Raw genomic sequence first — 288,358 nt, 5'->3', positions numbered from 1 at the left:
ATTTTTCTATAGTCCACATATATGTGTTAATACACAATATTTGTTTTTCTCTTTCTGACTCACTTCACTCTGTATGACAGTCTCTAGGTCCATCCATGTTTCTACAAATGTCCCAGTTTCATTGCTTTTTACAGCTGAGTAATATTCCATTGTATGTATATACCACATCTTCTTTATCCATTCATCTGTTGATGGACATTTAGGTTGCTTCCATGTCCTGGCTATTGTAAATAGTGCTGCAGTGAACATTGGAGTGCATGTGTCTTTTTGAATGATGGTATTCTCTGGGTATATGCCCAGTAGTGGGATTGCTGGGTCATATGGTAGTTCTATTTTTAGTTTTGCAAGGAACCTCCATACTGCTTTCCATAGTGGCTGTATCAATTTACATCCCCACCAGCAATGTAAGAGTGTTCCTTTTTCTCCACACCCTCTCCAGCATTTACTGTTCATCGATTTTCTGATGATGCCCATTCTAACTGGTGTGAGGTGATACCTCATTGTAGTTTTGATTTGTATTTCTCTAATAATTAGTGATGTTGAGCAGCTTTTCATGTGCCTCTTGGCCATCCGTATGTCTTCTTTGGAGAAATGCCTATGTAGGTCTTCTGCCCATTTTTATTTTTTTAATTTTTTATTTTTCTATTTTTTACAATAAACTGCATATATTTAGAGTGTACAATTTGGTATTCCAGTCTCCCAATTCGTCCCCCCCCCCAACCCTCCCCGCTTTCCCCATTCTGCCCATTTTTTGATTAGGTTGTTTTGTTTTTTTTGATATTGAGCTGGATAAACTGTTTATATATTTTGGAGATTAGTCCTTTGTCTGTTGATTCATTTGCAAATATTTTTTCCCATTCTGAGGGTTGTCTTTTTGTCTTGCTTATAGTTTCCTTTGCTGTGCAGAAGCTTTGAAGTTTCATTAGGTCCCACTTATTTATTTTTGTTTTTATTTCCATTATTCTAGGGGGTGGATCAGAAAAGATCTTGCTGTTATTTATGTCGAAGAGTGTTCTTCCTATGTTTGCCTCTAGGAGTTTTATACTGTCTGGCCTTACACGTAGGTCTTTAATCCATTTTGAGTTTATTTTTGTGTATGGTGTTAGGAAGTGTTCTAATTTCATTCTTTGATGTGTAGCTGTCCAATTTTCCCAGCACCACTTATTGAAGAGGCTGTCTTTTCTCCATTGTATATCCTTGCCTCCTTTGTCATAGATTAGTTGACCATAGTTTATATCTGGTCTTTCTATCCTGTTCCATTGATCTATATGTCTGTTTTTGTGCCAGTACCATACTGTCTTGATCACTGTAGCCTTGTAGTATAGCCTGAAGTTGGGAAGCCTGATTCCACCAACTCTGCCTTTCTTCTCAAGATTGCTTTGGCTATTCAGGGTCTTTTGCGTTTCCATACAAATTGTAAAATTTCTTGTTCTAGTTCTGTGAAAAATGCCATTGGTAATTTGATCGGGATTGCCTTGAATCTGTAAATTGCTTTGGGTAGTATAGTCATTTTCACAATGTTGATTCTTCCAATCCAAGAACATGGTATGTCCCTCCATCTGTTTGTGTCTTCTTTGATTTCTTTCATTAGTGTCTTATAGTTTTCTGAGTACAGGTCTTTTACTTCCTTGGTTATGTTTACTCCTAGGTATTTTATTCTTTTTGTTGCAATGGTGAATGGGATTGTTTCCTTAATTTCTCTTTCTGATCTTTCATTGTTGGTGTATAGAAATGCAAGAGATTTCTGTGTGTTAATTTTGTATCCTGCAACTTTACCAAATTCATTGATTAGCTCGAGTAGTTTTCTGGTGGCATTTTTAGGATTTTCTATGTATAGTATCATGTCATCTGCAAACAGTGACAGTTTTACTTCTTCTTTTCCAATTTGGAGTCCTTTTATTTCTTTTTCTTCTCTGATTGCTGTGGCAAGGGCTTCCAAAACTGTGTTGAATAGTAGTGGCGAGAGTGGACATCCTTGTCTTGTTCCTGATCTTAGAGGGAATGCTTCCAGTTTTTCACCATTGAGAATGATGTTTGCCGTGGGTTTGTCATATATGGCCTTTATTATGTTGAGGTAGGTTCCCTCTGTGCCCACCTTCTGGAGAGTTTTTATCATAAATGGGTGTTGAATTTTATCAAAAGCTTTTTCTGCATCTATTGAGATGATCACGAGGTTTTTATCCTTCAGTTTGTTAATATGGTGTATCACATTGATTGATATGCGTATATTGAAGAATCCTTGCATTCCAGGGATAAACCCCACTTGATCATGGTGTCTGATCCTTTGAATGTGTTGTTGGATTCTGTTGGCTAGTATTTTGTTGAGGATTTTTGCATCTAAATTCATCAGTGATATTGGTCTGTAGTTTTCTTTTTTTGTAGTATCTCTGTCTGGTTTTAGTATCATGGTGATGGTGGCTTCATAAAATGAGTTTGAGAGTGTTCCTTCCTCTGTAATTGTTTGGAAGAGTTTGAGAAGGATGGATGTTAGCTCTTCACTAAATGTTTGATAAAATTCACCTGTGAATTCATCTGGTCCTGGACTTTTGTTTTTTGGGAGATTTTTAATCACAGTTTCAATTTCATTCCTTGTGATTGGTCTGTTCATATTTTCTTTGTCTTCCTGATTCAGTCTTGGAAGGTTATACCTTTCTAAGAATCTGTCCATTTCATCCAGGTTGTCCATTTTATTGGCATATAGTTGCTTGTAGTAATCTCTTATGGTGCTTTTTATTTCTGCGGTGTCTGTTGTAACTTCTCCTGTTTCATTTCTAATTTTATTGATTTGAGTCCTCTCCCTCTTTTTCTTGATGGATCTTGCTAGAGGTTTACCAATTTTATTTATCTTCTCAAAGAACCAGCTTTTAGTTTTATTGATTTTTGCTATTGTTTTCTTTGTCTCTATTTCATTTATTTCTGCTCTGATCTTTATGATTTCTCTCCATCTACTCACTTTGGGTTTTGTTTGCTCTTCTTTCTCTAGTTTCTTTAGGTGTAAGGTTAGATTGTTTATTTGGAATTTTTCTTGTTTCTTGAGGTAGCATTGTATCGCTATAAACTTCCCTCTTAGAACTGCCTTTACTGCATCCCATAAGTTTTGGGTCATTGTGTTTTCATTGTCACTTGTCTCTAGGTATTTTTTGATTTCCTCTTTGATTTCTAAAGTGATCTGTTGGCTATTTAGTAGCGTATTGTTTAGCCTCCATGTGTTTGTGTTTTTTACAGTTTTTTTCCTGTAATTGATTTCTAATCTCATAGCGTTGTGGTCGGAAAAGATGCTTGATATGATTTCAATTTTCTTGAATTTACCAAGGCTTGATTTATGACCCAAAATGTGATCTATCCTGGAGAATGTTCCATGCGCACTTGAGAAGAACGTGCAATCTGCTGCTTTTGGATGTAATGTCCTATAGATATCTATTAAATCCAGGTGATTTATTGTGTGATTTAAAGCTTGTGTTTCCTTATTACTTTTCTGTCTGGATGATCTGTCCATTGGTGTAAGTGGGGTGTTAAAGTCCCCCACTATTTTTGTGTTACTGTCGATTTCCTCTTTCATAGTTGTTAGCATTTGCCTTATGTATTGAGGTGCTCCTATATTGGGTGCATATATATTTATAATTGCTATCTCTTCTTCTTGGAGTGATCCCTTGATCTTTACATAGTGTCCTTTCTTGTCTCTTGCAACATTTTGTATTTTAAAGTCTATTTTATCTGATATGAGTATCTCTACTCCAGCTTTCTTTTGATTTCCATTTGTGTGGAATATCTTTTTCCATCCCCTCACTTTCAGTCTGTATGTGTCCCTAGGTCTGAACTGGGTCTCTTGAAGACAGCATATATATGGGTCTTGTTTTTGTATCCATTCAGCCAGTCTGTGTCTTTTGGTTGGTGCATTTAGTCCATTTACAGTCAAGGTATGTTCCTATTACCATTTTCTTAATTGTTTTGTTTTTGGTTCTGTAGGTCCTTTTCTTCTCTTATGTTTCCCACTTAAAGAAATTCCTTTAGCATTTGTTGTAAGGCTGGTTTGGTGGTGCCGAATGCTCTTAGCTGTTGCTTGTCTGTAAAGCTTTTGATTTCTCCGTCGAATCTGAATGAGATCCTTGCTGGGTAGAGTATTCTAGGTTGTAGGTTCTTCCCTTTCATCACTTTAAATATATCATGCCACTCCCTTCTGGCTTGTAGAGTTTCTGCTGAGAAATCAGCTGTTAACCTGATGGGAGTTCCCTTGTATGTTATTTGTCATTTTTCCCTTGTTGCTTTGAATAACTTTTCTCTGTCTTTAATTTTTGTCAGTTTGACTACTGTCTGTCTTGGCGTGTTTCTCCTTGGGTTTATCCTGCCTGGGACTCTCTGTGCTTCCTGGACTTGGGTGGCTATTTCCTTTCCCATGTTAGGGAAGTTTTCAACTATAATCTCTTCCAATATTTTCTCAGGTCCTTTCTCTTTCTCTTCTCCTTCTGGGACCCCTATAATGAGAATGTTGGTGCATTTAACTTTGTCCCAGAGGTCCCTTAGACTGTCTTCAGTTCTTTTCATTCTTTTTTCTTTATTCTTTTCTGCATCAGTGATTATCACCATTGTGTCTTCCAGGTCACTTATTCGCCCTTCTGCCTCAGTTAATCTGCTATTGGTTCCTTCTAGTGTATTTTTCATTTCAGTTATTGTGTTGCATATGTTTGTTTGTTCTTTAATTCTTCTAGGTCTTTGGTAAACTTTTCTTGCAACTTTTCGATCTTTCTATTCAATCTTTTTTCAAAGTCCTGGATCATCTTCACCATCATTATTCTGAATTCTTTTTCCAGAAAAGTGCCTATCTCCTCTTCATTTAGTTGTTTTTCTGGTGTTTTATCTTGTCTCTTCATCTGGTACAAAGTCTTTTGCCTTTTCATTTTCTGTGTCTTTCTGTGGCTGTGATTTTCAGTTCCACAAGTTGAAATACTGCTGATACTGCTTGATTCTGCTGTCTGCCCTCTTGTGGAGGAAGCTGTCTAGGTAGCTCGTGGGTGCTTCCTGATGGGAAGGACTGATGGTGGGTTGGGCTGGGTGGATGGAGCTCAGTGACACTTTAATCTGCTTGTCTGCCAATGGGTGGGGCTGTGTTCCCACCCTGGTGGTCCTTTGGCCTGAGGCGAACCAGCACTGGAGCTTACAAGCTCTTTGGTGGAGCTAATGGTGGACTCTGGAGGGGCTCATGACAATGAGCGCTTCTCAGAACCCCTGCTGCCAGTGCCCCTGTCTCCTTGGTGAGCCATAGCTGCCCCCCACCTCTGCAGGCAACCCTCCAACACCAGCAGGTAGGTCTGGTTCAGTCTCCTATGGGGTCACTGCTCCTTCCCCCTGGGTCCTGGTGAGCACATTTCTTTGTGTACCCTCCAAGATTCGAGTCTCTGTTTCCCCCAGTCCTGTGGAGGTCCTGCAGTCAAATCCCACTGGCTTTCAAAGTCTGATTCTCTGGGGATTCCTCCTTCTGTTGCTGGACCCCCAGGTTAGGAAGCCTGACGTGGGGCTCAGAACCCTCAGGACTTCTTTGGTATAACTGTTCTCCAGCCTGTGAGTCACCCACCCAGCATTTATGGGATTTGATTTTAACGTGATTGCACCCCTCCTACCATGTCATTGTGGCTTCTCCTTTTTCTCTGGATGTGAGGTGGTTTTTTTGGTGAGTTCCAGTGTCTTTCTGCCGATGGTTGTTCAGTAGTTAGTTGTAATTCTGGTGCTCTTGCAAGAGAGAGTGAGCACCCATCCTGCTACTCCGCCATCTTGATTATTCTCCGAAACTATCTCTTTGACAGCGAATTCTTTCAGCGTATTTTCTCATCACTCTCTGGGCTCCTGACTAACTCTGGTGCTTCCCCAGGTGGCCCCATGTGGCATGGTGTGCCTTCTGTTTCCAGGGATCTGTACGCGGCTTGGCTGAGGCTCCAGCTGCTCCTTGTGTGTCCGGACCCAGGCTCTGCCCTGTGGGTCCCCGTGCCGCTGCCACCACCACCACTGCCACCACCGCGCCTGTCTGGAGCTGCAGTGCCACGGCTTGCCCGCTGTAGGTATATTTTTAATACTCTCCTAGCTGGTGTAGGGAATTGATTTTGAGCCCATTCTTTTCAGCCCCACAAGTCCCACTAGGCTTCTCAGGTTACACCTTCATTTTCTAGAGTCTGTGAGTATACTGAGATTTGGCAGCTAAGATTTCAGAAAAAGGAAGGCTTGTCTGGATGACTTCTATGAGTGTTTTCTTCCATGTTGTTTATCTTCAGTCCATGGTCTTCTACTGAAATAATCTGTTGTGTCCTTTTGACTCTAGGAAGTTCACTTTGTAGAACTTACAGAGGAAGGGAAATAATGAATAAAAAGAAACACTAGAGATCCAATTTTGATAATAGTAACCTTTAATCTGCAAGTTGGTAGTAAATGACCTGAAAGATCTGACAGTGAACTAAAGACAAGAAAAATATTTTAAAAGCAAAAAGTGTGTCTCCTCTGCTTTTTTTTCCCCCTCCCTGTTTCTGACAAAAGTAGCATTCTTGCAGAGAGACTTTCTGGAGAAGTTCACTTTCAGGGGAGACCTGGGTTTCTTTCATAATTTTCTGTTACCTTCCTTGGGTACATTCATATCCCAGAGCCTCAGTTTTACAATAAAATAAATGTTGATAATAATCCCCAAGAAGGTCACATGAAGTAAGGCATATAAAGGTAATATTATAATCATAGAGTGTTATGTGAAGGCGTATGTCCATTTTTGCTGATTAGACTGAAATCAGGTTCCTACAGCACCTCCATTTCAATTTAGTTCAAAAGACTTGAACTAGGCACTAAGGATAATTACCTGTGTGTGTGCTTGGGGATGGGGGTTGATGTGAAGGTAGAGGCTCTGTATGACTCTGTCACCATAGAAAGATATACTCGTGATAGTGTAATGATAGATGGAAACAGAAAGTGCAACAGAAAAACCAGAGGAGGGACACCTAATCCAACTTGAGAAGGATGGGGGAAGATTCTGGGCATAAGTAAGGACTCTTTGGAAAAGATGCTATTGAGTAGGTCTTGAGAAAAGTAGGATATGGACCTTTTGAAATGGAGGAAGGGGATTGAGAAAAGTGGCATTAGACGATCAAAGGCATAGAAAATGAAAAAGAATTAAGAATAATTGAATTTTACAGAAGAGTATGATGAGTGGACAGGAGTAGTTAGGCAAGTGGAAAGGTAAGTTTGGGCCACATTCTGAAGGGCCAATAATTGTAGATGTAAAAATTTTGACATTGAACCTGTTTGCAGGAAAGCCATTGAAGGCTTTGAGCAGGACACCAAGGACACTGCATGAGGAATTGTGCTGAGGATGGTGATCACGACAGCAGAAGGGATTGGAGAAAAAGAGACTAAATGAACATATACTGGCCAAGGAGTGAAGAAGAGTAAGAGTAAGCAAGATCAGAAGTCAGGGTGTGATGAGCAGGGTAGAATTTTCAGGAGGAGATTGGAGGAGGTGAGGCAGGAAAGTAAGGCAGGAACACTCCAGGATGTGTCTAATAGGTGAATTTAGGTTGCAGGCATGAACACCACAGATAGATCTAGCTCAGCTTAAATGCTCATTCTTCCACTTGCTGTGTGACCTTAGTATCCTCCCTGTGCCTTAGTGTCCTCATCTATAGAATGTGATCAATGACATAGAATCCAAAACACATTCTGATTTTTATGATTAAATAAGTATAAACATAGTCACTAATACATAGTAAGTTAATAATTGTTAGTTATGTTATTATTATTTTTTTTAAATTTTGCTTACTGTTATCCAGGAAATTAAATTCTATCTTGTGTTCCAGGACGGACATGAAAGGTATTCAAATTTAAAAAGATTACCTTCCCCACAACAGGGAGAGTGGATCTGAGGGAGGTATGACCTACAACAAAGAGACCAATAAGGAGGCTGTTTCAATAACCCAGGAAAGAGATTTTAAAAACCTGGACTGGAGGAGAGGTATTTTATAGTAAACCTCATAGACTGCTCATGGTAGTAACCCCATTGCTTGGAAAGGCACCCAAGCACACAGTGTGTAACAATGAAAGAGTGAATGAACATAGTGGCAAATCTGAAAAATGTATAGAGAATGAATTTTAGAAATTGAGGTTTAATATGCACCTAGAAATGATCACATATCATAAACAAATAGCTCCATAAACTTTCACAAACTGAACAAATCCATAAAACCGTCTCCCATATCAAGAAATGGAAAATTATCTCCACTCCCCCAATCTCTCTTTTTGTGGTCTTTCTGTTACTACCACCACACGAAGAAACCACATATATTACATTACCTTTAAAATATACATACATACATATATGTATATACACACACACACACGGAGGCATATATGTATATAATTATTTGTGTTTAGTCTATTTCTTTTGCTCAATATTATATTCATGAGATTGATTCAGATGTTTGTGTGGAACACTGGGTCTTTCATTCTCATTGCTGTATAATATTCCTTTCTGTTAATATACTAGAATTATTTATTCTGATGATTGCTATTAGGGAGGAAGAAATTTTCCTTTACCCTTCTAGGTTTTAAGATATAGGCTGATCTAGGAGTTAAATTGACATGAGACAGATTAACAGGAGAAAATCAAACAAAATTTTATAACAAGTATACCTGGGAGAGACAGAAAAACTGAGCAAGTCACCAAAATGAAAAATTATTCTTAATTCTAAGGTTGAAAAAATGTTCTCCTATGATTTCCTCAAAAATATTGTTTGCTTTTCACTTTTAGATCAGCAGTCTATTTGGAATTTAATTTTGTGTAAGGTATGAGGTAGGAACTCAAGCATTTTTTTCTTTCCTGTGGTGATATCCAATTGGCCCTCTACCCTTTATTGACAAGATTGTATTTCCCCAATGCTGTGATATCACCAATATAGTGAATTAGATAATCATATTCTTGAAAGCATATTCTCTTCTGTTGGTCAACTCATCTAAAAAACATTTTTTAAAAAATTTTTATTAGGGTATATTTGATTTACAATGTTGTGTTAGTTTATGCTGTACAGCAAAGTGAATCAGTTATACATATACATATATCCACTCTTTTTTAGATTATTTTCCCATATAGGCCATTAGAGAATATAGAGTAGAGTTCCCTGTGCTATACGTAGGTCCTCATCAGTTATCTTTTTTTTTCTTTTTTTTTTTAAGCTCTTTATTGGAATATAATTGCTTTACACTCTTGTATCAGTTTTTGAGGTACATCAAAGTCAATCAGCTGTATTTATACACATGTCCCCATATTCCCTCCCTCCCTCGACTCCCCCCACCCTCCCCGTCCCAGCCCTCTAAGGCATCATCCATCATCGAGTTGATCTCCCTTTGTTATACAGCAACTTCCCACTGGCTATCTATTTTACATTTGGTAGTATATATATGTCTATGCTACTCTCTCACTTTGTCCCAGCTTCCCCTTCGCCCCCCACCCCCCCAACCTCGTGTCCTCCAGTCCATTCTCTGCATCTGCATCCTTATTCTTGTCCTGTCACTGGGTTCATCACTACCTTTTTCTTTCTTTTTTTTTTTTAGATTCCGTATATATGAGTTAGCATACAATATTTGTTTTTCTCTTTCTGGCTTACTTCACTCTGTATGACAGTCTCTAGGTCTATCCACCTCATTACATATAGCTCCATTTCATTCCTTTTTATAGCTGAGTAATATCCCATTGTATATATTTGCCACAACTTCTTTATCCATTCATTTGTTGTTGGGCATTTAGGTTGCTTCCACGTCCTGGCTATTGTAAATAGTGTTGCAATAAACATTACAGTACATGTTTCTTTTTGGATTATGGTTTTCTCTGGGTATATAGTTATCTATTTTATATATAGTAGGATGTATATGTCAATCCCAATCTTCCAACTTATCCCCCCCCCCACCCCGCCATTCCCTGGTAACTGTAAATTTATTTTCTACATCTGTAACACTATTTCTGTTTTGTAGATAAGTTCATTCATAGCCTTTTCTTAAAATTCCACATATAAGTGATATCACGTGATATTTGTCCTTCTCTGACTTACTTCACTCAGTATGACAATCTCTAGGTCCAATGATGTTGCTGCAAATGGCATTATTTCATCCTTTTTTAGGGCTGAGTAATATTCCATAGCTTATATGTGCCACATCTTCTTTATCCATTCTTCTGTTGATGGACATTTAGGTTGCTTCCACGTCCTGGCTGTTGTAAATAGTGCTGCAGTGAAGATTGGGGTGCATGTGTCTTTTTGAATTATGGTGTTCTCTGGATATATGCCCAGGATTGGGATTGCTGGATCATATGGTACCTCTGTTTTAGTTATTTTAAGGAACCTCCATACTGTTCTCCATATGACCATACCAGTTTACATTCCCACCAACAATGTAGGAGGGTTCTCTTTTCACCCTCTCCAGCATTTATTGTAAAAAAAAAAGCACCCTTATTTTTTTATGTTTGAGGAAATCAAGTCTTTGGGAAGGGGCCTTGGTGGTATTTGATGGTTTCTCCAGGAACCCTCAGTTGCAACAAAGCCTAAAGATTGGCTTTGAACACAACTACAGACAGTTGTGGCTTCTGTTATTTTAACATTCTTGGAACGGATCTATTTGAAAGCTCCATGCAAATGGCTGCAATTTTGTTCGCCAAATGTGCAAAAATATGCATCTTTGCATTTTTCTGAGAACACGTAGTTTAGTTCATTTTTTCCCATGCATTATTAGGCATAATAACTTTGTTCTGATGTTTCTTGGAAACCAAAGCTCAGCCTGGTCACAGAGAATGATGGTTAAGGCTGTGGTGGTTCTAGACAGCAGGGTTCTAATCTTGGTGCCCCCCTGGTTCAGTGGGAGACAAGTGGTGAAGTCTTCTAGGTGCTTAGTGCCTCATTTCCCTCAGAGTAAAATGGAGCTAATAAAAATTTAATTATGTATAGCCCCAAGCTAATTAAAGAACCAATCAGTAATTCCCTCAAATAATTATTATAATTGTAAACCTGGAAAAATATGTGTGACAGCACATTAGAATGTTAAAAACTCCTTTGCATAAAGCTATCTGGTGTGCTGTTTCCCTCCTAGGTTATATTTTGTCGTAGGTCCATAAAGTCTTTAACTAAAGGTGACGTGCTATTAAAGAGTAATAAAGATTGTGATGTGGTGAAATTGACAATTGCCTTCACTTCATCCATAAATTTCAGAGGAATTCATTCTAAATTTTCCAAACACAGCCTCCTCGGCATCTACAGATTCCTCCTAGCTTCAAGCTGCTCCCCTGTGGGGTGTACCAAACCTGAAGGCATGATTAAAATATTTTCACATTCGGATCTTCTTTTCTGCCTTGATATGTTTACTTCTCTCTTCCCAGAGTCAAATTTTTGAATTAGGAAATTGAAATTTTGCTAATGTAGTTGATAGAGGAAAAAAGGCATGAGATTGCATGTGGACACTTAGCCTCTGGTCTTTCCCTATCACAAATCCTAATGCAGGATGTCTCAACTTCCTGAAGCATTAGCATTTAAATGAGGAGGATGCGGGTACTTTCTTTCTCTCTCTCTCAGCTTTTTATTTTGAAAGAATTAGAGATTCAAGGGGAATTACAAAAAATAGTATAGAGAATCCCAAGAATCTTCACCCAGCTGCCCCCAGTGGTGATATCTTACACAACACTAACACCATATCAAACCAGGAAATCACCATTGATATAACCTTTTTAATAGACTACAGACCTTACTCAGTTTTCACCAGTTTTCAAGCACTTGTGTGGGGGGGAGGGGTATGTTGTGTAGTTTTATATGATTTAATCCAGTGTCTAGATGAATGTAACTATCACTACACCCAAGATAAAATAGTGTTCCCTCATCACAAAGGAACTCCCTTTTACTACCCCTTTTTCCATGGTTGCTATGTGGGTATGATAGATCTCTTTTTCCTGTAGGATGAAGTAGAAACTTCTTAGCCTATTAATCAAAGCCCTTCAAAAGGAAGAGGTTACTTTGAATTGGCAATGCCTAAGTTATTCACTGGGACCTGGTTTACCTGTAAGCAGAGACATTGTGAGTGCAAAGATTAGTGCACAGATGTTAATCTTCCCTTAAACTTGCTCTAGTGACATAGGTAAACTTTGGCATAGTACTTCTGGACAGGCTCACCCTCTTGAGCCCTTTTCATCTCCATGCAGGTGGTGTGGCAAAAATTATTCTGTAAGGATGTAAACAGTTGGGACAGATCTGCCATTTTCAGATTTTCTTATTTCAATTCTTTTAGCTGAAACTGGATAAGTAAGCTGGGCCGGAATTTTCCCTACAGAGGGCATTTTAAATTCAGAATTAGGAAGTGGAATTCATGTTCTCCCACACAACCTGTTTCAAAGCTTTGCACTGAACATTGTTTGATGCTTTCCTGAGTATTAATCAAAAAGTGGTCTGTAAAAATTCAACTATTTTCTTCACGTGTATTTCTTGTTCAGATAGGATCATGGAGAGATTTTATCTTGCCTCCACTAAGGGAAAGACAAGGGGTGGGATCACCACATCCTATCTAAATTCTTAATATCCACTGTATTTTAGATGTGTTGCTAAGGTTCTGGAGACTTAATCGTGGGCCAAATAGACACAACATCTATCTTCAGAGAGCTTATAGTCTAGTGGAGCAATTGCTAAGGGCAGCATTCACATATGATTATCTCAATATAGTAATGATTCCAATGCATTATACACAGTAAATATTCATTGCATATTGGACACATAGATTCACCAGCAAATGAGTGATTGAAGGAACAAATGTCAAACTGAGGTATATTCACAAAAAGTTTTATTTTCTTTCTTCCTGCCCTCAATTCTATTTTATAAGATTTGGTAACAAGTTGAGGTTTCATAAGAAAATGCCCTCGTTGTGCTTCAAGATGAAACTTGAGGCCAAAGGCTGAAATTTTGCAGCAGTTTTTTGAAGCAGCTTTACAACCTGCCTTCTTTTTGAGGGCTGCATCCAGCTACCAGTATTCAGCTTTGCTCTCTTCCTTATTCTAATTTACAGAGCAACCAATTCAAGTAGCATGCAAAAAGAAGCATTACTAAAAAATAAGTATTATCAATTAGCATACAGAAGTGGAACTTCAGAAGCTGTTTCTAGATAAGAGGTCCTGGGAGATCTCAACAGCCCACAGGCAAGAATAGTGCTAAACATCCAAGTTTACAACCCCTTTGGGGTGCTTGAGCAAAGAAAATCAACTCCCTATTAGTGGTCCTAAAGCAAACCAGTTTTATTTCCCTGCAAACTCATTTGGAAAACAGCATGATTTGGGGGGGGTGAATCTTCTATGAGTATTGTTAAGAGAAAACTGTCACCCATACAAAACTCTCTAGGTTGACCTATAAGAGTTGACCCTGACACAATATTAATTATGGGCAGGTCATTTGTTTTAAGTTTAGACTGAATGCTCTGTTTAAAGCAAATGGGGTTTAGTTATCTTAAGAGAAATGTGTATGCACCCCAGCCAAAGGGCACTTGAGCACTGAGAATGGATATTCTATTATAACTGTTCCTTTTTTGTTTATTTTTTTATGTAATACCAAATTCAGAATGCTATCTCCTCTGTAAAATATTCACAGATCCTCCTGGTCATCATGCATTCTGTTCTTCTGGGCTTTCTCACTTGATTTTGTACCTTGGATGGGCCCTTGCATGGTTTACAATATAAGGCCCTGAGATCATAACTTCTGTACAGCTTCAGCTTCATCCTTCACTTTTCACCATGCTTCTTTTACACTTTGTGTTTCAACCAACTCGAATCATGGTTTTCTAAACACATGATGCCAAGTCATGACACCTGTCTTTGCTTGTGTTGTTTCTCTCTACCTGGAATTTCTTTTTTTTTTCTTTATTTTTTCTTTTTTTAAAATAGCTTTATTTTTATTTATTTATTGGCTGGGTTAGGTATTAGTTGCTGCGCATGGGTTTTCTTCATTTGCAGCAAGCGGGGGCTACTCTTTTTTGCAGTGTGCGAATTTCTAATCACAGTGGCTTCTCTTGCTGCGGAGCACAGGCTCTAAACATGCAGGCTTCAGTAGTTGTGGCTTGCGGGCTCTAGAGGACAGGCTCAGTTATTGTGGTACACGGGCTTAGTTGCTCTGCAACATGTGGGATCTTCCAGGGCCAGGGATAAAACCCATGTCCCCTGCATTGGCAGGCAGACGGATTCTTAACCAATGCGCCACCAGGGAAGTCCCTCCCTCTACCCAGAATTTCTTACATCACCATTTGCAACCAGTAAACTTTCCCTTTTCAAGACTCACTTCAAAATTCACCCTCTTTTTGGACTGCTCCCATAGAATTGGCCACTGCTTCTTTTCTGGCCTCTACAGTCCCACGGATATACTTTGGTTATTCCACCTAGGTCATCTCTGTCCATTCTTAAACATCTTCTGTATTCTCAGTTCCTACAGCAATGCATACTTAACAACAGGTAGCATCAAATATAAATGGAATAAAGGGATGAATGTTGATAAGACAGCAACAGTTTAAAACCTTTGCCAGCTTAAAAACCTTGAGTGAGGAATATAAAGGTGCCAAGCCTCAGTTTTCTCATGTGGGAAACACCAAGGGATAAATGAAGAGTGAGATATAAAGGATCTGGCATACACACATATTCAATACTTGCTAATTCCCTTCCTTTTCCCCTCACCTTGAGTTGTGATGACTAAAGCAGAAACTGCCTTAAGTAAGGCTAAGTGACATTATTGACTAGAGGAAATAGAGAGCAATATCTAAGGGATAATAAGCCAAACCCTATGTGTGTGTGTGTGTGTGGGGGGGGGGGGGGGGATGTGTGTGTTGTTGAGAGGTCATCATCCACCTATAGAATGGGAGAGAAAAGCCAATATCTGCTTTTAGAAGAAGTACATGGTATACTTAGGTCTTGACATCATTGCTGGAGAATGAAAATATCCAGACACCTAAACAAAACGTTGTCTTCTGAGGCTATACAAATCATCAGGCTATGCCATTTTAAAATAATGATGCAGGTGTATTTGGGGGTGTCTACAAAAGCCCAAGTGAGCATCTGTTGTTGACACATCCCCCAACTCAAAGGCTCTGTCAGAGCAGTCACATTCCAATGATATGACCCCACCACTGTGGATGTACTGGGCTGGATCCAACCCAAGCCAAGCTGTCACAATCCCTGCCTCATTATTCGGGCTGAGATATTCAAATTACCCTGTACTGGGAACTTGAAAGAAGGATACATACATATACTGTGGAGCACTGGAGTGGTCCCCTTTTCCAGTGTGCTTGGGGGAGCAGGGAAGTCCAATCTGGATTTCACAGACCATTATATCCACAGGATGCAGCTGGGAAAGGAGAAAACAAAAAGGCTCTGTAGTGATACACGTGGTAAATTCTAGTTTAAACAAAATCAAGTTTAATCAGTTACCTTACTATAGGATTGCTCAAAACCTATAAGCTGGTAATGTGTTTTGTGATTCCTCAAGGTATTTGTAGCATATGTAGTTATTTCCATCTTTCTATAGTGGCAAACTCATGGGGCTAAGTGGGCCATGGGATATACTTGGAATTATGTGGGATATAGATTCCGAAGAAGATGGGTTTTAATCCTGGTTCCAATAATGACTCTCTCTGTCACCTTGAGCAAAGCATTTGACCTCCCTAAGCCTCTACACTGCATATGTAAATTCAAATCTACTTATCTATGCCTTAGGTATCCGTGCTGTCAAAATTCGACAATGAATAATCTCTACCCTTGAGTATTGCCCAGGGTACTGATAGGAAATGTGTCACATTCAAAGGGTATTTAAAGACAGTGCAATAAAGAGACTGTTAACAATCAGCTGGGTAGGGTTAAGGGACATGAAAGAGAATTGAGAAAGTACCCCTGTGCAAGCAAGAACAGGACACTTTCAACACCCTTGGGTCTGAAGAGACAAAGGGATTAAGCAGTTATAAGAACCTGCAGAGATTTAGTTATTAGTAATAGGGAAGGGCTACAAAAGGAGCAGTGGCTTCTGTAAAGGGATGCAGCCAAGCCACAGTGACCAGAAAGGAAGAGACCTGAGGAATAAGTACCCGCACCCCATTTCTCCCCTGACCTCCAGATCAGCTGCCAATGCCTCCCATTGGCTGAACCCACCAGAAGCCATAGGACAAAGGATCCCAGTAGTATTCAATAACAGGCAGCTTCCTGGGGCACAGAGCAGGAGAGAAAAGCGTAGGGACTACCCTACCCTTTTGTTTGTACCTATAAACAGTTGGCAAGCTGGCAACCAAACTGGTTCATGGATAAATCAAAAGAAAGAGAGTCAGGATGATGACACAGTTCTTTGGAGAAATCGACTTTGATGTCATCCTCATTGGCGTGATTCAAAACCTCCCTGTGTCTCTCAAAGTATGGCCCACACTACTAAATGTTTCAGAGAGTTTTCCCTAAATTGGGGAAATCAAGTACTATTTAAAGCAGACCCACTTTGAAGTCTCCCAGCAAGCAGCAAATCTGGGACTTGATAGATCTGCTTATTAAGAGTCAGTCCATCTGAGCAATCTGTCTGCCTGCCTTTCTTGCTGTGTTGGTAATTTTGCAAAAACTGCTGAATTTGCTTTTCTCTTCACAGCAGATTGTAGGCAGAATCAAAGATGTCTGTTGATTGTCTATCACCCTTTAGGAAGACTCCCCGCCCCCTTCTTTCAACTACTCCCATCGTTCTCACTCTGGACATTTAGAGAAAGAAATATTGGAAGAATTATCATTAAGTAAGTGATTGTGTGTGTTTCATGTGGATGCAGCCAGAAAATATAGCTCATGCTCTAGCTACAATCTTTGGTTTGCTGTTCCAGATTGAAGAGGGAGACAAGTGGCCTGTAACATGAAAAAAGAGACTCGGGAGATGAGGGGAAATCTCAAAGATTGATTGAAAAGGAGAAAAAAAGGAGAAAGAGAGAGAGTTAAAAAACAAGAGGGGGTGTGATAGAGCACAGACAAAGAGAGGAGGAAAAAAATACAGCACAATTTCCCAAAGTGAGACTTAATTTCTGGCTATTTTTTTTTTTTGCCAAGAACACAGCCCCAGGAACTCAGAATCCTTTTGCATTTCTCTTTCCATCTGAATTATTATTGAACTGTTGGGCACAATTAATTGTGAATTACACCCAACAAGTGCCTACCATCACCAGCATTGAAGAGAATGTTCACCATATGCCAGGTCATAAATGTCTCTTTCCCACAGGAGCAACTTACCTCCTCAGCAAGAATCTATCCATCCTATTCTTAATGACGCTTGCCCCTATCTTTTTTTTTTTTTTTAGTAAGGACTATTTGAAGCAGCAAATGTGGAAAACTACTGCCATAGTCTTGGGAAGACATATTAGAATTGCAAGCAACCTTGACCAATTTGAAAGACAAATTTGTTCTCATATAAAAACATTTAACAATAGGGAAAATCGCAGAGCATCTTGTACCGGTTGACCTACAAAACTCCCCAAATTCCATGCTGGATGAGCCCGACCATATGCAAAACTCCAAAAGAGAAAAATCTAAGAATCTAAGTGAATATCACAGTGTGTGGCAAAGGTGCTGCGACTGATTGAACCTGTCAAAAGTGGTTTGCGAAGTTTCATGCTGGAGATTTCTCACCGGACGATGCTCCACGGTCAGGTAGACCAGTTGAAGTTGATAGAGATCAAATTGGGACATAAACTGAGAACAATCAATGTTATACCACACAGAAGATAGCCGACATATTCAAAATACCCAAATCAAGCGATAAAAATCATTTGCACCAGCTTGGTTGTATTAATCACTTTGATGTTTGGGCTCCACATAAGTTAAGTGAAAAAACCTTCTAGACGTATTTCTGGATGCAATTCTCTACTGAAACATAATGAAAACGTTCTGTTTTTAAAACAAATTATGATGGACGATGAAAAGTGGATACTGTACAATAATGTGGAATGGACGAGATCATGGGGCAAGCGAAATGAACCACCACCAACCACACCAAAGATCTGTTTTCATTCAAAGAAGGTGATGTTGTGTATATGGTGGGATTGGGAGGGAGCTCTATTATGAACTCCTTCCAGAAAACCAGACAGTGAATTCCAACAAGTACTGCTCCCAAGTAGACAAACTGAAAGCAGCACTTGATGAAAAGCATCCAGAATTAGTCAACAGAAAATGCATAATCTTCCATCAGAGTGACACGAGCCTGCATGTTTCTCTGAGGACCAGGTAAAAACTATTATAGCTTGGCTGGGAAATTCTGATTCATCCACTGTATTTATCAGACATTGCACCTTCAGATTTCCATTTATTTAGGTCTTTACAAAATTCTCTTAATGGAAAAAAATTCAATTTCCTGGAAGACCGTAAAAGGCACCTGGAACAGTTCTTTGCTCCAAAAGATACAAAGTTTTGAGAGAAGCCTCAGAAGGAACCAACCCTGCCAAGACCTTGATCTTGGACTTCTAGCCTCCAAAATTGTGAGAAAATGTATTTCTGTTGTTTAAGCCCCCCTATTTGTTATGGCAGTCCTAGCAAAGTAAAACACCCCAAGACTCCTGGGATGTCTTAGCAGAAAGAGTCCGGAAACCTAAATTCAAAATGTGGCATTGCCACATTGGTCACCGTGTAGCTTGGAGAAAGGTTTCTCAGGACTAGGAAACTAAAATTCCAGACAGACTTAGAACTGGATTCTAGCTTCCCCCTTACCAACAACAAAGTGACTAATCTATGGGAACTTCAGGTTGTCATCTGTAGAAGGGCAAACAAGCAGCCTACTGCCTAGATTCTATGTCAGCATTCATTGTAAAAATACATTTTAAGTAAATTGTTCAATACTGAACATATAGTAAATACTATAGCATTACTAGTAGCATTATCATTATCTCTTAATAGACTCAGTTTTAATATTAATAAAATAGAATACCTTTGCCTAACTAGCAGGGTTAAGAGTAAAGAATTAAATGCATTAGTGCTGATGGAAGAATATTTCTGTTTGTGCCAAAGATGGTGGGGAATGTGGTCTGTCCCAATTACAGGGGATAGACTGATGTGTTCTTTGTAGAGACTTTAAAGGCAATAATACAACAGATTAAAATGTGGTCTCCTTTAATGATGTCAGTTATGAAATACACTTGGGGTGCATCTCTCTCACCCACCAGTGTGATATTGTAAGTTAAAATGAGCCAAATCAAAATAAGATTTTAAAAATGATTCTTGGGACTTCCCTGGTGGCACAGTGGTTAAGAATCCGCCTGTCAGTGCAAGGCACATGGGTTCGAGCCCTGGTCCAGGAAGATCCCACATGCTACGGAGCAGCTTAGTTCGTGCACCCCAACTACAGAGCCTGTGAGCCACAACTACTGAGCCCTCATGCCACAGCTACTGAAGCCCACGTGCCTAGCACCTGTGCTCCACAACAAGAGAAGCCACTGCGGTGAAAAGCCTGAGCACCGCAACTAAGAGCAGCCCCCGCTCGCCTCAACTAGAGAAAGCCGGCACAACAGTGAAGACCCAATGCAGCCAATAAATAAATAAATAAATAAATAACAAGATCCTTATATGTTCTTTACGTCTTCTGAACACTCCACTAAGTGCTAAGCATTTTACAAGTTATCTCGTTCAGTTTGTAGACTCACCCTATAAAGTAGGTTTAAAAAGGGGAAGTAAAGTGTCCAAGATCACAAAGCCTGTGTTTGAAGCCAGGGAGCCTACCTCCAGAGCCAAACTGGTTTTATAACAGTCCTTATCATGATTTAGGGAAGAAGTGTTTTTCTCCCTCTTGCTTTCTGGACCATGTGCTCGCAAGGAGAAAGCATCTCACATGCTTAGCTGGACCCATATGTAGCCTGCAAATCTCCAACCTGATCTTGGTGGCTGTCATTCTTGATGTGTCCTATTCACGCTGGCCCACTGTCTGAATTTCACTCATTTGGTGATTTATGGACCATATCAGTGTAATTTAGGGTCTTAATGCTCCTAGTCAAGGACCATCAAATGTCTTCTAAAGCCTCCAGTGTCCTTCAGGGAGAAAGAATTAGAACTCAAATGTTAGCAGCTTTTGTGCTCTTTAGCTGAAAGGAAAGTATATTGGCCAAATTGCCAACAGACCTGGGCCCCCGGCTCTGAAACTTATTAACTGTGTAACTCTGCATATGTTAGTTCTTTCCTCTAAACTTTATATTACAATTGCTGCCACTCTGAATTTTGACTCGCTTACAGATTTGTCTTTTTTTCTGGATTCGTGAGCCCCTACAAAAATAAAATACGGTCTTATATATAAAAAGTACATCTGTTTATTTGAGATCCTAGAATCTAGAGAGGTGTGTGGGCATTCAACTGATAGTCTACAAATATTTGTTGAATGAATATTATTGCATGGACTTAGAGAAAGTTTTTTTTTTTTTTAAGATAAGTGCATGAACAACCTTACTGGAGTCTGAACTTGCATGTAAACCTGAGTGTACCTGTGAACAGTCCTGATGAACAGGCTCAGAATTTTGTCTTATTTTAAGAACTGCTAACTAAAAATATAAGCATGATTCTGTATTTTGAAATAAGGGGAGTATATCATGAAGTAAAGGCAGAACCCTGTGGGATTAAAATAAGCTTAACACAAAAGGGTGTTTCAGAAGTAAAGGATAAGATCAAAATTTCTCCTAGGAAGGGATACTCTAGAAGGGAAGTAGGTGTACTTTTATTTTGCATTCCTGTGGCTTTCAAGGTATATATCAGAATCTTGAATCTAAAAGGAACCCTCAAGTTTATCTGCTTTGCTTCCTCGGTGTTCAGTTGAGGAAATAGTGGCTCAGACAGAAAAGACTAGTTAATCGTCAAACAGTTAATTAAGCACAAGTCTTCTGACTTTTTTTTTTTTTCACCACACTGATTCCTTCTAGGATTTTCCTCCAAACAGTCGAACTGTTTCTTTAACGAAATGTGTTTCCTACAGAACCCCATATGAAAACTGATATAATGGAATTTTTCTTGTCAAAGCAGGTCTTAGGGCTCTGGAACTGAGACATATTCCCAAAAGCCTGGAACATGAAGATCCTAGTTTGAAATCTACTGGGCTAATCCGTACTAGCTTTCATAATATTTTCAATGCAAATTAGAAATGCAAGTTAGTTAAGAAAATTCCTACATGATCATTAAATGAAATGATTCTTGCAGAAGAGGAAATGAAGGATATTCCCAGTGTCAAGCTCACCTTTAAGGACAGAGAGACACAAGATGTCCAGCAATATGTCCTTGGTCCCTGCGTAAGCTGTCAGAGCAGACAATTGCCTGTATGGATGATGGATGACATTTCTTAGATCCTTACTTACCCTCAGCGGTCTTTGGCATGATATAAAAAATGTCTATTTTTTGGTTCCTGTTTCAGTCTTTTCTTGATCGCTTATGTAAAGGATGGTGTATCTCATGAGGATTATTATTGTTCAGAGATGCCACTTACTTGGTCTTCCCAGTCTTGCCACCAGAATGGTGATGGGAAACCCACGCTGGGTCTAGCTAGATTCACTGTCCTTTAGCAGTTAAGTACCCAAGGAGGAGACCGAATGGGCCAGCCTTTAACATAGACCCTTCCAACATGATAGTGGTTTGAATCTGTTTCAATATCACTAGTTGCAGGATAGGTAAAAAGGAAACCCTTTATTCTTGTATACTGCAGGAATGATTTTACAAAGATTTTTCTCGCCATCTCACCTGAGCCTGCAAAAAACCCTTTAGCAGGGTTTCCTTGCCCTCAGAATAAAATCTAAATCCCTTAGCATGGATTCCAAGGCCCTTCCAGATCTGTTCCCTGCCCACACCTTTACTATTCTTCTCACCTGATTCTATAATTGAGTATTTTTTCAAGCCACACCACACAATTTCCTTTTCTACCTTTGAGACAGGGGCTCTCTTTTACATCCAGGCCTGAATATGTACTGTATTTGAACAACTATTTCTTTTTTCCCTACCTCCATCTGTCCTCTAGTCATAGTGTAAAATTCTCCTGCCTTAAAAGTCTTTCTCTGACCCCAGTAGAGCATGTCAGGGTCTCCTCCTTTGTACCCTTCCCACCATATTGCTTCACACACTAATGGGAATGGGTTGCTTCATTTCCTACCTTTGCTATTAGACTGTAATAGGGTAACATGGGGACAGACAATATGGTAATCTTGCTCACAGAGAACCCACCTAAGAACACTGAAGTATCAATAAATATGTATATTTTAGAGAGTTGATCAGTTATGGAGGGTAAAGCCCAAGAAACATGGAGGTATGGACATTCAGGATCAAGACCAGAAAGAAATATGTAGACGGTAGATGCAGAGCATAATCTGAAAAGCCAGCTGTTGGGAGCACCCTGCTAATGTCATCAGATCAAAAGGAAAAATGCTGAACAGTTTAGACCAGGAAGGAACAAAGGTTTTCTGTGAAAATGCCACCTTAGCCCAAGAAGCCAGGGAAGACAATGAAGTTATAGGAACAAGAACTACAACCAACAGCCTCGTTAATATCTGGCTAATTCTGCCACACTGCCTTTTTGTTACCTGGAATTGCTTGTAGTTTATGCAAGATAACTGTTTTCCAGGATGGCTTAAAGGCCCCTCCTGATGTCTGATAGGAAGTTTTAGGCCCTCGCTCAGGGACTGTGTAATGAAAATAAATCAAAGCTGTACTGGTACAGTCCAAATGAGCTCAACAATTGACTCCACTCTACCTGTGGGTGTTCTGCCTTTCCAAATTTAGCAGTGACTGAGAGCAATGTGCTTGCTTTGAGCTATAATAAAATGGAAGTTGCTCTTCTCCTGCCAGAAGTCTGAAGGGCGCCAAACTCATATCAAAGATCGCTTTGAGTTTGAAATCAATCTTTGAGAGTGTTATCAATTTAACTTCAATTATCAGGCACAGTCTTAAACTTGTGTTTGCATTATGGAGACACAAAAAGGGAAAATATCATATATATATTATGTATATATAATACATATATAATTTATATATGTGTGTATATGTAATTTGTATATATTATGCATGTATAATGTATATTTTATATATGTATTACATATATTCTATAGGTAACTGTATTATTATTTTTGTATATCCAGCTGAGATATATTTCCATAAAACGGAAATTTAAGGAAATAATTTTGCTGATTTTTGCCTTCATGGATCTAGGATGTACTGAGGACCTTGTTTTGTTAATCATGACCTTTCATATAACAAGTTTCTGCCAGAATTTACACTCAGTGTTCCCATGATTTTGAACAATATGCTTTCCCTACTAATAGAAAATATATCAAATGACTGATTTCCTTAGTGTTGTGTCTACAAAACCCTTAGTAGCTATTAATTCAAGCCTTTTTCCTTTTCATTTTAAAAACTCATGTTTCTCCAAGGAAAATTCAATCCACTTAATCGTCATTGATTGGCATTTAGTGCAGCAAGATGATGTTTTGTGAGAACTCTGGGTGTCTAACCAGCAGTTTGATCAATTTGTTATGCTTCTTGTCATGCTAATCATATTTTGCACCTGGAAACCATGTTTCCCCTGACGTGTTCTAACTTCATTTATAGCCAATGTCATTTCTAATTTAACAGTGGAGAAACTGAGGCATGAACTGTTGACTCTCTCAGTTTAGTCAGTGTTATCCACAGCTCTGTGCTACTGGAATTCCTCAACAACTAGATCTCATCCTTTCCTTTGAAAAGAAAAAGTGTCTTTTTTTATCTGTAATACCCATATTTTTTTGTGTGACCTTGAAATACTTATTTAGGATCTTGAGCTTTGGTTTCCTCTCTTGTAAAATGGGGGAAGTAATATTTACCACAAGGAGTTTTTATTAAAAATTTATTAAATTGATTTATGAGAAAGAACCTAGTGTAGTGCCAGGAAAATAGTAAATGTTCAGGAAATATGGCCTGAAGGTGAGAGAAGAGAAGCAGAAGGAGTAAAGGTAGTGAAGACATACTCTGAGAACGTCTTAAGACAGGATTCTCTATGTCTAGTATGTGTTCCAATTGAATTAATGTTATCTGGAGTGTTTTTAACAGTATAGATTCTTAAGGCCCATTAACACAAACTGAATCAAATCCCTGGAGGTGCAACTTGGGAATCTGCTTTTCACCTTTCTCTCTGACACATGATACCTACCTGTACACTTAGATGACTAATGTTGGGTTTCTAGGGGCGATGCTGTAAACTTTTCATTAAGTATCCTAAAATTCCAGGGAGGTCCTAAGCAGAGGACGTTAACTGAGGAGATTTTAAAGAAGCTGGAAGTGACTAGGTGGTGAGGGATGCAGCTAAAGGAACAGAGGGTATAAGTTGAAATTCTACCTAAAGTGTCCTTGGGAGGCAGTCCCAGGGGATAGGAAACATCTAAGGTGGCAGGCGTTGTGAATGAGCAGTTTTAGGACCTGCTAGGATCCCTGCTCCCAAATCCACATTTTCTTCTCAGTGATGGAGAAGGCTGTTGGTTCTGGCACAATATTGGAGCCATCCTTTCCGTAGAAAAGGGGGTGATATAAAGAGGTTGCATCCCTCTTTTGGCTCTTTGGTTTGATTCAGGATAATCCTCCTTTTCGTTGTTCTGGCCTAATGTTGTGTCTCATCCGTCGTGTTTGGTTTTCTGCCATGTTTCCTTGACCACACACGAAATTCATTGCCTCTTCTTAACAAGGGCCTAAGGAAAAAAGTTCATGTTTGCTTTTTACACCAAGAACATTTTTATTTCTAGATTATTTGCTTTTTTCACATGTAAACTCAGTTTGTTGACTAAACTGGTTACCCTTTTCTATTTGATTACCACAAAACTTAGAAAAATAATTCATAGAATTCCATAAACAGATGACTGGTTCACTAGGGTCTAATCTTTATCTTAATTTCTTGTTTGTTCACTCAGTTATACATGCTACATTATAAAGTTTTATATGTCTTTGAATGCAACTTTAAGGGTTTTTTTTTTTCAATAATAGTGTGTAACTAAAGACTCCAATGAATAAAGGTGTTAAATCCCCACCTGTACACTAATTCGTACAACTGAACCCTTGTCTGCTTCCCTGAGTAGTGTAAGCAAAGTATATAATTACCAAATCCCATCTTAGACAGTCTTGTTTTGCTTTTAAGTTAAAAAAAAAAAGTGAATTCAAAGAGTATTTAAGCAAAAAGTAGATAATCAATTGTAAGAATATTGGAATGGCTTATGTAACCCATGGTCAGTTCTATAGATGAACCCTCAGGAAGGACCAGAAACATGGTTCCAAACATACCTGTATATTGGAAACTCTTGGAGAGATTTAACAATACCAAAGCCTGTGTCTCATCTCCACAGACTGTTATTTAATTGGTCTGTAGTATGGTCCAGGCTTTGGAGAGTTTAGAAAGATCCCCAGCTGATTCTAATGGGCAGACAGATTTAGAAACCATTGAATTAGAGAGCCTAGAAAATCTCTAGGACTCTTTTTCTTATTTCATCACTGATTTCCACTTGATTTTTTTCTCCATCTGGACAGAAGCCTTTTCAATTCCTTGACCCATATTGTAAAAAAATATGACCACGCCTTAGCTCCAAAATTCTCATGTTATAGGACCAACCCCTAAGAGATCCTTAGTCTCAATTCCAATTCCATAAAATATTGGATTGGTGCATCATAGATCTAATTATTATCCCAGAGACAAGCAAAAATACTAGAATTGTGAGCAGAGTAACTGTTCAAACATGGATACTAGTTGCCTAGCCCTATGGGTTGGAGAAAGAACCAGTTTCCAAGGAAGGTGAGGTTACCATGAACTGGAAAAACACACTTGAAACATATACATTTTTATACAGGGACCCTGCTAAGTCCTAAGAAATCATCTTGAGGTTGACTGCATTCTTACTTCTCTAAATGTGGAGTCTCCTGGGCTCCATCCATCTGTCGGGATGTCTCTATATTAGAGTTGAAGTCAATGAGAATTGAAATGATCATAATAAGCATTTACTCAGTGCTTATTAAGGACCAGGCAATGCACTAAACATTTTAAGTAGCTATTACTTTAAACCTCATAAGATTCCTATGGAGAAGCACACTTATCTCCATTTTATGGATGAGAAAACTGAGTCAGAGAGAGATTAATACCTGGCCACAGATCTTCGAATTAAAAATGGTGTCACCAAGTTTTGCAGGAGGATAACAGATGCCAGAGTTGCAGTTGTTAACTGCTTATAGTGCTGTAGAAACTCCCTTCGCAGAGATAGCTCCAGGAAAATCAAATCACATACCAATGGTAACCGAGGTCCCTTAGTCATCACAGTCTGAAAGGCCCATGGGAGCCTAGACCAGAGTTTCCACTTCAGTGTGTTAGACAAGATCTTTGGTCTAGTCTCTAATAGGCAATTAATTTACACAGTTGGAAACATCTAAGGTTAAGAAGATTATAAGCCCCAAATATCAGGAGCTTAATATATTTGAAAGTACCTTTGTCAATTCTCACCCTAACTACACCACCTCCTGATGCCCCTTTTACAAAATGAAGGTCCAGAGACCCAGTAAAGTGATATCCACAGTGATAGGATATGTGATTGGAAGATTTTTTTATATATACTTATTTATTTAGTTGCACTGGGTCTTAGTTGCAGCACGTGGGCTCCTTAGTTGCAGCTCCAGAGCTCCTTAGTTGTGGCATGCAAACTCTCAGTTGTGGCATACGTGTGAGATCCAATTCTCTGACTAGGGATCAAACCCTGGGCCCCCTGCATTGGGAGCACAGAGTCTTATGCACTTTACCACCAGGGAAGTCCCTGGAAGATTCTTAAAGTTTGGCAAAAAAAGCTTGATAAATGACCAGAAGTACAGCTTAGGCACTAAGCTATAAAGATGGGTTTTATTTGACAGCCAATGATCACAAACAGGATTTTCCCCCTTGTTATTTGGGGGAACAAACCCCAAGACAGCCCTCTGTGGCTAATGCGCATTCCCGAAAGTGTTCACATTTAACTCTGCTCCCGTCAGCTTGTTCAACTGCAGCACTGTGTTCAGCTGCTTCTTGCAATGTTTGGTAATTAAATGCTAATTTGTTGCTGTGCTTTTTCATCTATTTTATAGTTGTTTTCTTATAAATATTTTTATGACTTTCATTAATAATTAAAATTTTCTAAGCGGTTTCCAAAAAGCACATCTTCATTGGAAGTAAACAAGAAACAACAAGAATTGTTACCACCATAGGGTATAGACATGCTCTCATTTCTTGATCTCATTGTGTTTCTAGAAGTTATTGGAGGAACCCCTCACGTTTCCATCGTGTCAGCCTGGTATCTCTGCTTATTGTTTTAAAGTCTTGTTATATGTGAAGTTACCATGAGGTCATCCCATCAATCCTCCTGCCTCTAATCAGAGGAGAAAATTGTGTACGTTCCAAAAAGAAAATATTAGTATCTCTCACTACGTTTAATTAGGGAGCCCTTCTTGGTGTCTAACTGAAGTGCTTTTAAAAATGTTTCCCTATTAATGAATATCATGCGAGTAATAGCTGTACTGGTCACTTAAATATGGAATCAAGCAACACTGGCAGTTTCTCATCTTCTGCAGATTACTAAAGGTATTGAGATATTGAAATGTAGTATCATCTGCATTGATTGTATACTCTAAGCTGCAGCTGTACTTCTTTATGGAGCATTTAAGATCTACTTGTGGATACCCACAATTAGCATATTCAAATAGCCTAATCATCACTCCAAACCATTTAACCTCATTATGCATATTGAACTGTACTGAAAGGTTTGCTACATTCTTCTGCCTACATAAATAAAACCTGTTGGTCAGGTCTACACTGAGTCTTCTTCAAGCCTTAATGGTTATTGATGCTTAAAATACCATCGTTTTTTTTCTTTACTTCCTAAGACAAAAATTGCTTATTTTCCACCCAAATCTATTCTCTCCATCTTTACAATAATTTAGCTCAAGTTGGACCCATGGCCACCCAGCTAGAGGCTCCATTTTATAGTGACTTAGAGCTGGGAATGGCCATGGAGACCGAAGTATTGGTGATGGAATATAGGCAAAAGTGATATGTGGGACTTCTGCCTCACTTGGCTTAAATGAAAATAATTGATCTTGACTTTACACGTTTCCTTTCCTGTCAGCTAGTACATGGGTGAACTTATGACCCAGCTCCAAATGTACAGACAAGAACAATAGTAATGCAGGTACAAGAAAATGCAAGGAACCTGAGTTCCTGTAATAACTTCATGAAATAGAGTCATCTCCTAGCCTGAAATGCTTGTCTGACAATGTTGCATGATAGCTTCCATGTTCTTAATGCCTTTTTTACATTGTTCTCCCTTTCTTGCAGCAAGCATTTTTCTTAAATAATGTACTCCTTCAAACCTGAAAAAAGCCCACAATATTTTTACCTCTTCAACTAACCTGATTCTTATACTAATGATGAGAGAAAGTCATTCGTTGTTTATTATCTGTGTTATAGAGATTAGGAAAACAAGGCTCATAGATGGTAGATCTGGAACTTGTATTACCTCTGACAGAAAGGGCAAAAGGTCTTATTGATATGCTACATAATTTCTGCAGTAAGAGATTGTAAGTTGCAGCTATCTGTGGTTCCAAATAGAAAGTGAGACAATTGTAAGAAATGTAGATGTTAAGTCGCATGTGGATTCAAAGGCAGAAGAAGCATTAGAGACATTTGGGTAAAGCTCTGCAGAGAAGATGGACTTTGAACCAAGTCTCGAAGGATGGGGTATAGATGAATAACTACAGTGTGATATATTTCAGGCAAAGGGGAAACTGTAAGCAAAGACAGTTCATTAAATGTAGCTGTTTTAGTGTTAGGAGGTAGCCACAGGTCATTGGGTGTACTTGGGCTTTGCAGACAGTCGTGGTTTTAAGTCCCACCTCTGTGGGATGCTAGCCATGTGACTTTGAGCAGGTTATTTAACCTCTCTCAGAATCTCCATTCCTTCTTCCATAAAATGGAGGCAATGAAATCTACCTAGAAAAAAAATCTATATTAATATGTCTTTTGTCCATTGGACAAAAACCCTATATTAATGTCTTTTTCTAATTATTACTCCATTAACATGGCTAAGTTCTTTCTTTTTCCTGCGTACCTCATTCACTGACTCAGGATTGCCTACAAAGACAATATGTGCAGAATCTACTTAATACAAAGTAAGGATTCTATAGTATTTTTTTTTCTTAAAGAAATGAATTAATATGAATAAAGAAATACACCAGGTGATATCATGAACTCAACTTCCTATATCATCATTTTCATTTTTGCATGTTCATATGTAAATCCCATTCCTTTAAATCGTTGCAGTGTCTCTGCTTGAATACATTTATTTTTTATTATAAAATATATATTATAATTATAATAATTACTAACAATAACAGTTATAATAATCTGTTCTCTGAGTAATCCAAGAAAACAATTTCCCCATCCCCATATTTTGCATAACACTCCCAAGTGAAAAGAGATTATACTCTTCTCTCTGCAAGTTGGAATTGAAGAGGATGCAGCAATCCTCTTTGCTTGTACAATGTTATAACCATCAGTTTTTCCAGCTGCTTTTTCTTTTGTGTTACCCTTGGAATGCTTTATAGAAGAGTGGTAACCCAGGTAAGGCTTTTGTTTCCTTTAACACACACAGCCAGGAGTGATGTCACACAGTGGCAGGGTTGGATTTGTAGTGGGTCTGATGCCAGATGGCCCAGGTGCTTAAACATTCAGAGCAGAGAATGTGGAAGACTGGAATCATTTGCAATTAACTGCAGCATCAGCCTCAAGCCTTTTTTATTTTTTTTAATTTGTCTGTTGATTTTAGTATTAGCTCAGTATTTATAGAAAATATATCTTTCCCAGTCAGTGGACTGAAGGAACTAGAGGAAGGTTATTTGTTTTATTTTAGTTTGTTTCCTTCCCAGATTTCTTCTCCCATTTTGGGTTTTCAACGAGTCAATGAAAACAATGATGTTTAAATGCAATTTACCTGCACCTCTTGAGCTCTTCTTGGAAAAACACATAACAGTGGTTCTTAAAATATTTGGTTCATGGATTTCATTGAGAAAAATAAAGCAAGTTTCTAAAAAAACAGTGCAAACAATTTCAAGGTGTTCATTGGTCCCCTTTCCTAAAAGAACTTAACCCTATCTTTTGCCCTGGTCTGCCACCAGTGAACTGTGTGACTTTGGTTAACTTCCTCATTTTCCATCTTTAAACTATATTGTATTTACTGGTAAAATGAGGAATTTGAGTTACATGATGTCTAAGGCTTGTTTTAGAGCTGTTATGCTATGAAGCAAGACAAGATAAATTAAATATATGGGGACTGGGCAGGTGGCAAATCAATGCACTGTGGATCTCAGAAGCTTAGAAAGCTAAATTACATGATTAGACCAGAACCTGAATGTTTAAGCCTTCTTTTCCTCCTCATTGATGATAATCTGGGTAACATCTTGTGTTTGAGAGAGCAATGCTTCAAACTTTTTGTAGCCTTTAGCATGGAGTTCGAAAATCCAACAGTGTGTGCCTCTCACATTCCCTTTTCTGCATCATCTTTCAACGCTTTTGCCCAGTTGCTTACATCCATGCCCCATCAGAACAGCATGGCCATGCCTCAGTTCCATTTTGACTCAAATACCTGTCCTCAAGCCCCTGTCCATGCCATCCTTTTTCCATAATTTTTCACCTGTCAAGCAAAGGGTGAATATTTTATTCATGTCCTATATCTTTGGACGTTGCAGATTTCTCACTAACTGTTTTTTGTTTGTTTTTAGTCTTTTGTTTTGTTTTGTTTTGCATGGTTTGATCAGCAAAGAAGGCATGTCTTGAGTTGGAGAGGAGGGTCAAACTAGTGACAATAGAAAAGTTCTACCCAGATCTAGAGTAGCTATAAAGAGGGGTAATTGTATAGAGAACAACAGAAAGAGAGTTAATGTGGCCAAAGGCTAATAGGAAGGTATATGTCAAAGGCAGTGTTTGGTATGGAAAATCAGTACTGAAAAGGGCACAATTGGAATTTACTATTTTTAGGGATATTACCGTTTCTTGAGTTTCTCTTGTAGACAAAATAGCTAGCTTAATATTTTACATAAATTATTAATTCTCTGGAGCCAAACTGCCTGTTTGTATTCTGGTCCTGCTATTTGCTTAGCTCTGTGACCTTGGACAGGTTAACCTTTCTGTGCCTCAGTTTTAATTAATTAATTAAGTAATTAATTAAAATGGGAATAATAAAGCATACCTTATAGGGTTGTTGTAAAAAAAGAGGAAACTGGGCTGGAGTAACCCTTTGTCCCAGACGCCACGGAAGTGAGCACATAGAAAGTACTCAATCCATCATTAACATCATCAGCATCATCACCATCATCAACATTACCACCATCACCATCATCATCACCATCATCACCACCTTCACCACCATCACCATCATCACCACCAGCATCACCATCACCACCAGCATCATCACCATCACCACCATCACCATCACCACCACCAAGATCATCACTATCACCATCATCACCATCATCATCACCATCACCATCATCACAACCATCTCCATCATCATCATCATCACCATCACCATCATCACCACCATCACCACCATCACCATCATCACCACCATCTCCATCACCATCATCACCATCACTATAATCACCATCACCACCATCACCATCATCACCACCATCACCATCATCACCACCATCACCATCACCACCATCACCATCACCACCATCACCATCACCACCATCTCCATCATCACCATCACCAACATCACCATCACCATCATCACCATCACCATCACCACCATCTCCATCATCACCATCACCATCATCATCACCACCATCACCATCACCATCGTTATCACCATCATCACCATCAACAACACCATCATCACTATCAATATCACCATCGTCACCATCATTATCACCATCATCACCATCAACATCACCATCATCACCATCAACATTATCTATTGTTATATGGCTGTCATTCTGTATGTCAACTTTATGAGATAAGGATAAGTATTACTGTTAGAAGATAAAGTGAAAAAAAAAAAGAAGATAAAGTGAGAAATATTAAAAATTGTAAGAGTTTATCTGAGCAAAAAAATCTACTGGAATTGGGCAGCATCAAACCAGAAGTGGCCAGGAGTGCTCCTCTGTCAGGAGCTCAAGGAGAGACTTTTATAGACAAAATGTGGCAACAAAGTAAAGAGATTGATTGGCTATAGCTTAAAGCCTACTTGCCTATTGGCTATAGCTTAAAGCCTAGTTGCCTATTTGTGATTGGTTGTCCTTTGGTTTCAATTTCATGACCTTGCAGCATTAGAGGCTTAGATTTTGCTTTGATTATTAGGCCACCAGGGCACTAGGGCTAACTCAGTCTAATTGCCTCTTAATAAATTTATTAATTAAAATTTATTTTAATTAATAAAATAAATAACAACCACTAATTATATTAATTTCTTCAGTGAATCAATGATGTGTTTGAGCTTGGTGAAAATGAGCAAGTTTAGACATATACTTTTCTAGGAAAGTGAGTGGATGCATGTTGAGCTTTTGTTTCCTGCTTTTTCCTCAGCAGATCATGGAAGCAGAGCAGTCTAGAAAGTAAAACCTCAAGACATCCCCTCCCAGTCCAGCCCTGGCCATCCTTCCTGAAGGGAGCCTATGGGATTCACTTCCCCCAGGCTTCAAGCTGAAACTAACTTCCCAGGTTAGAAGCTGGCAACTCGACCCAGCCATTTAGCCCTGAGTTTCTTTTCCTGCTGATCAATTCTGACCTTCTGTTTTGAAGTTTAAAAGCCTCCAAAGCCTCCTTGGACATCAAATAGCTCTTACCAAATGCCATTTGGGCAATTTAAATGCAAATGAATCAGCAGTATTTGGGCTGCTTCCAGTTAACTTGCTTGCACTTTCCCAAACAAAAGAGGAAGCTGGGCTGGAGCAACCCTTTGTCCTGGACTGCCCGGTGTGGCAGTGAAATTGCACCGGACATTTGTTAAAAATAGCAATAGGGATTTTACTTAGGCTACTGTAGTAGGTGAAAGAGACTTCGGTTCAAGACTGAGCTCAACTAGGCTGAAATAAAAGGCAGGGCTATTTTTTTTTAGCACTGGGGTGAGTTAATAGAAAATTACTACAGGACCTTGGGTAGAGGTTGTTCAAGGTGATTAGGCCATCTGTGTGTATGTGTGTGCAATTTGTCCCTTTCCGAAGTTAGGTCGCTACCCTCCCATGGAGAGTGGGAGATGGGGTGCTATCCTCCTTAATGATGACATCTTAAAGCAATGGCCCCCAGGTCTTCAAGGAAAAACATTCCTGGGTCATAAAATGGCAAGTGGCTGGGGAAAAGAGTTACATCGCAAAGGAGCAGAGAAAGAATTTATAATTACGAGTTTTATAAGGTAAGTGCTCTAAGAAAAGGGGAGTCAGGGACCTAGACTCTGAAATAAACCTGTCTAAATTTAGTCAAGCTGAGGGGAATGTTAAGGGTGACTTGATCCGTGGTCTTCAAAGTTCTTAAAAAAATAACTTAATTCAAGACATGGGACACTCATGCTCTGAAACTACCCTTTTTTGGTTTCAAAACCAGTAGAGGTGAGTATTTTCATCCTAGAAAAATGTACAATAAAGGCTCACAGCCAGAAAGAGACTTAAGCCTGGAGGAAGGAGGAGAGATCAGGTTTCTAGTTTTGTCTTTGTTGTTAATTCTGTGGGTGGCCTTGACATATGACATTCATCTTCCTGGGCCTCAGTTTCCTCATCTGTAAAATGAAGCCACTGACCTCTGTGGATCTCTAAGGGACATTTCAGATTATAAAAGATATTTTATTTTCTCTGATTATATGCACTATGAAACTCTGGTGAGGAGAAACACAGTTACTAAGGATAACTGCATTTCTGTTAGGGTAAAACTGTTTCTTTCCAAAACTCTTACATGGCCCTTATGAAAGGTTATGAAAGGGAAGGACTGGCATCACCTGACTGGGAGAGATTAAAATTGAGACAGCAAAATTTCTCGGAGTACAAACCATTCTTTAACAGAAGATCTGGTTCGTCTAGGTTTCCTAGGAAAAATATATGAGGGCCCAGAAATTTGGTGAGGTGATAATGTTTTGTTTTTTAATTGATGTTTAGTTGATATACAATATAATTTACAGGTGCACAATATAGTGATTCACAGTTTTTAAAGGTGATAATTTATAGTTATTATAAAATATGGCCTATATTCCTCATGTTGTACAATACATCCTTGTAGCTTATTTTATACATAATAGTTTGTACCTTTTAATCCCCTACACCTAAATTTCCTCTCCCCACTTCCCTCTCCCCACTGGTAACCACTAGTTTGTTTTCTATATCTGTGAGTCTGCTTCTTTTTCGTTATGTTCACTAGTTTGTTGTATTTTTAAGATTTCACATATAAGTGGCAATATATAGTATTTGTCTTTCTCTGTCTGACTTATTTCAGTTAGCCTAATACCCTCCAGGTCCACCTGTGTTGCTGTGAATGGCAAAATTTCATTCCTTTTTTAATAGCTGAGCAGTATTCCATTATATATATATATTCATATATAGATTCATATTCTTATTTATTCATTCATCTGTTGATGGACACTTAGGTTGCTTCCATATCTTGGCAATTGTAAATAATGCTGCTGTGAACCTTGGGGTGCATGCATCTTTTCGAATTAGTGTTTTTGTTTTCTTTAGCTATATACCCAGGAGTGGAATTGCTGGGTCATAAGGTAGTTCTATTTTTAGATTTTTGAAAAACCTCCATACTGTCTTCCACAGTGGCTGCACTGAAGGTGATAATGTTTCATAGCTCATAATGGCATTTTTGGAAACGTTCCAGGTTCTAAGTGTTTTACCTATATGAACTTATTAATTCCTAGCATAACCCCTTGTAGTAGGTACTATGATCCCCATTTTACAGATGAAAAAACTTGCTTAACTTCTCACAACTAGAAAATGATGGCCCTGAGATCCAATCCCAGGTAGCTTCAGTTCAGGTAAAGACCATATGTGACTCAGACCTTATGGATATGTCCCAGGCCAGGGATCACCGAGCCAGAAACCAATAAGAGATTCCTGTGCAGAGGATGGAGAATGAGCCGTTCATTAATTTTAGCTGCAGTGATTTCTGATGCCTTGGTGCTTTCTTCCCCCTCCATTATCCCTAACCTTTCGGGAAAATAGTGTAGGGTTCCTGAAAGGCATTGGGTTATTGGTGCTGGAGAACTGAAGTATTGGAGGCCAAGCTTATGCATGGTCTGAAGCTGAAGCATGACAGAAGAAGAGTGAAGTTGGGTGAAAAGAGAGGGAGAGAGAGAGGCCATAAAGATGATGCCATGAGGTAGGCAGTCAGTGAGAAGAAGTGAGGAACAGAGGCCATCCAGAGCAGATAAAGAAAAAATAGAGAAAAGTAGTTTGAATTGGAAAGTGACAGGCAGCCCACATATTATTTTAAGCACTGGCATGACTACTTGGGAAACACTTAAAATTATGAAAAGACTCTTAAGTTCCCGGAAATTATGTGATGTGGAGTCCAGGAAGTCTTCCCCAGGAAGAATGGGTGACTTCAGGCTGTTCTGGATTTCTGAGTATTTGGGTTACAGGCAACCTCTTCAACCCTGGACTGGACTGCAAAATCACCTTTCTGAATCATTCCTGGTCTTCAGAGATCAGTTCAAATCTATTGCTCATCACAAAGATTTTCTTATCCTTTCAGTGGACATTGATCTCTGCCTTCTTTGAACTCCAAGAAGCACTTAGAGGCTGAACTGCCCAATCCATCACTTTCTCTAATTTTGCATTGTAAATTAACTGCTTTATGTAAGGTACTCATTTCTCCCAGTCTCAAAGAGAGACCATGTCTTGATCTCATTTGCTTTTTACAAATTGTCTGGCACCAGACTGGGCACATGGTAGGTGCATCAAATTTACTGGCTCATGCAGTTACCTATCTAGCATCTTAGCAGAATTCAAACAGCACTTTACAGAGGTTTTCATAGACTGCTTGAATTAGATGGTTTCTACAATTTTATCCTTAATCCAATAAAGAATTTGAGGTGCATTTTTGCCTACATGTGCCAAACTCCATTCTCTCTCTCTCTCTCTCTTTCTCTCCTCTCTCTCCCAGCAAGACAGGTATATGACATCTCTGATGACTTCTCACGTCAAGAGCATGGATATAGGACACACATCCCGATGGCAGATCTGCAAGCATTTTGAACTTGAGCACAAGGGAAACATTGAAACACAATCTTTTCTCTATGTAAAGTGTGCTTCGGTTTTGCATAATGCATTGTGCTTCAGGTGCCAAGTTCCAGACACAGGGAGAATTAATGGAATAACATTGGTAAAGGGCTTTAGACTCCTCAGAGGAAGTTCCCTAGCCTCATTAAAGGTAATATTATTCCAGTTATAGAGTTTAGTTAAAAACAACAAAATAATATTTTCCTGTCTTTATTGCTTATTTCTCCAGGCTTGGCAAAGCAAGCTGTGCTGTGCATTCACAAGCTCTGTTACCCTTGTGGATCACAGAATTGCACTTTAGAATAGCCTCCACCAGGGTATGAGTGTGAATCACGGGGATGTATAGGAGCATGCATTTTCTAAGTATTTTTGTGCATATAAACCTTGTCCCTCTGCACTTTATTACCTGTGCATATGTTTGTATTTCCTATTGAATTGTCAATTTCTTGGGGACAAAGGATGTTATTGTTTCGTTCACTGGTTTGTTCCCGGGGACTGGCACAATGCCTGGCACATAGTAGGAGGGTCGTAACTAAGGAATGCATGCATGCACTCACACTTAGCCAATACGAAAGACTGAGAGACAGAGAGACTGCATGAATCCAGGCAGAGCAACCAATCTCTACATTCTGGTGGGAAGATTCTGTGAGCTTACAGGAAAGGTTTTCAGAACGTTAATGGAGCTCTTTCACCTTCCCCTCTAATCAGTCTAGATTCATTGAATTGTGCAGATTTCAGTGGAGGGCACCAGAGACCATATATTGACATTAAAAAAAAAAATCCATGATGATCTGGCTTCTGACTATTTCTTTGGTCTTATCTTCTAGTACTCTCCCCTCCAAGACTTACTGTCTTCCAGCTACTGTGCTCTCCTTGCGTGTCTCAAACACACCAAGCACCCTCCTACCTGAAGACCTTTCACCTGCCATGTCCTCTGTGCTCTTTCTCTTCATGGAGTCACGTGAACAGCCTACGCAGAGAGGCCTGCAGGGACCCCCCTACCTAAAACGCCATCCCTCTTTACTCCTTCACGAAGGGGATTTATTATTCTACCTGCACAGCATGTATCACCACCCAACATTTATTATATTTTTAGTTATTAATTTTTAATGTTTTCATTCTTCCGATCACTATCACAATGCTTGTTCCATGAGAACAAGGGTCGTTTTGGGTTTATTGCTGCCTCTCTGTAACAGAACCTGCAAATAGTAGGTATCTACTGCATACTTGTTGTTAGTAGTGGATGGATAAATAAACAAATGAATACACTTTAACACATCCCATGGATGCAACACTGGGCCAAGAGTCAAAAAAAATTTCTGGTTTTATGTGCTCTTCTGTTATTTCTAATCTAGGTTTCAGTCCTTTATTTCAGTTCTGAGTTCAGCACTTAAGATGTGCCCACCATTCTGTTTAAGCATTTGCCTGCATTTTCTCATTCAGTCATTTCAAAAGTTCTGTTATCTCCATTAAGCTTTTCTTTTTTTGTAAAATAAGGATAACAAGTATCTTCATTTTAGAAAAGAATAAAGGTAAATAGAAGATACCTATAAAAGTACCTTGCAAAGGGTAAAGCCCTTTACAACTGGTAGGTATTCTCATCAACAAAGCTCTCTCTCCCCCTGTTCAGCTTCTATAGTGAAGTTCTTCTGAATTAGGCTTTTATACGGGTGCCTTCATTCATACTGTGAGTCAATACAAAATATAGACTTGACACAAATGTCGTGTGCCAATCAATGTTTAACAACCGGACCTCTGCGGGGAAAAGCCTCTGCCAGTTTCCATGGCGTGAATGCTCCCACCATGCCGATCACATGCTACCCACCTGAAGGCACTGCACTGGATACAGGTGTTGACAATCATCTCTCTTCAGCCAGAAGGATGACCCCAGTGCACCACTGCCACACAGGCTTGTAATGGGTATATTTCCCTCCAGCCTTGGCTTCTCTCCTTTCTCCACAATGCAGCCTGAGTGGTCTTTCTAAGTATAAAATACACCATTTGGCTTGAAAGCGTCAAGGCTTGACATTCCTTTCAGCCCCCAGTTAACGTTCGAATGCCTTCGTAGGTCTGGCCTTACAAGACTCTACATGAGTTCACCTTTGCCTCCTCCCTAGCGTTCGCTCACTTCCAAACATAGTAGTCTTGTTTCCACCACTCTTCTTGAAGGACCAGAATTGCAGGGACTATGTCTGTTGTGCCCACCATCATTTCCTCCGTTCTCAGCACAGTGCCTGACGCTCCTTAGATGAGTCTATGAATTTAAGGTGTTACATTCTGAGTACAAAGTCTTTGGACTGTTACACTACGTGACTGTGCCTTTGCCTAGTATAGGCACACATTTCCAACTTAAGGTGATTTAACTTGGCATAGAGCATTATTGAAGTTGCTTCCTGTATGGTGCATTATTACTCAATTGCATTTCCCTTGGTGGGAAACTGGCAGGCTGCTCCTCTGTGACAGATGTGCTTGCTTTGGTTGAGTCACCACCACAAGGCGTATTATCAGTTTTACTAATGTTTGCTCTTTTATACTCCAACAGGTAGTGTGATTCATTCAGTTGGTGCAAGTTGGGAGATAGACGCACACATAAATCTGTACTGCGGGGTGGTGTGCACACAAAATTTCATCCGTGGGGAGGGGAGACCATGGAACATGTGACCACTGCACGCATAAGTAATACATGCACAGATAAACAAAGATACAGTTGGCTTATGTATTCATGGGCGCACACACTTTTATGCATGATCATCTGATTTCATAAGCTCCAGAGGACTGAGATGGATCTTTTATTCCTTGTTACTGTACACCAGTTTGCCAATCTGTGCTAGACGCAACACATCTGACTCAGCTGGAGATCATTTTCATATACAGATTCCTGGATTCAGAACTTAGATACTCTTTTTCAGGACAGTATGGGGTAGAGCCTGGGAACCTGTAGGTTTTAAAAGCTCCAAAAGTTCCACAGCTAATTCTGATGGGCAGCCGGGCTTTAGAACCCCTGTGTTTAGATGATGTATACTTAGGATGTAAACATGTTTCCACTTCACATGCCAACTCTGATCGAATTGGAAGCGGTTGTTGGGAGCTTTGTCTTTGTGTTTGGAAAACATCTGAGGAAGCATCGTGAAACATGCCTTGATTAATTAGTGATGCCATGAATGAGCTTGCGTGGGAGGGTAGCAGTATGCGTGCCAAGTCATTGATGACCCTGATGTAGTCCAACTGCCTAAATGTAATGCCCTTTACAATGATTTAAATTGTAACCTCTCAGTCTCTCCTGGGACATTTCCAGTGGAAAGAAAGTGACAGTGTTTTAAGGGCAGCATCTTCCATCCTCCCAGGGCTCATTCTCATTTGAATGAAAGCTCTTCTTCTGAGGATTCCATTCAGATCAAAGTTTTATTCTTTAGGAACAGGCAAAACAAGTCCGCACCTTCTGCCCTTGATGGCCCTTCAGTTATGCTATGGCAATGATCATAATACCTCAGTTCATGTCAGCTGTACTTCAGGATAAACAGCCCCATTCTTTTTATGACAAGTCATTGACCCCTCCCCAGTGGTGGTCATTTTCCTCTAGACATGCTTCAGTTTGATAACCTCCCATTCCACACCTGCTGCCCAGAACCAGACTTTATTCTCCAGCTCTGGTCTAAGCATCTTTAAAAAGAATAGAATTACCATCACCATCCGTTTATTAATTAGTTAATTAATAATCTAATTACCACAGCCTTTTTAGCAGGTATATTTTATTGCTGACTCAAATTCTGCTTGCTTTTGGCAAAATTTGTTTTATTTTTTCATATGCGTTTCTGTCAGTCCTCTTTCTTCTGTATTAGAGTATCGTAGTATCAAAACATAAAGCCTATACTTTTTTTCTCTTTAAATTTCATCTGTTATAATAGGCCATCCATATAGCTCAAGAATATTCAGTATATTAATAAAGATTTCAGAATTTGAAGTTAAGCAGATCTGAGTTTGAATCTTGAGTTTGTTTCTAGGTAGTTATATGACCAGGAAAGTTACCTTGAAATCTCTCAATTTTAGTCTTTTATTAAATAAGTAAAAAGCAAAAAAAAAAAAAAAAAGAAAGAAAAATTAAAGTATATTCCCAAGGTGCTATAGTCTGGAATATTGTAAAGATTCAAGAAGTGGTAGTTATTATTTTCCTTTCATCAAATTCATTTGCTGATTCTCAGACCTTCCAATTACATGTAAAGTCAAGAAAATACTTTCATTTACACTTTCATTAATTCAACGGTACAACCAAAATATATTAATTGTCTACCTTATGCCAGACACTCTGCTGTATATAGGAGGTATATTGTTGCATGGAATACACGAAATTCCTACAATCACGTAACAAAGTCCAGTGGGGAAGAATATAATTATAATTGGTGCTAAATGCTAAGGTAAAAGACACAGGGTTTTGTGAGATGCTTGTATATCTCCAGCTAAACTTTGTTAAAGTAAAACATTTATTGGAGTAGTAGACAGTTTCGCTCCTCTCTGCCTCCACATTTCCTTAAGTCTCAAATCTGGGAGGTTGATGTCTCCATCCATGTTTGAAAGACTAGAACAAAAATCTGCTGTATAGGGAGCACTTATGAACTTCACGGATTGCAAGCCACATGAAGATAGGATGTCTCCTTTTTTCTTCTTCGTATCTCTAGTGTTAAACATAGCTACTGGTAGGTAACAGGTTCTCAGTTAATACTTGTCAAGTGAATAAATACATCCAGCTATGTGTTTCCATTTCATGAAAGCATGCAAATGGACATTCACCGACCGAATGGTTATTCTCAAAGGACCTCATGGAGTAAGAAAAAAAAAGGAATTAACTGTCAGCCTTGTTCTCTTTGCCTGACCCATTCAGTTTTACTTCACTATCCTTTAGTCTCCCATGAATAATAATGAAAGAGTGAACAGATGAGATGTAATAGTTTAAATTTTATGGTTTGGGGCAGTTTTCACTCTGGATTTTTTAAGTGTATGGGGAAAACGTGTGTGTGTGTGCACGTGTGTGTGTTTAATCATACTTTATCAACCCCTTTATTTGGGCAGTGGTGACAGATACCTTCTGCAGGTCTCCTAGGCCAAAACACCCTTCTGGTAAATGAGGTCATCCAGACAGAAAGCACAGCATAAAGGCTATGCTGCTAACTGAGCTGCAGTGAGGTGCAATGAAAAGTAGTTTTGTTCATTACAATCTGATTCTCCATCTGTCTGGGGTGGTCCTTTATATCTCTCCATCACTGCACTTACTTTGCTGGCTCTGATGAAGGGGTGAGTAGATTGAATTCCTGGGCACAGACAAATACACAGCCCCCCTTGTTTTTCCCTTGAGCTCACCACGTAGGCTACTCCAGAGACTGAAAGAAACTAAGAGACTCAGGAGCAGCAGTAAAGCCCTATAAATGTACTAAGGAAGCTTAGAATATTTAATTATTCAAAAGCTGACGGCTGATTATTAAATGAGCATCGGCTTGTAAGGGGCAATTTGAGGACAGGTGTTCAGGATATGGCCACTGCCCCTATGATTTCTGAACATCTCAAATGTGGCTTGATTCTGTTATATCTAGGGGTGGGAGGGTATGGACTTTAGCAGGCAAGGAACCTGAACCTGGAATTAGATTCAGCTAATGTGGAAGGCAGTCAGTGAGGGAACAAATCTAGCTTCAGGGAGAAGTAGGAAGCCAATATATTTGGTTAACACAATATCTAAGGAGGCAAGTGTACCAAACATCTTAAGTGATTGCTCCAATGTGTATTTTTTTCCTAACACCATCAAGCAGTTCTCCACACCAGCTGGGTGTCCTACAGTTCAACTCAATTCTGACACTTCCTGGAGATAGTATCAGGGTGCTAATTCAATAAGATTATTAGAAAAATGAATGAAATTTAGAAATATAATTTTCTGTGCCAAGAGCCAAAGTAATTCAGTTTTGTTATGAACTAATTTTTAACTCAAAAAATTAAGTAGTACTTCTTATCTATTTATTTATTTATTTATTTTTGGCTGTGTTGGGTCTTCGTTGCTGTTCATGGCTTTCTTTAGTTGTGGTGAGTGTGGGCTACTCTTCGTTGCGGTGCACAGGCTTCTCATTGCAGTGGCTTCTCTTGTTGCGGAGCACAGGTTCTAGGCGCATGGGCTTCAGTAGTTGCAGCACGTGGACTCAGTAGCTGTGGCACACACATCTATCATCTATCTATCATCTATCTATCATCTATCTATCATCTATCTATCTATCTATCTATCTATCTATCTATCTATCTATCTATCTATCTATCTATCATCTACGTAGTATTCCACATATGTTACCCTGCCTTGAGTCTCTACTTCAAGAGCAGGAAATTTGTCCTGAACCAGCATCAGTACATTCACTTTTCTTTCTATTGTACGCACCATTTACTTATCCATCCATTTGGCAACTATTTTTTTTAATATTTATTTATTTGGCTGCACTGGCTCTTAGTTGCAGTGCATGTTATCTTAGTTGCAGCATGCATGCGGGATCTAGTTCCCTGACGAGGGATCAAACCCAGGCCCCCTGAATTGGGAGTGTGAAGTCTTAACCACTGGACCATTTTTGTGAAGACTTACTATTTTCTACAACATCACTTAGATATCTTTCTTCATTCTTTGATATTTATTTAAATAAATTAGATTTAAAAAAACATTAAATGAAAACCATTGACTCTTACAGTTTCAATTTCCTAAGAGATACAAAGCAGTGAGTGGTCTGAATAACTATGAAGCCACGTCTTCCGTGGATTTACTTACCTACAAACAAATGGGAACCAGCTCTTGTGCAACCCCAATATATGTTGTAACCCAGGTCTACACTCCTAGAGTCTTCTGCTCACAGCTCCCACAGCCTTATCTACTGATGTGAGTAGCCTTGGAAATCAATGAAAAAACATATAATCTTTTCAGTTTCTCAAGAGAAACAAAAAGTATTCTTTTTTAAATTTATAACAATAAAACTGTATTTGGAGCATGGACACCTCAAAATATGATTATTCAAACAACCCTCTTTCTCAAAGCTAAATTCACAAAAGGGTAGTTTATGTCCTCAGAGAAATCAATTAATCCACCTTCTTCAATATGGGTGTCCTTCTGGCTTTCGTATTGGGTGCAATCTCATTTTATTATTATATTAAACCAATAAAAGCATTCCAAGCGTTCTCCTGGCAGGGAGCAATAAAAAAAAGGCAGTATCCTGTGTTAGATAAAATCTTTCATTTTATATGACCAAAATGCGACGTATTTTGCAATGGTGAAACGTATTTGTGCATTTTACACATGTGATGTGAATCATTTTAAAAGCCATAATCACAACACAGCAGATGCTAATAAATTTTCAATCTGTTAGGCCTTGTTTTCAGGAGAATGAATTTGATTTGTGATACAAATGTTACATGGGTGATTCTGTTTAGCCATGGAGATTGTGGGAGGTCTGGTATGCTGACCTCTGGGGTATTTTTTTTTTTTTTTTTTTTTTTTTACTATCTAATAATGTTTGCAGAGAATTCCACTTTCTAGGGTACCATGCTTCACTGCAATGAGCTCATTCACCTGTCATAAGCCCTTTTAGAATGCTCTTTCCAGCTTTGTGATATGTGTTAGAACCTATTTATCAGGAATCTGAATCCTCTGAAGAATATTGAACCATCAGAGTCAGTCCTCAGCTCTCTGCTTTCCCCTCCATTATTTCATTCCTAACAGTGGACCCTTGGCTAATCCTTACATTGCTCCTTCTTTTAGTAACTTCAGGTCTGGTAGCTGATCAGGTAATTCCTGCTATTCTTCATTCTGATCTCCTTATCTTGACCTTGGCTTACCTGCTGGTAATGGCCCCATATTTCGTCAAATCCCGATACCGTTCTCTTTATGCACGATGGATACAGCCTGGGTTTGAAAGAGGTTTTTCATGGTGAGAATCCTTCCGGACTGAGGGCTACAGCTGGAGATTAGGTGACTAGAGGTACATTAGGAGAGCAAGCCCAAGACAGAAAGTGAAAGCAGTGGATAAATGCAGAATCCAGGATCTAGATGCTTAGCACAGTATAGAGAGAGATTCAGAAGCTGCAAGTGAAAGAAATGTGGGCCAAACTGGAACAGAATGCACTGTAGCAAATATCAGAAAATTGGAAAAGTATAAAGATTTAACATCAAGATATCACCCCAAATTGTCTCAGAAACTTTGCTTAAAGACTTAATGTAGCACCAGTCAACTTGTATCTCCTCTCCTCCATATGTCATAGTTTTCAAGCTAAGAATATCTTAAATGTACTAATTGATTTCAGACAGTAAGTTCCGTCTTGTGGTGAGTAAACATCTTTGAAAATGGAAGGTAGAAGAGATTCTTTTTTATGTGGGATACATTTATTGAAGAGTATTAACAAATTTCTTATCTGTATAGATTCTTAAAGGTTTGAAAAAGCATACTTGAATTTTATGTACCTACCTCCAAAACTTATGTAGAAGAATACATATTCTTTGTTTATATTATTTATTTATTTATTTATTTTTATTGAAGTATAGTTGATTTACAATGTTGTATTAGTTTCAGGTGTACAGCACAGTGATTCAGTTTTGTGCATGTGTGTGTATTCTTTTTTGGATTCTTCCCTTATAGGTTATTACAAAATATTGAATATAGTTCTCTGTGCTATACAGTAGGTCCTTGATGCTTACCTATTTTACATGTAGTAGTGTGTATATGTGAATCCCAAACCCCTAATTTATCCCTCCCCCACACTTCCCCTTTGATAACTGTGAATTTGTTTTCTATGTCTGTGGGTCCATTTCTGTTTTGCAGATAACTTCATTTGTATCTTTTGTTTTTTTGGACCTAGAGATAATCATACCAAGTAAAGTAAGCCAGACAAAGAAAGACATATCATACAATATTGCTTGTATGTGGAATCTAAAAATATATATATATGTTAACAACTTTCAATTAATATACTTATGATATTATGCCCTAAACATATTCCAGATTGCGAGGCAGATATTATAACACAGTTCATGGAGTCCGTATCACATTTCATTAATGTTTTATAAGTTAATTAATAGTTCTCCATTTAGCAGACATTTATATCATATTCACATTTTCTTTATTGTAAACAATGACACAGTGAACATCTTTCAATAAAGGTAGACTTTAAGTAATTGACACTTTTCTTTGGATACAGTACTGAAAAGTATATTCCTAGCAATCCATAGCGATATGTTTTAATAGTTTGTGATTTATTGTACAAAATGATTTCCCAAAGAGATATCAGAATTTATGCCAGTGCCAGAATTGTGTATGTACCAATTCCATTGTAACCTCTCTAACATTAGCTAGCTTTATATGTATATAATTTAATTTAATTGGTGAAACACAGAGCATCCCACACCTAAATTTTAAAGCATAAGAACTGTATAGCATAATGTGGTGTCAGAAAGATTTCTAGAGATAATTTGGCTCAATTCTCTTTTTTAAGTTCAAGAAACAGTCCTGGAGAAAGCCAGTGATTTATTCAAGGTTATAGAGTGCATTCTTATTGGAGCAGATAATTGAATCCAGGTTACTTGACTTCTTGTTCAGTGGTCCTTTACATCAGCACCAAGTCTCTTGGGCTTCTCATGGGTTAAGTCACTTTGCATACCAATCCAAGAGCAATACTTAGTGTATTTTTTATTATTGTTGTGAAATGCATATTTGCATGTTTATGTTTCTGCACCTCAATCAAAAACATATTGTCCTTTCAAAAATAAAGTTTAGACACTGTAGTGGATATTAATGTCTTTAATTACTTGTTTGTTTTGGCTATTCAAGAAATTGGCCTTTCTAATAGAATCTTAATGTCCTTCGGCAGTATTTTCTCTTTATCTATTGTATCTATTTTGGATAGAAGAGTGTGGTAGGCACAATTTTAGATGGCCCTCTTGTGCTACTATCATGATTTTGTTACCTTACTGGCATAGGGCTTTTGCTGATGTAATTAAGGTATGAATCTACTGATTTTAAAATAGATTACCTAGGGGTTGTAATCTAATTACAGGATTCCTTTAAAAGTTACCTTATGGTACCTTCTTCAGTTGGTCAAAGAGACAGATTGAGAGACTGAGAAGGGTTAGATGCATCATTTCTGGCCTGGAAATGGCGAGGAGCACATGTAATGACTAGCAAGTTTTCTCTCAGTGCTGAAAGGGATCCTTAATTGAAAGCCAGCAAGAAAATGGTGACCTTAGTCATCTAACTTCAAGGAACAGTAATCTATGTCCCATTGTAACCTCTCTAGCATTATGTAGCTATATATGTGCTTAGAAGCAGATTCTTTCCCAGAGACTCCAGATAAGAGCCTAGTCTGGGGACTTACTTGTGGTCCAGTGGTTAAGACTTCACCTTCTAATGCTGGTGGTGTGGGTTCAATCTCTCGTCAGGGAACTAAGATCCCACATGCCTCCCAGCCAAAACGCCAAAAGATAAAGCAGAAGCAATATTGTAACAAATTCAATAAAGACTTAAAAAAAAAAAAAAGAGTCTTGTCTGGCAACCACTTGATTTTGGCCTTGAGAGACCCTAGGTTTACCACCCAGTGAGTCTGCTAACCTAACAGGGAAGAGCTAAATTGGACTCCAGGTTGGATCAGTTTCTTTGACTTTAACCTTTGCTTTTAGTTGCTTTAATCATACACAATGGCCTGCCTCAGGGAACCCTGAGATTAATACATCCCTTCCCCGAGGCTAGTCATTCCAGGAGATGTTTTGCAAGACTGATAACCCTTTTTACTTTACTTCCCAGCCTCTCCCTCTCTGATTCTATAAAAGAAACTGGCATCCAGAACCCAATAAGATGATATTTTGGAGACACTAGTCTGACATCTCTGTCTGCTTGCTTTCCAAATAAAGTTGTATTCCTTGCCTCAACACTTAGTCTCCAATTCACTAGCGTGGGTGCAGCGAGCAGAACAAGCTTGGACTGGTAACACCGAGACTTCTGACTCACAGAACTGGGTGTTGTTTTAAGCTCCTGAGTTGTAGTAATTTTTACACAGCAATAGAGCATTAATACAGAGGATAATTCAGAATGACTATACCTCTTTCTCTGCAGAAGCTCAAGAGGCTAGACACACTTTCCTCTCTCCCAGTATACCTAGGAATAGACATAGAATTCAAACTCAACCAACCAGACATTCCCTCTTAGGATTCTGTATTTGACTCCAGGGTGGCAGTGTTAAACAACAAAATTCAACTGAGTACATTTGAAGATCTAATTGACTCTATTAGGTGATTCATGAATCCGGCAGCATCCCATTGAACAGCGGGAAGGGTGCTCTGAAGGGTCGTATAAAACGGAAGGTTGTATAAAATGGAAGGTTGTATAGGAAGAAGTGTGGGGCATGGGAACTATTAGCAAAAGGAAAGAATTATTTATAAACCAGGACATCTTTTGGGGGGAAGGGAACCACTGGGTATCATCATGTATAGGTTGCTTCTGCAGGATGGCGAGGACCCATATGACAAATTACCTCATTGGTGCTGACCAGAGAATTCCAGACTGGTTGATTAAGATTACATTTCTGGGGAAGGTTGAAACTGTAATTAAGTCAGGTTTTCAGTCTAGGTTTTGTATCATGGGCTTTAGCACAAGTATGCCATTTTGGGCCCGTGGTTTTTTTGGGTTTTTTTCTTGTTTTTTTGTTTTTTTTCATTTTAACAGTAGGAAGAGTCAGAAGCCAGGAATTATAGATGTAAAATCCTCACAAGACTATTCCTGATACTAGACAACTGTCGTATTCCTGCTGGCTAGCCATCTGTAAGAGGCTTCACTCCTGAATTCTAAACCTGGACCTCCAGATATCCATGAGAATGGTAAATTCCTTAATATAATTCCCAGTAATTCTCTTTTGCTTAGATTATGAAGGGTTCTTTCCTGTTGCCTGTAAGAAATAAGCCGACTGATAGAAATGCTAAATAAAACATAAACCAATTATTTTCTAAATCTTTCAGTCACATTCAGCAACCAAACCAATTTCTTTCCAACCTAATTTGCTTAATGGAATATTTTGTGGTCTCATAGTGCCAGTACACATCTCTGTCAGCCCCATCTGCTTAATTTCTACCCACTAATTTCTGGGGCCAATATATGATGGTCCAAAGCCTAGAGAAATGAGAGCCAGGTATAATGGTAATCTTGGGAATTGAGGGATGGTGATTTAGTCAAGACTTATTTTGTTCATTAGGTAGATTCTGAGAAGCGTATCCTTCTTATTTTGAGGAATTGGTTCCTATCTCGATAATAAAGTTCTACTTAAAGCTGTCAGTCTGAGCACCTCTATCTTAGTCACACTGTGGGCATGCAACCGAGGCTGAACCAATCATATAACTCAATTCTCTAGTCAGAGGATTTGATTCAGAGATTAACATATGGCCCAAAATGGACCAATCAGAATCCAACAGAGCATATTTAAACCTAAGTATTTCATTTACTTTACAATGTAAATGGCATTGTTTTAAATTTTTGTTGTATATCTTCACTGTTAATATTTAACAATGTGATTTCTTGTGACTCATTTTTATGTGTTCTGAGGCTGTGATGAAATTACTTATTAGTTCTAGATGTTTTTTGTAGATTCTTTAGACTTTTCAACATAGACAATCATCTGCAAATAAAGACAGTTTTATTTCTTCCTTTTAACTGTGTAGGCCTTTTATTTCTTTTTCTTGACTGATTGCAGTGGCTGTAATTCCCAGTATCATAAATAAAAGTGGTGAGAATGGGCATCCTCACCTTGATGGCAATTTTAGAGGGAAAGCACTCAATCGTTCATCATTATGTATGATTACATGTAATATTAGCTATAGGATATTTGTAGGTAATCTTTATCAAACTGAGGTAGTTCCTTTTACTTCTAACTTGCTGAGAGATTTTTTTTCTTTTAATCATGAATGAGTATTGGCATAAACATTTTTTTTGTTTTAAACCTGGTTCTAGGTTTCTTGCTGAAACTAGCATGCTTCCATGAGTTTAGGGATACTAATTTCTCCTCTGAACCCCTGCTGGCCCATTTACCTGGACTAGAGGCTGGACCAGAGGCTGGACCATACTTCTAGTAACTATTGTGCCTTCAAAAAGCAATTATTTGGTTGTCTTCAAGGCCCTCTGAACAAAGATGGATAAGGCATGGAGCCTGTTTTCAAGGGGCTGATTGTTTAATGGGGGAAATGAGAATGATATTAGAAGGTATAGTGTAGATAGATGTCATGAGAAAGAATACAGTGGTCTGCACAGCATATTCATATGGCTCTAAAGAATTAGGACAGCTTTTTGGAGGCATTGACACTTATAAAGAATTTTGAACATAGTGGATCTAGCCAGAAAAAAAAAGGAGGGGAGGAAGATGGCAGGAAATAGGGGAAGGCATTTTACACATACACAGCTGGCTTCGAGGCTTGCGTAACTAAGATTCAGATTTGAAAAGGGACATGCAAATGTCTAGATTGCAGAAAAAAAAAGGTTAAAATAAAAATGAGAAAGTGCTTGATGGCAAAGGATATTCAATAATGAAATCTTGCTATTATTGGAGTTAGAATTAAATAGATCCTGGAGACCTTTAAAAAGAAAAGAGATATCTTTTGAATGCTTTAACTCTAGGCCTATACTAAAAGCAGAGGCAGAAATATAATGATACAGCTAGTATTTTAAACAGCTAAAAGCATTTTCATGGACATTGTTAGACTGGAGACATCCAAAATTACTGAGCCCTACCCAGTCTCTACACTTCCCCTCTTCAAATGCCCATCCTACCGTAATCGTGAACTCATTCTCAAGAGAAACAAAAATGTCTTTAGGCAGCAGGTAAGCAACCTGAAAGATTACATTCAGCTAAGGTGAATGAGAGAAGATGATATTTTTCACAAAGTGGTGTAACTCAACCAACTGGGAGCTATTTGGCCATTAGTCCTTAGCTTATTGGAATTTACTTCCTCAACTTAAATACAGGCATATAAAAAAAGGATTTTTTTTTTACCCAGTAATTACTGGCAATAAAGAAAGAAAAGAATGGAGCCCACACTGCCAAACCTAATTTCAGTAATTCTACGGAAGAGAATCTTCAAAATTGCAATAAATAGAGAGAGTAGCACAGACATATATATACTACCAACTGTAAAATAGTCAGTGGGAAGTTGTTGTATAACAAAGGGAGCCCAACTCGAGGATGGAAGATGCCTTAGAGGACTGGGGTGGGGAGGGTGGGGGGGACTCGAGGCGGGGGAGTCAAGGAAGGGAGGGAATACGGGGATATGTGTATAAAAACAGATGATTGAACCTGGTGTACCCCCCAAAAAAATAAAAAAATAATAAAATAAAAATTAAAAAAAAAAAAACCAATGGGAAAAAATAAATAAATAAAAAAAAATAAGTTGAACCCCCCCCCAAAAAAAATTGCAATAAATATGAGGCCATACAAAGGCATTATTATTTGGCTAATATACTAATTGTCCACTTTGTAGCGGTCACTATGCTGAGAAATGTAGGGAGTACAGATGAAGCTGACCTTCTGCAGTTCCCACAAGAAATTGAGGAGAGAAGTTGGTATTATGTTTGAAACACCCAAGTACTATACTAGTGGAGGAAGAAAGACAGAGAGAGATGAAAAATGTTTAATTAGGAAGTGAGTTGATGGAGGCCTATTTTATTACAGAGCAAAGAAGCTTGGTTAAAGGTATGGGTGGAGCAAACAAAGGATGCTTAGAGAATTCAGTTTGGCTAGAATGTAATGTTTAAGTAGCATGAGTAGAGTGAAAAATATTTTTTTATTTTTTTTTAATTTTTTTTTCTTTATTATTTTTGGGGAGGTACACCAAGTTCAATCATCTGTTTTTTTTTTTTTTTTTTTTAATTTTTTTTATTTTTTATTTTTTTGGGGGGGGTACACCAGGTTCAATCAACTGTTTTTATACACATATTCCCATATTCCCTCCCTTCCTTGACGCCCCCCCCTCGAGTCCCCCCCACCCTCCCTGCCCCAGTCCTCTAAGGCATCTTCCATCCTCGAGTTGGACTCCCTTTGTTATACAACAACTTCCCACTGACTATTTTACAGTTGGTAGTATATATATGTCTATGCTACTCTCGCGCTTCTTCTCAGTTTCCCCTTCACCCCCCGCCCCCTCCCATACCTCGAGTTCTCCAGTCCATTCTCTGTATCTGCTTCCTTGTTCTTGTCACTGAGTTCATCAGTACCATTTTTAGATTCCGTATATGTGAGTTAGCATACAATATTTGTCCTTCTCTTTCTGACTTACTTCACTATGTATGACAGATTGTAGTTCTATCCACCTCATTACATATAGCTCCATCTCATCCCTTTTTATAGCTGAGTAATATTCCATTGTATATATATGCCACATCTTCTGTATCCATTCATTTGTTGATGGGCATTTAGGTTGCTTCCATGTCCTGGCTATTGTAAAGAGTGCTGCAATAAACATGATGGTACAAGTTTCTTTTGGGATTATGGTTTTCTTTGGGTATATGCCCAGTAGTGGGATTACTGGATCATATGGTAGTTCTATTTGTAGTTTTTGAAGGAACCTCCAAATTGTTTTCCATAGTGGCTGTACCAACTTACAGTTCCACCAACAGTGCAGGAGAGTTCCCTTTTCTCCACACCCTCTCCAACATTTGTTGTTTCCAGACTTTGTGATGATGGCCATTCTGATTGGTGTGAGGTGATACCTCATTGTGGCTTTGACTTGCATTTCTCTGATGATGAGTGATGTTGAGCATCTTTTCATGTGTTTGTTGGCCATCTGTATGTCTTCTTTGGAGAAATGTCTATTTAGGTCTTCTGCCCATTTGTGGATTGGGTTATTTGCTTTTTTGGTATGAAGCTGCATGAGCTGCTTGTATATTTTGGAGGTTAATCTTTTGTCCGTTGTTTCATAGGCAATTATTTTTTCCCATTCTGAGGGTTGCCTTTTAGTCTTGTTTATGGTCTCTTTTGCTGTGCAAAAGCTTTTAAGTTTCATGAGGTCCCATTCGTTTATTCTTGATTTTATTTCCATGATTCTAGGAGGTGGGTCAAAAAGGATCTTGCTTTGATGGATGTCATAGAGTGTTCTGCCTATGTTTTCCTCTAGGAGTTTGATAGTGTCTGGCCTTACATGTAGGTCTTTAATCCATTTGGAGTTTATTTTTGTGTATGGTGTTAGGAAGTGTTCTAAGTTCATTCTCTTACATGTTGCTCTCCAATTTTCCCAGCACCAGTTATTGAAGAGGCTGTCTTTTTTCCACTGTATACTCGTGCCTCCTTTGTCAAAGATAAGGTGCCCATATGTGTTTGGGCTTACTTCTGAGTTCTCTGTTCTATTCCATTGATCTTCCTTTCTATTTTTGTGCCAGTACCATACTGTCTTGATCACTATGGCCTTGTAGTATAGTTTGAAGTCAGGAAGCCTGATTCCACCAACTCCATTTTTCCTTCTCAAGATTGCTTTGGCTATTCGGGGTCTTTTGCGTTTCCATACAAATCCTAAGATTTCTTGCTCTAGTTCTGTGAAAAATGCCATTGGTAATTTGATCGGGATTGCATTGAATCTGTAAATTGCTTTGGGTAGTACAGTCATTTTCACGATGTTGCTTCTTCCAATCCAGGAACATGGTATGTCCCTCCATCTGTTTGTGTCATCTTTGATTTCTTTCATCAATGTCTTAAAGTTTTCTGCATACAGATCTTTTGCCTCCTTAGGCAGGTTTATTCCTAGGTATTTGATTCTTTTTGTTGCAATGGTGAATGGGAGAGTTTCCTTAATTTCTCTTTCTGCTCTTTCGTTGTTGGTGTATAGGAATGCAAGAGATTTCTGTTCATTAATTTTGTATCCTGCTACTTTACTAAACTCATCAATTAGTGCTAGCAGTTTTCTGGTAGAGTCTTTAGGGTTTTCTATATATAATATCATGTCATCTGCAAAGAGTGACAATTTTACTTCTTCTTTTCCAATTTGGATTCCTTTAATTTCTTTTTCTTCTCTGATTGCTGTGGCTAACACTTCCAAAACTATGTTGAATAACAGTGGTGAGAGTGGACACCCTTGTCTTGTTCCTGTTCTTAGAGGGAATTCTTCCAGTTTTTCTCCATTGAGAACAATGTTGGCTTTTGGTTTGTCATATATGGCTTTTATGATGTTGAGGTAATTTCCTTCTATGCCCATTTTCTGGAGAGCTTTTATCATAAATGGATGTTGAACTTTGTCAAAAGCTTTTTCTGCATCTATTGAGATGATCATATGGTTTTTATCCTTCAATTTGTTGATATGATGTATCACGTTGATTGATTTGCGTATATTGAAGAATCCTTGCATCCCAGGGATAAACCCCACTTGATCGTGGTGTATGATTTTTTTAATGTGCTGTTGCAGTCTGTTAGCTAGTATTTTGTTGAGGATTTTTGCATCTATATTCATCAGTGATATTGGTCTGTAGTTTTCTTTTTTTGTGACATCTTTGCCTGGTTTTGGTATCAGGGTGATGGTAGCCTCATAGAATGAGTTTGGGAGTGCTCCGCCTTCTGCAATATTTTGGAAGAGTTTGAGAAGGATAGGTGTTAACTCTTCTTGAAATGTTTGATAGAATTCGCCTGTGAATCCATCTGGTCCTGGGCTTTTGTGTGTTGGGAGATTTTTAATCACTGCCTCAATTTCTGTACTTGTGATTGGTCTGTTCATGGTTTCTATTTCTTCCTGGTTCAGTCTTGGAAGATTGTATTTTTCTAAGAATGTATCCATTTCTTCCAGGTTATCCAATTGATTGGCATATGGTTGCTTGTAGTAGTCTCTCATGATGCTTTGTATTTCTGAGGTGTCCGTTGTGACTTCTCCTTTTTCATTTCTAATTCTGTTGATTTGCATCTTCTCCCTTTTTTTCTTGATGAGTCTGGCTAATGGTTTATCAATTTTGTTAATCTTCTCAAAGAACCAGCTTTTAGTTTCATTTATTTTTCTTATGGTTTCTTTCCTTTCTTTTTCATTTATTTCTGCTCTGATCTTTATGATTTCTTTCCTTCTGCTCACTTTGGGGTTTCTTTGTTCTTCTTTCTCTAGTTGTTTGAGGTGTAAGGTTAGGTTGTTTATTCGATCATTTTCTTGTTTCTTAAGGTAGGACTGTATTGCTATAAACTTCCCTCTTAGAACTGCTTTTGCTGCGTCCCATAGGTTTTGGGTTGTTGTGTTTTCGTTGTCATTTGTTTCTAGATATTTTTTGATTTCCTCTTTGATTTCTGTAGTGATTCCTTGGTTGTTTAAGAGTGAATTGTTTAGCCTCCATGTGTTTGTATTTTTTGCAGTTTTTTTCCTGTAATTGATATCTAGTCTCATGGCATTGTGGTCTGAGAAGATGCTTGATATGATTTCAATTTTCTTGAATTTGCTGAGGTTTGATTTGTGACCCAAGATGTGATCTATCCTGGAAAATGTTCCGTGTGCACTTGAGAAGAAAGTGTAGTCTGTCGTTTTTGGATGGAATGTCCTATAAATATCAATTAAGTCGAGATGGTCTAATGTGTCATTTAAAGCTTGTGTGTCTTTATTGATTTTCTGTTTGGATGATCTGTCCACTGATGTAAGTGGGGTGTTCAAGTCTCCCACTATTATTATGTTCCTGTCGATGTCCCCTTTTATAGCTGTTAGCATTTGCCTTATGTATTGAGGTGCTCCTATGTTGGGGGCATAGATATTTACCATTGTGATATGTTCTTCTTGGATGGATCCCTTGATCATTATGTAGTGCCCTTCCTTGTCTCTTTTAATAGTCTTTACTTTCAAGTCTAATTTGTCTGATATGAGTATTGCTACTCCAGCTTTCTTTTGACTTCCATTTGCATGAAATATCTTTTTCCATCCCTTCACTTTCAGTCTATATGTATCCCTTGGTCTGAAGTGGGTTTCTTGTAGGCAGCATATAGAAGGGTCTTGTTTTTGTATCCATTCAGCCAGTCTGTGTCTTTTGGTTGGAGCATTTAATCCATTTACATTTAAAGTGATTATTGACATGTGTGTTCCAATTACCATTTTCTTAATTGTTTTGGGTTTGTATTTGTAACTGTTTTCCTTTTCTTGTGTTTCCTACTTAGAGAAGTTCCTTTAGCACTTGTTGTAAAGCTGGTTTGGTGGTGCTGAATTCTCTTAACTTTTGCTTGTCTGGAAAGCTTTTGATTTCTCCCTCAAATCTGAATGAGATTCTTGCTGGGTAGAGTATTCTTGGCTGTAGGTTTCTCTCTTTCAGGACTTTCAGTATATCCTGCCATTCCCTTCTGGCCTGCAGAGTTTCTGTAGAAAGGTCAGCTGTTATCCTGATGGGTTTTCCCTTATATGTTATTTGTTGCTTTTCTCTTGCTGCTTTTAATATTTTTTCTTTGTGTTGAATTGTCGTTAGTTTGATTAATATGTGTCTTGGTGTATTTCTCCTTGGGTTTATTCTGTATGGGACTCTCTGTGCTTCTTGGACTTGGTTCATTATTTCCTTTCCCATGTTGGGGAAGTTTTCCACTATAACCTCTTCAAATATTTTCTCAGACCCTTTCTTGTTTTCTTCTTCTTCTGGGATGCCTATAATTCGAATGTTGGTACGTTTAAGGTTATCACTGAAGTCTCTGAGGCTGTCTTCTAGTCTTTTTATTTTTTTTTCTTTTTCCTGCTCTGTGGTGTTTATTTCTCCCATTCTATCTTCCAACTCACTTATTCGTTCTTCTGCCTCAGTCATTCTGCTGGTTATAGCATCTAGAGTATTTTTAATTTCAGTTATTTTGTTATCCATTGCTGTTTGTTTTTCTGAGTTCTTATGAACTGTTTCTTGTACTTTCTCTGTTTTGTTATCGAGATTTTCTATCATTTTTACTATCATTACTCTAAATTCTTTTTCAGGCATCTTTCCTATTTCCTCCTCATTTATTTGGTCTTGTGGGTTTTTTTCCTGCTCCTTTACCTGCATGGGGTTTCTTTGTTTCCTCATGGTTGTGCAAGCTTTTGGGGCTGCTTGTCCTGGTGATAGAGGTGTTTATAGAAGACTGTCCAAGCCTCAGACTAATGTCCAAGTATTGGATTAAACGAATATTCAGTCTAGGAAACACATACATGTATAAGACACACAATTATTGAATCCGTTAGGACATAAGGCTCTAGAAAGACCTGACAGAACCCCAGTGTGCTATCAGATATTCAAAGAGAAACCCAGCAGAAATTGACAACTGAAACAGAACAAATCAGAGACAAAAGCAAAAGCAAACAAACAACAAATAACACCCTACACATACAAACATCAATCCAGGGAGATTTTGTAAGCTAGGATCAAATATAGAAATGAGCTGGAGTACCACCAGAGAGAATGGAGATTCTCAGAATGTAATTAGACAACTGTACTAAGAACTAAGATAAAGACAAAAGCCTAATATTAATACCAAGGCAGTGCATCATCTGGAGAATAGAGCAAGGAGTCTGAGCAGATCGATAGTGTTGCTTATAAGTATGTTAAGATAAAATACACTTAAAATGGCTGGAAGAAAGGGGAACAGAAGAGCGTAATGTGGTTGGAAATATGCAAAGAAAAAGAAAGGAATAGAAGTGTATAAAAGAAAGGGATGAAAGGAAAGTATGAAAGATATTTTGTTCGTACTACCAAAAACTTAGCTAGATATAAAAGTATATAAAAAGGCAAAAAAAAAAAAAGAATAAAAAATATCCTTAAAAAATTATGTTGTAAAACTTGTAGATCCCTTAGGGCTAAGATCATATTTAATAAATCAAAAAAAATAAAAATAAAAAAGAGAGAGAGAGAAAGAAAAAAAGAAAAAAAATCCAGAACTGATCCAAGAATGGACCAGTTCAATAGGTATTGATACTACTATTTCTGTTTCCTTAGCGTCTCAGCTGTAAGTGTCCTTCTCCTTGCCTTGGGTTTTTTTTTTTTTTGCATTATTCTGTGACCAGCAGAGGTTCCTTTATTGTTCGTCTGTAAGCCTCGGTGTGTGGGGAGGGAGAGGGTACAATAGTGGCTCCTTCTCCTGGGAGTGAGTGAGCAGTGGCGCACTGTTGTTTCAGTCAGGCTTGGAGGTGCCTGTTGCAGAGGGCGCTGGTGGCTCAGGCGTACACAGAAAGTCTTAGAGTTGGGCCTCTCTCCGGGTTTTTTCTTTTTGATGCTGGGTTTTTTTTTTTTTTTTCTCTCGGCAGCCTCCCTGCTGCTGGCGTTGCAAGGAGTTTTAATCTAGCCCCGCCCGAGTGCCTGAGAGTGCTTGTTATCCCTGAGCGCCTTAGGTGGCCCGCAGGGCGTCTCTCCACTGCCTGTTGCAGAGGCACTGAAAGAGAGAGAGAGGCTATGCGCGCGGCTCCTCCCCCCCACCCGGGAGCCTGCAGCCTCCAGCCGCCATCATGGCCGGGCAGCTCTCAGGGACCGGCACTCCTCTCCACGGACCTCCTCCCTCCTGTCCTCTCGGTCCGTCACCCTACCGGCAACAATGTTTCTCCCCCTGAACCAGCTCTCTGGTTCCCACGCTCCCGCTCCTGTACCCTTCGTTCAGCCGCAGATCGATGTCTCAGTCCGGGAACGCTGAGCTGCGCTGCGGACCCTCCGTGTGTTTCTCACTCCCTCCCGTCTGCCACAGCTCCGCCGCTTCACCCTCTTTGAGCCCTCGTAGATGCCTCCCTACCGGCTATGTCGGGCTCCCCACAGCCCTTTCTGGTGTCCGAGGCCGTCTGCTGGTGTTCAGCTGGTTCTCTGTGGGAATGACTGCGTCCTTCCGTGCATTCCCAATGCATCTGTGGAGAGGGATGCACTCCACGTCTCTCTACTTCACTGCCATCTTTTTCTCCTCCAATCATCTGTTTTTATACACATATCCCCGTATTCCATCCCTCCCTTGACTCCCCCCCCACCCTCCCTCGAGTCCCCCCCACACTCCCCATCCCAGTCCTCTAAGGCATCTTACATCCTCAAGTTGAACTCCCTTTGTTATACAACAACTTCCCACTGACTATCTATTTTACAGTTGGTAGTATATATATGTCTGTGCTACTCTCTCACTTCGTCTCAGCTTCCCCTTCACCCCCCGCCACCTCCCAAACCTCGAGTTCTCCAGTCCATTCTCTGCACCTGCGTCCTTGTTCTTGTCACTGAGTTCATCAGTACCATTTTTAGATTCCATATATGTGAGTTAGCATACAATATTTGTCTTTCTCTTTCTGACTTGCTTCACTCTGTATGACAGACTGTAGGTCTATCCACCTCATTACATATAGCTCCATCTCATCCCTTTTTATAGCTGAGTAATATTCCATTGTGTATATATGCCACATCTTCTGTATCCATTCATTTGTGGATGGGCTTTTAGGTTGCTTCCATGTCCTGGCTATTGTAAATAGTGATGCAATAAACATTATGGTACATGTTTCTTTCGGGATTATGGTTTTCTTTGGGTATATGCCCAGTAGTGGGATTACTGGATCATATGGTAGTTCTATTTGTAGTTTTTTAAGGAACCTCCAAATTGTTTTCCATAGTGGCTGTACCAACTTACATTCCCACCAACAGTGCAGGAGAGTTCCCTTTTCTCCACACCGTCTCCAACATTTGTTGTTTCCAGATTTTGTGATGATGGCCATTCTGATTGGTGTGAGGTGATACCTCATTGTGGCTTTGACTTGCATTTCTCTGATGATGAGTGATGTTGAGCATCTTTTCATGTGTTTGTTGGCCATCTGTATGTCTTCTTTGGAGAAGTGTCTATTTAGGTCTTCTGCCCATTTGTGGATTGGGTTATTTGCTTTTTTGAGTGAAAAATATTTTTAGTGCTATAATTGAAATTTAAATAGACATATACTACTCTGACACTATAGAGGATTTACCAGTATTCTGTTGATCAAGCTTCCAAAGGCAAGTTATTCTCCTGTCTCACTCCCAAAAGATTCAAGTCTTCAGTCTCTTGCCTTGGTTATTCCTCATGCAGATGGCTACTTACCCAGTTGATGATTAGTACAGTTCTGTTTGTTTTATCTTACAGTACAAGCACTTTGAAAAATATGTGGTTTATAAGACCAACTTTACTTTGTAATGCTAACAGCCTGTGTTATCACCAGGGTCTTTGATTCAGGTGAGTCAAAGTTCCAATATTTAGAAGTGTCTTGATCAACCTTCAAGGCCATTTTCTGTTGTGCCAAAGCAAAGATGGTTAGCTAAGCATCTTGGTAGGATGCCATTTATCAGTCTACTAGCCTCTTTCAGTGTTTTTCATGCACATGCCAACCAACGTGTAGTCATTTTCTTAGCGATTAGCTCACTTTGTATTTTCTCTTTTGTTTACAATTAGTCCATCAGTCTACGTTTAAGTAATAACTCTATCTCGTTTTTGTACTTAATTCATAAGTGTGTCTTTCTTAGACTTCTTCAGAGACAGTAGGAGGACTGAGATAAGTGAACCAATTAGATTTCCTCCCAGATATTTTAAAATTTGTGACCCAGGGAAAGTTAAGCATTCTGGGAGAAAGCTGAATAGAGACACCATGAGGCAGTACAAGCCTTAAAAAAACAAAAGCCATGAGTGAATCAAAGCCATATGGGAGCCAATAGATCTAATATAGTGTCTGCATATCCTCCAGTGCCTAAATTACATATGTTTTCTTGTTCCTAAGAAGCTTCACTTAACGGTTGCTTCCTTATTTCCATAAATATTCTTCCCATAAAACATTGTGCCTTGAGGTAAAATTTTACCAAAAACTTAGCTAGCATACTTAGACCTCATGTCACAGGGTAGGGAATGTGAACTTAGATCCTGGAGATAAGGAAAAAATTTATCCTACAGGTAAGGCATTGGAACAGGTTGGGATGGAGAACACTGTGTCCAAGAAAGAGGAATTAGCTTATGTAAAACATTTAATTGGAAAGTAATTCAGGGGTGTTAGGTCAGTAAAAGGGAATCCATTTGTGACTGGTTCTCAAGCTGGAAGGTCATAGAGTTCCAGGGTCAGAGTGGACCTCATTCTTAGTAGCCAAAAGGGTCTAGAGAGAATGATGTGTAAGCAGAAGAAGCCAGAGGAGAAGGAGAGAAAGGGGTCAAAAGAAAAAGAAGGAGGAGGGGGAGGAGGAAGAGGAAGAAGAAGAGGAAGAGGAGGAAGAGGAGAAGGAAGAGGAAGAAGAAGAAGGAGAAGAAGGATAAGAAGAAGAAGGAGGGGGAGGAGGAGGAGGAGGAGAAGGAAAAGGAGAAGGAGGAGAAAGAGGAGAAGGAGAAGAAGGAGAAGAAGAAGAAAATCTGAGAATGACAAGAATGGCTCAGATTGTGAAAGAAAAGAGACAGGATCCTCAGTTCCAAAAGTTTGTCCTCACTGTACATTATATCCAACCTTTGGATAACTAGGACTGTACTTAAGTGTTCTCCCACCCCACCTCCATTCCTCCATCCCCATTATCATGCACACACACCAATTACCTGTACTTCAAATAAACAGTTGTTTCTTCTGACAGCAGCCACACCACTCCTTAAGTAAACCTGGACTGAATCCATATGAGCTCATTTAGGGTTACATATCATGCTAAGTGTTTTGGACTTTACCCTGTAAGCAGGCTTCTAGTCTAGTGCTCACTTTTTCCCAATATTTTATTATTAAAAAACTTAAGCATGAAGTACATGTGAAAGAATTTTAGGTAAATACCTATATATCTACCACCTAGATTGTATCATTAACACTTTACCATACTTGCTTTATCACATACCTATCCATGCCTCTACCCCATCCATTAATCAATCTTATTTTTTTTCATTTTAAAATAAATTGCAGAGATCCACGTGCTTCCCTCTAAATGTCTCAACTTTATGTAGGGTTCAAAATCTATTTAAAGTTTTTAATGTAAAAGTTACATACAGCGGAATGCACAAATTCATACACCTCTGTAATCTAAACCCTTATCAAGATTAAAGCACCGTGTGATTATCACCCCAGAAAGTTCTTTCATGCCCCTTACCAGGCAATCCCTGTCCCCACCCTGTAGAAGAAAATAATGCCTTCATTATTTTTCATGCTATACTTGTTTGCCTTTTCCAGAATTTTGTATAAATGAAATCACACAGTAGATGGTCTTTGTGTAGGGCTTTTTTCATTCAGAAAGTTGTTTTTGAAATTTATCCATGTTGTTGCATGATTCATTCCATTTTACTGCTGAGTGAATTCACTGCAATTTGCTTATCCATTTTCCTACAGATAGGGATTTGAACTGTTTCCAGTTTGGGGGTATTTGGACTAGAACTCCTAGGAAAATTCTTGTACAAGTCTTTTTGTGCACATATGTTCTCATTTCTCTTGAGCAAGTACCTAGAAATGGAATTCCTGAGTCAGAGGGTGGTTATAGAGATATACTTACTTTTATAAGAAAATGCTAGACATTGTTTTTCAACGTGATTGTGCTATTTACAAATCCTCAACAAAACTGTTTGAGAGTTTCACTTGCTCTACAACATCACCAACCTTTAGCGTTGTCACACTTTCTAACTAGTCATTCTAGTAGATGTATAATAGTTTCCCACTGTGTTTTTAATTTGCAGTCCCTGGTTACTAATGATGTTGAGAACATTTTCCTGTGCTTATCAGCTAATTGTATATTCTCATTTATGAAATATCTGTTCATTCCTTTTGTTTATTTTTATTAAAGTGCCTATTCATTCTCATAATGGTTTATTCACATGTCCAGAAGTTTTAGATTTTGATGAAGTCTAATATATCATTTGCTTCCTTTACAGTTATTTTTTCCATTATGTGTCTAAGAAACCTTTGCTCACCTGCAAGTTGTGAAGATATTCTCCTGTGTTTCCCTGTAAAGGCTTTGTAGTACTTTTGCTGTTATGTTTAGGTCTGTGATTGTTCATGAGTTAAGTTCTGTGTATGATGCAAAGTAGGAGTTGAAATTCATTTTTTTAAATGAACACCTCGTTATACCAGCACTATTTCTTGAAATAGTTTGTCTACATTGGATTTGTCTATACTGGATTCCTCCACTGCTTTTGTTGAAATAGTTTGGGTTCTTTATTCTGTTGCTCTGACCCATTTACTGATCCTTATTCTACTACTGCATTATCTTGATTACTAGAGCATTATAGTAAGTTTTGAAATCTGATAGTGTACATCTTCCAACTTTACTCTTTTTCAAGATTGTTTTGTATATTCCTGGTCCTTTGTACTTCCATATAAAGTTTAGAATCAGCTTGTCAACCTCTAAAAAACAGTCTGCTTGAATTATTTGCAGAGAATTGACATCTTAAAAATATTGAGTTTTCCAATCCCTAACATATGTGTCTTTCCGCTTATTTAGATGTTTTTAAAATTCCCCTCAGCAACGTTGTATGGATTTCAATGTATAGGTCTTACATAACTCTTAGTGAAAGCATTCCTAATTTTTCCATAAATAAGCCTATTGTAAATATAATTGTTTTAACTTAATGTCCAATTTTTTGCTGCTAGCATGTAAAACTACAGTGATTTGGGGATTATTATTTTATCCTGAAATCTTGATAATTCACTTATTAATTCCTATAGATATTTTTGATTCCTTAGGATTTTCTATGTTAATCATGTCATCTGTCAGTGCAAATTTGATACAACGAAGCATCATTTTTTTCTATTGTCAATAGAAATACATCACTGGAAAGAGAAGAAAGGAGAGAGGAATTTAAGGAATGGAGTTCAGAATCATTGGATAGATATTCAAGTTCAGTCTTTTTCTCTTTAATTCTAGATTGAATAACAGTACAGAAAATCCAGAATGATGAACAAAAATTCAATGATCTGTTCCCTCTTCATGTAAGAAGCAGACTTCTCATTCACATGTTATAAGTTAATTAAGGGAAAGACAGAGCACCTTTCAATGCTACTTTTCGCTTTCATTCCTGAACTTCTGAAAGCCAGTCATGTTCCTAGACTTCCTTTTCCAGAGCAGAAATTCAGGCTACATCAATCTTGGGTAAATAACTTTATTTCCCATTGAATGAAATTTCTCCCTGATATGACAGCAAGACAAGTGAACTATAAACATGGGAAATATAACAACCACCCATTAGGTGCTGTGGAGTTTAAAAATAATGACATCAGAGGAGCTCAGTTAGCAAAGGCCAGTTGCCTGGTCACACAGTCCTGGTGGGGTGCACTACCTTTGTAGATCCAAATCCATTCAGGGACTGTCCCTTCCTTGTCTTGCCCGTCTCACATTTCAGAGTTTATCAGATTCAGGAATGCTGGTTCACACCAGCCAAGCTCACAAGAGGCTGATGATTAAAGCCAGAATAACAACGTACTAATTTACACTGAGAAATATAAATCTAACATAGATGGAGTTTTATGTCAGCCTGGGCAGTGCATTCTCTCTCTATAGACCAGATAAGTGGGAAGATAAATTAGAAGAAAGTATGCCTGATCAGCACAGGATTGACACAAGGCAGATGAGTTTATATGACGCAAATACTTAATTGCTTCGGTTTAATAGACCCTGATGTATCCATCCCCACAATAGGCATACTCCAGCAACTAGAACCAGACAGGAGATATTTTTAGGCTTAGAAAATGTTCTTTCCTGGGCAGAGCAAGTCTAATGACTGCTCTGTACTTCCATTGAAGAACACTTCCAACCTATTTTTACACATCCTTTCTGTAGTTAGGTTTTTACCTTCCATTAGATTCAGAGCTGATTTGGAACAATTCTGTATTTTTAAAGTTACTTGGCATTTTCTTACTCATACCTCTCATGGGTGTATTTCACAGCCTATGCTTTAGCAAACAATTTTATCTACCTTATTTAAAAATTCTTGTTTTCTTTGGAGTGTTCTGATTTGTGTCCTGTTGGAAGCAAGGCACAGTTCTTAATGTATTAAATCTTCAGAATGATCTTGGCAAACGTTATTACCATATTTTCTTTTTACAAATGTGAAAACTGAGGATCAGAGAATTTAGGTGATTTTCACCAGTTTCAGTTGACAAATAAATATTGAGCATCAACCATGTGCCAGGCATGGTGGAAAATGATAGAATAGTAAACAATCTATTCATTCTGTGTATCTTGCAATAACATAATGAGACTTTAAAGAATAACATAATGAAATTTAAACAGGTGAGACATTTTGGCATCTCCGTTAGGCCTATGTCAATTCCTGGGGGCTTTGTTCCATTTCAGGCTCATTTTATTCCATGACTTAATGAATGAGTGAATGAGTAGGCACTATTTTTTGGCATTTCTTCTTTCTATAAATAAAGGAAAAGCAAAGTTGAGTAAGTATGTTCACATTTTTAGAGATTTCAAATGACTAGGGTCCCAGTTGTTGCAACTTTTAATGAATTCCAGCAGTGTTTCTGGCATTGTGCAGAATACAGAGGAGATGTGACCCAGACTAACAGACACGCCATCAAAGTGGGACAAAGGCCATCAGGATAACAGAAGGAGAAGGTGAATAACTTGTTCCAAGAGGAAACAGCTGGAGCTGGTTTCTGAATGCTAAATAGTTTTGAGTTTCTCTTTGATTCAAGAAAGCCAAATCCTCACAACTTAAACTTTGAGATATGTTCTGAACATCGATAAGACCCCCAAACGGAGTTGTGAATGTCCTGTGGAGAGGTTTCCTTGGGTTACTTTCTTAACTCCTCTCTTCTGCATTGGTTCAGCGATGTAAGAGAAATGGCCTTCGTCTGATATTTTCTTCTCAGATCCTAGCACAATGCTATAGTGGCAAAGGTCTTGCAACATATAAAAGGAAAATATAAGTAAGATGTTTCAGCTTAAAACAACATAAAAGGGTTCCATTTTATTCTTAATACATACTAGATACTGTCATAAGCATTTAATATAGTGTCTTATTTTAACATTAAGTCAACCATGGGTGAGTGGGGCTGTCATAATCTACATATTATAGGTGAGGACACAGAGGTTGAGAGAGCAATAGTGACTTACCCAAATCTAGTAAGATCTGAGCAAGAATTTAAACCCAGTTATGGAAAGTTCTAAAAGTCCAAAGGCTTAACCATTCCTCACACTGGCCCTTTCAGTTAAGGGCCTGCAGGCTGCATCCGCCACAAAATCTTCCATTCTGGCTCTGGCCTAATTTAATTGCCTCCTTTTCCTGTATCTTCTAGAATATCTCTTTTGACTCTATCAGAGCATTAAACATTTAGCATTGTTTTAGGTGTCAAAAAAAAAAAAATGTGCTTCTGCACTAGATTCTCCTCTCCTTGAAGGCAAGAATACTGTTTAAATTTCTTTCCACCAATATTTTGTAAGACATTATTTAAAACAATCTTTAGCAAGCATTCATTGCACTGAAGGTGATTTGAGTGCCTGAAGAGGACTGAGTAGTAGATAAGCTAATGTGAATACATCACAGGTTATCTGTTTAATGAATTTTGCTAAGACTGTGAATCAGTCAGAGATGTCCAAATTCACAAGCAGGAAAACCTTGCCAATCTCTATCATGGGCAAAATAACAAGAGCAATTTCTTGAGCATCTACTATACTCCCATTATTTTTGTGTATGCTATGGGAAGATATAGTTCTTCTAAAATAATCCATAGTCTCATGGCAAAGAGCAGAAACCACATCTCTTGAGGAGTAGAAATATTTATCTTTGTATCTTCAGGGCCAATCAAATTGCCGGTCCCAAACAAATCCTTATTATGTGTTTGTTGAATGAAATTAAAAAACAGAGCAAAGTGACCTCAGCAAGAGGGCCAAATAAGACGTCCTTAGCTCATATCCCCCCATCAAAAACAATAATTTGGCTTCCATCAACAGACAGAAGTGCTCTATGGGAACTCTGGGATTCAAGTAAGAGGTTGTAAAACCTCACTGCAGTCCAAGACCAAGGAGAGCCATTTTGAGAAGGCAGACTGTCACCTGGGATACTAACTCGCTGACCATGGTCCTGGACACAGACATAGAAGGCACTCCACACCCCTGAAGACTCAGCTACAGCCCTGCTTGGCTTTGGTCATGTCTCCAGCACCATACGCCAAGGGACCCAGTAGAAGTTATGCCCATTCATGTGTTAGATAATAGGTATACAGACCTTGATCTTGGCTGTGGACCCTGAAGTGGCCTGTGAACTACCCCAGCCTCTCTTGGCCACAGTCCAAGGGCCCCTGGAGGTAAACTGACCAAACTCTGTCACACTGTAGAATCTGGAAGGACCCTGTAACTGGGCTCCAGCCCGTCAAAGCCACAGTGCACCAACACACCTGCCAGTCCAGGGACCAAGCAGGAGACCCTCCAGCCTGCACTCCAGGAGAGCTTGAACAGGCCCTATACTTAGCTCCAGCCCCTCCCAGCCACAGTCCACGAAGCAGTACTGTGGCCCAGGGAATTAGTGGGAGGCAATCCATCTACACACCCAGAGAACTTGAAAGGGCCTTATACTAAGTTCCATCCCATCCCAGACACAGTCTGTGAGCAGTCCTACCCATACAGGGATCAGGCAGGAGACACCCACATCTCCATCTCAGGAGATCCTGAAACTGCTCTATCATCAGCCGCATCCCTACAGCCATGGACAGAGACCAGGTCATCTGCCCAGGGACTTGATGGGAACACACATATGCTTCCAGAGCCAGGTTTGTAGACTTCAGTCTTAGCTGCAGAAACTGAAATAGCCCTGAGACTTTGTTCCAGTCCCTCAGCCACAGTCCAGGGCTAGGCCTGCCCACCTAGAGACACATCCAATGATCAGGCAACAGCCTTCCCAGAGACCTGGCTGGAGCCATACCTGACTGTACACCTGGTAATAGGTTGGCTGTCTGAGATCTCAACTGTGGACCCTGAAGTGAATGCTTGTCCCACTGCTACCCTGCTGAGCAAGGCACCAGGAGGCAGTCCTGTTACCCAGAGACAGACAGGGCCCATGCCCACAGGAGCCCCTGGTAACAAGCTTGACGTATGAGGACCCCACTGCAGACCCAGTGACAGCCTTGTAACTGATTCTAACCCAGGATAACTGCACTTCTGGGTGCAATCCCATCAGCTGGGGAACAGAAAGGAGAAGGTCTCTACCTGCTGAAACCAGTCTTTAAAGGCTGAAAGATGTGTTTGAATATAGATGAAAAAAAAAAAAATGGAGCTGAAAAATACAAGGACAGAACTGAAAGAACTATATATCATCATGTACAACTTAAAAAAATTTAATTTACACAATGTTATATGTCAATCATAGCTCAATAAAGTTGGAGAAAGTAAAAGAGTATGAGTCATGAACTGTACACCATCAAAGCTTGATTCCAGGTCTTTTTTTTTTTTCTTTTTGAGCAAAAAGACAAAGAGAAGAAAAATGGGAAATATTAGAGAATCAGTTCATTTTGTTCAACATCTGAATAACAGGAGTTTAGAAAGTTTAGAAAAAAACAGAAGATTTTTAAGAATTAAAGGATATGAGTTTTTAGATTGAAAGAGCCCATAAAGGCCCAATAGAATCAATGAAAAGACCTGCTGTCCGAGTGACATCATTACAAAATTTCAGAATATGAAGGATAAAGATAAAGTCCTATAAAATTCCAAAGTGAAAAACCAGTCACCTCTTAGGGATCAGGAGTCAGGATGCTTTGGACTTTTCAACAGCAATACTTGAATGAACAATCCAACAATTGGTTTAACAACTCACAAGAGAGGTGACAAGAATCTCACAGATATGGGGAAGGTAAATTCCAGAATCATAACTGTGTATCAGCCTAGAGAGCTGTAGGCTAGACTTTCTTGGGTTGCAACAGACAGAAAACCCAGCTCAATCTTCTGCTTGAAGCTGTCCTTATCTTCTCCCCAATCCCATCTGAATTAATCTACTTTACATCTCTTAAAGCAAAATAAGCACATGTAAGTGCATTTTTCTTTCTTAGAGATTTATTTTTGTTTGATGAATCGGACACCCAACAGGGAGAGAGGAGAATGTTGGGGCCCCGCAGGGAGAGGGGCACCCAGAGGTGGGGCTGCTGCGTCCTGCGTGGACAGGTTTGGTGTTGGGGTCAGCTGGTTTGTTTAATCGGTTGCTGGAAGTTTTCCCTTTGTTCACTTTTATAAATCTCTCCCTGGGCTTGTGAGCTTCCCTTCCCACACACCCCCTTCCTCTCCCCCTCCCCCTCCCCCCCACCCCTCAAAAAAAAATCTGCTTTACATCTCTTAAATCAAGAGAGTCTCCCTTTGACTTGGAAGGTTCTAGTTTCATAGAACCAGTTTTTGTTCAGAAGACCAGTTCCTCCTAAGGAATTAACATGCAAGAACCAGGACTATATGAGAAAGTCAACTGACATAAAACTGTCACTCCACAAAATGGGCTGATTAAATAGTAAAAGGTCATTAATTCAGATTTTGTTAGCATTCAATCTGAGCTAGAGTGAAATGTACATTCCTGTGCCTATGAAGACATGATTTGGTGAGAGAAATAATGTGGTTATATTAGAGAAAGACATACTTAAAAATTAACAACAAGATGTTTCCAGTTTTACTTTACCTGTGGGCATCATGGTGCCACTAGCAATTCATTCATATATTTTTTGTTGAATCAGATTCCTTAAAAACCTTCAATAGCCAGAACCTTATTTATCTAGTTATTTATTTATGCAGTTTCTAGTTCTAAAAGGAATTTGAAATGGCTAATTTTTTTTAGCCCAATTCAGTGGAACACCATGCATTTGTAGAGTTAATTACAAAGAACATCTGTTTGTGTATCTCAGTTAATTCACATAGCACAGTTACCTGAAGTTGGGAAGGGAGTTTATGGAGTCCTTTTCATTAGTGAAAAAAATTGAGGCTCATATACTCTTGATGACTTGTCTAAACCAATCTTATAAATGGTTGATGGGGGATGCAGGACAAGGGCCTGGGTAGAATCGCAGTCTGCAATCATCTCCATTGCACCGGCTACTGCCTATAATTACTATACATGCTTGAAAATAAAGAGTTCTGCTTCCAAAACAAAACCAAAACTGCATCTCTAAATCAGATGCTTCACCAGAGTAGCTTCTCTGAAAGTCAAGACCCCAGCCTTGTGTGTGAGTGACACTGAATCACAGAGATGGGGCAGGAAATTCTGGCTCAGAATGTTCAGGTATGAGTATCAATGAAAGGTCAGGCCCAGAGGTGGAAATGTCATGATCATCTCCTCCCCACTAGCCCTGACACTGCTGTTGTCCAAGCTCTTTTTAATCTCTGAAAGAGGCTATTGCAACAGCCCCATCCAGATCCCGTGCTTAGCCCTTAAAATTAACCCTTTCTATTCCTATTTCCAATGGAGGTTTTTTTTTTTTTTTTAATTTGCCCCGCGATTTAATCAAATCACCTACTCCTGCTTAAATACCTCTACTCTCTCTTTGTATTGTGTTTCTGGAATATAACACAAAATTCTTCAGTTAGAATGTAAAATCCTTAAGGTCTGGTCCCAAATTAACTCTGTCCCATGTAGTGCTGCTCTCCAGATTCCATGTGTTTCTTCAGTTATTCTTAGGGCATTTTACAGTCCTTGCTCGTCTGCTATCTGCTCATCTTATGTTCCTTCTGTACCTTGAATGTACTTTCCCTCTATACTACTCTTTTCAAAATGCAAAATTTCTTTGCAGCCTTTAGGATGCAGTTTAAATGGCATCTCCTTCTAGACAACTTCACTGACTCTCCAGGCAACATCATAGGCTACTCACTGTGTTCACAGAACAAAAATGTACTCCCGCTGCTGAAGCATCATTCACCATGTTTACTTCACTCTATTTATATGTGTCTCTTAACAAGCACGTATGCATGAAGAAGACTGACTTAAGAAAACAATCAGGCATGTCTTCAAAATATACGTAGAACAGTTTTCCATTCTTTACATAAATGGAAAAATGAAACAATGATATGTCCAAAAATTGGACGATTTAATAAAATCTCTCTTTTAAACTCCATCCTTGAGATTCTCATGTAGTTCCCTACCTTTTAAATCCATTTAAATATTAATGACTCCTAAATATATACCTCCCGCTTGGATCTTTCCTTTCAATTCAGCTCTTTATTTGAGATCTCTACTTGGATGTGCTACATATATCTCAAATCTAACACGGTTAAAAGTGAATTCCAAATATTTCCTGCCCCCCCCAAACCAGTTCCTCCAGCGTCTTCCCCCCCATCTCATCTGAGGGACTCTGTTCCTCCAGTGGCTCAGGCACTGGACATCTCTTGTTCTCTTACTCACTGTGTGCAGTCCATTGGCAAGTCCTGTGACCAATACCTTCAAAATGCATGTATACTTGTTGCTTTCTTACCACTTGCAAGGCTATCAGATTCATCCAAGACATTTCTCACCTAGATCATCATGATAGCCTCTTAAAATGCTTTCCCAGATTCTCCTCCTGTACCCTCTATCTAGTCTCAACACATTGAGATATCATTTTAAAATAAAACCCAGATCTTTCCCTTCTTTGCTCCAAACCTTCTGAAAACTCCCCATGTCATTTATAGTAAAATCCAAAGTCCTTCTGATGGCCGACCAAACCCAAGGAGTCTGACCGTTGATTTCATCTCTGACATATTCCTATATTCTCTGTTTAATTGGCCCAGTCATGCTGGCTTCCATTTTGTTACTGAAACATTCCTTACACAGTCATTGTGTCTGATATTCCCTCTGCCTGGACTGTTCTTCCTGCAGATATCTACATGGCTCACTTCCTTGCTTACTCTTTATCTCCAGACTTTACTCAAATATACCTTCTAAGCTGTGGCCATCCTGCCTTCCTGACCCACTGCATCTAAATGTGCAGTCTCAGCTTGATGTTTCCTATCCCTTTACGTGATTCAGTTTTCATCTTACTATCTAATATATTATAAACTGTATCTTTCATCTTGTTCATTGCCTTTCTCTCCACTAGAAACTATGTTTCCTGAAGTCAGAGATTTTTGTCTGATTTCTTTCTCTATTCCTGGTACTTAGAACAGTGCTGGAAACAATAGACAGTTGTCAAAAGAAGAAAGGAAGGAAGGAAGAAAGGAAGGAAGGGAGGGAGGGAAAATCATCCATTACATGTATTGCTATGAGGTCATTCATAAGAACGAGGCTGATCTATATTCATGATATGGAAATATTTCCAAAATACGTTATAGAAAGAAATCAGATTTCAGAATGGCATGCATAATATCATTCCAGTTTTTTAAAATAAATAATTTCATATCAGGTTGTATATATACAAAATGAGGGCAGAGAAAGGTATATGCCAGTTAATAGTGGTTGTCTCTGAAAATGGTATGAAATGGCACTTAACATCTTTGTTTTGCATTTCTGCATAATTTGCATTTAAAAATATGTATGTATTAAAATTTTAACAGTGAAAATTTGATATTCAGTGATGATGTAGATACTTTTTTTTGCACATTGAAAGCTGTTTATAATATACTCATCATGTTGGAGAGCAGTTTAGAGAATAGTAATAATGTAAGCGTTAATGTTCAATTTGGAAATCCAAACACTCTGCAAATTAAATGTATTTTTTTCATTTTTGTTGCCAAAACACATTTGGCCACAAAACCTAACCTGAACTGACATGAGTTTATTTGTAGACCTTAGCACCACATAATGTGAATATTCATAATTTTCACTAATTCTGCCTCAGAACCTACGATGGTTTGTCATATAATGAATATGCTCTAAATTAACTTTCTAAAATCTAAACAAATTCTGAAACACGTCCAACCACAAGGTTTTTTACACAAGGCATTTTGGATGTATTTTACTGTCCTTACAACAAAACTATTATCTTTGGTTTGTATGATTTCAACTAATTTTTTTTCCTCTTTTGCTCAGTTGAATCTTATACTTTATTGCTTTCTGCAGTAAGTCCACAATAGAAGCCTTGGTAATAAATAAAATAATATGTAAATTAAATTAAAACTTTAGTTAGGATTTCAAGCATTAAAAAAATATTTATAATTGAGAAAGCTATTGCCCTAGCCCAGGTGTGACTTTGTATGTTGCCTCTTGAAACTAGCCAGAGCTATGATTTCGTTGACTCAGAGTCTCCAGGTAAGAGAAAGGTAACTTATTAGATTAAAATACAAAAATGGGTAAATCTGAATGAGATGGGGATATAAGGGAGGACAGAGTCCAAGAATACTCCGGGACAGATTCTGCCCCAGGGACAATTTCAATACTGCAAGGGTGACAGATGCACAATCATGGTTGAATTTGTTGAACTTCAGTATAGGGCAGTCGTATTTCCCCCATCCCAACATTTCGGGCTGGTTTCCATTAAAGACAGGAGGGAGTGCTGGCGATATTAATAGAAGAAGCATGTTCTTTTCCTGTGCAGCTATTTAAAGAAATGTTCAGCGGCAAGGTGTGCTGATTTATGCAGCTTATCTTCCTCAACCCAGATAGAGCTCGCTGCTCTTCCCTCCCATTACAACCCCCCACTTAATGAGCCTGTAACTGACTTACATTTTGTGATATGAAATTTACAAGAAAAAGGATGTGTGTTGGGGGGGGGGGGGCGGGCACTGTTATTGTTTCCAGGTGCTGCTGATTACACTTGTGTGGGGTATGAACACCCTTAATTGGGTTCTTGGCTATAAATGCGTCATAAACAAATTTAGGAGACAAACAGGCAGTGTTACAGGAGAACTGGGAAATTATTGTCACCAACTAGGTAACCTTAAAGTGCAATACAAATTATTCTTCATGGGGATTAGAAACACAATCAGCTATTCCTGAGTGGTTTAGAGATGTGGCCAGCCAAAATGAAACAGAATTAGACCCCAGAATAAAATGCAGCATGTGGTTTGGACCTTGGATTTTTAGAGAATGATCTCACATGTGTTTTTGACATCCTTTCCAGCATTCAAGTCCTAGTTCAAAAAACTGTTTCCTCTTTAAAGCCTTCCCAAATTCCCACCAGTTGGAATTAATTTTCCCTTTCTCTCAGTAACTGCTGTTGATGTTTCCTGCATCTACTAGGCTATTATTATAATTTTCCCACTGTTTGACTTTAAAGTGATTATGTTTTTACAGAGCATCTCAAACGCCAGGTATCTGTGCCTTTGTTTGAGATATTTTGCCAAATATACATGCTGTCCCTATTTTATTTACTTAATATTCTCTTTATATTTACTAACGTTTAAAAACATTTCTTCTTTAACCTCATCCTAGGCAGTAACATCTATGAAATTAAAATTTTAATGTAATTATAGGCATGCATATATGTTAATATATTTGAAAGTGTACCAAAATAAATATATAACTATTAAATTTTTAACTATTTTAATGTATAGCCTCAAATCACTTGGAATATCATCAGTTATTCATATACTATATATTAAATTCATACCAATATTTGCAAAACACTGCCCCATTTTACACTGTTGGGTCCTTGGGTAGAGGAACAATTTTTTACACAATGCAATGCATTCAAGAACTTTTGCCCTATGCAAGACAGTATGCTAGGGCACTGTAATCTCAGTAATCAAGATAAAAATAGTTTAATACTATAATATTTTGATCTAGTTGTAAAATATAAAAATATTAAAAATCAAAACAAATGCCAAGGCTCCACTCAGAACAAAACATCAACATTTTCTTTTTTCTTCTTTTTCTTCTTTTTTTTGTTATCGAGGTATAGTTTATTTGCAATATTATGTATCTCAGGTATACAGCATACTGATTCACAATTTTTATAGATTATATTCCATTTATATAGTTATTACAAAATATGAACTATATTCTCTGTGCTGTACAACATATCCTTGTAGCTTATTTATTTGTACATAGGGGTTTGTTCCTCTTAATCCCCTCCCCCCATCTGGCTCCTCCCCCCTTCCCACTCCCCACTGGTAACCACTAGTTTGTTCTCTATACCTGTGAGTCTGTTTCTTTTCTGTTATATTCACTAGTTTGTTGTATTTTTCATATACCACAAAAATACCAACATTTTAAATAAAGACAGCATCAGTTATAAACAGAAATGATGATTCCTGGCCTAGGGACTTATTTAGGTAATTATAGAAGGTAACATATTAAGTGTTTGGTCTGTTTTCCTCTAAAGCTCATGCTTTTAAACTTTTTCTGTGTGGTTGCAGAAACTTTATTCTTACCCATTCATGTTTTCCTGAGGGAAATTTTCGAGGAGAATGCTTCAGGGCTCTTCCCACAGTCAGTTCCTCCCCAGAGGAGGAGGAGTCACACTGGAATGATGGGATGGGGGAAGGGATTCCAGGTAGGAGCTGCTGAGACCATCATGTTTCCAGGTGCCCCTGTGCGTTAACTGTCCTGTCCCTTGCCCCCTGCCTGTACCCAGGTGGTAAGGGTAAATCTGGGAGGAAGGTGATTTATAGGGAAGCTTGATAATGGTCTCAAGCACAAAACATGTCCTGCAATACTGCTTTAACACTAACAAACATATATTTTGATTCCCACCTAAGTTCTGGAACTATTTCTGTTATTTCTGAACTTAAGGGAAAGAAAGGTATGTTATTGATTAGCATCCTTAAACCACAACACAACAGCGCCTTCCTATTTCTAAGTGCTTTGCAAACCCCAAAACATTAGAATAAGCATATTTATTGTCGTTTCATCAGTTTTTTATACTATAAATTCACTGGTATCCTTACTAATTATTTTATTTAAAATATGTGCAAATCCATAGCTTGTGCCTGGGAGACAAAAGCCACTCAAGGCATGTTATTTGTTTTCCCTTTTCATGCCCTCTCCCCATCCCTGTCTCTTAATTACCAGTCACATAATATCAAGGAGTTTTCTATCCTTGGCCCATAGCTGCTGCCTCCATCCCTCTCCCTTTGTGTCCTGGCCCTCAGGGAAAACATCAAGTTTAGCATGATAATGTAATTAAGGTCATATTCTGCCTTCAGTCATCAATGTGCAAATGCTGTATGACCAATGAGACGGTCTTAACAGAGTCTCCTAAACTGTATCCTCCAATGAGGCTAAATGGGCATGGTTTCCTCAGCCCTGTTTTGACAGGAATGAAAATTTGTCCTCCCCTTTGGGCTTCTGGCAGAGTCAGAAGAGTAAATAGAATCAGTGTTATAATCACAGGCATTTTCAGAACATGGATTCTAAGAAAAATGAACTTCATCCCTCCTGTCTCTTCAGCTGCACTGTCTCTCCCTTTCTGGAAGCTGGACTTGGGTATCAGGATGGGAATTCAGGTACCGAGAAGACACTGTGGACTCAGAGGATATACAAGCATTAATAAAGAGCTGAGAGTCAGAGCAGAATACTGATTCCAGAGTATCTGGGTAGAAGGGAACCAGCCAGTCAGGAGACTGGAGCAGAGTTGCAGTTCAGCTGTGGTTCTGGGGTTTAATTCTCTCCATCTCCTGAAACATAGGCCTATACTACTTTAAGGGTATTTTTTTCACCTTTTGGTTTTTTTTTTTTTTTCTTTCATAAACTGGAAGTTAGAGTAGTGACCACTTGATAGGACTCATATAAGAACTGAGACCAAGAATGTTGACGGTTCACAGCATACCATAATCCAATACCCCAAGTAAGCAGTAAATAAATATTTGTTCCTCTCAATATTTTAAAATTATAGACCTGGTCCTTTTGTGACTAATCCTGGGCATCAATTTTTCTACTAATTTGTATTCTTAAGCCACATGATTGGTCTAATCACAACAATGATACAACTTCATTATGCCCCCCTTGTATATTGAAGAAAAACAAACTTAGAACAGTTTCCTCTTTTTCCTTCCTCAGTGTTGCGTCCATAATACTGTGAGGATGGTATTTTTTAAATGTGTATCTGATCATAGGTATCTCCTGCTTACAATCCTTCAGTGGATTTCCACTGTTCTTAGAATAAAAAGCAAAATCCTCAACATGACATAAGATGTCCTACATGATCCAGCTCCTCACCTTATGCTGCCTTTCTTCCCTTCTTCTTGAGTCTCTAACCATGCTTGTCTTTCTTTCTTAAAGAAGTTGCTCTCTTTCCCGTCTTAGGGCCCTTGCATATGCTGTTCACAAAACGTCTTCCTCTAATGAATTCTCTGTGTGTTTACATCTATTTAAACAACAGTTACTCCAGGAAAACTTATTGATACTCCCCCTGCCCCACCTTAGATAATAGAAAGCCCCTTTTTTATATGATTTATGTGTTGCATGTGTTTTTCCTTTGCAGCACTTACCTAAGTTAAAAATTATGTGTTGGTGTGATTATTTTGACTATCTTCAGTCCCTCTTCTTGAGGGTGTGGACCTTGTCTATTGAGCATATTCTTATTTCCCTGGACCTGAAGTTATTTGGAAGGCACTGAATAACTGGTTGTTAAGGCACTGTGCTATAGCTCCATTTTAAATATTCTGAAAGTTGAATTTTTGAAATCATCTGCTCAAGGTCATCCAGCCACCAAATGCTAGGATGTTAAACTAGTAGCAGTATTAAAAAAAAAAAAAGTTTAAAAGGAGAACTGAAATGGGAATGCAATCAGGTTAGAGATGTCACACTAGCAGAAGGGCTTCATACCCTTCTTTCTTCCCACCACATACACTTTTAGTCACTCCTAACAACTCTTTCCCACTAAGCACAGATTGGTCCTTCTCAACACAGTTAACTCTCCAACAACTAGTTGAAATGCATTTTCCAACTCTAGCAAATATTTGAACTAGAAGACTTTTTGAATGGTAACCAATGATGGATAAACACGATACTGTCTCTGTGGCAGTGATACTAGAAAGTAATGGTTTAGCTTTTTTCAGATGTGTTTTGGATTCCTCGGGTTTTTCTTAAAGCCCCTCAAACCCATATTATTTCATACATCCATATGAATATATAACCAAACTTTGATACGTAATTGAATAAATTAACAGAGAATGAATGAATGAATGAATGAATGAATATAATTGAGTCATATGGGAATAATAGCAGTTTTACCCTTAATTTTGACATGAAATCTAAAATACCAGATAGTATCGGCATCTCTGTCCTCTGATTTATTCTATAGTCAGTGGAGGGTCTGACCACACTTGGAAGGCCATATAAAATAGGACAGGGAAAACAGAACATTACAGCTTCCTCTTGCTTAATTGGAGTTCTTTTCCAAGATCCTGTTCCAAGTCAGATTCTCCAAGTGTTTTACTGTCCCGATGTAATACTGAACATGAAAGAAATTAAATATGATGCATGTTACCTGGTCTTCCTGGGCTCCCCAGGCCCCACTCTGACCCTAGCCATTGGACTCTATTCCTATCCTGCTAGGATTTGCCTCCTCTCATCAAACAGAAACACCTCTGAGCCACAGCTGAGCTTCTGCAATCTTCTTGACAGGTTATCCACTACTTGAGTTTAATCTGCCCCAGGTAGATCAAAAAGAATTGATATGAATTTTTTGATTGGGTGCCTGTCTTTTTTTCTCTCCATCTCTTTACCTTTCAGCAGCTGAAGGGGATCCATCATGATAATTTCCCGTTATTAGGTTTGAAGTGTTTTGAATGTGAAATGCCTTTTCACTTAGAAAGAATTGATGCCTATAACTTGTAATGTGTTAGCAGTTTGGTAGAGTGCTTGACAGCCCAAACTGCATTACAGGTAGCTAATCCCCATGGCTGAGCTCCATTAAAGAATAGATCGTATCTGTTAATACAGCCATAGAGTGTGGGTCATTGTGCTGAAAGGCAGTCTAGCTGCTGGGAGAAAGATTATTATGTGACTTTATTCTATTTTAAACTTGGAGAATGTATGGTAGATATACTAGTCATGATTGATTAAAGATACCAGAGGAGATTTTATGACTCTCCTGGTATGTGCCATGTTTATAATTCCCACCAGGAAGAAAAATAGCTCCAGTGACTTAAACGAGACCAATAGCAAATACCAAGCTATGGACAGCTACCTAGCTCTTGTACATCCTTCTCTTTGACTTCCCCCATATTTCATACACTTCTTTGGAAAAGATAAGAGCCTGATGCCCTCAGATTCTTCATGCTTATTAACAGTGCCCCCTAAGGAAAAAAGAGTTTCTGTTCCAATATTGTGGCCCTGATCTGATGTGGTTTATTAACATTTTTTCCTAAACGCCTGGAAAAGGTAAGTACATTTCAGTCTATGTACTATCTCTAATCAATTGATAGGTCCAAACACAGTGATAATGTCTCTGTACTATGATTGATTAAAAATGACCACCTTCAGCAACAGGTGGGAGAGAAGATGCCACCTATTTGTCGCCCCTGGTATAGACAAACTCAAGCATAGCTTGGTAACCTTTGGAGTAATTAAAAATATAGTCAGGTTTATGGCTCTTGCTGAGTCATATAATCTATAGGAAAGTGCTATAGACTGAATGTCAGTGTGCCCTTCAAAGTCCTGCACTGAAGCCTAATCCCCCATGTGCTGGTATCTGGAGGTGAAGTCTTTGGGAGATGATTAAGTCATGAGGGTGGAGCCTTCATGAATGGGATTAGTGCCTTTATCAAAGGCAGCCCAAAGAGCTCTCTTGCCCCCTTCCACCATGTGAGGACACAGACGGATGACCTTGAGCGAGGAAGCAAGCCCTCACTACCCACCAAATCTGCCAGTGCCTTGATCTTGAACTTCCCAGGTCCAGAACTGAGAAAAAATAAATGTTTGTAATTTAAGCCACCAGGTCTGTGGTATCTTTGTTATAGTAGCCCAAACGGATAAATACAGAAGGCCAATTAGAATATCTGAAATCTGGATTATGAGATAGCTCCCATTTTATTGTGTTAAATGTAGATTTTAGTAAGCAAAACATTATTAATGAAACTCCAAAAAATAGCCCATTCAGCAGTCAAGATTTCATTGAACAGACATTTGTGTATTAATTCCAAAATTCTATAACAGGGAAGAGAAATGCTGACAACATGCCTAGCCTTAAAGAATACCCACATCATGGCAAGTCACTCAGTGCAGATGTATGGAATAGTTCAATAACCAGTCAAATGGGATTCAAGTACCAGAATGTGAGTAATCTATGGTTTCAAAAATTGCTCACACAAAATGGCTTCAAAGTCAACTCAGAGTTCCTTCCTATGGAAAAGATGCTCCTCAAGGTCTATAAAGTACTTCCTTCTTGTAAACCAGAGGTTGTACCTTAGATTGTATCTAGCCTATGTCCTGATTTATAGGAAATCTGTGTGGTCAGTGGAGATTATTATGTGTACCCGAGCTCCTCAGTTTTGACAGCAGATCAGATATCTGAATTCCCAGTCTAGTGCTGGTACTGGAAAATTCTAATAATTTTATCAAACAATTTTTAAAAACGAAATATAGGGACTTCCCTGGCAGTCCCATGCTTAAGCCTTCTCCTTCCAACGCAGAGGGTTCAGGTTTGATCCCTGGTCAGGGAGCTAAGATCCCACATGCCTTGGGACCAAAAAAACAAAAACATAAAACAGAAGCAGTATTGTAACAAATTCAATAAAGACTTTAAAAATGATCCACATCAAAAAATCTTAAAAAAAAATATGTCCAGTTTTAGGGTTGTTCAGTTACTTAATAATCTCAATTATTTAGTACTTTATCATTTCAGATAGCCTTGTGTAGTAGATAAGAGCAAAGGATTGGGATTAACATACATTTGGCACTTCCATTTAGTAGACAAATGACTTTGGATTAGTGCTCTCTTTTCCCATCTGTAAAATAGAGACAATAATACCTACTAGATAAAATAATAGTGAAGGTTAAATGGAATAATGTATATGAAAACCAAAGTACTGGACACATACTGAACATCTTAACATCTCCATGTCAGAACATCTTGTCAATCACAGAAAAGGTGTGAAATCTCATTGGTCCATTTTTCTTTTCCTGTGTGGAGTTTCAGCTGCTGAAATGATTGAAACTGCAATTAAGATACAAATTGGATGTGATTGTAATGTATCTTTATGTCCATTAAGTCTAAAGAGCAGGCTAATACAAAAAAAAAATCATTCATTTTGCATTCATTATTAATTAGCAAGTACTGAGTGAGCATATTTTAAGTAAAATTTAGTTCTGTTCACTATAAATTTTCCCAGAAAAACTTGCCTGTTAGCAATAACTCAAGATAATTGTGTTCTTGATTTTAAATGCAAATAACTCAAATGTTTGTTTCTAAACCAACTTTAAGCCTTACGATGATAACCAGCTTCTTTAAGTTTATCCGTTATATGAAAACCCAGTAGCTCCTCATCTTCTGGCTAAAATCTCACTAGTAGGAATATCTGGACTTGTGTCAGAGTTCATCACACTTCTCAGTGGTCTTTCTCTGTCATTGTCTCTCCCTAGCCTCCCTACACAAATACTGACAAGCCTACGGTGCCGCATTTCTTGCTATAGGGGTAACAACACAAGTGACCAGAACACAAACGAAACCAAAACACCTCATATTCAAACTGTACAATGAAGAGCCAAACACGGGCTTCTAAGACCAATCTTTCACATGCTCAAAATTATGGTCATTGCTTTGCAATTTCCACAAAGACCCCTCCAATTTGAAAGGAAACAAACACAAGTACTTGGGTGTGGGAGATAAATATTAAGACAGTGCAATTATTACACTCATAATTGTTCTATTTTGGTTTTCTACTTTGATTTTTTTTCTGTATTTCACAAATGCATAGAAATAGAAGTATGACATTTATTTCATCCTTTAAGCTTCTGATCAAATGTGTTTTCAACAGCTCTGGAATAATTCCAATACTTAGACATTCATTGCCTTTTAGAATTTGATGTGATGTGTCTTTCCCCTATATAGTACTTACCTTTTTTGCACTAGACTCATATCTGTCACTCTTAAAGAAGGGGCATGTCTTCCTTTTGTAACTTCTGTACCCAGGTTCTAGAAACTTGCTCTGAACCCTGCTCTAAACTTGCTCTGAAACTTGCCCACAGACAGATAGCCTCAAGGTCAAATATTTGCCCCCATAACTGGATTTCTAAGGAAGCCTTCTGGAGTCTCCAAGGTTAAGCTCCATCTGTTTTCCTGCCTGAATATTCCCCCAGGACTTGATGTCAACATGTAGATTGCCCTCCTGTCTCCTGTCACTGTCCAAGCTGGAGATTATTTTCGTTTGTCATCCTGGACTTCCTTTCATCATCTGTTCCCGAATCACCACTTCTGGGGCATCCCAACGTTCGGGGTCAGTCCCCCATACTGTTTCAGTTGATCACTGTCATTACGTATGAGAAGTAAAAAAAAAAAAAAAGTCCCTTTTCATCTGTGTTTCTCTTTTTACTCTTTCCCTATTAACCACAATGAGGCTTAATTTTCACTTAAAAAAAAAAAGAGAAAGAAACAGCCATATCCCTTAAAGATTATGCTAGAAGGTAGCTGACCCTAACTTTAATAACTAAAATGTATTCAGTGCTTATCTTATGACAAAAATGGTGCTAACTGCTTTCTGACCCTTATATCCTTTGATAGTCACAATAACCTCATGAAGTAAGTACTTTTTTACCATCCTTTTTTTCAGATTAAAACAAAATGAACAAATAAAACCTGCATCTTAGAAATATCAGATCAACTGCTCCAATGCTTACTATGAGTAAGCAGACGAACAGGAACTGGAGTCCAGGTCTATTGATGTTAGAGCCCAGACGCCTACCCATCAAGTGTTCCACCTGTTGACCGGCATGAATTTAAACACATGCTCACATTGAGTCAATGAGCCATAGTCGTTTGTAGAGCAGGAGAACAAAAAAGAAAAGAGGGAAGAAAAAGATCTCTTGTTCCCTACAGGCAGCAACTAGGCAACACCACAGATATAATGAGGTTAATTCATTAGGACTTTTTCATTGCTAGAAGTTGCCAGACTTCAGAAATTCTTTTAAAAATAAACTTAGGAAAAAATAATAAATAAATAAATAAAATTAAAAAATAAATAAATAAACTTAGGACTTTACACAGCATCCTGCCTTTCATGCACGTGACTTCACTAACAGATGTGCACATCTGGCAACTAATATTCTGTCTCACGTGGCAACTTAGATCTGGGAACTTAGCAGCAGTCGTGGAGGGCAAGGTCATGAGGATGCTCCTAGGGGGAAGCTCAATGATTTATCGGTCCATTCTGCCCCTGTTCTGTTTCCTCGGCTCCTCTCACGTCTTTGGCTCTGCCGGGCCCTTGCTTTTAGAAGCTCCCTCACGGAAGAGTTTGCAAACTTGCAATTTCACACCACATTTGTCACCATAGCAACAAAAAAAACCCCACAAACTGGAAAATTTGTTGAATCAGCCACCAGATTTGTGTCTTGCTGGTGTTGCATCAAACACATGGCTGCATCCTGGGTAATCTGTGCAACGGACTGGTATGTTTCCTGAGGGTATTAGAGCCTGACCTTCAATTTCCAGCTGTCGCAATCTCTCCTTCACTGACCCTGTTTGCTTCTGACCCTGGCTTGGCAGTTGGCCAAGAAGACATTTTCCCCATCCTCACTTCAAGTTCTGTTTTCAGTAAGTCTTCCTCTGCTGTACAAAATCAACCCAGACTGAATTAATCAATGTTTAAGAAGTAGTGTTTGCCATCATCTTTGGTGTTGGTCGAACAGCATGAAAATAATTGCATCTACATCTGAATACTATAACTTAAGAGAGATCTACATGTTAATTATAGTCAGGGAGATCCTGAAAATGGGTGTCAAGAGCCAACTAGTTAGTCTGTGCTTAAAGGTCAAAGTCTAGTGTAAAGCTAAAGTGAAGCATTGGTGGTGGCCACAGCCTGAGAGAGAAGCCCAGTCAGACAGACAGTTGTTCCAAATGTCAGGCTCAGGTAGGGAGACCAGGTGCTCACGTCAGCACAGGCTGGCAAACTCAAAGAACAGAGAGAGCAGGCACCTGTAGATGAGTAAGGATCTCCTCCTATACTGCCCAGTGAGCTCTCATTACTTCAGGCCAACTTTGGGCCAAAGACTAGGAGGGTGATCGAAAGGAAAGGCTTTTCTCTGCAGACATCCTTTCCATCCACAGAACTAGATAAGTCGCAGCTCCCAGATTCTGCAACAGTTTTCTGTCTTGTTCTACCTCTAAATTGTCTTTTCTCCGTTTAGCTACATATGTAAATCCTGTCATCCTTCAAAAAATCAGCTAATGGGACATCTACTTCTTGAACTCTTTCTTTTACACCACTCCCAAAACTAAACAGATGTCTGCCCCTTCTGAATAACTGTAATAGTCCATCCCAATTTCTCTTAATATGTTGCTTGCTTTGTTCTTTGCATTCAGATTAGTATTCCGGTTGGTGTGTGTGGGTACCCAAACTTATAAACTGTGTGAGGGTAGGGATGAAGTTCAGTTCATTCTTCCTCCCACAACTAGAGCAGTTCTACTTGATATTATTTCTATATGCCCAGATGAGAACGCACAGGTTTATACTAATGTTTAGAGCGTACTCTATCTGGTGCAAATTATCGGTGAGCAGGATTTGTGTCTAATTTACCTGTCTCTGGTGCCTAGTACGATGCTTTGAGCATAGTAGGTTCTTTGCAGATCTTTGTTAAATAAATGCTCTCAAAATTATGAACTACAGAGATTTTCCTTTTCAGTGGCCAGACAAGTTTCCTACTAATGTAGATCAATGCAAATAATTATGCAAATATTACTAAAAGGGTTCAGGGAAGATGGACCCCTACTAACAGAAATGACTCACAAATGTCCCCATTACTACTGTTTCCCAGAATCCCTCAGCCTGCACATGCCCAGTTGAAGCCCCGTTGCTCTTTCCAGGAACAAAGATGATGGAGTGATGTGCTACCTCCTGGGATCTCTAAGAACCTCTTCCTAACTCCCTGCAGTGACCATGACAGAAAAGACCTGTGCAGCCCCTAAATGAGAACTTTACAGCCAAGCACTGCTGACACTACTTCATTATGAAGATGCATGGGTTGGCTGCTAGCTAATGAATGCCAGTGCTCGGAAGGATAAACTCGGCTTCTCCCTGATACAATTTAACATCGTATTTCCCTAATTTGAGCCTGATTTAGTCGCTGGGGTATTTGGATGCCTCTTCTATGGTGCCGATAGTTAATTAAACAGATGTTGCAGAGGGAATCATTAATTTTAGTGCTGCAGATGGGAGCGAAATGACTTTGTGAAGTTAATGTTTCAGCAAAACAATGAGCTTCTGTCATCAGTTGGTATAAACTGAGTAAATTAAGAGAACAAGTAGTATAGGGTAGGTCGCTCTGAAGAACTATCAATTATTCATTTTAGGAATTATGCTTCTTTTTTGTCTTGGCCTTCCCATAAGGGGAGAAAAGTGGATGTCTTCAGGGAGGGGTAGTTGTAGCAGGAGGAAAGCAGATTGAAAAAGTCTAAAGCATTAGCTAAGCAAAGATTTTTAACTTTGTCAGGGTTTATTTTGTATATGGAAGTGGATGGTTTAAGAACATGGACAGAGTCCCATGAACCAGGAAAATTCATGACAAGATATATGATTAGGAGAACACACCCCTGGAAGAGAGAGAAATATTCTTATTTATTACACTAAGCATTATTCATTATTTCAGCAAATATTTATTGTTGAGAGACACTTTGGGATGGGAAACATGACAATGAACATGAAAGACAGAGTCCCTGCATTTGCAGAGCTCACAGTCATTCAGAAAAAAATGTATCCGTGCAAACTCCTTGTCCTAGGATAGTTCCTTACACAGATATATGTCAGTTTATCACACACAAATATGGGGAAGAGAAATCACATTCACTGAGCAGCCCCCATGAGCCAGGAATGTGCTTGTGCTTAATATTCGTTGTGAGGAAATTTGATAAATATATAGGGGAAATGAGAACCCAGGAAGTGGAATGTCTTCCCAAAGTCACATGAGTATTATGAAGAAATTGCATATTAATATTGGTTCAGAAGTAAATTTTGCCCTCTAGACGCTTGCTTTAAATGAGAGAAGATACATCATGCAAGTAGACCTATCCATTATACAAGATTTAAAGTGACTTGCTATATAAATAAAATTTAGTAGAAATTCAAGGAGGAAGACACTGATGCCCACAAGAACAATCATGGAAGGAATCATGGAGGAGGTGACATTTAAGGTAACCTTGAAGGATGGGTCCTACTTCAACATGCCGAGACGAAAAGAGGATTTATGGAGGATAAGGATTTCATCAAGTCGTTTCATAATCAGGGTCATTTCTTCTCATATGATACTCTGAAATTCATGTTTATTGGTCTAGTCTGCTGTGGTAGTCAGAATAATGGCCCTACAGAGATGTCCCTGTCCTAACCTCCAGAAGGTGTGACTATGTTATGTTGCATGGCAAAGGGGAATTAGGACTACAGTTGCAATTACTGTTGCTAATCAGTTGACCCTAAGGTAAAAAGATTATCCTGGATTATTCAAATGGGCCCAGTGTAATCACAAGGTTCTTTAAATGGGGGATGACAGAGTCAGAAGAATCACAACCAGAGACATGGCAGCATGGAAAGACTTGACTGGCCACTGCTGCCTTCGAAGGTGGAAGAGTGCCACGAGCCAAAGAATGTGGGCATCCTCTAGAAGCCAGAAAGCAAGAAGACGGAGTCTCCCTCAGAGCCTCCAGAAAGGAATGCAGCCCTGCCAACGCTTTGAACGTAGCCCAGTGACACTCATTTCAGATTTCTGACCTCCAGAACTATGATAATAAAACATGTTGTCTTTGACCTCTAAGTTTGTGGTAATTTATTACAACAGCAATAGGAAACTAATACATTGACAGAAAAGGCTTATTTCTTCTTTGGTTTGAGTAATTGCTATCAGATAAAACCTAGATGCTTGTCTTTTCTGATTCCACTTTTTTCTTAATGAAAGTACATACTACACGCAGCAGACCCATACAGTCCATTAATATTTTTTTCGTATCCTGATTGTTCATTCATTCTGCAAATATTTCCTTAGATTTCCTGAGATAAAATGGTAAATAAAATAGATGGAGTCCCTTTCCTCCTGAAGCTTACATAGTGAAGAAAAGGGTGGAATTTAGCTTTCAAACAAGGTGGATGGGCCTGTCATTTGCTGTGCCAGGGAATGCAGGAGTGAAAACCAGGTATGGGACAGAAGAGTATTAGTTTAATTTTATCTGTGTTGCATATGAGGTTCTAGGGTGCTGCTGTAGATGCAGGTTTGCAAATCAAAAGTGAGGAATGGGCTAGAAATACAAATCACTGTACTTATTCAGCTCCCATCCCAGTTGCACTTTTAGTGCAGGTTGGGCCAACAGAATGGTGCCACGGGCACCTGATGACCCCCTCTGCGGGACTTAGCTCAGTCTCCACTTCTCGGTGTCTCACACGTGATTCCCAGTTCCCTGAGCCTCACTGGCCAGGATGGGCATGATGGGGAAACAGTGATGGAAAGAGCCCAGTGGTGTACAGGATGATTAGTTTGCTCCGTCTCAGCGTGGTGCTGAGCACACCAGCTGCACAGGGCCCATTCATGCGCCATGTCTCCAAGTGTGCTGATGAAACCGTGTGCTCGTTGATCTCAGGGGCTCTGTTCTGTTACGGCACTGACTCAGCTGGGTAAACAGGTTTTATTGCTGCTTAGTGTCTCGTGATGGGCCCTCCTTATTACTCTTAATCCACTCTCTGTAATGATTGGTTTCAGGAGTAACGCCAACCCCAGCCTAGATTATGTTTTCTTTCTGTCTCTGATAGGTACACAATCACCACTTAATGGCAAATTTAACCAAAACCACCCAATACTCCACAATGGCTTAACAGTTGAACCCTGCGTCCATCTGAAATTCTCAAGCTTTTCTCTTAAACTATTTAGTCCAACTGAACTAATTTACAAAATCAGTCATAGACATGTACATAGATATGGGATATATTTTAGAGTCCAAACAATACTAGGAATCAAAAAGTTTAAGGATTCAAGTCTTGAAAAATGAAAATTGAGGCCAGTACCCTATTACACTCACTGCTAGCTATTTTCTGTTTGTGAGTGTATTTTCCTTTTCATATGGTAATTGTAGGATTAATTCACAGACAAGCTGCTACACATAAACTCAAATTGAGAAGAGAGCTTACAGTAGACAAATCACATACAACAAAACATGGTAAAGTCCTTTAATTAATTAGAGCAACAGTGCAAAATAATTATTGAGAATGATCTCCAGGGTATCTTCTATTCCCTGAGGCAACTTCTAAATTATCAAAATTTATTTTCTTACCATAACTACTAAACTATGTTTTCATCATTACTTCTTCCATTGTTGCTATTAGTCAAATAATCTTGGAAATATGCGATGCTAGTTAAATCATCTAATTTTCCTCTTGGGGTTACTGAGACCCTAAAAGGGGAGGTAATTTGCCCGGCTCTTGTTGTGCAACAATATGGTAGACTAGATGCCCTGAGGGGTCCTTCTTCTTAAGAAAAACAAAAAACAAAAAAACAAACGAAACAAAACAAAAAACTAGGTTATACAAAGGACAAAATTTGGATGTGGTGTTAATCTTCTTTAAAGATAGGGAATATTTTGACAAACATCCTGCTCCCAGAACATATATAGCTCCAAGCTGGTGGAAGCTGGGGAAAATGAGCCAATGAGAAAAGTAGCAAGTGCTTGAAGGTAGGTATCTAGAGAAATCCTGTATTAGAATTACTGAATCTTGGACCAGCAGAGTGGTGGAAAGTTGGCTCTGTGGCTTCACATCCGCCATGACTCTCAGTGGAAGAACAAATGTCCCCAATTTAGGATATACATAGGGTTGAGGAGAGGCAGATTCGTGCCTGCATCTGAAAGTCTTTTCAACACAAACACAACCAGTGGCCTAATACTATGGCAGGAGAGACAGGCTGTTCATGACACCCATTGCTGAGGAACTTTTTGAGCCATTTTGTGACAAGATACAACCACAAGTGAGGACGTTTCTAGATTGGGGTGAACTTTTGTCCAGGGGAATGTAAGCCTATGTGAGAGAAGGTACACCAAAGAATCACTCTCTTGTGAAGAAGAGGATACACTAATGATTATTATTTCCAGTAATTGTAACAATCTGTCTTGTTCTAGTGCTTAGCTTCTGGAAATTTCTGACATCTGCTAATGAGGACAAGTTTGCAGGTTTGATGGACATAGGGGTGAGTTCATGTCAGTCCCACCACCAATACTGTCAGTTAGTACTACTGATTAGGAGAGCCACAGTTATTAGAAGTGTTGCTGACTCTAGGTAACCCATCACTCTTATAGTAACGCTCCACAGTATATGTTAGCAAGAAAATCTGACATCAAAACAGATGGTCCATTTGCTTTAGTCTTGACTAGTCATTGTCCTAGTTGCTGGTCTCTAAATTCTAGGAGGACACAGATTAAGTTGGTCTCATTCATTACTGTATTTTGCATGTTTAACTGATAACTTGGCACATAGAAGGTAATCCTTTACTTTTAGATAAATGACATTGTAATCAGTTTACAAAATATTTGATGTAATATCCTGGAGGGAGTCCTAGCATTAGCACGGTGAGGACCAGGCTATGTGAGCAGACTTTCCCAACAATGTTGTGGTCTATGGAAGCTATTTAACCTTTTAGGACCTCATCACCTTTCCCATTTATAAAATAGGGCTTGGATACATAGTTCACCAGATTGCTTTACAAATTTAAGAACTGTAAGTTTCTCTACAGATATTAGGTACTATTATAAGTCTAGCACTTACACAGCACTGAGTGAAGAAATATAAATGAGGAAATAAATAAATTAAAAACTGATTATTATTGAGTAGCCCCCACTACTAGACATTTTTACATACGCTTCACTATTTAAGCAATAGCATTTCAGAATAAGTGTTGGTATCTTTTATCAGAGGAAAACAAAAGATAAAGATTGCATTTACCTGGTTTTAAATGACTGCAGTGATTTCCTTCTCTCCACTATATCTCACTGCCTCCTGGCACACGTCAAAGGGCAGAGAACAACAGCATGTCAGACTGTACTTAATTGCTTAATTACGTATTACCAAATAGAATGTTGGAGTTTGGAAAAGGGGAAGAAGAGTGATGCCAGGAAATGCCTTGTAGACAGAGTCGGATTTTAATGAAGCTTTGAAAGATGGGTGGAACTTTTTTTCTTCTGATTTAGAAGAGAAAGCTGGGTTAGCCTTTAACATACATGAAGCCAGTAGCACCCATGAAGGAATAGAGGTCAACATAAGTACTTGGGGGAGATCCTGTTTGCAGACTTGGGTGAAGCCAGTATGTGAGAGAAAAAAAAAATAGAATTGCTTTGCTTCTTCTAGATTATACACAAAAAGATTGAGCCCTTTGTGCACCAAGTGTGATTACTTATCTGGGTTCCCTGATCTTGACCTTGATCAGGCAGGTGTTAGGAATGAAGGTCAAAACTTGTTCTTGAAGAAGCTGGTAGTAGCACAGCCCACCACAAACTTCCTCACCACCACAACCCAAAACAAATCATAGAAATATTGCTGGCAGTAATGAAAGAGATGCTGGAATTCCAACAGTTTGAGCCATTTTTATATGGATATTAAATACAAATATTTCCACAGAATACCAGTGAATTTGGGATATTCAGGGAAATATAGATGAGAGTTACACTTTACTCAGTTTCTAGTTGCAGCTGTTAATGTCCTTGAACTCATGGGCATTGCTATTATTATAATAGTTGATTGAACCTTCTTTTTATCCCTTAAATGAAACTCGCATTTTAGTAACTGTCAGTTCTGGTTGTACGTCAGAATTACTTAAGAATACTTTTAAAAAACTATACAGACCAGGGTCCCACCCACTGAGACTGTGATTTAAAAGATTTAGGGAGTCATGGAAACTAGAGTTTGAAAATTCTCCCTGAGATTCTAATGCAAGACCAAAGTTCACATCCACAGGCATAGATCATACAAACACCCTGATCCAGGTGGCCGGTGAATTAATAGCATTCTTCAGTTACAAGGGCTCCTTTATTTCTCATCTGCAAGTCCTAGCTCTGGCTGTACTCATAGTTACACAAATATTTTTTTTCAAGAATATGTTCTTAGGCCTCATGCTGATTTTGGTATAGCAACATGGATTCTGTATTTTTAATAAAATTCTTACTTTTTTCATAATTTTAGATCTACGAAAAAGTTGTATAGCTAGTTTAAGGCGTACCCCTATAGACGTCACCTCAGCTTCTCCCAATCTTAACATCTTATATAACCATGATATATTTCACAAAACTAAGAAATTAAGACTGGTATATTGCTATTAACTAAACTATAGACTTTATTCAGATTTCACCAGTTTTTCCGTTAATGTTCTCTTTCTGTTCCAGGATTCAGTCCAGGATATGATACTTCATTTAGTGGATTCTATGTTTTAACGACAATTTTAAAGGTGATTTTGATATAGTCAGTCCTCATACTAATGTTTGTAACTTCCAACTTTATCCAAGCTACTCCATTTTGAGATAACTGAGCACACTCAGTAAGGACTCAGTGTTGCCTCAGTTAACCCAGCTATAAGACAAGAACTGCAAGGCTTATGAACTCCCAGTTGTCCCATTATCCCACAGGATCATGACTAGGCTCCAAGGGATTTCAAGGAAGCCAATGAAACCTTGTGGAAATAAAAGCAGTCACAGCATTCAGTAGGAGTGAAGCGACTCAAAGACCTATTAGAACTTGAGGATCCCTTATCTCCTTAGTAATCAATTTGAGCAAAACTGCTTACCCTTTTTTTTAAATTAAATTAGTGTATGAATGAATAATCTAAGATTATATCTGTGATCAAAAACAACCACACAAGCAAAGACAACCACACAAACAAAGACATGCTCTTTATTCAACATTGGCAAAATCTATTTTCCACTGATTTATAGAAATAATCAATGGTATAGCCTTCTGCAGGAGCAACAAGTGTCAATACCTGAAAAGTAATTCTAAAGATAGAAATCCTACTTTAGAATAAATTTCTCAGAAGCGAATTTTCCTTTCTCTATAAACAGCATTTTATTTCAAAGAGCTATGCAAATAATGTATGGAGTTGGAAAATTTAAACATACACGCAAACATGCACACGTGTGCACATGCATTTATGAGCATGCAGCCTCTCAACCCAGAATAAAAGACAATTTGGGGTGAAGTCTTCATGCTCTCTGCTTATGATGCTTTGATTCACCTCCTGACATTGCTTGGATGGATTTCATACTTGAACTTATGTCTTTAGAGCTCAACTGGTCTGAACCATTGCACCTTGATGAAAATTTGTTTAATTTTCTTTTTTCAGGGTATTGAACTTCTAATATTCCGTTGCTCAGCACTGCAATCAATGTTTCAAGCTATTAATACTTTTAGGTACTAAATACTGACCATTGTCAAGCAAGGGTAATATAGCAAGGTAAAGAAGAAAGTGAGAACATTCTTAGAGGAAAATACATGTAACCACATCACCTAAATTTTATTTCTCTGGTGTTTTACAATTTGCAAAACATCATCTCCTTATTTGAGTTTTACAAAAAACCTGAGAGAGTCTATGGTACTTCCATTCTACCCATGCCTCTCCTTATGGTTCCAGGAATTACAGAGTTCTTTGAAGTAGTAAAATTAACAACCAAGAATGATTCATCCATTGCATTTGTAGAAGTCCACTGACTGCTTACTAGGTGCCAGTCATTGTACTGAGTTCTTTTAATAAAGAGATTTCTTAACTTTTTGGATAGCCTTGACAAATATATAAACATCCCCCCACATCTAGAGAATTTCTTGAAGGGTCTTATCATGAAATAAGAGGAGTCCATTGGGGTGCTGGATCACACATTGAAAGGCACCTCTCTTGACTTCTCAATCAACTTTTTACTCATGCAAACAAGAGGGTATCTCATTATAGGATTCAGAGCAGAAATAATGCATGAGCCCAAATATTCTCTTTGAACAGAAAGGTTAGTGGATATTAAGCCAGGGCCAGATTTAAGATTAGCTAGAAGACAGGCTTGTCAATTTGCTGTGATTTGTTGTGCTTGAAATTTCTCCACTAATCCATGCTCTGTGAAACTATTTTTCAACTTGACATTGAAAAAGTGTCTGATATCCTTGTATTAATCACGAGTTAAAGTGTTCAGGGATAGATGGTAGATTAAAGGCCATCTAACCCAGCTCATTGATTTTTACATATGGGGAAACTGAGACCCAGAGAAAGGAAATGGCTTATTCAAGATTATGAACTACTTGGTGGTGAGCTCAAACTATAACATAGCTCTCCTAACTCGTATGTCCATGATCAGTTTCTCTGTATACTCCCTAGCTTTATGCTCATTGTTACTATATAGCTGTTACACACTAATAATGAAAAACGACCTTATAAAATTTTTTATGTTTGTTGTCTTGTAGTTCACCACAGAATCTATATTTTAATGAATTATCCCAGGTGATTCTAATGCACCTGCCCTAATACGGGTCCACAAACAATGGTGAGAAATTCCAACTCCACTGTCCCTTATTAGAGACCAGGTGTTATGATCCTCTTAGGAATTTATTTCCGCACTTATAAATGTTTCACTAGATATTTACCATAACTTAATTATGATTTCTCTAGCATATCATTATTAGGACTCAAGGCAGCTTGGAGTGTTTGTGTCAGACGCCCAACTCTCCCTAAAAAGACCAGACCTTAAAAAAGGCAAATGGCAACCCAAGAAACACAAGATCATGGAAATTAAATCAAGAAATTATCCTATAAATATTTTAGTTCAATCCTTTCTTTGACATGTATCTCAAAGGAAATAGGAGACTTGTTTGATCACATAGTAATATTGTCAGATGTTGTATTTGTCTGCTAGAGCTTCCTTAACAAAATACCACAGGTTGGGTGGCTGAAACAACAAACATTTATTTTCTCACAGTTCTGGAGACTTGAAGTCAATGATCAAGGTGCTGGTAAATTCCATTCCTGGCAGAGCTCTCTTCCTGGCTTGTGGACAGCTGCATTTTTGCTGTGTCCTCACATGCTTTTCTTGGGGCATGTGCATGAAAATAGAGAGAGAGAGAGACAGGGCCCTCTGTTGTCTCTTCTCATGAGGACTCCAATATTGGGGCTCTCTGTTGTCTCTTCTCATGAGGACTCCAATCCTATTGGATCAGGACTCCATCTTTATGACCTCACTTAACCTTAATTACCTCCTTAGAGGCCCCGTCTCCAAACACAGCTCCTTTGAGGGTTACGGCTTCAACATATGAACTTTAGGGGGACACAAACATTCAATCCATTTTAAATACAAAGACCAGTTTTCATAGTGGTATTTAAAAAGATACAGCATCCAAGGAAGTGGGAAACCTGTACTGCAAGTACTCCTTTATAATCATACATTATGGTGTATTTCACATTGCTGTCTTCATTTGAGTGTGGGCTTGGAGTATTTCCTAGGTGAAACCTGCAAGGAAAATTCTTACATTCTAATAATATAGGTGTATGGTAGAAAGGAGAGTAGATGTGGAGGAGGATGCATGCTGCTTATACTAACCTACAGAAGCCTATTGTTAGCACCTCTCATGACTGTGTTCAGATGTCACATCAAAGGCTTAAAAGCAGCTATAGTGGGAGTATTTAGAAAATACAAGTTGGTAAATACAAGAAATAAGAGCCCGCTCCACCCTACCCCCATGCCAAAGAGCCAGTTATGAAATATTTACCAGCACACTTTTGAACAGATTTGGTCAATGATTTGGATGTGTGTGTATGGAGGTAACAGCTTATGGTGGGGTCTTTGACCAAAGGATAGACATTCTGATCTATATTGTGGGTATCTGAGGGTATAGCGTAAAACAGATATCATGGTGCTGGTGGATAGTGGGTGATTCTAAATTCTTACATCTATAAAATGGGATGTTATCTACTCTTTAGATTAGAACATAACATTAGACGTGACTTTTTATATGTATAAATTTCTGAGAAGATATTGCATAATGATTAGAAAAGAAAATTCAAAATCTGACAGCATTTAATATGGGGTCAGGCCCTGTGATTTAATAGCAATACGACCTTTTGCGAGTAATTTAAGCGGTCTCAGCCCCATGTTTCTACCTGTAAAATAGGGTTAGTATATCACTTCCTCATAGAATTATTGGGAAGAGTAATTAGATCATGATATAACATGCTTAGCACACATCCTGGCATCTAAGTAATCAATTTGTATTACTACTACTACTTCTACATTAACACTAGTACTGTTACCACTAGCACTACCACTACTAATGCTACTACTGCTGTTACTACTAATGAACTTCCTCACTTTACCAAGTGCAAGGCAGGAGTTGGGAGTCCTGAGAGTAGGGCGGTTACAGCTATCCCTGGCTCTGAGCAGTCAGTATTCTTTTTACTACAGAGCAACTGAATTGATGTTCCCTGCCACTAGGTTGGCACCTTTCCTATGCCAACAAGCTTGGAGTTACAAAATCCAAACTTACAAGAGCTTATATCTGAGCAGAGAATTAACAGCAATTAAACAGGTTTCATTGTGAGCACCTCAGTGGAAATCAGTCTCTCCAATTGATTTTTTCTGACAGCTGGCTATGGTCGGGAGACTAAATGAGAATTTCCAGGGAAGGAGACAAGGATGGTTTTGTAATTCAGAGCAATATTTGAAGATGGCAAAATATGAAACTGGGCATATTTAAACCGTGTTGGGAAGTTGAGGTGGAAGACTTCTGCAGGCAAAAACCTGTGCCTGTCACATTTTAAACAAGAAGTGGGTAGATCTTTAGGGGTACATTTAGATATGGAAGGAGAAGGTACATAGGACAAGAACTAAATCTTTGGAGGCCATTTCTACATAATTTAGTCTAAGATAAGATATGGATTCCTCATTTGTAATATTGGGATATTAGTGTGTTCTCCTGGAAGGGCTCTTGAAAGAATTAAATGATGCAGTCTATGGAAACCAGAGATCGTAGTGCCTGAAATATAGTACAAGCTCAATAAGTTGAATTTATTGAGTTTATTTTTACCCATATTATCATTTTCTCTCTCCTCTTCGGTTTTCTTCCTTTCCCCTCCTCTTCCTCCTCAACGTCCTTTTTTTTTTTAACCACGTAGTTCTTGTCATCGTAACCGTAACCATCATCATTTCGTTCTCTTCAGCATCTTCTAACACACGCGGAGTTCTTACTATGGGCTGGACACTCTTCCTATTTAATATTCATTATAATTATTTAATGTAGATATTTCACTAACATTATTTTACAGATTAATAGAGACAGAGAAATAAAGTAATTGACACACATAACCAGTTAGTAATAAAACAGAATTGTAAATAGTCATCTTGTCTTCAGAGCTGGTGTGCTCTCAAACATGTATACATTTGTGTATTTGCTAATCATTGCAAAAATGTAAATTCCCTAAAGTTCTTTCTTAGAATCATTGCCTTTAAGGGTCTAGTTTCAATTTTATCATCTGGCTATTTAGGTGGTAAATTGAGTACAGTCATCACTAAGGTTCTAATAACCTATTTTAAAAAAACTGTGACTATCTGACAGTGTAAAAATGATACTGACAAGTCAAGATCAGAATTTATTCATTCACAGATATTTAAAGACTGCTTACAATATGCTAGCTACTAATCTTGATGAGGATAAAGTAGTGGAAATACAGACAACACTCAAGTTACTATGGAACTTACATCCTAGTGGGAGAAAACAATGAACGAACAAGAAGGTTGGAAAACTTTTTTTCTGTAAATGACCAGACAGTAAATATTTTATGTTTTGTGAACCATATGATCTCTTATGCAACTATTATAGTACCGAAACAGTCATAGAGAAAAAAATAATTTGCTGGGTACCAATAAAATTTATTTATAAAATATGGTGGCCAGCCAGATTTGGCCAGCCTATAGTTTGCTAACTATTGACACAGAAATGAACACATAAAGTAAAACAATGCTAGTTAGTGGTAAGTGCTAAGTACAAATTACTATAGGTAATGTCACAGACACTGACCTATGGTGTCTTCTTTAGGTTGTAAGGATTGAGAGGATCTCTTAGAAATGTAACCTGAAATTTTAATAAAATGAGAGAGCCAAACATGAAAATCAGAAGGAAGAACATACAAGGAGAATGCAAAGTGTCTAGACGAGAAAGTCCTAGAACCTACTAAAGAAGGAGAGTGAAACAGGTAAGTTTGGATAGGTAAATAGTGGACATATAATAAAATAACTTATAGGCTAAGTTAACAAATTGTAATTTTATTGTAAATGAATTGAGAAGTCATAGGAGGGTGTTGGACAAAAAGTTACATAATTTGTTTAGCATTAAAACATTACTTTGGAGGAGTCTAAGAAGATGGTAGTAGTAGCATAGTCTTTTATTCTATCTTAATCACCACCTAACATAAACAAACTAGATAGGAAAAACCAAGCCCCACTGGATTATATTTACAACAAAACTAGGTAACAAGATATTGCCAGGAACACCAACATACAAGCAAATTGCCAGAATCCATAGGACCTGCATAACATCAACATTTGTGTGGCATAAAACAGAGGGAAGCAACAAAGAATCAAATCCAAAATAGTTAACAGATGTTCATTCAAAGAAACACAGAGGGTCTATTTGAGAATAATAGCTGAAGGGATTTTGGTCGGATGAAGACATGGGGTCTATGACAAGACTAGCAGAGCTTGAGCAGGTAATCAGCCTTGAATTACTCACTAGCAATTACATGCTTGAGTATATTGACCCAGGAAGACCATGCCAAGACATGTAGTAAACTTACTAAAGTTTAAATAACAAAAATCCTTCGAACACCTAGGCAAAGATATCAAGTGACTTATAAGGGATAAAGAAAAGTCATCTTCAGATTTCCAACAATGCTTTATGTGAGAAGAAAATAGAGTAACGTATTTAATATTCAATGATGGAAAAAGTGAGCTAAGAATTGTTATCCAGAAAAACTAACTTTCGTATGTAGAGAGTGCAAAGTGTTATCAACATGCGAGAACCAAGGAAATGCTGTTGTGATGAGCTCTTCTTAAGGAATCTGCTGGAGAATGAATTTCTGAGGACCAAAATAATTGGAAACACATTGATGTAAGTACTAGTGTAGCACATAAAACATACACAGTTGACTTTTGAACAACATGGTTTTCAACTGTGCAGGTTCACTTATGTGTGGATTTTTTTCAATAGTAAATACTATAGAATTACACAATCCGTGGTTGGTTGAATCCACAGATGCAGTATCCCAGTAAAAGAGGGCTGCTTATAGGATTTTCAACTGTGCAGATGGTCAGCACCCCTTACCTACTTTATTTAAGAGTCAACTGTAGTTACTCATAGACTTAAAACTGTATGAGGTTTAGAACAATGGAATATAGTATGCAATAGCTATATGCTCAGACACTGAGAGCATAACAATGAAAATTGAGGAGTTGGAGGTAAAGAGAAAAAAAAATGTGACTTTTTTACCCTTGGTGGTGGTATTGGTATTGTTATTCTAAGAATATTGTGTAGATAATGTGGGCTAAAGTAAATGAAACTATATGAACTATTTTAATTATTTTATGTATCCTCAAGTATGATGATTCTTTCTGTGCAAGAGGAATGATGCAGATGTTACCTAAAGGAAGTTAGGCTTTAAAAAGAAGCAAACAAGCAAACAAACAAAAAGGCCTATAGTTCTAAGTTAGAATTGAAAATAGCAGCAGCATTTTTTTCTATATCTATGTCTATATAGATCAACATCTTTACATCTATACCTGTAGTTTTTGTTTTTTCCTTCAAGTTCTGTCTAAACAAAAGGCATTACCAATTACCAGACTGGTAGTGACGAGTGCAGAGAATGTACTGATTGTGGTTTTTGAAATATCACACATTTAAAGAAAAAAAAAAAAAGAAAGCATATAGAAAGGCTTCTTGGAGAAATAGCTATGACCAGATCTGGGGCAGGAAATGTTCAAGATGATCCTAGAACATCGTGCCATCCCGGGTACCTAGGAAGCAGTCAGAGATCACTAAAGTCATGTCACACTGGCTCCAGAGTCCTCATAAGGAGGATCCCACTGCCAAACATGAGACAACAGAGATTCAAAATGAATAGTAATTGCAATTAATTGAAAACTATCAAATACATTTAAATCCATAATTTCCAGATGATATTTAAAACAAAACAAAACAAAAACAAAATGTAATTGGTCGCATTTGGCCATAATAGGGCACCATGTCTTTATCTAGAAAACTGGCAATTAAAGGGAAAAATTCAAATGTTTATCCTACCTGTCTCTACAGGTCCCCTATGAACTCTGCCACTGGCTAACCACACAGTAGACAAGGAAACACCTCTTTACAGAAGTACACCAAGTATTAAATAAAGATAGGAAATCATTTGAATATCAACATTTGGCAACTCCTAATGAATGAATGGATGCAGACACTGAGCTGTAACAACCGAGAACGTCTCAGAAAGAGAGACAGCAGGAATGACGTGCCTCCTGATGAAAGCACACACCACCACTTCTAGTTTTGCCAAAGGGATTGAATGTTGATGTGATCAGGGCTCTGGATCCAGCTGCCAAAGTGAAGGGTGAAAGATGGGTTGACCTGTACCTTGGATGTGTAATCAACAAAAGCCAGGCTGTGGGGAACTTTACAAGTTAAATTATTTGGGCTATTCAACAGATAGATTGTAAGGAAAAGAAAGGAAAGTAGTGGTCATTGTGGTTATAGATTATAGGTAAGACTGATCAAGGAAATTTGATGATAAAACATTAAATACACACACAAGAACACACACACACAAGATTACTATAAAAGTCAGGAGAGTGGTTGCTTTTGGTTGAATGAGATATTTGAGTTTGAAACAGCCAGTCACAGGGAGGGACTTCTGAGCTGGATGGTCAAGTTCTATTTTTGTCCTTGGTACTGGTTTTAAGTGTGTTTGCCTTACAATAATCCATTCCCCTCTGTATTTGTTTTGTGGTGTTTTTGCATCTGTTTTGTTTTACAATGAAAAATGCTTAAATACAATATTTGTTCTTCTGTAAGAGATTAGTTTAAAGGGGAGCAAGGATAAAAAACAGGGACTCAAGTTCAGGAGCTATTGAAGTAGCCCAGGCATGACAGTGGAGAAGGAGTTTAACAGGATTCCCTGCTGTACTTCAGAGAAACAGAAAAATCATTTGGGCTGCATTCTTCCTCCTTGTAGAAAAACAGTCAAGACATTAAAAGGAATGTGGAGACAGATGTACCAATAAGAGTGTTTGGACTTAAAGCTAAACACCTGCCTACTTGATTGACACATCAAACTGTGCCATTGGGAATTCTGCACACGTTAGTGAGATAGCTACTTTTTTTTTTTTTTAATGAATAAGCACAATCTGCTAAAGATCTTCACCGATGGGCATTGCTTTAGTAGGACATTTGAGAGTCACAATGGCCAAATTACAGTTTAAGACTTTTGTATATTATCTGATTCGTTTTAAACTAGTACATATGAGTTCATATTGGAGGAGACCATTTCAATTTTGGGGAAAAGGCTCAGGCAAGGCACTACCTATGGGTGTTCCACAAATCTGTGACTATAACACATATTGTAGGTTGTTAGCTACTACAGAAGCGACTTGTCTATTTATCAGTGCTGCTCTGTATACGTGATGAATTGAATCCAAAAATTAAATGCAAAAATCAAGTGAATTATAGTAAGTCCCCTACATATGAACCTTCAAGTTGTGAACTTTCAAAGATGTGAACGTGCCCGTGTACCAGCTGTTATTGTACTACTGTACTTTTCAAGGTACTGTACTGTAAGATTAAAAATGTTTCCTTTATTTTTTATGTTTGTTTTCTTATGTATTATTTGCGTGAAAAGTATTATAAACCTATTACAGTACAGTACTATATAGCTGATTGTGTTAGCTGGGTACCTAGGCTAACTTTGTTGGGCTTACGAACAAATTGGACTTACAAATGTGCTCTTGGAATGGTACACCTTTGTATGTCAGAAACTTACTGTATTACAAAAGTAATTAATATCTACAAATAAATGACATTGATAACTTACACACCAAACTCACACTTACTCATTTTTTCTCTGTAAGTGTCAACAGATCTTTATGATTTCTACAGAGGCCAGAAAGGATGGGATGTGTTAGAGGTTGGGGTGGGGAAGTGAGAGGACAAGGAATGGAAAACACAGACCTGGGGGTGGAACAGAATTGAGTTGGATGCCTGGCTTTAGTCATTACTAGCTGTGTAACTTGGGGAAAGTCACTTATCACCACTTGACCTTAACTTCCGCAGTTGTAAAAGGGTGTAAAGCAGAAATGATAATTATCAGTGTTGAAAGCACTTATAGTCTATGGCTCCATGCTCCTATGCCACATAAAAGTTGTTCAGTAAAAGTTATGTTTGGTCTTCCTTAGGGATGGTTTTATTTGTGACCTTCTTCTACCAGTTCTGAAACAAGCTTTTCCATGTTGGCTAAGCCCTGATGCGTCACATCCTGCTGAGTGCTTTTTATCTTGAATGGGTCACTGTTGACATCAGGGTCGCATTTTCCAGTACATCCTCTGTAACCGCCGTGTTGATGCCAACGTGACCTGAGTGGCTTCCGTAATAATCCCTTTCCTCTACACAGTCACCTGCTGTCAGGAGCTGCCTGTGCAGAAGGAAATGATTCCCAGTCCCATCAGAGCCCTAATTAAAAGTGCACCAAATTAAACTTGAATGCATGGAAAACAATTAGCTCTCTCTTTTGTCTCTCCATTCAAATCCATAATGCAGAGCAGCCAGGTGTCATGTTCAACAAATCTCCATCACTTGATGGCAAGAGAAAGGAATGGTGCTGGAAAAGCTCCAGAATCTTCCCCTGGAGGCCTATTCTGGCCTTCCCATCTTTGCAAGGACTCAATTGTCATGATGCTTCTGTTTGAATCCCTCTTTCTAAATATTTCCTTCTTCTCCCATCTTTTGCTTTCTTCTTCCAAGAAAACAAACCTCAACATAAGTCTCTTTATCACCATGTTTTTTATCTGGAGGTTTGCAAAATGTTTTCAACAAAATACCAAACGTGCTTGTCTGGCATTTTATCCGCCTCAGGATTTAAGCATCAAACACAGACACCAGTTCACAGACGCTCTACTGTTGTCATAACATCACGTATGCATACATGCCTTAGTAGAAAGCATCCCTGCTCCCTGCCATGGTAAACATAGTCAATCCTGTGTAAGCTGTGATATTATTTCTCCATATATATGCATCAATTATCCTACCTAGAATTCCTTCTTGCAACTGAGTGATCCTTAATGTCATACTAATTCCAGTAACTAGGCCTCTGCCTTATGCCCTCATATGGGGAACTGAGTAAACTGCTCAATTCCCCAGTCCCTTTTAGACTGGGGCCCTTACTCAATCACCCAACCCCTGCCATCTCCAAGACTTGGAAAATGATTATTTTTCTGCAAACTCCTGAGGAAAATGGTTAGGAATCCAAAATTAAATCAAAATATGCAAACAAACCTATTATCTTTTTGAAAACAAGCTCTTTGAGAGGAGAGACTCACGAGATAATGAAAGGGAAAAAGTGCAGGCTTTGGATTATACAGTTTTGAATTCAAGTTTTGTGACTTATTATGCATGTGAACTTTGGTATGTTATATGACTTCTCTGTGTCTCAGTTTTTCTGCTTATAAAATTGTGATGATAAAATAATATGTATACATGTGACTATTTTGAGGATTAGTGGTGATTTACCGAACATCTTAGCATAGTGTCTTAAGTATATGGAAGATGGTATTGCCGATGTGAAGGAGGTCAGCCTGGCTAGAGCCAAAAATTCACACTGAGCTGTTGTCTGGAAACAAGACTGAGGGGAGGACAGACTACAGAATGAGGTAGAATGAAATTTGCAATTTCTTATGGTGATACTATGAATATTGTAGTCTAAGTTAATGACCACCTGGTTATATACGTTTGTGGGAAGGTCATAGAAGTATTGGAATAAATGGAAATTCTCTTAGAAATATTTAGTCCATGATAGGCACACAGCATGATTGTCACCACTCATCATCTTATAACCAAAGTAGATTCTACCACTTGGACCCAGGGCTATCTCCCAGTGATTGGGGCATATTCTCAGAATTCTTCTCGACTATGAAAGTGGTTTATCACTGCCTCTAGCCCACAAAGCCTCTAGTGGTAATAACAGATTCAGCTTTCTCATTTTCAAGTTTCCCCAATCAGAAAATGTCATTTGCAGACACTCAGCCATGCATGCACCTTCCTGCTTAAATGAATGACAGTCATGACGAAGGGAAAACTCTGGTCAAACCCACACAGCAGTGCTGAGAAACGTTTGTGGTTGGTGACACATATTCAGATACTAACATTTCTGTCGTCTCACTTGAAGGCACAGAAGGACTCAAAACGACAGTAAACAAGTCAGTAACAATTACACCATAATCACTACCATGGTATAACAATGCCACACAGCTTCTTTCTATAAAAGCATCCACAGTTATTACACCATTCACTTGGTCACCCTTTGGCACTGTTTTGCTATTTGAGGAGAACTTTACAGCTCTGTAGAACTTTCTTACAATTGTGAGACTTACTACTCAAGTGTTCTAGTAAATGCCCGATCATTCTTTTTGCTGGTCTGGGGTTTTACTGTACCTCTTACCTCCTGCTGGTATCAAAAGGTGAGCATTGCAGAGAACCTCTCAGCCTTGAGCTCCATCAGACAAGCAACACCTTCATGATCCGTCTCTGCAGTTGTTGCCAAAGGGAATTAGAAATCGGCATCTGACGCTTCACCTGGGATGGGCTTGCTGTACATCAGTGTGTGGTGGGGTATCATTTTCATAGAAAAACAAAATTTCCCACTGTAAATTATGAAGGGAGTTTGGACTGCTTAAGAGGGACCAGTGCTTCAGGGAGAGTCTTTGGGACCTAACAGATAAGAATAAAGCCTCAAGGAAAAAATCAGAAAAACAGTAGCCATATGGAACTGAGGGGAAATTCTCACTCTTTTCAGTATTTATGAGAAAGAGGTAAAGAAACTTTCCAGAACGGTTACATAATTATACCCATGAAGAAAGATATTCCCTACAAATGATTTTCATTGGGAAAAGGAATAATACAAAAATGAAATTACTCCCTGGAAGGTATAAAATGGGGTGGAAAGCCTCTCACCCTTTGTTTTCTAAGTACCATTAACCCTTTTCTCTCATCAGCTTCATAAGCTCCAACCACGGTATCTCTTTTCTAGGAAAAGTCCCCCTTTCTTATTCTGTTAACATAGCACACAACTCCTGTGTTAGGTTTTTATGTCACAAGAGTTCCAGCCAATGAGTATATAATACTCTTATTTATTCCACCTATGGTCACCCAGATTCCATTATTGTTGAGATGTTCTTTATTGTTGTAAACTCAGTGTGCACTTTAGAGACCCTGCATAAGCAATGTCTTGTCATTGGTGACCTATTGCCTTATCCTTTACTTGAAGTTTAGAGAGTCTCTTTAGCTATATACTTTTCTCAATTAGTTGCAATCTGGTAATTTTTGTGTGTGTGTGACATTTCTATCACTTTTACTCACTTATTGCTCTCATGTCTCTAGTTACTAATTTCTATTTTTGTTTTTAATTTTCTTCTTTATTATCACATAACCTTGTAATATGTTTAAAATTGTCATTGCAATCACAACTTCGCTATAGTGTATCGTATACTAGGTTATCCAATGGACTTGCCTTATAAAATAAGACTCTCATTTTTTATTCTGCAGGATCTCTTCCCTGGTGTGAATCAGCTATCTGGATCTCTGTACATCACTTCTTAACGGAGCCCTGAATTCAATGATCTTCCTGTGTCTTCTTAACATACTCTTCGTAGAATACCTGCCTGCCTGGTAAGTTTTCATTGGATCCTCGTTTTTTTTTCCCCCCATTACCATGTAAATTACTGATGTCAGAACCTAGCCCCACCCCTCATACTTGCAGTCCCTTGATCCTTCAGGAAAGACAAAACTTTTGGTTGTCAGAATATTAGGTTATTTTATTCATGCCATTATGACCATGACATCACAAAGCAACACTCTGGACAACTTGCAGCTTGGTCCAAAAATATATTGTGACTAAGCTTTTTATACATAATAAAGCCCTTCTGTGCAGCAACCTTTCCCTGACCTCTTACTTCACCTTTACCAAAGCAACCTACATCTGTTGTTATTCCCCAGGGGAAGATTACAAGAAGATAACATTTTCTAAAAAGGCTTGTCAATGCAATCTTGGATTTTCTTTTACTCTGGAGACTTTAAGTTATGACATGCAACATCCACCTTTAAATTCTAATAGTTTCTAGACTTGGGCATTACTCAATCTATCAGGACCTACAGTGTCTTTTAGGTCTTCTCGTATATTTAGCGTCAATCATCAGCCAACTATTAGAGTTGCCTAAACCCCATGCATCCATTGAGGGAAAGACTAAAGGAGATTTAGAATCTTACTGAGTTCACGTTGCAAAATAAGGGAAAATGGGTTAAAAGAGGTTGTAGGAGAACTTCATGCTGAAAATGAGAGTACAAGAAATGCTAGGCAGAATTTTATTCCAATTCTTTGTATCAGTACTTAAAAGCAGCAAATTCAGAGTAACACTTTCAATTAATTAGGGGAAGTTGACCTTAATAAAGTCAGTTTCTAGCACCTGAGTCTTCCACTGAGTTCTGAGCTCAAGACTCTATTGTGAGCCTCTGACCTCTGCCTAGTTCCTAACCACAGGCTGCCTAACTCTGGATTTTACTTCTTATTTAGTCTCTTGGTGCCACAATCATTCTTCTCCCCTGGTACTTTTATTCTTTTTATCTAAATACATATTACTATTCTTTTGTACACATTTCGCAGCAGTCTGTAACACTTATCTTGTCTTTTTCTAGTTTGTTTCTCCCAAGGCAAGATCTCTACTGGCTAACTCCTGCTCATAGATGTGGTTTGGAGGGTCCACTGAGAAGCAGAAGCCTAGAAGGAATGATTAACAGGTTTACTGGGGGAGGGAGCAGGAGACAATGGAGGCTTCAGACTGTGATACAGGTCTGATCCTCAGGAAGGAGAAAGAAAAGAAAGGAAGACTGGAGTCACAGGAGTTTCGGATTTTAACATGGTACCAGGAAAGATTTATCCAGGTCAACAGGATGAGCTTGAGCACAGTCATCCATTTGATTAGTCCCGGTCTCACTAGTGTGGACCTCGTTTAATACCCTTACTGTGCTCAGTCCCTGGCTAGGATCAGCCCATGGGAAGCATGGAGGATCCATGGGGCAGTAGCTGGGGACATCAATCTACTCTGCCCCCTGTGGTAGGAGATCTGAAAAGTGCATTTTCCTATCTGCCACACCAAGTCAATGAACAAGAGTGGGATTTAAGTCATCGTTATGAGATATTTTTGGCTCAAGGTCTTTTCGCATGACTTTTCCTATAAGACAGTCAATTTTATTCTGCCTCCTTTTCTTATTTAAATCCTAACTCAAATATCAATTTTTGGGGGGAGCTTCTCTGACCACATCATTCAATGTTTTCTCACGCCTGAGCAACTCAATACCACATGATGCTGTTTTATTTCCCTCGTAGCCTGAATTGCTATTGGACATGATCTTATATATTTGAGTGCCCTGTTTCTTGTGCGTCTCCCCCACCCCATGAGAGCAGGAGTCTAGTCTCACTTGTTCACCATTCTGCTGCCAAGGCCTGGAAAGTGTTCGATAGCAATGCCTAAAAAGAATGAAGTGCCCTGAAATATTATTGTTGTGAGAGTTCTTTTTTCTTCTAATTCTTTCACTCATTGTGGATTCCCCTTCTTTAGACTCTCTAAAATACCACACTCATCTCCCATATTATACAACATTGTAGCCAGTGGTTTCACATCTCCTTCTCTCACTTGTGTGAACTAAGAATGTCATCTGCCATGTCAGTAGGCAAAGGATGTTGCAGCCATCAAGCCATCAGCTGCTGCAGCCACCTGACTGTGTACCCTGAGGGGATCAGGGTGGGAAAGGGGAACAAAACTTGGCCCTAGACAGTTAAGGTGCATATCAAAGGAACGATTTCGATGAGCCCAGACTCTTGCATCTTTTTTCCATGTGTAGAAAAACACTAAATTCATTAACTTAAGATGTCTGGTTTCCTTTAGTTAACAGTAATCTTTTGATGTTCCAACTACGTGGTTTTTGTTGCAGAACTCATATATATCCTGGTTCCTCCCTTACCTCTTCGGAGCAGTGCCTCAGAGCTATCTGAGAGGCTGTCGACTGGATTTAAATTGTCAGTTTTTCCACCGAATAAAACATAATTCTCAACTTTTAAGTTGTGCATTTTTTTTTCAGTTCACACTAGTCTGTGAATGTCTTGAAGGTAAAGGTCATGTTTAACACTGCATATAACAGTGCAACGGGTATCCAGAAGTATTGATGAAAGAGTACTGATAAATGGCAGAAGGAAGGAAGGGGAGAGTCCCAATGTATGCAACTTTCTCAATATACACTCATGTGCATAATGGCCTGTGAGCTAGTGCAGTACAGCATGTGTATTTGAGTATACACACACACAGCAGGAAAAGATGGAAAATGGACCTGGGAACGAGCAGAACAACTGTGAGCAGAGTCTACAAGATGCCTTTTCTCTTTGCAGGAGGTGCGTCCATCCGGTGATCAAATAGGAAGTACACAGTCAGGTTTGGAGAGGAAACCTGGTGTTTGCCTTTGTACTGGAGACAGGCCCTGAGGCCGCTGCCTGATCCTGGGGCCAGGGATGGCAGCTGATTGCTCCAGTATCCTTTCTTGTGAGCGCAACTGCTCTGTGCAGTGATCAAAAGCCCCTTCTATTCCACGTCCCACACTTCAGTGCCGCTTTGTCACATACCCCTGGAGAGAGAGTTTCCCCCCCTTCTTTCCGCTGATTCTATTTCTTAGCAGAGAAGGAGCAGTTGAGTTTGGCTGTTGAGCATTTCATCCTGTCACAATTTGTTTTTGACATCGTCCTCAGTTTTAAATTTAACAACTGTTGTTTTCATTTTTTAGAGGAGGAATGTACTGGGGCTCCATGTTGACAAGGAGGGAGAATTTTAGCTCCAACATTTTCTGACTGTGCTGTCATAAGCCAGTTCCTTAACTTCTTGGTGCATCAGTTTTTATAGCCCCAGAGTTTGAATAGCAATACCCATCTCATAAGATTTTCCTGATGGATATACAAGATATTGTACGCTTTTATAAACACAGTTTCTGGCCCATACTCTGCTCAGCACACAGTGATACCCTGCACTCTCTCTGGAATAGCTCTCCCATAACCTTTCTAGTTACCCAATAGAATGAGTGCACCTCTAGTAGAGGAGGAAGACTCTTGTTCCCCCAACCCAGTGCTTTTTTTTTTTTTTAAATCTGAAGAGAATACTTAGGATTCTCTGTCCTAGTTGTGGTATTGCTTATGGAGGCAGTTATGAAGCAAAGAAAGCCTTTCAATCTATTTATCAAAAGCCTTGCAAGCTTCTGCTTCAAGGTAAGTGAATCAATTAGGTAATATTGAGTGGGAAAAGTTAATCTGCATCCAAAGCGTTTTACTGCACAAACAAGTTAAATAAAAAATCAAGTGCAGGCCAATTGACTTTAGTCCACTGTGGCTGGAATTGAAGGAAGAGGAACCATCCCCTTTCAACCTCTTCTAATTCTTTCTTACCTCTGCCTTAGAGAAGCAGCAGAAGTCTTGTGGGAATAAGGGCCTGGAGGGTCCTGACCTGTGACAAACAAGCAGTGTGACGGATGCTTATTAGCTTAAAGAATTAAAGACCCTTGTGGGTATTATTGTTCTTTTAGTGACTTGAAAGGACTTTTATCCAGAAGAAAGTTTGGGCCAATGGGTTTCTATTACAGGGAAACCATTTCTTCCAAAGAGATTTTCTTCTCTCTGCATTTATAGTCATCCCTTGGTATGTGTGGGGGGCTGATTCCAGGACCTCCATGGATATCATAACCCACAGATGCTCAGGTCCCTTATATAAAAGGATGTAGTATTTGCATATAACTTATGTAGTCCTCCCATTTATTTTAAAACATCTCTAGATTACTTATAATACCTAATACAATGTAAATGCTGTGTAAATAGTTGTAAATACAATGTAAATGCTATGTAAATAATTGCTGGCTGTGGCAAATTCTAATTTTGCTTTCTGGAACATTCTGGAATTTTTTTTCTTCTGAATATTTTTGATCTTTGGTTGGTTGAATTCATGAGTACAGAACCCACAGATACAGAGGGCTGACTGTACTCTCATTAACTAGGGTTGGACCGTAGTGTTATCTCTGACAGCTCTCTCTTCTCACCCAGCACCCAAGCAGGCAATAATCCTTAAAGAGTCTATTTTAGCATTTTAGTCACTTTTCCCCATTCTAAAGGCCACCCCCAAATCCATATTCTCATTAACTCATACTCAGAATGTTATAGGACTTTAGTTTAACTCTGTACTCCTTTTTCAGTCTCTCAGCTCTAGTTCATTCTATACACTAAACCTAAATTAGTCCTCAGCATGACATGGTGGAAAGAATACATATCTTTGGTGTCACAGAAACTCCACTTTGCATCTCTGCTTAGCTACTTACTGACTTTGGGCAAGTGACTCAACCTTTCTGAGCATCTACTCATCTCTAAAGTGGGAATAATTACAGCCCTACCTCATAAAACATTTGTGACAAATAAAAATGGCAGTTCATAGAAATCCTTTAGTACAATGCTTGGCACCTAGTAAACAATAAATGGAAGCTATTAAGACACCATAAGAGTTCATTGAAAAATGACTTTTTCTGATTATGTCATTGTTCTTCTAAGACTCTAGTTTCCTTGTGAGCAGAAAACATTTCTGAGTCTTCCGTGGTTTGACACAAGCGTCTGCAGTGCAGTGCGTAGGCAAGCACTGTTACAATTCTACCTGTTATAATTAAGGCAAAATCCCAATTTTACTACTTATCCTGTAGCTAAATATAAAGGGTGGAGGGATTGTTTCTAGATAGGGCAATAGTGTAAACAAAGATGTGGAAATAGAGATCAGTGACTAAAACGTAATGAATGTCTATGCAAAATGTCCTGTGCAAAAACAGCCTGATGACCCCAAAATGATAATTTATGTAGCAAAGCAATGAGATAGATGTACTATGGAAAGGGGTTTCAGGGGGGCTCCTGGAGGTCCCAGAATGCTAGGTTATGAGTGTGTGAGCACTAGGTGCTTATGAAAGGTTTTGAGTAGGGGGAGTGACGGAATGCACTGGGCAAGAGAAACAATGTCCACCCATTTAGGTCGGAGAAGGACAAGGCACAGTGCCTTCAGAGCTCAGAACAAATCACCCAATTCTATTTCCCAAATTGTTCATCTTCTATGAGGCATGATGAATGCTGACTTTAGACTCCTTCCTTTGGTTCTGCCAGCAATTCAGTAGCTTAATCTTTTTTCCAATCTCAGCTGTTGCCTAATAATCTGTTCCAGGCACAGAAATTTCATTAACTTCTCAATGATGTCCACAGGCTTTGACCATGGATTTCATCTGTTAAGCTGCTTTTATTTCAGCTACTATACAAATTACCCTCTGCCTGGGAAAAAAACAAAAAGAAGAAGTGTGCCGGGGGGGGGGGGGGCGGGGGGGGGGAACTACAAGAAAAAAGAATGGCTGAAGCTCTTCTGTATTTCTTAAACAACTTTCCTCTCAGTGAAAATAGATGTCCAGAGAAGAAATTGAATTTCAAAAGCAATGACTCGATAATGGAGCGACCCCAAATTTTCTCACCAGTAGCTTAAGAGTGGGCCACTGTCACAACCAGCATGATAAGTGATTGTCTTATGATCCCTAGAAAACTGTATTGTATTTGGTAGAAATGGAACTATGACCATTGCTAGAAATGTGGTGAGTGCATACTGGTTTCTGCTAAGTCTGAGAAGCAGTGAGATGAAGAGGTGGAGATGGGAAAGTGGGAAGGGAGTGGTGGGGGGTGAGAAGAGATTTCTACTAAAGATCACCTGCTTAAAACTCTTGCTGGAGACTTCCCTGCAGTCCAGTAGTTAAGACTCTGCACTTCCAATACAGGGGGTACAGGTCTGATCCCTGGTTGGGGTAGTAAGATCCCACATGCCGAAAACAAACTTTGCCATGTTGCTGTGTACAGCTTAGTGAATGATGTTGGAATTTTAGGCAACAGTGGAGAAGGTATTTTTGGACAGGAGTCATTCTTTATAACCTTTCCTCTGTGAAGTTTCTTCTAACTTGCAGAGCAAGTTGCAGTTTCTCCTGATTTCCTATGACACATTGAATCTTCTTTTGTGTCCCTTATCAAAACACATCAAACAATTTAATTTACATATCTGTTTTTTTCTTCACCTTGGAATTCTTTGAGGGCAAAGGTTGAGTTATATGAGGCTAACATCAGTGCTGGGAGACCAGAAATTCTCTAGGTAGCGGCAGCAGCAGAGCTAAGGACAGAAGTTACTAATTGGTAGCCAAGGAAACCAGAAATATAATAAGAGGCAGAACCAATTTTGGATTAAATAGGATAATGTGTGTAAACTGAATATTATAGGACCTAGATACTCAGTACCTGGTGGTGATGTCAGTAGAGGTAGGATATTTGCTCTGTCACTTCAGTGGGCACATTTGTACATACCAATTTCTGTTATTCAGCCACGCAGAAATTTGGCTAGACACTCAGAAGCTTCTGGGGGAAGAGGTAGTAATTTGGGGTGGAGTGGGTACCCTTAATGGTTGTTTGCTTATTCGTCTGTGTTGAGAATCTGGATTGCAACTCTACTTTATCTTCCTCTGGGACCTGTCTATATTATTATATGTAAGAGGAGGTACAGGGTTAATGTGCTAAGGAAAGACCAGAGTGGGTCCTCTCTCATTCTGGGTGATGTTTCCACATAGACATTTAAAAGGGGTTAACCAGGCATGAGCTAATTTTAGCATTGCTGACATGCTTTCAAAATATTACTTATAACCAATTTTGGGATCGGTGTTTAATCTTGAAATAAAACGGCAGCCTGTAAACATTTTCAAATAAGTGATTTCTAAATTTTGTATACAGTCTTATACAAAAAGATGCCCGCCCTTTATGTTACATTTAAAGCACTTTTCATGTTTTGAAATATACCTTTTATTTATAAGCTATAAGAATGTTTTCTAATGTATATGAAATTATCAGTTTAGAGATGCTCTAATTCAGTAGGGTTATGAATTGATGGGTTTCTATCTTGGGTGGCTTTAATTTTGTTTTCTTTGAAAAACATGGAGTCAGTTTCACATCTCCTATTTCTCCATATTTTTCTATAAAGTACATAGGCTGGCACTCTTAGTTCATAAATGGGAAAGTCTGAGGACCAGCTATATCAATCAACATGTTCACCATCATGAGATACCTGTGATAAAACCAGAGTTTGAAAGCCCATTCTTTGTTCGAAAATGACTTGACCTGAAACTAACATAATTCTGTACTTCAACTATATGTTTTAAAAAAATTGCTGCAAGAGCGAGGCTAGAATCTAGTACAGTTTCTCAAAGAGAGATAAGAGAATGCTATGAGAATTTGTTGAAAATACAGCTTCCTACCCCAGATTATTACACCAAAATCTCTGGAGAAGCACGTGGAAATCTGCATCCTTAATACGCACTGAATAGATTCTCCACTTGTTAGAGGCTGAGAACCACCTAAAAAGAAAGAGAGGAGGAAGGAAGGAAGGAAGGAAGGAAAGAAAGAAGGAAAGAAAGAAAGAAAGAAAGAAAGAAAGAAAGAAAGAAAGAAAGAAAGAAGAAGGGAGAAGGAAAGAAAGAAAGAAAGAAAGAAAGAAAGAAAAAAAGGACGGAAGGAAGGAAGGAAGAAAAAGGAAGGAAGGAAGGGAGGAAGGAAAAAGAAAGAAAGAAAGAAAGGAAGGAAGGAAGGAAGGAAGGAAGGAAGGAAGAAAGAAAAAGGAAGGAAGGAAGGGAGGAAGAGAAAAGAAAGAAAGAAGAAAGAAAGAAAAGAAAGAAAGAAAGAAAGAAAGAAAGAAAGAAAGAAAGAAAGAAAGAAAAAGAAAGAAAAAAGAAAGAAAGAAAGAAAGAAAGAAGAAAGAAAGGAAGAAAGGAAGGAAGGAAGGAAGGAAGGAAGAAAGAAAAAGGAAGGAAGGAAGGGAGGAAGGAAAAAGAGAGAAGAAAGAAAGGAAGGAAGGAAGGAAGAAAGAAAGAAAGAAGAAAAAGAAAGAAAAAGAAAGAAAGAAAGAAAGAAAGAGAAAAAGAAAGAAAAAAGACTATAGAGAAAAAAAATGCTTTGGAATATATTACAGTTCTCTTTTTAAAAACTTTATTGAGGAGTAATTGACAAATATAATTATATGCATTTACAGTGTACATGATGATTTGATATGCATATACATTGTAGAATGATTACCAAGATCAAGATAATTAGCACATCTATCACCTCACACCGTTAACATTTGTTAACTCTTGTGGGTATGTGTGTGTGTTGAGAATCTTAACATCTACTCTTAGCAGCTTTCAAGTATACAATACTGTCTTATTAACTATAGTCACCATGCTGTACTTAGACTCAGAATTTATTCTTCTTATAACTGAAAATTTGTCTCTTTTGACCTAAATCGCCCTATTTCCCCCCAACTCCCAATCTCTGGCAACCACCTCCCATTCCCCATTTCTATTAAATCACCTTTTTTTTTTGATTCCACATATATGTGCTACCATACAGTATGTTTTTTTCTCTGCATGATTTATTTCACTCCATGTAGTTCCCTCCAGATTTGTTTGTGTTCTTCATCCATCTTGAAGTAAATGGCAGAATTTTCTTCTTTTTTATGGCTGAATAATATTCAGTAATATTCCCGTGTGTGTGTGTGTGTGTGTGTGTGTGTGTGTGTGTGTGTCTGTAACATTTTCTTTATTCATTAGTCCATTTAAAGACAATCAGGTTGTTTTCATATCTTGGCTATTGTGAATAATGCTGTATGAACATAGGTGTGCAGATATCTCTTAAAGAAAATGATTTCATTTCTTTCAGAAATATACCGAAGAGTGGGAATGCTGGATCATATGGTAGTTCAATTTCTAATTGTTTGAGGAAACTCTATACTGTTTTCCATAATGGCTATGTAATTTTACATTCCCACCAATAGTGTATAAAATTCCCTTTTTTTCTGTATCCTTGCTAACATTTGTTATCTCTTGTCTTTTTGATAATAGCCATCTTACTAGGTATGAGGTGATATCTCATTGTGGTTTTGATTTGCATTTCCCTGAGAATTATTGATGTTGAGCATTTTTTCATATATCTGTTATCATCTTCTGAAAAAAGTCTGTTCAGCTCCTTTGCCCATTCTTTGATTGGATTATTTGCTTTTTTGCTAGTGAGTTCTTTACATATTTTGGACATTTATCCCTTATCAGATATATGGTTTGTAAATATTTTCTCCCATTCTGTACATTGCCTTGTTAATTTTTTGATTGTTTTCTTTGCCACGCAGAGGCTCTTTAGTTTGCTGTAGTCCCACTTGTTTACTTCAGCTTTTGGTACCTGTGTTTTTGGCGTCTTATCCAGGACTCTCTCCACTTTTGTAGTTGCTTGACTTTTTTCTGGTGAGGTAAGTCCTTACCACCATCCCTACTTCCACTCATCTGTGAAACTAAGACTGATCCCAGTCAGGATCTATGCAAAGCTCTACAATCCCAAATTTTTAGACTTGAGTTACTTCTGATTTTTCTATTACCTGTATACCTTCTTCTCTTAAGGAAGTAGCATATAGCATAGTGATGAAACTCAGTTTCTTAGTCAGGCAGAACCCCCACCTCTTCCACTTACTGAGATAAGGCTAAACACATTAACGCTGAAGTTTTCTTCCAGAGGTGAGATTTAAATGACGTAACTCTTGGAAAGTGTACAGTAATGGGTGCATTTTTTTATGCTAGATATGACTAACATTAGGGTCGATAATATTAGTCAAGCCCAGTGGTCACGTTCATATCTGAACCTGAATTTTGTTGGATTCTTATTTCTTTTCAGTATTTGAAAACAACTAGGTAAATGTCACCATTTGTCTCCAGTGCAACAGTCTCTCAAAGCGTGGTGGTCAGACCACCTACATCTGAATCTTCTTAGAAGATTGTTTAAAATAAGATCTCTGGGGCTCACCTCATCCTGTTGAATTTCTGTGGTGACACTGCAACAAGCTGCCAGTTTACTCTGATGCACGCCATAATTTGATAATCCTTTTCTGTTCCAGAATTATACTCTGTTGGGATCTTATAAGATATTTCATTCCTCCATGATTTTAGTGGGACTGTTTTTAGTTGTCTGAGTCTCTGAAAATATCCTGCCTTTGTTTTCATTTTGTGTTTAATGTAATTACCAAGCATCTTCTTTACTCAAAGTTAGAACCTCCAACGCTGACTCTTCTCCTGAAATCCATCCTTTGTTTACTGTCATTCATTTAAAATAGCATGTGCTGCCTCCTGGACCAGATTCCATTGCATCCCTGCCCCTCAATGTGCACAGCTCTTAGCTGGATGTGTCAATTTCCTCCCCCTTTCATCAATAAATATATTTCTCCATTTTTTCTTCTTTTCCCTAAATGATACCCAAAATTTGGGGGGATCATGTTTACTTCATTAGTACCCACACCTGTGGGTGGGATTTGACCCCCACTTTGGCTTCTGAGATGAGCCTTAATAGATTGAGTGGAATACGATGTGCCATCTCCCTGGCCAATAGCTCAGGAATGACCACGGACCTAGCCCGATCAAGTGAGAATTAAAGACACATTGGGAATGGGGAGGAGACTGATTTCAAGAAAGAAATATTCTTTGTGAAAATTATTGGAAGATATACTATTTTTTTCCTAGGTCCGTGGCTCACAATCTTGCTTATATGTTAAAACCACCTGATCATCTTAAGCTACAGTGTTCAAAAAATAGTTGGGTTAGTTATTTTTTCCCCTTCAGTGTGGTTATGCTATTCATTTCAAATTCAGTACGGGACTTCTGTTTCTGTTTGTATTCTGTTTCATCTTTCTTCCCCATCCTTGTTAATATTTTTTGATTGTGTGATACATGTATCTGGTACCAAAGGTGAAACTTTACACAAAGCTATCCCTAGAGAAGAGTTACTACACCCACATTCTGTCCACCCAACTCCCACTCAAGCCCATTGGTAACCAATCTCGTCAGTCTTTAAGTTCTCCATCATGATTCTTTATGTACGGTTGAGCAGAAACTTGTATATTCTTATTTCTTCTTTGTTATACGAAGGGGGCTTCTATAGATATCTCTTTTTTTTTTTTTTGCCCTTTGCTTTCTTTAAATGGCAATATATCCTGGAAATATTTTCATATCAGTTCATGCAGGGTGTCCTCATTTTTTTTCAGCTGCACATTATAGCACTCTACTTGTAGATGTACCAAAGTTGATTCAGCCCCTCTACTATATGACTTTTTCTGTTATTACCAACATTTTACAAATACAAACAATGCTTCAATGAATAAGTGGATATCTATATATTTTTGTATATCTGGAGGATAAAAATCAGAATACATTTCTACATGCAGGATTATTGGCTCAAACAACAAATGCATCCTTATTAGATATTGCCAAATTCCCATCCAAAAATGACTATACTAATCTACATTCTGATCAGCAATGCGTGAGAGTATCGGCTTGCCCACAGCCTGGCCAACAGAATGTGTTATCATACTTATGTCTATCTGATAGGTAAGAAATAGTTTCAACTTGTATACTTCTAATTATAAGTGAAGATGAATAGCTCTACACAGGTTTTCCATATATTTTTCTCTGTCAGTAGTTCTAACCTGTGAATGTACATTAGAATTGCTATGTGTGTGAGTTTAGCATGCACATTTACCTTCTAACCTAGGAACTTTTAATTTCATTTTTTAAAGAACCACAGGAGATTCTAATACGCAGCCAATAGTGTAAGCTACTGCTCTGGGTGATTCAGAATGAGGACGTGGGTCTGGAATTGCAACAGTCACTATCATTATCAGAGGAGAAACCACCTGAAAAAGAAGCCCAGAGGGAAAGAAGAAAATATTGACCCACTAGAGTAACCTGCACATATAGCCAAGTCCCATCTCTACCCTTCTTTTACATAATTCAGTGGACTTTTCCCCGTAAGTCAATCTATTGTTTTTTATGTACGGTCAATAGTTTCATTTCCTTGTTTCCGAAATTTTTCCTGCCTGTAATATTCTATGCCCTCTCCACTCCACCCCCGCCCCATTTTTTTGATATAGCTTATGCCAAATAATCCATTAAGACTCAGTGTAAACACCCCTCCTCTAGAAACCCTTTTCTGCTATCATCACTCTCTCCATCACCTGCTTGGGTTGTGTGTATTTCTTCTTTGCACTCCAGCAATATGTGGAGGTAGCAATTATTGCATAGAGCCACATTGCTTGGCACTGTCTCTTCCTCTGCACTGTGAGTCCCTTGCATGCTTGGACTATTTTTTATCCATCTATGTAATGGGGGAAGAAAGGACTCAAGCTGCCTTACGTTTGAACTTTAGAATAAGTTGCCTTAAGAATAAGTCAAAATCCCTCTTTACAAAAATTACTGTTTTGGAGGGGTAAAAGAGTTAACACTGCAATGAGTATGTCTAAAAGTATGATGCTTAAGAAAGTCACATGAATGATAATAAGAGGTAGTTACAAGAATTATTTTTCAGAGAAAGTATACAAGGTACCATGGAAAAATACCAGCAGGTGTGGTCTGCGTGAGAATTATCCACTGATATATTCCCTATGGTAATCTTGAAAATAAACCTCAAGAAAGAAAGGTTAAATATTTAGATTTTGGTCATTTGCTATGCTGTGATGTATCTACCACCGTTGAAGTCCTACCACACAAACTTTTCAGAAAAACATGTGTTCTACACAGCAACCCTATGATTCTGCTGCTTTGGATGAAAAAGAGTAAATTGGGTCATATACAGCAAAAACAAATCAGAACAGGATGGTGTTAGGAGCATAAAAGAAACAGTGAAGATTCAGGAAAACTTGGTGAAGCCAAGTGGTATGTGGATTGATTCAGAAGAAAGGTAAGGCCCACTTCCCCAAACCCATCAATGACATTGAAAAGAACTCTGGACACCCAAGAGAGATCTAGAACATTATATGTAGTTTATTTTTTAATTTTTAGTTGTGTATTTATTTACTTTTGACATGTTGATTTACAATATTATTAGTTTCAGGTGCACAACTTAGTGATATTATGTTTTAAATCAATTTTATTAAGGTATAATTTGCATGCAATAAAATACACCCATTTAAAATGTTCAGCTGATGATTCTTAATAAATGGATACATCCATGTAACCATCACCATAAAATAAGCAAGATGTGAAATATTTTCAATTCATAAGTTTCCCCTGTGCCCTTTGTTTGTCAATCACCCCACCTTCAGCCCCTCTGGCTGAAGCAACCACTGGTCTGCTCCATGTCACTGCAGATTAGATATAACTTTTTTTAATTTAAATTCCTAAGAACCTGCCAAAATAGTATCTGAGGAGGCTATACCACTTTCCATTTCCACTAGCATGTATCAGCCTTCTAGTTGTTCTACACGTTGTCTACAATTGCTGTTGTCAGTCTTTATAAATTTTAGTCATTTTAGCTGGTGTATTTCTTTGTGCCTTTAATTCTAGTACTTTATGCAAGTTAATCACTAATTCAGGTGATTAAAAAAATTTGATCATGTGTCTTTGGATGACCCCAACCATCCTTCTTCTCCCTATGTGTGCATGCTACTCTTTCTATCAAGAGATACAGCTTATTTCCTCACCTCTTTAATCTGGGCTGGCATTTTGACTGGCTTTGCCCAACAAATGGAGCAGAAGCGATGTTCTGGTACTTCTGAAGCCAAGACTTAAGAGGATTGACAGTTTCTACTTCCTGGATCTAGGAATTCACATGCTTTGCTGTTAGAAGCCCAACCCATATGGAACTAAGATATGGGTTGACCAGCTAGCTTAACTCTCAGCTAGTCAATAGCCAGCTCATGTGAGTGAGACTTCTTAGCTATTCTAGCCCTGCTAAGTCTCCACTTGACCAGACCCTGTGAACAGAAGAACCATCCAGCTGAATCCCCTCAACCCACAGTTGTGAGAGAGAGTAAAATGGCTGTTTTAAGCCACCGAGTTTGGGGGTGGTTTGCTAAACAGCAATAGATAACCAAAATATTATGCAAATGCCGAGCTTAGGGCTCATTTAACATTCACCACATTAACATGTCCATCCATTTAACATACACTCTTTGTGTACTAAGTACTGTGCCAAGTATTGCAACACTGCTAGGTGTCTTGAGAAAAATAAAGGGAGATTGCTTTCTCAATTCACAAATGATAACATTTAGTTCTGGTGTTTAGGAACCTTTGACCCTCATTTGGCCTTGATCAAGAGTCTCTTTATCCCAGTCAGGCCGTGCTGGGAGCTTGGAATCATTTCCCTAGGTACCAAGTGCCATGCATCATCCGTACCCTATCCTCTAGTTGCAGCCCTTGTAGGGCCTAGGAATCCAACAACACCCGCTGCTTGAGAAACAGTGGAAACATGACCTACTTCAGTCACGTCAGCAGAGACTTTGTCTTGCAACAGTTCATTCTTCGAGTAAATGAGGTGCAATCTTGAATAGCTGTAGGATAGTAAATTGATCGCTGATGGAGCTCATCTGAGCAGTCCCCATCACCCACCGCTCGGCCGCAGTTTACAGGCAGCTGTGACAGATTAAGTCCAAAAAGAGCACAGCAATTGCAGCCGCCTTGATGCCCAGAGCACAGGATGCCCTTTTTTACCTCTTTGGAGAATGAAAGAGACAGAATGAACCATCATACTGCACTCTGGCCCTGACGATGTTCCTCTCCATCCTATTCCCACAGCAAGGGACGCTGGAGGCTCATGAATGGTTTGAGCTGGATGAGACGTAATGTAGCCCAAACTCACCATTTACCGAATGAGGAAAAGGAGGCCCCGGGAGGTTAAATGATGCTCTGCTAATCATAGAGGGAATTGGAAACACAGCTAAGACCACATGTCAGATCACTAGAATCTTAATCATGTGTCCTTTCTAGTTGAATATCCGACCTCTCTGCTTCACTGGTGCTTGGGACATTTTTTCCAATAACTGCTCATGCTTTGGAAGAAATCTACAGTTTCCTTCAGAGGATAGATCATAGAGACCAGGATAAGTGCCAGGACCATCTCTAAAACCTCATCACCGTCCTGTCACTTGCAACCTCTTACCCATATAACTTCATAATTTATTAATTCAGCAAAATTTCCTGGGTGGCTAACATATAGAAAATCTTTTACAAGGTATTTTTGGGGGTATAGAATTGTAGAACACTATTTTCTGGGTTCAATAAATATAATCATCAGGTGATAGTATTCAAATACCTCCAATAAAAATCAGCGTGTGATAACTACGTGCATGATAATAGTTTAACATTCCATTGAAATGAATCCTGATTATTTCCATGAAACAGTGGAAGTCATACAAAGATTACAGAAATCAGACAAAGTGAACTTTGTCTAGAGCCTAGCTGTGGTGCAACAGCATCAGCAAACACCTGTGTGTTGGAGGGGGGTTAGAAATGCAGATTCTCAGGCTGTGCCCCAGACCTACTGAATCAGAATCTATCCTTTAATAATATCCTCGGGAGGTCTGTACCCGTATTGACATTTGAGAACTCTGAAACAGCGTAAAGAGGAACAGAGGAAGGAGGAATTATTTCCACTAATGTGATTACGGAGGATCCTACAGCAGAGGGCAGCAGATTGAGGTGCTTATCAAGGCGCTTGGATCAGACAGAACTGGATTAAGCTGGTGGAACTCGGCAAGTTATTTAACTGACTTGTTCATAAAACGGGCGTGGTGTTCGTGCCTATCTCCCAGGGTACAAGAAAATACTTGTAATGTGGAAATTAGGTGGGTGTTGGGAATGAAAAGGTGGGCATGGGAGGGAAGGGCATTAGGATTAAGTAATCTATAGCATTATTGCAACTGAAGAGACAGAGAGAAAAGGGTTGAGTTTATTTTTGGCCATGTGGTTGCCTGAAGTGATAACGCCATTAGCAAAAATAGGGAAGGAGGAAAAGAGGTTTTATAGAGTGGACAATGAGGAGGAGGAGGAGGATAGCATTTCTAGTCTTATTCTGTGCATTTTGACCCTTGAGCCTCACTTCAATGTGTCAATCTCTTAACTCCAGAGAATGTGCAAAATTGAATTCAGGGGAAGTAGAGGTGGAGTCTTCCTCTCAGTGGCATCCCTCCACTGTGCTCCTCTGGGGCCCTTGAATATTTCCCTGAAATAGATACAGAGCAGCCCTTTAACTCCACTGTAAAAAGGCTCGCTAAATGCAGCTCTATTTTTCACTCCACATAGCATTTTGCTTTACGCACATAGTCATGTAATGTAAAGGGTAATTCGGGGTTGATAAATTAGCAGTCAGGAAAGAGGCCTACCCGGAGCTTCAGTGAGCCATTTAGCATTTGGTGAGTTCTGTAGAGCTTTGGTCTCTTCCCACACCCAGAGGTAGTAAATATCCCTCTCTGGATGGTACTTGCAGAGAATGCCTCTGCATTTTGATACTCTGTGAAGTGTATCCTGCGAGCAACAGTTATTTCATGTTCTAGATTAGAACTCCAGAGCCATACTTCTGAGGGTCCTTTGGTTCAATGGGGACACTATAGCCCAGGGAGAGGTCATGACTTCCCAGGGTCCTTACTCAGCTGCTTACCTAAGTGAGCTGTTTAGGCAAATGATGTGTTTCTTTTCTTTTCTTTCTTTGTTTCTTTCCTTGCCCCATCTCTCTTTCCCCACTCCCTTCACTGTCTCTGTCTCTCTCTCCTCCCATGACTTCACTGCTGGTGAAAAGTTACTGATGTTACATAAATATAATGAAAACTAAATTGTCAGGCTTAAACGGGGAGGATGCATTGAGATAATTTTGCTTTCTCCATTATTGAGATACAGTAGTTTTTTTTTTAATAGTTAATTTATAATGTTAGGCTAGTTTCAGGTATATAACAGAGTGATTCAGATATATATATACACAAATTCTTTTCAGATTATTTTCCCTTACAGGTTATTACAAAATACTGAGTATAGTTTCCTGTGCTATACAATAGGTCCTTGTTGGTTATCTATTTTATATATAGTAGTGTGTATATGTTAATCTCAAACTCCTAATGTATCCCTCCCCCTCCTTTCCCTTTTGCTAACCATAAGTTTGTTTTCTATGTCTGTGGGTCTATTTCTGTTTTGTATATAAGTTCAGTTGTGAGATGCAGCAGTCTAATTGTGACTCTGCATAATACCGCATCTGGTTTAGGAACCAAGACCCCTACCCAACGTTAAATTCAATATGAATCTATAGTATGATGTATCTGGCCAAAAACAGAAAAAAAATTTCAAAGGATCTGGTACAAACATCATCTCAGATGAAGGCTCAGCTGATGAAGGTGAAGGTTATGTGCATTCCAGAGGGGCTTGGTATTATGATATTAAAATTTCACCTGACTCCAAAAGTTCATTCCTCTGGAAAATTGTTTCACTAAATTTAGGAGCTCTAAGCTGGTAAGTTGAGGAGAAACAGGAGATAAGCTTTTTTAAAATTTGAAAATTGCATGTGTGAGCTCTGACGTCAGCATCTTCTTTCCTTTGGAAAGAATTGGCTTTTCCATCAGGGCTCACGGTGGGCCTGAGCTATGCAGAAGGAAGTGGTTGCTTTTGAGGTTGGGGTGGATTATTTGCAAAGGATCCACTTGCCTTGCAGGCTGTATCCTAGTGGACTGTTTATTAGAATTATTGTTGTTGCTGTTGCTGATAATATGCACAGTCATTTTGCTACCAGCTTCCTCTTGTTTCAGGTAACATACTCTGATCTTTAGGGAGAAATCAGAGTGATGCAGTGAGGATACTAGACTAGACAGCAACCAGCCTGGCTGCATTTCTGTCTCCAACAAATTGCTGACGATGAGCCACTTGCACCCTCTGCTTCTACTTTACCACTCATCGAATAGAGATTCCAATCCCTGGCATTTGTGTAGAAACTGACAGTTTTAAATCACTTTTATATTCTTTTTTTTTTCTTTAGAATCTCAGCATTACCCAATGAAGAGAGCAGGGTGATACAAATTTTTTAAAATCATTTTACTGAAGAGGAAACCCACAGGATGATAAATTAAGTGAGTACTTAAGGCTAGACTGCAATACATGACAAAGTATGTCCTTGAACTCAGTTTTTGACCCATATCAAAAGATACATGTTTTTTAAAAAGATACAATTATGCCTCTCACACAAATATAAAAACACATTGTTTATTTTGTTTAACTCATTAATTAATTAGGGTACCAGTAAGATGTTACAACTGGTTTAAAGGAAAACTCAAAAGTTTCACACATTATAATCAGATAAGAAATGCTGATATCAATTTACAGATGAATTTTTAAATTTTAAATTTGCAAAAAAATGTTAAATGTCCATAGAGTGATAATCCATTGCATTCCATGGATATAATTTCCATTTCTATAAGCAAATAAGATTTGTATTACTCTCGGTTTTCTATAGCTTGTAGAGTTGTAAAATAACACAGAGACGACCTTAATGGGTGAGCATCTTACTAAATCTTTAACAATAGTTTCCTAAACTCAAAATGTGATGTTCTTGTTGTATAACTCCACACCCTAAAGAATAATCTCTTTTCTCTCTCCGACCCTATCACTGATCATGTGTGATATTTGTTAGATATATATCAATATTTTAGAGTTTCTAGAATCCAGGAATAGATGCTAAAACCTTCAGCATCTATTCAGCATCTATCTAATTATAATATTGGCAGAAATTTTAAAAACATAATAATAATTAACATTTGTGGGGCACCTACTATGTACTGAATGCCAATAGCATCTACTAATAAGTGTCTTTGTTTTTCCTATGTCATTTAAGCTTCAAAGCAATCTTATGACATAGGGGCCCAATTTTTAGACAAGAAAATAGTCATGGATAGAGTAATTAATTTATACCAAACATCTATTTAATATTCAGTAGAATAAGACCCTAGATTTTAGCTTTTTTGTAGTACTTAAATGAATTACTTTATGGATAAGATACTTACCTGCCCTGAACTTGAATTTGGCCAGCTAAAACTGGGGTGATATGAAAATATAGTAGTATTAATGCTAGGAGAGCTTCAAGAACTTTAGGAAGGAAAATGTTATATCAGCCTAAGGCTGTATCGCTAAGAGTTGTCTGTGAAGTCTCCATGTGAAGTGAATGGTTTTCATCAAGGCCTCTCATCGGACTCCTACTGAGAGATTCTTCTGAAAGACAGGGGTGGGAATATAGGTCTCTATTTATAACAGAAAAAGCACTCTCGATTAAATCGTGGCCTTCAGAACTGGATAGAGCAAACACTTCCTCTGAGCAATTTACAAAATTTATTTCATCTATCTGAGACTCAGTTTCTTCATCTTAAAATGGATAAAGTATTTTATTTATTTAGCCTCTGATTTATTTAGCCTCTGTTTCTTCATCTTAAAATGAATAAAGTACCATTACGGACTTCAGAAGTCATCATGGGTTAAATGAGATAATGTCAGTAAAGTGCTTAGTACTGTGCCTGGTACCGGGTGGCATTCAACAAACGGACATTTGTATGATTTATTATTTTTTTTATAAATTTATTTATTTATTTATTTTATTGGCTGTATTGGGTCTTTTTTTGTTGTGCACGGGCTTTCTTTAGTTGCGGCGAGTGGAGGCTACTCTTCGTTGTAGTGCACGGGCTCCTTATTGCTGTGGCTTCTCTTGTTGCGAAGCACAGGCTCTAGGCACATGGGCTTCAGTAGTTGCAGCACATGGGCTCAGTAGTTGTGGCTCACGGGCTCCAAAGCGCAGGCTCAATAGTTGCGGCACATGGGCTTTGTTGCTCCATGGCATTTGGGATTTTCCTGGACCAGGGATCGAACCTGTGTCTCCTGCATTGGCAGGTGGATTCTTAACCACTGCGCCACCTAGGAAGCCCCTGTATGATTTATTATTATTATTAGACACCCCTACATTCAAATTCAACATCCACCTTTAATATCACGTCACATTTTAACTAATGGTTGTGTCCAAAGACAACCCTACCACCTCTTTGGGGATTCTCTTACATGCCCTCAGGGAACTGTGTTTTTTCAGTTGAAAACGTGGGACTAGCTCTCCAATGTCCCTTTGAATTTGACCTTGTGCTATAAGGCAGGCTATGCCTCTGCCCTCTGACATCAGAATGGAGAAAGGGACAGGGCACAGTTTAATTGAAACTGCAGTAGGGGTAATTCTTAGCCTTCTGTTGGGATGAGCTACTTGAGACAACCATTTTCTCGATTTGGGAAAGATGACTTTTAAATTACTTAAATCAAATCTCTCACTTCCAAAAGTCTACCATTTATAAGGCAATATGAATTTAACCCAATTCAGCCCTTCATTCTACTTCATTTCAGGTTCGTTATTGAACTATGGGGGGCATAGAAATGGAAGGATCAAGTCCCTCTCCTCCAGGGACTCATTCTCTAGTCAGTAAGCCCAGCATTCACAAGGACACGATTCATGCTAGATTTAGAAAATTAACATTAGAAATTAAATCCAGAGGTTAAAAATCATTGGCAGTAGGCCTGCGTGGCTTGCAGATATGTGTATTTGATTTGGATTCTGTTGCAGTCCTCCCAGGTTTAAAGATAAAAATCAGTAATTTCCTCAATTAAAATAAAAGTAGATCTCATAAGAAATTCAGGATTTTGGGTATCTTCCTTACACTGGCTTTAAAATCCTATCCAGCAACCATGAGCAGCCTGTGAGCAGTAGTCACCCCTTCTAAAAGGCTCTAGGGCTGTCTAGTTCACCATATCCAGTTTAAATTACTGATTTATCATAACTACTTGGTCCCTGAGTACATTTGATCATGTGACCCTGGAAATAGTGACCCCTGAGGAATATAATTTGTCCAGGGGAAGAGAGAGATTCATTTCAACAGGGTAATGAAGCTGGGGAAGTAACAAAATAAAATCTGAGCATCTACTATGTTGCTCATACTTCACATACATTTTCTCAATTAATTTTGCAAAGACTGCCTTAAGTAGGTGGCACTATAATGCTTTCACATTTGAGAAAAATGAGGCTCAGAGATTATTTAGAAGTAACCTAATTGGCAGAGCTAAGATATAATTTCAATATAGCAGAAAGGAAAGAACCCAACAAGATTTTGTTTTTAAATGGATATACTTGCTTTGTAGTTTATATTAATCAGGATGGAGTAAGCTATGCTACAGTAACAAACAAGCCCTATATATTAATGACCCAACAAATAGCAGTGGCCCCAGCAAGCTCCAGGACAGCTCCCTTACAAGAAGCGACTGGTGATCCCAGCTGATACTATCCTGTGGCTTCATCATTGCAATAAGAGGTTTCCACAGTTGCTGTTGCAAGAGGAAAAGTGAGCTCAAAGGTTCTCCATGGATTTTCACTGTCTCAACCTAGACATGTTACTTCTGTTCACAGTTCATTGTTCAAAATTAATGGAATGGCCCTGCTAAAAAGCAAAGAGCCTGACAGGTCTTCCCTGTGCCCAGGAAGGAGAGGGGCTGCATGTAAATGAGCATGAGTAATGTCTGCCATGATCACCTTTAACGAGTTATAGAAACTCTGTCCCACTTTACTTTTTGGGAAAAGAGAATAAGATCTTCCTCACAAGATTTTAGTGGTGGTTTGAGATGCTGTTTGTAAAGCACTGAGTACAGTGGATGAATTCAAATGACCGATAAATTCATCCATTTGATTTGCTATATCTGATATAGCAAATATATACTTGCTGCATCTTTAGAGGGTGAGATCACAGTGCTTTTTCTGTACAAAATCAGGCAACTGAGTTGTAGCTTTAGTTCCAATACTGATGATTAGTACCTGTGGAAAAAAATCTCTGAGGTTACATCTAAACAGGAAAAAGGTTGAAATACATGATCTCTGGGTTCCCCTCTGCTCCCAATAGTCTGTCTACTGCTAGTTTCCTTCCGAACAACTGCAAATGTTGTCCGCCAGCATCCAGCACAATTCTTTGACCCAGAGTTATTCCAATGGGAGAAATATAGAAAAAAAAAAAAATTCCCATTTGAGTATTCTGCCATGTGGGGTGTCCAGCACTATGTTAGATAAAAAACAAATGTTTGAGCAAATGAGTGACCACCTGTCTCAGCCCAGGCTGCCATAAAAAACTCCCACTGACTGGGGGGCTTAAACAAGAGACTATTTTGCTATAATTCTAGAAGCCAGAAGTTCAAGATCAAGGTGTTGTCAAGGTTGGTCTCTGATGAGAGTGATCTTCCTGCTGGCAGATGGCCACCTTTTTGCTGTGTCCTCACATGGCTTTTTCACGCTATGAACACATGCCTGGTGTCTCTCCCCCTTCTTAGAAAGACATCAGTCTTATTAGATTCGGGCTTCACCCTTGTGATGTTAATTAACCTTTATTACCTCCTTATAGACCCTATCTTCAAATACACTTACATTAGGAGTTAGGGCTTCAACATGTGAATTTTCAGGGGACATTATTCAGTCCATAATACCACCATAAGCCATGATGATTGAAAATATGGCCTTAGAATCTGGGCCATAAAAAAAGCTCTAAAAGGATTCCCTTTTCTAAAGGATACAGTGATTTCAACAGAAAGAGCTATACTTTGGGAGCACTTTCTTATCAAATTCTTATCGCTTCTCTTGGTCTCTGCTTCTTATCTGTAAAATTAAGGTAGTAAGTAAGCGATGTATAGGTTTTATCTCGGATCCAATTCAAAAGATTAATGGCGAAAACAAAAGAACTGAGACCATGTCTGGATTGGCAAGAAAGTATAGCATGATTAATTAGAGATGCTTTTTATGGGCACAGAAGGTGACAAAGATGATATTCACAAAACATGTATTTTAAAATTTTGTATTAGAATAAACTTTAAGGAAACTACCGATACTTAGCATTTTATCATTTTGTGTATGAGTGCAATCCCTTCCAGGAAGGGTGTCCCTTAGACTCAGAAAATCAGAAAGCAAATCGTATTTGGCCAGTTTTCAAGTGGAGACCTAAAAGCAAACTTGAAATAATGTGGTCCTGATACCCAAGGGGAGAATTTGTCAGGCTGCGTAGGAGATATAGTGATAACCTGTGAAGGGTTTAAGGCCTGAGCAGAGAACGTGCTGTGTGTTCGCCAAAAGGGGGCAGTAGAGGCCAGGCTCAGCAAAGTGGGTCAGCAGAACGGAGCTGGGCCCACAGCTGCAGCTCTCCGTTGTAGATGGCAGTTACCGGGAGAGCACACGAGGGGGAAAGCCTGATGCTTAAATGACAGGGCAGGAGTGATTTTTGCCAAGGTGCACTTGTACCATGTGGAGAGAAAACGATGGCTTTCCGTTTGCTTTTAAATCGTTCCCTTCACCATCTTGAACTTGCTGACCTGGACCAGCACATACATCCTAAGCAGGAATAGCAAATTGCACGTCTGTTGCTGACCTGGGAAGGCTGGAACAGAGCACCTGGCAATTTTTATGTAACCCCCTGCCAGTGTTTATTTCTGCCTTTTAGAGGAAGGCTTGTTAGGGAGGACAATTAACTCATCAGCTACTATTAGCAAGACCTAATGACTGCCAGGTTTTTCTGGGAAATGGCAAACCTCTCACTGCCCTTCCCAGAAAGGACTTCCTGCTGCCAGGAGGCTGTTCAATCAGAACCACAAACAACTGTGAATAAGGGGGAGGTAGCTGCATTAAGCAGTGTCTCTCCTGTGGTGAACCCAGTGATTGAGGCAGAAAAACAGAGCAAAGACTGCCTGCATCTCCCTGGGGTATAGAGACTGACTTCCTCCCACAGTGTGTGAACAAGCTACTCTGTCCATCTTCCTGATGACCTCTCAGTGATGCCAATCTTGATCCTGTCGCCCATCCTGTTGGTGGTTATATATTCAGCCCACATTACATAATTATATACTTTTTATTTGAGAATTTAGCCCATCTTTATTCTAGACATATGTACTAAACATTTTCCCCTCCCCTCACACTACTCTCTCCAAGGCTACTCCTAATTGATTTCACTTTTTCATTTCTTATCTCTTTCAATCCATTCACCACAAAAATAGCCAGTGATATTTATTTAAAGAACATCACTTTGTCAGACCATGATAATCAACTCTCTTGGAAATTTCCAGCGGTTTCTCACTGCATTTATAGTAAATTCTCAACTTCTCACCATGACCTACCATGCCGGGCTTGACCTGGAACCTGCCCACTCTTCAAACCACACCTCATGACACCATTCCACATACGCGTTTTGCTCTGTGTATCTTTTAAATCCTAGAAAATGTAGTGTCTTCCTTTCTCAGTACCTTTGCACATATTCTTTGCTTTATTTAGCATCTTCTTCCCCACCTCCTTACTTAGCTAAATTCTACCCATTCTTCAGATCTCAGCTTCAATATCTCTTCTTCATAACTGTCTTTCCCTTTCTTCATAACTGATATCCGTAGAGGTTGTAACGGTCAACTAGGGCTGTCATAAGAAAATACACAGCCTGAGTGCCTTCAACAAGAGAAATTTACTTTCTTGCAGTTTTGGAGTGCAGAGGTTCAAGATCAATGACATTGATATGGTTGACTTCTGGGATTTCTCTCCTTAGCGTGCAGATGGAGAGACTTAACCCAACTTCCCTCCTCTCAGTGTCCTCTGCCGGGATCAACTCGGCGACTCGAGGTGAGTGACGGGTGCCGCAAGCTTGAAGAAGACACAGACACAGACTGAAGAGAAAGATGGGACCGGGGGACTCAAGACCTCTAGGATCAAGAGCCCTGCTGACTCATCCCAGGTTGCTTTTATTGAGTTCGTGGGCTAACATTCTCAGGTTACACTCATAAACAATCAAAGGCCTCACATGACTGAGGCAATTATCTTTGTTTACTTCCTGGGTCTGAGTTGAGCAGGTGTGGATTTGAGCTAGGGGTGGAGAGCAAAACAGCCCTGGGGGCAGGAGACCTCTCTCAGATATTGGGGGTCTGTGCCCCACCCGTGTTGGCCCCTCTGCGACTGTGCCTGTCTTAGGTTGTTCCTCCCTTGAGGAATCTTACCCATCTCTGGCTAACCAGTCATCCTCCAGGGCCAAACACAGTGATATAAGGAAGGTTCTATGCACCACCCCTGTTGGCCCCTCTGCGGCTGTGCCTGTCTTAGGTTGTTCCTCCTCTGAGGAATCTTACCCGTCTTTGGCTAACCAGCCATCCCTCAGGACCAAACAGGGTGATATTAGTCTCCACGCCCCGCACCCTCAGCTCCTCCACTGCTCAAGCAGGACATTCTGAATCCCATCGCTCGGCCCACATACTTCAACACTTTCAATGCTTCAAAAAGGTTCCAGAATGTCTTCCCACAGTCCTCATAGAGCCTTTATTCTGTTTGTGCATCCCTGTTATTTCTTCTGCTTCTTATAAAGACACAAGTTATATTGGATTAGGGCCCTATCCTTATCATCTCATTTAAGTTTATCTCTTTAAAGATCCTATTTCCAAATATTGTCACATTTGGGGCTACGCCTTCAATACATGAATTTGGGGGTGGGGGAGAGGCACAATTCAATCCATAACAGAGACCTTTCCTCATGTACACTCCCCATGATATTAGCTGTTATAGTACCCAGATCTGGTCTTTCATAATTTTCTTTTTTTACACTTTAAGTAATTTCATTATTTTAAAGCATATATTTAGTTTTCTGTTTATTATAAATTCCACTAGATTGGTAAACTTGACATCCTTTTTTACTATTCTATCTCCAGCACCTAGAACAGTGCCTAGTACACAACAGGCACTCTACTATTGATTAAATGGAAGAGTAATTTGTTCAGTCACTGGGCAGGGACTAGATCTGCTTGTTCACCATCTAATACCAATATTATAGCTAAGGCTGTTATCTGTAGTACCTTGAATGAAAGAGCAACCCGTTACAGGAAGTAGGTACTCATCTATCACTTCTAACATCATGTGTTGATCAGGGTCCAATCAGGAGACAAAATACATCCTTAAGTTGAAAGGGAAACTTTCAATATAAACGTATATTAATTAGTAAACAGGGATTAACTGGTAAGAGGGGTAAAGAGAACTCTGAAGAATATAGAACTCTGCAGAAAGAAGACTGTTTACAGAGCCCAGCTAAACACCACAAAGCCAGGTGAAGAAGGGTGGATTTGGAGCTGAAAGGAAATAATGTGATAAATGTAATACTTAGTGCATAAGAACTGAGACCTGCATACAGGAATATCTGGGTAAAAATTCAGTATAGGACCATAGACTTTAATTTCTAAATTTGGAGGGGCAGAGAACTCTTTAAAGGAGAGGTAGAATTAGAACTAGACTTTGATCATTTTATCAATCTATAAGATAAATGCATATGATAATAATATCATATACAGAAGGATATGGTATAGATTTTAAGTAACTAAAAACCTAATTCAAAGTAACTTAATTGGGACTTTTTCCCCAGTTACAAAGTGTTTAAGATAAGGCTTGGGTTATTTAATTCAATGGCTCAACAAATTATGAAAGACTCAGGGTTTTTTAACATCTTTCTCCTTGACCACGTACAGCATGTAAACTTGTCCCCTTATAAAATTTCTCTCATGGATGCACGTTGTGTACAGTTGTTCCAGTGGTTATATTGATTGAACACTCCCTAAGACAGAAAAGGGATTGTCCTTTTCATGTGTTTCTTTTTATATATATAAATTTATTATTCACTTAGTAGCTGTGTTGGGTCTTCGTTGCTGCTTATGGGCTTTCTCTAGCTGCAGCAAGTGGGGGCTACTCTTTGTTGTGGTGCTCAGGCTTCTTATTGCGATGGCTTCTCTTATTGCAGAGCACAGGCTCTAGGAGCATGGGCTTCAGTAGTTGTGGCACTCAGACTCAGTAGTTGTGGCACATGGGCTTAGTTGCTCCATGGCATGTGGGATCTTCCTGGCCCAGGGCTCGAACTCATGTCCCCTGCAGTGGCAGGTGGATTCTTAACCACTGTGCCACAAGGAAAGTCCCTATGTGTTTCTTTTTATTTTTTAATTAATTAATTAATTTATTTTATTGGCTGTGTTGGTCTTTTTTGCTGTGCACTGGCTTTCTTTTTTTTAGTTGCGGTGAGCAGGGGCTACTCTTCGTTGTGGTGCGCGGGCTCCTCATTGCCGTGGCTTCTCTTGCTGTGGAGCACGGGCTCTAGGTGTGTGGGCTTCAGTAGTTGCAGCACATGGGCTCAATAGTTGTGGCTCACGGGCTCTAAAGCACAGGCTCAATAGTTATGGTGCATGGGCTTAGTTGCTCCACGGTATGAGGGACCTTCCTGGAGCAGGGCTCGAACCCATGTCCCCTGCATTGGCAGGCGGATTCTCAACCACTGTGCCACCTGAGAAGCCCCCCCCATGTGTTCTTTTTAAGGGCAATGAAACTTTTTTTCCTAGAAGCTTCTCCAACAGACCTCTCCTTATGGTCTTCTTGGCCAGAACCAGGCATAAGGCCATATTTAAACTAATAACTATTAAGGGTGATAGGACAGCTGTATTGGCTTATACCCGTCATGATTCAATCTCCATGGTGATGTTGAGTATAGTGTTTACTGAACTCCAAACTGGGGTTATTTTAGGAAGTAAGGAAATGACTGTTGAATAGGAAGCCAATAATATCTCTGCAATAGAGAAATATTTACCTAGGGACTAGAACTTGGTGAGGGCAGTTGTACCCAAAAGGAACAGTTTGTGAAAAGGTACAGGTATTGGAAGCTGTTAGACTTAATTAGAGTACAACTGACCCTTGAACAACACAGATTTGAGCTGTATGGGTCCACTCAGATTTTTGTCAATAAACACATACTACAATACTACACAATCCACAGTTGATTGAATCTGCTGAAGTGGAACCATGAAAACAGAGGGCTAACTGTAAAATTATAGGTGGATTTTTTACTGTGATGGTCAGTGCCCATAACCCCCCCATTGTTCAAGGGTCAACTATATTTCAAATCACTCCATTCAACTGGATTATAAGTTGTGATAGGGAAGACTGAAGCAGAAGACTGATAATATCATTTGGTACATGCTTACAGTGTCTTTGATGCCAAGCAATTGTTTTGGATGCGTGAGAAAACTTTGGAAATGTTCCAATGTTCAGTTATAAGTATTGTACATGTTAGGAGTCTGATTCCTCAATTCATGAGCACTTTAAAAACAAATATAATCTCTTCCACTAAAATTGTAGTTTTGCAGAACCTTACAAAACTCTGTGTAGAAGTAAATAATAAAATAAATATCAAGAAAATAAAAGAAAAAATTAATATTAAGAAGAAAACATATTTATAATTTCCAGCATTGTAAAACTTGGGCCAAAAAGAGTGGAAGAATTTATTTCCAAACCATTACAAGAGGGTTTAACCAATAAATCATTATTTGATGAATATCCACTATAATTTTTCCAAAATTATACCCCCTAGAATTTTAGCTTCTCTGTACATTTCCTGATAAATGATATAGCTGAATTGTAGCCCTTCCTCCAATAAAAGATATATACATCCCAAACCAATGAATGTAGCCTTATTTGGAAAAAGGGTCTTTGAAGATGTAATTAATTTAAGGATCTCGGGATGAGATTATGCTGGCCTGAAATCCAATGACAAGTGTCCTTATAAGAGAAAGATAGAGGGTGATTTGAGACATGGAGACACAGGCAGGGGAGAAGGTCATGTGGCAGAGATGAGAGTGATGGGTCTGTAAGCCAAGGAATGCCAAGGCTTGCTAGTAGCCACTCAAAGCTAGGAAAAAGGCATGTAATGGATTCTTCCTCAGAGCTTCCAAAGAAACCAACCCTGCTGAAACCTTGATTTCAGACTTCTGGCCTTCAAAACTGTGAGAAAATAAATTCTCATTTCAAGCCACCAAATTTTTGGTAATTTGTTATGGCAGCCTTAGGAAATTATATCAATTTCTTTATCCATTCATCCATGCGTAGATACTTAGGTTGTTTCCATATCTTGGCTATTGTAAATAATGCTGCAATAAACATAGGTGTGCATGTGTCTTTTCAAATTAGTGTTTTTGTGTTCTTCAAGTAAATATCCAGAAGTGGAGGAGCTGGATCATATGGTAGTTCTAGTCTTAATTTTTTGAGGAATCTCTGTACTGTTTTCTGTAGTGATTACACCAATTTACAGTCCTACCAACAGTATATGTGTTCCCTGTGCTCTATATCCTCTCCAACATTTGTTATTTCTTGTCCTTTGGGTAATAGTTATTCTAATAGGTGTGAAGGGATATCTCATTTTAGTTTTTGTTTGCATTTGCCTAATAATTAGAGACATTGAACATCTTTTCATGTGCCTATTTGCTCCTTGTATGACTTTGGAAAAATGCCTGCTCAGATCCTCTGCCCATTTTTAACTATTTTTTTGTTTGTTTGTCTTTAAAAGTAAACTCAATATTTTTTTTTTAATTTTTATTGGAGTATAGGTGCTTAACAATGTTGTATTATTTTCTGCTTTACAGCAAAGTGAATCAGCTATATGTATACATATGTCCTCTCTTTTTTAGATTTCTTTCCCATTTAGGTCACCATAGAGGATTGAGTAGACTTCCCTGTGCGATACAGTAGGTTCTCATTAGTTATCTTTTTTTTTAAGAATTTTTATTGAGATACAGTGAACATGCAATAAACTGCATATATTTAGAGTGTACAATTTGGTATCCCAATCTCCTAATTCATTACGCCCCAGCCCTCCCCACTTTCCCCACTCGGTGTCCATATGTTTGTTCTCTACATCTGTGTCTCTATTTCTGCCTTGCAAACCAGTTGATCTGTACCATTTTCCTATAGTCCACATATATGTGTTAATATACAATATTTGTTTTTCTCTTTCTGACTCACTTCACTCTGTATGACAGTATCTAGGTCCATCTATGTCTCTATAAATGTCCTAGTTTCATTGCTTTTTACAGCTGAGTAATATTCCATTGTATATATGTACCACATCTTTTTTATCCATTGATCTGTTGATGGACATTTAGGTTGTTTCCATGTCCTGGCTGTTGTAAATAGTGCTGCAATGAACATTGGAGTGCATGTGTCTTTTTGAATGATGGTGTTCTCTGAGTATATGCCTAGGAGTGGGATTGCTGGGTCTTATGGTAACTCTATTTTTAGTTTTGTAAGGAACCTCCATACTGTTTTCCATAGAGGCTGTATCAATTTACATTCCCACCACCAGTGCAAGAGTGTTCCCTTTTCTCCACACCCTCTCCAGCATTTCATGTTTGTAGGTTTTCTGATGATGCCCATTCTAACCGGTGTGAGGTGATACCTCATTGTAGTTTTGACTTGCATTTCTCCAATAATTAATGATGTTGAGCAGCTTTTCATGTACCACTTGTCCATCCATATGTCTTCTTTGGAGAAATGCCTATGTAGGTCTTCTGCCCATTTTTTGATTGGGTTGTTTGTTTTTTTGAAACTGAGCTGGATGAACTGTTTATATATTTTGGAGATTAAGCCTTTGTCTATTGATTCATTTGCAAATATGTTCTCCCATTCTGAGGGTTGTCTTTTCATCTTGCTTATAGTTTCCTTTGCTGTGCAGAAGCTTTGAAGTTTCATTAGGCCCCACTTATTTATTTTTGTTTTTATTTTCATTACTCTAGGGGGTGGATCAAAAAAGATCTTGCTGTTATTTACGACGAAGAGTGTTTTTCCTGTTTTCCTCTAGGAGTTTTATAGTGTCTGGCCTTACATGTAGATCTTTAATCCATTTGGAGTTTATTTTTGTGTATGGTGTTAGGAAGTGTTCTAATTTCATTCTTTTACATGTAGCTGTCCAATTTTCCCAGCACCACTTATTGAAGAGGCTGTCTTTTCTCCATTGTATATCCTTGCCTCCTTTGTCATAAATTAGTTGACCATAGTTTATCTCTGGGCTTTCTATCCTGTTCCATTGATCTATATGTCTGTTTTTGTGCCAGTACCATAGTGTCTTGATCACTGTAGCCTTGTAGTATAGCCTGAAGTCAGGAAGGCTGATTCCACCAACTCCGTCTTTCCTTCTCAAGATTGCTTTGGTTTTTTTGGTCTTTTGCGTTTCCACACAAATCGTAAAATCTCTTGTTCTAGTTCTGTGAAAAATGCCATTGGTAATTTGATGGGGATTGCATTGAATCTGTAAATTGCTTTGGGTAGTATAGTCATTTTCACAATGTTGATTCTTCCAATCCAAGAACATGGTGTGTCCCTCCATATATTTATGTCATCTTTGATTTCTTTCATTAGTGTCTTATAGTTTTCTGAGTACAGGTCTTTTACCTCCTTGGTTAGGTTTATTCCTAGGTATTTTATTCTTTTTGTTGCAATGGTGAATGGGATTGTTTCCTTAATTTCTCTTTCTGACCTTTCATTTTTAGTGTATAGAAATGCAAGAGATTTCTGTGTGTTAATTTTGTATCCTGAAACTTTGCCAAATTCATTGATTAGCTCAAGTAGTTTTCTGGTGGCATCTTTAGGATTTTCTAGGTATAGTATCATGTCATCTGCGAACAGTGGCAGTTTTACTTCTTGTTTTCCAATTTGGGTTCCTTTTATTTCTTTTTCTTCTCTGATTGCTGTGGCAAGGACTTCCAAAACTATGTTGAATAGTAGTGGTGAGAGTGGACATCCTTGTCTTGTTCCTGATCTTAGAGGGAATGCTTTCAGTTTTTCACCATTGAGAATGATGTTTGCTGTGGGTTTGTTGTATATGGCTTTATTGAATTTTTATCATAAATGGGTGCTGAATTTTGTCAAAAGCTTTTTCTGCATTTATTGAGATGATCATGTGGTTTTTAATCCTTCAGTTTGTTAATGTGGTGTATCACATTGATTGATTTTCATATATTGAAGAATACTTGCATTCCAGGGATACACCCCACTAGATCATGGTGTCTGATCCTTGTAATGTGTTGTTAGATTCTGTTGGCTAGTATTTTGTTGAGGATTTTTGCATCTAAATTCATCAGTGATATTGGTCTATAGTTTTCTTTTTTTGTAGTATCTTTGCCTGGTTTTGGTGTCAGGGTGATGGTGGCCTCATAGAGTGAGTTTGGGAGTGTTCCTTCCTCTGCAATTTTTTGGAAGAGCTTGAGAAGGATGGGTGTTAGCTCTTCTCTAAATGTTTGATAAAATTCACCTGTGAATCCATCTGGTCCTGGACTTTTATTTGTTGGGAGATTTTTAATCACAGTTTCAATTTCATTCCTTGTGATTGGTCTGTCATATTTTCTATTTCTTCCTGATTCAGTCTTGGAAGTTTATACCTTTCTAAGAATCTGTCCATTTCATCAGGTAGTCCATTTTATTGGCATATATTTGCTTGTAGTAATCTCTTATGGTGCTTTTTATTTCTGTGGTGTCTGTTGTAACTTCTCCTGTTTCATTTCTAATTTTATTGATTTGAGTCCTCTCCCTCTCTTTCTTGATGGATCTTGCTAGAGGTTTATCAATTTTATTTATCTCTTCAAAGAACCAGCTTTTTGTTTTATTGATTTTTGCTTCTATTTCATTTATTTCTGCTCTGATCTTTATGATTTCTCTCCATCTACTAAATTTGGGTTTTGTTTCCTCTTCTTTCTCTAGTTTCTTTAGGTGTAAGGTTAGATTGTTTATTTGGGGTTTTACTTGTTTCTTGAGGTAGGATTTTATTGCTATCAGTTTCCCTCTTAGAACTGCTTTTACTGCATCCTGTAGGTTTTGGATTGTTGTGTTTTCACTGACACTTGTCTCTAGGTATTTTTTGATTTCCTCTTTGATTTCTTCAGTGATCTCTTGGTTATTTAGCATATTGTTTAGCCTCCATGTGTTTGTGTTTTTTTACAGTTTTTTTTTTTCCTGTAATTGATTTCTAATCTCATAGCATTGTGGTCGGAAAAGATGCTTGATATGATTTCAATTTTCTTGAATTTACCAAGGCTTGATTTATGACCCAAAATGTGATCTATCCTGGAGAATGTTCCATGTGCACTTGAGAAGAACATGTAATCTGCTGCTTTTGGATGTAATGTCCTGTAATAGATAGCTATTAAATCCAGCTGATTTATTGTGTGATTTAAAGCTTGTGTTTCCTTATTACTTTTCTGTCTGGATGATCTGTCCATTGGTGTAAGTGGGGTGTTAAAGTCCCCCACTATTATTGTGTTACTGTCGATTTCCTCTTTCATAGTTGTTAGCATTTGCCTTATGTATTGAGGTGCTCCTATATTGGGTGCATATATATTTATAATTGTTATCTCCTCTTCTTGGATTTATCCCTCAATCTTTATGTAGTGTCCTTTCTTGTCTCTTGTAACATTTTTTATTCTAAAGCCTATTTTATCTGATATGAGTATCGCTACTCCAGCTTTCTTTTGATTTCCGTTTGTATGGAATATCTTTTTCCATCCCCTCACTTTCCGTCTGTATGTGTCCTTAGGTCTGAAGTGGGTCTCTTGTAGACAGTATGTATATGGGTCTTGTTTTTGTAGCCATTCAGCCAGTCTGTGTCTTTTTGTTGGTGCATTGAGTCTATTTACATTCAGGGTAATTACTGATATGTATGTTTCTATTACCATTTTCTTAATTTTTTTTTTGTAGGTCCTTTTCTTCTCTTATGTTTCCCGCTTAGAGGAGTTCCTTTAGCATTTGTTGTAGGGCTGGTTTGTTGGTGCTGAATTCTCTTAGCTGTTGCTTGTCTGTAAAGCTTTTGATTTCTCTGTCAATTCTCAGTGAGATCCTTGCTACATAGAGTATTCTTGGTTGTAGGGTCTTCCCTTTCATCACTTTAAATATATTGTGGTACTCCCTTCTGGCTTGCAGAGTTTCTGCTGAGAAATCAGCTGTTAACCTGATGGGAGTTCCCTTGTATGTTATTTGTCATTTTTCCCTTGTTGCTTTTAATAACTTTTCTCTGTCTTTAATTTTTGTCAGTTTGACAACTATATGTCTTGGCATGTTTCTCCTTAGGTTTATCCTTTCTGAGACTCTCTGCGCTTCATGGACTTGGGTGCCTATTTCCATTTCCATGTTAGGAAAGTTTTCAAATATAATCTCTTCCAATATTTTTGGGTCCTTTCTCTCTTCTCCTTCTGGGACCCCTATAATGTGAATGTTGGTGTGTTTAATGTTGTCCCAGAGGCCTCTTAGGCTGTCTTCAGTTCTTTTCATTCTTTTTTCTTTATTCTTTTCTGCATCAGTGATTATCACCATTGTGTCTTCCAGGTCACTTATTCACCCTTCTGCCTCAGTTAATCTGCTTTTGGTTCCTTCTAGTGTATTTTTCTTTTCAGTTATTGTGTTGCATATCTCTGTTTGTTTGCTCTTTAATTCTTCTAGGTCTTTGGTAAACTTTTCTTGCAACTTTTCGATCTTTCTATCCAGTCTTTTTTCAAAGTCCTCTATCATCTTCACCATCATTTTTCTGAATTCTTTTTCTGAAAGAGTGCCTGTCTCCTCTTCATTTCATTGTTTTTCTGGTGTTTTATCTTGTCCCTTCATCTGGTACAAAGTCTTCTGCCTTTTCATTTTCTCTATCTTTCTGTGGCTGTGGTTTTCAGTTCCACAAGACAAAATACTGCTGATACTGCTTGATACTGCTGTCTGCCCTCTTGTGGAGGAAGCTATCTAGGAGGCTCATGCATGCTTCCTGATGGAAGGGACTGATGGTGGTTGGGCTGGGTGGGTGGAGCTCAGTAAGACTTTAATCCAATTTTGTGGGCGGAGATCAGTAAAACTTTAATCTGCTCTTCTGCCAATGAGTGGGGCTGTGTTCCAACCTTGTTGGATGTTTGGCCTGAGGCTACCTAGCACTGGAGCCCACAGGCTCTTTGGTGGGGCTAATGGCAGACTCTGGGAGGGCTCATGCCAATAAGCACTTCTGAGAACCCCTGCGGCCAGTGTCCCTGTCTCCTCAGTGAGCCAGAGCTGCCCCTCACCTCTGTAGGCAACCCTCCAACACCAGCAGGTAGGTCTGGTTCAGTCTCCTATGGAGTCACTGTTCCTTTCCCCTGGGTCCTGGTGTGCACACTATTTTTTGTATGCCCTCCAAGAGTGGAGTCTCTGTTTTCCTCAGTCCTCTGGAGGTCCTGCAATCAAATCCCACTGGCTTTCAAAGTCTGAACTTCTGGGGATTCCTTCTCCCATTGCTGGACCCCCAGGTTGGGAAGCCTGATGTGGGGCTCAGAACCCTCACTTTAGTGGGTGGACTTCTGCAGTATAACTGTTCTCCAGTTTGTGACTCACCCACCCAACATTTATGGGATTTTATTTTAACGCAATTACACCCCTACTACTGTCTCATTGCAGCTTCTCCTTTGTCTCTGGATGTGGGGTGTTTTTTTGGGTGAGTTCCAGTGTCTTTCTGTCAATGATTCTTCAGCAGTTAGTTGTAATTCCGGTGCTCTTGCAAGAGGAAGTGAGCGCACATCCTCCTGTTCCACCATCTTGAACCATCTCCCCTAGCTGGGTTTTTTCTTGTTGTTGCTGAGTTGGGTGAGTTCTTTATACATATTGGATATTAACCCCTCACTGGATATATGGTTTGCAAATATTTCTCCATTTCATTAGATTATCTTTTAGTTTTGATGATGGTTTTCTTCACTGTGCAGGGCAGAATCTTCTTAGTTTGATGTAGTCCCATTTGTTTATTTTTGCTTTTGTTTCCCTTGCCATTGGAGTCAGTTCCAAAACAACATTCATAAGACATTTGTCAATGAGTTTACCGCCTGTTTTCTTCTAGGAATGATATTGTTTCAGGTCTTGTATTCAGGTCTTTAATCCATTTTGAGTTAATTTTTGCATATGATAGCAGATAGTGTTCTAGTTTCATTCTTTTGCAAATGGCTGTCCAGTTTTGCAACATCATTTATCGAAGAGACTGTTTTTTCTCAATTGTAAGTTCTTTGCTTCTTTGTCATAAATTATTTGTCCACATATGTGTGGGTTTATTTCTGGGTTCTCAATTATCTTCCATTGATCTGTGTGTATGTTTTTGTGCCAGTACCATACTGTTTTGATTACTATAGTTTTACTGTATACTTTGAAATTAGGGCACATGATGCCTCGTTTTGTTCTTTCTTAAGATTATTTTGGCTATTTGGGATTTGTGTGTGTGTGTGTGTGTGGTTTCATACAAATTTTATAATTATTTGCTCTAGTTCTGTGAAATACACCATTGGAATTTTGATAGGGATTCTATTGAATTTGTAGATTGCTTTGGGTAGTATTGACATTTTAACTGTATTAATTCTTCCAATCCATGAACACAGAATACTTTTCAGTTATTTGTGTCTTCTTCAGTTTCTTTCATCGGTATCTTATAGTTTTCAGTGTACAGGTCTTTCGCCTCCTTGGTTAAATTTATTCCTAGTTATTTTATTCTTTTTGATGCAATTTTATGTGAAATTATTTCTTAGTTTCTATTTCTGATAGTTTAGTGTATAGAAACACCACAGATTTCTATATATAGATTTTGTATCCTGTGACTTTGCTAAATTAATTTATTAGTTCTAAGAGTTTTTTGTTGGAGTCTCCATGGTTTTCTATATACAGTATCATGTCATCTGCAAATAGTGACAGTTGTGCTTCTTCCTTTCCAATTTGGATGCCTTTCATTTCTTTTTCTTTCCTAATTGCTGTGGCTAGGACTACCATGTTGGATAAAAGTGGAGATAGTGAGCATCCTTGTCCTGTTCTCAGAAGAAAAGTCTTCAGCTTTTCATTATTGAGTATGTTAGCTGTGGACTTGCCACATATGGCCTCTATTATGTTGAGGTATATTTCCTCTATACCCACTTTGTCTTCTAGTTACTAGGGACCCATCAAAACTTTTATCTAAAGGAACCACAATAAGTACCTAGTGTGCATCTGAATGAACAATAACAATTACATTTTAGGAACAGGATATTTTAATTTTCATGAACAAGATATATTATTTTTCACAACAAAATTGTAATGCATGAACAATTTGATCTAATCTGGGACATATATTGCACTAACATTCCAACATCAAAGACTTCCATGGGAACATACTTGAGAACATATGGGGCATTGTGAATTGCAGCCTTTCTGTGCAGCTCCAAATATGCTGTTATATATTTTCCAAGTGTTTCTTCCAGAGCAGAGTTAGTTTCTCCCATATGTGCCACTGCATATAACAACAACCTAATGAACAGGCCTCTGTGGTAAACATTATTAGATGTTAAAGAAAAAAAAATGAAATAAAGTTGTTGGAAGAAAGGGACCAGTCTCTCTCTCTCTCTCTCTGGCTAGTTGTCAATTCTCCAGGGTTTCTTTCTCCTCTTTACAAGATTAAAATATGACATTGCTAAGGAACCCTGTAGAGAGAGGGGGAAAAAAAGAGATGGTATAGTTGGCCTAGGAAAGCAGGTACCACAGAAAATTTGAGCAGACTCTGTAGTGTGAAAGCAATCATAACACAGAAAAGGAATGGATTTTAGAGAGACAGAATCCAGGCTCTCCAAGTTGTAATCTTGGCCAAGTGCTTTAATATATCTGGGCCTCACTTTTTCTATCTTTAAAATGGAGGTAATACCCTCCTCACAGGAGTGTGTTGAGAATTAAATAATATGATACATATGATTCTCTTGGCATAAATTTCATCTGTGTAGAGGAAAAAAATTAGGTCTTAACCTTAACTGTAGGTCTTTGCATGTTTGGCCTTTCTTTATATAGAGTCACATATCCTTGTATTCTGGGGATTCTACATCTCTTTAAGATCCACACAGTCTTCATTGATCACACTTATACCAAACAGGAAACAAGCAGAACAGAACTGAAATCCCTAATATTACCAGTTTGCAATAAAAGATTAAGCAAGTCATTTTCTGTATCTGAGCTGTGGTTTCCTTATCTAAAGAGGGGAAAGAGAATCCTTTAGGGCTAAAATGTTTTAATCTTATTTAAACTCATCATGAGACATCCCTCCTCTTAGCACTTAGAATTAAAAGTGTGTGTTCGTTCATATCAACTTTTTGAATATTTTCAGTTCTCTTTGCACAGATGTGGGTTATCTTCCCAGCTACTAGAGTAGCGGTCACTTCCATTTTGAACACTTACTATATGCTCAGCTGGGCAAGTGATTTAATTCTTACAGTAGCCTGATGGAGGAGGTCACATTATTCTTACATTTCAAAGGAGGAAGCTGAAGCTTGAAGACAGAAAGTAGCTTTCTGAAGGTTTTGTAGGTAATAAATTGGAGCTGGGATTTGAGCCAAGAACAGTTGTCTGACTTAAAAGCTTGCACTTTTTAGGTCTATATTCACTATTGTTAATCCCTAAGGACACAAAGTATGCCTCATCTGTATACCCTAGATTGTGTCACCCTGTGAGGAGAGGTGGTGGGAACAGAAGTCAACAAGTAGCCTGATTCTACTCTTTTTTTACTGTGCTGCAGTAGAAATAGTTTTAAGAATAGGGACCACTAGACTTGGGTTTGAGTTCTGGCTCTGACCTTGAATAAGTGACTCACCTACCCTGAACCTTTGTAAAATGAAGATGGTATCACCACACAGAACTGGTATCCTCATCTGAAATAGGCATTATGACAATGCTTGCCTTACAGACTTGTCCCCAGGATCACAAGGAATTATTGATACAAAAGTCTTAGGGGTGTGCCTAGAGCGTGGGGAGTGCTCAATAAAAAGGTCCCAGCTATTGTTATTAGTGATTGTGAATCACACATTGAACTTTCTAGACCCGTAGAGTTTGGGGTTTCATGTCTTTTGATGTGTTTCAAGACACTGGCAGTACTTGTGTTGCCTTGAGATTACAGCAGGGAAAGAAGGACCATCAATCTAAGCCTGAAGAAATTGAGCTTGTAGCAAGAAGCACAAATGCTGTCATCATCAGAGCTGGAGCGAACTCAGTAACATATTGTCAGAGTACAGGAAGCCCAGCCATGTGAGGAAGTGTATATTGTTCAGTGGTGTCGATTGCAGAGGATTTGATGGTGGGTGAAACAATCAACTGGAATCAGAAAATGTTGGCCCAGATTTTGTTCTTGGTGTTAGCCAATTACTCAGCCTTAGGCAAATCTCCACCTCTTTGAGCTTTGGTCTTCTCATAGTGAAACACAGGCATTAATACTAACTTCATAAGGCGTTTGTAAGGCTAAATGAGAAGGTAGTTAATGCAAAGCCTGGCACACATTAGTAATTTAAGTACTTATGGGAAGTCAGTTTTCAATCTTTTATTTGTGTTTAAGCAACTTGTGACACACTTCTGAGAAGACAGACAGTATGTTCATAGAAAAATAGGATTTTCAATTTGAGCAGCACTTTCAAGATAATGTTATCCAAGCTTCCTCCATAGCTTTCATTTATCTGTGTTTGTTCATTCAATTATTTATTCAACAAACACAGAACTTCTGTTCTGTATAAAACATTGGGGCAGGGGAAATCAGGGAAGGAAGCATTCACCCTCTCTTTTTCTACCTATTTTTCATTCTTTCTCAAGGGAAGGAAGTAGAAATCTGTCAGATTGCAAGAAACACATAGGACCATGCTTACAGCTAGACAGAATTGCTGTGTGTTAAACTGTTATGCTCCTTTTTATGCTTGTGTCTTCTACTGCCCTCCCAAATTTGTGCGATTGGTGTTATTTAAAAGGACAGAGAACCTCATGCGCGGGCCCAGGCAGAGAAGTTGTGCCCACTTTTAGCAAGACCACATAAATGGACTGACCATAGCTTAGGTTCCCATACCATGAAGCTAGTCATACCGTAGTAAAGTTTCAAGATCTATTGATGGACTTGCAGTGAGGTGGAACCCTGAGAGCTTCAGCCTGGCTCTATAGAAACCCCATGTTGGAGTGAATATGGCATAAACATTTGCTTTAACAATGTATTATTTTTATTTGATGTTTATCTTTGCATGTATAACTTTCTTAGAATGAAAATTAATTGGCAACAAAAAGAATCAGATATTTCTGTATCCTCTAATCCAGTGGTCCTCATTTGGGGGAAGGGTGATGTATGCCAATGTGTGATGATATTTTGGTTATCACAACTGGAAAGGAAATGATACTGGAAGTTAGTAGGCAGAGACTACGGATCTTGTTAAACAGTCTACAGTACGTAAGACAAGCCCCCTTGCCCCCAAATAGAGAATTATATAGCTCAAAATGCCAATGGTGCTATCAACTAACATTGAAATCTTACTAACAGATATTATGGACCCTCGTTACCAGGCATTTACAGTCTAGATCAGTCTAGATCCTCAGAGTGTGGCCTCTAAAACAGTAGCCTTGGCATCCACAGGAAAGTCATTAGAAGTGGAAATTCCTGGTCACCACCCCAGACCTGCCGAATCAGAAATTCTGGGTTGTACCCCAGAAATCTGTGATTTATAAGCCCTCCATGTGCCTTTAATGTTTCCACAAATGTGAGAGCCACTGGGTTAGGCCCTTACACACAGACATAATTACTCCAAAATTAGGTGAGCTAAGCACCATGTAAAAAATGTAGCGAACCAGGGGTCATTGATGTTTCAAAGAAAGGGTGGCATTTGAGCAGAGTTTTGGAGACGGATAATGAGCTGCCTGGTTGGAATGGGATGATAAAGGAAATAGCGTAAACAGAGGCAGGAGATGGTCGATGATGGGTGATTTCCATGGAATAAATGCGACAAATGGGTATATCAAGCAGAATGGTCTTAGGAAAAACTGGGATCAGATAGGATATGGATTTAAATAGTTCTGAGTAGCTGACTTAACTGATCCAAGTTAGTTTTAGGATGGCTGCTCCAGCAGTAAAGATGATCCTCTCATGAGTCAAGAAAGTGATGACCTCAGAAATGGTGCTCAATGAGAAGGAGCTAAGTATGAAGGTAAAACCTTTGTAGAATAAATATAATAATATCTTGTGTTTATTTTCATATTTTTATATCAACAACTACACTAAGATTACATAATTTAGAGGAGAGACATATACATTTTTACTCAAGAATTCAGGACACACAGGTCATGTAGTTACATGCCTACAACTATGGGAAAAAACAGAACCAACTATCATAGACCAAAGAGACCAAGAGATCAGAAGTCCATCTGAAAGCAATAGTACATAGCCAGAAATCTAAGAATCAGGAAGAAAAGAGCAAGGATAAATGGGCTAATGTAAATGAGGTTGTAGCAACAGGCAGGATTAGATGCTGCATCAATGTGCTGGATAGGAGCAGCATCTGGTATGCTCGCCCTATTCCTACTGCTTCCCACTTTAAATCCATAGTCACTCCAGAAAGATGATTATTTGGTTCACATTTCTCCTATGGCATACAGATAGCTACCTCCAGGAAAGGGAATTTTATTTTATAAGAATCACAATTATAAGAAAGGTTGTTCTTATACCAAACTAAAATATCCCAGCTAAATTGTCTGAGTATATTCTATGTCTGCTATCTGGATCTATATGGAATAAGCTTCTTTTCCTATGTACCAGCCTTTGATTGTTTAAGGTTGTCTTTTAAGTTTCCTCAATTTGTTTCTACATCAAGAGAATATCCAACTTCTTCAAATATTCCTCCTATTTCAGAGTAGTTTATTACCGTTATCTCTTGGGTTGCTTTCCATTGGATATGCATCAATTCAATTAGGTGATTCTAAAACCAGGACCCCAGAACTGAACCCAATAACCCAAGTAGGATAGTTCCAGTATGGAAAATGCTGCAATTATGTGCCCTATTATCCTGACACTATATTTCTATTAATGAGCCCAGGCCAGATACTTGGATGGTGACCAGAGTGTGATCTTTATTACCCAAATCAGGGTAGTATTTCCTCAAAGGCAATTGAAAATCTTCAGAGATGTTGTAGACCTTTCCTGAGGCTGCATAATTATATTTTTAAAATGCCTTCAATTTCCTATGACAAGTTTGGAGTGTCTAAAGATGGCAAAGTGAAGGAGATAAATAGATTATTGATCGGACAGGCTTGTAATTCCTTAGCGAATTGGATTTAGTTTCTTCATTGAGATCAGGTCAATGCCATAAATCTCCTAGAAAATCAATGCAACAGAGAGTGCTGTGTGAGCTAGGCTTGAAGACATTTCCGTGGCTGCTTCAGGCCTGGGAGTGATGGTAAATGGTTATATGAGGGAATCAAATATTGGGTATGTGGGTGAAGCATCTGAATGAAGTCAAGAGACTTGGAAATTTTTGGCTTGGCCAGTGTCATATATGTGACCTTGGGAAAGTCATTTCACTTTGATTATCCTGTATGTTAGAAGAACAAAGTTTGACCATACAGACAATTCTCTATACCGTTTCTTTCCCCATCTGTGTGGGGAAGAGCAGGACAACTACTAAAACATACAACTCCAAAATTTGGTGACTTGACACAATGAAAGCTTAGTTCTCACTCTAACAAATATTCAAATGTGGATTCTGCCTCAGGTAATTCATCTTTAAGCAGTTCCTTGGGGACTTAGGTGCCCTGGCTTTCCATATCTTTCAACTCTGCTGTTACACAGAGCCTTGGTATATATTGCTTCCAATCTACCTTGACTAGCACAGATACTTACAGAAGGTAAGATAAAAATAGAGTGTGAAGGGGTGGAGAGGAACAATTGTAAAACCCTTTGAAAATGCATTCTGGCTTCTACAATGAGCTCATCTATCTCCATAGTCATAAAGAACCAAAAAGCTTAGAGAGGTGATATCGGCATATCAATAATTTCGCTTGGCTTGCCTAAACTCCACCCCAGCCTCCAGTGAAACCTATTCAGAAGCCTGATAAAAGTGAGCCACCAGAAGGAAAAGTTGCAACTTAGAAAAATAGTAGTGAGGGTGTCTGAACAGATTCGTGGCAGATAATTACACTTTAAAGTTGCCTTTTTGGTAATTCCTTGCTGAGGTTCTCCATTTGTTTTACCATATTTAGCCACTTTATTTCTTTTGCATAGAAAAAGTGCATGATTGTTTAAAGACTTTGGCAAAACTTATTCTAACCTGGCATAGTTACAAAAGGCATTGGAAGAGGACACTAGAGTCAGTTGAACTTGAAACTATGAGAAAGTGGGAAGAAAACAGAGGATCAAAGCAGAGAAAAATGGAGCCAGGTTGAGTAATATCCAATTTGGTGAACATTTAACTTCTCGGGATATCATGAAGTATAATATCCACAGTCTATAATATTTATAATGAGTTGACCCACTCTTAAAAGCATATACCAACATTCCAGTGAATTATACAATATAAGTTTATTTCTTACTCACATGGTGATCCAATATGAGTATTCTTAGTCATTGGGGCTGTACTGGTTTTCTGTTGCTGCTCTAATAAATGACCAAAACTTAGTGTCTTAAAGCAGCATACATGTGTTCTCTTATAAATCTTCTGGAGGCCAAAAGTCTAAAATAAGTCCACAGGGCTGCATTCTTTCTGAGGGCACTGGGGAATAGTCTATCCCCTTGCCTTTGCTAGTTTCTAGAGGCTGTCTGCTTTCCTTGGCTCAGGGACCTGTGTCACTCTTACTCCAACCTCTCTTTCTGTTGTCATATCTCCTTCTTACACTCTGACTCTCCCCCTTCCTGTAAGGACCCTTATCATTACATTGAGCTCTCTCAGATAATCCAGGAATATCTCTCCACCTCAAGATCCTTAATGTAATCACATATGTGAAGTCCACGTGCCATGGAAGTTAACATATTCACAGACTCCAGGGATTAGGACATGAAGTCTTTTCAGGGAGAGGAAAGAAGTGCCATGATTCTTCCTACCATGGGAACTATAGCTACGGAAGGATTTTCCAACTCTGTAGAAGGTTTCCAAGTTAGCCCTGGGTATCAACATCCAGCTGGGAAATGCAAAAAAAAAAAAAAAAAAAAAGAAAGAAAAATGATTGCACCTGGGAAGATTTTATGCCACTGGACTGACAAAAAAATACAATACGTGCACTAACTCTTGTTTTATTATTTTCTTTCTGGGTATATGGGACACTCCAAGTTGCATGCTTTGCCCACAGACTTAGGAGATAGGGAAAATGATGGTGTTGCCTAAAAAGGGAGCACAGAGAGGAGAGAGTGGAAATGGGGATGGAGGAGAAGAAATATAGGCAATGTGAATCTTAACAAGGGGAAAATGTGCTTGGACTTAACGTTTTATTTTCCCATATTTTCAAGGGTGGCTGAGATTGCCTTACAGTGGCACCAGCAGGCTTTCACTGCTTGTGGCCTCCCCAAAATAGATCCCGAGTACCCTGGAGCCCATCTGCAGTGAGAATCAGTTAGTGACACATGACAGCTATTTCTTGAAATGTGCTCAGTGATTCACACAGCTCACAGCGGCTGGTCAATGGGGATTATTGGCCTGAAAATGACTTTCTCTCTTCCCTTCAACCCCCATCATCAACTTGGAAAACTATCTTGGGATGCATTTGTATACTCTCTTCCCTGGAAGCGTTATTGCAGTTGTACCCCTGGCACTCAAAGCCTCGTACCTCCCTAGAGAGGAGGTGTGCCTCCTGGAACTGGTTGATTACATCACAGAGATCCAGGAAACCCTGAATGTCTGCTGAGCCTTTAGCCTCCCAAGACTGTCTAGTATATATGGGCTCGCTCTGTCATTTCTGTGACTCACTTTGTGTTTTGCCTGAGTGGTTTATTATACTGTCTATCATTATTTAAACATATTTGATTTTCACAATGTGCTTATTTGCACACAGAGGCAGATATATCCAGCACGTCTAAGTCCCTTTCAATGAATGGGCAGTGTTCATTCTTTCCTTCCACACCCCTTCACCCAGTGTTTCCAAACCTCTTTGATAATAAGAACCACATGGAAGTGCCTGTTCACTAAGTAGATAACCAGGTCTCTCTACAAAAATTCTGAATCACCAGACCCAAATCAAGAATTTATGTTTCTAGCTAACAACACCCAGCCTTATTCTAAACTTCTGGCAACTTTTGACAAACAGAAACTACGTTTTTTAAAAGGCAGGATGGTTTTTTGTGCCAGATATCTGGATTTAAAGCCAAGCTCTGGAATTTACCAGTTGGAGGACATGGGCCAATTCCTTAAGATTTATGTATCATACTGATAAATGTGACTTTACCCACATCCAATTCTCAGGATGTATTTATTCTTCATTGCAGGAGACATTTGCACAAAAGACAATGGCAACAGCTGGTACTTCTTACTAAACTTTATTCTACTGGGTATGTCTTGAAATTTTATGAAGCAAAGAAGATTCACATTGTCTGAAGTAGGCAGGATTTTGCATGACAGAAAGTAGTAACTTAAAAAATGATCTAGGAAGAGGGACTTCCCTGGTGGTCCAGTGGCTAAGAATCTGTGCTCCTAATGCAGGGGGCCCAGGTTCGATCACTGGTGAGGAATTAGATCCCACATGCATGTCCCAATTAAGAGTTTGCATGCCACAACTAAGAAGTCTTCTTGCCGCAACTAAAGATCCTGCGTGGTACAACTAAGACCCAGCACATCCAGAATAAATAAATATTTTAAAAAATGATCTAGGAGGAGACATAGACTCTGAGTAGGCAAAACATTTTAAGTTAGAGCAGAAAGGCGTTCCTCAAACTAAACTTTGAGGGACTCTTAAATCATCCAGCCATTGTTGATCTTTAGGTTTTGGCCATGCTCCCTGGTAGTGGCCCAATGGACTGATAGAAGACAATGGAAGACTGGTGTTGCTAATTTCATTCACCATCATTTGAATTCCTTTTATTTACTTTATCCAACCTCTACCCTCCCTAAGAATCACCTTTCAGAATCCTAGTTTGACCATCAGTGGATTTATCTCCCAGCCTACAACCCATTACCGACTGCCACTCTCTACTGTGCCCCTCGAACTGACTATATGTTGGCATTTTATGCTTTTGGAAGATAGCTATACTAACAAACAGTTACAAGTGCCAGGCACTGGTCTGAACGTTTTTCATAGATTAACTCACTCAGTCTTCACAATGTTTATTAGTATCATTTTACAAACTAGAAAACTGAGGCATAGAAAATTGTGGAGCCAGGGATCCTTACACTTTAAAGCACTAATCAGAAGAAAACATAATTAAAGAGAGAATTGCTAATGCTCCTTGACAATGATTCCCAAGGTATGTACATTTTTTTTTAAAGAACTTAATTTTTCTGTTTTGTTTTGTTTTCATGGAATTTATTTATTTATATATTTATTTATTTTTTGGGGGGGGTACACCAGGTTCAATCATCTGTTTTTATACACATATCCCCATATCCCCTCCCTTCCTTGACTCCCCCCCTTCGAGTCCCCCCCACCCTCCCCGCCCCAGTCCTCTAAGGCATCTTCCATCCTCGAGTTGGGCTCCCTTTGTTATACAACAACTTCCCACTGACTAATTTACAGTTGGTAGTATATATATGTCTGTGCTACTCTCTCGCTTCGTCTCAGTTTCCCCTTCACCCCCCGCCCCCTCCCATACCTCGAGTTCTCCAGTCCATTCTCTGTATCTGCATCCTTGTTCTTGTCACTGAGTTCATCAGTACCATTTTTAGATTCCGTATATGTGAGTTAGCATACAATATTTGTCCTTCTCTTTCTGACTTACTTCACTATAAGGCCAGACACTTAATTTTATTTATTATTTTTTTGGCTGTGTTGGGTCTTTGTTGCCGTGCACGGGCTTTCTCTAGTTGCAGTGAGTGGGGGCTACTCTTCATTGCGGTACGAGGGCTTCTCATTGCAGTGGTTTCTCTTTTTGCAGAGCACAGGCTCTAGGTGCGCGGGCTTCAATAGTTGTGGCACGTGGGCTTAGTAGTTGTGGCTCGTGGGCTCTAGAGCACAGGTTCAGTAGTTGTGGCGCACGAGCTTAGTTGCTCTGTGGCATGTGGGATCTTCCCGGACCAGGGCTCGAACCCATGTTCCCTGCATCAGCAGGTGAATTCTTAACCACTGCACCACCAGGGAAGTCCAGGGTATGTACATTTTAAAGGGAGAATTTATTAATATAAACTGGGGATAAGTAATCATTTTAACCTAGATAACCAGGTAATGATTTCTTAACAGGGTCTTTTGGAGAGGAGGACCTTCCTGTTTACACAATGGCTTGGGGATTTTTGATTCTGTTTGGCAAAGGGGTCTAACCACATGCACAGAACTCTCAAATTATTCTTATATATGAACCCAGAGTTGCCTTACAGATCATCCAACCTCTTCCTTCAACTCACCTGAGGAAACTGCCCCCTACAGATGAGAAGTGGCTTGCTAGGATCACATAGCTGAAAGTATATAGGGCTCCTGAAACCCAGTCCCACCAGGTGATAATGAGTCGACCATTTCTGTTATTTTCCATCCATAAAGCACTGGGCAAAAAAGGATTAGAATTTGCTGAAAGAGCAGAAGCTTTCATCCCACATATCTAGTCCTCATTTCCCTAAAGCTTTACTTCTGGGAGCAAAGAAGTAGCAAGAAAGAAGTAGCAAAGGCAGGAATTTGAGACATATGTCTGGTAAACAAACAAGAAAATAAAGTCAAAAAGTAATCACTGATGAAAAATTAAAACTCTATTTTCTCTTCTTTCTTTATCCCCTTATCCATTGCTTGCCTATAAACAGAAACAAAAAAGTTCTGAAAATATAGCAAGGCACTGCTCTCTGAGCTAAGGCATCAGTTTTTTGAAAAAATTATTATAAAACTAGGCAATGAAATACAACATAAAGGCAAAAATGCCATGAAAATCTTATATAAAATCATATAGACATATAGATATATACTCCTCACATTCACAAATGCCTTTCTATGTGTTCTGTTTGAAGCTAAAAATTGGAAGCAAGAAAAATTGTAGCAGAAAAATTGAATTGAACAGAAGTTCTGGAACTAATCACAGGGCACATTTGAGATTGTATTTCCCATCAGGTCTTGGAACCATTAAACCAAACATGCAATATTTCATTAATTTTATCTTAGACCTCAATTGGGAGAACAATGGAGTTAAAGAGGTATGGTTTTAGAGTGCTTAAAAGGACCTCAATAGTATTTAATTTTTTTTAAAAGCTTCTTTTTTTGACTTTCTCATTTCTCAGTCTCAGCTATTCCCGTTGATTCTATTGGGTTTTGTACTAGAGTCTTAGCAACATGGTGGTGGATATAGCGTGGGGCTTGTTCAGAACTGTAATACTGGGATCCACCATGATTCCTGACACGTATGATATGATTGATACATGTTATGTTGAATTGATTATTATTACATTGAATTAATTTGTGTTAGATTCATTGAGAGATGACTGTTAACATCTGTATTCTCTGTCTTAACCATTGCCAATCTTGGTAGAAATTATGATTGTCTCATCTCCCTCATGTCTCACTTCCAAAAATCAAATCCTTCCAATACATTGTTTAAATCAATTAAATTCCCCCAAATCTTCCATTGGCTACCAATACTTATAGAATAATGTCTAAATGACTTAGTATGACCTTTAAGGACCTTTGAAGTTTTTGTTTTATCTCCATTTATTGGCTCATTTATCATTACTCCTTCCCCTCAATTTTCACTTAATATTATACCCATATTCAACTACCATTTCCCCGTCAACATACTGTATTTTTTCACACTTATGCATGCTACCTATGCTATATACTTTTCTATATATGCTATATATTTGCATATGTGCCTCATGTTTGCTATTTTCTCCCTGGAATGTCTTTCAAATCTACAACTTTTAAATCCCCATTCCTTCTTTAGTAGTTCAAATGCTATTTCTATTGTTGAATATTTTCCTTCTTCTGCAAAAGGAGAGCTAATTTCTCTCTCATCTGTGGTCCCATAGCACTTGATGCTAACTCTTATTGTAGCATTTTCATATTTCATTGTTTTTTAAAAAAATTATTCAATCTAGCCTGCTGGACTCTGATTCCATGAGCGAACCATACATTTTAAATCAACTTTACCTCCCCCACTTAATACCTATTACAGACTGTGATGCACAGGTATTCAAATATCCTCCTAAATTCCTGAGAGGTATATTTTGAAGGCAATGGTTACAAACTCAGAATCTCCTAGAAGTCACACAAGTATCATAAATTATTATTCAAGTTAAGTACAGATATTGGCAAACAAGAGTGTACATGCTTCACCAAAGAGGGCAAATATACTCTTATCCAGGTGATTGTTACTATAGGAAATGTGGGCCAGTATTGCTGTGTCCTCAAGAGAACCCGGCAAGTGAAGTTTTACTTGAAACATCTAAACTTTTAGAGCAATATGTAGGCCACAGTGGTCTGGATTGAACTAGCAGACAGCCAATTTGCAATCCATGCTCTAATTTATACAAAATTGATTTTTGCCTGCCATGTTATCCATGTAGTCAAGGAATGGAGCTTTTGAAATATGCTTCAGATACCTTAATCATTGGAAGTCTCTCTTATAGCTATCTATATTTTATTTTGCAGCAATACACGTCCTGGTGCCTATTTGCACGAAAATTTTGTTTTCAATACCCTCCTTTTTAAAATTTATTTTTCCCTTCACCTCCTCTCGTGTTTTTTCTGTTTCCCATTCTCCATCAGCTTATCCTTACCACCTCCCCCAATCCCCTGAAACTTGCCTTTATTTGTTCTTCTCTTCTGTAAAACAAGAATAATAAAATAATTTTATAAGCTGTCATAAAATATAAACAGAAGAGATATGCAAGACACCCCCAAAGTGTAATCGTTTATATTATTATCTCAGTAAGTATTAATTTCTTTCCTCTTTGCCACCATCATTTTTCTTTTCTCTCTCCCATTCCAAATAAACATTATCTGCCCTGGGCCTTAATCTACCAACAGTCTGATAGGAGTAGAACAAAGTGTAATCATTCAAGTATCAATAAACAGATTTAGAATATAAATTGCTCAATTACTCACCCTTTTTCAATTGTGCATTTGAACCTTACCTCCAGAGTCCAGCAGGATAAATTGAATAATTAAAAAAAAAAGAAATATGAAAATGCTACAATAATAGTGGAAAGTACTATGGAACCACAGAGAAGAGAAAACATATTTTGTCTTTTGCAGAAGAAGGAAAATATTCAACAGTAGAAGTAGTATCTGAACTAACAAAGAAGGAACAGTGATTTAAAAGTTGTAGATTCGAAAGGCATTCCAGGGAGATAAAGGCTACCCATACCTTGATTCACTAATGGTGTAAGGTCAGGCATGTGGCAACCTGATATAAAACCCATCCCCAGCATCAGGGAAAAGGTTAAATGAATATTGGTATTCACCTCACAGTTCATTGCTGCACCAATATTCATGCCTTTCCTCATCCCACTGGACATACAAATGTGGATGGATTATTTTATCCATTTGCATGTTAATGAATTATTCTCTCTCATCCTTTTTCTATTTCTCTATATTTGGAGGCCACATTATTACCTGAATTAGGCTTTTCTTATTGGTAGAGCTTTTTTTAAAATGTCTTGGGTGATTTTAAACTAAGTCAATCATAGTCTCTGAATTAAGTGAGGTTGATAGCAAAAATGATGTGGTCAGTCGTTATCTAGAACAGCAAAAAATAATATTTGTATGCTTATAAGGGTCAGTCCATATATGTATGTATGTATATTCTTGGCAGTTCTCTGTAGGGTAAACATTAAAATTTGAGTAATAGCAGGCAGTTTTATAAGTTGTATAAAGCCTTCATTTGGGACTGTTCTGTGTATCAGTCCTGTTTTAGGCTTCATTATCTGGGCTCCCCAGCCGCATTTTAGAAAATCTTAATCACTCGACCTCACAACACATAGCGCTAACCATAATCCTGCCCATGTGTAGAGATTTGAATGTGTATCAAACACTCCCACCACATTGTCTAATCTAACAGTTCTCAATTCTTTTTCAAAAATGTGTACCTGACAGATGATACTCACATGCAGGACCCACTTCCATAGGTGTATCCAGGCTTATGCATAATCCCTACGGACTAACTAAATAACACATTTTATTGATACAAGAAATCTCATCTGAAGGCAGGTGAAGGAGAGTGGAACAATCAGAGAGCTCATTTCACATTTGGTCTGATGTATATTTGCAGATAGAGAGGTAAGCAACCTGTTCACGACCATTAGTAATTTAACAATTATTCATGCATTTCGTAGATATAGTTAACGCTCTCGATAGGCCAAACATATGATACATTTTTTACTTATTTCTGTGAGCAAACAAATACTGCCACCACCATCTCTTTGACACCCACATTTACAGGAAGTTTGCCCCCTTATAGGAAATAAGGACACGTGAAAAGCACATAATAGCACAGAGTTTTGTTCACAGACTATGATGATAAAGGTTCAAAATATTATATAAGCACCAAGCGGGTTTTTTTTGTTTGTTTGTTTGTTTGTTTTTACTGTAATGAGGATTTAGACAAAGTGAAGACTATTTGGAAAAGATAACATCTATTTTGAAACCTTAGGAAAGAATGGGAATTAGACAGGCAAATCTGGAGGTGGGGTAAAAAGTGGAAGTGGGGTATTACAAAAGGAGGGAAAATCATGTGCAAAAGATAAAAATTAAAAAATAAGATGGATTGAAGATAACTTTGCATGACCGGCTCAAAATAATTTGAGCTAGACCATAGCTCAAACATTTCACACACTATCAGAACTAGTTGCCTAATTTGATCTTCTGACCTCAGGAATGCCATTTAAATTAATCCACATATATTGGAAACTAATCATTGGAAGGTGTTGGGCTTGGTTTTCAGACACAAAATGTTGTTTTTCAAAGTGTATGTATCTATCAGAAGGAGACAAACAAGTGGAAAAAAAGCATAATTCTTATGTCTTATACAAAAGACAATGAAAGAAAAGTGTATTGAGAAGAGACCAGGAGAAACAGAAAAGGTCAGGGAAGGAATAGGAGATAAAGAGAGTAAAAAAATACAGAAAAGATGAATCAAAGTGATACAGACAATGAAAGGAAGGAAAGGAAGGAGAGACAATATTGTTTTTAAAAAGAAAGCTGGAGTAATGTCATCATAGGTGGCAGCATAGCTTGTTCCTGACTTTGGTCCCTCTCACAAGAAGGACAGCTAGCAATTATCCATAGACAGGGCGCCACTGTGAAAATCCCAGAATCAGGGGGTGAGTCTGGAGCCCCTCCTGTACCATGGAGATTGATAAGGACCACATTAGAAGGTTAGGAGGAACAGCTACACTCTGACAGCATTGTCCCTTCCACAGCTGGTACAGCGCCACACTGAGACGCCCTTCTGGGCTTATGGTGTCTCCAGTGGGAAGAAAGGGAGCCCAAGGTGGACATGCAGCACCCCCAGCATTGTGGGACACTTCCCAGGAGGCCCACCGTCTCACCTCACAGGGATCAACAGGAGAATCTATAGGACTTGACCCCTGGGGATCAGATAGAGACAGAGCAGAGGGGCAGGTCTCACAGCAACCAGCGCTCAGATCTTGGCAGACGCCATTTCTGCTTGCAGCAGCAACCAAGAAGAGATCCTCGTCAGCAGCTCTGCCCACCTGAAGAGCTGAGCTGGAGCTTCTGTCTGACCAGGAGCTCAGTTGGCAGTTCTTCCAGTCTTGGGTCCTTAGTCAACAAGATATACTGGCCATGGAGCCTGTTCTATGGCCCTGCCTGGGCAAAGAAGCTAATTCACAGCCCTGTCCAACTGCTTAGTAGAGCATCCAGTCCTGCCTGACCAGGCAGCCTGGCCAGAGAACCTGGACACCCACAGAGCCCATCCCACAGCAGTCAGCAGACGTTCTCAACAGTTAAGTATAGCCACTGGCCTTGCATAAGCAAGGAATACAGCCTCAGAAACCAGCCCAACTGTGGAGCCCAGCCTACCCCTGACTGCAGAGTGTGAGCAGTGGCCTTGACCAAATAGGGACAGTTCCTGTCCATGGATGCCAACAGTTTACCTATGCAGTACCTTAAGTTGAGCTAACTTTTAAAGGTCTTTCCCTGCTGAAGCAAACCTGTAAAGTCTGGAAGAAGAGACCACTTACTTGAATGCACAGATCACCAATACAAGGAATCAAAGATCATGAAGAATCAGGTAAATATGACACCACCAAAGGAAACTAATAAAGCTCCAATAAGTGATGCTAAAGAAATGGAGATCTGTGAACTGTCTGACAAAGAATTCAGAATAATTCTATTAAAGAAGTGCAGGGAACTACAGTTAACTAAACAAAATTGAGAAAACAATATATCTATCTATATCCATTGTGTATATGTTAGATACATACAAGGGGATATTATTCAGCCATAAAAAGAAGGGAATCCTATTTATAACAATGTGAGTGCACCTTGAGGGCATTATGCCAAGTAAAATGTCAGACAGAGAAAGACAAATATTGTACGATCTCACTTAATTGTGGAATCTAAAAAAAACCAAACTCACAAAAAGGGAGAGCAGGTTGGTGGTTTCCCAGTGCATGTGAAGAGGAAAATTAGAAACTTGCACTCAGCTAAAAATAACTCCATGCTCATTCTGCTTTTGTAAAATATGCTTGCTGCACCGAAAAGGGAAAACAAAAACAGGATGACCCAGCAATCAAATGTAACCATAGGATGTTTTGCTAAATATGGAATGTTCTGCACCTGCTCTTGTAAGTTTCTGTTTGGAAACTTCTGTGCTCTGTACACCAAGTAACCAATCTACCAATGCTAACTGTAAACATGTGCACAGACCCCTATAAAAGTAAAGTTCACCCTGAGCTCAGGGCCCAGAACTTTGGAGCATTAGCTCATCTGGGGCTGCTGGCTTAATAAACCTGAGTTCTCCAACCCTCTGAGTGTGGTGCTTGGTTTCCCTATGGACCAATTTCTGCAACAGATGTGTGTAAGGGGGCAGTGGTAAATGGGTGAAAGTTGCCAAAGGTCAAAGGGTATAAACTTCCAGTTATAAGATGAATGCATTCTGGGGATGTTGTGTACAATCTAGTAGCCAGAGTTAACCATACTGTATGATATATTTGAAAGTTACTAGGAGACTAGGTCTTAAAAGTTCTTACCACACACAAACCAGAAACCTGTGACTATTTGAGATGATGGGTATGTTAACTAACCTTATTGTGGTCATCATTTCCCAATATATACATATATCAAATCATCATGCTGTACACCTTAATCCTACACAATGTCATATGTCACATGTATCTCAATAAAGCTGGAAAAATATAAGTAAATTAAAAAGAGAGCCAACCACCTCTAGTCGAAAAATTATTCTCATGTTAAAACTGCAGTGGTTGAGGCTGCAGTTTGATAAAACTTTCGTGACTACATTTTGACAATACTACAAGACAGGTAATTACATTTCCACCAACAAGTGATAACACGAGGATGAAAAGCTACATACAGCAAACAATCAAAGAATAAAAAGGGAGACGATCTGATTATCCTGGTGCAAATCTATTTCTATGAAAACTGTGAAGAGAAATATAGAAAATCAGACCCATAGACATAAACTCACTAACACTTATATCAGTTTCAAGACTTAACGTTTGTGTGTTGAATGGATGTTCATATACAATGAGATGTACCCATATGTTTGCTATGTTAACACAGGGGAATGTTCCAGGAAAAAAAAGCACGCAAGAGATGTGCTTCCTTTTTGAAACAGCTTTGTCAAGTTAAAAAAAAAAAAAAAAACCAAACTATTGTGCCTGATAATTAGTTTATATGTTGTTTTTGTTAGTCACTTGAGACATGCTCCTCAAATATGGCAAATAATTTCACAACATTAACTGCTTTGCTAATCCATCCATCCATCCATCCATCCATTCATTCATTCATTCCTTTTGGGTGGAGCAATTGGTCAGGCAAATAAGAGAGGACAGCTCACAAGGTTTAGAGAAAGGATCTTTCATGGTAGGTTTTAAACAAGGTACAAAGACCATGTTGCCACAATCTTGATGTCACTCTAAAAATCAAATTACTTGTCCTCCTCATCCTCTCTTTTTCTCTTATTTGGTTGGAAAGGAGAAAGTTTTTCACAAATTCTCAAAATGATTCTCCAGATATATGTGTATTCCAGCTCCCAACGCACATAAAAAGTCTTCAGAATCACAAACACTTTGTGGTAGGGGATGCTGTCATGGTAGAAGTTGGTGGTTAGAGCTCTGTCCTGTTCCCTGAAAGTACTATTATACAATATATCAGCATATGAATATCTATCTAGATATCCTTCTATCTACACATATTATATATATATTTATAATTATATATATAATTCATATAATATACAATTATTATATAATAACATAACTATATGTAATTATATATAATGTAATTCATATATATATATGAATGAGGGTACATAAATATCACTTATAGCATAGAATGCTTTGTGGCCTTAAATAAGCCTCCTGCTGTGGCTAGGTTTTAGTTTCCAAAGTTTTCAAAATTCATTTTATAACGCGTGATGTGGGAGTATAACTTTGGTGCTGTATGTCATGAACCCATGTTATTTAAAGGAATACTTCTTTCCTTATTCTGAAGAAGAAGCTAACCTAAAAACAACACTGCTTTTTTTTTTTAAACATTCTTCACTGCCATGATGTCTTCCTCTCCTCTTCTCTTCCAGAACATGCTTCCAATCTTGTGTAGTTCTTTTTCTCCCTAAGGGCTGCTCTCAGAATAAGTAAATACACCAATGACTCAAAGAGACAGACTAGCTATCAGACTCTTGGGGAATTATGATAGAAAGGCACACCCAGGACAGGAAGCATTTGAATTTTAAAACCTCCTCTTTTTCCATTTCCTTCTGTGCTCTTCACTCTCTGGGCGAGGGCCACAAAGGGATTCAGTTCCAGGCTTGAGTTTGTCTCTGTCCTGACAACCTGACAGTTTAATAATTTAAACTGTTTCCATTCTCCCAAAACACATGAACCCATATTATTATGATTTTTCTTATTCCCTTTCCTCTTCCTTTAAACAATTACCTACTATAAGTCCTTGATGTCATGTCAATGTCCAATGATAATGGGAGTCTTTTTTTCAATCCTTGGGCGTTGTCACTCTTCAGAATAACGAGGAATGAACAGGGCCAGGTGCTTTTCTTATGTAATGTACCAATATTAACTACAGGGAATTCTAGTCACTTTGGAGGGAGGCAAGGTTGCATTCTAATCCTTGGAGTCCGGAAACATCCTCTGAAACCTTGGAGAAATGACTTAACTTGTGCACACTTGCCTAGTCTCAAGTGATTAAAGACTGGTAGTCTCAGGAAGTAGTCTGAGAAAACCCTAACAGAGGAGATTATCTCATGTAATACACAGAAAACTGAAGAACAGGGGAAAATGCATTCTCAAGTGGGCTGCAAAGGCTTAAATCATGTGAGTAAAAATCTTATTTTACTCAAATTACTTAAGTAAAATTTAAGGATCTACTTTTTTTTTAGGCTGATGGTCTACAAAGACATTTCTGGGATAATTGCCAATCTCTATTTCACTCTGACAGGTACAGACCCAACTCAATTGTCAGTGGATAACCTCCTTTGCTTGCATTATTAAACAAGCAAAGGTAAGTGAGGCTTTAGAATAACTCTCTGGGTTCAATGAGGTTATGAGGGAGGCCACACCAGGAACGTGGTCCGGAGCAGGGCTGGAGTTGATGTATTCAGAAAAGTGAAAAGCAGTGACATATGTATCATCATGAGCTGAAATTGGCACATAAGCATGAATAGCTTATAAGGCAGAATAGGTAGTAAAGGAAAGGATCTCTCCCTACAGCACTGAATTCCTCCTGTTTATAAGTACTATCTGTCCCAGTTTCTAAGTCAAAAAATCCTTGTCGACTTTCCCTCTCCCTTATTTGCCCTTTATCCAATCAACCACTAAGTTCCGTTCTATCATCTTTAACCTGTATGCCCTATATCTCACCTCTCTTCCAGTCGCACTACCATATCTGCAGTGAAGATCATTAACGTATGCCCTCCCATTATTATTAAGTCTCCTTTGTGGTTTTTCCACAATCACTTTCCTATAACCTTCACAGGAAAGTTAGCGTAGGAAAATTTATTTAAGAAATCAATCTGTACAGTATAAGAAAAAGTTGCCTAAATGTTTCTTATGATCTCAGCTATTATAAGATGCAGATTTATATATCTTTCACTGCAGACTTCCTGATTGCATGTCTGAAGTAGCCAGTGGTCGAGATGATCCAGAGCATTTGCTGTGGGTACACACCAATTAGAGGGGGACAAAGTACTTTGGAAGTAGTCCTTGCCTGGTTCTGGAAAGAGTTATGGATTTATTTCATGGCATATGCATTGACATTTCAGCTCTATCACAAGTTTAATTCCTTAGTATTTCACATATCCGTGTATAAAGTGAGGCTATTAATACTTAAGTTTCAAGATTACATGAGGGGGGTGGAGTCAAGATGGCGGCATGGGAGTACGCAGAGATCAGGTATCCCCACAAATAGAACAGTTGCTGGAGGCCGGCAGGGGACCTGAGGCCCAAGCAGACAGCAGGAATCCCAGAGCAACCGGGTAGAACCTGGGGGAAGTCAGGGGGCGGGGAAGGGGAAGCCAGAGGGGCCTGGCACCCCTGGGGGGTGGCTGGGTGAGGGGGGAGGTTCCTGCCTGGAGGGACTGTTGGGGGCTGGGGAGATGAGGGGAGGGGGGAACCGCAACTGGATTTCTCCCGCCCAGGAGCCCAGGAGGCCTGCTGAGCTCTCTGGCTTAGGGGCCTGCTGGACTCCCCAGCGGGGTCCTCCACCCTCCAGGGCCCGCTCTGGGCTGCCTGGGTCCTGGGGGTGTGGGAAGGAGGGAGGAGGGGTGAGGAGGTGGAGAGGCGGACAGGAGGGGGTGGGGGCTTTGAGATTGGAGGAGGAGGAAGCGAGAAGGCGTTTTGCCAGCCCTCTTGGCCAGGGAGGCCAACTGGGCTCCCAGGACCTGGTCCTTCACTCTCTGGGCCCCCCGCCGAGAGGGTATTTCTTCTGAGAAGGTCCTCCACCTTCCAAGGCTCCTCCTGGCCATTGATCCTAGAAGTACAGGAGGGAAGCAGTGGGGGGAAAAGAAGAGAGGTGGAAGAGGGGAGGGACCCTCTGGGATCAGAGGATTGGGGGAGGAGCGGAAGGCATTTCCTCTGCCCACTGGCCGGGGAAGCCTTCTAGGCTCCTGGGCCTGGTCTCCAACTCTCCAGGGTCCCCTCCCAGATGCGTCGGTCCCTGGGACGTTGGAGTGTGGCAGGGGAAGAGGAAGAGAGGCAGACTGGTGGTGGGACGTTCCAGGAGCAGAGGACCAGGGGAAGTGTGGAGGACCTTTCGCCTACCCACTTGGGCCTGGTGGGCCGGCTGGGCTCCTGAGTCTGGTCCCTTGGTCTCTCTGGCTTAGTGGGTCGTACAGGCATGGGAGGGAGGGAGGAGAGGAGAAGAGGAAGAGAGGTAGACAGCGGTGGGGGGGACCTTGCAGGACCAGAGGATCAGGGGTATGCTGCAGGAAATCTCCCTACCCACTTGGCACCTGGAGGCCTGTTGCGCCCCCAGGCCTGGTCTTCCATCCTCCAGGAAGAGGAGAGGCGGGCCAGGGAGGGGACCTTCTGGGACTGGAGGATCAAGGGAGGCGGAGAAGGTATTTCCCCTGCCCGCTAGCTTTGGGAAGCCTGCTGGGCTCACGGACCTGGTCTTTCACACTCCAGGGCCCCCTCCAGCTGCTTGGGAACTAGGAGAGTGGGGGGCAGGGGAGAGGAAGAGAGGCAAACAGGGACCCTATGGGACTGGCAGATCTGGGGAAGTGCCAGAGGTGTTACCCTACCCCAGTTGGCCCTGGGAAACATGTTGGGCGTCAGAGTCTGATCTCCTGTCTTCCAGTGCCCCTGCAGCTGTGAGGGTCCTAGGGGAATAGGAGAGAGGGGTTGAGGAAGAAGAGAACCCAATGGGGAGGGACCCTCTGAGACTGGAGGACTGGGGGAGGTGCCTAGCGTTTCTCCCATCAACTCGGGCCCAGGGAGCCCACTGGGTACCTTGACCTGGTCCTTTGCTCCCAGGACCAGAGGCATTCTTTGGCCCCTCTGCCTCATTGGGCCTAAGCCCCATTCCCCACCACCCCCAGGGCCTTTTCTAAGCATAGGCCCAGCCCATTGCTTAACTATCACCCCCACCCCCACCCTTGTCTAAACCCATCCCCACAGCCAAGGCCTTTTCTGACTTTTTTTTTTCTTTCTTTTTCTTTCTCTTCCCACTTCCTCACTTAGGCTATTGCAGTTGTTTTACCTTCCAGTTGTTGCTCCATCTTTTTTTTTTCTTAATTTTTTCTAACACATCTCTTAGTTTCCTATTATTGTATTTTTATCTTGCTATTGTTCTTCTGTTCTCCTACTTTTTTTTTTTTTTTTTTTTTCATTTTCCCTGCTCCACACAGCTTGTGGGATCTTGATTCACACGCCCAGGGTCAGTCCTGAGCTCCTGAGGTGGGAGCTCTAAGTCCAAAACATTGGACTAACAGGGAAACCCAGTTCCCAGGGAGTATTCTTCAGAGTGAGGTCTCCCAGAGGTTCTCACCTCAACACCAAGACCCAGCTATACTCAACAGCCTACGAACTCCAGTGCTTGAAACCTCAGGCCAAACACCCAGTGGAACAGGAACACAACCCCGCCCATCCAAAGTGGGGGGCAAATGAGATGACAAAAAAATATGTCACAGATGAAGGAACAAGGTAAAAATACACAAGACCAAATAAATGAAGAGAAAATAGGAAAACTGTCTGAAAAAGAATTCAGAGTATGATAGTAAAAATGATCCAAATCTCAGTAACAAAATAGAGAAAATACAAGAAACAGTTAATAAGGACGCAGAAGAGCTAAAGAGCAAACAAACAGTAATAGATAACAAAATAACCAAAATTAAAAATACTCTAGATGCTATAAACAGCACAATAACTGAGGCAGAAGAACAAATAAGTGAGTTGGAAGATAGAATGGGGGAAATAACTGCCACAGAGCAGGAAAGAGAAAAAAGAATAAAAAGAATGGAAGACAGTCTCAGAGACCTTGGTGACAACATTAAGTGCACCAACATTTGAATCATAAGCATCCCAGAAGAAGAAGAAAAAAAGAAAGGGTCTGAGAAAATATTTCAAGAGGTTATATTGGAAAACTTCCCCAACATGGAAAAGGAAATAATTAATCAAGTCAAAGAAGCACAGAGAGTCCCATACGGAATAAACCCGAGGAGAAATACACTGAGGCACATATTATGAAACTAATGACAATTAAACACAAAGAAAAAAATATTGAAAGCAGCAAGAGAAGAGCAACAAATAACATATAAGGGAAAACCCATAAGGATAACAGCTGATCTTTCTGCAGAAACTCTGCAGGCCAGAAGGGAATGGCAGGACATACTGAAAGTCCTGAGAGAGAAAAACCTACAGCCAAGAATACTCTACCCAGCAAGAATCTCATTCAGATTTGAGGGAGAAATCAAAAGCTTTCCAGACAAGCAAAAGTTAAGAGAATTCAGCACCACCAAACCAGCCTTACAGCAATTGCTAAAGTAACTTTTCTAAGCAGGAAACACAAGAGAAAGAAAAGACCTACAAAAACAAACCCAAAACAATTAAGAAAATGGTAATCAGAACATGCATGTCAATAATCACCTTAAATATAAATGGATTAAATGCTCCAACCACAAGACACAGACTGGCTGAATGGATACAAAAACAAGACCCTTACATATGCTGCCTACAAGAAACACACTTCAGACCAAGGGGCACATACAGACTGAAAGTAAGGGGATGGAAAAAGATATTTCATGCAAATGGAAGTCAAAAGAAAGCTGGAGTAGTGATACTCATATCAGACACATTAGACTTTAAAGTAAAGACTATTACAAGAGACAAGGAAGGACACTACATGATGATTAAGGGATCAATCGAAGAAGAAGATATAACAATTGTAAATATCTATGCACCCAACATAGGAGCACCTCAATACATAAGGCAAATGCTAACAGCCATAAAAGGGGACATCGACACTAACACAATAATAGTAGGAGACTTTAATACCCCACTTACATCAATGGACAGATCATCCAAACAGAAATATAAATAAGGACACACAAGCTTTAAATGACACATTAGACTATCTCGACTTAATTGATATTTATAGGACAGTCCATCCAAAAACTACAGAATACACTTTCAAGTGCACATGGAACATTTTCCAGGATAGATCACATCTTGGGTCACAAATCAAGCCTTCGTAAATTCAAAAAAATTGAAATCGTATCAAGCATTTTCTCTGACCACAATGCCATGAGACTAGATATCAATTACAGGAAAAAAAAACTGTAAAAAATACAACCACATGGAGAATAAACAATACGCTATTAAACAACCAAGAAATCACTAAAGAAATCAAGAGGAAATAAAAAAATACCTAGAAACAAATGACAATGAAAACACAACAACCTAAACCCTATGGGACATAGCAAAAACGGTTCTAAGAGGGAAGTTTATAGCAATACAGTCCTACCTACAGAAACAAGAAAAATATCGAATAAACAACCTGACCTTACACCTAAAACAATTAGAGAAAGAAGAACAAAAAAACCCCAAAGTGAGAAGAGGGAAAGAAATCATAAAGATCAGATCAGAAATAAATGAAAAAGAAACGAAAGAAACAATAAATAGCAAGGATCAATAAAACTAAAAGCTAGTTCTTTGAGAAGATAAACAAAATTGATGAACCATCAGCCAAACTTATCAGGAAAAAAAGGGAGAAGATGCAAATCAACAGAATTAGAAATGAAAAAGGAGAAGTAACAATGGACACTGCAGAAATACAAAAGATCATGAGAGACTACTGCAAGCAACTATGTGCCAATAAGTTGGATAACCTGGAAGAAATGGATAAATTCTTAGAAAAGTGCAATCCTCCAAGACTGAACCAGGAAGAAATAGAAACTATGAACAGACCAATCACAAGTACGGAAATTGAGACCGTGATTAAAAATCTCCTAATAAACAAAAGCCCAGGGCCAGATGGATTCACAGGCGAATTTTATCAAACATTTAGAGAAGAGCTAATACCTATCCTTCTCAAACTCTTCCAAAATATAGCAGAAGGAGGAACACTCCCAAACTCATTCTACAAGGCCACCATCACCCTGATAACAAAACCAGGCAAAGATGTCACAAAAAAAGAAAATTACAGGCCAATATCACTGATGAATATAGATGCAAAAATCCTCAACAAAATACTAGCTAACAGACTCCAACAGCCCATTAAAAAGATCATACGCCATGATCAAGTGGGGTTTATCCCTGGAATGCAAGGATTCTTCAATATATGCAAATCAATCAATGTGATACACCATAATAACAAATCGAAGGATAAAAACCATATGATCCTCTCAATAGACCCAGAAAAAGCTTTTGACAAAATTCGACATCCATTTATGATAAAAACTCTCCAGGAAATGGGCATAGAAGGAAATTACCTCAACATAATAAAAGCCATATATGAGAAACCAACAGCCAACATCGTTCTAAATGGTGAAAAACTGAAAGAATTCCCTCTAAGAACAAGAACACGACAAGGGTATCCACTCTCCCCATTATTATTCAACATGGTTTTGGAATTTTTAGCCACAGCAATCAGAGAAGAAAAAGAAATCAAAGGAATCCAAATTGGAAAAGAAGAAGTAAAATTGTCACTCTTTGCAGATGACATGATATTATACATAGAAAACCCTAAAGACTCTACCAGATGGATTTAATAAAGTAGCAGGATACAAAATTAATGCACAGAAATCTCTTGCATTCCTATGCACTAACAATGAAAGAGCAGAAAGAGAAATGAAGGAAACTCTCCCATTTACCATTGCAACAAAAAGAATAAAATACCTAGGAATAAACCTGTGAAAGGAGGCAAAAGACCTGTATGCAGAAAACTATAAGACACTGATGAAAGAAATCAAAGATGATACAAACAGATAGAGGGACATACCATGTTCTTGGATTGGCAGAATCAACACTGTGAAAATGACTATCTTACCCAAAGCAATTTACAGATTCAACGCAATACCCATCAAATTACCAATGGCATTTTTCACAGAACTAGAACAAGAAATCTTACTATTTGTATGGAAACGCAAAAGACCCCAAATAGCCAAAGCAATCTTGGAAAGGAAAGACGGAGTTGGTGGAATTAGGCTTCCTGACTTCAAACTATACTACAAGGCCATAGTGATCAAGACAGTATGGTACTGGCACAAAAATAGAAAGGAAGATCAATGGAACAGAATAGAGAACTCAGAGGTAAACCCAAGCACATATGGGTAGCTTGACTTTGACAAAGGAGGCACGAATATACAATGGAAAAAAGACAGCCTCTTCAATAAGTGGTGCTGGGAAAATTGGACAGCTACATGTAAAAGAATGAACTTAGAACACTTCCTAACACCATGCACAAAAATAAACTCAAAATGGATTACAGACCTAAATGTAAGGCCAGACACTATAGAACTCCTTGAGGAAAACATAGGCAGAACACTCTATGACATCCATCAAAACAAGATCCTTTTTGACACGCCTCCTAGAATAATGGAAATAAAATCAAGAATAAACAAATGGGACCTAATGAAACTTAAAAGCTTTTGCACAGTGAAAGAAACCATAAACAAGACAAAAAGACAACCCTCAGAATGGGAGAAAATATTTGCAAGTGAATCAACAGACTAAGGATTAATCTCCAAAATATATAAGCAGCTCATGCAAAAAAGCAAATAATCCTGTCCAGAAATGGGCAGAAGCTCTAAACAGACATTTCTCCAAAGAAGACATGCAGATGGCTAACAAACACATGAAAAGATGCTCAACATCACTAATCATTAGAGAAATGTAAGTTAAAGCCGCAACGAGGTATCACGTCACACCGGTCAGAATGGCCATCATCAAAACATCTAGAAACAATAAATGTTGGAGAGGGTGTGGAGAAAAGGGAACTCTCTTGCACTGTTGATAGGAATGTAAGCTGGTACAGCCACTATGGAAAACAGTTAGGAGATTCCTTAAAAAACTAAAAATGGAACTACCATATGACCCAGTAATCCCACTACTGGGCATATACCCAGAGAAAACCATAATCCCAAAAGAAACATGTAGCATAATGTTCATTGCAGCACTATTTACAATAACCAGGATGTGGAAACAACCTGAATGCCCATCAACAGATTAATGGATAAAGAAGATGTGGCACATATATACAATGGAATATTACTCAGCCATAAAAAGGAATTAAATGGGGCTATATGTAATGAGGTGGATAGACCTAGAGACTGTCACACAGAGCGAAGTAAGCCAGAAAGAGAAAAACAAATACCATATGCTAACTCATATATATGGAATCTGAAGAAATGGTACTGATGAACCCAGTGACAGTGCAAGAGTAGAGAAACAGATGTAGAAAATGGACTTGAGGACATGGGGCTGGGGTTGGGGGCAAAAGGGAAGCTGAGATGAAGTGAGAGAGTAGCATAGACATATTTACACTACCAACTGTAAAATAGATAGCTAGTGGGAAGTTACTGTATAACAAAGGGAGATCAACTTGATGATGGGTGATGCCTTAGAGGGCCAGGACAGGGAGCAGGGGAGGGAGTCATGGGAGGGAGGGGATATGGGGATATATGTATAAATACAGCTGATTCACTTTGGTGTACCTCAAAATGGTACAAGAGTGTAAAGCAAATATATTCCAATAAAGAGCTTAAAAAAAAAGATTACATGAGATAAAGACTTGGCACATTGTCTTGTATTGAATGTTCCATAAATATGGAGTTGGGGGAAGAATATACGGTTTAAAAATCTGATTGAAAACTCATGAGAGGAAAGCAGAAAGAGACTTATTCTGCTGTTGCATTTTCTTTTGACTCCTAGCCATACTGCATCAATGTGTAAATGTGTAAATCAACCTTAATTCTTATATAACTGGAAACTGCATCCATGCTCATATTACCCTTCTGATTCCCTCATTTCACTTCCTTCTCCTCTTATTACTGGAAAATATACTGATGTTTTCTTTTTCATTCCTTCTTCCAGTTTCTCTCTAGCCAATTACAGTCATAGCTCCAAACTGTCCCATCATTTTCTCAAGGATATTTATAAAATAATAGATCTGGGAGAGGGCTTCAGACATATTTTTTTTATTGACTCCATTTTACAGTTGCAGAAACTGAAGGCTGAAAAGACAAAGTAGTTTTCCCCAAAATATGTTGCTTTTTAGAATCAGGAGTAGACCTAAAGCTTAGGTGTTCTAAATTCACTCAGAAAATGCTCTTTTCTTTACATGAGGCTGTTCTGAGTACTTCAGATTATATGTTACATTATTGTTTCATCTTTTATCTATTCATAATCCCTCTGCAAATTCCATTTGCTTTTGTTTGCTCGCAGCATATAATATGTATTAATCTTTTTGTACCTTGGACCCCATATGGTCACTACCTACCTTTGCTATAGGATCACAAAAGTCCTTAAAAATATAAGCTGATGTCTGAAGCTACTGGGCTTGTTATTACAGTGTACTCAGTCAAAGACATTAGTCTGATACCAACATAAATACAAAAAAAAAATTGGTGTATCTTTTCTCAACTTCAAAAATAACTTCAATGAAACCTATGTTATTGTGACATTCCCTGCAGGTTTGGAGACCACAAGATTGATGACATGAAATAAAGAAGAGGGGCTCTGTGGACCCTTCCTTTTCTCAGTTGCTAGCATTATTTTGACAAACATTTTGTCATTAATGCTTAACAGAGGAATTGGAGCTTGCTTTTTTATATCAAAATTATTACCTTCCCTGAATAATAAAAATCAATAAAGTCTCCTCTTGTGTGAAGCCTCCAGACAACCTTCTCTCAACGAATAATTAAACATTTGAATCAATTCCAGTACTAGCCTATCGTTCACAGCTTTATGAAACTTTGCTGCCTGACCATCTTTGCCTGGAATTCAGTTATTATTTAAAAGAGAAATAGCTTCTAATATGAGTTCTTGTGAAATTGAAACTATCAACTCTATTTCATCTAAAGAGCAGATCAAGGCAAGACTAATATTGCCCAGGGAAAAGAAACTGGTTCAGGCAAATCAAGACCTGACTTGAACTATCGCAGAAACTTCAAACTGAACTAAGATTGAACTCATTTTTTTAAGCTCAAACACTAGGAGAGCTTTCTGGAAAACAATGACAGGGAATCTGTTCAAACTGAGATTCTATAAAAGGAGGAAAAAAAGTCATAAGATGTGTGCAAATGTGATGGCAATGCTAAAAAATACCAACATATACACAGACTTGGAATGGTATCTGGGGAGATTTTGAATTAGATAAAATTAATGTTCACAAGCAGTTTCTCATTTTAGCCACGAGCAACTCATCTTGTTTACAAGCTTTTCTATCTGAAAACGTAAATCACTTAAATATTCATGCACATGATTTAATTTGGGGGACCAAATCTTTCCCATCTCAAAACCTCCCCATTACTCTTTTATTTTTAATTAATTAATTTATTTTATTTTTATTTATTGGCAGTGTTGGGTCTTCATTACTGCATGGTGGCTTCCTCTAGTTGCAGAGAAGAGGGGCTACTCTTCTTTGTGGTGCACGGGCTTCTCATTGTGGTGGCTTCTCTTGTTGCGGAGCGTGGCCTCTAGGTGTGTGGGCTTCAGTAGTTTCAGCACGTGGGCTCATTAGTTGTGACTCATGGGCTTAGTTACTCCATGGCATGTGGGATCTTCCCAGACCAGGGATCAAACCCGTGTCCCCTGCAGTGGCAGGTGGATTCTTAACCACTGTGCCACCAGGGAAGCCCCTCCCCATTACTCTTAAAGACTGAAAATCTAGACTCTATTACATATGCAACCTTGTCTTCTCTTTGTTCTGTTCTTTCCAATAAAATCAGTCTTCTTTTGGTTACTCAATGAGCCAAGCTGTCACCTCCCCATCACTTACCCTCAGAATATTTGCATAGGTGTCCACCTCCACCTGGAAGAATCTCCCATTCCATTAATGTTCTTTTTCTTTCATGTCTTAGCTCCATTGTGGCATTTTCATGACCCACTTCACTCCTAGAGTAGTTATATATCTCATGGCAACCTGCAATTATCATTAAGTCACTTACCACAGTTTAAAATTAGCTATATGCTTTTGTAATTATTTTATTAATATCTGCCCTTCACTGGGCTGTAAACTTCATGAAGACAATGCTATGTCTGTTACATTCAATGTCATCACACCAAGACTATTAGATATTTTAAAATGTGTTGAATTAAAGAGTGATGAACTTCTTTTTCTTTGCATTAAAAAAAAAGCTTAAGAAGAAAAGAATGTGATAATTTGTGAAAGATGGCATTTCAGGAATTAAAATATTCCCAGTAAATATTAGCTAACTGAAATCCCCTCAAATTTCCCCAAATAATGCCAACCATGGCCAATAATCTGGTCGAGGTAACTAGGAATGCATAATCTTCATACTTTATTTAGAAGTTATTGATTTTACAGTCCAAAGAGAGAGATTTTTATATTCATTTTTGGGGGGAGGAGGTGGGAAGTTTTACACAACTGTTGGAAAGGGTGTAAGGAAAAGTATGGGGGAGAAAAGAAAGTATGATTATATAACAACTAGCAAGTTATTTAGAATGTCTCTCCAATAGAAATTTATAGTTGAAATAAACTTGGAAGTAATCTATTCTGCCCACTCACTTCCCATAGCTCCACCAAATTACAAGTTAAGACTGTCAGTATGGTGTAGTGGAAAAAACCCTGGACCCATTCATCCAAAAGAGACTCGTGGAGCACTTTCTTCACACCAAGCATTGTACTTGACTCCGTGGGCACGGCAAGAAAAAAGATAGTCTGAACTATATATTAGGGGAACTAGTTCCTATTTCAGAAGAGTCATTTTATTTCTCAAAGATTCAGATTCTTCATCTGTAAAAATAAAAAAAAGTAAGTGAATTTCCTTAGATGATTCCTAAGATTACATCTGCCTCTAGTATACTCTATATCTATAACTTTAGGATCTATTATTCATTTTCATTCATTCATTCAACAAACGTTTATCAAGCTCCTACTATGGATGTTACAATAATAGTTTTAAGCACTGGATATGAAACAGTACAAAAAACAAATTCTTTGTCCTCATAAATTTGCATTTTATTGGGGAGGCTCATAATGAAAAGAGTAGACTAGAGTATGCAATATATTAGAAGGCAAAAAATACCATAGAAAAAAATAAAGTAGGGAATAAGAATGGAAATTCAGGGAGTAATGAATACAAATTAAAATATGGTGGCCAAGGTAGGCACCAAAGAGAAGGTAAGATTTAAACAAATTCATCAATAGTATGTGTGACATATCTAGAGGAAGAATATTTCAGGCAAAGGAAACAAGGTCAAAGGATCAGGACACACATGTTCTTTGATGTTTAATGAACATCAAGGAAGTCATTGTGGCTGGTGAGGAAAATGAGTTGAGATCAAAGAGGTTTGAATCTTAGGTTACCTGGGGTCTTATAGGCCATTGTGCTCTTTGTGACATCAAGACAATTGTTGGAAGGATTTGAGCAAAGGAATGACATTATCTGAATTGCATTTTAATAAAATTAATCTGGATTCTGTGTTTAGAGTTGATGGGGAGAAGGGTAGTAAAGGTAGAAAGAGAAAAAGTAGTTAGGAGGTTATTGCAATAGTCAAGGTGACAGATAAGGGTGGCTTGGATTGTAACAGTAGCGGTGGAGGTAGCAAGGAGTGATTACATTCTGGCTATAACCTCAAATGTAAGACCAACTAAATTGGAAATGAGATTTGAAAGGAAGAGAAGACTCAAAATGACTCCATAATTTCTGGTCTGAGAAGGTAGAGATAGAGTTACCATTAACCGAGATAATGGAAAGAAAGACTCTAAACGGAATAGTTTTGGAGGTAGAAGAGGAGTAGAACAAGAGTTCGATTTTAAATTTTCATGTTTGTGGTGACTGTTATCAAGTTAAGGAAATGTTCAGCAGGCATTATTAGACATAAATCTAATGTTCAGAATTAAGTGGATAACTTTGAGAGTCATGAAGTATACATGATATTCAGAGTAATGGAGTGAGATTCTCATGGGAGTGAGTAGATGCAAAGAAGAGGTTTAATACTAAGCCTGGAAATACATAAGGGGTAAGTAGTTAGTGAGATGAAGAGGAGCCAGCAAAGGAGACTAAGGTGGAGTAAGTAGTCAGTGAATATGGAAGAAACCAGAAGAGTATTCTGGAAAAGTGAAGAGCATGTATCAAAAAGAGAGGAGCGATCACCTGTGTCAAATTACACTGATAGTTCAAACATGGCAGGGTAAACAGTTTTGCTCCAGTCTTAATCATTTGATTTATCAAAGTGGAGGTCATGGTGACACTGAAGGACCGATATAAGAGGAGTGGTAAGGATGAAAGCTGTATTATTCTTGAAGGACTTGTGTCCTTAGGGTAGATTCTCACAGACTTCAGACTTCCATTCAAGCATTGCTCAATGTTGGATCAAATGCATGAAGTATGTTAATAATATTCAATGGCTCAAAGATTACAGCCTCAGCTCAGTGATTAAGAATTCACATTAGGAGCCCTAACTGACCAGTTCTTCCAAGAGTGAAAGGTCAACCTGCATAGTATGATGAAATCTAATCCTTCCATAACATTCCAGGCATTATCCACAAGGCACAGGGCACACTGAGAAATAGTTTGTAAAATGACATGTCTATCTCTATTGATGTATATTTCAAAAGGTCATCCTCCAAAATAGGCATGGTTTCTCTCTCTCTCTCTTTTTTTAGGAATACAATTTTTAACTCCAAATCAAAAATATGTAGAAATTCTGATAACACATCTATACACATTTTTATACTTATTTTCATAATCATATGACCACATATTGAATATCGCTATGTGCCAGGCCTCGTGAGGCTCATCAGAAATACGAGGGTGCATAAAAAAATACTTCCCCTTGGGAGGCTCAGTTAGATGTGAGGGACTGACACGAAAAGGAAATATTACAAAAATTAGCTACAGGATAAACACCATGATAAAGATTGCTTGTTTCTTTTTCCCTGTCTCACTCTATGTCTTTCTCCACCTGCTCTTTCTCCCTCATTCAAGATTTCCAGTTATTTTAGGGGACATGATGGGAAAATCATTGTACGGGGAAAACACTTTGGAGTCCAACAGACCTGAACTGACTCTCACCCTTGAGTAGTTTTAATTTCTTAACTCTGAGTGAATTATTTTATTTCTTAGTTCAGCTTCCACATCTGCCATGGGGCTGTTGTGAGGATTAAATGAGATCATTTGGGTAAAGTACCCAGGGCCTCAGCGGACTCTGTGAACACCTTGCCTTTTACATTCCAGAGACATGATTTTTCTTAATAACCTTTGTTCCCCCACCCTAGTGTTTATTGAGGCAATTTATATTTTCAACCCACACCACGTCTTGGAATGCTCCCACAGCATTGATCTAGAAGTTGGTTTCATATAGTTAGAATAAAGCTCTGGGAACAATGGAGCCTTTTGTAAATGAGTGAAAATTGAACTTTTCGTTTGTTTGTTTTATCATTTTCACCAAAGTTTCCTTCATCCTTGAAATTGTTCCTTGTTCTTGGAGTACCCTCTTGCCATCTTATGAAGACAACCACTGATCCTTTATTGTCTTCCTTCAGTGACATTTGCCCTCCCCCATATATTACCATGTGTCGCCAGATATGTTTCCTCCTCTTTAGTATCAGTGAACATTCCTCTGGCCTCTGTGATCCCTCTACATTCACTCCTACTTCAACTGACTTTATGTCTTCCTCATTAGACTGCAGGCTTTCTGAAAATGGGCACAAATACTGATTCCTTTTCATATTTCTAGCACTCAGTACCATACCAGTGTGTATCAGTTTGCTTTTGGAGATTGATGCTTTCATAATATGATAGGGTCCTCAATCACATATACAAAATTCATCTCCTCATCATAAGCTTTTGGGTCAAAATCTTTAGCCATTCTCCTTTCTTGTATCTTCTCATTAATTAATAATTATTATTTCACATTCTACCATTCCTCAAATCCCATTAGTATGAATTGAAAAGTTTTACTAATAAAATTCCTTTTTTGTGTGTGTTGACCACACCATTCAGATTGCATTTGAAAGCACTCCTTTCATCAAAACGGCAATGCTTTAATTTGCAATCCTGAGTTTTACTTCCACAATGCTGTAGACTATGTCCCCCCCAAATTCTTATGTTGAAACCAAATATCCAATGTGATGGTATTTTGGAGATAAGACTTTTGGGACATGATTTAGGTCATAAAGGCAGAGCCCTGTGAAAGAGCTTCGTGCTCTTATAAAAAGACTCCAAAGAGATTCTTTCTCTCATTTGCCATGTAAGGTTACAGGGAAAAGATAGTCACCTGTGAACCAGGAAGCTGGTCCTCACCAAACACTGCATGAGCCAGCACCTTGATCTTGGACTTCCCAATCACATATATTTTGCCTGTTTATTGTTTATTTCAAAGACTTGTGGAAGTACCTTGTAAGGCATCTGCTCCCTGATCTTATTATGGGAGAATCTTTCAAATAATTTAATTGCTGAAAAACTTTGATAGAAGATAGAAATTGCCTGCTTTAAATATGTGACTGAAAATGGCTCACAGATAACATAAACATTATATTTATCAATTCTATTTTCTTAAAAGCTTGGTATATGTTTTATGAGGCAACCAATTTCTATATTCTCAGACAATGGCATATGGTTCGTATGGTACCTATCCAACATCAAGACTAAGAATAGGAGCCAAGTGCTTGATAGACCAGATTGGAATGTTTCAAGGTTGGAAATTTAGACATCCTCAGTGGAGTCAGCAGACACAGACTCATGCCACTGAAAGGAAGTTGAAGGCAAATATCAATGAGTATGGAGAATAAATAACCCATTTCCAGAGAATCTGTGGCCCTTTGGTAGAGGAGATCTAGGTAGAGGTGGTAGACAGGCATACCAAAGAACAGGTGGAGTATGATGATGAGAAACAAGAGGAAAAAAAGGCAAACAAATATCCAATTTCAAAGACTTAAGATAGCACAGAAATGAGTAATTAACATCTTTAAATATATACGGAGAACAACAGGTGTTTTATATGCAACTTCTATTTTTAGTTTCTCTAAGGTAGAAATAATCAGCCCTGTTGTTCGAAAAAGAAAACTTGAGTCTAGGTTAGGTTATATAACTTGCCCAAGGTCACAAAGCTAGCAAATATTGTCTGATTCCAATGCCAGAACTGTACCGCTACCTGGCATGTTACACAAACAAGAACTCAGGAATATAAGAGCAAAAATGTAATTGAATTACTGAAACTTAAACATAAGATGGGTATCCAATCAGAAAAATAAAGTAGAAGCCTACTTTCTAAAAGCAAGACATGTTAGAGCTAGATTCCGGTAAAACCAACTTACTGTTTAGTCTTTCAAATGACGGAACTAACAATCCTCAACCCTTCTACAATGAGGCTACTTAGTCCCACTCCTTTTTATGTGGTCAGGTATGTACTTTTGAGAGCCAAATCATGCAACAGAGTAAAGAAAAGCTGAAGGTAGCAGGATCCGGGCAAAGCATCACATGAAGTAACTGAGCCTGTAAAGATGAGTTTCATTGTTATCTTAGTCTTATATCTCAAAAGGTTCCCTGCTAAACAGCCAAATTCTGCAAATAGCTATACTTTGGCTGCAAATGAAACATCTAATTGCCTTTTTATTGGCTGATCTTGAAGCATATTTATTTAAAGATTTATGATCAAAACTGACAACAAAATTATGAAGCCAGGATATTGAATTATTTATATATAGGGGTGGGCTGATTGGGAGAAGAGGATGGTCTGGGTAGTGAGTTCAGACACATTCTAGTACTTTTCACTTGTCCATCAGTGAGTCCATCCAATAAAAGGTCACTGGTGATTGATAATTGCTACCAACTTGTCTCAGAGAAATTAGAAATATTTTAATGAACAGAGTAGCTGAAGGACTTTATAGTCAGGAAGAGTATCATATCAGGTTCATTCTCCAGGCATTCTTCACTTTATAGAATAGCTCTGCCCCAGTTAAGTGAATTAAATGTATTTTTTCCATTGGCTCCCTTTTAAAAATCCAGTCTCAACATGCCAATCTTGAGGGCTTAATGGGTTAGGAGTTCAGGTGACAGCCAGCTTCATAGTTTATCTGATAATATCTCAGCAATGGCAGCCCTTGGGGATCAGCAGGGTGTGAAAGAATAGTACTAAACTGAGGATTCAGAGAATTGGGTACCAGTTTGCCACCCCCTAGCTATACGACCTTGGATTCTTTCATTCTCTGAGTCTTAGTTCTCCTCACTTGTGAAATGGGACCACATAGAATCACTGATCTTTATGGTCCATCTGTGTTTAAGGTTCCTATGCCTCCTACCCCTTTGCTCTAAAATCCCACATGTCCTGTGAACCACATACAGCTCCATCATATATTCTGATGTTAATAAAAGGCTCTGGTAAAGTAAGTTTTATAGAGGCTGAGTTAACCAATGCTGAACAGATTTCGGTGTAGATATTTTGGTGTCTTTAATAGATGAACAGGTATAATGACCCACCAAAAACTCAGAGCAAACACTTGTTTTCAGAGATCTGACTCATTCCCAAGAACTTTCCCTATGCCCTCAACTCTCAGTTTTTTTAGGGGATGCAAGTTTCCTTCCTCCTGCTGGGAAGATCATATTCTCTGTCTTGAAGGTAGGAAACTGGGACTCGGTCAAACTGGAACTCTTTCTTGAATGGTGCTGATAAACACTAGGGAACTATGGCCATCTTGAAGACAGAGCAGTAGAGTTCAGTCCACTTGCATCTGGAGGCAGAGAAGGTTGGTACATACAAAGAAAAGCAGACACAGTGAGAAGCTGTGCCCACTCAGAAAGAAACCTGCTCTGTCTGGAGGTCCTCTTAGTGCCTGGTTCTGGACCACTGAGAGACCTAGTAACCCTTTTTTTTAAAGAACTTTTATTGAGATACAGTTAACAGACAATAAACTGCATATGTTTAGAGTGTAAAATTTGGTATTATTTTTCTTATTAGTAATGTATATATGGCAATCCCAATCTCCCAATTCATTCTCTCCCTAGTAGCCCTTTTGAACTTGAGTTCCCTGCCCAACCCTCTGTCATACTTACAATCCCCTTGGCCAAGGCTATTCAGAATGTTTTTCTGTTTTTTGAAAACACTACTCAGATTTAGATAAAGATGATATAATCAATGAGCCTCTTCATGAGCTAACAACAGGATTAAGGTTCTACAGAATATCATATACACAGGCACAGGGCAAAAGATTATCTTTATTTGAAATAATTAATGATGACATTACTTTGCTAAAAATAATTATAAGCTAATATAGATGCCTAGAATTCATTATGCTAAGGAAATTGATTTTCTCCACTTTTTGCCTCACTACTTATGTTACTAGTTTATTTTTAAAGTAACTATGATTAAATGCTGACAATATATCAGGCTTGGTATTAGACCCTTCATGAATATTCTTTAATTTAAACAAGAAAATGACTCAATGAGATAGATAGGTATTCCTATCCCCATTTCAAAAAAGTGAGAAACAAAGATTCAGAGAATTTATGTATTTGTTTAAGGTCTACAATCACTAAATAGCAGAGGTGGCTTCCTAACCCAGCTAAGTGTGACCCCCAGGGTCTCTGCATTTTTATTAAGCTGTGTCTTATTAATTTGCGGTGATACACACTCACGGCTTCCTCTCTCTCCTCTCTACATTATGTTCTTTCTGAATTCTCTCCTCTCTATCTCTCTTTCTCTTTTTGTCTTTCTTCCTTCTTTCTCCTTCCCTTGATTACTCCTTCCTATCTTCCTCCTGCCGCCCTGCCCTTGCTTTGCTAGAATGGAGTATTTTACAGGCTGCCCCAGATATCCTTAAATGTGATCTCCTCTGCTTTTGCAAAGTGTGTCTTTTCTGGTCTCCCTCCTCCTCTCACCCTGTCCCTGTTCTGACTTTGTATTTTTTGCCACCTCTGCCCAGCTTCTGAAAGTGCCTCTAAAAACCTGCATTTGTCCTAACACTTTCCGAGGAAATGTACATTTCTCATAAGGCCCCCATTTAATTTTTATCACCAGCACCACTAAAATAACTGCTCTCAATACATTCATCCAAGACTTTTCACAGCCAGCAACCCCCTTCCTTTGCTTCCTTTGCTTTTTTAAACCTGTCAGGGAAAGGTGTTCAGAAATATTTCATTTTGTTGCTACTCAGAGCAGTGATTTTCCATCCTCACCATTTTAGGGACTGTGAGTCAGTGCTGAGAACTGACTTGTGATTTCTTCAGTTTTGTTCAGACTAGAAAATGCACAGAGCTTTGTGCATGCCTCTGTTCTCCAATAAAACATTCCTAGTGTTTGATGCAGCTATCAAGACTGTGCCTTACCTGCACACCCAATCCTTCAGCTCGGTTTTTTTAACATTCTCTGGAATCTTCCAACCATTAGGAAAAGTACCCTATCAAAGCTCATATTAGACTCTCAAGAATATGACTAATGATTCAGAGTAGGCCTGTCACAGGACCAAACCCCTGAACTTCTCAGGTATCTTCTGCCTAGATCTATGCAATCTCAGTTTGAAGAGACCTTTTGGAGAGGTCTCTGCCTACAGACAGCATCTAAAATACTCAGAAGTGGCATCATTTTGGCCCTATGATTCTCAGTTTATGTTTGTATAGTAATTTTTTGAAGGGATGTTGATTCCTAGTATGCAAAGAGGAGGAGGAGGAGGGCCAGAAGGAGAAGAAGAGGAAGAAGGGGAAGAAGAAGAAAAAGAAGGAGGGAGGGAGAAGAGGAAGAGGAGGAAGAAGAGAAGGAGGTATCTGTGGTCCAATAGACTTGGAAAACCCTTCGTTCAATAATTTTCTTTTCTGTCTTTTGGCTGCATGGCATGCAGAACCAGGGATGGGACCAGTGCCCCTTCATTGGAAGCATGGAGTCTTAACTACTGGGCAACAAGGGAAGTCCCAACATTTTTTTTTTTAATGTCTCTGCTTTGTGACTTCTTGGAGTCTGATTTGAGAATATTCTGGAGGAGATTCTTCAAATGTTACAATCTTCTTGGACTCAAGAGCTTTTTGTTTTCCATAGATGGTCTCATTAAACTAGAATTTATAAAACACACTTCAGCAAGTAATACACATCCACGCTCCTGCCCTTTAAAGGACTCTAGAACCACCAACACTATTCATTTTAATTAATTAATTCATGCATGCATTCATTCATGCAAGTATTTCCATAGCCATTCAAAATTTTAAATAGCATTCACTCCGTTCTAGGCACCAGAGATGTAAAGACGAATGAGATGAGACCCAGTCCCTGAGGAGTTTATGTTCTTGTGTAGAAGATGGACATTTGGGGAGTTCCCTTGTGGCCTAGTGGTTAGGATTCTGGGCTTTCACTGCTGTGGCCCGGGTTCAATCCCTGATCAAGGAACTGAGATCCCACAAGCTGCAAAGCCAAAAAATAAATAAATAGCACTAAACTTTCTTGCAAAATTTGTTAAAAAAAAGATGTATATTTGGATGGATAGATCATAAAACAATGTAGTGAGAGCAATAATATGGAAAAAATACAGTGGAAGCACACCACGGGGGAAATACATTTTCCCCTTTCATTTAAAAATTCATGAGTGAATGAGTCCCTTATTCATAAGATGGGAATGATAATACCTCCTCCAAAGGATTGTTGGAAGATACAGTCAACTATATGTACTGAAAAGTGGCATAAGTCACATAATGGAATGACTTGTGTTTTGTAAATTTGGGGGCAAGAAGACCATTTAAAGAACCAGTGAAATATTTCAGGAGAGAAGCATTGAAGGTATGAAAAAAGGAATTAACTGTAGGATCAGTGAGGGGTTACTAATGAGAGGGGCGTGATGTCAAACCTATGTGAGAAATAGTCTTGACTAAATGTTTGGGATCAGTGGAAGAGCTAGGCGAGTGTTTATGATGAGTTAATTGCATTGTTTAGGTCACAGCTGGATCTGAAGAGCTGATGGATTCTGGCCTATGGATGTAGAGCAGCAGCAGAATCCTCAGTAGAGACGTGTCAGTTCACTTTGTTACTCAAGTTATTTTTCATTTCTCATCTCCACAACTTTTCCTCTTGTCTTTGGCTGATGTGATCTCAGAACTCCACTTTGCACTACTCCTGTGAATTGACTTTCCCCTTCCAGGCCCTCTCTGTAGTCTGAACCTTAGCAAGACATGTGCTTGCCACCTTGTAAAATAGTCAGCTGATCAGAGCTCAGCACAACCCAGCACTGGATTCACACAGTCTCTTGGATCTGACGGCACTTCCCACTAGGCAAGGATCTAACATGTTGCTTTCTGATGCTCTTTTAGAAACCCAGAGGATAAAATATACTATATAAAATCAAATTCTCTTCTTTTGTAAACTGCATTTTAAAAATCTTTATATCTCAGAGGTTGGATTTGAATCAAGCCCCAAAATAGCTCTGGCAACCTTCATGAAAAAGGCAATACACATTTATTATATTTAATATATTTTAACATAATCTGGGTACACTTACTGCTTGCTCAGATGGCTGTTTTGTGTGTGTTGATTTTTTTTCCTTAGCATTGTTTTAATATGATCTGACAGTAGAATGATCAAAAAAGGGGGGAGGGGGGAGGAATTGGAGAAGAGAACTTTGACTTCAGCAGTATCCATACCTTTCAGGTGTTTGTTCTGAATTTTTTTTTAAAATTTATCTTGTTAGTCTGTAACTCTTTATTTTATCTTATTTTATTTTATAAATTTATTTTTTTATTATTTTATTGGCTGTGTTGGGTCTTTTTTGCTGTGTGCGGGCTTTCCTTTTAGTTGAGGTGAGTGGGGGCCACTCCTTGTTGCGGTGCGTGGGCTCCTCATTGCCGTGGCCTCTCCCATTGTGGAGCACGGGCTCTAGGTGCATGGGCCTCAGCAGTTGCAACATATGGGCTCAATAGTTGTCGCTCCCAGGCTCCAAAGCGCAGGCTCAATAGTTGTGGCACACGGGCTCAGCTGCTCCACGGCACGTGGGATCTTCCAGAATCAGGGATGGAACCCATGTCCCCTGCATTGGCAGGTGGATTCTCAACCACTGCGCCACCTAGGAAGCCCTGTTCTGAATTTTATTATCTGAGCATCACTCCACAGTAGGTAGCTAACCAGGAGTGTAGGAAATTAGTAGGCTTGTCCTTGAAGTCTGCAGGTTAGTGAAGGGTACAGTCAGAGAATAGTAAAGCCCAAGAGCTACTTCACAGATCACAGTTAAATGGGTAGGACTGCATCCATTATTTTCTTGTTGGTAAAATGCTTCTCACATATCTCAGTGAGGCAAAAATATGAGGAAAATGAGGGCTGAATTTATAAATATCTTTCCCAAAGATATGCATATAATAATTTTGTAAACCAGGATGAGCAATTAATGTCTTTTAATTTCTTTAATTACTTGAGTTCTTTTCACCCTGCCACATGACTTTTACACCCCTCATTCATTCATTCATTTATTTGTCCGTCCCCTTAAGAGTTATAGCGTTTCTGTTATGTGCTAGGTATTAGAAGTGTGGTTTCAGAAAATGTAGATCTATTTCCAAGGATATTGGAGCTTCAAGTTTGGTTCTACAGGTGAGGAAACTAATGCTTAGAACAACTGAGTTGTTTTCTTTCACAAAGCTAATTTGTGGTAGAGCGGGGACTAGGCCTGGGGTCTTTGGAAAATAAAAAAGAAAATAAAAAAGTTGCCTATAAATCAAAATTGCATAAATGGAATCCTATTTCCCACTAACTTCTATTATAATGGTAGAAATGCTTTATATTCTGTCCTGATTGATTTCCAGTGGGCAGTGGCCCTGAACACTTTTAACTGTTTTTTGTTCCTGAACACACCATCCTCCCAGCCAGATTCCCTTCTCTAGTAGATGATTTTTAAACAAACTTACTTGTTAGAAGGAAATCAATGTTAGGGAAAAAACACAAAATTGAATGAACATTTTCTGGTATAAGTCACATCCTACTTTATTTTTTTATCAGTTTGTCTGTGTAGATGGGGAAAGTGCGGGATGCTTTCTTATATTTGGAATAATCTGTAGTGTAATTTGCCTGCACTTTAAAAAATATTTTTGTAGTAATTCATGTTTATAAGTATAAATGAAATAGCAGTATATATTTCTATTTACAAGCAGATGCTCTGTCTTAGCAAAACTGCAGAAGAAACAATAGAAACTTAGAAGAAGAAAACTGAGAGATTTTAATCATTATGTCTAGTGATTCTTAATTTTTGGAGATCCAAGCTTGTTTTAAGAATTGGATTCATTATATTGCAATAAAAAGTGGGGTTTTGTGTGTGTGTGTGTGTGTTTTGGTTCGTTTGTTTACAAAAAGTATATTAATGAAAACAGCACAGGCTCTAAGAAAATCTGACATACATACAGGTTTACAAAATATTATATATAATATCAAATTGTCCAATGGCTCTCTGAAAAAATACTTAATTCTCTAGGGTTCCATGGCCCTCCGAAGTAAGAACACATCCTACCCTGTGGGCCCTGTTAGGGCAGAGGCTCTGCCTATTGGACCCAATATAGTGTTTGAAGCACCCAAAATTGTGCCTGGCTCATCATGGTGTTTTATAAGCTTTTATTAAGTGACACAGTGGTCATTACTTAGAAGAGACTGTAGGCATTACTTAATTCAGCACTTTCTCATTCGTAATTTACCCACAAAAACTTTTTTTTTCTAATGAAACCTTACATAGGTAATAAATATATAGACGGATAAAAGTAGAACTCTTCCAGATGAAATTGGAGTGGCTTAAAGCCCAGGCTCTTGTTCATGTCCACTTGCCCCCAACTTGTAAAATCTGTGTTTAGGGAATTCTTCATCTTACAGATGAAAAAAGTAGAGGCACTAGTTATTAGTTAAGGTCAGACAGCAGATAAATTGCAGAGCTGAGATTCTGTTCCAGGCAGCTTTAATCCCAAATGGTGATTCTTATTCCTGGCATTTCTAAGTGGTATAAATATAGTGATTAACATTTATTTTTAAGGGATTTGTGATGTAGAAAAGAAAACAGAGAAAATCATTGCAATGGATCATGATATGTTATAAAATGGTACATCTCTTTATCTTACATCCCTACTCATTGGCAGATCCTGTTGGTTATAACCCTCAAAATCTGATAATTTTTCCCCACCTCCATTGCTGCCACCCTCCAAGTTATCATTACCGCTCACCTGGATAGGAGCAGTGGTCCATCTGGTCTTTTTGCTTTCATCCTTAGTTACCTACAGTCTGTATTATACACTGTACCCAGAAGAATTCTTTTAAAGTATAAGAGAGATCGTGTTCCTTCTCTGCTCTAAATCTCCCAGTGGCTTCTGACTTCATAAAAAGAGCTTATAATCACAATAATACTTTTTAGAATCTGTCCCCTGACTACAGCCCCTCTCTCAACACCTTTACTCCATCATTCTGACTCAGCTACAGTGACCTCTTGACTGTGGTCTCTCAGATAGGCAGACCAACCCATCCCACCCTGGTAATTGTCCTTGCTCCATCCTCTGCCTGATATGTACTTTCCCGGGTTTTTATGGAGCTCACTCCCTTGCTTCAATCAGGTCTCTGCTCAAATATTACTTCCCTAATATGGGCTTCACAGACCTCCAGATCTAAACTTTCCAAACACAACCCCCATCCTAGTTCATCTCCTCATTCCATGTGTGTGTGTGTGTGTAAGATTATATTTTAGAGCAGTTTTAGATTATCAGAAAAATTAAGAGGAAGGTACAGATTTTCCACATGACCCCTGCCCCCATACAGGCATTGCCTCCCCCTTTAGTAACATCCCCCACCAAAGTGGTACATTTGTTACAATTCATGAACCTACCTTGACACATCATAATTACCCAAAGTCCATAGTTGACATTACAGCTGATTCTCGGTGTTGTATGTTCTACGCTGGGTTTGCACAAATGTATAATAACATGTATCCATCATTATAGTATCACACTTCCCTAAAGATCTTCTGTGCTTTGCCTATTCATTCCTCCTTCTCTGCCCCACCCAAACCCTGAGCTTTTTGTTGCCTCCATAATTTTGCCATTTCTAGAATGTCTTATAATTGAAATTATACACCATGTAGCCACTTCAGATTGGCTTCTTTCATTTAGTAATATTCATTTAAGTTTCCTCCATGTCTTTTCATGGCTTGATAACTCATTTCTTTGTAGCACCTAATAACATTTCATTGTCTGGATGTACCACAGTTTACTTATCCATTCACCTACTGAGGGGTTTCTTGGTTGCTTCCAAGTTTTGGCAATTATGAGTAAAGCTGCTATAAACACCTGTGTGCAGGTGTTTATATAAACATAAGTTTTCAACTCCTTTGAGTAAATACCAAGGAGCATGATTGCTGTATTGTATGGTAAGAGTACGTTTAGTTTTGTAAGAAATCGCCAAACTGTCTTGCAAAGCAATTGTCCTATTTTGCATCCCCACCAGCCATGAATGAGAGTTCCCCTTGCTCCACATCCTTGCCAGCATTTGGTGTTGTCAGTGTTCCAGATTTTGGCCATTCTGATATGTGCATAGTGGTGTCTCACTGTCATTTCCTTGATCATATGTGATGCAGAACATCTATTCTTATCTTATTTGCCATCTGTATGTCTTCTTTGGTGAGATGCCTGCTAAGGTCTATAGCTTATTTTCTAATCAGGTTGTTTTCTTGTAGTTGAGTTTTAAGACTTCTTTGTATATTTTGGGTAGTAGTTCTTTATCAGATGTATCTTTTGCAAATGTTTTCTCCCAGTGTGCAGCTTATCTTCTTAATCTCCTCGATCTGTTTTCTCTTTCTTAATTGTGCCTATTTTTACTACTGATCAGTTCCTTAAATTTCTCCATTACCTTTTTCCCCAAACCAAAGTGTAGGCTCCTTGAGGGACTTTGATTTGTCCACAGCTGCTGTATTCTCAGTGCACCATCTAATGCAAATATATATGTATTTATATTTAATAAATATATTTAATGAACGAGTTATGAATAAATGTTGAGTCAAGTAGATATAAAATTAATATGAGAACTTGCAGTTTCACAATCCGAGTGTATGAGCCAATACACATTACTCACAATAGTTATTGAAGCTTTACAACTCATTTTAAAACATATTTGTTGTCCCAAAATCCAGCTGCTGCCTAAGATTGTCTTTGGTCAGATGCGTGTTCTCTCGGGCAAGTCAGACACTGACCCACCCCAGCTCTTCTCTGACAAAAAAATGTATTGACAATGTGTTCAAACTGGCCAAAGCAAGACTTGTTCATACCTATCCATTCATGAAAATGATATATGATTTGAAGTTTTAAAAACTGGAATGACTCGTGGCTTTGTACCTTAACATCTGCAAGATCTGTATACCTTCTTGGAAACTGAGCATCCCTGATTTGTAGAAGAGGTGGGATATCTCCCATGAAGAATTGCTTTAAGTATTCAATATAAAAGCATTTGAAGCCCTGCAAGTGGCTTTACTGTTATTGTCCCAAAATACTTAAGGAGGTAAGGAAAATTCCTCCATAAAATCAAAATTTTCTGCTTCTAGACCCAAAAGTATTTAGGATGCTGTTATTCTGTGTCAGGACTGATTGTCAATGGCTTGGACAACTGGATTTCTACTTGTCCTCTGGGAAGCTCCTTCAAAGTCTAATTGACCTCATTGTCAGGACATGTTTCCTAATATTTGGACAACATTTTCATTTCTATGTTCCATCCTCTAATTTCTATTTATATCTCCGTGGGGCAACATTAACAATCTTTCTCCTTCTGTGTGTGTGCCCTTCAAATATTTATGTTGTTAGTATGTCCCTCCTTAGTTATGCTCCATCTATGCAGGCAGTGTTTAGTTCTTTTAATCTTTTCTCATAAATCAATCCCTCCAGTCCTTTAATCATGCTCCCTGATGCTCTTTGAATCTCTTCCAATTTCTTGACAGCTCTCTCATGTTGAGATGCCCAGAACTGTTTACAGTATTCTAGGTGCTGTCTGATCAGCCTCACACTGAGCAGCTTTCTCCCCTTGATGGTTCTTGACAGCCAGCCTCCCTGCCTGCAGTTCAGGGATGCTGTTTGGAGCCTCCAGTCACCAGTTAAACTTGCAATCTCTTTCCCCACTGTTCATTACAGGCATCTTTTAGTGTTTGTTACCATTCCAAGCAGACATTATATGATGGCAACTTTTCAGAAATGACAGGTAATGATTGTGAGTGTCAATATTTAAGGCTGTAGACTTTGGGGAGAGCTTGATTACAACATAGACATTAAGAGTCCTTGCTCTGGTTTAAGACTGCCTGGAATTGACTCTCAGCTATACCATGTCTTTGCCGTCTGACCTTGACTAATTTACCAGCGCCTCAGCTTCTGCTGTAAAATGAGAAAGAATACCTATAAGATTCCTCTGAGACACAAGTGACATGATTTATGTAAGTGCTTAGAATAATGACAGACACGTTGGAAACACTCAATAAACAAAAGTTAACTGAGGTAAATTTAGATAGAATGCACATATTTTGAGTATACAATTTGATGAGTTTTTGAAAATGTATACTCCTGTGTAACCAACACTCAAATCAAGATATTTTCATATCCTTAGAAAGTTATCTCATGCTCCTTTTCAGCAGATCTACCCCTCTCCCCAGAGAACCGCTTATTTGATTTCCTTTAGCATAGCTTAGTTTTGCCAGTTTTACAAATTCATTTGAATGGAATCATAAGCTATGCATTTTTGTGTATCTGTCTTCTTTTACTCAATGTAATGTTTTTGAGATTCATCCATATCATTGCCTGCATCAAAAGTTTATTTTTGAATGATATCCCATTGCATGAATAGTACACGATTGCTTCATCCAATCACCCATTGAAGAATTTATAGTTTTCAGTTTTCTGCTATTACAAGCGATGCTACAGTGGACACTTAAAAATAATTTTTATTGACTTGTAATTAATATACATTATATCAGTTTCAGGTATACAACATAGTGATTCGATATTTTTAGACATTATGAAATGATCACTGCATTAAGGCCAGAGAGCATCCATCACAATGTATACATTACACCCCATGACACTTACTTTATAGCTGGAAGTTGGTACGTAATCCCCTTTACCTATTTCATCTGTCTCCCCTGCCCCCTCCCCACTCTCCCTTCCCTCTGGCAATCACCAGTATGTTCTCTGTATCTTTGAGTCTGCCTCTGTTTTGTTTTGTTTGTTTGTGTTGTTTTTTAGATTCCACGCTTAATATTGTGCTTGTTTTTCTCTGTCTGACTTATTTCACTTAGAATAATACCCTCCAAGTCCATCCATGTTGCCACACATAGCAAGATTTCATTCTTTTTATGGCTGAGTAATATACTGTGTGTGTGTGTGTGTATCATGTCTTCTTTATCCATTCATCTACTAATGGCTACTTAGATTGTTTCTCTATCTTGGCTATTATAAATAGTGCTGCTATGCACATAGGAATACATATATCTTTTCAAATTAGTGTGTTTGTTTTCTTTGGGTAAATACCCAGAAATGGAATTGCTGGATCATATGTCAGTTATATTTTTAGTGTTTTGAGGAACCTCCATACTGTTACGCACAGTACCTGCACCAGTTTACATTCTCACCAACAGAGTGTAAGGGTTCCCTTTTCTCTGCACCTTCAACAATACTTGTTGTTTCTTGTCGTTTTGATAATAGCCATTCTGACAGGTGTGAAGTGGTATCTCATTGTGGTTTTGATTTGCATTTCCCTGATGATTAGTGGTGTTGAGCACCTTTTCATGTGCCTATTGGCCATCTTTTTATCTTCCTTGGAAAAAGGTCTATTCAGATCTTCTCCCCATTTTTTAATTGGGTTCTTTGGTGTTTTTCTTTAATGTTGAGTTGCATGAATTCTTTATATATTTTGAATATCAACCCCTTAGCAGATATATCATTTGTAAATATCTTCTTCCATTCAGTAGGCTGTTTTTTTGTTTGTTTGTTTGTTTTTGGCAGTGGTTTCCTTCACTGTGCAAAAGCTTTTTAGATGTAGTATAAGACTTTTTTGATATATGTTTTTTATTTCATCACTGCAGGGTGGGTCTGCATACCCAGTGAAGCAATGGTGAGGTATACTTGAACCATGATTCTATTTATTACCTATCCATAATATGCCCTGATTTCAAAAGTGGGCATTTTAGATCCCTTGGTATCAATGTCAACTCATAACCTGTATCCAACATCTCTAGAAAAATCTGGATATTCTTTATCCCCAAAGACTATCCTCCAATAGAATGGTTACTTAGTATATTTTTATAGGTAGTAGTAGCCTGTTAAATGTTTAATAATCTGACTTTTAAGGGAAAAAACCAAAAATTTAAAAAATAAAACCGTGATTATAGCATGTGCCAATTCCCATGATGTAAAATCCCCACTCATGGCTAATCAAAGAAATCATCATGAACACAGTTCATGAACACAGTCACTGAACACAGTTAGGGGACATGAACAATTTGCTTTTGATGGTAGTACAAGCCAGCTCCAGCACAGCACTTGTTATGAGTTCCTTTGAAGGGAAAATGGGAAAACGTTTATTGCATATATTTGCAGAGTATTATAGGCTTCCTTATCAAGATGATTCTATCTTCCCTTCTCTTTTTGGCCCCAGACCAGAAACTGAATAAGTGATTATGATTTCCCATTGCAGCACCTGATGGAGCTTTCCAATGACCAGCTCTTAAAAGCTTTCGGTTATGTAATCAAGAGATATGTTTGTGAGTTTCCCCTTTATATAGGGCTGCCTAGAGACATCATAATTTAGTAGCCATTTCCACAAATCCAAGGTGGTTAAAATCCTTCTGAATGTCAATTTGACCTTGCTTCTAATTGTGGTAAGACTACCTTGTGTCTGGTAATCCTGAAACTTCATGTCTTCTGTACGAAAATTCTATCAATTATTGAGACTACGGATCCTATTTCCATGATAGTATCTCCTAATCAATGCTGACCAACAGAGTACAGCCAACCATAAATAAATTAATAAGTAAGTAAATAGAGTGTATCAATGATACTAACACACCACTCCCCTTAGCACATTTCTTGTTTTTTTTCTTACATGGAGTATTCCCTGGGCTCTCCTTGGTAACATTTGGTACTTTATTTGGTAGGTTTTCTGTTCTCACTGAATATATCCTTGTTAATATGTTCATTTACATGGACTTTCTAACTTTTTTCTCCGTATTTTGCTAAGGCAGATCTGACATATTTACCTTATTTACCATAACCTATGATTCAATCTAAGCTTTAATGATCCATCCTTATAATGTAATAAGATTGGCTCTAAGTGTCTTTTTTATGATGTTAAATCCCAAGTCCTAGGAAAGTGCCCACATCAGCAAACACCAACTTTCCCTGACCCAGCCTTATATACCATGTTCAAGATTCACTCCCAGATTTTCCCTTTAAGTTCTGTGGGTACATCATCCAGGTTCTACTGTTCTTTTTGTTCAACAGGCTATCTCCTCCCATTTGCCACATGGGCTATGCTAAAATACGACTCTAGCCACTCTTGAAGAGACAACGAGAGGAGATGGGGGAAACATCTTGAGGCCGATCATTACTCTTGGACGTAATTATTTTAGGTGATATCTTTGAATGATCTCTAGGCAATGAGAATCTACTTTTCTTTAGCAAGGACAATAAAGCTATTTTTTCTAATCTGGAGCGTGCAGGGTAATCGAGGGACTTCACTTTCTCAGGATCATTTGCCCAGATATCCTCTTTCCAAGTCTTTGAATTCCACTCTTTATCAAATCACTTAATTAGCATACAAGACCTAATGGGGCTAAATGTCTCCTTCGTAGTTTCTTAGAGTAGCTATATATGTACTATTGTGCTTGATTTTCATGGTGGTCTGCCCTCTTGCTGCTGAAGATGAGCAAGTCATGTTGGCTTCCTTCCTTATTACTCTTTTTAAAGAGAGTTTTGATTTTTGAGAAAAGCACCAGCCCAACTTCTGTGTTGATAATGAATCAGCCTCTTTTAGATTAGAAATACTGCCATGGTGTTTTTCTGGCTTTCACAGGACACCCTGAGTTGATAGTAATTAAACTAAACGTACATTTTTTTTTATTCCTCAAGACCTCTAGGGCATTTACCAAAATATATCCAATTCCATCACCCTTATAGTTACCATTGTCCTCACATCTTTTAAGTGCTAGAACTGTTGTATACCAGTCTTCTATCTGTATCATCTTTCAATTCACCACAGGTGAGTCTTGGTAATTGTGATGCTACACCATGGCATGGGTTTTCACCACCCTAAAAAGCAACAATCAGCCCCTTGTTTTATCTGACCAGTGATAGGTCCAATTCTAAAATACCATCCTGAGGGGTATTTTCTAGAACCACTTCTATCCCTCAACACAGATGCTGAGAGAGTGACTTGGGAGCAGATCATTCACTTGGGAGATGATACCAGAAGAACTGGCAGGAGGACTGGGGAAGTGAGATAGGGAGGAGAGAAACAAAACATTCATTAATGATTAAGTTACCACGTGGACTACTGGAACCTTTTGAGTACCTTTGTAGAATGTGCCCGAGTTGTCCTACTAAGGGGTGGGGAAGCTGGGCTATTCTTCTACTCACCCTCATCCCTCTTTGCTCAAGGGTTGCCCCTGAGGCCACTAACTCTCTGATGTTTCTTGGATGCTCTGGCTGCTGCCTGTGAAAAGTCCTGGCTTTATCTAAAGGAAGGTGAAAAGCAGAGAGATGCAGGCACTTGAGGGAGGATGCTCTAAGCATCACCAAAATCATCCTTGTCAATTGCAGATAAACTTAGATGGGACACACAGGGGGGCAGGTGGGCATCAACAGCTGTCTGCAATAAGGATTAAATGAGATAATGCATGTTAAATCTCATAAGAGTGTCTGACACATAATAAACAGTATTAGCACCATCGTCAACATGATTTTTACTATTATCTGGGTTTTTACACGATATCTGCTTAACTTAGGCTACACAGGCTCTAGAGGACAAACCACATTGTCTTCATCTCAGTGTCCAAGAAAATGCTTAGCCCAGTTTTTGGTACAGAGTAAGTGCTTAGTAAACATCATTTAAAGGAGTGTTTTGAAGGAGACAAAAGGAGGCAATGGCATCTGGTTTCTAGGACAATAATAATTATTCATGTAGTTGACAAGTGTGTCAAATGCAGTTGAGTACAAAAAGCTATGGGGGCAGAGTTGAACTTCTATCTTGCTTCCGATCCTGACCATGACACTTCCTAGGTGTTACCTCCTAGTCAGGCAACTGTGAGCACCTCCAAGCCAAAGCTTCCTCATCTGTCCCACAAGAAGCATAGTGTTCTCTTCACAGGTGGCCTGTGAGAACTTTAGTACAAGGATGCTAGGAGTGTGCACAGCAGCTTCATCCAAGCATCCCTCCTTTTTTCTCCTGTTTAAGAGTTTTGACCAAAGCATTACCCACGTTTTGGTTTCTGTGCTGCTAAGGAACCAGCCTCCTCAAAATCATCATCTTCCGAGGAAGGGGTTTGGAATCAGAAAATCTTGAATTGCAATTGCAGTCCTTATTCGCCTTGTGACTTTTTGAACCTCGTTTTCCTCACCTGTAAAACACGAGTCGTGATAGTACCACCTCATGTGAGGATCCAATGAGATGCCGTATATAGTGTTCCTCTTAGTGCTCGGGACATTGTACGCTCAAGAAATACTTGCGGTTGTTTCATGTCATGTACCTCTTTGGGTTCACAACTCTTCCATAGACCTTCAGCATGGGCAAATCCTCCCAGTGATTTTGTTCTTCAATTTCCCTGGTTACTTAGGAAACAGCGTGGTCTTGTCATTAGTTTCTGCTCAGTTTGATTCTATTTTGTGGGAATACTTCTACTAGTCCTTACGATGGCATTTGGCAAAAGCAACTTTGAAATTCCTAATAGTTATCAACAGGTAAAGATTGAGAGGTTGGAAAAAAGGAAAGAGAACAATTACAAATATATAAATAAAGGAAAATTAAGGAACCTTTGTGTACAGAAAGGCCAAGTGAGTACAATTCATTTATATCTGAGTTATTATCTGTGTCTCAGACTGCATCCAGTGAGGATTTAATGTTGCTTACAATAAAAAGTCCATGTGGAATGAAATTGCTAAAATAGAAATATGAAAAAATGACTGAAAAATAAATGAGTACATAAATATACCAAAAATCCTAGACTAACATCATTAACGTAATAGGTTTTTTTGCATTGGTTATTAAGTGACCAAGAAAACTAGAAATTGGCTAGAAGGGATAGTAAGCTGTTATTAAAAGAACCTCCCCAAATCAGAGAATCTTGGTTTGAGACCTAGTTTTCCACTGGTGAGCAGTGAGTCCTTGAGCAAGTTACTGTGTGCCACCCAGGCTTGGTTTTCCATACGCAACGAGGTTGTTGGAGTTAGTCTTTTTCAATATTTTCTTGATAACCTATTAGTTTTACTTCTTCAATAAAATATTACCCAGAACCCAGTTTATCTAGAGATAAAAATGAAGCTGGCAGTTTGAAGAGGACGTAAGGTTCTTACCTGTCTTTTATAAACTGTGGTAACCTCAAAGTCGTATTCAGATACCCTCAGTTAGAAAAGCATTGGTCAATACTATAAATCATTCCTTCACTATTTGTGGTAAACAATATATATTTACATACCATTGAGAAGTAGACTCACAATAGGTAATGTATTCATTTATTTGGTCAGGAAATCTATAGAACAGACTCATAGTGCCCAAAACAAACATCTCAGGTCTCCTGCCGAGCAGTAAGGGAATAGTCCTGAAAAAAACAGACACACTCCCCACATTCCTACAGCTCATAATAAAGATAAAACTTTGGCCAGGTAATTTCAAAGGTGGTAAGAGCTGTGAAAAAAGATCATGGATGCAGTGTGACAGGCACACATACTACAAGGGTGAGTTAAAAATTATCTGCACTCTGGCTGTAGAATTTATAGAAGTTTTAATATAACGAGAGTGTGGATAACTTTTGACTTACCCTCACATATCTAATAAAGGCTACCAAAGAAGGAAGATATGTGTAGTTTTAACCAGAAGAATTTTAAATTCAATGCTAGACTTTTTCTCCATGAGACAAAGCATAACACTTTGTCACTAAGAAACACTTGACCAGCACTATTCCTGGAAGTACAGAATGAACATCAGTCCAGGGTAAGGCCTGCCCTAAGTCAAGGTGTTCACTCCCCAGAGACAGGGGACGAGTGTGAAGACAGTTTTCTGCCACAACGCTCTTTGATCTCTCCAAACCCGGGCAGCGCTGTCTTCATCGGTGTAGCTCTAATAAACAGCACCACGCCTGGTACATGGTACGTAGTAGCTTGCATCTGTTTGTTTCTATTTTTGTTTTTCTCTAAGTGAATAAAAGAAGTTATTTTCAGAATCTGCAACTTGTGAAAACCAGCACTGATATAAACAACATGTGAGACTAGAAAAAGGAGATAAGCATGTTTATACAAATGAGCACGAAAAGAGATCCAAATCCTTTGTGTAAGAAAGGCAAGGAGTTAATGAGTGGAGATGTGATTTTGAGTAACCAGATTGTCAAAGATTTGAGTAACCAGAAATGGAGGTATATACAGGAACTCAAGGATGGCTACACACAGTATGACAGGAACACCTAAAATTATTTTGTAATGTAGTATAGATAAAAATAAAAAGAAGAAGGGAAACAAAGATGTACACTCATATTTAGCTAGCTATCCAAATGCAATGCACACAGCAATGCTAGGTGTGTGTACATTCATGATGGGAACATTTAAGGAGTTTGACCTCACTAATTTGCCCATTATTCCACAAACATGCATTTAGCACCAACTCTGTGTCACACACTGGAGAGCTGTGGAGGTTAAAACAGCAAGCGGCTGCATTACCCCATTCTTGGCTGCTGCTCTGCTGCTGGATGGAACCTTTATCAAGTGTCAGCAAGGGATCCTGGCATTTGTCAGGGTGGGTACTGCGCTCTGCTCTGCTGACAGGGTAGATTCAATACATGTCATTCCCACTGTGCTAAGATGTTTTAATGGCTTGCTCTTTCTTTTCTCTCATCACCCAGGTGACTTTGTCTTTCTTTCCTCTTCCCTTCTTCCCATCCCCACAAACTCTCCTTTCACGTTTTGATTTCTAATTTGCACTAAGTTGCCAAGGTGTGTGACTTTGAAGAAGTTACTGACTCAGTTTCTGCACATCCATCCATAAAAGTGTCAGAATCGACTAGATTATCCCTGAAGTCTTACCTGGTTCTTTTGTGCTAAAATTGTGAAATTCTTGCTACTGCCGTTGATCGGATGTAGCTTTCATTTCCCAGAAAAGCAGAGCCTGAGACAAGGGCTTTTGTGGAGGTAGTTTATTTTAGATTATCTGATACTACAGCAGTATACAAGTGCAGGGCCTGGAAAAATTAAACAGAGGATGCTGGGGGCAGTGGGAACCATAAGATTGGAGAGTTAGGGGATGGAGAAATGGAGAAAGAGGGAACGCAGCCAATCCAAAGCTGGCTTGGATGGGGTTTTATTGGGCTGGTTTCTATTAGGAGAAACTGGAGTTCAACCCTGCTGGTAATGTTCTGAGGAACAGTGTGGAATATGCCTCTGAAATATCTGAGACTGGAAAAAGGGAATATGTACCCACGAGCTCCCGCCCCATTGGTCCAGGGTTACCCCAGCAAGTGTTAACACTGCCAGTTTGTGCAGGCACCAGAATGGCTGATCAGGCTTCTCCATGGGATTCGTGTAACTGAGGCAGAAAAGGTTTGGGAGATAAAATAAGAGCTACACAGTACAGCTGAGATCAAGTACTGTTAGCCTGCCCCTGAGTACAGCTGGTTGCTATAGCAAAGACCAGAGAAAAATGATGGAGTAAGAGAATATGAGAAGGAAAAATGCATACCTGTCTGATACATAAGCCACTGTATTCCTCAATATTGTCAAAGTGTCAATATCAAGACATTTTAATTTGTCAAATCAGCTTTACCAGCTAAGTCACAAAATTTGGATATCCACTGTTTCCACCAATGCACAGGCTTGTTATTGAAGAGACTTCATTGACCATTCCCTCCCCAGTTTCCACTTCAACTGATGGTTATTGTGAAAGAACATCTACAGTGTGCCGGGCAGTGTGCTAGGTGCTTTGCGTTTAATATCTCTTCTAATCTTCAGATCAGTCTGGTCCTATCAGGTTAAAACAGATATCTCCCTTTTACAAATGAGAAAACTGAAGCTCAGAAAAGGGAAATGACTTGCCTCAATTCGTATAACTGATAAGGGATTAAACTGGGATTTCATTTCAGGTATATCTCTAAAGCCCATCTCCGTATCTCTGTATTTCTAATACTACTGGGCTGCTCCCAGGAGGTGGAACTATCTCTGTGGCCACTCAGGTTTAGGATTGGGAATATGTCTCAGTTTTATGTTTACATTCCTTCTTGGTCTTAAATTTCAGTTTGCCTGGCTTGAGCCTTGACACCCTGCTTAATTACTTGCCAGAGAATCCAGCTGCTTGACCTCATCCACTAGTTAAGATAGATTTGATGGCAATACCAGCTTGGCTTGGTACCTGAAGCCTCCCAATTTTTTATTTCTACTTTGGTTCATTGTACAGTAGCCAACAGTGGAATCGGAACCCCAAACTAGCCCTTCCATGTTCCCTGGTCTTTCTGTTGCCTTTTTCCTTCTATTTCATTTTTCTCTTTACACTTTCCCTTTCCATCATCTATAATTCATTGGGAGAATAAGATAAGGCACCCTAGAGAATAGCAAGAATAGTTAAACTGAGAGATATAGTCAACATGATTTAGAATTCATCAGAAAATCAGCCAATCTGATACTTGAAGGGAAAATAGAAGTCTCGTGGCCTTTCTCTGTCCTGTTCCCTCCCTCAGCATATCTGTCCCTTTTAAACCTCTTGACAGTGGATTTTTCAGTGCCCTGGAAGGTTATAATTTACCTGCCCCGGTCACTCCCCTAGAGGGTACCTTCGTACAATGCAACTCTCTCCTCCCTGCACCAAGAGTCTGAGCCTGATCCTAGCTGGGCCTTCCTTGAGAAAGAAACAATGAGAAAAAGGGAAATAAGGTGGGGGTGGAGAAAGATCTTTTTTCATTTGACAGATATAAGCACATAGGTAGTAGGAGCGGGGATCTTTCTACTCACTTTGCAGTATGAGAAACAAAAAATGCTCATCTGATGACGGTGAGGGAGGAAACACTTTAATCAGAAAAAATCATGATAGTTGGAGAAAAGATTTCAATCAGCTCCCATATTCTATTCCCAATTATATCCCTGCACTCTTGATCGCCTACATCTGTCCTTTACTTATTAAAAGTTGTGCAAGTCATTTTCTGTATGCATTCCCCTTTGATGGTGCTTTTCAACTGGAATTATCCTGACAGATATATCTGGGCTATGTTTTTGATGACATGAAATTCTCTGCCTCCTGAAATTCTTTCATTTCCCTGTAGATCCAAATGTTATAAAGTGTTTCCCTATGTTGAGCTGAAAGCAGTTTCCCCAAAACTTCTGCTCGTGAGTTTTATCTCTACCCTCTGGGACCAAATAAAACCAGGATAATACCTTTTTTAAATGCTTTTCATTCAGTAGGGGAGGACACCATCCCTACTCTTCTCTCTACCCCATACAGTTTTGTTTCCTAGGCTAAATGTCCCCAGTTCCACTTATTATTCACATACCATAGTTTAGTATCTCAGGGCTGTGCTGGTCACATTCTGCTGGTTGGACCACAAATCATTCATCTCTCTCTCTCTCATCTCCAGATTCATGTGGCCCAATAGAGAATGATGTGGATGTGTTACCTCCTGTCTCTAGGCTCTTATTTCCATTATTATTGGGTTTGCATGAACGCAAACGTGTATGTGTGTTTGTGTGTGAGTGTGTGTTTGTGTGTGAGTGTGTGTTTGTGTGTGAGTGTGTGTGTGTGTGTGTGTGTGTGTGTGTACAGAAAATAAGGGCCCTTGACATCTGGACAGAGGATGTCAATGAGAGAATCACTCCCATGTACCTCCAAAGTCAAGCAGGTACAATACTGCATGACGCTATTGTATTTGACATCAGACAGGGCCCATCAGGGGAGAGAAATATGCTTCCACAGTTAGATGATTATGTTAATGCAAACTGGGATTTATTATTATGTTTGTCTTATTCGGGACTGAATCTGATGTGATTGCTGCTGCTGCTTCAGTGTTAGGTAATGGAGGCTGAAATGAACTCCCTCAGAGATCCTCCGGGAACAGGCACCTGGGATTGACAGAGAGAGTCACTGGGTGTCACTGTTGAGTCATATGAATGCAGCCATCTGCCTGCATATAGAAGTCTGATTCCTTAAAGATGCTGGGAGCTGGAGGTTTGGGGTGGCTGCCTGTCCCCTTCTTGTCGGCATCTCTTCATTAGGGTCAAGATAGATCATCCCCCTCCCTGCTTCCCCCTGAGAAGTATCAGGTCAGATGTGCCCATGTCACCGTGGGCCTTAGCTGCCTCAGCTGCTGCTTAATGAGCTGCTCTGTCCTTGATCTGCCTGGTGCTGATAGGGGTCTGCTTTTATGCATCAACGCAGCCCATAATCACCCCCACCAGCAGCCAGCGGAGGTCTCCCCCTCACATTCAGAACTTACAGGGTCTTACATCTCCTTCACAGCAGACAAACCCTTCCATTCCACAGTTAGAGTTTGTTCCAGACTCAGAGACAGTGATTCCCATCTCAGTAAAGAGTCAGTGGCACGTTTCCCTTTTGTATGGGGAAGCTGATTCTAATAGAAATAAAGACAGGTGGAGTTGTAGGCTCTGTACCTTGAAGGGCAAGGAGAGAAATTGACCAAAAGAGAGAAAAGCCCTGAATGAGGATGTTGGGAGACCCAGCAGCCTTCTGTCCAAGAACTGACCCTATTACTGCCCTGGCCAAGCCACACACAGGTCATGAATTTTTATTGCCTCAGTGACTGAATATCCTTAGTGAGATGGTTACTCAAGTCCTTTGGCAGGTGTCTCCAGTCTTTTAGGAGAACTTAATAAAAGTGCAAATGCCAGAGTCCCGTATCCCCAAACCTTTTTTTGGATGTCTGAGGATAGCCCTGGGCATCAGTATATTTATAACCTCTACATGTTACTAAAGCATATCCAGAGAACACTTTTCTAGGACTAATCTATAGACTATATGCATTCTTAAGATTGTGCATCACTTTTTCTAAAATTTTTGCTTCCCTGGAATTAAATTCTGAGCTGTGTTTGAAGAGATCCTTCCAAAATTCACGTATGGCCCCTCTGTTCTCCCCTCTTAAGTTCCCCATTAGCTGCTCACCATGTATAAATCAAGTCCAAACTCCCTGTCCTATTATTTAGGTCCATCCTCATCGGCCCCTGCTTTTTCCAGATCATTACATTTTCCATCCACACACTAATGTTGCTGCCAAACTTTATGTCAGTGGTTCCCTACTTCCCTGCACAATGAAATCACCTGGGGAGTTTAGAAAAACTGATGCCCACATCCTCCCCCCAGGAATTTTGTTCTAATAGGCATGGGAAGGAACCCATGCATTGGTGGCTTTCAAAGCTCCCCAGGTGATTCTAAAGGGACACAAAATTGAGAATCACTGTTTCGTGATACTCACCTTCCTAGAACACATGCTTTTCTTAGCCTCGTTTGACTTCCCCATAGCTGTTAATCCTTCTTGTCTCAACCTATACATCATGTCTATGATGAAATCATCTCTCAACATACTCCCCAGCCAAATTAGAGATTCTCCTCTGAGATTCCATGGCACCTTGTGCATACTGTAGGATACTGCTTGGAAATACCTATATGATTTTTGGTCTGTTTGTTTGTCTCTAGACTATAAGTTCATCTGGGGAAGCAAATGAAACATTTGTCATTGTGTGTCCAGCACACAGCACAGAGCCTAGCACCTGGTAGATGCTCAGGAAGTATTTGTAGGACAGAACTATTGGTGATGGAGAGTGTAAACAAGCTCGTGAATGAATAATCAATGATAATGTTAATGTCTAACGTTGATCAAGAATTTACCATGAATGTGGCTGTATACAAAGTGTTTATATAGGCATTACTTCTTTGTACACTCACAACAGCCCCACTGGCAAGAGTGATCTACACTCTACAGACGAGGGCACTCAGGTGTAGAGGTGTTAAGTAGATATGCCGCAGCCATGATGTGAAGCCTGGTCTGTCTGGCTGCACTTTTAGTTACTCTCCTTATTGCCTCCAAAATTAGAAATGGGAAGCTGTTTAACCAGATTTTCTCATGGCAGCTTTTATTGGACTCTTGTTGCCAAGCGCTATATTAGCTCTTTAAATACTCCTTTCCATTTAACCTACACAACAATTCTATAAGTAAGTATTATTAATACCATTTAATTGATAAGAAAATCAAGTTTCAGAAAGAGGCAAAGTTCAAGCAAAGCCTTATGGAAGTACAGCAAGTACTGAGCAAAATTCTGTGTTTTCAGCACCTAGAATTATTGTTCACAATGTTACAATAGCCTCACAATCAATGAGGAAGGAAGAGAGGGAGAAGAGAGAGACAGACAGAGAGAGAGAGAGAGACACAGAGAGATCAGATACATGAATGAATTTTTGGACTTAACTTTGATGAGGACAAAATACCTCAAACACAGCTTTCTTTGTCAATGTTCCCCAAACCCTGAGCATCTTTCCTCAAAGGGTCATTGGGACAAAAATGTTGAACGACTTTTGAGGAGAATGATCAGTTATTCTGACCCTACCAAGGATATCTAAAGTATAACCAAATTTTTGTATTGATGCCCTTATAATTCTTTCTCTAGGAAGTTAACCTGCATGCTAACACCCAGGGGGTTTGGTCCACCCTTTTTTTTTTTTTTCTTCCCCACTTTTTTAAGAGATGGGCACCAGAGGCCAGGAGAGAAGGGGCTTGGTGACGATGATGAAGGTGACATTGCACAGTTATGGCCAGAACCCAAGTCTCCTTACGTCCAGTCCAGTCCCGGGTGTTCTTACCCGCAGGCTGACTCAGGGATGAAAGGAGGCATTGTTAAACATGAGGAATCTTTTAACAACTGCTTGGAGTTTTTAAGTTGTAACGTACTCTAAGTGCCAAACACAAGGTATCGTTACTGCCTATTGCTCCCCCGTAACAAGGCCATTTGCTCTGTGGGATCTTGGTAATAGGGATAAGTAGGAGCAGGCAGAGGTAGCTACAGATTCCTTTCCTTCCCTAATGTGAACAGATGGTTTAAAATGGGAAGTGGATACTGGCTGCAAAGAAATGTGAGCTGCTGTCTCCCTGCGGAGGGAAGACAACATCCTTTGAGAAAGAGTGGAGGAGACATCTGGAAATTCGGTAGATGAGCCCTGAATGAGGACAGGTCAGGCTTTTTAGGATCTAATCAATGTTGTGGAAAGAACGTCAGATTGAGAATCGAATTACTTCTCGTGTTTCCAGGGGCTGCAACTTTAGGAAAGCTGATAAAACCCTTCTGTGCCTCTGTTGTCCCATGTACAAAATGGGAGTTATATTTGCTAACCTGCAAACATTAGGCAATTGCATAAATGTGCTCAATGGCAATTCTTTCAGTCTGTTCTTTTTCTTCTTTCTTTGACCGCCAACACTTTTATTCTCGAGCCAGAACAGTGTTGTTGCTTTGTAAATCTTTCATCACTCTCCCAATGGGAAACTATTTTTCTTCCTCTCTTCATTGTACTCTTTTCTATATGCATTTGCTGTAGCTCTTATTTGAGTATGCTTTTGATTGTGATTAGCTGGAGATATATCTACCTCCTCCACTAGATCATCAAGTCCTTCTGGGCAAGATCTAAGTTTTGACCATCCCTATTTTTTTTTCCACCAGAGTCTCACAATTCATTCTGCATAGAGAAAATTCCTATTCAACATTGGTTGAGTTAATTGTGAGCGTAGATGCATAGGTCATGATCCACCTGTGTTCTCCCAGATGTCAAGTCCAAAAAATATGGGCATCTGTTTGTGGATTATTTCAGAGAATGGCTGGAGAATTGTTTGGAAATGTATCATACTATTACAGAGGACATGGAACCAGAAGTCCTCAATATACGACTCACCACAAGGATATATACCATTGGGCAATCGATTCACATTTCTGGGCCTCAACTTTCTCATCTGTCAACTGGGGATCATAGTACCTCTCCTGCCTATTTTATTTTTTTAAATATTTATTTATTTATTTAGGCTGCGTTGGGTCTTCGTTTGCATGGGGCAGGTTTTCTCTAATTACAGTGAATGGGGACTACTCTTTGTTGCGGTGCGCAGGCTTCTCAGTGCGGTGGCTTCTCTTACTGCAGACCACAGGCTCTAGGCATGCGGGCTTCACTAGTTGCAGCACGTGGGCTCGGTAGTTGTGGTGCACGGGCTTAGTTACTCTGTGGCATGTGGAATCTTTCCGGACCAGGGATCGAAACTGTGTCCCCTGCATTGGCAGGCAGATTCTTAACCGCTGCATCACCAGGGAAGTCCCTCTCCTGCCTCTTTTATAATATCATTGTGAAGATTGAATGAGAATTCATTTAAAAGCATTTTATAAACAGTATAGTACCATAGAGAGATCAAGGTTGAGTAGTACTTTTATTAATATTATAATTATTGTTAGTACATCATAACTATCTAAATTCTCCTGGGCTCTAAGTAACTGTAATTCTGAACTCCATGGACTTTTCTAGTAACAATGGTAAATGAGAGATACTTGTATTAAAAGAAAATGATCCTTACCACTTATATGTGGAATCTAAAAAACACAACAAACTAGTGAATCTAACAAAAAAGAAACAGACTCACAGATATAGAGAACACACTAGCAGTTACCAGCGAGGAGAGAGAAGGCAGGAGGGGCAATAAAGGGGCAGGGAATTAGGAGGTATAAACCACTACGTGTAAAATAACTACAAGGATATATTGTACAACACAAGGAATATAGCCATTATTTCATAATAATGATAAATGGAGTATAACTTTTAAAAATTGTGAATCACTCTATTGTATACCTGTAAATTATATTGTGCATAAACTATACTTCAATTTTTTAAAAAAAGATAGAGAAACAACAACAAAAAAAGGAAGTGATCATAGTCTCCTGGTCTCGCTGCAAAGGCCCAATGCAACAAAATCTCAAGTCTGAAATCCCTAGGATGTTACCAGAGACAGAAACAACACACATTGGAAATTTCAGGTGACCTGTTGGCTGCTGAGCAATGATGGCCAAGTTAAGGATGGAACTGGAGTAGCAGAACATTTCTCTTAGCTGCTATTAATCCTTGCCTGCTCACAGTAATCTGAACTCTTCTGATGTCCCTGCTCATGGTCCTATCTTCAAAGAAGCCTTTGTCATTTCAGGGACTTTGAATCCTACTCTGAGAACTTGGGTTTGGTCACAAAGAAAAGCCAAAGAGTTGGTTCTGTAATGAAATTTGAAATCTGCCTTCTCTTTGAATGTGACCTTGAGTAATTTACTTCTGCTATGTGAACCTGTTTTCTCATCTGTAATATGGGGGTACAGATAAACACAGTAACCACCAGAATAACTGTTCATGTGTCCTAGCTCTGAGGTAGCTACTCTGTGTCTCGTTCATAGCTGAGGACACCAAAGCCTAGGGAGCATAAGTAACTTCTTTTGCCTTTTTGAGCCTTTCCTTTCATATAAAAAAATTAAGTATATTTTAAGTGCCAGGGCATAAGGAGAGATATAATCTAATCTGTGAATCAGCTGGGAGAGGGTGGGACCAGGATTTGAGCAAAGTTTTATTGGAATCCAAAGCCTGTAATTTTCAACTACAACGTATTACAAAATGTCAGTTGTCATTGCTATTGATGATACATTTAGACCTCCTGGGTATTGGAAAGAGAAAAGTTCACCTACTGTGGCTCCAGAAACCTCAGCAGAAATGAGATGTTACTGATCATTTTCGAAGTAAGTTCATGAAAGCCCCATGTGTACCTATGCAGGAATCAGGAAATAGAAATTCCTCCATTGCATTCATCAGGATAGTGAGACAATGAAAGTTTTAGCAAAGTAAACGCCCAGCATGAGTTAGCTGCTGCAGCACCCTCTGCTCTGCACAAGACTCTCTTCACTCTCCGTTAACTTATCCCAGTATATTTCTTGCTGCTCCAGTCTTTGTCTCTGATATCCACCCACACCCATCAGACACCTACTTCCTCTTTTACCTCGCACGGCGGGCGCGAGGGAAGCAGGCAAAACAGTACTGGTGTGGAGACAGGGCTGTTTTATGCCTTGTGTGCAGTCTAGGCACTTTTGCCATTGTGGGAAAAAATGCTCCATAAAAAATATTTTTTAATATATTTTATGATTACATTGGTATAAATGTGGATAAAACCCAGCCGGAATTCATTATTACAGATTCATCATTATTATTATATTTATTGTTTCTTCTGATTTTAAAATAAACCAGAATCAAAACTTTTTTATGGTTCCCTAGAAGTATCACAGGCCTTAGACCCTGCAGCTGTGGTGCCTAATGGAAACTTGACCATGAATGAAGAGTTTGGAAAACAACATGTCAAGGGCTATGAATCCATTTTCAGAAACTTTAAATGTTTGACCTTGAATAGGTGTAAAGAGCTCCCTGTCCTCCAGTTTCTTTCTCTAAACTAGAGGAGAATAACTCCTGACTTTGCTGGATCAAGGAGCTGCTAAGTAATATAGAGCAGACTTTAGAACACAGGCTAGGTTCTCCCCAGCTCCAGGGTCCTGGGAGTCCAGGTTCTTTAAATTGGCCAGCCTAGACCATATACCTACCAAAAAAATAGGTCTTTCGGTGTCAGATTAAAATAAACAAATAAACAAAACCCCAAAATTAGCTATCAAAATCATTATCACAATTTCAAGGTTGAGATTGAAAAGAGATGAATTCACTCCGTCTTCCCTGCTAAGGCACAAAACTAGAAATTTCACTCGACTCATATGAATTCAGCTGGGTAAAATCATTCAACCAGTCACTAGTTCCTCTAATTATACTAGCCTTTTCCACATGGATATAGGGAGAGAGATTTGACAAATGTCTTGCTCAGGTCCAGACACATCTTATCCACTGAATTTCTCTGGTCTAGTAAACTTAATATAGGAGAAAATGAGGTTAGTTTAGCACAGCGGCAGCTCCAAAATTTCTATATAGAAGGTAGCAGTTACTTTGGAGGGACCGTGTGCTGGAGACTTCTTCTAAAGCTGTTAACAGAGCAAGTATACTTTATTTCTTCATTGAAATAATTACTAGAGGAAATTAATGAAGATTCTGAGAAAGCTAAGAAACTAAGGCCCTTTTAGGACACTCCCAGAACACTGCCCACCACCAGTGAAACTATACTCAGCTCTAGGGACCACTGCTTTCCCTTTAATAATCATGAAGCCCAGCCCCAAATAACTAAAGATAACAAGATGAAGGAGGTAAGAATGGAGAAAAGACAGCCTTTTCAATAAGTGGTGCTGGAAAAATTGGACAGCTACATGTAAAAGAATGGAATTAGAACAATTCTAACACCATACCCAAAAATAAACTCAAAATGGATTACAGACCTAAATGTAAGGCCAGACACTATAAAACTCCTGGAAAACATAGGCAGAACACTCTAAAACATAAATCAAAGTAAGATCCTTTTTGACCCATCTCCTAGAATAATGGAAAGAAAAGCAAAAATAAACAAATGAGACCCAATAAAACTTAAAAGGTTTTGCACAGCAAAAGAAACCATAAACAAAACAAGAAGACAACCCTCAGATTGGGAGAAAATATTTGCCAGTGCAGCAACTGACAATGGATTAATCTCCAAAATATACAAGCAGCTCATGCAGCTCAATATCAAAAAAGCAAATGACCCAATCCAAAAATGGGCAGAAGACCTAAATAGACATTTCTCCAAAGAAGACATGCAGATGGCTAACAAACACATGAAAAGATGCTCAATATTACTAATCATTAGAGAAATGAAAATCAAAGCCATAATGAGGTACCACCTCACATGGGTCAGAATGGCCCTCATCAAAAAATCTAGAAACAATAAATGCTGGAGAGGCTGTGGAGAAAAGGGAACCCTCCTGCACTGTTGGTGGGAATGTAAATTGGTACAGCCACTATGGAAAATAGTATGGCGGTTCCTTAAAAAACTAAAAATAGAACTACCATATGACCCAACAATCCCACTATGGGGCATATACCCTGAGAAAACCATAATCCAAAAAGAAACATGCACCCCAATGTTCACTGCAGCACTATTTACAATAGCCAGGACATGGAAACAACCTAAATGCCCATTGACAAATGAATGGATAAAGAAGCTGTGGCACATATATACAATGGAATATTACTCAGCCATAAAAAGGAATGAAATTGAGTTATTTGTAGTGAGGTGGATGGACCTAGAGACTGTCATACAGAGTGAAGTAAGCCAGAGAGAGAAAAACAAATACCGTATGCTAACTCATATATATGGAATCTAAAAAAAAAAAAAAATGGTACTGATGAACCCAGTGGCAGGGCAAGAGTAAAGATGCAGACATAGAGAATGGACTTGAGGACACAGGGGAGGGGGAGGGGAAGCTGGGACAAAGTGAGAGAATAGCATTAACATACATATACTACCAACTGTAAAATGCATAGCTAGTGGGAAGCTGCTGTATAACACTGGGAGATCAACTTGATGATTGGTGATGACCTAGAGGGGTGGGATAGGGAGGGTGGGAGGGAGGCCTGAGAGGGAGGCAATGTGGGGATGTATTTATAAATACAGCTGATTCACAGCATTGTACAGCAGAAACTGGCACAACAGTGTAAAGCAATTACACTCCAGTAAAGAGATGAAAAAAAAATACTACTATGTATAAAATAGATAAGCAACAAAGATACACTGTATAGCACAGGGAATTATACCCATTACCTTGTAATAACCTGTAATGGAATATAATCTGCAAAAATACTGAATCACTATGCTGTATACCTAAAACTAACACAATACTGTAAACCAACTATACTTCAATAAAAAAAACTTATTTTTATTAAAAAAAGTGAAAACAAGGTGGACAAGGCATTCCAACTTTCTCAGGAACCTCTCAACCTTTTCATTAACTTATTGTTCTAGAATTGTGCTTTGGGTTTGTGTCCAAACAGTGAGTCTGTATTTTGTCAAACACATTTTATTTCTATGTTTTGAAAATAAGAGGGACATATTTTCATCTCTAATCCTCCATCTCCTCTCTGTATCTTCTGGTGCATTTTCCCTGATTCAGCAAAGATTATAGTGAATAATTAATGGATAATGGAGGTCTACATCAATAGTATCCTCCTTCAAAAATGTGTGTGTGTGTGTGTGTGTGTGTGTTATGATACTATGGGGAAGGGAAATAAGTGTGAGTTTGGATTTACAAAACCTAGACTAAACTCAGATCCAATACTAACTAACTGGGTCATTTTGAGAAAGCAAACTTCTCTCAGAGTTTGGTCATCTGCAAGATGGCTTAGTAATAATTGACTTGCCTACCACAGAGGGTTTTTGTGAGACTTAAATGAGATTTTGTTTGTGGATGCACTTTAAAGGCAACAAAGTGTTGTATATTTTAAACAAAGTAGGGAGCTGTAATTATTGCTATTATCACTATATACCTTCTATCTCCATAGCGCCAATTACCTGGCTACTAACCAGATTTTCATTCTCCTGTGTTGAACAGCCTCACAGCCTGAACAACCCACTGACATTATTTGTACTTCCTGGAGAAGCATTTCAATGATTTCATTGAGTGATCTTTGTTTACATTTGACTGCTACTACTCTGGACAGAAGTTGACTGCTATTTATCCTTAAGATACAATTGTCTTTCTTTCTTTCTTCTTCTTTTAAATCTGTGTTCTTTGAACAGGTCTTTTAAATCAAAGAATTGTTTTATTTTACATATGTGTCCCCATAGAATAGTTGCCAGTATTAACTGTAATAATGGAATTCTATCATCAGAAAGAATGGCATTTCTGGGATGGATATCTACTTATGAGGAGGTGGTGGGAGGAGAAGAGATGGAAGCATTTCAGATCAGTACAGTTCCATCGTCTGTATTTCCCTTTCATTGGTGTATCAGAAAAGAAGGCAACCAAGGTCCCGTAAAATTAGGGACACAAACATGAAGGAGAAGTACCAAATTGAGCTTTTGTTGGAAATTGTCAGGGAGGAGGGGAAATTGCCTTTCAAAGCTTCAAATGCTTTCATAAATTTCCCTTAAAACATTTTTACTGACTTTCTTTACTTCCCTCCTTTTTAAAATGTAAATCACATTTTCAAGTTTTTTTTTTTAAAATACTATTCTGAAAAAGCATTCACAAGTTTATTCAATGAGAACTTGAGGGAAAAACAGACAAATGAAAACACATTCTTAGATTGACAAGATTTGTTAGTCATAAATGAAATCATGCAAATGAAAGTATTATCTCAACTATAGCCTTTTATATATGCAAAAGTTTATCCGTCAAGTATTGATTTGTTGAGGCTCTTATATATGTGATAAATGAAAAAGCAAATGTAAAGTAGTGTTTGACATACAGTAAACCCCAAGTAAATAAATACTAAATTTCCTCCCCTTTTGTTGACAAACTAGTTTTGTTTGGGTCTCATCTATAGGGCAAGTTTATATTAGAGGGGGGAAAATGTCTATTTGTTGTCACCAGCCTTTTTTATTGAATATATTTTGCATCAAGGTCACAGTGATTGATTGTGTCCTAGAAGTTGGCAACCTTTCAGAATGGACTTGTAAACTTGTTCATCTCATTTTGTTTGGCAATAGGTATCAAAGGTCTTAAAAATTCTTATTTTCACTTTGACCCAATAATTTTACTTCTGGGAATATACCCTGAGATAATCTTAAATTCAGATAAAGGTTTATGTACTAAGATGTTTACCACAAATTTATTCACAAGGAAAACTTATGAACGAATTTCATCCATAACAATAGAGGAATGATTAACTCAAGGAGCAGAACCGAAGTGACTGCTGACTCAAGCACTTGTGCATTGCCAGCCCTTGCCATGATGCTAGTGGACATCCAAAACATACTGGTGAAATTGAATAATTTTACAATGTAATCAGTTGTGAAATTATGCTGAGTGAAATAAGCCTGTCACAGAAGGACAAGTACTGAATGACTCCACTTATGTGAAGTATTTTAAATAGCCAAAGCATGGAGTAGAAAAAAAATGGTGGTTTCCAGAGGCTGGGGGGAGAGGGGAATGAGAAGATGTTGTCTAACAGGTATAAACTTTCAGTCATGCAAGATGAAAAAGTTCTAGAGATTTTCTGTACAACATAATTAACAAAAAAAAAATCCCACAATTTATAAAAAAAAGAGTATTCTGCCTATGATCTCTTCTAGGAGTTCTATGGTTTCAGGTTTTACATTTAGGTCTTTAATCCATTTTTTTATTTTTATGTATCATGAGGCAATGTTCTAATCTAATTATTTTACATGTAACTGACCAGTTTTCCTAGCCTATAATTAACAGTACTGTGTTGTGCACTTAAAATTTTGTAAAAAGGGTAGATGTCAAGGTATTGTTGACAATAAAAACAGGGATCAGTTGGAAGCTTTGGAGGTGATGTATATATTGATTATCTCCATCATGGTGATGGTTTCATGGATGTATGCATATGCTCAAACCCATCAAATTGTATACATTACATTATGCTGTTTTTGCATGTCAATTACATCTCAATAGAGCTATTCTAAAAATAAAAATAAAGATATTTATGAGAAGAATTAAGATGGTGAAGTAGGAGGACACAGAACTTATCTCCCCCCACAAACATGCCAAAAATACATCTACATGTGGAACAATTCTCACTAAAACTAACTGGAGACTTGCAGAAAGACTCCTGCACAAACAAAGCTGTAAGAAAGATCCATGTGGAATCAGGTAAGAAGGGAAGAGAAGTGATCAGGTCAAGACCTGTGTAATTCCTATAAAATATCCATGGCATTTTCTACTGAACTAGGACAAATAATCCTAAAATTTATATGGGACCACAAAAGACTCTGAACTGCCAAAGCAATCTGGAGAAAAAAGGACAAATCTGGAGGTATCATGCTACTTGACTTCAGACTATACTACAAAGCTATAGTAATCAAATAGCACGGTACTGGCACAAAAGCAGACACATGCATCAATGCAACAGAATAGAGAGCCCAGAAGTAAATCCATACACATACGTTCAATTAATCTATGACAAAGGAGGCAAGTATATACAGTGGAGAAAAGACAGTCTCTCCAATAAGTGGTGCTAGTAAAACTGGGCAGCTACATGTGAAACAATTAGAACATTGTCTCACAATATAGAAAAATAAGCTCAAAACGGATTAAACACCCAAATATAAAACTTGAAACCATAAAACTCCTAAAAGAAATCATAAGCAGAATACTCTTTTACATAAATTGTGGCAATATTTTTGTGGATCTATCTCCTAAAGCAAAAGAGATTAAAGCAAAAATACACAAACGAGACCTAATTAAACTTATAAGCTTTTGCACATCAAAGGAAACCATCAACAAAACAAAAAGGCAACCTACTGAGTGGGAGAGAACATTTGCAAAGGGTAAGACTAATAGAGGGTTAGTATCCAAAATATATAAACTGCTCATTCACCCCAATATCAAAAAAGAAAAATAGGGCCCATGTATTAAAAAATGGGCAGAAGACCTGAAAAAAAATTTTTTTAAATGAAATATACAGATGGCCAACAGATACATTTAAAAATGCTTAATATTGCTAATCATCAGAGAAATGTAAATCAAGACCAAAATGAGATATCACCTCACACCTGTCAAAACAGCTATCATCAAAATGTCTGCTAATAAATCTGGAAACAACAAATGTTGGAGAGGGTGTGGAGAAAAGGGAACTCTCCTGCACTGTTGGTGGGACTGTAAGTTGGTTCAGCCACTATGGAAAACAATTTGGAGGTTCCTTAAAAAACTACAAATAGAACTACCATATGATCCAGTAATCCCACTACTGGGCATGTACCCAAAGAAAACCATAATCCCAAAAGAAACTTGTACCATAATATTTATTGCAGCACTATTTACAATAGCCAGGACATGGAAGCAACCTAAATGCCCATCAACAAATGAATGGATACAGAAGATGTGGCATATATATACAATGGAATATTACTCAGCTATAAAAAGGGATGAGATGGAGCTATATGTAATGAGGTGGATAGAACTACAATCTGTCATACAGAGTGAAGTAAGTCAGAAAGAGAAGGATAAATATTGTATGCTAACTCACATATACGGAATCTAAAAATGGTACTGATGAACTCAGTGACAAGAACAAGGATGTAGATACAGAGAATGGACTGGAGAACTCGAGGTATGGGAGGGGGCGGGGGGTGAAGGGGAAACTGAGACGAAGCGAGAGAGTAGCACAGACATATATATACTACCAACTGTAAAATAGTCAGTGTGAAGTTATTGTATAACAAAGGGAGTTCAACTTGAGGATGGAAGGTGCCTTAGAGGACTGGGATGGGGAGGGTGGGGGGGACTCGAGGTGGGGGGAGTCAAGGAAGGGAGGGAATACGGGGATATGTGTATAAAAACAGATGATTGAACCTGGTGTACCCCCCCAAAAAAAAAAATGAAACGAGAAAAAAAAAATGTCTGCTAATAACAAATGTTGGCAAGGATGTGGAAAAAAGGGACACTAGTATACTGTTGGTGGGACTGTAAATTGGTGCAGTCACTATGGAAACACAGCATGGAGGTTCCTCAAAAACTTAAAATAGAACTACCATATGATCCAGTAATTCCACAGCTGGGTATATATCTGAAGAAAAAGAGAACACTAATTCAAAAAGATTCATGAACCCCAATGTTCATAGCAGCATTATTTACAGTAGTTAAGATATGGAAGCAACCATTAAAAGATGAATGGATAAAGAAGATGTGATGAGATATTACTCAGTCACAAATAATAATGAAATTCTGCCATTTGCAACAATGTGGATGAACCTAGAGCATATTATGCTTGGGGAAATAAGTCAGACAGAGAAAGATAAATACTCTGTTATCACTTATATGTGAAGTCTAAAAAATAAACCAACCTATATAACAAAACAGAAACAGACTCAAAGATATAGCAGATAAACTAGTGCTTACCAGTGAGGAGAGGAAAGGACAGAGGGGCAAGATAGTGGTAGGAGATTGAGACAAAAATTACTATGTATAAAATGAATAAGCAACAAAGATATATTATATAGCACAAGGAAATATAGCCATTATTTTGTAATAACTTTAAGTGGAGTGTAAATTATAAATAAATATTGAATCACTATGTAGTACACCTGAAAGTAATATAATATTGTAAATCAACTATAATAAAAAAAAGAAAATGACCCACCCTCACCAAATGCAGCCTCTGTTTCAATTTCTATTAATGTACATCAGCTTGGAAGTGGTTGAACTTCATAAAAATGAAATAAATCACAATTTACACTTTGGGGAAAAAGGATGTTTCTAGGAGTTGTTTCACAACTAGGAAAAAAGTGATGCTTACTGATAATTTGTATTAAAATGAAATTATTTTATGATTTATTTTAAATATAGAAAAAGTATAATACAAAAATAAATATACTAGATCACATTATATTCTACTACATAATATAATAAATATAATTTTAAATTTTAATATAATTTTATTGTGATATATGTAAAACTAAAAAGAAACAACCACAAATGTTTGTGATTTTCTCTGCCTATTGTTTTGTATCTTACTGTCTTAAAATAATGGACAGATATTACTTTTATGATGAACAAAAAATACAGTTTATGTTGCAGGTTATGTTGGAAACGACCTCTGTTCTTCTTAGTATTCTGTGGAGGAAAAGCTGGTGATGTCTCCTCACCAGGTGGGCTATGATAGAGAGGTAGGAAGCCTGTTGGTGATCTCTTCCTGTCTTATCCTGTCTCTCCTATCTTATCCTCCCTATAGGAATTTAAGTTCTTCAAGGGCAGAAGGGCAAAATCTGCACTGTTCTCTGTACAATGATGGTCTATCATGGTAGCTGGTTTATGATAGGTTCTCAGTGAACATTTGTTGCATTAATTAATGAATAAGTTTCCTAAAAATACACTGACAAGTGTTATCAATTCTTGATAGGAAGGTAACGATAACCCCATAGTTGGAATGTAAATTGGTACAATCACTGTGGAAAATGGTATGGAAGTTCCTCAAAAAACTAAAAATAGAACTACCATATGATCTAGAGATTCCACTCCTGGGTGCATATTGGAAGAAAACAAAAATACTAATTCAAAAAGATATATGCACCCCAATGTTCATAGCAACATTATTTACAATAGCCAAGATATGAACCTAAGTGTCCATCAACAGATGAATGGATAAAGAATATGTGGCACACACACACACATATATATATAATGAAAAATATAATATAATAATATAATGAACTATTACTCAGCCATAAAAAGGAATAAAATTTTGCCATTTGCAACCACATGGGTGGGCTTGGATGGTATTCTGCTTAGTGAAATAACTCAGACTAAGAAAGACAAATATCGTATATTTTCACTTATATGTGGAATCTAAAAGGTAAAACAAATGAATTAATATAACAAAACAAACAAACTCACAAACACAAAAAACAAATTAGTGATCACCAATGGGAAGGAGTTGGGGGAGAAGCAAGATAGTAGAAGAGGATTAAGAAGTACAACTACTAAATATAAAATAAATAAGATACAAGGATGTAACATACAGCACAGAAAATATAGCCAATATTTTTAATAACTTTAAATGAAGTATGATCTGTAAAAATATCAAATCACTATGTTGTACATCTGAAACTAATATAACATCGTAAGTCAACTTCAATTAAAGAAACAAACCAAAAATCCCAACATAATACACACAAAAAGGAAACAACAGGAGAAAAATTTATGCTCACTTCATTATTTCAAATTTTTAATTAAAAGTTTAATTTAATATTTAAAATGTTTTTATTCACTCTCTTTCATACTACAAAAATAATGTGTCATTGTTACAAGTGTAAAATTGTATAAGTTAGCTAACATTTCTCCTTCCAATTATACCTTACTGATGAACCAATAGGTAACCATGTACTACACATCATATTTCTCTTGGTTCACAGGAACCTATGCAAACATTTGCACACATTTTGAGTTTTGTTTGCTTATTTTTTAAAATGTATTATTTTGAAATAATTGTAGATTCACAGAAGTCACAACAATAGTTCTGAGAGGTGCAGTGCACTCTCTACCTGGTTTCTCTCAATATAATGAACTTACATAACTATACTTACATAACTATAGTACAATATCAAAACCAGGAAACTGACAGTGGTGCAGTCCACTGACTTTATGCAGTTTTCATCAGCTTTACATGCATTCACGTGTGTGTGTTTATCTGTGTGCATATGTGTATAGTTCTATCAATTTTACCACATGCATAGATTCATGTAATCACCACCAGAATCAAGACACAGACTGTTGCATCACTACAAAGTTTCCTCGGCTACCTTTTTGTAGTTATACCCACCTCTTTTTCCCTCCCTTCTCCCTACCTCTAATAATCCCTGCCAACCATAAAGCTGTTAATTTTTTTTATAAACATATTTATTTATTTATTGGCTGTGTTGGGTCTTCATTGCTGTGCACAGGCTTTCTCTAGTTGTGGTGAGTGGGGGCCACTCTTCATTGCAGTGCGCAGACCTCTCATTGCGGTGGCTTCTCTTGTTGCAGAGCACGGGCTCTTGGCACGCGGGCTTCAGTCATTGTGGCACGTGGGCTCAATAGCTGTGGTGCGCAGGCTCAGCAGTTGTGGTGCATGGGCCCAGTTGCTCCGTGGCATGTGGGATCTTCCTGGACCAGGGCTTGAACCCGTGTCCTCTGCATTGGCAGGCAGATTCTTAACCACTGCCCCACCAGGGAAGCCCAAAGCTGTTAATTTTAACAAATAGAATCATATTATTTACATTAACATACCTCTGTATTTTTTTCACCACTTAAAAATAAATCCTAGGTAGTCTTACAGGGCAGCACACATGTTTATAATCACTTACCTTCTAATTAGAATAATATTGTATAATAATAAATACAGTATAAAATTTTACATCATCAGAATCATATCATACAATTTTTTTTACAGTATGGTTTACTATGTACTCCTCCTCTCTTCCCTCAAACCAACTCTTCATGAGTGCACCCCTCAACTAAATAACCATGGCAACACCTTGATTTGTTATTTGTATTCTTTGCCATAGTCATCGTATGAATATATATATACACATATATCAGAAAAAATATGATTATACACACACACCCCAAAAGAAAAAATACAGAAATGCAAAATAATGTAAATAATTGTATTTGTTAAAAATGAAAACTACCACTCTTACTGATTATAAAATAGAATCATAATATATATATTTTTTTAACATCCTGGTTCTTTTCAACAATACCACTCAGAATATCCTCCAAGTCAAATGCTATAATTTATATTTAAATTGCTAGATAATATTCTAAGATTTGGGCATGTTCTATAGTGTGGGTGATGTTCACCCTCTCCAATAATGAATGAAATTTGTTTCTAATTTTTGACATTATCAACAATGTTGAAATAAGCACAGTGTGTGCTGTATACATATATGTGTGTATTATATATGTACATACATTGTATATATTTATGTTTGTATATGTGTATAGAGAGAGAGAGAGGGAGAGAGAGTGAGATGGAGAGAGAGAGAGAGAGAGAGAGGGAGAGAGAGAGAGAGAGGGAGAGAGAGAGAGAGAGGGAGAGAGAGAGAAGGAGAGAGAGAGGGAGAGAGAGGGAGAGATAGAGACAGAGAGAGAGAGAATTAGTTTCCTATTGCAAGTAACAATTTACCAAAAACTTGGAAACTTAAAAAAGTGTTTTTTTCTCTTACAGTTCTAGAAATTAGGATTGGCAGTTTTTGCTGAGGCTGTAGGATATAAGCCATTCCCTTGTTTTCATCTTTTGAATTCTGCCTCCATTCCTTGGTTCATAGCCCTTCCTCACATCACTCCAACCTCTTGCTTCCATCACCACATGTCTTATTACTAATTCTGATCCTCCTGCCTCCCTTCTATAAGGACAGTTGTGAATACATTGGGCCCACCCAGATAATCCAGGATAACCTCCCTATCTCAAAAGCCTCAATTTAAGCACATCTGCAAATTTCCTTATACCATGTAAGGTAACATAGTCATGGATTCCAGGGATTATGATGTGGACATCTTGGGGCAGGGGAATTATTCTGCCTTCCACATAGATAGGTGTTCATATTTAATTTCCAAAGGACAGATTCACTGGAGTGAAAATGCTGGATTGACTAGTGTGGTAGAGTCTCTTATTTCACTGCAAATATTCACTCTATTCCTCACCATCTTAGGTTTAAGTGCATTTTCCCACCTCACCAACTTTGTGTAAGTGCATTTTTCCACCTCACCAACTTCGGACGTGCTATAATGTGACTTTAAGGGGTAAATTCCGGATGCTTTCTTGAGTTTTTCCATATACAAGGGTGAGTCAAAAATTATCTGTACTCTGGCTGTAGAGCTTAATTAACTTTCAGAAAAGATGAATACATCATTTTTCAACATAATCTCCTTGCTTTTCAATACACTTTGTCCATTTGTCAACAAGCTTTCATATTCCCTCATTAAAAAATGTTTTAGGCTTAGCTGTGAGCCACAAATGCACTTCTGTCTTCACTTCTTCATTAGAAGTGAATCTTTGTCCTCATAGGGTTGCTTTCAGGGGACCAAACAGGTGAAAGTCCAATGAAACAAGATCAGGACTATAGGGAGTATGTTTAACACCTCAAACATGAAGTTTTTGCAGAGTGTCAATAGTGTGGGCACAAGTGTGCAGACATGCATTGTTATGCAAGATCACAACGCCCCTGGATAGCAGTACTCTGTGTTTAATCCAAAGTTTATGCTTAGCTCTTCAATAAGCACCTCTATCCATTCATACACACTTCTTCGTGACAAAACACTTTCTCCATACTGCGCACAAAGTATTCAGTAAATAACAGCACCAGGTACACCCTCAGACCACAAAAAAACAAATCACTTCACGCTACTCTTCTTTCATGCAAATCACAAGTGGGGCATCCATTTTTGCTCACACCACAGTTACAAATGAGCTGATGTAACACATTCACACCTGCACAGCAGTGACTGGGGAGACAGTAGCCTTAAACGGAAAGTGCTGATAAGACAGTGTGGCCAACAGAGTTTTAATATAACCAGAGTGCAGATAATTTTTGACTCACCCTTGTATTATGAGAACAGACCCTCAATAACATTTGCTTCTTGAGCCTAGTTTCCCAAAAGAGAAAATGCCAACCAAATCCAGCAGAGCTACAGGCGCTCCATAGACCTAGTAAATATGTGTTTGTTGTCTAATAACTATCAGTTGAGGGTTCTTTGTTATTGCAGCAAAAGCTGACTGATACATAGAGTATGAATATATTAAACTTTAATAGATATTGTTAAATTCCTCTACCATAGTCGTGTAGCAATGCAAATTTGTATAAACAACAAACAAGAGCATTTTTATCCTGCCTCTCTACTATAAAAGCATATTATCACTATTTAAGTTTTTCTAATGTGGATATAAAGGTGTACTCATTATACCTGGAAATTGTATTTTCTTGACCACAGGAAATATGAATATATTTTAATATTTTCATTCGCTATCTAGATTTAATACTTATGAGTGTTTACATTTTTCTTTCAGGTTTTTTTCTTTAAATTTATAATAGTTAAGTTATGTCACACATTTTTTTCTGTCATTAGGCTGGTAAATATTTTATATTTTCCTAGTTCATTGTTTGCCTACTTCATATACATATTTTATATATATAATTTACTTATATATAATTATATATATATATATAATTGGAATATATATATTCCAATTTTTATATACATAATTTTTTTTAATCTTCCCTCTTTCCTTTCTCAGCTATGAAAGTTAATCCTATACTTAGAATGTCTGGTGATACTTTTGTTTTATTTATTTCATCTTTTATTTTTATATTTAAGCTTCTAAACCATCTGGAATTTATTTTTTCTATGATGTGAGACAAGCTCTAACTTAATTTTCTTCCAGATGGGTAGCCAGTTGTGCCAGCTCTATTTAGTTTAATCATCCTTTTCCCCCACATTGAAATGCTGCTTTTGTTACATTTTAAATTCTCATATAAATATTGTGACCTCTTTTTGGATTCTGAATGTATACTTTCTGCAATGCAATTTCCCATGTACTGGAGTTATAGCATGGAACAAAACAAATAAACTCTTGGAGTTTTTGTTCTAGTAGAGGAGTGTAGAAAATAACTGACTAACTAAATAACTCAATCAATCAATCAGGCAATCAACCAATCAATGTTTGACGGTAATAAAATAAGGCAGGAGATAGAGAGTGAAGAAAGATGCTCTTTTAGATAGAAGGCCAAAAGATTTCTTTCTTTATAAAATGGCACTTGAACAGAAACCTGAATGATGCTACAGAGCAGTTGTGTGTATATCTAATAACAGAGTATTTGAACCAGAGGAAACAGCAAATGTAAAGACCCTTAAATAGGAGTGTACTTGGCATGCGCTGTCTGAAAAATAGCAAAGCTAATGTGGCTGGATAATATGCTAGAATAGTTAAGCTATTAGCATCCTCCTCAGATACTGATTTATTTTATATTTTTATTCCAATACTACTGAGTTGAATACAGCGCTGTTATAGCATGTTCAAATATCTTTAAGGCAAGTCAACTTTCACTGTTCTACTTTTGACACTTTTTCTTGAATATTATTTAGGACTTTATATGATCTTCAAGATGATTTTATTGAATTATCTTCTTTCCCCCAACAAAAAGTGGATAGATATACAGATGTTCAGATATAAATTTAGATAGATTAAAATTATATGTGGTTAGTCTAATTGGAATTTATGTAATTTTTATATTATTTACTTGAAAGTTGCATCTTTATGGTTTAAATCTTCCTATCCAAAAGCATGCCAATCTCTTCAACAGGTTTTATTTTGTATTTTTCAATAATATTATATAGGGTTGTATCCTGCTTCTTTAATGTTGAATTTATTTTAAAAATGTTACATTTTGTGTCTATTTTGATTATTTCTCTATTTCTTTTTTCAGCTGATCTTGCTAGAATAGAGAAAATGTATTTCTTTTGTACATTTATTTTATATCCAGCCACCAACCAAATTTTCTTATTATTTTTATGTGTCTTCTGCCAGAAATATTGGGTTCTCTCTTAATATAACCTTGTTTTCAAAAAAGATGGTTTTAAATCTCTTCAAATACTTAACAAAATTATTTAATCCTCCTGCTTATAAGTATTTGCTAGAACATCTAAGATATCTTTGAATACTAACATAGACATCAGTCATTTCTTCCAGTTTCCTGATATTTATTGTATTAAATAGTTTCTTCAATTCTTATTTAACTGTATTTTCTTAAGAATGGGTTTTAAGTTTATTACATGCCTTTTTAAAATCTTTTGATACAGTCAGCTAATTTCCCCCCTTAATATGGTGACATAGAGAATTAGGTTGATATGCTCAAATGAAGCTTATAGTCAAAGAATAAATCCTACTTGGTTATGGTTTTCCAGCTTTTATTTTTAAGTTGTTTCCTACTCTAACAATTCATTGTTTCCCCTTTTGAAACTTCTATTATTTGCATACTAGGTCTCCTCTATTTTTTTATTTGTCACTTATAACTACATCCTTTATATTCTTTACTTCATATATTATCTTTGCACTTGGAGATGTTTGTTTTCTACATGATCTCTCTCTCTCTGTCCTTCCCTCCTCTTCTTCTCATTTTTTAATTAATTACTGGAAAAGTGACCATTTATAGTATTAAATCTTCCCATCCAATAAAATTTGACAGATTTTATTCTATATATTTCAATAAGACTGTAAATGCTTTACAATCTTAAAAGATTGTTGATTACAGTCTTAAAAGAATATGTATACTCTTTAATGATGTTTTAGTTCTTTAGAGTGAACTCTTTCTCCTTCAACTCTCTATATTGTTCTCTGTTCTTCCTCTCTATCTAGCTGCAAGCCCCATTGGGTATCTTGTTATGGTTCTTCGAGTGCTCCCTGGGGCAAAGTCAAAGCTTTTCAGTCAAGCTTCCAGAAGAACCTTGAGTATGTAAGTCTCATGAGAGATGGGAGGTACAGCTGGAAGTCCATGCCCTAATGAGGCAGTAGCGTACAACCTCTCTTTTCCCTGGCCTGCTGTCTTTCCACTTCAAGTCCTCTTGCCCATGAAAGTCAGGAGATAGAGTATGCCTACTGTAAGCCATGTGAACCCTCTTCTCTGAGGGGTCACAGGTTTTGATAGGTCAACCATTTACCAGGATTCCCCACTAATCCCTAGGCTTTCTTTTGATTCAAAGCAAAAGCTGTTCTTCATATTCAGTTTCATTAGGATTTCAACAGAAGCCAAGGTTTGACAGCACTCTTAAAATCCTACGTATCTGCTTGCCCCAGCTCTGCTCAGCACAGTAGCATGTTCAAGGAACCATTTTTCCAGAATCCTCTCAAGGCTTAGCTTGGCATCAGTGAGGCATGATGAAGATCAGAACATTTCTGGAAACAGAGTACCTGTGATCTCATTTTGGCCTACTCATGGGACATGGATCAAATTTATTACTGTTAAATGTTCATATGTATCTCATCATTATATTGTTATTTAAATTTTGAAGCATCTTTCTCTTTCCTAAAGTTATGTATATCCTTACAGACATTTCCAACCCATTCATGAAAGAGAGAAAAAAAGAGAGAGACCCATTTTTTAAGAGGAAAAAAAAAGTGATAAATTACTTACTGCATGTATATGTCATTAACAATCATCCCTCTTCTTTGCATTCTTTAAAATATTTATAACTTCTAAGATTTGTAACATCAATTATCTTATTTGCTCTCCATCATTATTCAGTAATATAAAGTTATGAACACTTTTTAAAATAATTAACATCCATGGAATGCTTATTACTTGGTAGGCATTATATAAAAATTATCATGTTCCAACTCTTTGGAAAGGCACTATTATCATCAACATTTTATAGATGAGGAAAATAAAACACAGGATTACATTTACTCTCAAATCTCAAAATGAGTAGTCCAATTGCAAAGACATGTCTAATTAGTGGTGGAACTAGGTATTTTCACCATTAGAATCTAATTTTAAAGTGTGTACTCTTAACTGCCATGTAATCATATAGGATAGATGTTACCATTAATATTTACTGGTCAAGAAACTGGTCAAATATGTTGACTTGCTTGCTCGTAATCACTCAGCAAATAAAAGGTGAAACAGAGACCAGAAATCATGTCTTGTCACTTTACATATGTGTTTCTTTCCAGAATATGATATGTAACTAATATAACCTGTCCCATTGTAGAAACTGATCAGTTTGCAATCATATGGACCCATTTGAAGATATTATAATACCATTTAATTTAGCCATGGGTAAACCTAAAAGATTCATATATGTGTTTCCTATGCATTTTACTCTACAATCATTTTTTATTGTTACCACTGCTGCTAGAGATTAATCTAATTACGGCTGTTGCCTTTTAATTTCATTTTGGAATTTTTTGTTCTAATTTTTTATATAAATTTTAACAACTAATAAAAGTAAAATCAGTGTCAAAGCTTTTATAAAGTGCAAGCTGATTTCTGCTCTTGTAAAGAATATGTTAACAGAAAAACAATTAAAATAATTTCCAAAATTTAAATTGAGTCAGTTGAGAATGTAGGTTCTTTTGAGTCAATGAATATTCACTGAGTGCTTATGACATGCTGAGCACAAAGCTAGGCACAGTGGGAGAGAAAGAGATCATAAAAGCAGTCCCTGCCTTTAGGGGGCTCTAATTCAATGGGAGAGACAGGCACATACACAGTCTTAATATTAGCCAGACTGTTATAAATGTTATAACAAAGGGACTGAGAAAGTGCAATAGGAGTATAAAGGAAAGAGATATTAACTCCAACTGGGTGAACTTGAGCAAACAAATAAACTCCACAGCTGGTACAATAAAATGTGATTTCAAGAAAAAAATACTTTAGTTTTAATTGCCTTCAATGTTATTAGGCAAGTTGCCAAGAAATGCTTTCTTCAATATCAAGTTATATCTCAAGGATATCTCTTTTAGAAGAAAAGAATGTAGCTTCATAGTTAAACTAATCATTCTAAGATTTGAGAGTAAAACACTCACCCTGAAAGTGGTTGGTTCTAACAACCTATTTGTTTTCCAATGATGCAAACTAAGTTTCCAGACAAAGGAAGTAACTTTCCAAAGGTCCCATAGGATAAATCACTGAGTAGTTTAAATTAGGGCACAAATCACAGGACTTCCAGTTGAACTGGTTTCCTGTTTCACTGTGGTACTCCTAGCTTTTGTTTTGTTTTTGTTTTTTTTAATAATTAATTAATTAACTAATTATTTAACTTATTGGCTGCATTGTGTCTTTGTTGCTGCACACGGGCTTTCTCCAGTTGAGGTGAGCAGGAGCTACTCTGTTGCAGTGCTCAGGCTTCTCACTGCGGTGGCTTCTCTTGTTGCAGAGCATGGGCTCTAGGCACGCGGGCTTCAGTAGTTGTGGCACGTGAGCTAAATAGTTGTGGCTCATGGGCTCTAGAGCACAGACTCCGTAGTTGTGGTGCACGCGCTTAGATGCTGTGGCATGTGGGATCTTCCAGGACCAGGGATCGAACCCGAGTCCCCTGCATTGGCAGGCAGATTCTTAACCACTGCGCTGCCAGGGAAGTCCACTCCTAGCTGTGGTATCTTCGTGTATCCTTCCTTTCAAAAAATGTTCATAAGCCTTTTTGCTGTGTCATACAATAGGTCCCTGCACTGTTAAGATCAAGTGGGGCTCTCCTTTCTGCGATCATTAAGAACCATGTGAAAATGCAATGGCTGGGAGTGATGTCAGCATCATGGCTGAATAAGATGTCCTAGTCCTGACCACCCCTCAACAACAACAGTTTGGCAACCATCCAAGACAAAAGTGCCTTTGTGCTGTGGGGTCAAACACCACACACCAAAGAACTGGGAAAATCTCTGGCCCACCTATGTGTCGAATGATGGACATATAGACCTAGGCCTGACTGTGGATCCTGAAATGGCCTGTGGACAGGCTCCAGTCCCTCTTGACTGTGGTCCTGGAGCCGTTGGAAATCACTAACTTAGATAATCACCCACAAACGAGAGATCCTTTGTGGAATCCAGTTTTCCAGAGGAGAAGTTCCAACACACCATTGAAGCCAAAAACATGATTTGGGATGCATTGGAGAAGGTAAGAGAAAGAATTTGACTTTATTCACTCCCCACTTCTGCCAAGGCACACATCTCAGTGTCAGGGAAGACCGTTTTGGCCTGTGATTTCTCCCACAGGGGAAAATGGGAGTGTGTGAGTGAACATGGGGCTTCCCCAGCTGTGTGGAATGTTGCCAAAGAGGCCCATTTCCCCCGGATCCATCCAGAGTACAGGTTTCCCCTGCTATGTGAAAGGAGAGTGTTCCTATGGAAACCTTTGTAGGCCAAAATAGTGTAAAATTAAAAATCAATTACAGTGGGTCCTTTGTATCCTCACAGGGATTGATTCCAGGACTCCCTCAGATGGATACCTAAATCTACAGATGCTCAAGTCCCTTATATACATGGTGTAATATTTGCATATAGCCTACACACATCCTACCTTATACTCATCTAACACAATGTAAATACAGTGGACCCTCGAACAATGTATGTTTGAATTGCATAGGACCACTTATCCATGGATGTCTTTAACAGTAAATACTACTGTTATTTGTAGCCTCAGATATGATGAACTGCATTTATAGGGCTGACTATATGTTATATGCAGATTTTCAGCTGTTCAGAGGGTTGGTGTCCCTAATCGCCACATTGTTCAACTTTTTTTTGTAAAAGTGAAAATTCTCTGCAGATTTCCTTCAGTTAGCACAAATAGGTGCTAATGTAGGTGGCCACTGAAGTAAGGTGGTGCAAAGCGAACTTTAGAAAAGTGGGGGATACCTGAGCTGCGTTGTGAGCTGCATGACTGGGAGGCAAGAAGAGGCTGGGAGAGTGGCAAGCAAGACTCAGCAAGGCATTAGGTGGACATGGAGCCTACTAATTGCTTTGTGGACTCCTCAAGACTGCCACTGGGGACCCCTCACTCATGGATTCCCCCCAACTGGCCCAAGGTCACCCTCAGCACTCTACGCACCTCACCGATACTCCCCCAACCCCTGTAGCAGCTCTCTGTATGTGATTCCCAATGGCAAGTTGGGAAATTCTTCCATTTGTGACAATATGGGTGGACCCGGAGGGCCTTATACTAAGTGAAATAAGTCAGACGAAGAAAGACAAATACTATATGTTCTCATTTGTATGTGAAATCTTTAAAAAAAAAAAAGCCAAGTTCATAGAAACAGAATTGAATAGTGGCTGCCAGAGGCGGGGAGGTGGGGAAAATGGGGAGATGTTGGTCAAAGTTATACAATGGTCCAGTTATAAGGTCAATAAGTTCTGGGGATCTAAAGTACAACATGGTGATTGTAGTTAATAATACTCTATTATATACTTGAAACTTGCCAGGAGGGTAGATCTTAAATGTTCTTAACATGAAAAAATGGTAATTCTGTGAGGTAATGGCGACGTTAACTAATTCTATTGTTGTGATCATTTTGCAATGTATTAATATATCAAATCATCACATTGTACACCTTAAACTTACACAGTTGACACACTGATGATTCAGAGGTTTTTGTTTTTGTTTTTTTTTTCAGGTTTTCTGCTGCTGGATATACACACACCTGTCTTATTATATATGTGTCGCATAATTGAAACATTTCTAATTCCAGATTCTAGCATTCAGGCTAGTGATCTTTTACCATATTGCCTCTAGAAAGACGGGTTGGATTAAGTGACTATTTCAATATGTAAGAGATGTGAACATATGGCTATCAATTGTTTTCTTCATGGCCCCGTTTCTTGACTCTCCGCAATCTCTGCAATTTAGCCGTACTTTTTTTTATTCCAGACCTTGAATAAGTCATGATCTACCTGACCTCCTAGCTGTACACATCCTTACCTTCTGCCCACTTCAGTCCTGCACACTTTTCCCACATACATACACATACACAGAAATAAATGCTGTTTCCCTTCATTTGCCCAATTGGTTCCTACAGCTCGTTCTTTTTTTTTTTTCTTTTAAGAACTTTTATGGAGATAAATTGACATACGATAAACTGCATATATTTAAAGCCTACAGTTTGATATTTTTTTTCTCACCTACAGCTCATTCTTAACTTTAACATCAAATTCTCTAGGACATTTTCCCTGTTCCCATCATCCTCAGCCTGTTTAGATGCCCTTCCTTTTTCTTCCCACATTGCTTTGTTTCCCTTCAGCGTAGCATTTATCAAGTTGCATTGTCGTTGTCTAAATATCTGGATCTTGCAGTTGTATAAGCTCCTTGAGAGTTGAGACTGAGCACATTGTATTTACTGTTCAATTTTATGTCTAGTTCCATTGACACCGAGTTGTTCCTCAATGGGTATTTGATGAATGAAGAAATGGATGAGTGGATGAATGAATGAAAAGCTATTGGTACTCATTGCACTTAAGTAAAAACAGCTACATCAAAATCCCCATTACATGAAACAAATAAAATAGATTTTAAAAGAGTTAAGCATTTATAGATTTAAAGATGATTAACAAAATAATAACTGCCATCATCCTTAAAAAGCCTAGTCTCATATATAAGCCCATTTGTAATTTTCAACATCCATTTTGCCCACATTTTGCTTACCTTGAACTAGAAAGGCACTGAGATGCCATGATTAGGACAGCGCTTGCATCCAGAGAGTTGTACATAATTCATAGTTTAAGTTCTGCAAGTTTGCATAATAAATAGTTTAAATACTGCGGCAACAGAGCTGGAGAGGAAATTAGGATTCTGAATGAAAAAGTTAATTATACCTCCAAGGATTTTTTTTTTTTTTTGCAGTACATTAAAAACAAGCTTAGAAGAGGATAATTTAGGCTAAAAAGAGACGGAAATGTGGGAGATTATGGGAGTGGTGATAACTGACAAGTTATCTTATTAAGTGGGGGTAATTAGAGTAAATTAATTTTGAAACTGTAGCAGTGGATTCTAGATCAACAATAGCATAAATAATTTACGAGGCGGATGATCTTGCAGCTGGAGTCATTTCTGTAGATGGACTCTGTTCTTAACATTATTGGCCATTTTCTCCGCTTCAGCCATTCTATTCAGATAACCCAGGGGGGATATAGTTTAAAACTGGAATCCCCACCCTTTTAGCTAGGCTGCCAAAGCAAATCAAAGAACAAGAAATCCTCATCAAAGGGAAGTTGCTTTTTATAAGAAGATATCACAGGATCTTCCTGCATATATTTGTATGTCTAGTCATCCACCCACCCAAGATATGCCTACTACTACTACTGCTACTAAATAATATTAATAAAGTTTTATAACTTCATAAGTGTCTGGGTACTGTGTTGAGCATTTCACATGCAATATCTTGTTTATTTTAAACAATAGCCCTGTGAAATGTGCACAGATATTAATCCCAAACTAAGAGCTCATTAAGCAGCTTGCCCAAGAACACATAATTAATAAGATCTTTGGTCTGAACCCTAGCAGGGTGGCATCAGATCCACAATCAAAACTATGACACTGTACCATGCATTTGCCCTGTGCCGGTGTCAAGAACAGAAGCTCTCACTTGGAGATTCTGTGATTTGAGAAGTAAACATAACAGGGAAAAAAAGTCCAGCTTTAAGAATGAATACCGGAGTGTAGTGAAGAGAGAAAGAGTAAAGAGGCAGAGGGCTTGGGCTCCAGTCTTATTTAAACCTTGACATAGCCACTTAAACTTGAGTTCATTATATAACTGCTGTGATTATCACATCGCAATCTGCAAAATAAGGCAGATGAGAAGGTATAAGTTAGTTACAAGGCATGCCAATAATGGTGACAATTCATTCCATTCTAAAGGAGTGCTTCCAGTCCTTTCTAGGGAAAAACTATCTCTGTCCACACCCCCTGCTGAAAGGGCATCCCCAGGTAGCCTTGACTTCCAGCATGGACCTAGCTCACACAGCCCACCCCCATGCTTGGCTGCACCGTTGTTCTGGATGGAGTGGTCAGTTCATATACTAGCTAGTGGAGCATGAGAGAGCCTGGCAGGAAGAGCTCTACTCAGAGACTCCAACCCCCACTCTTGGAAATGTGAACTGGGAATTCAGATTAAACTAGGCAGTTGAAACCTTGACTTTTCTCCCTCTATCAGCCTACAGCCAGTTCATCACCAAAAGCTGGCAGCTCTTACTTCAAAACAGACTCCAGATAGCCCACTTATCACGCTTTCTGCTACACCTTCATTATAGCCATCAACGTCTCTCATTGGGATTATTCCACCATCTTTTGCCCTTGTCTCATATAGATCTATTTGCAACATATAAGCCAGAACATCACTCCTCTGTTTAATAGCTTCTCATCCCACTCAGGGTAAACCAACATTTTTTAAATATGTAGTCTGCACGGCCCTATACAACTAGGGTCCCTGCCTTACCTTTTTAACTTTATTCCCTTCTACTGCTGCCTTCCCTCTTCATCTTGCGTCAATCACTCAGCCTCCTTTTTTCCTTGATATCCCCAACACCTACTCCCGTGTAACAGCCTTTACCCTTACTCTTTTCTTTACAATGTTCTCGCAGGTAGCTGCATGACTCACTCATTACCTTACCTCCTAAAGGTTTTTTTTTTAATCACATGTCATCTTCTCAGTGAGACTTGCGCTGACCACTCTGTTAAAAATGGCAAGGACCCACTACCACCCAGGTAACTTTTCATTCCGCATCCCTTCTTGATTTTTCTCCATTGCTTGGATCATCTTCTCATCTAATAGGTTTTTTGCTGCCTGCCTCTCCTAACTAGAGTACAGAGTCTCTGTGGGCTGGGGTTATGGTCTGCCTATGACAACACTGTATCGCCAGTGTGGCAGACACTGTGACATGATAAATAGGTGTTGAATATTCTGTAAGTGAATGCATACATGAATCAAAGGTACAATTGGAAGCAAAGAGACCAACCGTGGGAGGCCATTATCAAGGCATAAAGTTGAGTAAATAGAATCTAGACGTAGCGGGTGCAGAGATGTCTGAAGTACAGAATAAGGAAGTAGGTGAAAAACCTGCAGCAATCACAGGTTTTGGAGGGAGGGGCCACAGATTCTTGCTCTAAAATCCAAAGAACCACGTTATACTCGAAGTTCAGCGAGAATCTCTTATTCTGGTACATCATTAAGACTTCAGCTCACTTGTGGCCACTCTTGAACTCTATCATTTGCCTCAACAGTGTGCCTTAAATTCAGTCTTTGTTCCTTATACTCACGAAACTCAAACCAGCTACTGTTTCTCAACACTACTGAATCCTTTTTATATGCCAATTGCTTATCTAGCATCTTCATGTATATTATCTCATTGACTCTTCCTAGAAATTCTGCCTCACACATGTGGTTATGACCATTTTATAAGTAGCAGAATCTCCATGAAGACAAGTCATTTATCAGAGTCACACAAGATGTTGGAGCAGGCCTGGGCCTCAAATGCAGATCTTCTGACCCCAAGATCATGTTTTTTTCTTACACCACACTGTCTTTTCAGGATTTTATAGGTGGCCATTTGCTTTCAGGATACAATCAGATGATTACTTATGTGCATCCTCCCTAATTCTGACACTTTACAATTCACGTGCCCTCATCCAGCACTACCTTCCAAGAACACTTAATTTTTTTTCTTTTTTTTAAGCTCTTTATTGGAATATAGTTGCTTTACACTGTTGTGCCAGTTTTTTCTGTACAACAAAGTGAATCAGCTGTATTTGTACATATATCCCCATATCCCCTCCCTCCCACGACTCCTTCCCACCCTGCCTATCCCAGCCCTGTAAGCCATCACCCATCATCGAGTTGATCTCCCTGAGGAGCACTTAATTTTTGATGGCACCACAGAGCTGAGGAAAGATAAATATTTTCGTTCCTCCTATTATCTTCTGAAGGTGCCATTTTGCTTGACCTGCTCACCTCTTCCCTTCCTGGAAGTTACTAGCAGGGTCATGGCCACCAATATATCAAAACACTTAGGAGCCAATTACCCAGGGATGAAATAGATACCTGACAGGCAAGAACATCCTTCTGACCTTGATGGACAGCTGATTGACAATTAAAGGGATGATTTATGGTTTAAAGGAAAGACTAGCTACCTATCCCAAGAGCACATGCACATTTGTACATATAAAAAATAACCTTTCAAAACCCTTTGAATCAAACAAAAGTTGCCCTAGACTTTCTCATTCTTCCTATGCAAATCAGGGAATGTAAATGGCTTACCCAAGGGCAAAGAGATATTCAAGATTCTAGGTTTCCTGAGCTGCTCAGTTGTTCTTTCCCAGGGAATATGTTGCCTCGCTGCCTTGTAGGGTAGAATTCAAAATTGCTGGCTTCATTTCCAAGGCTCTCAATGGTCCAAACATCTTCAGAGCCATCCTTCCTCTGCATCCCAGCTTAAAAGCCACTTCTTCCATGAAGCCTTCCACTCTCTCCAATTTTAGTTAATTCCTCCCTTTATTGCATTGCAAAAACTCATTGCAGTAATTATCACAGTCTAGAGGATTGTATTTATGGCAGTCCTTCTCTGACTTCCTGACTCCTTGTGGAAGGAGTCGAGGCTACATGACAAGAGCGTTCAACAGGAGGGACCAGAATCTAGGACTTTCCCTCTCTGACCAGTATTCTTCCTATTACCCAGATTCTCCAAGTGTCCTGATCCTTTCAGAACATACACTGAGTATGAACCCAGGTAATAAGATTCCCACTAGCAATAATTTACCCTAACTCGCTGAACATGAAATCAAAGCTAATTAACAGAGTTAAATGGAAACATAACCTCTCAAAAACTTTGAAGAATTCATCCACCAAGCCCTAGGAGGTATTTCTAAGAGATCTGTTAACTGGAAGAGATTAAATAAACAACAAAAAGCAGCAATCATACTTCAGGATTGGGAGCAGGATTTCCAGTTGGTTATTCCGGCTCTAATTGTGTTCTGCTTGGTGAAACTTTCCACTTCTGACCCCTATTTGTCCCTGTCTTCAACAGCCTTATGCAGGAGTAAGGACTTGAGCATTCAACCAGTGGTTTTGCCCCATGGGAGCCAGGAAGGGCAGGATATGTCCTAAACAAGCAAAGATAAAATGTGGACCTCAAGCCCTGCCCCACTGTGCCCCAAGCAAATGGGCTTAAAAATAATGATATTTTCCAAAGTCTGGGATCTTCTGTGAGTCCAAACATCCATAGTTTCTTTCTTTTACCTAAGATATAGTAAACATCTACGTGTGTCAATAACACGTGAGGCTTTGATCTACATTATTTCATTTAACACTTATGCCAGTGAGGTAGGCATTGAGCAGGAAATTGTGAGTCCAACCTGTGAACTAGGCTGTCTGGTCCTGGAGTTCATGCTCTTTGTCACCAGGGTTGGACATTGACCATGAACTCTAGCTGGATTGGCTGAATCAGCGACGTCTGTGTTTGCTCTTAATGAACCTGGCTTTCCTTTGCTAAAATGTGCTGCTAACACAAGGGGTTACAGCTGAGTCTCTATTCCAAGTGATCAGACTACCCAGAGTTTGCATTCTTCCATCCTCTCTTGCCAGTACTCTTCATAATTTACCTCTTTGGAGATGAACACTGGCTCCAACAGAGACCTAGACTGTAGTGTTCCCATGGGCACTGTGATGTGGACTGCTTCCCTTCTGTTCCCTCATGCCCACCTCACTCCATAGCCCACACCATGGCTCAGATTGTATCTTGTTTCCCTTTCCCAGTCTCTCCACAATTATATATCATCATGGATGTTTCAATAAGTAGGTTTGAAAATCTGAAATAGATCAGCTTACATTGTTGTCTTTGATTTTTTTTTGGATGGTATTGTCTTACCCTTTTACTCCTCTCTGAGAATCTAGACTTCTCAATAGGCTGGTGGATAGCATAGCTTTCCCTGAATATGACAAAGGCCCACCAAGACTCAAAAGGGGAGAGGATGTCACAAAGCTAATCAGAGACATTTATCAAAGTGGTTTCAAACATAGGCTCTGGACTCAAATTATTTGGGTTTGAAACCAGGCCCCACCACCTACCACCTCCCTAAACTAGCAGGCCATTTTATCACCATAAGCCCTGTAACTCTTACCTCTCCTTCAAGATCACAATGTCTCATACGGTTGTTACAAGAATGCAATGTGTTATATCTTGTAAAATGCTTCATATGCTTCCTGCAGCATCGTTATTGTACCTGTTCTAGGAGCAGTTGTGAAAAGTCAGGGTACAGGACCAGGGATCAGAAGTCTGAAGATTTGAGGATGGGAAGCAATGGATTGAGCATGTAGGTGGGGCATGAAAACCCTTTCCCTTCCATAGTTGTATTCTCTGTGCAATTCTCACAGGATATATGAAAGAATTATCTTCATATAAAGGGCCAGAGGCAGGCAGTAAGCATTCTTGTGTCTCCAAATTATGTTGATTAAATTAAAATAAGCAGAAACATTTCTCTTGAATAATCTGGAATATTGAGGTAAGAAGAGGTCAAGGATAAGAAGGAAATTTTGTTCAATGGCTTGCTTATTGCTTAGGGGAAATTGATTTTCTAAAGTTAATTTTTATAGAAAAACAGGTTTTTTTTTATTAATGTAATACTCGAAGCATTACAAAGGGATGAAATGTATATGAAAGTTAAGGATAATAATACAATAAAAGAGACACTTGTTTACCCACTACTTAGCATAAGACTCAGACAGCATCTTCAGTTTCACCGAAGAACTGAATGCATCCCATTCAGATCCTTTCTCCCTCCCTTCTTCCCAGAGGTAACATCTGTCCTGAATGGTATATTCATGATTTTCTTATATTTTTAAAATATAGATTTACTGCAAGTGCATATACCCTAAACTTATTATTTAGTTTATTTTTGAGCTTTTAAATAATGGTATCATATTATAGGTAGTCTTCTGAAACTTGCTTTTATTTTGATTCAATATGTGTAAAATTTACCTGTGTCACTGGGTATACCTACAATTCATTCATTTTTTTACCACTGTATAATATTCTACCATGTGGACCCAGGTAAAACAATATGCATGGCAACGTGGTTAACAGCAGATTCAGTTTCATCAAATCATCCACATTTTTGCAATGATTTAAATCGAGTCGCTTTGTTTTGCCTCCAGGCTCCTCCACCTCTGAACCAACTCCTGTATGGCATCAGAGTTCTTGACCAGAATTCAGATCTGAGACCTTGATGAACACTTCCCCTACTTTAAAGCCTCCATATTTTCCTTTCTGCTTTCAAGATAAAACCCAAGTCGCTGATCCTGCCATCCTGGCCCAGCCCAGCCCCTTGGAAATATTCCTTTTTAGTCTCATTTCCAACTAGAAATTCTCCTCATCCCGTCTCCTTCTGGTCTATTTTTTCTTTGCTAGACCAAACAGGAGAACCACCACTACCAAAAATCACCCATACTTTTTCTGTGCCTTCCCTCATGCAATGTTCTTTGCCAAGAACGCTTTCTCTCTTCTTTATTGGAACAAGAAATACAAGGTGTCATGCGAGACCTTGCTTTAAAATCACCTCTTCTGTGAAGGCTTCCTAGATCCCTGAAAAAAAAAACTATAGTAATTATTCCCTACACTGTACACCCATAATAATTAGTGAGTTATTTGTACTTACTCATTTCTTTTACATACTAGTGAATAAGCACATTACCTTTTTGAACAGAAAGCTCCATTAAATCAGGGACCATATGCTTTTTCCTGCTACATCCTCCCACAGCCCACCGTCCGCACCCCCACCCCTGCCACATGGCCCCCATCTCAATAGCAAATTTAGGGCCTTATACAGAGGAAGGGCCCAGTAGACATTTGCCAAACTGAGTGGAGCAAAGAGCACAGAAACTCCTCCCCAAGGGCTGTGTTTAGAAATTGCGACGATCTTTTCTGATGACTGCATAGCAAATTGGATTTACCTTTTCAATTTTGCATTATTCTTGTGTTATTGGGATTATTGTGAATAATAAGATAATAACAGCAATTAGCCTCTGGATGACTAATGGTCCCTTAAATTGATTTTGAACAATCAATTTGAACATCTTCCTGTGGCCAAATTAGAATAGGGTGGGCCATAGAGCGTTCCGTAAACATTCCTGAGAATGAAAATGGTAAAATTATGTCCAATGGATCCTGAGGGTGGGGTGGAGACTCCCTGGGATTTGGGAATAGGTGTGAGGGGGCAATTTAACAAGTTCAGCTGTGTTTCTAAAAAGCTGCAGCCTAGAGTATCAACAGAGTTTTTTCCAAAAGTCTGTTTGCGAGTTGGTTGTTTAAAACTTAGCAGTTATTTTCAACATGGAACTAGAGTTGTATACTGTGCTTTGGGCCCCTCGCCCCAATCCACCAAAACATATTGAGCCTATAAGTGGCCTGATGTATACTTGACCTTGGCCACAATTTATTAGACAAAGTCATTGAGGAGAAATGCCTTCACGTAGACATTGTCTGTGCCACACTGGACCCCACCCTGACTACTTCATCGTCATAAAAGTGGGTCTCACCTAACACAAGGCTGCTGGGGATGGAGCCTTTAGCTTTTGTCCTTTTTTGTCCAATAAGATGGGATAGGAGGAGGAAAGAGGTAGAAAAGAGGGGAGGGAAGATGCTGCCATTTGGGTGTAAAGAGCTGTTATGAAGAGCCTAGCTTCCAGCTAGAAAAATCTCCAAGTTCCCCTTTGAGGTTCCCCTCTTTTTTGTTAGTCTTTAACTTTTTTCCTGCAGACTTTGGAGATTTCTTCTCATACTGTCACTGTTTCTGTCATTCTTGTTAGATTAACTTATTTTTCCAGTCCTGAACCAATGTAGAGGTCTGTAGCCTTTTATTAGGAAGTAAAGGAAAATCATTATAAGTAGTTTTAATTCATTGCACAGAAAATAGGAGTAAGTTCTGAAGAAATAGTAGCAAATAGGCATAGCATTGAGGAGGAGATTAATGTGAGAGACAGGCACAAACATCAAAATCCGTAATAACACGTTCTGTAGAGGCAAAGTTATGTAAGAGCCTCAAGAAATAATCAGTCTTTTCTCGGATGGTATTTGAAGAAGACTCCATAGGGAAGAAGGCATTTGATAGGGAAAGTGTCAAACCCAGATGTTCACTGAGCCTTCCTGATCCTTGAGATACAGGTAAGACTGATTTGGGTCCCAAATTTTGTGCTCTTTGAAAGTCAAAATCTCTCATGACATTTTTGCAAGTTTCTGAATAGGGCTCTGTTTATAGTTTGAACTCATAGCGTCCCCCTCTATGAGTCTTCTCAGCACCACATGCAAGGTGCCCCATACCTGGAGACTGCTCAGAGCTGTGTCAACCTGGACACTCATCTGGACATAGCCTTCTTTCATTTACACACACACACCACCCACACACACATATGCCACTCACATATATCCACTTTTATGTACAGAATATTTTATTGAAAAATTTTGGCGCTAAGGGGAGTTTTATGTCACAATAATCCAAACTGATAATACCAAAACTAAGCATTAGATGTTCTTGGTTGTAAAAACACCTTTGCTGTTCAACTGAGAAGTACTCATAGCTGCTTCATCTAACAAAGTGTGCAAGCCCCTCACCACTTCTTCCCATACCACTTCTTTTCTTTTTCACATCTTCTCTGGACCCCATTCCTCCCAGATGTCTTCAGGAACCTCCAAATCACATTTATCCTATTTTGCGAGATAATATGGCTCTTCTTAGCCCCTAATCCTAGACTCATCTCCATGCCCACCTTTGGCTACCCAAATTTATTAAGTAATATCTGTCCTGCTTAGGATACGTTTATGATTTATAGAGTAATTATTATGTCATTGGTTATGCTAGAGTAGAAGCTGTTCTAGGTAAAATGATGACTGGAAAATATTTAAATGCATTAATTAATATGCTTTTTACCTCCCCAGGAACTTATCAGATTTCTTCCCTTGGACCTTGAACCAGTCCTTTACCCAGCGTACACTCCTCGACACAATCCCGCTCATGCTTTGGGTGACACTATAGTTATAGACTACAAAGGCATAAACTGACTCAGACCTTAAAAAAAGATAAGATACGTGCATGTGTAATGAGTCCTCCCATACACATACATAATCACTCAAGACCAGATAAGATTCTATAGATTCTTAGGGGCAAGAGGAGAGACAAGGAACACTCAGGTGCTGTCCTCCAAAAAAAGATTTCCCTGTTTTGCCTGAGTATGGAGCTCCTGCCACCAGGGCAGGGAGGTGGGTGGACTAAAGACTGTCCCAGCTTTGTTCTAGCAGTGAGCCCACACTTCCCCTGCAGTGAGGAGCTCTGCAGGAGGACCTGTAACTGCCACCGATAAGTCTGACTACATTGTCAAATGACCAGTGGACTGCAGCTTATGCCCTGGTATTTTAACATCCCCACCATAATTATCCTGCATGGACAACTATCTTGCAACAGCAGGATAATTACAAACTTTGGAAATGGAAACTTGAACACCTAGGATTGTGCTGATGACATGGAAGGAAAGAAACTCCTAGCACCATCCCCTGACCTCAGACTACCCTTCCCTCCAACACACACAATTAAGACTAAACATAGATGAACCAAACCCAAGCATCCCAATGAGTTAAGATACTGATGAGATATCATCCTTTTGAGTATCGGGAGGGGGCACATTATGGGGGGGGGGGGTTAGTGGACAAAGCAGAGAGGGATCAGACAGATACTGGTGGTTTTTAGATGTATCATTGAGAAATTGATTCATTGCCAAATGAAGTAGAAATTTGAAAAATCTATTCCAGATAATTTAAACAGAAAACTATTATACAATAGTACCTAACTCATGGGTTGTTGGGAAATTAAATGAGACAATGCTGATACATTATTTGTGAACCAGATATCAGAGCCAAAGAGGAAGACCTAGCCTCACCTCTTGATGGAGTCAAGGACATGCAATATGGTAGGCTGCTGATAATTAGGCCAGGACGGCAGGATCCATCAGCAGCCTTGGTAGAAAACAGGAAGTGCTGAAATATCCAAGGAGAATGACCCTTTCTTCCTCCTTCTCTTTCCTCTTGACTTCTAGCATTCTTAGCAATCTCATCACATATGCATTTGCCTCACCAGATGCCACCTTTAAAATATTAAATTTAATGGCTGATTGAATGTCTACAATATCCAGAATACGCTATGTGCTTTGGGTGCCTTGTCATATATCTTATTTGATCTTCATTTCGACCATAGGACGTTGATATTTTATTCCCATTTTGCAGATTAAAAAAGAAAAAACACAGATCAGAGATATGAATTGATTTGCTTAAGGTCACAGAAGTAATAAACGTCAGAACCAGGATTTAAACCTGGTCTTCTGATCTTGAGTTCATGATTCTTTCCACAGCAGCAATATATTCCTAAAATATGAGATCCAAAATGGATGTTAGAGATTATTTCATCCAGGAATGACAGATACATTCTAAATGATACGCCGGCTCTAGTTGTTTTAGCCTACCCAGGGCGTGTGCGGAGAAGAACATGGGAAACCAACGTAGGCTCAGTGGGAAAAGTACCATGATTGATTCTCTATGTCTGGCTAGAGGCCCCCAGGCCAGGTGCTTTCCAATCTCAGCTTAGTTCTCGCCCCCTATTTTTACAGATGGGAAAATTGACGCTGGGAGATTTAAAAAGAATTGCCCAAGGGCACGCAGCATGGTGTTGGCAGAGCCATAGTAAGTTTTCACCTCTCCTGACTCTGTACCTGGTGTCCTTGGCCTAGCCCTGGTCCTTCCCCTGGAGTTCTCATGGGAAACCTGCCAAATCATCCATTCTCTCTGAATCTTTCTGACCTTGTTTTTCTGTCTCATATCAGATAGTCATATCATCTGAGTAAAGCGCTTTGAAGAGAAATCTAAAGTGAAATTCTAGCTCCCTATTATCAATGAGATTTCTCAGTCAAGGTTTCTGCTGAGGAATTGCTGAGAGGGATACGTTACAAGTGATGGATGGGCAGTGAGTTCGGTGACCAGACTGGGTGAGCAAAAGCAGGGTGGTTAAGAAAGAGCCAGAGCCAGCTCAGCATTTGGGAACTGGCTGATGCTAAATTTTCCTGAACAGTTTTGATCTGATCAGCTCAAAGCACTACGGAATGGTTCATTGGTGCAAGGAAAATGACTGCAGGACTGTGTTTAAATTTAGGAGAAACAACCTGAAGACCATAGTCATTCATTGAAATGACATCCATTTCATGGCAAAGAGGAAGTGCATATATGCAAAGCGAAGTGGAAATTTGAAAAATCTATTCCAGATAATTCAAACAGAAAACTATTATGCAGTAGTACCTAACTCATGGGTTGTTGGGAAATTAAATGAGACAATGCTCATACATTATTTAGCTAGTGCCTGGCAAACAATAATTGCTCAAAGAACAATAAACAACATTTTTTTAACGAGAAAGGATTGTGTGTGTGTGTGCATGTGACTGCGTGTACATGCACGCACGAATGCACGTGTCTGTGTCTGTGCTTTGCCCTCTTTGAATCATCTGCTTGACTAACCCAATTATCTTTGTCTTGTAGACACACTCTTTCCAATTCTCTCTATATCTGTAAATGGAGACCAAACTCACTTTGAACTGGAATGTCACGTATCACTTTCTTCTCACTGAACACAGACATCTTATTAAATCTTCTGCTGTTCATGAAATGTGACTAACGAGCATTATTAGACTAGAGTTGCTGGTCATGAAACTGAGTCACAGAGAGGTGAAGTGATTAGCTGAAGTCACACAGCTATTGAACCGCTGGGCAATGATGGGGAACAGAGTCTTTTCACTCTCAATTCAGAGCATTGTGCATTCTCTCTCCTTTATATTAGGATCAGAATTCTTCTACTTCTCCCACCTCTTTCCCCCACTCTTCTTTTTTCCTTGTGTTTTTTTTCTCTTTCTTACTCAAATTCAAATCGATAACGACTTCTAAAATTTCCTTTGTGTGTCCGCTCTTGATCCCTAGACCATGGATAAGGCTTGGGCCATATCAATGGCAAATGCTGGCAATTTCCTAGTCCCCACTTTTCCTGTTGACAGATTTTCTTCAAATCACCACTGCTCCCTTGCATAACACGGGGGAGGATAACTCTACCCGACTCCAGGAGTAAATCTGGAATATGGAGAGTACTCGTTGCCTTGCCAGGAATGTGCTTGGTGGGGATGGTGTGATCCTGCTTTGGATAATAAGGGGAGGTCTTCTCGAGCTTTCTGGGAAAGGCCAAGAAGATGTTCAGTGTCTTCTATTGGGTGTTGGAGTATCTGGATGGGAAGATACAATTGCAGCTGCATTTTTCCCAGAGGAAAGGCAGTATCTGGCATTCCAGGGCTGGAAACTCCAGGCTTCCTGGTGTGTAAAAGAATTTTCCATTTGAGTTAGGATTTTCTCTAACTACCGCTTGAGGGATCTCACATGAAAAAGTGCCCTAAAGAATCTCTGACGTTCTTGTTATGGTGATAGAGTCTGTGGTTACTAGCAGACCCTGTGGGTTCAGACTCAAAGTGGAACATTGTTTGCACCCCTTGCTGGCTGCACAATGCTGGGAAATGACTTAATTTCTCTGTGTCTGGGTGACTCCTTCCTCCTTCCCTACTTTATTGTCCTGACAGCACACATCTCCCTCTGACACACTATGCATTTTACTGTATATTTATTTATATTTATCCTCTGTCTTTCCCTTCTTTGATATAAGCTCTATGAAGGCCGGGATTTTTATCTATTTGTTTGCTTCTGAATTCACAGAGTCTGGCATGTTGTCGAGGGTTAATGAATAGTTTGCTTAATAAATAAACGAATTAATGAATGAATTAACAAGACAGAGTGACAGTTATGTCATAGGATTGTTGCAGTGATGGATTTACATAACGTACACAAATATTTCTAAACTGCCTGGTTTGTTATTATTATAATGAATAAAGACAACAGCTTCTCTAAGTATTGGCATGATATCTGTAACTAGTTCTAAGATTAATATTCATTGAAAGTCATCTGTCATGTCAGCTACCCTCCAGAGATAATAAATGTTTATGGTCTTAAGCTGCTAAGTTTAGGGGCAATTTGTTATGTAGGATTAGGTAACTAATATACTTTCTATACCCCCTCTTCCCCACCCTTTTCTCCATGCACTGTGCTCTCTTTCATCGTCTCCAGTTTCCCTTTACCCAGATTTTTATTTTCATCCCACAAACATTTATATGTGCCAGCTACATGCAGGCATGGGGTTAGATATTAGCAGAACCATCAGGACCCGTTAAGATTTAAATAATGTCAAACACCACATGGTCCAGGATGCTTCTCTGGACCTTGTGAGGTGCACTGGCCTCTTGGATTCCCACAGCACTCTCAGCATGAATTCTGCAGCTTGGCATTAAGTTTAAAGTTTCCCTTCCTGCACACTCTTTCAACAATCAGGAATAGAAGTCCAAGCTTCTAATTTCTATGTATTCTGTCAAACAGTGTGAAATTTCCAAATTTCACGTGGATTATATCTCCACATAACTCTGTTTGGTTATCTCCTAACTCATATTTCTCTTGCAACAAGCAATTTCTTATACCAGTAATTACATGTTTTTGAAGGTTTACTTTGTGCTATGATTTCACCTGTGTTAACTCATTTAACACATTATGACCCATTGTGGAAGATACTATGATTATAACCCTTGGAAAGAAGGCAAAACATAAACTTAAATAACTTAACCAGTGGGGGAATAGGTAGAACCAGAAGCTGAATCTGAGCAGTCAGATACCAGTTTGTATGCCCAGCCTTCCTCCATATTGTCACGTACCCCACACTCCCTGAGACAGAAATCATTAGACAGTGAAAGAGAAGCAGCCTCAGAATGTGGAAATTGGGAGTTTAATTCTGCCTTCTTCCTCAAGTACCTGAGTGAGTTTGGCCAAATCACTTAATTTACTGAGTCTAGGTTTTCTCATTTTTAAAATGGGAAAATATCTACCTTGTTTATTTCCTGGGATTGCTTTGAGGCTCAACACAGAGTAATGCACTTTGGAAAAATACAATTCATGACATGAGAGTGAACTCTATTCACACAATTAAAATCAAAGATAAATCTTTCTACACGCTAGATGCTATTGCAAGAACTGGGGACACAAGGCTTAGAAATCACCTGCCCTAATGGAGCTTATAATCTGATAGGGAGCAGATAGATATGAATACATGAATAAAAAATAGGTATCATGCTGTTCGAAAGGTCTTTGTACTATATCAACATGATACATCAATACCAACGACAAAAAGAAGATATATGGGGATTCATTTTCTAGGTTAAAAAAATAAGACAGTACATTCAAATGGCCTGAGATGAGATTGTGTTAGTGTGTTTCTAGAATAGCAAAGAAGTCAATGTGGCAGAATTATTGGAAGTAATACTGCCGTCTGGAGAAAAGACAGAGTAATACCCTGTAAGTCACTGAAAGGACTTTGCTTTATGGCATCCACTGAAGTGATATGGTCTGACTCATCTTTGGCAAGGAATTTTCTGGATTCTGTGTCAAAAGATGATGGTATCTTGAGTTAAGGTGGGAGCAGTGCATAGGTGAGGAGTGGTCAGGTTCTAGGCATACTTTGAAGGTAGAATGAACAGGATTTGCTGACGAGGTGTGGCATACACAAGAGAGGGCTCAAGGAAGGGTAGCACAGTTTGCGTGCTAAGCCATCCTTCATATTGTCATGTCATTGGGACTGAGCAGCTAACAGGATGGAGTTTGTATTCACAAATATGAGTAAGACTTTGGGAGCAGGTCTGGTGGGGTTAAGATTGCGATGTTGGTTACATTTGATATGCCAGTGATGGAAGACATTTTCACATACTGAGATACGGGGAAGTAATCCTGGCTTATACTTGATTTGGCTTAAATTTTATGATGAATAGAATAGCCTGTTTTATGGTCTATCAAACATGCGCTGCTCATCCACTTTAACCATTAAAGAAAAGAATGAATTTAAAAATCAAAATGGGAAATTGTGGTTCAGGCATCCAAAATGGAGCCCAGTGGCCATTGTGGATGTGGTTTCAGACACGTTCCTACATCACTTAGAACTTGAATTTTCTGAACTGTATCAAACCCAAGGACACTACCAGCCATTCTCAAAACAGTATCTGCTAGCAGCTGTCAGCTTCAACCTTATGGCCTCAAGGTCTCCCCTTGTAACTATGCAATTGTTTTGGTTCCCAATCTATCCTTGCTTAATAAGCACTTTTACTTCTTGGCAGCTCCAGTTATAATTCTTGACTTACAACTTACGGATTTTTGCAGTTTTTGCCTTTATGTACCTCCCCTATTTTGTAGTCTGGAGAAACACAATTCAAGTACTTCTTGAATCTGTGTCTCCTGGGACATAGTTCTCAGTTTGGCTCAAATAAAACTCTTTTCTATTCCCTTTATAGAATTTTTATTGATTATTGCCATCAACATCTGTTACACATCCAAGTGGAGATAACTTGTAGAATTGAATATAGGATCTGGAGCTCAGGAGAGATATCTTGACTGAAGATGTACATTTAGAAAGTCATTATTGTAAAATGGCATTTAAAACCATGGACTGGATGAGATCCCCAAAAGGGTGAGTTTAAATAGAGTGGAAAAAAAGGAGCCCTGGGACATCTAATGTTAGAAAAGAGAAATAAAGAGACCCTAGGGAAAAAATTGTGTCAGGTGATGCAGGAAGAAAAATAAAGGGTATGTATCTTAAAATTAAGTGAAGAAAACATGCTTCAAGAATGAGGAAGTGATAACTGAGTAAAATGTCGCTATTGAGTCAATTAAGATGAAAATTACAAATGGAATATTAGATTTAGCAACAGAGGTTAAGGAACCTTGAAAAGATTGGTGGTGTTTTCATTGTTATTAAACATAGCAAGTGGAGAGAATGCTGAATTTGGAGACGTGGCACTTGGTTTCAAATAAAAAAAATAATAATAATGAAAGAAAGAGACAAAAACATGAATGCTTTCCTCATAGGGTGATTATGATAACCAAATGATATAATGAAGCTAAACGTCTTCTGTGGAACATGAAGGGGAATACCAATGTCAATTCAAAAACATCAAGGTCACGGGGCATGTGTGATCATTAAGTATATGTAACTATGTATTTTTATGTTCTCAAAGACCACTAACCCACACACCAGCCCCAACACACACACACAAACACACACACACACACACACCCTCCATGTACACAGAGTCTCTCAATAACACTAGAGAACTAGAGACTGAATATGTATCATGAAGCTCCAGAAGGTTTAGAAGTTAAGCCAGCCTGTTGCAGCTCTGGTGCTGCTGACATTACCAGACGGCATTAATTTAATTCCACTCAGTTATGCTTTTAAATTTGATTTGAGAAATGTGCCATAAAATGCTATTGAGAAGTGCAGTGCCGCATTCCTAAGCAGGCTGGAAGCCTGTGTCTGTTCTGGGACTCCTTGGGGGAAACAGATTGAGTTCAGGTTGAGCCTCTGGACTTTAGGGAGTTTACTCTTTGCTGGGATCTGGTGACAGAGGCTTGCTAATCCCGGATTGCTCACTGTTGAGAGGAGATCAGAAGCAAAGCATCAAGCTCTAGGAAATAAGAAAAGAGCTTGCAAAGACTAAGTGAAAGCATATGAAAAATTATAATTTTAGCAAATAACAAGGGTAGTTTAGAATACTATGCATATGTATGAAACTGAGTTTGTTTTAAAGCACTTAGCTCACTTATTTTGGGTCATCAGTAGTACTTTCTGATTTCTCATCTCTGGCCTCAGTTTCTCTGTGCTTAAGCTGAAAGTGATAAACTAGATCAATTGTCATCAAAGAGAGACAAAGCTTCCTCAAAGTGCATGCACAGTGATCCACTGGGGTGAGGAAGGAAAATTCTGGAACTTTTACTTTCATTTATTTCTAGTACATCTTTTAAAATCTGTATACTTTCTGTATCTTTTTGGAATGCCCATAATAGAAATTGCAAGTAAATACATACATAAGTCTGTATTGTATGTGGATCCTGCCTCTCTCTCTATGTCTTTTTATTAGTTGATAGACTAATTGATTTGTATATTCTGATAGAGACACGTAATCAAAGTAATCTAGAGAATACTTGCCTGATTGATCTCTTGGAGCTTTTATAGCTCTACCTCTGTAATGATTTTATGGTCCTCAAACGAGTTTTTCTAACCATTGTGATTATCTTAAAGTAGTGAGATGGCTGTTTGACTACTGAATTGACTGCTCAGCTTTTGGCTTTTTTTGGAGATTGAAAAAAATCAGCTCCCTTTATCAGGAACTTAGTGAAGGCAGTAAGCAGGAAGGGCTATCTTCCTTTCCATATGTCAAGAACACTTAAAGTGAAACCTTACATAAAATCCCTGAGTGGTGGCAGTGTGTCTCTGCTATAGTCCTGGCTCTGCCAGTGGTTTGCTGTGGGAGCTTGGACTAGTCACTCCCCCATTCTGGTCCTCATGGTCCCCTCTACAGATTGAAGTTTGGACTTCTCCTGATGTAGATCTCAGCTCAAAGCTGGCTTCCTTGGCTAGGTCTTCTCTGACCGCTTCCTCTAAGGGATGCTTCTCCCCCTGCCTGTAGTCTCTTCTTTGCATGTACTATTTTACTTTCCTCATTGAACAATTACTATCTAAAGTTGTCTACTTATTATTTTGTTCATGTGTTTATTGTCTGCCTTCTCTAACTAGAATGTGGGCTCCATGGAAACCACAGGGAGCAGAGGCAGATGTACCAGGAGGCAAAGGAAGTTTAAGCTTCAGGACCCCCAGGGTTGCATTAGCAACGTGATCATGTTTTTTTTAAATTTTTTGTTTTCGGATTTTCAAAAGGAAAACTTTCTATTATATAATTTGTCAAGACCACCATCTCTTTTTACTTTGACTCTCCCCTCATTAAACATAACTTTGTGTCCAGTGGTATGGGCTTTTTGGTATCCACATAAAGGGAATTTTAATTGGGTGTATAATGTCTGAAGTTTAGTGGGATGTGTTTTTATGTAGTTTCTCATCTCTTCTGTGGCTACCTAAATTATTGTTAGCAAGATTTCACAGATGAGTAAGGGGCAGAGCTAAGATTCAAATGGACATTTGTCTGTTTCTAGTATAAGTGGTCTTGTATTGCACTTCATTGCTTTTTTCTAAGGTTAGTAATAAATCAACAGGTGTTTGTTTCCAACATTTAGAAGTATGATGATACATCTCCAGCCACTTGCCAATATTTAATACTTTTTCCACACCTATATTCCTGGCTGCAAGGCATGTTTATAGCCTCATTACCCATTGTTATCCAATTTGCTTACCACACTCTGTCTGAATTAACTTCTTGATTCTGTTAGACTGTGCCTTTGTCCATTTCTTTCATTGGTTAGAACCGCCAGACCCAATCAAATGTTTGTGTGTTCTCACTCAGTTCTTGCTGGTTTGACATGAACTACAGACATCAACAAAGTTAGCGTAAAAGTCGTAATATACCAGTATGTACCTCGCTTATAAACTGGTTAATGAGTATTATTGATGCAAACAATATTTAAGGTACATCGCTGCACATGAAAACTTGAAATTTTCTGAAATTTTAATGCTCATGTGTTAAATTTGATACTAGCTTTCCCATAGTGACATCAATGCTAAATATTAACATACTAATTTTCAGTAATGAGTTGTGAAAATGAATGGACTTTTTCAATGTGCCAATTAAGAAAAAAATAGCACTGGAGAAAAAAAAACTAAATTAAAATAGAAAAAATATAAAAATGACATACAAAAATATCAAAAGTATACAGACAAAATGAAGACAATATTATAGAGGTCTGGTATGCAGGTTTAAAACATCACGTTTTTCTGGCTTTTGTGAAATATATGTCAGCATCAGCCCTGTCAGCAGATTAGCATTGTAATTCATTATGACTTCATTTCTAATTTTAAACAAAGACTTACTTTTGTGTCTAAATTTTTACTTGTTATTTCTATATTCTTTTCTTAAACATGGGTCTGCCGTGGCTGAAAACTTGTGGTTTTCCCTAAAGCCTCTGCTCCCAGCTTTTAAAATCAGAAGCGAGTCAACGAATGTTTAGAAGAATCACAAGATCTCCTCTAAGAATCCCTTTTCAACTTGATTTGCTGTTTCTCTTGAGAACCATATGATAGAAACTCTGACCTTTATTTCTTAGAGGCCACTGAGAATTGCTCCAGGGAGATCTGTTCCTGGTGAGGATTATGGAATCCACTTTTAACAAGCACCCCAGCGCATTCACAGGCCATACTCTCCGACCCTCCCAAGCAGGCTCTACAGACTCCACAGCCACTCATGTGTTCACAGATAGCTTCTCTTGCCCGTCTGAGCGTCCTGGCTGAGGCATACTTAGGCCTTCCCTGTGGGTAGCACGTCCCAAAGGGCTTGGCTCCCAACAGAAGAGCAAGTCACATGCAGAGTCGCTGTTGGCATGCCACTGTCTCCTAACACCACACCCTGTCCTGAGTCTGGCTTGCCTCCTTTGCCCCATAAAACATAAATCACACACTTCTTGTCCTAGGTTGATGGTCTTGACATGCTATACTGTATATCCTGCTCCAATGTTTGGGATATCCACAAGGATATATTATGGTATCCCTCTCTAGGAATAACAACAAAAAGTAAAGCAAAGCGAAATGTTTTCTTTTCTTTTTCTCTTCATTCCTCGCAGAATGAAGTTCATACTCCTAGCACGTAAATCAACGTTCTTCCTTATCAGTCTTCACCTAACCTATCCTGCTGGGTTTAGGAAGATGTAATCCTGAGGACAGTACAGGCATCTTGCCAATGTCTTGCCAGTATTATCATCATGTCAGGGACTGCTGGGCCGAAGACATGTCCAGTCCACACACGCGTGTTAAGAACCACAGTCTTGTCTGATCATTCCCTGAGTTCCATGGAATGGAGATTTATATGTATTTTTCCCTTCCTCAACAACCATGGTTGTCTAAATAGGTGCCATAATTCCCTTAGTGGCAGAAACAAAGTCCCCTTGATCTTTGTGTTACCTGCAGGGATTAGGAAAGAGTACTATACAAAGTGGCTCTTCACTGAGGACTATTACATTGAACCCGTGGTCATGTAGGTACAGTCCAATCTTTTTTTTTTTTTTTTAATTGGCATGCTGTGATGCTGTGCAGCTTGCAATGTCTTAGTTCCCTGACTAGGGACTGAACCCATGCCCTTGGCAGTGAAAGTGTGGAGTCCTTACCACTGGACCACCAGGGAATTCCCAGTACAGTCCAATCTTAATCTGTCCAAATTTAGCCAAAAAAATTCTGTGCCTAATACAGTGCCTGACGTATGGTAGAAGATATTGGAAAAGAGGGAATGGGTATCAATAATATATTAAGAAAAGTTAGCATTATCTTTATCTTTGCAATTCACGAATCTCCCAGTCAATGTCAACCTCATCATCATCACAATAATAAATCTCTAGAGTATTTTTTTGAGGCATGGACTGTGTGAAACAATATTAAGGGTGTTATCTCGTTAAAATGATAGGGTATCTTATTGTCCCCATTTTACAGATGATGAACTGATGTTTAAAGAGGATAAATAAGTTACTCAAAATCATACAATTAGTAAGGAGCAGAGCCAGGATTTGAACCCAATTTTGACTGACTTTAAAGCCGGCATGCCTTATGGCTATGTTCTATCTTGCTTCTCATTTAATTAAGAAAGAGCAATGTGTTTATTATCTGATTTGTATTTTCTTTCTCCTCTCAAAAAATTCCCATCTTTGACCTCATGTGTACAACATGTTGCCCCCGTCATACTATCTGAGAACTACTTGAGAATTCTTGCAGTTTTTATTTCCTCTCTCTTTCTCTCCATCTCCATCCTTCTGACGCCAGAGGAGTTACATCTTCCTTGCAGTTTGTAATCTCCACCAGCACAGAATAAGGCCCTCAGCTCTGCAGGCCGACAAACTAACCTTGGCATAATGAATGACCTGCAGCTTCAGAATGCCTCTGGAATGCCAAATGACCAGAGCTCCATGCCTCTGGAATGTGGAATGGCCCCAGCATTAGCCAGGTGACCCACAGCGGCATGCTGCTGGAATGAGAAATAGATTCTGACTCCTAGAATACCAAGTACCTGCTCAAGGAAAAAGCAATGGATAAGCCTTCCTGCTGAGGAAGAAAAAAAGGTAGTGATTGACTTTGCTGCGTGGGATAACTATCTCTTAATACTAATAACACATGAGCCTGAGTCCAGGAACCTCTTTGAACTGCCTGCTGAAAAATTTCTGACCCTCCCCAAATCAGAGAAGCAGATCTCATCCCATAGCTAGGAACGGGCTCCCCTCATCTCATGCATCCTATCCTTTGCGGAAGAGAAGAAATGGAAATCTTGTTTCCAAAATTCATTTCCCAGTGCATTAATTTGGACTTACAAAGCTTTCGAAATCCCTTTAGACAGCATTGGCATCTATAAAGTTATATTTGGAGGACGCAATTCCCTGGTGAGGGAGGCTGAATCCTTCCTGGAAGTTGCCTACAAAGGAGAAAAGGTATAAGGATATTTGCATCCATCATGCTCAGTATCTGGGATTTTAATGAATCACTCTCCCCCTTTTTTCTTTATTGCTTTTTTCAGTGCCATTCCTCAGTGAATATTTCTTTTTTCCTCTCTCTTTTCCATTGCATTTCAATGCATTGGTTTCAAAAGCAGGATTTGCAAACTGAGTTTTAAAACTCCAGGGCACTACATCTCCAAAATCTATTAGACCATAAGAAGACAAGAGGCCAAACCCACTGAAAGCTTCCCTCCTGGTGTCTGTGGAACTTGCAGGCTGGTCTATAATACCCCTAAGCCAAAGCAATCTGCCCAACACCCCCATCCTCACCCTGCCTGCCTAATGCAGGCAGATAAACTTAGCATTAAAATTCCCCACACTTTGGCAAATGAGTACCCAGGAGGCTGCTGACTCAATCAGGGCTTGTTTTACTTACAGTGTAATACTGAGAAAAGGCCATAAACTCCAGCCTGACAGATCCATAATGCTCATTCCAATATGCTTTCCCCGTGTGCGGGCTTGCTGATGAACTTTCATATTCCGCCAACAAAATATAACAAACATATTAACGACGTGTGGTAAATTGCCATTGGATATTCTGGGTCCTGACGACGGAAATAGTTGTGGGTAAATGAGATTGTCTGCCTGCCTAACACCACTTTAGGGGTCCAAGATGATGTACTGTCCTGGGGGATGTGGGCAGAGGAGGGAGCAGTCAGCTGTAGAGGGACATAGATGCCCTTACCCAGGGCAGATGGACCATTGGAAACCTAAGGCGATAGCATGTTAGAGATGGAAAAAACTATAGATAGTGTCTAGTTAAACTCAGCATCTGATTTGGATTAAAATCAAGACCCAAAGAGGAGCTCAAAGCTGCACAGCAAATATGAGATTCCTGATTCACAGTCTAGGTGTTCTTGTGGTTGGTGGATTTGTTTTGTACCTGGAGCTGTCTTAAGAGAGTAGTTGGATGGAAAGAATGTGAGAAATGTCCCTGTTACTTACATCAGCCCTGCATCCCTGCATTCATCAGGAGTAAGATACATTGCTTGAGTTGGCTTTCTCCTCTTCTGCAGTGCTTGACCTTTCTTTTGGGTGCATTAAAGGACACTAAGGGGTGATTTAGGTGAGTATGAGGTAGTTTTTCTTTACTGTAACCCCAAAAGGACAAGTATAGTTTCCCTGCAATTATCATCAATTTCTAATAACTCATCATATTCTGACTCCAGTTCCAACATGTGGGGTTTCCCCTCTATGCCACCAAGCAATTCTCCAACACCAGCTGGGTGTCCTACAATTCATCTCTATCCTGACACTATCTACTTGGAGATAGCATCAGATTGCACAGGGTAAGGGCTCAGTCCTGCAAGAATGCCCTCCACTTCAGCTGTCAATCGCAAGTACAGGTTGTTACCTGTACTTCTGACCCGCTGGTCGCTTATTTCAGTATAATTTTAAGGTTTCAAGTTACCAAAAAGATTTTGTAAATTATTTTTAAGTAGACATAACATAAAACATAATTATTGTTAAAAAGTTTATTTATAAACTCATCTTATTTACATCTATTTAATTCACTTGTTCTTAACAATTTTGTTTCAGTCATGAACATTTCACAAGACACTAAACAATTAACCATCATCTTAAGTTACAAATTCTGTAACAGATAACATGAGCTAATTTGACTTTTAATAAACCTAGGTGAAATAAAAGTAGTATATTTGATGCTGATAACTCTAAGGACATATCTGTTTTAATTAAGCCAATAAACTTAAACTAGATTTTGTTTACCAAAGATTGTCCTAGATCATGTGAACCTGAAAAACATTGGGGTTAGTTTTTATATTTCTGAGAGCATACTTGATTTATATAATGCTTATTTGTCTTTAAGCCAATTAAATAGAGCTCTTTACAAATTGATTTTGGCAATACAATGTAGATGTAGAAAAAAATCACATTTATAATATGTATAAACATACAAATAGATGTCAACAGAGATCTTTTAGTTTTTGTTTTAAAATTTTAGTCATGAGACAAGTACAATCATGCAAAGCTCAATAGTTTATAAAAGAACAGTTGGATACAAATTGTGTTTCTGGCAGGTGGAATATAAGTTAAGCTTAGCTGGAAACTTTTAAGATCTTTCATAGGCCTAGTTTTCAAAATAGCCTCTCCTTTTTATTTTTATTTTTGGTCTTACTGATAAGAATTATGTTGGTTCCTGGAGAAGACCAGGTAGAATTCTTGCATCTTTAAAATCACCTAGAAAAGTGCAAGCGTTAATAAGAAGAACTTTTGTTCTCTAAGTCCAGATCTTTTACAATATCTGCGAGCCTTTTGAGATGAATAGGGGAGGTTTGGGGATTGGTAAAAAGGAAAGGTGGACTTTGAATTGTTTCTAGAGCCACATTTCTGTTCTTGTAAAAACTCGATTTATAAGACAAGGACAGTTGTTTTTAATTCCTCAAAGAGTTGGGTTGTAACCAGAATATCAAGAGGCTGGCAAATCCAACCAACTATATTATCTCCATGTTGCTTCTTTACATCAGGAACAAGATCTTCAACTAAGATGGAACTCAAAAGATTCTTATGTTCTAGATTTCGAGCTGTGCGCTTTTGGAATGATTTAGTAAATCCTTTCACAAAAGCTTCAGAATGTTTTTCTTTCCGCCTGGGTACAGAGTTTCAGTCTAGCTTAGGAGAGAATGCCTACAAAAAAAAAATTCCTTTTAGGATCTGAATATCAGCTTTCAATTTGTCCAGCTTACAACCATAGAGCTACTTAAAAAAGAAAAAAAGAAAAGAAAAATCCTTTTAAATATTTTGTCACATTTCAGCCGGGACAAACAGTAAATATTCCTGGCAGGATGGAACAACCCCATAGACACAAATGGCATCCACACAGATGGAACAAAATACCCTCCCAAGATCCCGAAGATAACCAAAAGAAAAACAGACGTAGGTAATTCCCCTGAGAGCTGGCAATAGTTGGTAGGACCCCAGCTGCAAATGGAGTGCAACCCACATTTCTGTCCAGCCATATTTTGAGAACCCCTCCAATCTGATAGTTGCCAAGGCAAGTTTTCAGGACACAAAATGAGACAAACAAGAAGGCAATAGCCATCCCTGGGAGAGAAAGGAGAGACAGCCAGTGGACACCTGAAAGCAAATTCACAAGTCACAATTCAAAGATCTAATTCCTACCATCTTTTTCCCCTGCCATTTTAAATTCAGAAAGGAAGGGACAGCATGAAATTGTACTTCTTCTCTCAACTAGGCACCACAGATAGAGATGTGAAAGAGCTGACAGGTTAGAATTCTCACTCTTTGTTGGCTTCTACTAGTTTTCCCAGGATGTCATCTACAGGCTCTGGAGTGAGTGGGGTGTCCCAGTGGGTCTCGTGCTGATCCCCAGAAGCCATAGAGAAGGTAACATAATTTTTCCTCTACCCTCTATGTGGAGTGCCTGACTGAGACCCCCTTTCCTCTGGGGCACCTTATAAATGGGTAAGCTTGTCTAAGATGGTTGAAAGTTTTTCACTGTTGGCCACTGAAATTCACAATTATCTTTGGTAAACTTAACCTACTTGTTTAGCCTTAAAACAAAATTTTATTCACCAAGACCTCACACTGGACCCAATCTAGCTTAAGTCAGACCCTGTCTGAATCCAGACCCAGTTCAGTTTTAAGTCAGGCCCAATCCAACCCCAGACCCAGTCCCACCCCTAACCCCATCCGGTTTCTAAGCTGGAACTACTTTGACCCTGGACTTGGTTTTTACGTAGGAACCACTTCAACCCCGGACCCAGTCCAGTTTTTAAGTAGGACCCAGCCTGACTGGTTTCCAGACTCAGTCCAGAAGACGCAACACTCCAAGAAAGGTCCAAAGCTCATAAGGGAAAAGCTGCGGAGCTGGGGTCCAGGATCCAAGAGGAACTTCGCAGAAGCAGCGAGGAAGCAGCCGGGAAGCAGGGAGTTCAAGGAGCCCAAAGGTACCTGGGCCTCATTGCTCGTAGCTCCTGAGGGCTGTTGGGGTCTCCTTTGGTTCCCTCTTCTGTCACCAGAAGTGTTAAAAGGAAAACTAATGCATATTTAAATTTTTAAGAGTTTGTTTGCACAAAAATCAATTCGAATCAAGCAGTGTCCAGTCTAACAGTTGAAGAAAAGCTCCTAGGAGCTGTACAAAATGAAAATTTTTATAGACAGAAATGAGGGGGAATGAGAAAGTTATACTAGGCAAAAAAGTGGGTTGGTTATTGCAAAGTCAGTTTCCTTTAGTGGATGGCAGGGGTCTATCAGGGAGATGACCTAACTGGTGCTGATCAGGTGATTCCTGATTGGTTTAAGTTTCCGTTTCTGGGGGAGCTGAAATTGTAACTAAATTAAGTCTCGGTTTGGTGACATGGGGCTTAGCATAAATGACTCCATTTGGGGCCTGTTGTCTTGATTTTAACCCTTCCTTCTTGCTTCCTGCCACCTCTCCTTTCTTCAACAACTATTTGCTTAGTATCAGGCACTCAGGAGCATAACAAAGCAGATGTGATTCCTAACCTTTTGTGCAATACACTCAATTAACTGTAATACAGCGTGTCATATCCAGTGATGGAAAAGTAAAGGTTGATATGGGAGCCCCGAAGAAGGGCACATAAGGGCGTGATTTGACTTCTAGGCTGAAACTGGAAGCATTGACAAGAGAAAACCCAGACTGGAGGTGAGAGTGGTGCTGGGGGAAATTCCAAGAAGGAAGAGCTAGAGATGAATCAGAAACATCAATTGTGTGCTGTGAAATAAATTAAGATAAATGAGCTCAGAGGGTAGAAGGGAGCTATAAGATGAAGTCATATAAGGGGTTCGAAATTTATTCTAAGGGCAAAGGCAATTGAGAGTCATTGAAGGGAGTGACATGGCTGAATTTGTCTTTGGGGAAAAAAGTTATACAGCTGCAGCAAATACAAGGGCTGCTGATAATCACAATATTTTATTGATCTCATTATATTTTTAAATAAATAAATAAGTCCATAAATAAATCAAAGAGTGGAAAGTGAAATCGCTTCAAGGATACTTTTTAAGAGTGTCTCAAAACCTAAAATGAATCATCTCAGTAACAACATAAGGAGAGTTGTCTATGTCTAGTGTAATAGAAGAAGATAAATTTCTATGGAAATTCAAAGCTTTGCAAGTAGTAGTTGCACAATGTATATTAGGGATTATTAACATTCACTTTACACCAATTCAGCATCCTTTAAGTGTTGAACTTAGTGCTAGCCCCAGTCTCTTACTTCATAAAGCTTTTATCCTGCAGAAAAGAAAGAATTAGAAACAGCTGGAGAAAAAGAGTGTAAGTGATACAGACTTTCTGCACAGCCAAAATGGCTTAGAAATCTACAGAGACAAAAGAGTACCCTGTTAATGTCTAAATTGTGAGTAATGTCAATCTTTAAAATAGCCAGAAAGGTTTGGATGGATGTGAAATCTCAGGACAAAATAAAAGAACTGGATCATTAACTGGGCTAGAAAGTATCCACTACATACTTAAGTACCAAGAATGAGTGATCTATGATGCAATTCATTTAGAAGTAAGCATTTTATAAATGTTACAATCCTCCCAAACTTTATCACTATGCTAGCTTCATTGGATGGTATCAGTTGAGGTTTGAGCTGTAATATATGCAGAAGGCTAATTAAAGAGTTGTAGAGTTTGCATTGGATCAGAGGTGGGCAAAAAGGCATAAACATAGCTGTTAAGGGAAGAGACTACAATGTCATAATAGGCCTGAGAGGATTTCTAGAAAAACTCAAAGAAGGTCAGTTAGGAGCATGTTTTATGGTTATGTGTTCAGTGATCTATTTATCAATTATTGACTCAATCATTAAAAGTCAAATAAATTTACTGACTGCCTTCCATGTACCTGATACAGAATTTTGGGCATGAGGATAAAGGGTGTTCCTGCTTTCATGGAATTTTCAGCCTATTAAGGGAGACAAATGATAAAAGAATAAATAATAGGAATAAAATTACACACAAATATAGAAAACAAACTTATGGTTACTAGGGGGGCATGGGGGGGATAAATTGGAAGATTGGGATTGACATATACAGACGACTATATATAAAAGAAGTAACTAATAAGGACCTGCTGTATAGCACAGGGAACTCTACTCAATACTCTGTAATGACTTTTATGGGAAAGGAATCTAAAAAAGAGTGGAGATTATATATATATATATGTAATATACATATATATATATAATTGATTCACTTTGTTGTACACCAGAAACTAACACAACATTGTAAATCAACACCACAGAAATACAATAGATCATAAGAGGCTACTACAAGCAACTATATGCCAATAAATTGGATAACCTGGAAGAAATGGATAAATTCTTAGAAAAATACAATCTTCCAAGACTGAACCAGGAAGAAATAGAAACTATGAACAGACCAATCACAAGTATGGAAATTGAGCCCGTGATTAAAAATCTCCCAACAAACAAAAGCCCAGGGCCAGATGGATTCACAGGCAAATTCTATCAAACATTTAGAGAAGAGCTAACACCTATACTTCTCAAACTCTTCCAAAATATAGCAGAAGGAGGAACACTCCCAAACTCATTCTACGAGGCTACCATCACCCTGATACCAAAACCAGGCAAAGATGTCACAAAAAAAGAAAATTACAGACCAGTATCACTGATGAATATAGATGCAAAAATCCTCAACAAAAGACTAGCTAACAGAATCCAACAGCACATTCAAAAGATCATAAACCATGATCAAGTGGGGTTTATCCCTGGAATACAAGGATTCTTCAATATATGCAAATCAATCAATGTGATACATCATATCAACAAGTTGAAGGATAAAAACCATATGATAATCTCAATAGATGCAGAAAAAGCTTTTGACAAAATTCAACATCCATTTATGATAAAAACTCTCCAGAAAATGGGCATAGAAGGAAATTATCTCAACATAATAAAAGCCATATATGAGAAACCAACAGCCAACATCATTCTAAATGGTGAAAAACTGAAAGAATTCCCTCTAAGAACAGGAACAAGACAAGGGTGCCCACTCTCACCATTATTATTCAACATAGTTTTGGAAGTTTTAGCTACAGCAATCAGAGAAGAAAATGAAATAAAAGGAATCCAAATTGGAAAAGAAGAAGTAAAATTGTCACTCTTAGCAGATGACATGATATTATACGTAGAAAACCCTAAAGACTCTACCAGGAAACTGCTAGCACTAATCGATGAATTTAGTAAAGTAGCAGGATACAAAATTAATGCACAGAGATCTCTTGCATTCCTATACACTAACAATGAAAAAGCAGAAAGAGAAATTAAGGAAACTCTCCCATTTACCATTGCAATAAAAATAATAAAATACCTAGGAATAAACCTGCGAAAGGAGGCAAAAGACCTGTATGCAGAAAACTTTAAGACACTGATGAAAGAATTCAAAGACGATACAAACAGATGGAGAGACGTACCATGTTCTTGGATTGAAGAATCAACATTGTGAAAATGACTGTACTACACAAAACAATTTACAGATTCAACACAATCCCTATCAAATTACCAACGGCATTTTTCACAGAACTAGAACAAGATATCTTATGATTTGTATGGAAACGGAAAAGACCCTGAATAGCCAAAGCAATCTTGAGAAGGAAAGATGGAGTTGGTGGAATCAGGCTTCCTGACTTCAAACTATACTACAAGGCTGCAGTGATCAAGACAGTATGGTACTGGCACAAAAATAGAAAGGAAGATCAATGGAACAGAATAGAGAACCCGAAGGTAAACCCAAGCACGTATGGGCAACTTATCTTTGACAAAGGAGGCAAGAATATACAATGGAAAAAACACAGCCTCTTCAATGAGCGGGGCTGGGAAAATTGGACAGCAGCATGTAAAAGAATGAAATTAGAACACTTCCTAACACCATACACAAAAATAAACTCAAAATGGTTTAAAGACCTTAATGTAAGGCCAGACACTATAAAACTCCTAGAGGAAAACAAAGGCAGAACACTCTATGGCATCCATCAAAGCAAGATCCTTTTTGACCCACCTCCTAGAATCATGGAAATAAAATCAAGAATAAACAAATGGGACCTCATGAAACTTAAAAGCTTTTGCACAGTGAAAGAAATCATAAACAAGACTAGAAGGCAACCCTCAGAATGGGAGAAAATATTTGCCAATGAAGAAACGGACAAAGGATTAACCTCCAAAATATACAAGCAGCTCATGCAGCTTAATACCAAAAGAGCAAATAAACCAATCCACAAATGGGCAGAAGACCTAAATAGACATTTCTCCAAAGAAGACATACAGATGGCCAACAAACACATGAAAAGATGTGCAACATCTTTTAACTTGCATTTCTCTAATCAGTAGAGAAATGCAAGTCAAAGCCACAATGAGGTATCACCTCACACCGATCAGAATGGCCATCATCAAAACATCTAGAAACAATAAACGTTGGAGAGGGTGTGGAGAAAAGGGAACTCTTCTGCACTGTTGGTGGAAATGTAAGTTGGTACAGCTACTATGGAAAACAGTTTGGAGGTTCCTTAAAAAAGTAAAAATAGAACTACCATATGATCCAGTAATCCCACTACTGGACCTATACCCTGAGAAAACCATAATCCAAAAAGGAACATGTACCATAATGTTCATTGCAGCACTATTTACAATAGCCAGGACATGGAAGCAACCTAAATGCCCATCAACAGATGAATGGATAAAAAAGATGTGACACATATATACAATGGAATATTACTCAGCCATAAAAAGGAATGAAATGGGGCTATATGTAATGAGATGGACAGACCTAGAGTCTGTCATACAGAAGGAAGTAAGCCAGAAAGAGAAAAACAAATATTGTATGCTAACTCATATATACGGAATAAAAAAAAAAAAATGGTACTGATGAACCCAGTGACAGGGCAAGAATAAGGATGCAGATGCAGAGAATGAACTGGAGGACATGGGGTTGGGGGGGCAGGGGGCGAAGGGGAAGCTGGGACGAAGTGAGAGAGTACCATGGGCATACATACACTACCAACTGTAAAATAGATAGCTAGTGGGAAGTTGCTGTATAACAAAGGGAGATCACCTCGATGATGGGTGATGCCTTAGAGGGCCAGGACAGGGAGGGTGGGAGGGAGTCGCGGGAGGGAGGGGATATGGGGATATATGTATAAATACAGCTGATTCACTTTGGTGTACCTCAAAAGCTGGTACAAGAATATAAAGCAATTATATTCCAATAAAGAACTAAAAAAAAAAAAAAAAGCTCTAGGAGGAAGATGTTCCAAGCAGAGGGGGGAGCTAGTGCAAATGCCCTGAGAAAACATACTCAAGTTACAGAAAGGAGGCCAGTGTGACTGTAGCATAGTGGGAGTGGGAGAAGGTGTTACCAACTCAGGGTAGTTCTAGTAAGTGTATATGAGCTGAAAGCTGCAGCATCTTCTGCTATCTGAAAGCAAACTTCTGTTTGGAGTCAGATACCTGTTCTTATCTTATTTAGCTTTAGAATTCTGTAATTTTAAGGAATGACACAGTTGAACCATTGGAAAGAATGGTGACTGACAAATCATGAGAATAACTGCAGTTCAGAGTCTGTGGTCAAGCTTGAGGTTGGCGCTTCTGATGGCCGCTGGAGGGAGTCCTAGAGTATTTTGAATTTATTGGCTCTTCTCTGATTATTCTCCTCTTTTTGTTCATAAATTGTAAAGCAGAGTCTCACCTCTGGGGTTGCAGTTCTAGGGCTATGACCTGAGCGTAGCTGTTCCTCTCCATCCACCACAGTCTGTCATTTAACCAGCCTTTGATTAATACCAGAGATTGGAGGCTGGCACAGTCATAAGTTGAAGCTATAATTTCAGGACTCCATGTACATCACAAGGTAGATAAATAAGCAAAGGTTCTGTTTCTTCCTCTCTGTGTTCTGGACCTTAATTGATAGAGCATCAAAGGCAAATGTTGAAGGATCAGGCAGGGAAATGAAGGGTAATGGGGTGTGTGTCTGCAAATCTGTATTTGCATATACTCAGGTCTTTATATTTTTGCAGTAGGAGGACATCCTCCACGTATTATACTTAAGACTTGTTTCCTTTTCTGTAAAACAAAACAGTAATAACACCAGACACACTTGTCTCATAACAAAGCTGTTGGGGCATCTGATGGAGCTTAAATAAGAGATTAAATTGCAAAGGCTTACCATTTTCTTTTCCCTACCTCCAAAAGAAAAATATCTTTCCTTATTTATTTACTTAATATATTTCAACCCCTAAGGTGAATTTTGTCTTCATCTGCCCATTTTTTGATATTAATCCTTGTATTAATCTTGGTATTATTTCCTGGTATTATGATGAATTTGGGTAGGAGTGAGCTAAAATTTACCCAGGACAGGGGTAAAATAATGGTAGAAAGTAGGGTAAGAAAGATAAGACCTACACATCCTGGAAGAAAGAATATTCCCTTTGATCTTCTTTGAGGTCCTCCAGTAAATATTTTAAATTGCATAATTATCTATTATTGCTGCACTATATATATATTTCTTTGAATGTAATGCTATGACAAGATCATATCATGTAAATTCAAGTTTTATGAGTTACAAATAAAATTATAAAACAGATGGGAAATTATTTTAGTGTTAAAAGAATGAGAGCCATTGCTATCTTGGGAGCTAGTATGTTTGATGGTAAATTTTAGACTTTGGATCAGATAACAAGTTCATCTCCTAAGCTTTCTACTTAATGGTTTTGGAGACTTGGCCACTATGAGGAGTTTCCATGAGGAATTTTAATCACCAGTTTTCTCGTGAAAGAGCAAATAATATAAAAACTGCTTACTTCCGGAGTTTGTAATGAATATCGTAACTTAATACGTGAGTTGCTTTGAAACTATAAATCATTGTGCTGATGTGAGCTTTATGTATAGATATAGATGCATACATAAAACCCTTGAAGTATTCTTACTCTTGACACATTCCTAAAAGTGTCAAATGATGTTTTGCATTTTTTGGTGCTAGTTAATTTTTTTTATTATTTCCTTATCTTGGTTGTATATTCAAAACTACATATGATGTGGATAATAAATCGTCAGCATTTATATAAACAGACACACATCTCTAGCTACATGTCTGAACTCTCTTATTTTGTAGTTAGGAGAGGAGAAAGAAGAATTCAATTAAAAAGGAGCTGTAGAGATCCAAGTGGAAAAAAAAAAAAAACTTGGAAAGTGATGGAAAAATTGGTGTCCCCCAGAATTTGAGCTACCCTGAGTACAAAGCATTAATTTTGGATACCAGCTGCTATAAATATTTGTGTTCCCCACCCTCAGATTTATTTGTTGAAATCCTAATGTCCAATGAGATGGTGTTAGGAGATGGGGCCTTTGGGAAGTGCTCAAGTCATGAAAGTGGAGCCCCTGTGAATTGAATTAGTGCTCTTGTAGAGACTCCACAGAACTCTCTAGCCCCTTCCGCTATATGAAGATACAAAGAGAATTCTGTGACCCTGAAGAGGGCAACCTCAAGTTGGACATCTAGCCTCCAGAACTCTAAAAAAAAAAATGCGGTTGTTCATAAGCCGCCCAGTCTGTGATATTTTATTATAGCAGCCTGAACAAACTAAGACACCAGAAGGAGCCAAAATTTGATGCAGAATTTGAAAAGAAGGGCTCTCTCCTCCAATCCTGTCTTTCAGTTTCTGTTCTCTACTCACTGTCATAAAGAGCCAACCTTCTCTCAGCACCACAAGGTTTGGGAGCACAAGAAGACACTACCCTTGGCAAGAACATCTGCACCGTTTTGGTGGAAAATAGCAGCAGAAAGCAAGGCTTCTTTTAGTGTGGGTGAAGGTAGAGACAGCTGAAGAGTCTGAGCAGGAAAGAAAAACCATGGAAGGTGACACATGGGGGTGGGTGCATCTTCTGGACTACGCCGTGTGTGCATGTGAGGCACCCCTTCGAGGACCCATTTTGAGAGTGAGGCCTTAATAATAATGCTACTTGGGTGATATTTACTATTTCCACAGATTTCCAGGCTACACTTCAGTATGATGTATGTGAGAAGTGGTGCACATGAGAGAGAGAAAGAGAGAGGGGGGAGGGGAAGAGAAAGAGAGAAAGGGAGAGAGAGGAAATTGTAGAAATTCAAAGGAATAAGAAATTAAAGGGCCATGACAACAGGACTCAGCATTTACTAAGTGTCAGGCACTGTTATATATGTATGTGTGTGTGTGAGAGAATGACACATATGACATACACATGACATGTGTGACATGTGTGTCATATATGTCATATGTTATTAATATGTGTAATGTACAATTATAACATTATAAATATATATTATATCATTATACATACATATATGTGTGTACATAGTCAGACATACATATACATATATACATACTTATATATACACATACATAATCATTTATTTCTCACAACATCCCTGAAGTGGGTAAATTACTATCCACATGATATTCTGCCTCTGGAAAACTGAGGCCAAGAGAGGCTAAGTAACTTGCCTAAAGTCATACTGTTAGTGAGCAAGGCACCTGACCTATGAATCCCAGAAATCTGTCCCTTAGATTCACACTGGAAATCTTTATATTCTGCTGCCTGGCCTCAAAGAAGAGAGTTGTTTTATTTGTTTTTGTTTGTTTTGTTTGTTTCAAGCTACATCTTACAAGATGAGAAATGGAGCGATGAGGGGTTCACCTAGCAGAAGAAATGCGGTGAGAAGTGTTTGGTACACATGATAGAGTGGTGGAAGGTAATGCTAAGTGGCTGTTTGCAGGCTACACAGGACAAGTGGTCCGAATACTCAGGATTTTTTTTTTTTTCTCGCAGCTTGTCATCCAAGGCTCAAGGGATTATGTCATAGAGTAGTAGAAATTCTAATGATGAAAACCTTCATCAGTTCTTACTTTAATTGCAAATAAGTTTGGGAGCCTTACCAACTCACAGTAGAAATAGTCACTTATGGTAGCTGTTGCTGTCATGGTCATCTTCTCACATTTGAATTCTCCAGGGCGGTAGCTCTGGACAGAGTTGGTGTGCCCAGACAATGAAGGTACCTTCCAATGTCTAATATTTCCTGGGAGATCAAACTCCTGTCTCACATCACCTCTCTTCTGTCTGCTGCTCTGAGGATTCCGTGCAACCATTTGTCCTTGATCAGAGGTTGGATCATCTCTCTTATTCCCTAAGCACAGGGCCCAAAACTTTGAGGCAGTATGACAACATGTGACTTGCCAAGGTTCCAAATGGCCCCTCTCTGTGGACTCCTTGTTTTCACACTTTCTGGGCTAAGAATGTTTCTCCTTTGCAAGGGCAGATGCCAAAGACTCAATTTCCTGCCAACTTAGTTAATAAACATTTATTGATCACTTACTGAGTACAGAATGACAAATAATTTGTATTGGAAGCTGCAAGATAAAACATAGACATGGTACCTATAGAAGTATTGACACTAATGGGAGGAGAGATCATATTTGAAAGAAAAGTAAGATGGTTATAATTTAACAAGACACAAGTGCAAAATGGTTTCTTTCATTCTGTTATTATTTTTCACCATTTCTAATGATGGGACCAAAGGAAATTGTGATAACTAATGGTTCCTAAATGCTGCTCTTGGGATAGTAAACACTCAACACAGACCTACTAAAGCCAAGAGCATAATATGACCTGTAACACAACCAACGTAGGCTTGATCAAAGCAAACACATGTTTACTTCTCTGAACTGTGGAGAGAGATCATCGTTCCTACATTATCTGTAGCTCAGACTTTAAAGATCCCTGATGGAAGTCTTCTAGAAGGAAAATCCACAACTTTAAGGAATTTTTTAGTAAAAGTCTAAGATGTTTAGTGAAGTGTATGTGTAGAATGTACATGTGTGGAGCAATGCAGTATGGAAATGATTAGGGCCGTGTTGATCAAGGGCCGTTTCTTGGAAAAAGTGTGTTTCGAGTTCCTTTCTGTAAGTAGTGAAGGGTGTACAATAACTCAAAGATGGGAGGACTTTCCAGGAAACATTCCAGAAACTCTTGGATTCCCTACAAGCTGATTTGACTGCAGGGCAGGGTTAGAAGATTTAAATATGGAGGCAATAACAAGTACCTACAAAAGATGTGTAATTGGCAGATGAAGGAAGGCCTTAAATGTTTTGATATTTCTCAGTTAATCATATTTACAAAACTAGATAATTATTCAGAAATTAACACTGCTTCCAAAGAATTTAGAATGACAGAGTGAGACGTTTAATTAATAGATATGAAATTGTTCTGATCTCTTCTGAGAGCAGGAGAGAGAGAGAGAAAGTTAAAGAACAAGGCTGTTTTTTTTTTAACTGATCACAAAAAAATTGATGTCTTTTATGTTGAAACAGAGGAATTAGAGCTCCAAGTTGAGAAATAAGTGAGACAGTGGTGAGGGACAGAAATGGAAAAGGGAGAAAGAAAGAAGTTTGAAAGAAAGTATAAATGGAAGACAAGAGGGAAAGGACAGAAAGGGTCACATGGGACAGAGGTAATGCCATGTTTAGATATAAGGTTTGAAAAAGACCCTTGTTCTGAGAAGTTGTGAGCTAACCTGAGCTATCTGATCTAGAGAAGCCACATGTGGCATTTTGGAGGTGTTGTTAGAAAGTAGCACAGAAGCTATGAAATGGAGAGGCGTATCTCAGCCATACATTACTGTTTCTCCTTTCAAATTCACCATTGAAATTATCCATTCCTCCTTCTGTTGGGAGAGTGAGATTGGCTGAGAGAGAGAGATCAGAAGGTAGTACTAGTGGAAGCCCCTCCATGGAGAGACCCAAGACCAAGAACATGGAGACTCTCTGGTAATGATTCTGTCTTGCTAAGGCATTCTAACTACGGGCCTCACCTTCACTCACCATTTACTCTGTTGGTTTGAGTTGGAAGTGAATGGGAACCAGGACCAAACACTGAGATGTTCAGGCATTATGCACTTGGGCGCAATGCGAAGTTAACATAAAAGCCAAGATGCAAGAAAATATGGTATTGTCACCCTTCCAGTCCTAGGTTCATGCTATTCTTTGTTCTTCTAGGAATTAGTTGGATAGAGTGCTTGCTGTGGAATGCTCATCTCAGAGATAGGGAGTCTGGAATCTATACTCTGTGGTCTGTCAGGGCATTGACATTGAGACTAGGTGTCATCCTTGATTCCCCGCTCCCACATCCAGTCAGTCCCTAGCTTTATCCTACTTTCAAAATATTTGAATTTGTTCAGTTATCTCCACCTTTAATATCTGTGTTTTAGTCACATTCCCCTTATTATTCACCTGATCACTGCAGATGCCTCCCAAGTGGTCTTTTTTATCTCTTCTATCAGTTCCCATCCTTTATCTCATCTCTATAGTCTGCTCTTTCTGCAGCCAGGAGAATCTTCCAAAATGCAAATCTGATCATGTCCTCCCTCTACTTTGCTAACCCATCCAATGGCTCTCCATTGCCCTCGTGTTCGAACTCCAGGTACCTCAGAGTGGACCTGCATAACCTGGCTCCCCTGGCCAGCTGGCTAGCTGATATTTTTTTTGACTCCAGTAGCCTTTGTCTCCAATAGCTTACCCTCGCCCTTGCAATCAGCACCCTAGCCAAATTCAGCTTCTCTCATTTCCTTGAATATATAGGACATCATTTCCCCTTTGGTCTCTTGCACATTCTGTTCTCCTCTCTTGGAACACACTCCCGCATCCCCCTGCACCCTTGCCTAGGTCCTATTTATGGCAATCATTTCCTTCCAGAAGTCTCCCTTGCCACAGGGCTGTGTTAAGCATCCCTATAACATTTTCCCATTTTGCCCTGATGCTGCTTCTCTATTCGCTTTGTCTCCATCTTTTCTACGTGTTCATATCCTTCAGCAAGCGATGAAGTGACAGACTATGTTTGGCCTATTCATCATCATGTGTCAGCATTTAGCCCAGTGTCTAGCGCAAAGCAAGAAATTAACACTTACACGTGAATTTAATACATTTCTACCGGGCATTTCACAAACCCTCTAATGTCTTGTAGTTAAGCAAGGATTTTGTGTCTAGATGAATAGCTAGTTGAGCTGATATCCCTTAAGAAAAGAACGCTCCAGAAAAAAAAAGAATATATATATATATATATATTTTTTTTCTCCCAAATGCCAAAGATCATTGCAAGTGACTTTAAACATGCCCTGAATGTGGGCTCACGGGGTCTTACAGAGTTAATGAGCTGTGGTTTTATGGCACAGTTATAGTATCATGTTACCTGTGCGGGAGGGATGGGGTAGGCATCCTATTACCATATAGAAACAAGTTTCCTTTAATTCATTTATCTCATCACCACAAGAGTCAACTGGAATAAGTAGAAAATGGGGGGGGGGGCAGGTCTTTGACTTTGGAGTCATTGAGACTCAGGTTCAGACCCTATGTTTGATACACATCCCTTGAAAAGTCTCAGCTAAATTGCTTAGACTTTCCCAGACTCAGTTTCCTCATTTGTAAAGAGGAGTGAAAAGACTTCCTCAAAGAACTAGAGAAAGTATGTGTGTATCACCTAACAGAGCAGTTGGCATATAGAATTTTTAAAGTTAATAAATATTCTAAATGAAACTGGAGCGAAGTGATGGCACATAGCTTGTTTTTTATTCAACATGTTTTTATCAAGTTCGTATGGTGTGATAGGCACTTGACTAGACTGGAATACAAAAACAACTGTGTAATTCCACCCTTAGAAAGCACAGGCTAAAAAGAATGACAGAAACCGTGACCTGATAACATGAAGTACGGTGTGCTGTATGTGCCATGATGTAGAAAGTGCTCCCAAAAAAAGCTGAAAATTTAAATGATGGCCAGTGTTGAGAGGGATGTGAGGATATGATGCTATCATGCACTGCTGGCTGTAGAACACACGGGTAAGGCATTCTGGAGACTATTCCAAGTGATACCTAGTCAAGTTAAATTTGGGGATGGTCTTGTTCTGCAAGCCTTCTCTAGGTATATGCTCAAAAGGAATTTTCATCCATGTATATAAAGGGATGATTAAGAGGGTGTTCATTGCAGGGTTGAGTGGAAGGAGTGTGGGAGCCTCTCCTTGGAGCACCAGGCAGGTAAAATGTGGCAGCTGCACATCTCAGGGTACCAAAAGGTCATGTGACACAGCATCCTAGACATACAACAGCAGCATGGCTGGGTTTGGAATACAGAAGAAACAGAAGGAGAAATATAAGTTTTCATTTATATACATTAAAAATATATTAACCACAAAATAACAATAAACAAAAACTCATAGAAACTAAAGGGTGCTCAGTTAAACACATTAGACTAATCGCCTGTGATGTGGGGAAGGAAATGGTGATACAAGGGAATAAAATAAATAAAACAGGAGTGGGTCCTTGTGAGGACAAATCATATAAAAACTTGTCTTGAACGAAGGAGTATGAGTTCGCCAACCCTATCCACTGAGGGGGGAAAGGTGATAAAGAGACATTATATTTCTTAGGGCGAAGGGAAAAATGCCACAGAACAGCTTTCATTCTTTTCACAAATATTTATTATTGTGGCTAGCTTTGTTCGCTAAGAAAAGACAAATTACAAACTACTCCAAATCCCTGAACCTAATGGAGCTTAGATTGTCTTTAGTGGGGAGGCAGTCTATAAAGAAGTACCCAGATGAATACACTCTGTGATTTCATGGGTCGGAAATGCTATGAAAAAAGATAAGGTAAGGAGTTAGTGATTATATAGAAGACCAAGGCACACTCAAAAGAAGGAGGCCACGGAAGGTCTGTCTGAAAAGGTGACCTTTGAGCAGAGATGTAAATAAAGTCTGGGAAAGACCCATCTGAGAATCCAGGTAGGAGAAAGGGGGGTTCTGGTACCAATTCCACCATGGGGGGAGGGGTTCCCTACGCCTACACGCAATGCTCAGACACCAGCCGGGTGTCCTACAATTCAGCTCCGTTCTGACACTCCCCAGAGGTAGCATCAGATCCCATAGGTAAAGCGCTCAGTCACACAAAACTGTCCCCCCACCCCCCACTTCAGACACCAGTAGCAAGCCTCGGTTCTCACTTGTGCTCTGAACCAGCCGTAGTTCAGAGGTCCCAACAGCCCCCACCTTGGGTTTCAGATTCCAGTAGCAAATTCTGGTTGTTACCTGTACCTCTGACCAACGGACTATAAATCAGAGATTTTCACGACCCCCGCCACAGGTTTGGTTAGTTTGCTAGAGTGGCTCACAGAACTCAGAGAAATACTTTACTCACTAGATTACCAGTTTATTATAAAAGAATATACCTCAGAAATGGCCAGATGGGTGAGTTGCATAGGGCAAGGCCTGGGGAAAGGGATTGAAACTTCCATGCCCTCTCCAGGCACACCACTCTCCCCAAATTTCCAAGTATTGACCAGCTGGGAAGCTCTCCAAACCCAGTCCTTTTGTTTTTGGGGATGTTTGTTTGTTTGTTTGTTAATGGAGGATTCATTATATTGGCATGATTGCTTAACTCTTCGGCCATTGGGGATTGTTTCAACCTTCAACCCCCTCCAGTCTCCTTGCAAGTTGGGGAGTGGGTCTGAAAGTTCCAACACTAATCCCAGCTTGGCTCTGCTGGCAACCAGCCCCCATCCTTAGGAGCTTTCTAAAACTCACCTTATTAACTTAACAAAACAACTTTAATGCTCTCATCACTTAGGAAATTCCAAGGGTTCCTTGAGCTCTGTGCTCTGTTCTTCTGTGCTCTGAGCTTCTTTGGGGACAGAGACCAATATTTCTTACTATTAATTGCAATATCACAGGGAATACATACAAGACTACTAAGGCAACGATGGCTGAGCAGTGAATGAGCCCAAGGTCTTGAGACAGAAAGAAGGCCAGCAAGGCTGGAGTGAAGGAACAAAAAGAGGCTGTGGAAGAAGAGTGCAGACAGAAGGCATTAGCCAGACCATGTGGGATCTCAGAAGGATGATAAGGGGGTTATATATTATCCTGAGTGTGATGAGAAGCCAGTTATAGAGTTTGAGCTGGGAAGTGGCAAGATTGGACTTTCTTTTTAAAAAAGTTCTCCTGGGCTGCTGTTGGGAGCCCTTTGGGGAGGGCAGGGTCTAGTGTAAAAACAGAAACATCAGGCAAGAGACTGTTTCAGTCATCCAGGCAGGAGATGATGGTAGTTTCCTTGGGCGTGATCAGGACTGCAATGGAATATTCACTTTTTTTCAGCAGACAAGCTCAGGAAAGCATATTTTAGGATGAGGAACGTAATTAGAACTGACTCAGAAGTGTGGTCTTTCCAAGTGATTTAGGGCATAGAGCAAATTAGGGAGAGAGCCAAATACAGATGCAAGAAAAACTAAGCCCAGGGGACTTTGCTGGTGGTCCAGTGGTTAAGACTTTGCTTTCCAATGCAGGAGGTGTGGGTTCAATCCCTGGTCAGGGAGCTAAGATCCTACATGCCTATCTCCCCCCAGCCGGAAAAGTAAAACGTGAAACAGAAGCAACATTGTAACAAATTCAATAAAGACTTTTAAAATCGTCCACATCAAAAAAAAAAAAAATCTAGAAAGGAAGAAAGGGAGGAAGAGAGGGAGAAAAAAGGCAACTGAGGCCTAATTAGGAAGAGCCGCATTGGTAAACTAAGGGGTGTGGACTCTTCCCTGCAGGAAATGAGACCACCAGGGGAATGGGCTAATGTAACCTCAGCTTTTGTAAGATAATTATAGGAGCATTGTAAACGATGGTTTAGAACAGGCAGAAGACAAGAGGTGAGTAAACTTAGACTAAACTTAGTTTACAAGGATAAGAAAAGACATGTGCATGTAATTAAGGTACTTAAATGTTCTACATAATGGATATGATAATTATCCCTACTGTATTGGTTTCTTGTATTGGTTTCTTGTAGTGTTAAATGAATTAGAGCGTGACAATTGCTTAGAATAGGATCTGACACGTGGTAATCCCTCAATAAATATTAGCTATTATGTATATAACATAATAGTAACAATAGTATTTATATAACATAATAGTAACAATAGTGCAGTTTTCTGTGCACTAGTACCATTTCTATGTACTTGGTCTGCAGCAGCTATACAGAAGAACACATAAACGTGTATCACCTGTTTGTGGCAGAAAGTATTACAGGAGCTGGGGTCCCAACTAACTAACTCTCAGCAGACCTAAATGCCATAACGGTGGTGTGTGTATATATGTATATACACACATACATACAGTGCTTTGGGAGGGTCTGGAGAGGAAAGAGTAATTTAGAATAGGTCAGGTGGAATGCATTTTGATGGGGAGGAGGAGGATTTGAGAAGGAACTAGATAAAAGTGAATGGGCAGGCACTTTGAGAGGCAAGATATGGTGTGGTATCAAGTTGAAAACATGGTCTTTGAAATCTATTGACTGTGACTGAATCTTGATTGTGCCCTGTCCAGCTTCATGATTTGGGGCAACTTCCTCCCTCTGAACCTCAATATCCTCATCTTGAAAATTGTATCCAAAATCTTATGTCTTACGAGAAATCGTATATATTTCATCTATGATGACAAAATAAGTGCAGGTGAAATGCTTAGCATGGGGCCTGGTACACCTTAAGAGAACAACCCATATTGCTATTATACTTTGCTTATTATTATGATTCAGCTAACTCAATGCAGAGCATAACAAGCTTCCGCCCCCTGATTTCTATCTTCCTTTGAATGCTAAGTCTTTCACCCTGTGTGAAGAGCAATTCCTGGCCTGACATTTGCATTTTGTTTCCTTGGTTTCCCCTGCCTTTGCCTCAATATCAAGGAAATCTCCTTTTCAAATTAAGGGGAGATTTAATGTTCTTCAGCATAGCTGCCCCCTCCTGCCTTAAGAGTGTGGCATTTTGATGTGATTTGCAGGCTTTCGGAATGGAAGATGCTCTATAGCGTTAGCTCATGTGGCAGTGAATTGGTGTCAATATTGCAACCCACTAATGAGTCAGAACATCTGCATTATATGTGGGGATGTTCAGAAATTCTACTGCACAGGTGTTTAAGAGTGACAAATGGTGAAATGGAGATTTGTTTTTCAGGCAACAAAATCAGCTTCCCTAGTCTTTCTTCCCCATCCCTCTGTCTTCTCACATTAAGACAAGTCAGAGCACATCTCCGCCCAAAGGAACATTTACATGTGACTATTAATGGGATGTTATAAACTATAGTCACAAGGTTGGAGGAAGGTTTAAAATATTTAGTTTGACTCCTACACACTGTTGTGCAGAATAAATTTAAGTGACCCTGGAGTGAACAGTTTACTACCTTCTCATGTCTCCCATCCCATTTTTGGACAACTATGACTGCTCAAATATTCATTTACTTTTATACTAATCTTAAAATGTATTTCCCTGTAGCCTATACCTACTTGGTGAAATCCAGAGTTCGAGCCTTCCTTTAATTTGAGCCCCTCAAATATTTTAAAACCCTGAGCATGTTGTCTTGAGTCTGTCTTGTCTTAGAATTCTTGCTTGGCTTCTCTTACTCGACTATCTTTGTTTTTCTTTAAAATTCTCACTGGCTGTATATTTGGGCACCAAACTGAGTGATTCTCAGATGCCCCTCATTCACTTCTTTCAATTACCCAGAGTAGATAAGGAAGTAAAGTCAGAGACAGGTTAAGTAACCTTGTGTAAGCTCATACAACTAGTGGGAGTGTATATGGAATTCCAATCCATGTCTACTTGACCCCATAGTGCACACTGCTGACAAAGATATTGTACTACCTTCTCATCCCCCCATGATTGAAATTTCTTGTGCAAAATTCAAAACAGAATCACTGTAATAGTAATCGTACTAATCTTACTATTATGGTTTACAATAATTTATTGAGTGCTAACTGATCTAGTACTTTGACTATAAACTCTTACATGCTGCACAGCCACTTTGAGGTAAGTTCTCATTTTACAGATGAGAAAACTAAGAAACAGAAAGATCGAGTCACTTTCCCAGAGTTATGCAGCTGCTTAGCAGAAGAACTAAGATTCAAAGCCTGAAAGTCAGCCTCAAGAGGCTACCCTCCAAAGACTTATGCGGTAGCCCCATATTCCCAAATCTGGATGTTACACCTCTTACTGCGGAGTCTAAATCAGCATACATTTGCATCAGCAATATCAACATCTCACTCGTGATGCCTGTTGAACTAGCACTGAAGTGACTGTGTGTGCATGCTTTGTTTTATAAGGAAATGTCTTGTGCTGTTAAGCCCCGTCTTCCCCATACTGTAATTATCCAGTGGGATTTTTTGCAGGCCAACCATTTATTCCTATTAAAGGCCAGATTTAGGGATTCAGTCCATTGGCTCTGGCTGATGAGACTTGTTTTTTTCCCTCGTTGATCATTCCATACCCACTTTCCAAACTTTGTGCCAGTTACTAAAATGATCAACACATCTTTTCAGTCTTCATCTCAGTCATTAACAAAGTCTTCTGCACAAGATTTAATTTATACATTCTTAGGGAAAGGCTCTTTAAACTTCTAGGAGGGTCTTACTTCTCTAAGCAGTTGACAGATACTTACTAAGCAACCACTCTGTGTCAGGTATCACAGTAGCAATGGTAAATGCAACTTTCAGCACAAATAACCCATTTTCTCATGATGTTTTCAGCTTACAAGTGGGGGAAATATATTAATCAGAGAATGCAAATTCGTAACTATCCTGAAAAAGTTATAATGTGTCAGTAAACATTGTTTCACTGAAGAAGTTATGGTTGCATTGTGATCTAAACAATGAGCTGAACTAACTAGGTAAAAAGAGGAGAAAGGCTGGACAATCTCTTTAATAAATTATCTCTGGTTATAGGTGACATTAATTCGGTCAAGCCATTGTCTTACTCGGATGTGAAATTGACAAAGCATTAGTGTTAGAATAAATCTTAATATTCTAGTTCACAGTTGTCCAAACTTGGTGCTTTGTGTGATGCAGGGATATTTCATAAATTAATAGTGCCCTCTTTTTAAAGAGTTCCTGAAACTACACTTGCGTAATTCTGAAGTAATAGAAATTAAACTATTTTCTTAACTGTAGAACCTTTCAGGTTCTTTATTACATTTAAATATATTGTGAATCTCTAAGAGGGAGTTATAGAATATGGTGTTTCCTAAACTTATTTGACTAGTATTCTTCTTTTCTATGCTTCAGCTCTTAATTTTTTTCCAGTTTCCAGAATACGGTTAGTGAAACAATGACCTATTTCAACCCAACCCCTCAACCCCCAATGCTTGAAATCTTTTAAAACATTCCTATGAAATTATTGTTACCTTTGTTGAATAGCCTTAATGAATTCAAAATATACCCAGTGATTTTTTTTTTCAAATAAATGAAATACTTAGGACTCTGCCTAATTATCTTAGTCCTGTGAACTTATGTTGTTGCCTTTGCTTAATCTGTTAATACCAGAAGCACAGAAATGGTCATTGTATTTTGTAACTCTCAGGAGAAGAACTGTTTATGCCAGAGTTGAACAGTAGGTTGGGGCAGAACCATTACAGCCTGAATTAGTCATATTTTATTTTTATAAGAAAGCCACTTGATGCTCTATAAGAACCATTTTCTAAACTTCATTAATAAATAAAAAATAAAGAGCCTGCGTATGAATAAATGATGAAAGTGCCTCCCTTGGTAATTTTTTTAAGTTTCTGAAAATAGTTCCAATCTTCATCTACAAACTTAATGCAGTTAGAAGAGCCACTGAGAATGTCATTATGTTACATGTTTGTCTGTAGAAGTGGAGAGACGGAGGAAACCCTATCGCTTGAGATATGACATCTTTGGGTGTGTAGAGCACTTATTCAATGCAAATTATTTACAGTATTTTTCTTGATTGCTGTGGATTGCGTATGGTCAAGAAGGGGCAAAATTTATAAAGGAAAAGTGCAGAAGAATCAGATGGCCTGCTGGAATGGAGCTGATCACTTTAATATGCTATTATAGCATCACTGTTCCTAGGATATGCTTCTGTTATTACTCATATATCACATTAAGTTGTTTACATGTCTTTCTCACCACTAGCCTGAGAGGTTTTTTAGGTCAGGGCCCTGTCTGGTTTAATTTTGTAATCCTAGTGCTTAGCCTGCCTCCTGATAGAAAGGTTCAAGAACTGTTTGTTAATTTTATTGCAATGAATATCATATTCCTAGAATTGTACCTCTAAGACCCAGTAGAGTTTCAATCATGAAAGTTTAACAACATCACCCTTCATGGTGTTACAACATCAGTGGGTAGATTGAAATCAGCCTTTGTGTGGGAGTATTTACACCAGGGAGTTGGGTTAGCACTGCAAATGACACCCCTGGACTCCACCTACCCTGTAGGAAGCGGGTTGTTAAACATGACAAGCACAGCACTTCCTGTGCCTCATGCATTTGCTCCCCAGCTCTGTTTCCTTTTCTTTTGCTCTCTAAAGCAAGCAGTTGGAGGATCTTGTGTGTTTAGAGCTTGCCTCTTTAACCTTGACTGATTCTGTCTGACCCTAAAAAACAAACAAACAAAAACTCTCCTTGACCCTTTACACGTCTCTCTCTCTCTTCTCTCAAGCTTAGTGGGAGCAAGGCTCATTCAGACATTGGCTTTAACTGAAGGAAATCAATTTTAGTTGGAATCTTGTCATTAAAGACCAGAGCATGGTGCATAGGGAAAAGCATGGATTTCACAATTAGAGTCGAAATCCTCCCTCCACCTCTTCTCTCTGTGTCTTTGAGGGAATTACTTAACCTCACTAATCCTCTGTCCTATAACCTGTGAAGGAGACAATATAGCAGTTGCACAAATTTACTGTGAGGATTATATAAGATCATGTATCTAAAATCATCGAGCAGAGTGCAGAATAGGTTGACGATAAACATCGAGCAGAGTGCAGAATAGGTAGACGATAAACACAGCTATCTTATTTTGCCATGTTTTCCTTTTAGGATTAGAACTGGATCTTTCGTCCATCAGCAGCACATCTGTGTTTAAATATGAATTGGAGACAAAGGACCTAGAGTAGATGCCAGGCTTTGCCACTGAAGGATTGTACGATCTGGGCAGAACTCTTTGAATCTCAGTCTTCCCACTTGTGAACGAGGATAATGATATCTCTCTTGCCACCCTCACAGCACTATTGAGAGAACCAAATGATGTAATAAATCTGAAAGAACTTGGAAAACAAATATGAGAACACCTACCAAGAGGCAGCTTCAACATGCATGTATCATTAACAAACAATTCCACTTTTTAGGAATTTAACTGGAAAAAATTCTTAGAAAAAAGAATACATGCAGAATATTCATAAAGCGGGTAATTGCAATGATGTTATTGATAAGAAAATTAAAAATAAGCTAAATACTCAATGAGAGGGAATTCTTAAATAGATTAAAATACATTCATATAGTGGAATGGTCTGCAATTAAAGTTGTTTCATAATAAACCTGAAAGAATAGACACCACATAGATTTTAAAGAAGTCGTCACTGTGTGGTAGGATTCTTGCTAACTCTACTTTTTGCTTCTTTGTATGTCCTAAGTGAAACAAGAAGGAAGGGGGCAGGGTACCACCTTTAAAAGAATGACATGGCCATAGTACATGACGAAAACTAGTGAGAGCCAACTGGGTCCAAGATGGTGAAATATTCGACTTCCAGGAGACCTTGAGCCTCATTATACCCTCATTGTAATACATTAGTGCGCTAAATGACACACCCACCAGCAGCATGAGAGTTCTGAGGCTAACCATAAAAGGCCAAAATGTGCGCAGTGGCTCAATTCCTGGAAATCCCTGCCTCTGCCCCAAAATAATTGAAATAATCCTCCCACTCATTAGCCTATGAAATTAACCATAAAAATTAACCACGCCATATTTTAAGGCCTTTTGCCTCTTGCCTTCCAAGATGGCCCACACTCTCTCCGTGGAGTATGTTTCTCTCTAAATAAATCTGATTCTTACCTATCACTTCATCTCCAAATTCTTTCACGTCGAAGAAAGAACCTCAAATTGACCAGGAACGTAATCACTCTTTAATATACACCACTTGTGTAATATAACAATAATAATAATAGTAAATGTCTTAGAAGAATAGTATTATCATTCAGTGGAGTCCACAAAGGAGGCAAAGATCTGTATGCAGAAAACTTTAAGACATTGTTGAAAGAAATCAAAGACGACACAAACAGATGGAGGGACATACCATGTTCCTGGATTGGAAGAATCAACACAGTGAAAATGACTGTACTACCCAAAGCAATTTACAGATTGAATGCAACCCCGATCAAATTACCAATGGCATTTTTCACAGAACTAGAGCAAGAAATCTTACGATTTGTACGGAAACGCAAAAGACCCTGAATAGCCAAAGCAATCTTGAGAAGGAAAAATGGAGTTTGTGGAATCAGGCTTCCTGACTTCAAAGTATACTACAAGGCCATAGTGATCAAGACAGTATGGTACTGGCACAAAAATAGAAAGGAAGATCAATGGAATAGAACAGAGAACTCAGAAGTAAGCCCAAACACATATGGGCACCTTATCTTTGACAAAGCCGGCAAGAGTATACAATGGAAAAAAGACAGCCTCTTCAATAAGTGGTGCTGGGAAAATTGGACAGCAACATGTAAAAGAATGAAATTAGAACACTTTCTAACACCATACACAAAAATAAACTCCAAATGGATTAAAGACCTACATATAAGGCCAGACACTATAAAACTCCTAGAGGAAAACATAGGCAGAACACTCTGTGACATCCATCAAAGCAAGATCCTTTTGGACCCACCTCCTAGAATCATGGAAATAAAATCAAGAATAAACAAATGGGACCTCATGAAACTTCAAAGCTTTTGCACAGCAAAAGAAACCATAAACAAGACTAAAAGGCAACCCTCAGAATGGGAAAAAATAATTGCCTATGAAACAACGGACAAAGGATTAACCTCCAAAATATACAAGCAGCTCATGAAGCTTCATACCAAAAAAGCAAATAACCCAATCCACAAATGGGCAGAAGACCTAAATAGACATTTCTCCAAAGAAGACATACAGATGGCCAACAAACACATGAAAAGATGCTCAACATCACTCATCATCAGAGAAATGCAAGTCAAAGCCACAATGAGGGATCACCTCACACCAATCAGAATGGCCATCATCACAAAATCTGGAAACAACAAATGTTGGAGAGGGTGTGGAGAAAAAGGAACTCTCCTGCACTGTTGGTGGGAATGTAAGTTGGTACAGCCACTATGGAAAACAATTTGGAGGTTCCTTAAAAAACTACAAATAGAACTACCATATGATCCAGTAATCCCACTCCTGGGCATATACCCAAAGAAAACCATAATCCCAAAAGAAACTTGTACCATAATGTTTATTGCAGCACTATTTACAATAGCCAGGACATGGAAGCAACCGAAATGCCCATCAACAAATGAATGGATAAAGAAGATGTGGCATATATACACAATGGAATATTACTCAGCTATAAAAAGGAATGAGATGGAGCTATATCTAATGAGGTGGATAGAACTACAATCTGTCATACAAAGTGAAGTAAGTCAGAAAGAGAAAGACAAATATTGTATGCTAACTCACATATACGGAATCTAAAAATGGTACTGATGAACTCAGTGACAAGAACAAGGACGCAGATACAGAGAATGGACTGGAGAACTCGAGGTATGGGAGGGGGCGGGGGGTGAAGGGGAAACTGAGACGAAGCGAGAGAGTAGCACAGACATATATATACTACCAACTGTAAAAAAGATAGTCAGTGGGAAGTTGTTGTATAACAAAGGGAGTCCAACTCGAGGATGGAAGATGCCTTAGAGGACTGGGGCGGGGAGGGTGGGGGGGACTCGAAGGGGGGGAGTCAAGGAAGGGAGGGAATACGGGGATATGTATATAAAAGCAGATGATTGAACTTGGTGTACCCCCCCAAAAAATATATATAATAATAGTATTAATAATGGTTACAAAACAATACCCAAATAAGAACATCATAGCAGTACAGGTGTGTGAACATTAGATAGTGGGTCATGAGTAAATGGTTTTATATTGTGTGCTTTTTCATCTCTTAAATATCCATGCAATGCATATATATTACTTTTATAATTAAGGGAGAAGCACTAAAATACATTGATGAAATATGGGGGACTGATATTTAGATATTGTCACTGTTATCATTCAATCAGCAATAGTCACCATTTAGACAGACGTACTTTTCCGATCACTTCTGGAAAAAAGTATGTTCTAAAAGGATAATCCCTTGATCTTCAGTCTCATATAGTTGCGAGACCTTACTCCATGCCTTGAGAATGATCTGATATATGTTAGAGTTTCTCTTTTCTATATTAACTGGGGAGCTCTCTTTGTTTATATTAACTGGAGAGAGGGGGAATAACTCAGTAAGAAACTGGACTTTTCAAGTCAAATCAACTCTTTTTTTCCCCCGCAATTTCAGAAAGAGAAACTTTCTTCCTTTGGGCACTGCTGTTCTTATCCATTAAATGCAGTAGTGAAGAAAACATAGCCCTGGCAGTGGGGAGAAGTGTGTGTGTAGGGGTGGGGGTAGGCAGCTGAAGTGTGGGCCTTACATGAATGCTACTGAAAGGAAGCATTCCTTACATGCTTCCCTAATAGGGATGCAGTGAATCGACTGTCCTACTCATATTTTACTCTGGCATCCTTCTCAGTATAGGGGAACTAGGCCCCAGAATCTTAGTCTGTACTAAGTAATCCTACTTCCCTGGCCACAGTTCATGGATCATGGTGGAGATGTATGTCCTGGGATGACTCATATGCAAGTAAAATTCTCAAGACACAGGTTCTGTGCAAACCCTGAAATGCAGTCATAGTATCAGCAGTGTCCTAAGATCCACGAGCTATAGTTGCTGGGTCCTGGAAGGTCCCCTGACTCCTAACTCCTAAGCCTGATTGTTCAATTCTGTCTTCCCTTTTGTGAACTATCCTACTTTCCTTCTAATCAATTATCCCCCTTTTATTCTAAGGAACTAGGCAGAATTAGCTTCTGTTGCTTATACTGTAGCCAAAAGAAGGTTAACTAATGAGGTATGTATCAACCCCCCTACACACACCCCTCACCCAAAAAGCCATCAATTGGATGAAGAGCATGAGACTCCTTATCTTAATATTAACTATATCATTGATAACGGACATGAATGCACTTGTCCTGAATCTACTTTTAGGAAACAGTACATATAATGGACCTACACTAAATCCACAGTTAAATTACCCAAAGTTGCCTGAGAAGGAATTACTGGAATGGGGGCTATGTAGCAAAAGAAGAGCCAACATGTATTAAGTGGAAATCATGAATTGAAATGGACTTGGAAGACAAAGGGGGGATTTGGTGGCTGTGAGAGACATAGACAGATTAGGGCCTGAGCCGTAATCTTAAACTGAGCAAGTAGGGAAAATCAGCCCTAATCATAAGCTGAGCAAGGACGGAAAAGTGTTAGGTTCTGTTACACTTTTTAAAGTGTAAAAAAGAAAAAAATTAGTTAACATTGTTCTAATGTTTCCATATCCCACACAGTATGTCATTCCTCGACCTAATCTAATGCCTGTACGAGGTCTCTCCGTCCCTGATGTTCGAGTAGGCCATGCCATCTTCAATTATCTCAAGGTACACTGAAAATTTATCAAAGATTCTTGAAACAGAATTAAATGTCATACCTGCTAATTATAAAAATAAATGCAGGTAAGAGATAGTTTATGTCATGGAATTAAACCGATGGCTTTTAAACGCTGCACGTTCGTGGAAGGTTTGGAACTGCCGATTTGGGAACTGCAGGATAGGGCAAATATATCAAGAGATGCAGGCAGAGAACGCTGTGCTTGTGGTGAGCAAAGATTGAGAGCTGGTGACAAAAGCTGTTGAGTTGAGAACACCTTGCCACTTATGATAGTTAAGATAGCTTGCCTCGCCTTGGGCTCTTTATTTTAATGTAGATGTCGGAGAGTGGGTGGGTGATTGAAGGAAATGGAGAGAGGTTATGTGTCTTCACAGGGCAAGATGGCAATTGAATGACTACCAAACCCATCCCCTGTGATGTTAATATATGCACTCTTTGTTCCACCCTCTTTTCTAGTAACAGTAAACAACATTTGTCACTTGCAGTAGACGACTTTTCACTTCTGAACTGATGGTGAACTGACATTTGTATTTCAAGTACCAAAGCTCAGGCTGCAGAAGCAAGGAGGCCCAGAGAAGATGTATGTGGTGGGTGGAGAGAGAGAACAGGACAAGGTTCACATGTGCAAATAGGCAGATCATTCATAAGTCTGGCCTCCATGACAGGAGATGGCCTAATGCCTCATTAATTCCCGCAGAGATGACGATGATTTATCACCCCCTTTCAATCTGAAACTAAGTAATGCATTCCAAAAAAACCTAATTTGCACATGTTTAATGCGTTCATTAAGCTATTAGTCTTTCAACAAGAGATTTAATAGCAAATTAACATTTCTTTTAAATAAAAAAAAAATCACCCCTCCCCAAGCCCCCAGTTAATACAATTATTTTGTGTTTTGAGTACAATGGGCTACAGGCGAAAGCACTTGGCGCTAGACTGGGGGTGGGAAAGACCATATTGGGCTCTTCTCATTTATTACACAATTAGTCACCCTGGGGCATTATTTTCTTTGACTAACAAATATTTCTGGGGAACAAAAAGTCTATTGGAAGTAGATATAAGAAGGTCAAAGACAGAAAATAATCCAAAAGGGCTAATTTTGTGAAATGAATCATGAAAAACGAAAAATGGCTTACTCTAATCATGAAGTTTGTGAAACAATAAAATTGACTTTGTTTGGCCAACATTCAAATTTCAATATTGACCTAACATTTACTTAGCTCCTGTTACGTGTTAGGCACTGGGCTAAGTGATGTAAGAGGTTTAACATAAAGAAATAAGTAACGTGTGTTCTCTCTCTCAATAAGGTTTTTTTTTTTTTTTAACATCTGCTATGTGATGTGTGCCATGTGGAGCAAGATGAACAAATCAAGGAAAAAAAAAGCAAAACTGCACAACCTATAAGTTGAGAATTGTGCTTTACTGGGTGGACAAAACTGAGAACTTAAGCCCAGAAGACAGCCTCTCGATAGCTCTGAGGGACTGCTCCGAAGAGGTAAGGGAAGAGCCAGGACATATAGGAGTTTTTGTAATAGAAACCAAGTAGTCGAAACAGCAAAAGATTACCGTTAATTAAAGAAAACCAGACATCTCACATTAATGAATGTAGTGCTTTTCTATGCATGGGAAATGTAAGAGTCTGAACTCATTCCTTTGATACGCACCTTAACTATCTATGGCCAGTATCCTATTTTTCTCCATCCTGCATCCCCTCAGGGTGCACAGTTGGGGGCAGCTACAGTGGCTACTTGATGGCCACAACATCCTTTGTTTACTGATATGGCAGGTGACATTCTTTGTCCATGAGATGAATTTGAAAGATAGGCATGTAAGCAAAAAATTCATATCTAACTTGCTAAATATTAAAAAAAAAAAAGGAATAGACAAAGTGCTTTGAGAGCAAAGAGGAAGGAAATTCTAACTCAAATGGAAAATTTAAGGAAAGCTTTATAAATAGAGTGCAGTTTAGGTTGGAACTTGAAGACTGGCACACGTTAGATATGAAGAAAGGAGTAGAAAATGTACTCCAAATGCAGTGACAGCATGGGAAAATGTACAAAGGAAAACATATAATGCATAATTTAAAAAATGACTTCGGTTTGGCTCTGTCTTAGTGTGGGCTGTGATAATGTAGTCTATACCATGTAACAGCATATCATAGACCTGGTGGCTTAAACAGCAAAGAGTTATTTACAGTTCTAGAGTCTGGGAAGTCCAAGATAAAGGCACTTGCCAGTTCAGTGTCTAGTGAGAGCCCTCTTCCTGGTTTCCAGGTAGGCTGTACCCTTACATGGTAGAAAGAGAGCTCTGTTGTATAAGGGCGCTAATCCCATTCATGAAGGCTCCACCTATTTATGTCCCCAAAGCTCCACTTCCTAATAGTGTCACATTGGAGGTTAGGATTTCAGCATGTGAATGTTATGGTAATGTAAACATCTAGTGTATAACAGCGACGCTACTGGACATTACCCATATTCTTTCCTCCCTGGCTTTCAAAGCATTTTATTATATGCGTTTGAATCTAGTTCTCTAGAGAAGCAGAGAAGACATGGAGAACATATTGATGAGTGTCCACCAATAAATTTATATTGCATTCTGAAATAGGGTCTACCAAGCAATATAACTATTATGTTCCTGTTGAGAAGAAAACCTTTTTCACGTTCAGTAGTTAATGATCTCAGGGTAAGACACATTCCAGTGTATTCCATTAAATAAATATGGGATTTTACAGCAGTTTCAACAAATATAGCTCAAGAACATTGCCTCATATTCTTCTATGCCCACCCTCATAAAATTTCCTATTTGTTTATATCATCCATGGCACGTTATGTGCCTCTTTAATAGACTATCATATTGCGTGCATTCTCTCCCTTAAGTAGATGTCTTCAAAATGAACCCACTGAAATTCTCATTTTCCTTTAATGAATTATATTTAAAATTAAAATCTGGAGTAAAATGTGCTATATTACTCAATCTATTAATACCAGTATGCACTATTCTTCCATCTCTGTATATATACTGTTTTGGTTTGAAGACCCTTAAATTATTTCTGAGAAAAGACTCTATGCTGATTGACAACTGCACAATACTAGTGATTCATATTATTCCATGTCTGACGGATTTCTCCCACCATGATATACTTTGCAAGTTCCTGGGGTAAACTTTGATTTGTCACCTTGGGAACCAAAGAGAGAAGAAATAAATCTTGAGAAGGCTCAAAATCCATCTTTTTGGAAAGGAGTAAAGAATCAAATGAGTAAATAACATCAACATCAATATTCGATGTCTACATGCACACCCGAGCTTTGAAGAACATCTGTCTTCCTGCCACTAATGATTTTATTCCAGATGTAATCCAAATATGTTTGCAAATGGGGAGCAGAGGGGTGAGCACAATTTACTTTGTAAGCAGTTGGTGGTTATTATAGCTATTTTTTGTTTCTTTTAAAATGTATATACATTTCAGAAGTGATAGGGCACCCTGCGCTGATGTGTTTGAAATGACAGTAAAATAAATCTAAACTTGCCTTTGGCTTTGCTCTGCTGTTCATCTTCTTAAAAGAGAGACAATATGGTGTAATGGCAACAATGTGGATTCTGGAGTCAAAATAGACTATCACAAGTAGTCACATGAACAAACTCCCCATTTATGCCTCTGATTCCCTATGTGACTTTGAAAAAGCCATTAATAATAATGGTAAGAATAGGAAGAATAACTGAGTATTATGTATTGCATATTAGGTGTTCTACTAAGTGACTTACATGAAATACCTCTTTTGTCGTCTTCATATCTTCCCTATAAACAATGTGCTATTTCTATTCCAGTTTTGGAAGTGAGAAAACCAAGGCATAGTGAGGTGAAACGATTTGCCCAAAGACCGAGAGCTAGAGAGTGAAAAGATAGAATTCAGAACCTCAGCTCAAAGCAGTCACATGCTACCCTCTTTTCTTGAGCACTGTGTCTGAGACATTGCAAAGTGCAGGCGATTAAACAATAACATCAGTAACAATAATAATACAAACCGGTTAGGCGCTTACTATATGACTGCCACAGTCCTGAAAACTTAATAATTTTAATTTTGTAGCTCCTCACCAAAAGCCTCTTATAGAAAAAGAAAGGGAAGCACAAGAAATTAAGCCCTAGGTCATGTAGTCATTAATAATTAGGACAAGAATATGAATCTAGGTATTCTGACTCCAGATGCTACTTTTTTTTTAACTGTTAAGGTGCATCTTAAATATTTGTTGAATGAATGAATAAATTTTCCCTTAGCCTTAATTCTTCATTGCAAAATGGCTGTGATTAATAATAGCTCCCAATGTAAAGAAATATATAGCTCACAATTTTGTGAAGGTAGACATCATCATCATTCCTATTTTATGAGGATAGTATCAGCCTTTATGAATCAGGGAAAAGGTTTGGCAGTGTTGTCAACTTTACTTATTCAGGAAAAGGTAGAGCAGAGACTTAAACCTGGCTTTCAGAGGCCAAAGGCTCTGTCCGTCACCTTCTCCATGTTACCTCATCTAAAGTGAACGGTCTTGTTGAAAGGTCCTTATTTATTGGATGTTTTGTCATTGCAGACTTGTGCTGTTCCTTAGACCACCTGTTCCGTCATTTACTACAACTTGGAAATAAATATATCCAATTTAGTGTTAGGCAGTGGTAGAAGGTAGAGAGCTGAGTCACTGGGTTTTTCAAAAGGTTTCTAAAGGCCATTTGCAGCCTGCAACACACAATGTACAGCCAGGGAGAGACTTGACACATGGAAATTCAAATGTATCTTTCTGGCAGCAAACTATCACTGGGTCCTGGGAAGCCTGAATCTGGGTGAGCTGAGGAGTAATGAAGCCCTGCTTCTCATGTCATTGACTCTGGCATTTCAAGCACCACATTCATAACAGAAGACGCGAACTGCTAGGTCCTTCTCTACTTCACTAAATTGAAATGGTTCCGCAGGGGAATATGGCAACAGGGATGAAAGAAAAATAACAGTCCTTTTTCCATTGTACAAAAAGAAGGTGCTGACAATGTTTATTCAAAAGTGTAACCTCTGGAAATGGTGCTGGGACATGGTGATATTATGCCTAGCCGTGCTTCAATAAAGACATCCAGCATGCTAGAGGGTGGAGAAATAGTCATTGTTATTATAGCCTTTTATTTATTTATTTATTTATTTATTTATTTATTTTGGGTGTAAGCAGTGAAGAAATTCAGGACTACGGAAGTTCTCCCATCCCACCTTAATTCTCTCTGTGTAGCAGCTTGGAGTTTTGGTTGCCCTTAACAGAAACTCAGATGCAAATTAGCTTAGGGTAAAAAAGATTTAAGGGATCCCATGATAGAAAAGCCAAGGTTACCGGCTTCAGACACCCTGGATATAGGAGCACAGATAATATAATGATGATCCATTATTTCCCTCCCAAGTGCGTTGTCTCTGCTTCCTCTGTTTTGACTCTCTTCTCTTAGTTTTGTTGCCCCATGGTTGCAGTATGGCTTCCAGTATCTTTCAGGGCTACTGCTTTCTTAGTCCCTGTCCAGCAGAGGAAAGAGGGTCTCCTTTCTTAATAACATTAAAAAAATGTCCCAGAATTGAGTCCCTTTGTCTCTGATTGGCTTGGTCTGGGCCATGTGTCTGTATATAAAACAATTTTGCTGTTGAATTACAGTATTTGATTCTCTTAAGCCACCCTGAGAGTTACAGATGGACTCAAACTTCAATGGAACATATAGATTCAGAATGGAGGAAAGATGTCCATTTCCAAATAAAATCTGGGATTTTTGCAAAGGGAGAAGCAAGGGATGCTGGGTAATAAAACCAAACTATGTTCAATATACCTGCCCTTCTAAGACCTCAAGGAAATAAAGACCAATTACTTTCTAATCAGTCACAGAACTGAAAGAAACTTTACGTCTTATTTAGTCAAGAGATCTCAAATTCATGGCTCAAGGACTCAATTTATCCCAAAGATGTGTTTTATATGACCTGTAAAGGTTGTTTTATTGTAATTTGAGTTAACATATAACATCTAAAAAACAAATGAAAAAATCCAGATTTTCATCGTTTCTTGCAATGAAACTGCAAGATTAAACAGCTCCGAGCCAACATTCTGGCTTGGCAATTATCAGCTGAAGATGAGCAGTTGTTTTCTCCTTTAAGGCAAAGACAAATGCTCCAGTTTACTGTAGTCTTAACTATTCTGGATCCACTCCTCAACACTGAAGCCTGGTCTAAGTATTCAGAATTGAACATATTTGCCCTGCCTATATCCTTGAGGCAGAAATATGCTTCTCTATAAAAACGGAGAGGGTAGCATGAGTGGTTCATGTTTATGAGGAACATGGAAGTAGACTTATAGTTTGGGAAAGCAAGGAACAGCCCTAACAGTTCAGTAAGCAAACACTTAATACACACAACCTGTTTAGATTAAGAAAAATAGGCTTAAAAAAAAACAAACAAAAGAAACAAAACCTACAGAACCTCATGGCAATTCCCTGAGGTAGGCATATTTTTGTATGTTGTGGTTTTTTGTTTTTTCGTTGTTTTGTTTTGTTTTTTGGCCATGCTGCACATGGCTTGCAGAATCTTAGTCCCCTTACCAGGGATTGAACCCTGTACCCTCTGCAGTGAAAGCATGGAGTCTAACCACTGGACCACCAGGGAATTCCTGAAAAGTAGGCTTTTGCATTTGGAATCCTGGATCAATTTCATTCACCATCATTTTACAGATAGTGAAGTTGAGACTAAAGACAACAGAATCTTGCTAAGATGCTATAATAAGTAGTGGGTCCACATCTTCTGCCTCTGACTTTTACCTGCCACATAGACACACACACACACACAGAGTAGAAAATTGGGGAAATAGAGGGAAAAACATTTTATTTATTTAAGTTGTAAAAGTAATGTAAATATTTACAGAAAAAAAACTCACCCATAATCCCATACACTAACACCAATAAATTATTTTTTTACCTCTTTTGTCAGTTTTAAGTTAATAACCATTATTTTACATTGCAATTATGATATATCTGCAACACTATGCTCTGCTTTGCTAAACATCTCAAGAGCATTTCTTTATTATATAGTATTCATCATTATTAAATAGGTACATAACAGCCTAAGAACAAATGTGCCAGAATTTTTGTAACCATTTCTCTTTTTTGGACTTTCCTTCAACTATTCTTGCTTTTTTATTCTGTCTTCCATTCCCATCTCCCAATCAAATGCACAGTGCTTCACAGAACCCTGTCCTCTTTCCGAAGCATTCAGAGAAACAGTGAGCGGGCAAGCTTGAGGAAGATTTTATAATGGGTGGGAGATCTTAACCTAGGTTTCAGAAATTGGTAAATTAAGAAGAAAAAAAAAAAAAAAAAAAAGCCAGAGGGAAAGCTCCAGATTGGCCACAAGCAAAGAAGTATAGAGGAATAATATTTCTCATTAGAAATAGTTCTATGTGTTGAAGATGAATTCATACACATTAAGCCAGTTCCTGAGATTCCCATAAATGGAAGTACAGAGGAAAGAGAGCAGGCATGTTCTAATCTCAGGCTCAAATAATTTGTCCAATATGCTTGTTCTCACACATTGTTTCCTCTATTTATTGGCTCTTCTACATATTTAAGTGGGCTCCATCCTTAGAGCCCTAGAGAGTGCTGCTGCCAGCCTGATTTGCATTCTTCTGGTACCATGACAACCAAGGAAAGAGATAATATTTCCAGACAGAAGAGTCCCAGAGAAGCAAGACTATGTTTGGTTCATGTACCACTCCCCAAATAATTATGGTGGTCAGAAAGGTAAATATTCATTCAGTCACTTGTTTATTTTGTCCAGACTCGTGATCTGAGAGCATGCAATGCGTTAGCAGAGGAAAAAGAAACAGAAGTACACAGGCATCTGAAAATACTACCTACCAACTCGCTCAAACCTGAAGCGACAAGAGTGAGTTAACTGTTGAAGGGGTAGGTGAAAAGCAAAGGATTAGAAATGGGTGGACCATTCGACAAATGTTTATTGAGTCCTTAAAGTGTTCTCAACTCCATTATATAAATTGAAAGAATATGCAAATGAACAAAATGTCATCCTGGCCCAGAGTGAATTGTTTGCTACCAGATTGGGTCCTAAAGAGAATGGTGTCAGCTTTTAGTGCTATGAAAGGCAGTGCTGGAAGAATTCAGCTTGGGCTGGGGATAGTCAGGAAATAAGCCTTTGAAGGATAAATACCTGAATATCAATGGTAGTGATGTGCACAGTGTGTGGTGAAGGTGAGGAAGAGCCTTAAAGCTGAAATAGTGAAAAAGATCAGGAAGTAAGTTTGGAAAAGAGCAGGCACTAAGTGAGTAGGACCCCCTTCAAGGGAGCCTCAAATGTGAGACCCAGGACACTGAACTTGATTTTTTTTTCATTATGAGGTGCCTTCAAAAGATTTGACCCCAATGTCTTTGAATTATTTTTTAATCGTATTATGTGTGGTAGGTAGAATACACCAGGATGAGAAAACCTAAAGGCATTATATATTCATTAAGCGTACGCTATAAATAACCACAAAAGTATGAAAATAGGTTTAGCCATGCTAAAGATAAAGAAAGAGAGAGAGGAAGAAAGAGAGAGAAAGACATTTATCAAAAGATTCACAAGGCCAGGTGTTCATCAAGGATGTTGTCAAACATCCTCACACACTTCTTTTTTTCCTGAGTGTAATTCCCTAGAGGAAACTATCCTAAGTAAATACTGGAGAGATCACTGGATATTTATGTTTAATACAACATTGTCTGAAATGAGAAAAAAATGAAAACATTCAATGAGATGCTATATGCTATTGGAAAATAGTGTGATTACGTATAAAAATTAATATAATATATTGCATTTTAAAAGTCAGACAAAGTTTGAAAGACTACATGCCAAACTGAACAGTGACTGTCTAAGGGGCTTGAGGAGTGAGAGCATAAAATAATGTATATTTTACTTTCTATACAGTGGTAATTTTATAATATAAATATTTATAATAAAATATTTTATAACAAGAATTCATTTCATTTAATATCAGCAAAACATGCACATATGAATTCAGCTAAAAGAAAGGAAATTATTAAAGTATAAGTAATCCAGGCAGAAACTGATAAAATGACTGACTAGAAAGAAGCAGTGAAAAGAAGTTGAAAACAGCCTGGCTGTCAAAGTCCAGCAGATATTGAGGCAATTAACTAATGAATCTGAACATCGATTTAGAGAACTGAAGTAAAGGTTCCACTTGACAAAATATGTCTGGCTGATCTGTTTGGCACATATCAACCTGCGTATCAAAGCATTCTATGGAAGAAATAAAATAGAAGTGTTTGACTATGCGATAAAGGTAGGCTGAGTGTTAAGAATGATGGAAAAATCAAAATCTGAGTTTGCAAAACATTAATTAAGCTATTAGGATTCATATCATAAGAGGCACTTGCTATTTATGAAAAGAGTCACCCTAGGGATCTTTTAAAAACACATCTTTCTAATGCAATTAAGAAGCAACTACATTTACAAACCTTTTATTAACAAAGATTGTCATGACCACAGCAGCTGCATGAGTAGGGCTCATCTGTCCTTTCCCCCTCCATGGTACTTACTGTGATTTTCAGTCGGCTGTGGCCTTGTGGACCTGGTGGCAGTACAGTACTAAACCTAAAATAAAAATGGAATGGTTGACATTTATATGGTGAAATTGATCCATGTAGACAGACATTCTGAATAAATCAACCTTTAAAACTCATAAAGTCTTGTTTTGTGTAATATTTTGTATAGTTGGCAAAAGCATTTGTATAATGCACAGACTTTTAGAATTAGGAGAGCCCCTGACATCCATATAGTTCAGTCTCCTCATTTTATGTCTTTAAGAAAGAACCCAAAGGAATTAGAAAACTTGTCCCCGACCATCTTTCCCAGCTGTGGAAGATGGAGAACTAGAGAGATGTCCCCTAAGTCCAATTCCAAAGTCTTTTCCCACCTAATGATGTGTTAGTTACCTCATTGCTTTCTAGGGTTACAGCTTCACTTTGACACGGGTAAGGCAGGGATTGTTTTTACTCTAATATTACCACCAGGAACTATTAGAGTAGCTATCAGTAATGACTAGTTACTCTAGTAAAAGACTTATTAAACCTTTCCCTGACCAGGTGTGTGCGTGCACACACACGTCCCATGAAACAAACTTTGCATCCTGAAAGTCAGGTTCTCACTTTGATCTGGCTCCTTCTTTTCTTCTCTTTAGCCCTGTTATCTTCTTTAAAGAACTCGCCCATTTCCACATTGTCAATAATTATTTCTATGTAGATGATACTCGGACATTCATCTCCACCTCTGGAATCTCCTTAAACTTCAGTAATATATTTCTAACAGTCTTACATGCTTCTTTCCCATTCTGGCGAAATACTGACGCCAACACAGAGAGAAAAATTTAG

This window comes from Hippopotamus amphibius, chromosome 2 (genome assembly GCF_030028045.1).
Source record: "Hippopotamus amphibius kiboko isolate mHipAmp2 chromosome 2, mHipAmp2.hap2, whole genome shotgun sequence".
Classification (NCBI taxonomy): Eukaryota; Metazoa; Chordata; class Mammalia; order Artiodactyla; family Hippopotamidae; genus Hippopotamus; species Hippopotamus amphibius.
Note: the sequence above shows the minus strand (reverse complement) of the source record.